Raw genomic sequence first — 244527 nt, 5'->3', positions numbered from 1 at the left:
ATCATATGGATAATTGAGTTTACTGATATCCCACAGAAATCTAAATATGCATATCCAATAATTATGACAATGAGACACTTAGAGATTAGAGAAGCTTGAGGGAAAACTAATGCTAATCCTGTATCCACTTCACACAATTTCATGTAAGTGGGTTTAAATATTTTGATTAACCTTACTTGTTCTAATGCTGTATCACTGGTGTTCTAACTATGCCTATAATGGCATTGATAATTACAAAGAGCCGATATGCATAACTGTAGCATTCAAGTACACTTCTTGCAGAGATAGATAATGAGCATGGTCCTCTCTTGTTTATTGATGTACATCAGCAGAGCTCCATTAGCACTCATGCTAATGTTCTTAAACCTATATAGAGCACTGGATTAAATCCCACTGTGTCAACAGGATTTTAGTGCTGATCTTACCAGTCAGTTTCTGATGGTCTCCCTTGATTCTGATTGCCTTTTTGTGCTGCAGCTACACAGTAGTCCCTCAGGGATTTGAAGTTACTCTCACTTTGTCTGCACTATTAATGCCAGATCTGTTTTTTACGTTATTGATTTTCAGTACCTTTGTTGCATATTGGCCTCCAGTAGGCACTGTAAGAAAACAGTTTCTCACAGCTTTTGGTTTTCTTCATCTAGTTGTTTTGTGATTCTCTGCCCCATTATTGTATATGGTTTGTGCAAACTCTTTTAACGTAAAAGTATATGACATGTTCCTCTCTATAGTCTTAGGAGTGGAATACTAAGAAACTCCCAGTCAAACAGAAAATTCAGTTGAATGCTGACATAACCAGTGGATAAAGAGTCCCCCTACATCCTCTCTATTTGAACGTGTCTATAATTGGTTCTGTATTTACCAGACTAGGTTCAATTATGATCACTTACCTGTACTGTATATGCATAATAATAATAGTACAAAGCTCTGTGAGATATCCTTAGATTGTCACCAAAAAAAAAAAATTGTTCTTTTGATGTGAAAACTGACAGGATGGATTGACAGGTAAGGTGCTCTTTTCAGTATATAAACACACTTAGAAAGGTTCCAAACAAAATAAAGGCATTTAACCTGTCTTGTTCATTTGGTTGCAAGTATCAATTGATATATTTTGGAATCTTTTGGATTGGATTCCTCTTATTTCAGATATCAAGCACCATTACATGTTTGTGTTTTGAAAGTGATTAAGATTTGCCACAGGTCTTGCTGAATATTAGATTTTTCAGAGGAAGAAATTAAATAATTAAAATGTTGTGAATTCCTCTGTGTACATTAAATTGGAACACAAGCCATGTCCTGTCAAACACATGCTGTGGGACTCGGTGAAAATCCATTCTGCAGTGACATGTGAAAGGTACTCCTCTGCCATATTCATTTAGGATTATCCTCCGAATGAATTATTGATTAGTATGGCTAGGGGTAGTTAAAGTAGATTGCTTCACGCATCCCATATTTTTAAAAGCACTTCAAATGATAACATGATTAAAGCCTGTATTTCACAAGGAGTCTGAAAGTTAAGAAGGTTACTTCATTCTAATATGAACCTGTGGCCCAATAATTTTAAGAAAACAAAGGAAAAAGAAAATTAAAATGAAAAATATCCTGGTTTTTGCCTTTTTATTGAGAAAAATGTCTGTTCATTATCTTCACACTCCATTTAAACCCTTGTGTAAGAAACCACTCATTCCCAAACACCAGCAGACTCTTTCCCTCCAAGACAATGGTAACATAACACAGACTTTTTTTAAAGAAAATTGATTTGCTTTAAAACATATTTCACCAGAAGGGAGGGTTGGTTTTGTAAAGACAGCAGCACTGAGAAGACCATGACTATTAAGAGGAAACTAAGAGGAAAATGTTAATATTAAAGAACCTTTTTTTTCAATCTGATAGACACATCTGGTTCAATGCATTTACATATTCTCATTGCTGTACTGGATTGTCACGGCAAGGATGAAGTGGAAAAGCCAGGATTTAAGACAGTTTCTTATTAAAAACTAAACCTGAAAGTGAATAAAATGAGAGGGTCAAAATTCCATTGTTGCGAGAAGACTAGTTAACCTTCAGATTATTTTTTGCTTTTGAAAAACTAAGCTGTCATTCAAGCATACCAAGTGTCTCATTAGGATGGTTTAACTGCATTGCATTAGCAGACTGGACATAAACTCCTGGCTCGATCAAGAGAGTCACAGAAAAACAAGTCTGCTTGGGTTATAGGAAGACAAAGACTCCGAAACAAGCTAATATAAAACAGCATGCAATATTTCAATGGCATTTGTGCAGCGCTAAAAAAAACTGTCACTCACCTTTAAGCAGATAACCATGAATGGAAACAGAGAAACACCAGGCGAATACTTACAATAAAATGGAATTGTTATACCCATTGTTGTGAGAGAGAGGAGGGTTTGTGACGGTAATGAATGCTCCTATAAAAGAAATATAGTCCTGTGGGATGCAAACGAGTTGTTAGGGTTACTTAAGGTACAGCAAATAAACAGATAAAAAAGAAAGATGTTTCTAACATCTGGAGGTTCAGGATAAAAAGCAGGCAGCAACAGGACTTGCTTATTGACCAATATTGGAACTCCTGTGTTTTCAACATGGAGCATAGATCATGTTAATATAAACGAGATACAGTAGTACAGTACCAGCAAAGCTTCAAATTAGTTTTTAACATATTACCACATAAAACAACTGAGAATGAATCCGAGAAGTGAAATATTCCCCTTGCCTTCCTGTTTCCTGCAGAGAAGATCACTTATAGAAACATCGTCCACTTACTGTATTTATAGGTTTCAGAGCATACAATAGGCTACAAATGAGACTGTAAGGAGACTGCTTGGCCCACCTCACACAATAGGTTGCTGAGAGCAAATTGATTTGTATTGAATTAGAGAAGCCAAGGCATCAACGTCAACAACATAGATGGGTGCCATATTCCATGCTCCCACAACTCTCCTGTTTCATTTTAAATGTCCCTTCTCCCTAGTTACCATTAGGGTTCTTCGGTTTGTTTTTCACTGTTGTTTCTGACGAAGTATTTGAGAATGCTAAATATTTCAATCAGGTCCATTCATGGTTTTCTCTGTTCAAGACTAAAAAGAGTCATTTAATTTCCAGCTTATCTGCACAGATTCTCAATCCATCATATATTGACCAAATATTTTATATAATATTCTAAATGAGATCTCAGAATTGCTGTTACGCCCGGGTGAGCCAGAGCTCGCAGTCCTCAAAAACCTCCTGGTGCTGTGAGAACTTGTTCAGAAAGGTTGTCCCAGCCACCTGACCTGACCACATTTAACAGGTAATTATCTCATTAGCGCCAGCATAGTTTAACCCTGATCTGCCCATGGTCAGGTGCTCTGTCATTAAGCTTCCTATTGTTCAAGGCAAGTGTTATTAGCATTTACCAGCCCATCTGAACAAGATTATTCTGCCTGATTCAGCCTGTCTGCCTTATCCTTGAAACAGAATCTCAAAACCAGATCGATTTCAGTCTGCTCCTTACCCTCTGCACCTTACTGCAACAGACCAGACCAGCAGGACTGTGAAGCTTCCTGGTTGTGGAGCTTCCCTGCTCTGCTGTACCTACCCTGTCCTGTCCATTCTCTGTCTGCTTCCACAATGCAACTTCTGCTTCATCCAGGTTTGGTCAGTTTTAAGGTCAGGGTTTGAAAACACTTAATATGCACAAATGTTTGTAGATATACAGTAGCGATGTCTTCAAAGATCTTCAAATCAGTAACTACCTTTGTACGACTTTGGAGTGGAGTCAGCACAAAGTGGGCTAAACTGAGGGGAATCGGCAGAAATAGCTGCATTTTATTTCTCCAGTGTGGTCCCCATCATTGTCCTTTATGGCAACTCAAATACCTCTATATTCAAATATGCTTTATACCTTGATCCCAGTTATTCAGATCTTAGTGTTCTCTTTATTATTTGGATTTGGATGTTTTGACTGTCAATATGAGTTGCTGTGTCTTTTTGATGGTACTGTATGAGTGAAACATCAGGCTCTCTAAGGGAGAAGGGCAGGCTTGGTTTTAACATAGTGGTTTTCCACATAGGTGGAAATAACACCCAGCAGAATACATAACAGTAATAACACACAGCAGAATATATGCAAGTATCTGCAATTGTGTAATTGAGCTACAGCTTGAGAAACCTACAAGAAGAAATTACAGCAGAGTGATGCAATATATTGTTTCAGATTCCTTTGAACAATAGCACATTGTTGAAGCTGATTGTATTAAGATGTTAAACTGGAAGAAAAGTATTTCTTCAATTTATTCTGAGAAAAAGTTTTAACTTAACTTTCTTAAAACAAATTATTTCAAATCATAAAAAAACATATTGAAAATCATGATTTATTTCCAATTCACTATCTTGGATTTTAAATGGGATGAATTGTGAATTGCTTCGAGAACTGACACGAAAAAACAAGGTTGACACACATCACGTTCCTGCCTCCCTGTCATTCCTGTTCTCTGGGACTGCTCATATGAACCAAAGAAATGTTGCAATCGTAAATTAACACAGTGCCTGGAACAGCATTTGTGTCACAGCGTTTTCTCTCTTCTCTGAATGCGCTACATTTTGCATAGTTTGTGATTTTAACCTGAGGCAAGAAGTTGGCCTAAAAATGACGGCCATTTGTCTCAAAATATCTCCCCAGGGTTCTGTGACAGGCGCGGGGAATCTCAATAACAGAGAGAACCTCATTGAAAAGGGAGGCTCCACAGGGACCACCAGCTCTGTGTAATGAAGTTTCATTCGCACAGAGAATATCCCAAGGTAGGATTGTCAGTTCTGTATAATGATGTTTAATTTACACACCGAGTATCCCAACCTAGGACCGTCAGGTCTGTGTAATGAAATTTCATTCGCACAGAGCGTTGCTACAGGGACATTATGACTTTAGGTGATTCAAGAAAAATGTTTTTTTTTTTAGCTTCTTCCATTTCTCCTATTCTATATCTCTCCATATTTACTACTTCCTTTGCCTGTCTTGCTGTTCCAGTTGCTTAGTACTATCATTGCTTATTTTTGGTGTCGATCAATGACTGCTTACTTTCATAGTTTTCAATTGCTTCTTCTGAAATGTCAGAACTGGTTGCACGAACAGTACTTTGCAGAAGTATTCAGACCCTTCCCATGGGTCTTTTTAAACTTAATATTTTAATAATAAACCTAAACGGTCAAACTAAATTCTAAAGCAAGACACGTCACAGTAAACATCAGCAAAAATAAAAGAGAAAAATTGAAATATGTTGGTTGCAAACGTATACCGACCTGAGAACTCAATATTTGATGAGAGCTCCATTTGGAGGTCAAAAGCCTCAAATCTATTTGTGGGCCTCTACCAACTTTGCACACATGCTTCTGTAGCAGAGCTAGTTTGGGCACAGTGACGTCATCGCCCTCCCTGCGCATAGCAGGCAGGTCAGCCGTCTGGGCTGGGGGGAGCCTTTAGCTCACTCGGCTGGTTCCGGGTTGCATTATGCCGGAGACCTGGATTTGTGCCCAGGTGTTGCGGCGACGAACACTTGATGCAGACTTAGTCCATTTGTCCAGGCAGATTTGCTCAAGCACTCTGAAGTTACATGGGGATTGCTTGTGGAAAGTCATTTTCAAGTCTTTCCACAAATTCATAGTAGGATTCAAGTCTTACCCATTCATCGTTTGAATATTTTTATACTTTTATCCCAGAGTTGTTTTGAAACTTCCTTAGTCCTCAACGTCTGGTTGAATCTTTGCTTGAAATTCACTACCCGAGATGAGTGCATTTATTCTGAAATCTTGTAATCCACAATTATTGCACACAGGGGCAATTTTGTAACTCATTAAGGTAATTTTGTCCACCTGAATTTAGGTTTGTCACAGCCAAGGGTTTGAAAACTTATGCAATCATAAGCTTTCCATTTTCTTTCATGTCTATTTACATATGCCAGCAGCCATATCACCCTGTAACTCACAACTGGCAGCCCACTGAAGCTAAGCAGGTGTGAGCCTGGTCAGTACCTGGATGGGAGACCTCCTGGGAAAAACTAAGGCTGCTGCTGGAAGAGGTGTTAGTGGGGCCAGCAGGGGGCGCTCACCCTGTGGTCCATGTGGGTCCTAATGCCCCAGTATAGTGACAGGGACACTATACTGTAAACAGGTGCCGTCCTTCGGATGAGATGTAAAACCGAGGTCCTGACTCTCTGTGGTCATTAAAAATCCCGGGGCGCTTCTCGAAAAGAGTAGGGGTGTAACCCTGGCGTCCTGGCCAAATTTCCCATTGGCCCTTACCAATCATAGCCTCCTAATAATCCCCATCTTGCCTTCATTACTCTGGTCTCCTCCCCACTGATAGCTGATGTGTGCGTTCTGGCGCACTATGGCTGCACATTGGTGGTGGTGGAGGGGGAGTCCCCATTACCTGTAAAGTACCTTTGAGTGGAGTGTCCAGAAAAGCGCTATATAAGTGTAAGCAATTATTATTATCTTTCCTTTAGCTGGGAATGAGTGGTGTATGTAACATCAATTGCTACTTCAAAGTATTTAAGGTGGGTAGCTGCATCAGCATGCGTAGTCTGCAAAGGAACAAGTAATAAGTTTATTCCATCCTGAAAAGAGAAGAGAGAAAACAACGTTTCAGCTGTGTGGTGTGTTCTTCAAAATATGTTCATTTCAAGCTTTAAAGCAACTGAATGTGAGAAGCATGCAAAGGTCTATAGACATTTAACAAGACATGCTATCACTTTCATCAAAATGTTTCCTGGGTGTTTTATCATTCCTGCGTATAATATGCACTCATTCATTGGGTGTGGTAGCTCTGTGGCCAAGGACCTGTTTCTTTGGCTGGAAGGTTGTCGGTTTGTATCCTAGAGCTGGCAGAGGAATCCTAATCTGTGGGCCCCTTGAACCCCAAATGCTTCAGGAGCACCGTATAAATGGCTGACCCTGTGCTCCAAGCTTCCAAGCTTCTCTCCCTGTCTGTGTGTCTCATGGAGAGCAAGTTGGGGTATGCAAAAAGACAAATTCCTAATACAAGAAATTGTATATGGTCAATAAAGTCATCTTATCTTATCTCGTAGCCCATCAGTGCCCTGTTTACACTTTCAGACATAGTCCTTATCCAGTTTTGCGTTTGTCCGATTTACCCGACTATATCCTTCCCTCATTCTTCCATCCTGCCCACCTCACTATGTACATTCTTGTGATATGAATCACTCTGGTTCCTGTCACATAAGCCCAGAAGATCCTGCATCCCACTGTGATTGTTTTACTCTCCCATTCTCATCAATGTCATTCTTATTTCTTGCAGCCTTCAGATGTACTGTATGTAAGGGCTCTTTCCTCTCTTTCTCGGAGAGAGTTCAATCAAAATGGAAACTCTACTCGGATATCCATAAGCATAAAGAATATAAAGGTCACAAACAAGAAGCTATTTGGTCCATATAAGCTATTTAGTAGCTGGCAGTCAACTGATCCAACAATCTGTTCCAGTTGTTTCGTGAAAAAAAGGCTACAAGGGCTTCAGCTTCAACACCATGGGCTGGGTAACTTGTTCTTACAATGCTTGAAACAAAAAATTAGCCACCGCTGCTAGCAACTAAGAAATCAAGATCATTTACCCCAGTTTACTTGCACAGGGGACTTTCTAAACATTACTGTTCTTAAAATACAGAGATCAATACAAAAGTGTAAAATGTGGCCGGTGTCAGTTGAAAAAATGCAACTGTGTGATTTTCAAAACTAATTTTACCCACAAGTATTTAATTGTTTTGAACAGATATCTGAACAGCTCCAGTACCTGACAGTAGTTGTATCTCAGACCTTACCTCAGAATGTTATTACTTTGCACAACACAGTCCACTGTCATGATGTGTTACTTTCACGGGGCACAGAAAGGACTTTGCAACAGTGCAATCAATTGAAACATTATACTAATTACACAGATTATGTAATTAAATTGAAGCAGAGCTATTTTCGTCAACTACCTGCACTCATTTTCTGAAAGGATGATGACATGAATAGCTGATTGTCAAGTAGTAAATTTAATTTATTCATGAAATGGGAATATATTTTTCCCCTTCTGGGAGTTGTTAAAGAATGGAAAAAAACAGAAAATATCAGAAAAGCGTTTAATCAATTCCCTTTAATTTGAACTGCAGATTCCTCATTCTCAGTTGTTGCAGTTTTGTTCTTTGGTCAGGGGTGTAATTGCGTCAGTGATGTGTGTTGCTAGGCGCATTCCAGCACTGCTCATTGCATTATTCACCAACTCCTTTAAAAGCAACACTATCGCCTGCTGCTTTATATTATGTGATTTTGTGCTCGTCTTTATTTCCTGCTAGGTGTTTATGCTGCTTAGAATAGGATGTAATCTTCTATTTTATCTGTTCTATCAAAGAAGCTCCTAAAAAAAAAAAACTCTTCAACGCTTGTGTGTAAGAAAATAAGACTGTGAATTTTATCTAGAATGTAAATACTCCAACACACAACATGTCCCCAGTAGGCTTTCGGCTGGTTTTCAGCTTAATGTTTCTTGCCAGCTGGGACTGAGGCATCTTTTTGAAGAGATTCTGGTTGGAGTAGTAATCTACAAAGAACCCTTCACTGAAAACACTGCAGGACAGAACAAAACAAAACAACAAAACAACAACAAAACTACACAGACACCTACTTCTTTTGGAAAGAAAAGAAAATCATTATTTAGTGTTTAATCTAAAGTATTTCTTAATTTATATGTATATACTTCCAGAGTGATACAGAGGATAATTTTTTACACTTTATTTTTTTAACATTACAGATTCATTATTGCTCATCTACTACAATCACTTGCAATATTTAAAACATTGTTCAGACAACTTAAAATCTCAGATTTTGTTTTTTTTTGTACTGAAGATTTACAACGATAAATACAGGTATGCGATTTTAGTTAATTTCTTTTAGAGTTTATCACCTATCTGAGATGCTGGTGTTACCCTCTCCCATATAATGTTAATAAAACCTTCCCAATGACTCCACCGTAATGCACAAGCAATGATCCTGAGACAACTTCAGCAAATAAAAGTTAAGAAAACTGGAGACAACTACATACAGTAATGTAAAAATCATAACAAAACTTAAGACAATGGGTATTAAGATGCAAACAATTATCAATTGCATGAAGGACATTTTTGAAATTAGCACAAGCAAATTGCTAATAAAATTGAAAAAACAAAACTGGAGGTTTACAGTAGAGGGGCAGCATGCCTTGCTCAGAGTATCAACTGCTGGTAATACATGTTATTTTATGCATATAGTTTTTTTAAATTTAATGTATTAATGATGCACACAAGACAAAATGTATAATACATGGATCATAAATTGAACATGCTAGCTGTTTACAGCTAATATTCTGAACCGATCACAGAAAGATGAGATTTTGCTTGGACAAGAGGCTATAAGAGAGTGCTTCAGAGAGATTCCCCAGCTCTCAGCATGTGAGCTGTGGTATTTGTTCATGACAAGTTCTGTTGTATTAAGTATTGTGTCTTTACAATATGCAACTTGTCCAAAACTGCCACTGGGTGTGAGATATGTTCTATACCCCCTCGATTCTCATAGCATCCACCACCTTTAGGCCATATTTCCCTATTAAATGGGGAAATAGTATTACTTCAGCCTAAAATACCAAAAATATCCCACAGCTTCTACTCAAAAAGAAGCAGAGAGGCCTTGTTTCAAAACCGTTTCTAACACTTAAGTGCTGAATCGTTTAAAAAAATAAAATGAACACAGGGAAACTGGAACCCTATTTTACGTTAAACATTAGTTATGGCTTTATTAATATGATCCCATATAGGCCAGAGGATGTTGATTTGTTTCCGTTTGTCAGAGTCCATTAAAACACTTACTGAATGAGCGTGCACAACTGATCTAACTGTGGTCAGAAGGTTCTCCGATTGATAAGACAGAAGGAAAGACCTGGGAATACATTTGAAGCTACAAATAATTTGATGCTTATTTCAAGGAATATAAGAATTTGTTCCTTTAATAAGGAAGGTACATTTATGGTGGAAAAACCATGAAAGAAGATGTAAAGTCCATATAAAAGTTATTTTAACAAAGCAAGAATACATCACCTTCATTTAATTTCTCAACTTAAAACATCATCCTATAAACTCAAATCCATTTGCTCTTCCTTTTGACTTTTTTTTTTAATTACCTTGGCTGAAGCATTATTTAAAAATATTATTTAATAACACTGGATTCATTAAAATGGCCAAGCTAGAAATGTCTTAAGACAGCCTATCAGTGCAGCTCTGTAGTGTTGTACTGTCCATGGTGACGTTTCACACATAGTGTTTGATTTACAGAGGCAGAAAAAAAGCAAGCCCCAGTGATAAGTACAGTATTAGTCGATTTACTTGTGCTAACTTTGCTTGTTGTCATGGGAACTAAACAGCAAAAGCTTTGTAAACACAAGATCTGAGTCGTGTGATCTGTGGTAAAGACGATATGATTGGACCCAGGCCCAAATCTCCCCAGAATATCCCTGCTCCCACGACCACTTGGGAAAAAGAAATCACAAATAGAAAAAATAAAGATGATAAAACAAACATGTGCATCATATATATTCATAAAGCATCACTCAAACATTTGTTTTTCTTTTGAATATATCTCTTTTAGTTTTACAACAACGTCTCTAATGGATTACTTACAACTGACAAGGTACAGAAGAGAAAATGAAATGATGTAACCTCCTTGTCATTCCAAAAAACTGACAGCGGCTGGAGCAGCTCAAAGAGGTTAGAGTACAATATTCTTATTAAATAAATAAAATCTGCAGTGTGCTGTCTGGTACGTCATCGAGTCCAGCTTTTAAAACAGGATCGTCTCAATCCTGAGTGGTAACGCGGAAACGTTTCGACTTGTCGTCTCATCTTGGTCGGTACGGTTGCTGCGGTCTGATACTTTTCATTTCCTTATTACGGTAGGTTAATACCTTAAAAAACAAGACAGCATGGCATAATACAAGTTAGAAGCTGCACAAAATTAATATCAAAGTGATCTACAAGTATCTTTTAGACAGCAGATGTAGTATAAAATAAGTATCGCAATTCATTGGCATGGCATTTGGATTTTACTTCTCAAAAATACAAGAACGCAGAGGATTACTTAAACCTTCTGGCTTGTTTTTAAATCTCATGCATGTACGTGTTTATGTGTTGATGGATTTGTGTTGTGTTAAAAAGTGTTATCTATGGTGTACAACTTTTTACCTGTCTGCAAAGCGCATCACCCATCAGGGATAATAAAGTGAGTATGCACCCAAGTACCAGAGAAGTACTTCAGGTTTTGAGTAAAGCTACAGCAGTGTTTTTTAAAAATATGTATTTTCAGAAATCATTTTTCCATAAGCTACAGAAACTAGATTTCTCCTTGTTGCCTAGTTTTAAATCCATCCAGGTTGCCCAAGTTCTGCGGAGCTGCCCTCACAGACCTCCGCCAGAGCACCTGGGGTGCTACTGCTGTTCTCCAGTGAGTCACACTGAATCTTTAATGACCACAAATGTGTTGGCTGCTGATGTTCACTGACCGGGTGCTGCCTTTTGAGGCCTGCTGTCGTTGTTCATTATACAGTTCAGGCTAGTTACATGACAACCTCTCAGTAAGGACTCATCTTTAGATGGAAAAAGATTCCACTAATCAGAGAAGCCACTCGTTTACTCATATTCGTTATGGATGGGAGCAAAGTGTATGTTCTTACCTATAGTAATTTGGCTTGAATGGGCCATTTTTGTTCAAACCCAGGTATTTTGCTTGCTCATCAGTCAGTTCGGTAAGGTGTGCATCAAATGTGGGAAGGTGAAGACTTGCTACATATTCATCTGGAGGAGATAAAGATGTTCAAGCACTCATCAAGCCTAAATTATCAAGAACTATTTGCCTAAGAAACAATACACAGTAAACGATTTAAAAGTGATTAAGCAAATTAGGTGTGGAAAACGGGTCCTGGAATGAAATGTGCTGTTCTTTAAAGACAAAGACTGTAGACTCCCTAATGAAACAGCAGGGCACAGCCTACAGTGCTCTCCAATTCAGCATGAAAATTCCCTTCATTACCCTTCAGCTGGCTCTATGAACACAAAAATGGTTACAGAAGAGAGGAGGCCCATCTGGCTTGTTTAGCTGTCAGCGGCTAATTGATCCCAGGACCTCATCCAGCTATGTGTTGGAAGAATCCAAGCTTATCGGCTTCAACCACATGGAAGAATAGCGAGTTCCAGACTCCCACAACCCTTTTGGTAAAGAAGTGCCTCCTGTTCTTTGTTTTAAATGCTCATGTTTTTCCCCGTTCATTCTAAAGTAGTCCACTGCACTGACGTTTTCAAATTCTTTTGAGGATTTAGAATGAATGTATCAGTTCCCCCTCATAAACCTTTCACACCTATTATCTCTGGGTGGCATTAGGGATCAGGGAATTATTTAAGGTGTAACAGTGAACTCCAAATTCCTGGTAGGAAAATGTTCACATTCACCATCGTTGCATTTTGATAGCAAAGTCTGAAAATTTTGCCTTTTGTGATTTCCATCTTGAAGCTCTATATTAACATATACTCAAGTCAAGACAATTCATAAAACAGAAACAGAAAAATTCTTAAAGACCGCCAACATTGTCAAGCTTGCTAAATTTAAATTGTGCTTGTTTGCCTTCCACCGCCCATGTCACAGACAGTGAAAGTGTGCCCATGACGGCCTGACCTATATTCTCTGCTCATTTATTCCAGTAACGGAAAACACACGAGGCTGAAACGCCACAGTACTGTTGCCAGCGACTGACACACTGAATATTTCACAAAGACAGGCAGAGCTGAAACATTGGATCTTCAGTCTCAGTGCGTATGTTCCCTTTAGTGAAGCCTGTAGTGCTGATTCCACACAGAAAAACGTGCCCTGGTAATCATCCTGAAACTACCCTTTGGGCAGCACTGTGACCTTGTGTCTACTGTCTCTACTCCATAAGAAAAAATACCCTAGATCTGTCTGGAGAGAAGTGTGTATTTCACAAAGAAATATAAATAGGAAAGAAAAAACTTTGAAGACAGAACTAAGTTTTAGAAAATAGTAACCTCTTATACGTTTTAATCATGTCTCCTTTCACCTTAATCCGCCACACGGTTATTATACAATATTCAGACTTTAGAATTTACAAAATTAGGGATTGCTTTTCAGTCCACTTAAAAATCAATTTGTATCCACAGAAATATAGCACTTCATGATATAGCTCTAAAGAAAAGCATTAAAGATCTTACCCATTTTCTTTGGCAGCAAGTAGACGTCTTGTTTGTAGCGACCCTCAGGAGCATTGTAAAGCTCTATTAAAGCCAGTGCCTGGGAGACAGAGAGCAGCAGTTTGAAAAAAAAAAACAGCCCAGCCTCTCAATCCCTAGTTACTGTGCCATCAAGTATCAGCAGTCTACTGAGAGAATTTCCTCAGCACAGTTGGCTGGTATTTAACACAACCACGAGGCGTTGGGAGGTGAGGTGAACACAAATCCTCTCTCGGGCCCAGAGCCAACCCTCCCCAGAATGCAGTTCTGTACCTGGGTGGTTGCGGTAATCGACAGCACAAAGGTGGGGACTGTGGAGCAGCTCAGATTGAGAAGTCGGCCCTGCGGAGCAACAGACACACAATCACAACCTGCTGCCAGACAGCTCCTCTCCTCTCAGAGACCCCCAGTTCTCCAAGGGTTCTCCCACAACACAAAGAGCCAGAACAATCGGCAGACTGCTCTTCTGTGATCTGCTACCTGGTTCTGACAGTTTCATTTAAAGCACGAGATAAACTGCCAAGACTTTAGTTTCAAGTGGTACACATAAAAAGGCTTACATTTTAAAACCATCTACAATTTTCAAGTAAAAGACAGGACCAGAATAGTGTTTAGTAATCCCTTTAAATTTATCACCTTACACTATATAACATTAAGAATTTATATCCTCCAAGATGAGGAAAACCCCCTTAACAGAAAGTTAGTCCAAATTTTGAATACTATAGCCAGACTACTGTATTGGAATGGAGAAGGGTATCTATAACGACCAATCGGTAATGAGTGTGCTGCCTTTATAACTCAGCGCATTTATAATATAACAAGTCCTTAGATAAGTAGGGATAAGAGATAAGAGAGTGACCCCCCATGCTGCCAAAGATAATAGGGAGGTCAATGTCGATTATGAGATATATTGATTATGTCAAAGACCGTAATGGTTTACAAACTGAAGATGCATCATCCCTGCAGGGGGTCACGCTCACAAGCGTCTCACTACAGATGCTCAGCACATGTTTGTCAAACAATACTGCAAATAATGCATCTTCATCGGCAACTGGAAACAACGAGGTAGATAAAACAACAGCATGAACATGGTGAGCACTCCCCATTCTGGGGTACTGTTGTTCTGGGTGTACGGTATCCGCTGCTGAAGACCCAAGCTCTCACCTCAGCGAGCAGGACTATTCTTTTTCCATCGGGCCAGATGACGTGATCCACCTGCGATCTGACCCGCTCCCAAGTCAGCTCGGGGGTGCGCAGGCTCGCCTGGAACACAGGCCCCAGGGGCGCGTTAAAGCACAGAGCTCAAGCAGTGCCACCCGGAAACGCAGCCAGGCCAGGCTGTGTGGGAGCCACGAGCTGCGCGCTAACAGCAAGGAGGAATACGGCAAAGGAAGGAGGCGCACTATCGCATCTGTTGCGGAGCACTTGGTTTTGATATCGTGCAAAAGCATCGTAAAAAAAAAATATTTTCAAACGTTTTCTAAATCTGCAACGCGTCGCCATATGAAATATTTTTAAAGTGATCTACGATGCGATACATCTGGGCCTCCTGAGCTGCTCAACCCACAATCATGAGCAAAGGCTGTGCTCGATGATCCAGGGTTCGAGCCAGGGTCATGTCACTAGCCGACTGGCTGTGACCGGGATTCCCCTAACAGCGGCACGCCATTGGCCGAGCCCTGAGAGGGGAGGGTGGGATTATTATTATTATTATTATTATTATTATTAATAATAATAATAATAATAATAATTGCTTACACTTATATAGCGCTTTTCTGGACACTCCACTCAAAGCGCTTTACAGGTAATGGGGTCTCCCTTCCACCACCACCAATGTGCAGCATCCACCTGGATGATGCAATGGCAGCCATAGTGCGCCAGAACGCTCACCACACATCAGCTATCAGTGGGGAGGAGAGCAGAGTAATGTAGCCAATTCATAGATGGGGATTATTAGGAGGCCATGATTGGTAAGGGCCAATGGGAAATTGGGCCAGGACGCCGGGGTTACACCCCAACTCTTTTCGAGAAACGCCCTGGGATTTTTAATGACCACAGAGAGTCAGGACCTCGGTTTTACGTCTCATCCGAAGGACGGCGCCTGTTTACAGTATAGTGTCCCCGTCACTATACTGGGGCATTAGGACCCACGTGGACCAATCAGACATGGCCCCCAGGCACTCACACGGGTGAGGGTGGTCGGGCGGTAGGAGCTTCCCCACACTGCCTCATTCTCCCTTGTGCGCAGCCGGGAAACGAGAGGTGAAACTCACACAGCTGGCTCTTCCAAATCACATGGGTGTAACAAAACCATTGACAAATCTAAATGAGAAAACTCAGCCTCACAGGGAAGCAGCCAAGATGCATAACTGCTGAAACAAATTAACATTCAATAAATGTGAATATCCAATTAATATTCAATATCAATGATGTATGTGTATATATTAGTAATATACTGAGAGCTGTTAATAATGCAATAAATGAACACAGCAACCAGTAGAATCTGTTGCATTTTTAACGCCTCTTAATTTATTAAAATCAGAAAGTAACTAAATTCAAAAACGAATTCTTCAGCTTGGCATTGTAAAATCACGCACTGCCATCTTGCTGCCTGCGCTGCTTCAGTAATGACTAGGCTAGGTTTTTTGGACACAAAGTACCCTAATAAAACCCTTGCCTTCGAAAATTGTTTGAAGATGACTCTGACGAGTGCTTTATCTGGTTGGAGAGATTTATCATTTACAGCCATGCTGTTAATGAGTTAACAATTTACTTCATGCCAGTGCGCAAGTTCAGATTAATCAGAACATTAAAGCTGCTTCAAATCATTTAAGGCACAGTGGACGAGGTGCCTGTTTTGTGCTTTTGAAACAAAAGGTGTGGAATGCAAATGCTTGCATGTTCTGTAAAAACTGAACTTGCAAGTGTTAATGCACTGCATATGATAATGGGAATGATATCAAGATGACAAGCATTTCCAATTGCAAAACGCTCCTATACTATGGGTAGTTCAGTAGACAAAATGTATACAAGAACTTTAGGTTAAAAGGCTGCTTTTCTATTATGGTGTTTTGTGTGCAGCAAAAAGCATACAGCTTAACAACAAGCTCAAGAATATCAAGGGGCAGGATCACAGAGGGGCTGGAGGAGTCAGTCCTTACCACATCAATCTCAGTATTGGAATGGCCCATGTTGCAGACGATGCAGCCATTTTTCATGCGGTCCAAGTATTCTCTTACCACAACATTTTTATTACCTGTAATAATAAAAATGAAATTGCCCGTTATAGTCTGTTAGAGATAACGTTTTTAAGGCCTTACCACGTCATGCGGCAATGCTGGTGTGTGATACAGGCTAACTCTATCCTACTGGCAAATTCGATTTGGATTTCTGGGCATTTTAAAACCATGAGGTCTTGTCAACACTTGCCATCTGCTGCAAAGCTCACTTTCAATGCATGGGATCTGCTCTTCTGCCAATCTTGTCGTCTCTCCGTCTGCAACTTCATACCACAAAGCGCTTTAGCTCAGAAGACCGACTGCTGTATTTGGGACGAACTTTTTCTTTCCGTTATCTACATTTGGTTTTGCCTGTCCAAGTAATGGCTGTTTAAAAAGTAACTTGCGTGTAAACAGCCTTAATTAAGTAGGGATGAATGAAATCCCGGTGGTAATTAACCTCTGCTAGATTAGACTGATCTGCAACACCGTGGAAGTCATTGCCCTTAAAAGCAATTCTTACTTTTCATTCATTATGCTATTTCACTCATGTGCTATTCCAATTTGGAGCACAGCTTTCACCTTTGAGAATACACAAGCAAATCCTGTAAGGGAATGGCACAGTGCTGCAGTGCTGAACTGAGAACCATTTTTCCACAAGAAAAAAAATCTAAACTAAATTTACAGCATATAACTAGTTCCTGTTGTGGGAAAAGGGATACAGTACAAATAAAACATCTATTCATTCAGAACTGTAAATTGTAATTGCTAAAAGGGGAAAAACCTACAACAAATATGCTTATGTAGTAGTCTTTTAAATCTGTATACACATTCACAGTTAAATGTTCAATATATTGTAAGACTTATTAATGAGGTAAGGTACATTACAAAAACATCACTCGGTGTAGCAGTTGAAATCTGACTATTGAATATACCTGTGCAAGTTATTACAATGTCCACTTGTCTAATGACTTCGTTAAGCTTCACCAGTCTGAATCCATCCATGCTGAAAGAAGAAAGTGCAAAATACATTTAGTGCACAAACTAGAAAATAAAACACACATACAGTTCGTTCAACGGCTGCTCTCACCGCAGAGGAAATTAATTCAAATATTAACATTATAAAGAAAATCCGAACACTTCCACAAAACGTATGTGCTGCCTATTCTTTCATTCTTTTCATTTGTCCCCATCAGAGCCCATTCCCTGTCTACAAGTCAGAACCAACGGCGAAATCCTCCACAGGAGTCCTGTTGAGAAATTAAATCTTACTATTCAGGTTCAACTCCACATGAATGAATGTTCAGATTTAGATGTGGCATGGCAACAAGCAATTCACAACTCTAGGAACCCCAATTTTGATTTCAGGTTGGGTAACTGTCTGCATGGAGTTTGCATGTTCATGTGGGCTCTTTCTGTGGTGTTTCCATTTCCCCTCACCTCCCAAATACATGTTAAGGGAGAATGTATTGCCAGTATAACCAGTACTAGCTATGGGAGTGCAGAGAAATCCAATTTAATGAGCCAGACGGGCCTAGGATGGTTTCTTATGTGTGGTCTTTCTGACGCCGGAGCCCAGTTTAGGACTAGTCTCTTATCTTCCTGAACCAAAACAGGAGGCTCTCAAGATCAACAGAGCATGGGCACAGAGGTCTGCTTGTGAACGACGTCTCGTAAAAAACGGTGATCCGTGTCAAAGAACATCTACGGAAGTGGTCCACATTGTGTGGCGTCCTTAAAACTTAACCTCCACCGTTCTTCGGCACTGCAAGTCAGTAGAAAGACTGAGAACAGCCTCTGCAATGGCTGGCTGCACTAAGGAAATACCGATTGCCCATCAGCTCTGTACGCCCCACTCCCTCAGGTGACCTTCATACAGGCCCTCCCAGTTCTGTGAGCTGAGCTGTGTACTTACCAGGCCTGCAGGGCACAGATGGGGTCAATCTCTGTGACGTACACTATGGAGCCCATGGCCTTCAGAGCTGCACAGCACCCCTTGCCCACCTGCAAAAACAGAGAGGGAACACAAGGATGTGAATTCAAGTCACTTGAATTTCACTGGCAGCTTTCCAAATGATAATTTTCCAATGGAATAATATATCAATAAGGTATCTGAATATATTGGAATTTCAGTACTATTGCAGATGCTACTAAAGCAATTAAAGTACAATTCATATTAAAATCTAAAGCAAAAATGTTAAATTACAACTAGGGCAGCCCTATCTGCAATCATTAGATTATATGTTGCCATCTAGTGGCTCTCTTTACACTCTTTCCCCAGCGAATTACAAATTGGGTTTTAAACATCAATCTATGGAATTACATAACCTTGAGATTTGGATCCCCACATATATTGGAAAAAAAAGAAAGATGTAGAAAATCTGTTTGCATAAAATAAGCAAATGAGTTGAATATTTAAATAAAAGTTCAGTGAACAAAGATTTTAATGTTGGAAACAACTGGTCACTTATGTAGCACTGGGCACTGCTGTCCCCGCAGAAGGATTTAAATGTCCTAATTTAGAACAATCAGGCCATTAACATGGCATTTTTGCCAGTTCCACTCTATCAAATGCATCATAGGAGATCTGGGATAAGAACCGCAAAAAAGCACAACCACTGAGTTCAAATCCCACCAGCTCATTAAATCAACTCTGAGCATTAAGTGTTACCCGGTGTTAATGAGAGGCATTTAGCTCTGAAGGCAATAAAAGGTTCAGAACATATTACACGTTTAAGAGCTTAATGTACAGTTGCCGATAGGGCCAAACAAAATCTGTCAATTAAGGCTTTCTTCCCAAGATCTGTATGCCCAGCAGATGTTCAAAATGAACAGTGGCAAGATGCAAGCATGGACTTGGTATATCAAACGTGTTAGAGGACCTGTGTTTAAATGTACAAAAATAGGTAGTTCACTAGGATTATATTGTAATATCATAGGACTGGATAAACACACTCTTGCATTCAAATATGGTGATTAAATGTAAGACAACATGGTTTACTGTCACAAATCAGATTGAATGGATTGAATCAGGTGAAAACGTGCATTTACCTCTCCATATCCACACACCACGACCTGCTTGCCTCCGAACATCACGTCTGTTGTTCTTTTCAGACTGAGCAGAGAAAAAAAATAGGTTACAGCTCGCAGATGAAAACAGAACCTGTTTTAGTGTGGGCAAATGTAAAGGAAATGGACCATAGAAGGTTTAAAAAGAATACTGGATAAGACTGAAATAAACTCCCCTAATGAGCTTGGAGACCCAGAAAACAATCATTAAAAATCGCAGACTCTGCAGTAACACTTACCCATCCAAGATGGACTCCCTGCAGCAGTACAGATTGTCAAATTTCTGTTTGGTTACAGAGTCATTCACATTCATTGCTGGAACACACAGCTTCCCTGCCTTCGACAACTGGTACAACCTGGGCAGAAATGTCAAACAAGAACACTGAGAACACTGCTTCAGCAAGCAAACACTACTGAGGATGACCGAGGGGAAGTTCACTCCAGACTGCTGGGACCTGTTTCCTGTCACACAAAGTGCCACAAAAATGGATCTCTGATGAATATACAGTATGATGCTTTGAGATCAAGAAATTGAAATTATTTTTTCTGGCAAAATACAACTATTTAAATTCAACTAAACTTTTTAATAAAATTATGTTATGGTCTTATATGTTTTAGTCTTTCAGGAGAATAATCAGTATTATATTTAAGTGTCCTTGCTTTTATTTTGCAGCAGTTCTCTGGGGTTCTTCACAGATGTCTGCTGTTCTACACTCTGAAGGGATCTCAAATGATGGTACTGTTTAGCCTCTTTACCATGCTAACAGAATGGAACCACAGAATACTCACTCAATAAGACTAAACAATTTTCTGACAGAATCTGTATCTCAATTAAACAACATTAAAGAAGCCACAACATTTAAATTTTCTTAACGGAACTGTTCCAAAACATACTTAATGTTTCCAGGTATACAAAGTCAGCAAAAAAACAAAGAGTAACATGAACTCCAGAGATTAATTCATATTCAAAGAGTCAACAAGGTAGGGGTTTATAAGCAAAGTTGAGCCAGACTGTAGCAGCCAGAGCCTGATAAGACTCTACCAGGGATAGAGAATTAGTTGCATTGAATCCAACTGAATTCAATATAAACAATGTCAAATCATTTGAACATAACAAGATCAACCTACAACCAAACAGAGGATATAGTTGGACAGTTCTGCTGCACAGTAAGTGATTGTTTAATCAAAGAAACTAGATAACATTATGTCTTAAATTCATTTACGTTCATCAACATAATTAATCAACTAACCACTAGATGGAGCTGTGCTCTCAATGGAATCTAATCTACCTACAAGTTTTCTTCGAAATTCAGATGTTCTGTAAATGAATTAAATTAATAATTTAACCCCCCCCCCCTCTCAAACAGCATACTTCACCTGTGAACTCCAGTGACACTTTCTTCCACAATTCCCTTGATTTTCTTGAACATGTTGGGATACTTTTTATATATCCAGTGAGTGAGGTCACCTCCATCATCCAGGATCTAGAAGAAACATGTTAAACACTTCAACTCTGCATTTTCTCCTGTCTTCACATGCCTTTCTTTACTCAGCACAAACACGCACCTTGACTTATCTCTAGCAGCATTCTACTTTCTCTCAAAAGCCCCCTGTAGCTGTTCTTGTGTTTTCCCTGACCAGAAACATTACCTGAAAATTAAGTGTGTTTAGAACTCTTTTCCACAGACTTTGAATCTTAGGTTCCACTTTGCCCCTAAACACAGCATTGATCAATCTTACCCATTCTTTGACAACAAAGAATGTGGGACCTACAGTATTCTACAGTGTGGTGATAAAGTAGAAGATTTTATGGTTTAACATATTAAGACACATTTGACCTTCATCTAGGCCTCATCATGTCCTAACAGTAGATAAAACCTCAGTTGACAACACAACAAATTTTTAATCATTATTTCTTTTTTATTTAGCCAGCATATCTTTGTGAGAAAAAGTACACCAGTAACTTGTGGCACCCCCTTTAGTGGTAGGAACTTGAATTAAGTAATTCTTGTAAGAGACGTGCTTGATTGTTGGTTTGAAGTTCTACTGGTCAAACGCAGAAGAATGTTTTGTTTTTTGACAAACATTACACTTTCCATACTGGCTAAACAACGTCACTTTTGACTCATCCGTCCCTAGCACATTGTTCCAGATGTCTTGTTTTTCATTGAAGAGTAATTTTGCAACCTTAAGCTCTGCAGCAATATTCTTATTAGGCACTCTTCTTCAATTCAATTTTTTACCAATTATAGACTCATAAATGGCAAAATATACCACAAGCATGAGTGGCCTGTTGCTCCCTAGATGCAATGCTGGGGTTCTATGAAACTTATTTTTTCAGATGAAAATTATTTGGTCAGATCTTGGAGAAAATTTGGTAGAACATCCAGTCACGGGTAGATTGGCAATGATTTAAAGTTTTCTCCATTTGTACATGATCTTTCTTACCATGGAATGATGAATTTCATATTGGTTGGAAATAGTTTTGTAATCCTTCTCAGAACGATAAGCAGCAACAATTCTTTCTCTAAAACTGTTACAAATTTATTTTGATCTGGGTATGATTTGTTACCACAAACCTGAGTACTTGCTTTGTACTGAGTGTCAGATCAAACTGACAAAGTATCTGATGGAATCACTTTCTGGAATCCCTTTCTGATGATCATCTTATCATTTGCACATGTTTTGGTGCACCTGGTTCCACATACCCTCATTACTGAAGTGGTGGAGCTAAGGGTGCACTTACGTTTTGCACACAAAGATATTGAATGCAGGCTGATTTTTTAAAAGAATGACAAAATAGAATTTTCATTAAATGAAGTTAGTTTTATCTACAATTAGGACTTAGTAAAAACTAAGTGATGGTCACATATGTCTAAATGTGTTGAACTGTAAAATCTTAAGGGGATGTGCTTACATTTTTACCACATTGTACATTCTCTTCTGGGCTAACTGTCAGGGGCAAAGAAAAGCAAGTCTCTGTCTTACCAAACTCCAGATGACTACTCTTTATTTTAAACATTAAAGTCCTGTGTGCAGCTTGTAGACAAAGCTTGTTCTAAGATGAATCAATTTCTTGCCAACAGCGTTAACAGCGTTAAAAGATCCCGATGGAAATTTGTGCCTTGCTTCAAAACCTCACCTCAGGTGTACTCCTTTCATGAGAGTTATCGCAAACAAGGCTCTCTTTCATCTCTTAAAATAGTTCAGAGCACAGAAGTATTTGGGATTAGGGCGGTCAAATGAATTTGCCAAAGCTGTTCATAGCCACTGGTATTATTTGGAATTCCAATCTGCATAGTCCCCTAGTTCTTTACTGAAATTAGAACTGCCGAGACACTTCAACACCAGAAACGTCTCCTGCCACTGGCTTTCCGTGCATTTTAAGTCACAGCAACACACTGACACAAACTTGGAAATCCTTAAAGGTTTGAAATGCAAGATGTATTAAACTAAAACAATAGGCTATTCATTACTATTCACACAATTGGGCCCGAGAGAGAATGTAATCACTTTCAGAGTTACAATAACCCACAAATCTCAAATCTGCTGAAAAGCTTTGGATCTGCTAGAACAGTCATGTCCTACACAGCACTACCTTGATCAGGACTACACTGCTGGAAAAATGGTGAGGAACTTTGTAGAGGGCTTTTCATAGCATTTTGGAGTGTACGTTAGCAGCCATATCACCCTGCAACTCACAACTGGCAACCCACTGAAGCTCCTGTCTCTCTCCTGACTCTCTGTGGTCATTAAAAATCCCAGGGTGTTTCTCGAAAAGAGTAGGGGTGTAACCCCGGTGTCCTGGCCAAATTTCCCCATTACTCTGCTCTCCTCCCGTCTGATAGCTGATGTGTGGTGAGCGTTCTGGCGCACTATGGCTGCCGTCGCATCATCCAGGTGGATGCTGCACATTGGTGGAGGGGAGTCCCCATTACCTGTAAAGCGCTTTGAGTGGAGTGTCCAGAAAAGCGCTATATAAGTGTAAGCAATTATTATTATTACGTTACTTACTGGTCAACCTGATAGGCCACTACAAGCCACAAGAACATGATGCAAGTAATGGCTAAATTCTGTAAGTCTGCATTTTGAAATTCATATAGACATGGACACTGGTTGTCATTGCCCCACAATTATAAACTCTCTGATGTTCACAACCTTTTTTCCCCTGTAACACTTATAACTTAAATTTGGTCTATTTAAATCTCACTAAAATACATTAGAAAGTTCAGCTGTTCTTGAATTCGGAATGTTTCAACAGTGCTTTTGGGAGGTAAAATGACTTAATTAGTCTCTGCATAATGGTTTCAATATTCCTTCATAACTGCTGCACAAGACACTATAATCACATCCATTATGCTACATATGGACATGCACATAAGCACATTACATTTGTTTTAGCATCACATTGTACCAAGCACTGTGAATAATACTAAAACAAATGTCATGACAGGTTATTTGCTTATCTATCATCTTATGAATGTTCTGTCATTTGTGAAACAAATCTTTTTGGATTGAGAAATGTTTCACATACACAGAAATTTTAAAATGGTAGCACCTTTTGAGCACTTCTAGATGTATTTGAGCACTTTAAGATTTACTGTGTATTAAACTGAAAAGTTTTCTAAATCAACAAAGGATCATTTTTCTCTTCTCCTGAACTATAATTTAAGGTATCCTTTTACTAAAAAAAGGAAATTGAATATTTGATTTTTTAATAAAATTTGGTTTTATGGCCTTCTTAAACTATCAAGGTCTTAATACAAAAATAATTCTGGGAGGTATCAGGATTGCCACAGGATCGTTTCCCGTGGTAATGATTTAAATCACAATAACAATGGGAATGTGCAGTGCTCCACTAAAAGGTCCCACAGCAATTAACAGGCTTACCATGTTAGGCTGCCACCCTTCCACATTGACACAGCGATCAATACACCACCAGAAATCATCTTCCGACTCCCCTTTCCAGGCAAACACGGCAAACCCTGCCAAAATATATGAAGAGATTGATTCACACAATGCCGGCAGTCCACAGGAAGGGCTTTGCTGTTCAGCTAAATCTATTTTTAAGCCAGGAAAACATGCATCAGTTGGTAGATTTGCTACATCTTTCAGAGTGTGCTGCTGCAGCTATCTCCACCGAGCCCCATAGATACAGCCCAGCCTATTCTGAAAAAAAGCCAACGACACACATGGGGCCACCTCCGTCTCCACCCAAACCGAAAAAAAAAACGTAATGGAAAAATAAAAGCCAAATCTGAAATTACCCGAAAAATCTGACAATGCAAGTCAAGTTGTGCAAAAAAAATCCCGACTTTTGTGTCCTGATTAAAAGAAGAACACTAGTATGGGCTTTCTTCTGTAGAAAATTATATTAATTTCTTGAAATTATGTTGGCTTTTCATCCTAGATAATTCCAAAGCACTTTACATATAGGAGGATACCCACTTCACCCACCAAAGAGCCCACCTGGGTGACCCAGGGTAGCCATCATATCTCACCTCATAGGACAGCAGATAGAGAACCAAGTAACTGCTTCACCAACTGAATTAAGGGGGAACGTTAGTGAGGTCACACTGAGACACTGGGGTTAACAGCCTACTTTTATCAATGGAGTCATGAAGTCTTTAATGACCAAGGTGAGAAGAACTCAGTTTAGCATCTCAGCTGAAAGGCAGCACACCTCAGTGTCCCTGGTCATACTGGGGTAATGGATGTGACATTCTGGTCCAGAGAGCCAACTGCTAGTTCACCCACACCTCTTCCAGCAGCAAGCTGGATTCTGGAGAAGTATCCCACCACATCACTGAACATGCCCAGCCTCGATTAGCTTCTGAAATCCGGACACAAACTGGTAACTAGTGCTGTCAGGAAGGTTTCATATCTGGGAAACGGTCATTTTCATGTGCAAGTAACACCTACCTCCCTCGGCCAGGGCGGCGGCCACCTCGTTCTGAGTGGAGTAGATATTACAGGCGGCCCACCTGCACTGTGCGCCCAGAGCAGACAGGGTCTCCATCAAGACCTGGGGGCACACGTGACAGGGAAATGACATGGAGGACCACAGACAGGGGAGAGAGGAATCTCAGAATCAGGAGCCCAACCATACTGGACAAACCAAATCAGGAATTACAGTTCTCGCTCATGACCAGCACTCCTCGACAGCATGTTTAAAAAACAGCACCCTCTGAATGCAAGAGTCACGTCTGTTCTGGCTGGTTTGATTTTTAAAAACCGTTCATTTTTACAAGTAGAATTGGAATAAGCTGACCATTATGTTTCATACAACTTGTTTTTTTATTCAATTAAGAAATGTCTCGTTTACCATAATAAAATTAAGACTTCAAATGCATTAGGCAGGAAACAAAAACTTACCAACAAACTCACTGAGCACCTTGCTGCTAGTACTACTACCAAAAGCACAATTTACCTGGTGCGTTACTTCTAGGCTATTAATACGTACAGAGTGTTACAATTTTACTACAACCTTTACCTCTTTACGGTGACTATCAAAAGATGCACAAATCTCTCACACTGCAACAAACTGAAAGCTCATTACACTGACTTCTGCAGCATAAAAAAGGTAAAATGACAACACAGGCTGTTTAACAGTAAAGACAATTATTTTGTACAGCATTCCTCCTAGAAACCACCCTTTTCCTGCCACGTTGACCTTGTCATGAAGAGAACAACTTGTTTTCTCTGCACAGGGATTATACTTGCCACGTGCTATGAGCTGTATGACACGAGAAGTATCTGAATTCTAAATCAAAGCCTCTTTATAGGCTCATTATGTCCCACCGCATTACATTTTGTATTACATACTGTCAGTTTGCCCTGAATTAAGTGGAATATTTAGCATGGTGAATACTGGAATATACTTTATATACTGTATGCAAACTGATTTTTCTACCATTGATATTATAAATGGAGTGCACTACATAAAAAACATCTAGGCAACTATTTGCTTGTGCAATGAGCTGCGTAATTAAAACTTTACACTTCTCCTTTGACCCCAAGCTGCACAGATGCATGTTGAAGAAGGAATGTGTTCTAGTGTCGTGTGTTGTTCAAGTATTCTCTTCAAGTGTCTGACACTTGCAGCAGTTTGCTGTATGCGTGCGCTTCTCCCTTCTTGGCATCTTCTGGGGTTGAAAAGACACTTGTGGCAGAGGAGGTGCAGGCAGTGCCCGCGCGTACTCACCGCAGTCTGGGCGGTGATGTGAGTGCAGCCCACGATCTTGGCCCCAGCCAAAGGCTTCTCTCCCTGAGCCCTCTTCCTCAGAGCCATCAGCGCAGGCATCTCTGTAAAGGCAGGACAGGCAGCTGTTAACTGACAGGGCCCTGCGACGGGCCCCATACAGATGCTGTGCCACATGGACGCTTATGTATCAAGACGTAACTGGTCAAACCAAGTTTTTGCAGAATGCGACACAGACCCTTTACAAACCTGAAGCAACAGGTGTTCGTCTTCATCTCTAGATGCTGCATTCATTTTTACAAAGAATTTGGTGGCGTTTAATAAAAAGCTTTGATGAATCTGAATTACAGGAATACTATATCAATTCAACCACCCAAACTGTGGACTAGAAAACACCAGGGCCCGAGAAGACCTGCCTTCATACCCTGAGCCACTGTTCCAATTACTTCACTTTATGGCCAACAGTACAATTTTCCAATGACCAGGAACTATTATATGCTATAATATGACAAACTTTCTATTTAAGGACCAGTTTCCTGTGCAATTTTCCTTTAGATTTATACTGAAATGTCAAGTAAACTTTGGAATGATAAATATGGACAAAAATCATTAGAATTGTAGAGAAATCTGTTTGAATACAAGTGTCCTGATGCCCTCAGGATCTGCTTAAGGACAGGCCTGCAGAGTGCCAGTGTATCTCTGCAACTGGCTGAACGCTGACGTCTTGTAATCTCGAGAGAAATTAATGATTTGGCTGTGGTATAAGAGTGAAAAACTTAAAATGTGGAAAAAAAAACACAGGTAAAGTCTCAATAAGTACCTGTGTAACTGCCATATAGCAAGGAATCTGTAAAAACTAGCAAACCGTACGTTGATCCAATGCAGCTGAAATTCGGCTAATGTCTCCAGCTCTTCCTCTTACCTTGTTCGGCTATCTCAATCTCCCTGCGCCCAAAGTCTGCCTGCTTGATGTTCTTGATGCAGAAGTCGCTGCTGCCCTTGGAGTTTTTCTGCTGTTTGTCTCTAGGGGAGGTCTCATCGTCGGAGCTGTCTGTGTAGGAGGCAGCTGCAAGAAGAACACTTCTTTTAACAATCGCTGTGTAACACACAGGAGTAGGACCGACACAGCATACAGTAGCACTGAACACGTACTTCGTACTCTGACTGATAACCTGGTGTATTACCATTCTCTACTAAGCAATACAGTCCACTCAGGAGTAAAATCATTCCCAAGTTCCCATTGCTTTTTCAGTCAACCAGAACACTGCCATGCTTTTTACAAACATTTCACACGCCAGTAAAGTGCAAAAAAAAATGTTCCTATCTTCGTGTTTCAGAAAGGCTTAGACAAGTGATTAAAGTAGAATTTAACTTTAATGACTCAGCCTTTTCATTTTAATTAAAAATGAATGTTCAACAAATCCTTTAATCCCAAGGCCCTGCAATACGGTCTTGCATGTGTGCTTTTACGGTACAGGGAACTTTGAATGAGTACTCAGTCATGTGTTAAAGTAACTTAGAAGTACAATGCAAGACCCACTGAACACTTTCAACTTCTTGCTCTTCAACTGCAGACATTGTAACTCTAGAGTCTGGCTATCATTAAACCAATCCACTACCCATCAATCAGCTTCCTCTGCTGCAGAGAAGCAATACAGCCAATATAGGTCTCTGGTGAAACACATGGTCAGAAGTAAAAACACACGGTCAGCCCGGAACATAATTGATCTTTTTCAGTCCAAAATATTTTAGGACTCTTTAAATGAATCAGAAAAAAAAAACACAGAGTATGTTGACAGCATTAGACGTTTTATGTTGTTTGGTTCAGCTCTCTTATTTAACCTGTTACAGCAAGAAGCACAAGAACCTAACAAGAAGCAAACAATGTGAAAAACACTGGGCTAAATGCCAAGGGTGAAAATGCTAGTATTATTTAGTAAGACCACCTCAGCCATGATGACCCTGAGTTGCCATTTGTATAGTTACAACAACTTCACCTTGTCAGCTGAAGATCTTCAAGCCTACAAACCTATGGACCACATCACCAGAATTCCAACTAGTGAGGCTTCTCTTTCATGTCTCAGGTCATTGTTGAACAACGAAAGGAGACTGGCTGTAGGCCACACCGGCCACTCTATTAAAGGGTAAGCTGTTCACAGCAGCTCTGTGGGAATACACTGCCACAATTTCACTTTTGTTGAACATGGTGCTCATTGTAAACCTGCTTAAGGACAATCCTATTACATTGGATTGCAGGTTACTAAAGTGCACTGGACTTTCATAAGGAAAGTTTGACTGTGCACTACACTGCTTTGCTACACTAAATTTGACAAAGAACAAGAAATGGTGGCTAGTTTCTTTTTATTGAAATTTGAGACTTAATGTACCCAATGAGTTTTTTCTTTCTCTCAGCTTCAGAGATGTATTTTTCTCTTAAAGAGCATTCCTTCCCATTCTCGTACAATACATCCCGATAGGAAACCAAGTCAAATAAACAAACAAAAACCTTCAATTACACAGAAGTAATTTCACAGTTATGCCAATCTCTTTATGTAGATTTGTTACAGCAAACAGCTTGATAATAAGCCTATTATGAGCAACAGCAATGCCTAAAACCTCAGGAGCAATTTTATTTACAATTGCATTTATAAAACCAAATACCCACAGTTACGGTAACTGGCTGAAGTGCCACATTTACCACTTGGATGTCAAATGCTTCTTGATTATTATGGTGCCAACCAGTCATCAGCTTGATTTTGGTGAAACTTTAAATATTAATAAAAAATACTAAATAAAATGTAAATACAATTTTGGAAAGCCAGTAGATCATTAAGTATGTTTTTGTTGTTGTTCTTTTTCTACATTTTCTGAAAAGCAAAAAAGGTTATGCAGTACACTGCTCTTTAAATTATTAAAATCCAAATTGCAAGCGATTACAAAATCCAGGACTTTCCATTTGCATCTAAGAACATACTACTGGTACCTACGTTAATCATACTGTAGAGGATACTTATGGCTTAGGTTCTTAACTATGCAGTTCTTTTTTCCCCTCAGGGTTTCTTATGAATAAAGGTGTCACAGGTTGGAGGTAGGACAGTTTTCAATTTTTGGCCACTAGAGCTTGAATTATCTTAAAGGAATTACCTGTGTAAATATGAGCGCGATGGATATAGAACATGGTTTGCTCCAACAGTCGAAAGACCTATTTACTGTTTCTTAATTCCTTGAACAGAATTTCTTATATCCACTCTCTGGAAATGTTATGGATGACAATGTTATATAGAAGTCCATATTCTAGTCCAAGTCCATATTTCTGCATGTAAATAGAGAATAGAGTAGAAACACTTTTCCTTGTACCAGATAATGTAAGAAATCTTATCTGCTGTGCAGAAGGCAAGAATGAAAATTAAATTTTCTTTTCAAAAAGCAGCAACGTCTCTAAATTTCTGAAGGCCACCATGAGCTTGTAGAATGTTTGAGAGAATGTGAGCTCGTATCACAGTAAACAAGCTTTCCTTCAATAACTACAGTACATGACACCCGATTTTGCTCAGCTTTGGTTTTCCCAATTATATAAATGGCAATAAAGCTGTGCTTCGTGGAACAATTAATATTTCACTTTTCCGTTATAGGCAGCATCCCAGAAACGGCTGAGATCTGTGGCCTGTCGGCGATATGCAGTGTATATCCGCGATATGGCAGCGAGGACGAACCTGAGCTGTAGCTGTCCGTGGAGGACTGCGAGATGGAGCGAGACAGGGACCGGCGCCCGATCTTGGTGGGTCGCTTGTTGAACTCCTGCTTCTGGTCAGCAAACTGGATCTGCTGCGGAGGCCAGAGGAAGGAAGAAAGAGAGGAAAAATGGCTGTCATCAGAGACGTCCTGATTGGCTGGCCTTTAGGAATACAGAAAGAAGTGGTCCAAAATTTACTAACCAGAACTCACAAGTTTAAGCACGGAGTCCTGTAAACAAGTTACAAGCAACATGCCTCCAACGAAGTGAAAGGGAAACGCTTTTACAGTTAACTCATTGTGGTGAAACAATTTAGCAAGGGGCATTGTTTCACTGAAATGGATAAAGCTTTATTGCACTACAATTCAAATTCACTGGAGATGCAGGTCTTGACATTTCTCAAAAGAGCTTTGCTAATTGCGTCACTCATTTCTAGAAACTTCCTTGCATCACTGGAATTTTAAAAATCCTGCACCTCAGGACCGGAACAATAGGTGCCTGACATTGTCATAAAAAAAAGCTGTCAGCTGAGCATCCAAGAGTGCCTTTTATATATCCCTGGGCAAACAAAGGAAGCTTGTAAGGAAGTGGTCAGTACAGACCAAACAATAATTATCACCGTTCTTGTTGCAAGCAGCAAGTTTAACCAGTGCAATCTTTCAAGGTGTACACAGTATCTGTTAAATTGTTTAGGGTTGTAAAGAAAGATCTCAAAATTCGTGCTCTGCTTGCTATACAAAATGAATACTAAAAAGTAATTACTGGCTTACGTAGTATCAGTTAATACCATCATGACCTATTGTGACTTTGTTAATGCTGTATTTCAGATATTCACCTTGCTTTCCTTTTAAGCAATTACAATGAGCATTAAAAACCTGTCTAGGTAATGTAAAAACAACCTTCGGAAACCGACCATTGAGAGACTATGATGTACATGCCTTCAGACAATATTCAGTAAAAGAAACCCAAAGTCATCTGTGGCCTCATAATTCACTCGAGTCTTACATAATGTCAGCAATGAATGATTCCAAGAAATGACAAGGATTTTAAATGAGCACCTTGCAGTGTAATGGACAGTGATTAAACAGAGCTAAGATTGAAGAACAGAATCACAGCTGCTGAATTTAACACACCGTGAATCATCTCAGTCTCTGTCATGCTCTGCAAACAACCAAATATGAATACTCTACATATTTTAAGTGAAGATGGTAAATGAGTTTGGATTTACAATCTCCAAATGACATCTACAAAATGTTTAAGAGCCTGAAGCTGCTACAGATTGAAGCCTACTTCTGCAAAGTACTCTGGTTCAAAACCGGCCTTTGTAACAAACTGAAGAAAAAAAGACTCCTCACCTTATTTTGTCTGCTGAAAGAGCAGATGGTGTGGCAGCCTATCTGTGCCAAGAAGCCCAGGTCACAGAGAAAGATCTTTTAATAGGAATTCCGGTCATTCCCTTACCTTTTTAACTGCAGGTTCATTGTTCTGGCTGGCTGTTTCTTTCTTTAACATGTCCAGTGAAGGTACACTTCAGGCCCAGGTCATTTATACTGCCTGTATCTAATCCAAGTGCGATTTGTGCACATTTGTTTCCGAATTTGTCACAAATTGCCAATTGTTTACTGGGAGTCAAAACACTCTTTATAACTGCCCAAATCACCTCTCCTCCCAGCATTCACCCAATTGGGAGATCACGTGCATCAGCCTTAATGGGGCAGTCTTTTTAACCTGCAGATGTAATTTTTCAGGTTTTAACTGATTATCTACCGTGTTCTACTTTGAATGCCAATGCTTATGACAGCCTTTTGCTACTTTAAGAAACTCCAGTGCTTTACAATGAGCTCTTTATCTAAATCTTGGACTCCGAGAAGGTTCTACTGTTCAGAAGCTTTAATTAGTCTAATTTATTCAGAAAGTAGCTTTGAATGAAAGGTATGTTTTCTCTAGTTTTAACTGTTTTATTATTGATGGCTTTCCTAGAAAGCAGTATTAAGCTCTAAGAAATCTTATTTTAATATAAGACAGGGGAAAGCCTGGACAGGTAGTGTTTGTGTACCAACTGCACAGTGTAACCAATAAAATTAGCCGCGTTCACAGGTCAAAGCTTTTGAAAATTACAAATGATGGTGATGGTTTAATACATTGTTACAATCTCCCATTCGAACCCACAAGGACAGAGGAGCTGGTCAGGAGAAGCTCCAGTCAGCAGCTGGCCCTTCTCTCAAGGAAATGGAGACCTGCATTCACAACCTAGACTAGGCCAGTAAACAAGGAGCCCGATCTTCTTCTTCTTAAAGAATATGTTAAATGTGCCCCAAGAAAGAGGCCACCTACTGTACCATCCTCACAAAGTCCCGTTTCATTCTACTGCCACAGATGAAGTCTCTTCCCACAAAAAATGAACAATCAAATGATCCAGAGGACCTGCAGCGGGGAGGGATCAGAGGCAGAGCCGTCAATGGGACCCTCTCAGCCTCTTCATGGGGCATTCCGGACGAGACCACGAGCAGTTCTCTAAGACTTTGAAGAGAATTTCTGTGGACAGTGTCACAATGAAAGCTTAGCTTCTTTCGAAATGGAGGAATGAACAAAAGGTGTGGGAAGTGATATTAAAACAGAAATTAAAATGAATTGCGAAATGTTACTGTGGAGCACAGTTAGCCCCCACACGGACTCACTGGTCTGTGGCAGGAGATATCAATGCCCGTGGTGGAATAAGGTGGAAAGGCAGAAGTGAAACTACATTTTTTTTTCCTTCAGCTAGCGGAAGAGATGATGATGACATTGAAACTGCCTGGATTTTTCTTCACGAGTTGTTGTTTTGGTTTTGCCTTAAAGAATGAGGGGACTTTCCTAGGATTATGAAAAGGTTGCATGGGAACTCTACCCTCCCCCTCACTGCTTTGTTTGGGCAAACCTTTTTTTTAAATAATGTCTTCCATTGCTTGGAATATATGTGCTGGTCTTTCAATAGTGGTTGCATTACAAACCAAAAGCAGAACATACTGAACATAACAGACAATATTAATACTTTTTCCTGTGATTCTAAAACCTTAAAACAGCTCTTAAATGCGAATCTCAGTACAAAGCAACAAGAAGCACACCGACAATGTAAAAACTACAGTACACATTTTGCGTCCGTCCTGTCCTCTACCAGACCTTTATCGAAAAAACTGTTTTTCAGTACAAATCACAACACAAGCCACCCAAATTTTCCTCTCTAAATAATGAGCACAAATTCCAAAAGGCTCGCTTGGCAATACAAACAAAAAATGGGTGACAAACAATACATAACAGGTACAGACAGCACTTTGCTGTGTGAAATTCTCCTGATTAGGATCACATTTACCAAGTACAATGGGCTCTTTGTTGCAAGTGGCTTGGAACAGTACTCCTATATACTTCTATACTGATGATATCAGGAGTTTGATATCTTCACAGAAGGTTCAGTAAGTGTTTCCCGTAGAAATCAAACACTTAGAAAAGGTTTCATTTGTGACTTTACTTGTATTGACAAGTAAAAAATGTGAAAAGTACACTTACTGTACAACATTTTGTTGTAGAAAGTTGCAAAATATAACCAACATTAAACCTCTGGGGCACAGCCCACCAGACTGACTTGTTTTTCCATTCTTCAAAGTGTAAACCTTCAGATAGAATTATGCAAATACAATACACAATTGAAAAATGAAAACCGCTCCTGGATAAGTAAATTGTTAGAAGTAAATTAGTTCTTCATTTCTGTAAAAATGCTAAGAAGTTTATATAGTGTATATTCCCTACTTTCATAGATGAACAGCGTATTTGATATATTTTAATGTAATACCAAAACCCAAAACTACAATCTAGTCTTCCTGTCGTATACAGTAAAACATGCTGTTTGCTTATGCAACCTTGAATGCCAGCTTTATACTGCATTAAACAAGCTGTTCTGTCATTAGAATAACATGAACAGCATAACCTGAGAATGCAGATCAAAGACAAGAATCTACTAAGTCAAATCAATGTTTCATTAATATTTAAAACCTTCATTAAAAACCTGCCCAAAATTCACTATTTTTTGAAGTTAACATTAATATATATGAAGTATCAAAGTGTTTCTGCAATACTGTATTTTAGCTCACCGTGGGGTTGGTTGCCTAACATTTCACTTTTTTTTCTTTGAAATGCCCACTAATTGATCCTTCACTTACAAAACTAAACACAATCATGAAGCAATCGAAAATCCTTCTTTAAAATAAGGCTATTTACAGGAGAAAAAAAGGACAGACTTTCTTTCTTGGACAAAGGTTTCAGGACAGCTAACCATTTAAAGCTTTAGGTTTTGACAAGCGTCTGATATTTGTGACAAATACTGCACAGTACACAAAATACACATTGAAAATAATTAAATGGTATGTTGTATGCCAAATGCCAGCTTGGGCTATATAATTTACCAAGCATTAATGCACCTAAAGATTTCATAAAATTATGGTAATTTGCATTTAAGAGAGAAGGCAGAAACCTGAAAACACTCTTTACCTCTTAATGCATGAACATTCTCATACTCTGCAGACCACAGCACCTTTTTTATACAATCTTCATTATAAGATTACAACCGACAACTAGATTAAAGCTGCTGAACCTACAAATGGATACATACACCTCTTTTCAATTGCTATTCTCTCATGCGTTTTGGATCAACAAACTCTCTAGAAATTCTCACAGGCGACGATGGAGATCCGTTCTACCAAGCAGAGGCAAAGGGCTTTGCTAACGTTCCCCTTTCTGCAGCACAAGGGTGTTCAACTCACCATCCACTGGGGTAACTGGAAAGCGGGACTGGTGCTTGCGCACTCCCACTTGGCCATCTCTGCTCCCTCTCCTCTCTGCCGCTGCTCAGAGAGGGCACATCTCCCCATGTTTAAAACCTCCTGCCCCCCCCTTCCCCCCCACTTGCCAAGACCTCTGCGGCCTTTCTTCCCATGACAATCTTTGTTCATAAAGTCTCTGCTTGTACACACTTTTAATCCCTTTAAGTCAGTCATTAAAAACTGTAATCTGGCAGCTCTTAACAGGATTGCAAGGGCTGAGGCCTGAGCAAATAAATTATGAATTTGTTAATTTATTACTGAGGAATGTTAGCACCAGACCGTCAGCTATAGGGTAACAAACTGTGGGCTTCGGTACACAAGTTAAAAGTTCAGTTCCTAGTAAAACATCCAGTTGTCTGTTTTTCTATCCATCTGCATACCCTGCTGGATCCATGGCAAGGGTCTCTAGCCCTGATTCGGGAGTCCCTTTCCAGCAGATTTTACAGGTAACCATTAAGTCATCAATCATAAAAGACCTGGAAAAGTCTAACTGTAAAGGGTTAAAGTGATTTGTTAAAAGTATTTAAGAAAGCTGGACAAACATCAGACAGAACGCCAACCTTCAAGGACCAGAGCTCCTTTAATTGAACAATTACTTATTAACTGTTCAATAAATTACCATAATTGTCCCTAATCTTTAAGAAAAAAACCCTGATTTAGGGAAACATACAGTATACAACAGACTACAATGGGGCATTCTAGGACCAGGACTAAACTAATCTGTAGTTATCTGTCTTCAAGTTCTTCTCAACTCCCTAGTCTATCTACAGTATGTGACTACCTACTTAAATATTAAGTATATTAAATATTTTTGATAATGCAACACAATTTGTACAGAATTTCATAACAAACCTAAACTTCAACATTCATCACTTAAAATATGATATCAAATATTAATTGGTGGAATCCTGATCTTCAGTCAGCATCATAGCAAAAACAGTTTTCTTATAGTGGTATTAATACCAACAAAAACAATATACAAATTATAAACACCTGAAATTGAATATTATGTACCACATACCTGCCATCTTGATTCTAGGATTTTCAGCAATTTTAAAGTTAAGTGTTTAAGAAGACAACGAAAATCTTTAAGTCGTAAGAGGGATTCTACTTTCTTGCTGAAGTGAAAAAGATAGAGGTAAAGTCATGAATTATTGTTTGCCCTAAATACATGAGTAGTGCTGTCAAATATTGTATAACATATCAACTTTATCCACAGTCAGCATTAAAAAATGTTTAATATATATTGAATCCATTTAAATTTAATCACAAATCCATCTTGCAGGTGGATTTACATTTGGTTATGTGCATTTGGATCTGGTAAACAATACAGTATACTACTAAGGCCAGAACTGTCTGGTGAAGAAAAGCAAGGATACTTCATTCTTCAGGATGTGTTTCTTTTTCTTTCCAGCAATATGTGTGTGTGTGAGAGAGAGAGAGTGAAGAGGGACAATCATTTTACTGGAGGCCAAAGGGGATGAAATGGTTCTACTGGAAATGAAAACTATGGCACTGCAGGAAAAAAAGAAACAAATCTGTTTTCCCAAGCACAGATTCCAGAAAATTACTCATGGGCCTCCAGTGAGAAGTGTTGTGAATACAGAATCAGCAAGACTAAAAACATGAATTTGCCAATTAACAACAGATAGGTTCTCAAACCAAATTGGATCACATAATATGGCCGGATGAAACACACACTGAGTTTCTGGATAGTCTTGCCAGGAGTATGGTTAACACAGAGGAGTGAAGCTCATGTTGAAAGACACTTGTTGCTTCTGTGAAACTGTTCTGCATCCTCTGTAGGATGTTACAAAACAGAAAGTCTGGTTGATTTTTTCATTTGCACTGAAAATTACTTATACTGAACTTATTCAGTAATAATTACTTATTACTGAAAAAACTTGGATTTAACAAGCTAAATAAATGTTTACAGTTCACCAAGGGTACCAAATTCAGTATTTTTGATTTCTAAATTCAAGGTGGCAATTACTTTTGGAAGGGAACAAGTAATAGGTTTACACACCTGAAGAAGGCTCCACGGCCGAAACGTTGCGTTTTCTTTCTTATTTTTTTTCAGCATGGAATAAACCTATTACTTGTTCCTTTGCAGCCTATGCATGCTGACGCAGCTACCCACCTGAACTATTACTTTTGGAAACTTACTATACCTAAGATCATATGTAAAAGATCTTGAAAAATCAGGAAACGTGTTACAAAAGCTAAATGGAAATTTTTGAAAACAAAAACAATGAAAGTATAATATTCCAATATGAATGAGATAAATGAGTCTGGTCTTAAAAAGGCTCCTAACCAGTTAGGTCTGATTTTAATATTGGGACAACAATCATTAAAAGTGAAATTTTTCTGAAAATTGTGGCATGAATTGTCACTACAATATTACTCAGATCTCAGCTACCATTCGGTTTAGACAGGTTTTAAAATGTTTTCTTTCCTATTGACACATTTCCAGTTTGATACGTTTTTTGCACTGTAAATGGTTAAGGTAATGTGGTCTTGTTGATATATTGTGTTTTTCCTGAATTGTACTTTCAACAATTTCCTATTCTTCACATCTGCAAGTTATATAACAAAAAGGATTTGCAGAAGGAAATGTAAACGGGATTATTTCATAGATATAATTTTTTGTTGTCTCCTGGCCTTAATCTATCGTTTAGCACAACATAAAAAGCAGCAACACCAACTTAACACCAGATTGTTTTCTAAGTGCTAAAAATAAGTACATATTTATTCCTTCAAAATTCATAGTCCCCTGGGATTCAAAGAAAATAAAGATAGACAGTACCCAGCTTTCACAAGAAAAAAAAAAGAATGTGATAAAGAATTAAAAAGAAAAAGAAAAATAAACCTCTGCCTAACAAAAGTTTTTTAAATAAAAGAAAAATGTCCCCAGTAGTCTTTTTTCCCCAAGGCACTGCAGCTCTCTGCTTTCTCAAGGCTGTAGAACACAAACCGATAAACAGGAGCTCACATTTATTTCTGAGACGGTTTGATTTTCTCAGGCAGCTGCTGCCATTCATGTAGATAAGTAGAGGAGCACATGCGCCCTCTGTAGGATGTACTGTATATTGCACCCCCGGGGAGAGAGAGCCGGCCCACGATGTGAAAATACTACAATTATAATAATAATAATAATAATAATAATAATAATAATAATAATAATAGTAATTGCTTACACTTATATAGCGCTTTTCTGGACAATCCACTCAAAGCACTTTACAGGTAATAGGGTCTCCCCTCCACCACCACCAATGTGCAGCATCCACCTGGATGATGCGACGGCAGCCATAGTGCGCCAGAACGCTCACCACACATCAGCTATCAGTGGGGAGAAGAGCAGAGAGTAATGAAGCCAATTCATAGCTGGGGATTATTAGGAGGCCATGATTGGTAGGGGCCAATGGGAAATTTGGCCAGGACGCCGGGGAAGAATAAGAATCTGTAAAACTTCTTGCATAGTTACACCACAACAGTAAGTGTGTTGCTAAGTCACATTATGTATTATCATCTTTGTATTATCCAAAGGTCAATGAAAATCCAGCTGAGACTGTGTTCTGTTCACGTGCCGTTTCGCATGGCTTTCGACGCAGGGGGCAAACAAATCGTCTGTACACGGACAGAAGGGCTGTGCAGGGACATTCCCTATAATCAAAAAGCGCACGAGTGACAGTCACAAACTAACACTCTTTAGGCTGCTGAACATGACAGAAACAGACAGTTGGCACAAACCGTGAAAGCTTTTCCATTTGCTTGGTTCTCCAATACCTAAGAACAGCAATTAGTTAATTGTGTGTAAATTACGGATGTACTCTAATTATAGAACTATCCATCGAACCATCCATTTCCATTTTCTAACCGCTCCTCTACATTCAAGGTTACGGGTGAGCCGGAGATTATCCCAGCAAGCAAAGGGCGCAAGGAAGGGTTAACACACACCGGGGCCAATTTTCCCCAATCAACCTACCTGTATGATTTTGGACAGTGGGTAGATACCGGAGCACCCATAAGAAGCTCACACAAACATGGGGTGAGCATGCAAACTCCACACAGATAGCACCCCAGCTCCAGAACTGAACCCAGGACCCCAGCACTGTGAGGCAGTGATGCTAAACACGGCACCACCGTGCCACCCCATTACAGCACTAATGAGGCATAAATAATAGATGCACCCTGTCCATTGCAAGCAGTGGCAATGCAAGCCATAGATCTAAGGCTGCAGTCAGAAAAGCTTCAGGAGCATAAAATGCCAATTAGGGAGAACACTTTTTTTTTCCTTATGCACCACTTACTCATGAAAATCGACACCACAGCTATAATGAAGGCAGAAGAGTTACCTATCGTTTTAAGTCATGTAGTACCTCTTTCAAACCACCGGAGGGCAGAGTAATTCAAATTGACAGTAATTCATAAAATTGCCTTGGCTAACTGCCTACACTAGTCGAACATTAATACTCCATTAGGCGGAAAGGTGACTTCAAACACTTCAATCTTATACAGTGCCTTGCGAAAGTATTCGGCCCCCTTGAACTTTTCAACCTTTTGCCACATTTCAGGCTTCAAACATAAAGATATACATTTTTTATTTTATGTGAAGAATCACCAACAAGTGGGACACAATTGTGAAGTGGAACGAAATCTATTGGATTTTTGAAACTTTTTTAACTAATAAAAAAATGAAAAGTGGGGCGTGCAAAATTATTCGGCCCCCTTGCGTTAATACTTTGTAGAGCCACCTTTTGCTGCGATTACAGCTGCAAGTCGCTTGGGGTATGTCTCTATCAGTTTTGCACATCGAGAGACTGAAATTCTTGCCCATTCTTCCTTGCAAAACAGCTCGAGCTCAGTGAGGTTGGATGGAGAGCGTTTGTGAACAGCAGTTTTCAGCTCTTTCCACAGATTCTCGATTGGATTCAGGTCTGGACTTTGACTTGGCCATTCAAACACCTGGATACGTTTATTTGTGAACCATTCCTTTGTAGATTTTGCTGTATGTTTGGGATCATTGTCTTGTTGGAAGATAAATCTCCGTCCCAGTTTCAGGTCTTTTGCAGACTCCAACAGGTTTTCATCCAGAATGGTCCTGTATTTGGCTGCATCCATCTTCCCCTCAATTTTAACCATCTTCCCTGTCCCTGCTGAAGAAAAGCAGGCCCAAACCATGATGCTGCCACCACCACGTTTGACAGTGGGGATGGTGTGTTGAGGGTGATGAGCTGTGTTGCTTTTACGCCAAACATATCGTTTTGCATTGTGGCCAAAAAGTTCGATTTTGGTTTCATCTGACCAGAGCACCTTCTTCCACATGTTTGGGGTGTCTCCCAGGTGGCTTGTGGCAAACTTTAGACGAGACTTTTTATGGATATCTTTGAGAAATGGCTTTCTTCTTGCCACTCTTCCATAAAGGCCAAATTTGTGCAGTGTAAGACTGATTGTTGTCCTATGGACAGACTCTCCCACCTCAGCTGTAGTTCTCTGCAGTTCATCCAGAGTGATCATGGGCCTCTTGGCTGCATCTCTGATCAGTCTTCTCCTTGTCTGAGCTGAAAGTTTAGAGGGACGGCCAGGTCTTGGTAGATTTGCAGTGGTCTGATACTCCTTCCATTTCAAGATGATCGCTTGCACAGTGCTCCTTGGGATGTTTGAAGCTTGGGAAATCTTTTTATATCCAAATCCGGCTTTAAACTTCTCCACAACAGTATTATGGACCTGCCTGGTGTGTTCCTTGGTCTTCATGATGCTCTCTGCGCTTTCAACAGAACCTTGAGACTATCACAGAGCAGGTGCATTTATACAGAGACTTGATTACACACAGGTGGATTCTATTTATCACCATCAGTCATTTAGGACAACATTGGATCATTCAGAGATCCTCGCTGAACTTCTGGAGTGAGTTTGCTGCACTGAAAGTAAAGGGGCCGAATAATTTTGCACGCCCCACTTTTCATTTTTTTATTAGTTAAAAAAGTTTCAAAAATCCAATAGATTTCGTTCCACTTCACAATTGTGTCCCACTTGTTGGTGATTCTTCACATAAAATAAAAAATTTATATCTTTATGTTTGAAGCCTGAAATGTGGCAAAAGGTTGAAAAGTTCAAGGGGGCCGAATACTTTCGCAAGGCACTGTATTTCTTATAATCATCTGTACAGTTTTTTTAAGGATAAATCTTAACTGTAACTAATCTGTTCGACTGAAACAGAAAAAATGTTAATCAAAAAAGGTTTATAGTCATTCTAAGTTCCATAGATAGGTTTAATGATGAAAATTTAAGTTAATACTCTGGGATGCACTACATCTTAAAATCTGCTATTCTGCTAACACATCTTAAATCATAAAAGGTATATGATATATATCATAATAGTCTTATTAACTCGATATATCCCACAGTAGATCTCTCAAGGTTAACACATGGGAATCAGATAACAAGGGGGAATTTATAGCTACTACAATTCTCAAAGTTTGAAAGATACAGGCTATTTGTACAAAGTCCAGAAACAATAAATGGTAACTTACAGTACAGAGGTTTGATAGTACAGGACTGGAGAATTACTCACAAACACAATGATGAAGATTATACCTGTGTCACTGGAGTGAAGACTAAATTAAAAATGATCACAAGCTAAAGTCTACACTTAAAGAGGCGCTTTGATTTGTCTTAAATAAAGCTGATATAACTTTACTGCCTCCTCCCAAAGATAAAATCTGATTAACTTTTTTTTAAACGCACTAAGGGAAATTTTGAGTGATTTATGAATGTCAACTGACACCAGTTATTCTAAAGGTGAAACAGATGGGGTTGTCCTTTAAGAATCAAACTGTGTCACAAAGCATGGTCTTGACAAGACAGTCTGGTTCAGTTTTTGGGGATCAATCTAACTATGTGCACAATTCAGGTCTCTGTTGTCGTCACCTGATTTTATTTACAGAAGGTAGAGTTTTCTAAATGGGCTCATAAATCAGATGGTCTGCATCTTCCCCAGAGGTCACAAGGAAGCATCTGGCCTTTGAGGAACAGGGAGAGCGTTTCATCTCCAAAATGGCAGGCTGGGGATTACATTTCCTCATTGTGCGATATTGCCCTCCATCACGCACACGATGGGGATCCTGAGCAGGATTATATCAGCCTTTTGTGTTGGCGCGGTCGTGCCTGCAGCTCAGCTAACCACGCTGTGTCAAGAAGTGACATTTCCACCGGTGTGCGTCAGTGGGGTCTTATTCCAGCGGACACAGCCAGCGCCCCGTGGTGGTGAGCTGCACTGTTAATGGTTTTAGAAAGGTGCTGAAGGAACAAGAGCACCTGGGGGAGAAGCTGCTCTAAAAAGTCTCATCTATTTCAACTCCACACTCCCTATGAGTTTTAAAGTTACAATTCTGAGATATGAAGTCGTAATTCTGAGTTTTTAAGTCACAATTGCGAGATACAAAGTCACAATTGCGAGATACAAAGTCACAATTGCGAGATACAAAGTCACAATTGCGAGATACAAAGTTGCAATTGCTTTATTTTTACTCCCTGGCGGAAACGGCTTCCATACACTCCTGCCTTGACAAAATTAAAGTTTAGAATACACCTGAGGTGGCTCAAACGGCGATGAACAACAAACAAGCAGCTGTAAAGAGAACTCCATCTCCTTCAGCCTAGCAAGCATGTTATAAAAAATAAGTGAAGCCTGAGCCTCTGTTGTGGCGTGACCAGTCGTCCTTGCAAAGGTGAAAGATACAAGGAAGAATGTGGTTTGGAAAAGTACCAGTGGCTATTGTCTCCTAAATATAAAATTCATCTTTTGTCCTAATAAAGATAAGATTTCAGGCCACTGCACTGATTCTTCTTATCAAACGGACCGGTCAAGCCCACCAGAGGAGCTTGAAAGCACAGATTCAGTACTTGTCACAAGAAGAGAGGTTATTAAAACAATCTGAGAAGAGAGAAAACAGGACAGCTTAACTTCACGACAACCAACCCAAATCGCCAAAATACTGAAAAGCACAATGAAATCAGTATAATCGATGTCAGTTTATGTTACTTTCTCTACAGGCATACAGTACAGAAGCACACAAATTAGAAGAAGGAAATCTCTTTATCACATCATAGTATAATATGAAGCTAGAAGACACTCGTTATACAGTTAGACACATACATACTTTACAAAAGATAACAGACTGACAAATTGCAATGTGTCTCATACTGAAGCACTTAAGTACATTTCTTACTGCTGCCTTGTGCGGTAAAATGACTTTGGTTCAGAGGAAATGCATTGCGCACAGAATATAAATAAGGCTGCTAAATGCGACATTTCATGTCATTCAACCAAAGAGAAAAGTGCCCAAAAAAATAAGAGACCCCTTTTTTCATGCGCCACTGGTCTGTATTCTAAGCAGGTATGAAGAAAAGGGCAGAAGTTTTCACTTGAAACCCATAGAGCAATGGGAAAGTGAGGATGAATTGCAATGGCAAGGCAAAGCATTCTCAAAACAAAGCAACAAACTAGAAAAAAAAAAGGTCTGCCTTGTGGTTTTTACTCAAGCAGCTCAGCTAAGAGGTTTCTTAACTCTTAAATCTTAAATGCATTTTGGTACCCGTTTTATTTCTGAACAACAAACATCTGCTCATCAAAGCCATCCTTCCTGATGAAAGTCACAAGCAAGCCTAGAGCCCATCCAGGAAGTACAGGGTGCAAGCAGGACTGATCCCCTAGGATACCAAAATTCTCACACCCAATCAAACATTCATAGAAAGGTGCTCGAACCCAGAAGACCAGTCGCCTTAAATTATAGGACTAATACATCCAGCACTGCTATTAAACACATTGTTCAGCTCAATTCAGAAAGCACTGCTCCTAGCAAGGCTTTCTGCCTCTGCCTTATCATCAATGTAGCCTGTCAACCTCTGAACAACAGATCGGCTCTAGTAATAAGATAAGACAAAATCCTTTCAAGTACTTATGAAAACAAAATAAAGTGATAAAGGGACTCAATCTGAATAACAATCTTTACTGATAAGCAAGAGTTATCAGTTATAAACTTTATTACAGCACAGTAATAAAAGAAGTAAATAAAGTCTACTCAATCCCTTCCCACTCAGCCAATTCACTCCCCTGAAATTCGGATAAAAAGGCTGTAGTAACTGGAGAAGATCACGAAGCACTGCACTTGCTTCAGCATAGTGGAGGTAGGCCAGTCTTGAACTACCGACACCTCCTCAGGATCTATTTGTAGGCCATCAGGAAAAAACGTGGTAGCCAAAAAAGGTGACCTCTGATATGCAGAATTAACATTTATCCAGTTTCACATACAAGTGAGATTGGCAAAATTGCTGGAGGACATGCTGCCCTCTCGTCAGAGTCGGAGGACACAAAGATGTCAAAGTATTCAACCATGAAACTATCCAGCAAATCACAAAAAAATGCAGTGGACCAGCTTGTCGCGGAAGACTGCAGGAGCACTGCAGAGGTCGAAGGGCATAACCAAATAGTCCTAAACTGGTGTTGAAGTCGTTCACTCATCTCCCTCTCTGACGTGCACAGGGCTGTAGGCCCCCTTCTGGTGAATCTTGGTAAATACCTTCAGCTGACTTGCCTGTTCCAGATGGAAAGAGATCAATGGCAGAGGACAGAGATTCTTGAAAGTGATTTTGTTGAATCCACAATAGTTAACACAGGGCCTAAAGATATGTTCTTCTGCCCAAAAAAGATATCCTGTGCCAGCAGGTGATGTTGCAGGATGAAGAAATCCCTATTGGGGAGAACTGACAAAATACAACTCATACATAGCTTGAGTTTCCAAGGGTCAGAGAGCAAATAAGCGGCCTCTAGGGGCCAAGATCCAGGCCGCAGATCAACAGGACAGTCACAGGGGTTGGTGAAGAGGCAGCACCTGCACATTTACCTTGCTGAAAACATCAGTGAACTCCATGCATTGGGCTGGGAGCTGTCTTGTAAGTGAGTTCTGATGCAGCTACTGTATGGTCTACGACAACCTGACAAGCTCAGCCGAAGAAAGCCTAGCCCAGCCTAACTGCATTGATGCCTCCTCAGAAAGAGCCACGTCTGCAGGAGAATTTATAGGCGGTCAGCTGGTACAGGAAGTCATGTGAGCTTTCAGTCTAGTGGCGAGACTGATTAAAGACTCCAGGTCCTGTGGTAAACCTGTGCAGGCCAGTTCATCCTTCTCATCCTCCTGACAGGCCTGCTCTGAACAGTGCAGTGAGAGTTTCTTTCTCTAGCCCACTCTCAATAAGCAGAGGCTGAAACTGAACGGCAAAGCAAGAGACAGGTTGATTTTCTTGTCTTAAATGAATAAGTTGATGGGAGGAAGACCAGGCAAAACTTGTCCCTGAACAGCTGATAATGCTTGCCATCCCCGCAAAACTGTTGCCCAGATATGGCCCCCCCAGTAAGCAGAGACAATACATATTTCACTGGTCAGTAGAGAAAGATGATGGTTACACAGAAAAAACATCTCACGCTGGGTGAGAAAGTCATGGCTTTATGGCCACACCCAGCCACGACTTTTCAGAATAGGCAGATGGTCTGGAGTCATAGTTGGAGACACAGGGGGAAAAGGGAAGATGAAGTAACAAAGCCAAGTCTGTAACCAGGAGCAAAAGAAAAGGGGATACCACAAAGCGAAGTCGAAACAAGTCTGGTCCAAGTCCAAATGTTATAAAGCAGATAGATAGATACTTTATTGATCCCGTGAGGGAAATTGCAGTGCAACAGCAGCTTAACGCCGAGACTAGAGGATGGAGTGAGAAGGTGATGCAAGGATTAGTCCTGAATGTTTTAACGAGGTTAGTGAGATTATTAACTATGTGCAGTTAGTACTGATCTCCTTCCTGAACACGTAGTCACAGCAAATGGCTGACTGGCAGGTCTGGTTAAGATTGTGCCGGTTGCTGTGGTGATTCTAGTGTGTTGTCCAGCACTCAGGAGGTAGCAAGCATGACACAGTTCGCGTCAATTGTCTAACTCTCTTCCTACTAGTTACTTTTGCTACCCTTTTCCACGAGATACTCGAGTACAAAGACTGGGGACCACAGAGTTTTTTTATGAAATGGTTCTTCTATCTTTCAGCACAACATTCACAATAGAGACTCTGAGAACAGGTCTTCACGCAACGCACATCTCATTTTATGATGCACTTCTACATACACATTAATTCTTTTGAATCAAAGCTATGTCTTTACTAAAAAGCGATGCAGATTGGGTGAAGTAAATCTGTGAGATATGCACAAATGGATGCCCACATTTACTGAACTACTGCACAGTCCATGGATTGGTGATTTTAGACTGTGAATGCAGATGAGGTGATCATTACATTTTCCACACAAATAGGCAAAATGGCAAATATCAATGTTTTACTCATTTTGAAGCCCTATTGGTTTACCCAACACAATTTCTGTTTTGTTAAGAGCTTTCCATTTAGAAAGTTGTCCTGAACTAATCAAGATAGACCAGAAAAGTCACTTAAATGATTAATATCACCTGAAGTCACTAGACAGTCACAGAGATCCAGAATATGACACATTAGAAAGCACTGTCTGCCTTTTCTAGCATCACAATACCATTTTTGTACTTTAACTGAACACAGCTCCAAAAACAATCTACCACTGTCACCCGCAAGAGAAGAACAGGAGCCAAGGAGTTCAACTTGGTTACAGATGCCATACGGAAAAGCCCAAAAGTCTGCTGGCTTCAGAGGCAATAAAAACCAGCAAGGAGGTGCCAATGTTTCGGTTTCTACACATAACCAAATTTCTCCTTCCTTTTCCTTCACCCAGATTTATAGGTCTACAGAGACAGAAATTACTCCGGACATATCCATTAAACTATTATTATCCAGCCCACTCTCTTCTAATATCTTCAAATGGCAAGATATTGGTCAATGTCATGTGGAGAAATTAACAGAAAACAAGACAACTGAAATACCTGGTTATTTAAAGATTCCACCGAATGGATTTTGTTCTTTGTCTTAGCCAGCTTCATTATGTTAAAGACCTTTTGCATGACTGTCCACAACTGGAAATGGCAACACAGAGCTGCTGGTGTGCTTAAGAACAGCAAAGCTAGCACAAAGCATATCGGTACAAATGACGTAAAGAAATTAATTAGTTTTAGGAGAACAAGGCACTAGAAACATGATACACAATTCCAGTCTTTAAATAAAAGGAACAAGCCTGAGAGAAGTGGGCCGAACAATCTTTAATGGTAACTCAAGACTGCTTGGTAATATGGTATCGCTGCCAATATACAGTAATCCCTTGCCAACGATAAGGGTTACGTACCTGAAAACCCTCATGGTAGATAAGTTTGTGGTTGGTAATGGGACCTTATGGGAAAAATAGTGTTGGGGAACTGAATTTACGATTCAACCTACTCAAATCCCACAAAAAAAAGTTCACTGATAAAAAAGTAAAAACATCAGAATAAAAAAAAACAATGTTTTCTGTAAATAATATTATATAGTTATTAATGGGTTTTATGGGTTTCTGACATAACTCTTACCTTTCTTGCTGTGTTGGTGCCCATGTAGATTGGGTCACATGCCATGTATGAGACCTTAAGCAAAGGCGTTATTCCCCCTCTTTCCATTCACTATGATTTTCCTCACTTTCTTTATTGTATGAATTATATAGTCATTTACACCAAACAACTAACCAACAACACTATTACTTAGTCCTTCACTCAACTTCTCAAGCGCTTTAATATTTTCTTCTAAGCTCATCACAGATCTAGATTGCTTAACAACTGGACTCTTCACTTTTTTTCCCCACACTCTTAGAAGCCATTTTAATGGACTTTGCAGGTGCGCCTACTCACAAAGGAGGCTGAATGAGAAAGAAAGACTGCACGGTTCCGCTCTCCAGCTCTCGTGAAAAGAATCATTGCGCATGCACTCACCACAGCTCAAGGATGCTTCCCGACTTTGCGGACACTCACAATGTGGAAATTGTGCAAGGTAAAATGGTATACAAAAGTTTTTTGCGTGGATACTCAAATCGGCATAAGGTAAAGTCACATACATCAAGGGATTACTGTATAATACTGGCTGTGGAGGTCCTTCTTTCAGGATTCCTCAGCCTCCCCAAGTCATTAAGCAGGTCATTTACTACAAACCGAGATGAGTAATACTGTGTGTCCGACTGGTGGCCATGTACCACCTACAAGCCTCTGCAACTATTCTTTGGCAAGATCCTTCAGTGCTCCTCATCCTCTCCTCAATAGTCAGCTGGTGCCATGTGACTTTGTGTCCTGAAAGGGGTACAACACTTTACATTTGTTTTATATGGAAAAACCAACAGATGTTGTGAAACTATGAAGTGTAATTCACTTTCCCTAATTAATGCTCCTGAATTTTAGGCATTATTAAAAATCAGAAGGACCACCATGGGATTGCTATCATCATTAATTTAAGATGGGTTTAAGTGTACTAGGAATCGAATGGAAACCATTTAACATTGTTAACATGAGCAGCTGTTTAATTTGTTACCAACTGTAAATGTGGTACAACAGCAGCATTTTTAGAGGCAATGACCTGATTCTATCAAAATGCTAACTGTATTAAATGTTATTATTCTTTTTTTCTCACCTTTGAAAGTTCTTTAATCCATTGAAATGGTTACCTGTTCAGACAGGATGCAGTATGACCTTGCTTACAGGAAGGTAAACTTAATTTATGGTCTATAACTTTGAAGTGGTTTGTGGATTTGAAAAAAGCAGTCACAGATTTTGAGGGTAAGCGTTTTAAGCAGTGTGGATTCAAGGTCTTTCAGTCAAGGGGGGGGAATATAAATGTTACTGGAAAACAATGGTGCAATTCATGAAACCCAGAAGCTCAGCACTCAAACTCATGGCTGCTAAGAGTCTTGTTTGCTGTGTACACATTTGTTTATAAAGGCTCTGCAGGATTTCCCTCTTCCCAGAGCTTTCACAGTTTGTTCACTGGCCTCCAGAAAAACATGCTGTGTTGTGAATGGTGCAATTTCTTAAATGCTGTGCTGCATCTTTTGTGCTGTGGCACACTATCCCTTCTGTTCAGATGGTGAAGGAGATGAGCTGCTGTAAATTGATCCTTCCACCGTGAAAACTTGTGCTCAAGTCTTACTTATCATGACACCCTGCTTCTTCACAGGCTTGGAAAAACTTCCTGGCAGGTCCCTTTGTACTTTGTTGTTCTCTGGAGGCACTACTGATGGGTAATGATCAGGGGACATCTGACCTCCTGTTCCCTCTGCTTTATAACCTCTCATCTTTCCCCATATGCTATTACCACACATTTTGTAAGCAAAACATCAAAGCTTCTTTCCGGAGTTGTACAGTGCTCAAGGCACACTAAGAGGACAGCAGCTCCAGTTAACAAGCAGCTCAGGATAACCAAACATTCATTGGTGCTGTGGGACGATGACACATCCAAACAGTGCAAACCCTTGGACATGTCTGAGCAGCGCCAGATCACTTGCCGGGAGTGAAATGGCACAATACCCATCTGTAAGAGGACACACAGAGAGTTCTGAAACTGCAATTAAAAGAAAAACCCCAAATCCCTGCCATATACAACAACCCAAAGCATCACCATCACCAAAACATCCCGCACCTATAGAGACGATAGAATGGTGTTCCAGTAATCAGGCAGAAAAGAAAGAATATGAAGAGGGTTTAGGTATTAGAACAACGAATCAATGACAATGTAGGCTAATACTTTAATTTATATTTCTGTTAAAAAATGAGTCACATTTTATTGCAGTCTTTGCTTAGGATACTGACTTTAAAATGTTATAAAACTGGCTAAAATGTAACGCCGTTGAGGTACTGTCTTGCCTAGATCTAATGTACCTTGACTGTAGGGTTTCTATTTCTCAGAGGGGTACGCCTCAAATGGACTTGTGCGCTGCATAGACTTGCTTTGCAGGCCCATTCGTTTTGTTTTTTCACTAAAACGCAGGATTTTCCATTGCACACCCGATGATACGGACAACGATTATTGTGGCGATGTTCCTTCTGACAGTGGGCAATTTCTCTGCATGTTATTATGCTGGTCAAGCAAGCAGTACAGATACAGAAACATGTAGAGAATGTTCTTTGCAGGACCCTTCCAGATTTTCTGGGCATAGACCTCTGGCACTGGACTGGTCTTCTTATCCCAACTTACTATTCAGAGACTGTTTAAACTACAAGGGAGATGCCAGGGGTGCAGGGTAGTGCGAGGAGGTCAGGAGACAAGACAGAGAGCCAAGTTGACAGGCTACGTTGAGAGGACATTATGCAGCTCATTAAGCCTGTTTTTTGTGATTCCTAAAGGGATGGAATCAGGCCAGTCTAGATTCAGATTGATCCATTTGCCATCAGTCATATCACCCTCCAGCTCATCATTGGCAGCCCACTGAAACTTGGCAGGTGTGACTCTGATCAGTACCTGGATGGGAGACCTCCTGGGTAAAAACTAAGGTTGCTGCTGGAAGAGGTGTTAGTGGGACCAGCAGGGGGCGCTCACCTTGTGGTCTTTGTGGGTCCTAATGCCTCAGTATAGTGATGAGGACACTATAGTGTAAAAAGGCACCGTCCTTTGGATGAGATGTAAAACTCAGGTCCTGACTCTCTGTGGTCATTATAAATCCCAAGGTGTTTCTAGTAAAAAGTAGTGGTGTTATCCCGGTGTCCTGGCCAGATTTCCCATTGGCCTTTACTAAATAATGGCCTCCTAATAATCCCCATCTCTGAACAGGCTTCATCCCCACTGATAGCTGGTGTGTGGTGAGCACACTGGTGCACTGTGCCTGCTGTCGCATCATCCAGATGGAGCTGCACATCGGTGGTGGTGGAGGGGATCCCCATTACCCGTAAAGTGCTTTGGAGTGGAGTGTCCAGAAAAGCACTATATATCTGTAAGGAATTATTGTTATTATTCAGGACACTGGTGTCTTTTGGTGGGGTTTTAAGGTATTTAATGTGGCTTTCTTGTTGGGCCTGTTACAATATATCCCTATGCTGGAGGACAGTTTGACGTTCATCTTCCACACTACTGTAAATATGTTAATACAGGCTGGCACCCGCAAGGTCTCAATGGCCAGAGGTCCCCGAACCCCCCCACCCGTTCTGTGGGTGCTGCTTCTGTCGTCTGCATTCTTCTGTGGTTTGGAAGACTGAAGACGTACTGTACAGATACAGAATTCTGTCCCCCGTTACAGCTAGATGTGGTTAACAGTCATTTGGTAATTCATTTGAATGTTTTCCTTCCTTCATCATAATTTAAATACAAGGGTGAGCGACATGTGCCTGCATTTTGCAGCTTTTTCCCCATGCAGTTTAGCAAGTGTATCCCCTACACTTGAAATACTGATCACCCTATTACTCTTCACCCTATTAAGTGAAACTACAATGGTGTCCTTAGAAAAATATAACATTACTGCTGCTGAGTAACATTCATAAGAATGTTGAGGTGAATGACAGAAAAAACAGTTACCAGTTAGAACAGTGTGCAGTCTGTTTCCAAATTTTGAAAAATCATGGGTCTCCTGAGGACACCTAGGCATGTCTCTGGATTGAAGACAACAGTAGTGACATGTCTGAAACAGCAATCATCCCTCAATTTGTTTCTGTAGGAGTCGGGGAAAAAACCTTTTTCTGAATAATTCACTTGGTTAACCTATCTTAACAGTAGCTACAGTGCGTGAAGATCCTTAAAATTGATTGTCTTATAGTATGTTAAAATTTCTATCTTCTGTAAAGAATTAGTTTTAAAAGGTCATTTTTCATTTATTAAGGCCCAAGTCATCTGTGCTCTGAGAACATGGGGTTTAGGCGAAAATATTTTATTTATGAGCACTTCAGGAATTTCGAAGTGTAGGAAAAAGGGGAGATTACTTAAGACATTTTGTAATGTATTTAAAATTAGTGTGTCACATTGTTAAGACTATAATCCAGTAATTACACTCAGATTCATGTGAGGATCCGGTAAAATACTTTACGAATTCATCCAAGTTACAGTGATAATTCAATAAAGAAGCATTCCAAACAAATTAATTAAACTAACAGTTTATAAATGTAAGTGTTCTATTCAAACCAACACTAAACATCCAGACCAAAATATAAACTCATAATGGAGCTAAAAAGAACTCCTTGCCTCTGGCATAGTTTCTTATTAAGTACAAGACGACTTCTTTAGCTTTGAAGTGCAGCAATAAACTGTGACACACGAAATACAGATCTGTTCAACAGTAAAAACAATAGGCTTGCAAATTCAATCTAAAGTCAATGAGTTTAAATACACTGCAAATATACTAAAGTGCAGATCGAAATGGCACAATTCTGCCAATAATCACGCTATACATCTCTTTCCTTCTGAAATGCTCAAAGGGGGACTTGTGTTGGACTTGCTTTTAAAAATATCAACTGCGAAATTGCTGTGTGACGGCAAAAATCTCACAGCGATTACAACGACTGCATTGTGGCAGTCTCTCTTGTTGGTAAAGCCCTCCAGGAACACCATTCTCAGGAAAATTAGAGGTTATCAAAGTATTAAGCCGTGCAGTGCTTTTCCACTCCTGCAACTCAGATTTAGACTTGGATGACGTCTGTAAGCAAAGACAGGGCAGAAAACATTGCAGCAGGGTCAATTTCTGTGCATCAGGGAATAATGAGTGTGCATAAATGCCAAGGAGACCAAACAGCTAGCAAGAAACCTGCCCAGCAAGCTTTTCTTTATTAACATAGTATTGGCGGAACATTCACTGCAAAGGCTGTTCTAGCGTTAACTCAACACAAACCATTAACTGATTTGCTCAAGTCTTAACTGTGACTCATGGTATCTGAGATTATTGAATGAATCTTTTATGCATGGGGCAAAAACAACCGAGGAGAAAGAGCTCGTTATTTCATTGATGAACGCAGCAGAATATACATTTTCCAGTCCTACGTTCCAGTCATAAACGTGGGTTTTTAAATCCAATAGTACACAATTTTAAATGAACGCTCTTTTGTTAAATAACGGGGTTGAATGAAGAAGGATAAAACTGGAAACAACCTACGCATAATGGACAAAAAAAGCATTTTACTCAAGTGTAGAGGTTAGATGGCATTGTCGTGGGTTTTTGAACAAAGACAAGCTCTTAAAAAAAGATAATTGTAAATGATGTCAGAGAAGCTCTAAAACATAAGGTCATTAGATTACTTCCAAAAATATAAATCAGCTATAGTCCTAGACAAGACTAAGAACTTTATAAAAGTTAATGGGCAAAGTAAAAAAAATCAAATGGTTTATCAACTTTATAAACTAAAACATTTAAGACCACTTTTAAGTGCTCAGAAGCACTTTTTAAGAGCAATGAATCAACATGTTTTACACAGAAACAGCATTTAAAAGTGTTTAAATGTTCGAGGATTTAACAATGACTGACATTACAGTGCCTTATAGAAAAAAAAAACTTCAACCAAAAGTGCTATTGCTTAGCAACAGCAAAATGAAGGACATTTGCATTTATTCATACAAAAAAGTATATTTCCTGTTCTCCCTTCCTCTCTCTCCACCCTGCGGCCTTGTCATTCAGATTCATGAACCTACAGGCTACATCACAACATGTGACAAGACTAAGAAGTGCTCAGAAAACTGCACATCAAGGTAACGTGAACGGACATTTTCTCATGTCAGCCATTATTATGTATTCGTGTTCATGGATAAATCAAGAAATGCGATGAAAAGACTAAGGGGTGCAACAGCACTGCTGGACCAAGGAAAAAGCAGTCAGGATCAAAGTCAGTTAGTCTTTGCCTCTGTGGTTCCCATCTCAAATCCGACCCTAAAGAAAATTACATCGCAAGCAACCCCACGTGAGTAAAGGTTTTGGTAGGTCCATTAAAAGTAAAAGCAACAAAACGTATCAAGCATTTTGAAAAAAAAAAAACATTTAACTAGCTGTATTACTAGGCTAAAGTTGACAGTTTGTGAAGTTTGCTTATTTATAATAAAAATGTATAATTTTTTGTAAACCACACATAACTTAACAATATTGTCTATTTGACATATACAAGATGTTAATTCTTAATAACAGCTTAAGTAACAGTGTAGATCTCCATTTTCATTTTTGTTAAAATAAGACGCATGGCATCTTCTTTTAGTCACTTAAAATGTTATTGGTAGAGGGTATGGATCTTTTGGGCTCCTGGGAATCTGAAAAGTTGGCACCCAAGACTGAGATCACAGAGTCAAAAACAATACTTTCCAAATTGCTAAATCTAAGAAATAAGAACTGATAAGAGCAGAGAACTCAAGAGATGCATCACAAAAGTCACAAAAATTCTGCTTACCAAGTCATAATTCTCCTCTCCTTATAATCTTTGATTAATAAAAATCAATCAACTTTAACCATCTCCTTCTCTTGCCCTGCCCCCTGGTACAATGACCATCTGCGATTCATGAAGGCAGCCTCTCGCAAACTTGAGCGTAGGTGGCGTCTTTCCGGCCTAAATGTACATTACCAGGCCTGGAGAGATTACTTATCTGATTATAAGGTTACTATAGAGTCTGCTAGATCCACCTACTTCTCTCACATCATTGAAAATCACCAAAACAATCCCAGACACCTTTTCTCCACCATCAACAGACTGCTCAAGCCAAACTGCCCTACCACATTACCTGTCTCATCACAACTTTGCAACACATTCTTAGATTTCTTTAGTTCTAAGATTGACAACATCCGGCATCACATTCTCTCCACTACGGATATAATTTCCATACCTCCTCCCTCCTCATGCAACTTCTCTGGTTCCCATCTCTCCAGCTTCTCTCTTCTTGACTCAGCATCCCTAAACAAACTAGTTACGCGCATGAAACCCACCACATCTATTTTAGATCCCATTCCCACCACTTTATTCCAGTCCTGTTTCTCTTCTCTCTGTCCCATTGTCCTCAATATAATACATGAATCCTTGAGCACCGGCATTTTACCAACGGTCCTCAAAACTGCTGCTATTACTCCCGTGCCAAAGAAGCCTAACATGGCTCTCGACAATCTTAGCAACTTTCGCCCCATCTCCAACTTACCCTTTCTCTCTAAAATTCTAGAACATGCTGTCACACTTCAGTTACATAACCACCTCATGACAGACAACCTTTTCGAACCCCTCCAATCTGGCTTCCGTAAACTTCACAGCACAGAAACCGCCCTAGTCAAAGTCACCAACGATCTCCTAATAGCTTCTGATTCTGGTTCTCTTTCCATACTCATCCTTCTTGATCTCAGTGCTGCCTTTGACACTGTTGACCATAACATCTTACTTTCTCGTCTCGAGACTGTGTTTGGAGTCTCTGACACTGCCCTCAAATGGTTTAAGTCTTACCTCACTGATCGCTGTCACTTTGTCTCTCTCAATGGGTACAGGTCTGAAATTGATCATGTCAAGTCTGGTGTCCCCCAGGGCTCAATACTGGGCCCCTTGCTCTTCAGCATTTACATGTTCCCACTTGGTCAGCTTTTAAGATCACATGGCCTCAGCTTTCATTTTTACGCTGACGATACTCAAATATACATCCATACCAAACCCGACACTGATGTGGCTGTCTCTATTCTATCTAATTGCATCTCTGACATAAAAATTTGGATGACTCAAAACTTCCTTCATCTTAACTGTGACAAGACTGAAGTCATGCTTATTGGTACCCCCCATCAACTTCGTAAAGCCAGTCCTGTAACCCTGTCTGTAGATGGCTCTGTACTTGAGCTTCAATCAAAATTGAAAAACCTTGGGGTTATATTCGATTCTGACTTAACATTCTACCCACATGTACAGCATACTGTCAAAACATCTTTTTTTCACCTTAGAAATATCGCAAGACTACGCCCTATGCTATCATTAACTGTGGCTGAAAAGCTGATCAACATATTTGTATTCTCTCGAATTGACTACTGCAATGCTCTACTCCCTGGGGTATCTAAATCTACTCTGAACAAGCTGCAGTATGTCCAAAATTCAGCAGCCAGAATCCTGACCAGGTCTAGTGCAAGTGTTCACATTACTCCTATCCTGGAGTCCTTGCACTGGCTTCCGGTCAAATTCCGCGTAGACTTTAAAATCCTCATGCTCACCTATAAGGCTTTACATGGCTTGGCACCTCAATACCTGTCTGAACTTTTATCGCCCTACTCCCCACCTCGCAACCTCCGCTCTTCAAATTCTGCCTCCTTACTGTCCCCCAAGCCCGTCTACATTGTATGGGCGACAGGGCCTTCTCCTGCTATGCCCCCAAGCTCTGGAACTCTTTGCCCAAGGATATTAGAGAGTCACCTTCTCTAAACTCCTTCAAATCTAGACTCAAAATCTTCTTCTTCAGAAAAGCCTTTACTTAACTGGTTCCATTCTTCACCCCTGTGCTCTTCTTAATACCACCTTCCACGGTCTCCTCTATTGTTATTGTTGTATTGTTGTAATTATAATTGTGTCCTATCTTGTGAAATCTTCTTAATTATTGTTGTGGTCTTCTTATTTATTATTATTGTCATCCTGTAAAGCGCTTTGAGAAGCCGCCTTTAAAGGCGCTTTATAAAATAAAGTTTATTATTATTATTATTATTATTATTATTATTATTATTATTATTATTATAAGTGTGGCCTGCATCTCTACATGTAGTACACAGTTTTTAATATCCTGAAATCCTACAAACTGCAACAGGGCTGTAATACAGATTAAGTGTTCTGATGCCAGTCACTTTTCAAAAACGTTCTGTTGATTTGTATTTTTCCTAAAATCAATGACCAGTTCCTTTGTTTTCATAACATTTAACTTTAAAGAGCACTCATCACTCCATTTAGTCAAATTTAAAGAACAAGACCATGATGATATTCTGGACCCTTTAAACTAACTAAGGCTGTGTCATTAGCAGACGTAATAAGAATGTCTATCTGTGTGTTTGCTCTTACAATTGTTAGTGTACATGTACACAGTGTAAATGTTAGTGTACAAATGTCAGCCAGTCAGTTCCCCAATTTGACCTGTTGAGACCTGTTTAGAAGTTAAGAAGTTTAGGAATCATCTGATCAGATTACTGTTTAAACTGAAGTTCTGTGACATTTTCTATACAAACATCAGTAGCTGTATTTTATTAAAACAAAGAAATAAAATCACCAAATAAGATCTGTACAAATGCCCTTGCTTGGTCCAGATACACATAGAGAAAGAAGATACATAGTGACACAATACTCGCATTGTTAAATCTGGTCTGTGTGCGAACTGCAGGGGGTCAAAAAACTTGAGTGCTCTTTGGATGTGTTGCTTCACTGTTCTCTCCAGACTTTTAACTGGGAGAGATGCAAGAGCAAATGGCCTATGATTATGATTATATAAGTATCTATTTTTGTAAATACTTTACAACAAACCAAAAAAACAAACAATATTACTGTGATTTAAAAACAGTGAAAAAAGCATTCAAACATTTCCTGAGGTACAAAGGAAATCTAAGGTTACTACAGTACTGACGATGCTTAACTATTTTTAAAGGCAGTTTTGGTTTTAAAGAAGAGGAACGCCAAATGTACACTGCCTTAAGACTTGGTGTTCTGCTTCTTTAAAACCAAAAGGTCTAATAATTAATTTACAGAGTGACCTGTGAGTGAATATAAATGCAGTCGATGCAGTATCCCCATCTTCCATCACAATAGCCTCTTAGGATTCACCCATTTTAGAAGTATTCTGAATAACCTGCATGTTGTGAGTGCTGCAGGCTACCCACCGTAAAGATTGTGAGACTATGCAAGAAACATTCTCATAAATAGTATTTGAATAAATTTAGGAATTAGGAATAAATTGGAATAATTTGTCTAATGATGGGCTTCCTTAACCATTAAATCATTTTAATAGTCTCTAAGCTAAATCTTATGAAGGGCTTCATTCTTTGAATCATATTGTACATAACTTTAATATGCAAACTATATTAAACTATTAAACACCCAATCTCTGTGTGAAAAGATCACCCTTTTCAGATAAAAAAAAACATCAAGAGATAACTAATGTGAATGTGATAAGCATGGCAGATATAGAACGTAAGAAATGTTACAAATGAAACATTTAACGAGGCCATTCACCCCATCTAGCTTGTGTCGTTGCTATTAATTAAGTGACCCATCTGCCTCTTCCTTGAAAGTCTGGTTGGGCTGTTTGCTTCAGACTCCCACAAAACTTTGTGTAAATAAGTGCTTCCTCGTGTCCTCTGGTTTAGGTTTCACTGTCGATTCTGCAAGAAGTACAAATTTTCAATTTTGTCAGTGTATTTGGGGATTTTGTGTACTTGAATCAGACGCTTTTCTAATGCAGTGACCCAAGGAGAAATTTAATTAGTCACAAAATCTAAATGCTGCATTTAATGCTGGTCTTGCTGTGTGCATTTTTACACAACCTGATTGAAATTATAAACTTTTATGTATCAATCCTAACACTGTTTGCTTTATTATTGTTCCCCACAATCACTATAAGGTAAAAAAAATTATACCAAGACACCTGTTTCAAAGATAGCTTTGTCAAGTACAGCATTTCCCAACTTAATTGTAGAATTTGTTTAAGCTACCTGCATGAAACACTCTGCACTTGTCTAACATTAAATGTCATCTGTCAGGTGTATGCCCAGTCTTGAATGTTTTATAAGTCTTTTCAAATTAATTTCGCTTTGACGTACAGTAGGACCAGACCAGAGAGAGCTGCCAGGATATGAGTACAGAGAACAGTTTTCAGTTCTGTCGTTGTCAAACACCAAAGTATACATCTTGACCTGTATGATATGACAGTCTCTTAGCAGACTCCGTAACTGATGCCATGACTAATTTTCATAAAGCCCACGAGTGCTGTACATTATATAAATACTGTAAAGTTAAATATAAAATCAACCACAGCAAATTCTGAAGATGCCATTGTGAATGTTCGCTGAATAATTTTCAGCTGTTTTCAGCATTAAATTTACTTGTGTTGTGTTATAACACTGTCACTTGCCCTTTAAGCTGTTAAAAGTGGCTTCTGACAGGATGCCTCTGAAGAGAACAAAGCACAGACATTGGGGGATTATGAGGAGGCTTTTCTGTTTCACCATCATGTTCTTCATGATCAGCTTTCAGACTTTGTTGCCAGAAGAACTTTTTAGATAGAAAAATGGCAGAAGCAAACTGGAAAACAAATCTTAAAAATAGTTTTTAAAAAATGGACGTGGAAAATTTAAAAATAAACATAAAATGAAGAAGAATGATTCAGGCCTTTTCAGCTGGCTCCCCAGGGACAGGGAGTGCAGTGTGGGCTTGAATGGTGCAGGAGGCTGAAACCTTGAGGTGAAGGCAGTGCACAGGGATCTCATTTTGCTGGGACTAAAATAGTCAACTGGTTCTCATATCAACTCCATGCCACTCAGGTTAAGAAGTTTTCCGTTTATTCTCCCTGAGGTAATGCAGTGATAATTTAGACAGGTTATGAAAGATCCTGGTCCTACCTTTTACACAGTTAAAAGATTTTTTTTCTTCCTTTGCAGATACTCTCGCCACTGACCCCCAAATCACCAGCCACTTTGTAAATCAACACCCTGCACGTGTACAAAAGAGCAGATAGCCTAATGCTCCTCACACCTCCCTTCATATATCACTGTTGTCTGGAAATAAGAGGTATTATCACCTTTCTTATGTCTCCTACGGGATGGAAATAAAGGCATCCACACTCCAGTGCAAAAGCAAATCTGTACATTATTGGGTTTTCACATCCGCAGCAAGAACAGCAGTAAAATGGAGAGATCCTAGTGTTCTATAACCATGAAGCTTCCACAGTGTTCTGAGCAATCACAAGAGAGATAGGCTTCTATATTTATAAGTGCCAGTGTGGAAACTGTCACCAAAGGCATTACACAACACTGTAATAACTATGATCAGAGACGTTCTTCAAGAACTGGTGTTTGATGAAGTGCATCTAAATTCAGTGACTGGCTTCTTATCATCTTTGTATTTTGTTATCTTTGTGGATTTAAAGACTGGAAAGGCATCTGCAAGTAATTTGGTGCGTTTTAAACAGATGGTTACACTTGGTAGTTTGACTCAGATGTTGAAGTCATCAACGTGTCAGATACCCAATCATTTTTAGCTCTCTGTGTGGAATAAAAACAGCTCACACTTGTTCAGCTGCCAGCGTGGTGTATGGTTACTAACCGATTCTTCTCACACCCTTCTTGTGAAGGAAGAACGGATTTCTGAATTGTTCTCTGTACAATCTCCACAAACCTCTGTAAATCCACAATGGATTCCATTGTATATAAGTAAAATTGGTTTAATCTCAATGGTTCAAAGGCTTTAAAAATGTCAACGATAAAGAAAAAGTGACAAGAATTATATTGTCTTCCAAAAATAAGTCATTATGACTAAACATCCCATGATTTAAGTCAGCATTTTGTAATATGTGGTTCTGGACAAATGTAATTAAACAATGCACTGAGCAGCTGATCACATTTTCCACCATCGTGAAATAAAATAATTATTACACCATGTTATGAACAACTAGCTAATGATGAAATCATGCCTTGCACAGTTTCCAAAACATGACTGCACAGAAATTTTAGCCAGAGCTCATGAAAAACATGCAAGTCTTTTCTCATTAAAATAAACAACTGTAAGAAATTAACAATTTCAGTACTGTCTATACGGGCTTCAATGTAAAGAAGGAATTACTCTACAGATCTAGTTTTCCACTGATAAATGCAGGAAGACAACCGTACAAGTACATTTTTCTGCTCTTTGGTAAGCAGGAAATCCACTATTGTATATGTATGAATCACTACAAATGACCCACTAAGTATGAGAAAAATTGGACTATGTGATCTGATAGTTAGGATTTTAACACGCTAATTACAGCGCAAAATCGTCCATCTCAATTTTTATTTTTTTAATGAAAAATAATAAAATGACATTCAGAAGGAATGTCATTTTATTTTTATAAAGCAATCACTAAAATGTGTGTTGGGAAGGGGATATGAAAGTTCAAGTCACATTTGAGTGAGAGAGGAGTATTAGCTTTCTAACCTTGGGAAAATGTAAAGCAGAAAATACTGAACCACGCACACTGAAGGGGGGAGCCCAGGTCATCAGATTTTCTTGGTTGGTACCTGTTACCTGGCCGTATTCTCCACAGGTGCAGAGGGAAAGGAAAATCTCTATACACGGATGTATCCTTTTCTATCAAGCAGTGTACCACAGACAGTGAGACATTCTTCACAAAAACAACACTATAATTCTGATTAGTGCCAAGGGACAAATTTGGCATTTCCTTTACCATTTTCTTGCTGGTGTTACTCTTACAGTACCTTGGCTTGCCGAAAGAGTTCATACAGCCAGTCAAAAACCAACATTAAACTGATGGCAGAGATTCTTCTTCATGCTTACCAAATGCACAGAGACAGCCTTGAGCCAAGCTTACATAATGACACACGCATTCACCCGAGTGACTGAATTCTTCGAGCCCTGCTGGCTCAATGAACATTTCTTACAAAATTGTTGAAACGTTGAAACCATTACCACACATTACTGTTGTACGTGTACTGCTTAACGTTTGTGATCCACTGACTGGCACTTTTAAAATCTTCTATAATCTGAACTTTTACTGTTGTGCGGCCTTAATGAAGAGAAAGTCACACAAGGAACCCGGTTCTAAATATCTGGACTGTTTAGGTAAAAACAAAAAAAATAAAGATCTGGCAATGGAGGAAAAGGAAAAGGTTTCTGAATAAAAAGAGATGGCGTGTGACAGCTGGAGAAGCAGAGCAGGGCAGGAAGCCTGTGGGTGTACAAGCAGTCCGTCAAGATGGACCTCGGTGCTGTAGAAGATGCTTCGTAACGCACCAAAAGTGGGATCTGTGGAAGGAGGAGAGCGTTCCAACTGCCGCACAAACAGCAGACTGTATGAAAGGACTGGGGCGAAGAATGGGCCCCAGTCACCCTGCGTCTCTCCTTAACAAGAGGGAAAACAATAGCAAACGACTGCAATTCCCACCCACTCCGTTTTTCGGCTAAATAAAGGAATACTAGTTACAAGAATGACATTCTACAACTGATTCATTATTTCTGATACAATAGCATCACTGTGTTTAAGAAAATCCATTCAGTTTGCCCAGTAATGGATTAGTAAAGAGCAAAACGACTGCAGGCCGGGATTAGCCGTGATAATGGACTAATACTCCATTTCCCCCCGAAACAAAGAGCATCCCCACCCCACAGAGACAAACTCCAAATGCTGGATATTGGCAGGCGCTGTGCATCAGCATGCCCAGCTACCAAAAGGATATTAAGAGCAACATAACATACTGCTGGATGTCAGAATTACTGCCCATTTAACAAGACTAAAACAATAAAATAAGACTAATATCTCTATCATTCAATCTCTGGCACCAACCACTTCACTAGTGACTAAATAGCAAAGCACAGCTGAAAGAATTCAGGACAGCATGAATGAATCAGGGATGTTCAATACAGGGCTGTGCCAAGTGGAGGGAAAGATTGTCAATGGTGTTGAAACCAGAACTCAGCAGGCCATGAAAATTGCAGGCATGGCAACACTTCGGACAGTCAAATGTACTTGGACAGCTTTCTATAAGCCCAGGACACTATAAAATGAACTCTTACAATTTTCAGACAAGGGTAAAGAATGTGTTGATCTTTGCTGTAAAACATTACTGCGTCACTCAAACGCCAGCGTTCACAGCACAAGTAAAGCGTGCAGCGATCTCTCTGACCCTTCTCTGTGCGCACTGCCCTGTGGAAAGAAATTGCACAAATACTTTATTCTGTTGCATGAAGCAAGGTAAAACTAAACTTCTAACTGTACATGATTCAGCAAAACAATCTTCAAACTACAACAAAATCAACTGAAATATTCAGCTTCCTTGGTACTGGTGCTAAAAACTCAGCATCAGAAATAGACATATCTTGAATACCAAAGAGGGTTTTATTGACCAAATTCTGCCAATTCAGCTCCCACATTCATGCAATCGCTTAATCACAACTTTCAGCTGAGAAACAAAAATTCTGCAATATGCACAACATAACAGGAGGAAAAAATAGCACAGTTTTGCCTTTTCACTGTGCATGTCATATAATTTATGTCCTGTATTTGCTAGACAAGACCTGTTTCCCCATACCTGAAAGATGGAGGAGAGATGGACTGACAGTCAGATAAACTGCTAAGTCATTTCTATTTGTAGGAGCAACAGGAGGTGAAGAAGAATGTTGTATTTGTTGTCATGCCTAAGCTCTATTCTACTGTAAATGTAATAAAGGTAATCAAATATGAAATAAATAATTTGTTTACTCTCTATAAAACATAAATAATAGGTACTCCACACCAGACAAATTTTTTTAATTTTGAAATCATATATTCCTATCCAGGTTGGAATTATCAAATATTACTCAACTCTGCTAGTTGCTACCAGCTCTGATGTAGCACGGAGGAATCAAGGACCATGCATGAACTCTGCAAACTTGTCCTCTTTCATCACTCACCATGAAATAAGCGCAATAGTGCCTTTCAGGGGAAGCAGACGTCTATGACAAACATCAAATGCTAACTGGCAAGCTGAAGATAAACTAGAGAACTCACCTCCACCTACTTCTGTATTATAAGTTATATTTCACTCTTTACAAACTCATGCTGCCCTTGATGGGGTAATTGTTAATGTTTAGTACCTTTTAGCCTTCTTTATTTTTACTTGGAGGGGACCTGTTTCACCTTCAACATCGAAAATCACCCTTTATGCACCAGAGTACTTCTGCAAGACAAGTACAGATATCCGCACAGCATACTTTGGCTGACATCTTTCCCTTCTTTCCCTTCAGCATCTCCGAGCAACAAAGTCCCATTTCTACTATTAAAAGTAAACCATTAGCTGGGCATGTAAACTAACCACCCCTCAGTTCTAGGCAGAAGCCAGTATGCACCCTTCACTTCTGGGTTAATGTGAACACTTTATGCCTCATAATGTGCATTCTGTAGTGTGTCTGGGAAAGTTCTGTTTTGCAATGTTTTTTTAATAATGGGCAGCAACTGGAATTTGAAACAGTTTAACTCCTCTAATAGCCTCTATTGTTGGTTGAAGAGACTCCAGGTTCTGAGAAAAAGATGATTTCGAGTTACAGCAAGTCAATCATTGCAGTAAACGTCACCGCATATGGTCATTTCACCTTATCTTTCCAAGAAACAACCCAACAATTTTCCATTGTGCAAGCTTTGTGAGAGAGCCTGAGTACACAAATATAAAACAAAACATTCCAAATACAGGAAAAAAAAACACCCTAAAAAAACAAGAGCAATGACAAAAAATCTCATTTTACTTAGCAGAATCATGACTGAAACATTATCAACCACAATCAGAACATACTGTATTTGGAGAGAGGAAAGGGAGCACAACAGAATGCCAGTTGGTATGATGTTGCAAGGTCACAAGTTCATGTTTCTCCAATTCTGGCCCAGTTCTGGGACCAGAGTACTAACCAGTCGTCTTTGGCTACTGAAGCTTCAGACTACAAGATTCCAGTAACGTCTGTCACTGACAGGGGTGATTACAAGTCGGGGTGCTGTGGGCTGGAGGTGTGCTGGATCTTCCCCTGATAAAGTAACGCAATAGAGAATCTTGGCCAGAGGGTCTGACAGTGCCCACATTCACGAGAGTGGTCTTCAGTCTCCCAGGCTGGCGTGGGGGCTGGAATGATGAGTCAAGCTGTACAATAGCATGCTGTTCCAACATGTTTGGTACAAAAGCAAAAAAAACCACAACAACCACGGAGTCTAACATAAGAGGAAAGCAGAAGAATTTAAACTTATTTTTTAAATAAAAAGTTTGCAGAATTCTTTAATTAAAATTACAAAGTATCGGGAAGACTGCCAAAGACACATCAGAAGACAAGTGCGTAATCACTTCACAGAGCTGAGCACTAAAAACACATGCTGCAGCTGGTATCCTTCTTCTCATTATAAACACTTTGGACTGTTTACGAACAACAGATGTTTTTTGTCCTTTAATAATTTGTAAAATGGAATAATTACAGTCTCAACTTTATACAGTATTTATGCCAAACCTGTTTGGTTTAACGGTTTTTGCTTTTTACGGTACATGTATATTGTTTTAAAGTGTGCGCATTAGGAGCAAGGCCAGAGTGCTCATTCACTGCGATAAGGCTTTATCTTCGAGGATTTGGAAAGAAATCAGCGATCCTGCCATGCAAAACCCCAACCTGTCTGAAATGCCAAACCTGCAGTGCTGGAGTATTCAGGATCTATCAGGAGCAATGGAACATAAGCTGCTGGCAGTACAACTAAGAAAAATAAGTGCTTTTATAGGATCATTATCACAAGGAAGAGTTTCAAAAAGTCACCAATATATTCACTCTAAAATATCTAATTCCATTTCTCTTTCTGGAAGCTGAAAACAAGTGATTTTGTGTACCATCAGCTGTATTGTTGAATACAACACAAGCTCGCTTAAACTGCCTCCACCAGGAGCAGAGCAGCATGCTGTAAAGCCAGCACTGCAGGTGAAGAGAGAATTTCCCCAAAGCACCTGGAAATACAGCGGACAGGGAGATTTGAGGTAACTTGTTCAAAATAACCAGGAGGTTTGATCAAAGAAACCGAACAATAGTATTTATTATAATAACTCCAAAATTTATGTTCAAGAAAAGTTCCACATGTAAAAATGTTCAGTAAGGGAGCCTTGAACTAAATAAATAAAATGTCCAGTAAAAACTGCATTACTAGTATTATGAACTATAACAAGTCAGTATCTCCATTTTATAAAGTACTTTATTCATAGACAGAATTCAAGCACTCTATATGTCCTGGTTTGGTTGTTGGAATGCCACCCAAACCCCTTTACGCCAGGGTATCATCGTTATCAGAGTCCTACCCCAGAGACATTCCTATGAAGCTGGCTGAGAGGAGCTCCAGCTCCTGGATTTATTTCCAAGGCAAAAGAAAGACTGTAGTAAGATTTAGTGATAATTCATTCTAGGCGTGTCTACAGCTAGATATTTATCATCTATACAGAGAAATATTTTAATTGGGTATGGAAAGTTTGAAAGGAAAATGAAGAGTTCATAAAAAAAGTTGCAACACTTACAATTAAAATGTATCCCAATGTTTTGGCGAACTACAGCAGTCTTACCCATGACAAGCCTGATGGATTTAGATTTGGAGGCCTATGTGAAGCCTGCCTGTGTTAACAGTCTTCAGGTGTGAATGGATTGACTGTTCTGATCTTACTACTGAAACTTAGAAGTAATCCAGTTTGCCTTTATTAATTCCATCAATTAACAGATGCCTGGCACCCTGGACTGAGGGTTATTTATTTTTTATAGGCTGTGCCAATAGTGCCCGTCTCCTTGGTTCTTGTTTCAGAAACAAACAATTGTTAATGATGAATTGTCACAGCCTTAGTCAAATGTTCCTGGTGAAAGATGGCTGAAGATATCCATTTGTACCAGACTTCAAGCTTCTGGGTGGTCATTTAAACCTGTTCAAATGCATACTGGTCTCTGCACCTCACTCAAGCTAGTAACCTTTGAAAAAGATAAAAAGGGGCAAGCATTCCTGTTTCACACTAGAGGAGCCTACACTCCTTGTAATATCACTGCTTGCCATGGAACAAGATGATTTTCTTTACTCCTCTTATACATGTTCTTTTAAATGTATTAGATATGACCATCTTGTGTCTTTTACCTGCCTGCAAAACACATTTCTGGGACCATAAGGGAAGTAAGATGAACCAGCTGTTCACATCCCACCACCACTTCTGGAAACATTTTTTTCTTACTCTGTATGGGGCTCCTGGCTTGACCACTAAAAGTGATGAGGTGTTGACATTTTCATTTCTGCTTTTTGCATGTTTGCAGCACAGATCCCTTGAAGCACTGCTCTCTCCACACATCTTCTTGTTAGCTGCAGCGTCCTGTCACCTCGAGGGAGACAGCCGACAAATGAAGCTGTTCCATTGTAGACTAGCAGTGCTCGGTAACTCTCAAACAGTACAGGGAATGTACTGCATTATACCTGAACCACTTTAAGGTATTTGTTCCCAAATCACCCCTGTAGACTTAAGAAAAAGTTCTACTACCAATACGTGTGAGATACACCACGCTTCTGTTCTCAGGGCTTTTAGTGTGTGAAAACTTATAATTATCTTTAATAAGGAAAGACAGCGTCTTGTGAGAAGAGAAGAACCCATTCTTTGTCTGCAGTCATTTACCACACAGCTACTAAATAGCGGAGAGGCACAGGAACGCTAGAGAATCCCAGACTGCATGACACCAGACAGTATGAAATTGCGACTTTGAAAAGCAAGACTAGTTTACAAACACTGTAATTAAAACCTTATTTTCCACTGCATGGTAGCCAAGTGGGAATTCAACTTATTGCAAAATTGCAGGTTAGCTAGAGAAGTGGGGGAAGGGGGCAATATTCTGTAAATAGCCAATACTTATGCAAGGGTCTAATTTCTTTAAAACAGAGGCTAATTCAGGACAGTTTTTTTGTCTAGTGCTATCTATTTTTGTTTACGGTATCAAGACTCATCAGCAAAGGGTCATCGTTCTTCCCTTTGAATGCACCCTTATTCAGAATGAGCTATGAGAAACAAGCCTGGGCTATAAAACAAGGCCTTTCACCTAAATCACACTCAGAAGGATGGATTACGCTGTTCAATGCTATTACATAATTGGGCACCTGGGGGTTTAAAGTTGCAGCTCGACAAAAGCAATTAAAAGATTAATTCAGGTTTGCATCAGTCTTCCATACCTCGGGACAGCTCTGAGGTCTCAGTCCTTGGTTTTCTCCACACATTTTGTACTTCCTCACGTTTCCTCCTCTCTTTCCATCAATCAGCAGTGGGGAGGAAACCATGCAGACTGATTAATGCTTTTTTGTGAGGGTCATTGTAATGCAGCACCCATTGTACAATGGCAGTTCTTTGTTAAACACAATGTCAGTGTTACGTTCACATTCCTCACACGATAAGATTATGTTAGCCTGTGCTGTCTGTGGAGGCAAACGTCCTTAATACCATTTAAGCAAACACAGACGGCTAGCATCCAGCCTTATACGATAATTGCTACATTAGTTCCAAAGTAGTGACTTTAGGAGAATGGCTTACTCCATTTTACTTCTTTTTTATTTCTGACCAAATAATGCTTTATCCTGGTAACAAGTCAAAGCCTGACTGTGGGGACACAAGAAAAATGGCTGACAGGAAGGTCAAATCCACCTCTGAGGTCTAGCGAGCAGGATCTCTCTTACAGGCCATGTGCTGCTTTGTCTAGGGTTTATACACATTTTGTGACATGAATTTCAAGGACCTTTCAAGGACTTCTTGAAAGAGAACAGCTTGAAAGAGACTATTTTAAGAGTCTGATGTAATTGCCAATGCCGATAAGAACTAACCAATAACAAAAACAAAGCTGTTTTAATACAAAACACACTAAAAAAAGTATTTAAAATTGCCACTATGTAACTGCTGTACATAAACTCTCAGATGATGGTAAAATCAAAAGGCTGCGAACATTTAACCTGTTTTTTTTACAAAATGACATGCTTGCTCTTTGCAATCTAAAACGGTTTTTATTTTCCAATGTCAAGATAAATATGTGTACATTTTAGCTTTGTGTTCACGCAGAACAATGCTGTACACCTTTTACAAATACTCTGCCAAGTGCCTTATGTAACATGATTTAATTTTTAATTACCAGAAAGAGGGAGGCATGGTGAAATAGTAGTAGCATTGCTGGCTCGTAGCTCTGGGGCTTGGGGTTAAATTTATGGGGTGTTTTGCTTTTGTAGTTGAAACATAAAAACGTGACAATAAGTATCTGTATCTTTGTAAACCACGCTGGCCTAAATCAATGCGGGCTTCTTACCAACTCCTTACCAAGATTTACTTGAAGTTTTTCCTCACTTATAGTACTTTGCACGACTAAGTCCTGTTATTTTAAGATTGCCCCACAAATACACAATGAAGTTGTGTTTGCCTGGTGTTTCTATAAACCCTCAGTTCACATGGTCTACTTTTCCCCCCTTTCAGTAACTGTTTTCAGACCACAAGCACGGACTGAACTTCATACTTTTGATTTAAGACTGCTGGCCTACTGTACCACTGCGGTACTTTTAAAATGATGAAAGCATTCTAATTGCAAATACTGAACATGTGGCAGTTAATGACACACCCACCAGCTTGCCCAGTCTTTATCAAATTATTCTTATTTTAATCATTTAATCACAATTTCACTTTCTGAAATAATGATACTGCAAATCATGTATTTCTCAAACATATTTTATGGCTTATTTACAAACAGTCAATAACATATAAAAATATGTATATTACATAATAATCCAAACGTGTCATTGATGTTACATACACTAGTACTCTTTTAACATTTTAGGCTGGTCATTAAAACAAAACCATAAAAGGGGGGTAGTGTAGCCTAGTAGGTAGAAGGTACGCATCGGGACTCATGACCTCACTACCCTGAGGGAGGTACTGTAGACCAGTTGCTCCAGTCCTCCCAGCTTCAGAAGTGCAAACCAGCATTGCGAGGCTTTATTCCTGTGATGGTCCTATTTGGGGAGGGAGGACTAGTCCAATACAGACATCGAGAGCTGCTGTGACCCGAGTATGGACTTTATCTTTTCTTACCTTCCTAAGAATGAGTTTTTAGGCAATAAATACAATTCTACGAAGAGACAGAAATGTGCTCTCTATTTGTCTCACAGCTTGTCCCCTCTACCATTTACTGTCACTGCATAAAAAGCTATACAGATCTACACAGAAAATCCCTACATAATTCCTAAAATTCATCTTCGTTCCTATTCCAGTTGGCAAGAAATGTTCACAGCAAAACAGTCAGCACTGTGCCATGAACACTTCACACTTTTTTCCTCTTTTTCAGGACTCGCCACATTACGGTATGATCGAGCACAAAAAAGAAACAACTTCAAACCTGTTGTGAGTCTACATCATTTTCTTTAAGGCTGCAAGACAATCTTGAGTGGATGAAATCAGAAAATGCAGTGAATTCTATTATTTTGTCTACAAATGGAGCAAAATTGAAATAAAGTGTAATTTTAACAAAACTGGAATATTCAGTGGAACACTGGTGGAGAGTGAGTTAAGTTACTTAAAATGTTTGACATTGTTTGTAATTATATGACGGAAAGTTTCCTGTTATACCTTTAACAATACACAGGAATTAAGTTAAAGGAAAACTGTGTGAGGGAAGCATGTTATTTTTTAATTGTTAAAAGGTAACAGATGAGTTACTTGGTGTGCAATCTAGATAGCTTTTAGCTTAATGAGTAAGCTACAGATTCTTTTAAACTGTATTTCCAGGATTTATGAAGAAACTTTACAAATGAGTAATTTATTAGGCTATAAGAATTTTACAGTCTTCCATTGGTACTTACTGTACATCACAGAATGTAAAGTCAGATTTTGTTCACACATAGTTGAGGTGAAAGTATAATATGTTTTTAAAATGATATACTGTAATGAAAAGAGACACTGTGGATATTTTCAGTTCCAGCTACTGAAACTGGTGAATGTTAAAGCCTTAGTCTATAGCACAAATGCACAGTAGTATCAGACTGGTCTTAACATAACCATAAGTCTTTTGACAATGCTAAGTATGGTACCACAAAAAAAACATTTTATTATTTCCAAACTTGTCTAGTGCTTGTCAAGTTCAATGTCAAAAGCTGATATATTCTCCAATTTGTTCATTACATACTTGGTGGGCACCTGAAGATATGGGGAAAAAAAACAGAAAATGAATGAATTAACATAGACCATTTTCTTGATAAGCAAAAATTAAAAATTCTACTTTGTTTTAACTTAGCTTATACATCACTTCTTTATTTTACAAATAAGAGCAGATGAGCACATGGTGTGAATACGTCCTGCCTGCTGGTCTGTCTCTCTCTCATAGGAAGTTGTGCCAAGTAATATGGGAATGGTGTCTTCATTCCTTAATTCACCACCAGGCTTGAATTACAGCATAGAGGAATGAAAAAACAACTGAAAATATCTTTTGTCTTCTAGTGGTAACTTAGTATCCAGTTCATCCGAGTGCACAGAAGCACAGACGGGAAAGAAATTCTAGAAAAACAACTCATACAAAGTCAAGTCATACAAAGCAGAACTCCAGTCCTGGAGATGCATAACAATACTAGTGGCATTCAGAACAAACATCTCCACGTTGCTTCTTTGCAATTAATACAACTAAACATACACTTCAATTGTTTGGGCTCATAAAAAAAGTTTAATCATGCCTATATTGCACACTAGTTCTCACAGTCTGAAATCCACAACAGGAAAGATGCCATGTTCAGGCTCTCATTCTGAATAACCACATTTAAAACTAAAGAGCAAATCATGTTAGACCAGGGCTGTGAGGTCTGACAGTTCTGGGTTTTAGCCTAACTATGAACTTAGTTGCACTGACAGCATATATACATGCTGCACACACTTAATCTGATGTTTATGTACCATATTGTATTATTTATATTACATGGATTGTATACATCTGTTAAATCCACTGGACGATTTATGCACTCTGTATATACAATATTTTTGTTGTTGTCTCCGTGAATCCAAAGGAAAAGTTTCACTGTGTGTGGACAATAAAGTAGATTCTGATTCTAAATTGAACTCATCATTTGGATATGAGTTCACCTAACTTTTCTAGATGCTCAATTGGTTGCTTATTGAGAAGTACCTGTAAATCTCAATGACTGATATCCCTCACCTCTGTATTAGGTACTGCTCATTAATAACCTCTTTGGTCTTTGCACACTTATATGGGTTTTCTTGTGATAAAGCAGCATATAATTAAGTCATTTATTAAGCCAAAGAAGGACTTGTGAACTTGCAGCAAATTCCTAGAAGTTATAAAATGATTTAATCTTTTTATAGTGCTTCCAAGACAAAGCTTTGTGTTCTCCTGTGGAAAAATCCAGTCAGACGTTGGAAGCCAACTGTGCTCATCTCAGTCACCACAACTGCCTTTTCAGGCTCGAGACTGTCCTTTTCCACTCCAAGAATCACACTGGCTGTGCCAGTGCAGATGTGCTCTGGAAGGACTGTTGCTGTACCTGTGTGCAGAGAGACAGGTGACAGTGCTCAACCTCCTCCACGCACACTGAGCACAAGCAGCACCTGTTGGCACTGGAGGGTCCCCAATGCCTACAAGCAGCATCTTCAGCAAATTCTCTACTTAAAACAGTTTTATCAGCACATTTTGTAGTCAACGTTGTACTTGGGGGACCCGATACAGAGTGTACGTGCTCTAAAAATTACCTTGACATCATCTCCACATGGGTCACAGCAATTCCTGGACGGTCCTCGGAGTTGTAAACATGATCTGCCTCTTTGCTGTGGCACTGATAGGAACTGATTTGAATTCTTCAGTTCCTACTTCTAGTAATTAGTGAAGCAGCCTGAAGTCTGCAAGAAAAATCACCTCCTATCACAAAGATGCAAGTAACTCCCACTTTGATTTGTAAAGAAGGTTTTCTCTTTGAATGACAGTGTCTTTGTCAACTGAATGTAAATGAAAAGGACATCAAACTGTCCTGGGTTGCTTTAGGAGGGTGGCTTTCAGTTGATTCAGGCCGACTAGTTGAGAGCCTTCTAAAAGCCTGGCGGTACCAGGGGCTTGAGGAGCGAGACGTGTCCGAGACCCTGGACAAGAGGAAGCGTGAGGGCCTGTCTGCCAGCAGAATGCTGCGCTTAGAGCACCGCCTCTGGCACTTACAGCAACAAGCAAAGACCGGCACTCAAACTAGAGCAGAAAACTCGTTTGGCTCATTAGTAGCTTTCATTCCAGAGGGCTCCGGCCAGACAGCCCACTTCACCCCATGGACGTGAATTTCCCCCGATGACGGAGTCCATGGCCAGGGTAACGGTCACCTCTGTAACTTCTGAAACCAAGCCATTTCAGCTGACCCAAACAACACACCCGCCCTCTTATTCAACACAATCTGGATGCACCATTATGAGAAATACAATGAACTGTTAAACTTTTGCTGTTGACACTTTTTTTTTGCAGCTTGTCACAAGTTCTTCCGGTGCTTGGCAGGCTTAACTGAGCGAATCAGAGAAAGCAAAGAAGTCTCGTCTCCATCCAGAATGCAACATAAACTTAGACAAACTACTATTGCCAGAAAGGTCCCATCAGTGTGTACAACTGGTCCTGATGGTTACAGGGGACAGCTACATGCCTGTGGTCAAAAGGGTTATGCTTTAAGTGTCTTGGCTATGAGCTGTACTCAATGGAGATTGTGGTGCCGATTTTAAAGGACCGCAGATTTCCCAGTTTCTATGTGGGAACTTGTTTACATATTAAGGGCTTAACTTTGGTTACATGGGCAACTTCCGTTACTGGCAACACAGCAGACATCTGCTTCTTTTAGGTCACTCTCTCTGTTGACGTTGTCAGAAGAGCAACACGTCAGTCAACAAGGCAGAAAAATGCAGGCAGAATTCCAATGGGAACTAAGTGCAAACTGCTGTTACTGTACAGAAAAAGCAGAAGAAAATGAAGAAGCCAAATGACAGCTGCTTCTAGCATTATAAAGCCAGACGTTTCACAGTAATAAAGAATAACCTCAGTTTTTCCCATTCGATAAGCTAAGAAAATGAATTAAAATTAATTTTACTCATTACACCAATTATTGTGCAGGTCAAGGTAAAACCAAGCATTTTCCTGTGTTACTTGAAATTGATATTTTAGGCAATGTAAATTATACTGCAAAACTAACTGCAATAAATTCACAAAGTTTTAAGACAATCACAACTTTTTTGTGGCTTAAGCACTCAAACTGGACTGCACTCAACACGTTACTGGACACGCATAAAATCATTGAGCTGAGTAGCATGTTTCATTTACAGTACACTAAAAGCCAAAAGATAACAGCAATGGCCACTGTCAGAAACAAAACAAACTCTCCGTCAGTGACTACAGCTTTGTACCAGGTTGCCTATGCGGCCTTGTGGGATTCTGTCCCATTCCTCTCAAACACCCTCGCAAAAATCATGTGCCTTGTCCACTGGTCTCTGTGCTCTGGACCCAGCTCATCAGATACCAGTGGGGCTCAAGTCAAACAGGCCTCAAGCAGGGTATTGACAGCATAACTGTTACATTCTCATCTTGCAGGAAAACCTCTGTCATACAAGCGAACACTGTAGCATGCTGACCTGCTGCCTTCACAGCATGGTTTTTAACATCACTTTATTAACCCTATACAATTTCTTGCATTCGGAATTTGTCTTTTGGCATACCCCAGCCTGCTCTCCATGAGACACACAGATACACAGATAGGGAGAGAGCATGGGGTCAGAGCACAGGGTCTGCCATTGTACAGCGCCCCTGGGGGGGAGTTGGGGTTAAGGGCCTTGCTCAGGGGCCCAATGGAGTAGGATTCCCCTGCCGGCCACGGGATTTGAACCGGCAACCTTCCAGCCACAGGCACAGGTCCTTAGCCACAGAGCCACAGCTCTGCCCCAAATTTTAATGACTGCTTGCAAAGCTGCACCACAACGCCATACCAAAATCCTTCTCACGATGACGGAGATTGAGCAGGATCTTGTCATTCTGATACTACAGCTGCTGCATTGCCGAAATAGCAGACAATCTGCAGAAGAGAGATGTGGCCTCAGGCACTGCATTCCTATGATAATGAAAGTGTAAGGTAGTCGCCCCACGATTCACTTCTTACTCACTACACACAGGGTAAGGCTAGGAAGTTCATCCTTAAGCAAGGAACTCTGGTGTCTGGTGAGGACTGAGTTTTCAATTTTTTTCCCAAAAGATCTTTCAATTACTGTTTAACTGAAAATCTGTTTAATGGGTCACAGTACAACTGAAGTCTTTGGAAAACAATGATTTATCTATAATACCTGTCAGACGGGGACTCAACAGGAGCAGGGCAACAGTTGACAGTTGAAAGAGAAAAGAAATGTCACTGTCTTCCGTACATCTGTTTCCAGAAGAATTACCAGGAGTGTTTCAACACCTGAGTGTGTACAATACAGGCTTTAGAAAGAAATGTAACCGAAAATTATACTTTATTACAAGGCCAAAACTATACAAAGTATGAGAAACATCTAAAAAATGATGCAGTGGAAGATTGATGAGAATTGGACCTACAGTAGCACTATTTACCACCTGTTAAATTATTAGTTACCCTGTATCTGAGACATAGCCAAAGTTGGCACAACAACAAAATGACAAAGATGACAAAAGAGAGTAGACCATTGGGCCTTTCTAGCCCATTTCCAGGTGTCAGCCAATCATTTGTTGAGAAGCCAGGGTATCAGCTTCAACAACATAGCTGGGTAGCTTGTTTAATGCTGCCTCAATTCTTGAAACAACCACTACAAAAAGACATTTTCAGACATTATAAAAAACAATATCTTTCTTGAGCTAAAGCAGGAAAGACTGTCCTAAAAAGTAGATTCTGTCTGGATTGAAAGTTTTTTTTTCCCCAAAGCAACTTTTTAAATCACAGGAACAGAGAAAGTTTTAAACCAAAAAGGACATTTTATCAAGAGTTGGATCAATGTAGGGACTCCCTTGTGTGTAAATCTCAGCTTCTATCTGTGACAAACGGTATAGCTTACCCAAAATGGGTAAAAAAAAAAATCTAATGATGCACAGAGCATCTAATGCATTCAAATTATTTTTACAAGTACTGTACACTGATGTGATATTTTAAGATTCTATAACTAAAACTGTAGGTGTTAATTTTAGTAGCTGTCATACCCAGTTTAAAGACAATGCTTTTTAGAAGGCCTGTGTATTTTTCAGAACAGAAATCATGGTGGCATCCACAGCTATAAACACACCCTTCTCAAGAACTACAGAGCTCACAGCCTAAAATTTAGACTTTTGTATAGATCTGATTTTACTACTTTGTGCCCGTTTTCATCCTCATCTGTGATACTATAAGAAGATGTTCACACTGTATTTTGAATGATTTGTAACGTAATGACAATTGATAAAAAAAGAGTAAATCTCACCATCTTGGCTTTGTCTTATTTCACAATTTTAATACATACCAGGAATTCCACAATTATTTTAAAACATTAGAATTTTCCACAACATAAATGCCACTACCTTTCAGAATGGGAATAAATTAATCTTTTTACTTTGGATGAAGGAAACAAGTCGAGGTGATATTATTCAAATTAAATTCCTTTCAGCATTATTTTCAATTTGGATTTTGAATAATTACTATTGACCTAGATGACAGTGGAACTGATGATTTTATGGAGTAAAATGCAACCCCACAGTGTTGCAAAGCTTCAATGACTCACATGAGAATTTCTCCTCGAGAGAGTGGAGTCACTGAGTGATTCACTGGAGTCACTCAGTGAATCACTGAGGCACAACTTGCTGCATCTAGAAGATGACAATATTAGCATGTACTGTACAACTCCATTCTGATAACAGTTTTCATTCTGCCCGAGACAGTGTCTTGGGAAACTGTTCTGTTAGTCTTCAAGTGGAGCCATCATGACTGCCCTTTCAGAGGAAATTAATGCTCCCTACGTCTTTTACGTCACCACAAAATCCAAAAAAACAATATATTTCTAAGTGCTGAGGTAAAAAGTACTCCCCTATTGAAATCTAAAATCTGGCAAAGGTCCATGATAGCTTTGCAAAAAAAAAAACACTGTGCTGAATCTGATCAATAAAAAGAGAGAACTGTGAATTTGATGCCAAAATGGTTCTCCTCCCAGAAATCACACAATTAGCTGTCTCAATGACTCTAAGCTATAGTACAAGCTATTCACTAGTGTGCAGCGAGGAAATATTAAATGCAAATCAGGCTATTAACTGCCCTCAGTTAAGTTTTTCCACCAACATATTTCCACCAACATACCATCTTTCAGTACAATACTACAGTATTGTACTAGATCATTAATGAACTTAAGCCATTTGTGTTTACATTTAAATGTCACAAAAAAGCTGCGGAAGAAATCCCCCTTCACATATCTCAACCTAAGGAAAACAAAGTACTGTTTACAAAACTACAAAATGTTCTAAAAGTCCTCTTGTAATCCCAAATGTCAAAAGTTCACACTTCAGTTCTAAAATATTTTATATTTCAAACACGCAAGCAGAAAAGTGGTTCTTTGAGCTCCCCAAGAAGAGGGACTAAGGCTGGCACTCCGTGGGTAGCCATCAGTCTTTCTATGGTGCCTGGTTCATCAAGCAATGCTGCCAAGACCTGACCACACAGACACCACCGTGTAAAAACACTGCATCGGTCTGCCACTTTCCCTGCTAAGAAGGAAAAGGTTTCCCACTCCACAAAGAGTGAAGCTCAAGGGTTTAATAACAAGATGAAAAATCCTGTCAGATAAAGAAACATCACAGAACAAGACCATAGCTTCAACGAGACAGCCACTTAATAAAACAATCACATCCTGCCGGTAAAGCCATGGGCTTATAAATACTCCGACACCATCAACATGTTGATGAACGTCAATGAAAGTCATTTCAAGGTTTGTTAGAGACTGGCTTTAATTATCAATTTTACTGCATGTCCCTTGTGAACCTTAATGGATGGACAGTATTTGTCTGCAAAGTCAACATGCAAAATTTACTGTACTGACTTGAACACGTACTTTAAGCTTCAATGTGTTCGGACCCGATTAAGAAACAATTGTTTGGAAGTACTGGATAAGGGTAAATTCAGTGCGAGAATAAGGGGCCTATACAAAAATGTCCAAGTCAATGAAAGACTGGATAAATCACTTGGCGTGCCCTTGCTAAAAGAACTTAGATACCCTAAATGATTAATACGTTTTGTCTGCCTTATGCTTATTCACCAAGAAAACACATTTACATTTAGAATTCATACAGACCTGTTCATGCTGACACTGCTTTGCTTCCATAAACAGTAAATTCTGCCACAAACCGATCCAGCTACAGTACTGCCATTGTATCATCTGAGCCATACAGGACAGTAGGCCAGTTGGTACTGCTGGGTAGGACAGCTGTAGGATATAACCTTAAATGATGACAACACAATAGAATACTGCTTAAGTAACACTTACGGAAGAGGGAATAAGAACCTGCCTTCGTTGGTATCTCCAGAGAGATGGCAGTCAAACACGGACTGATGAACAGCACGCACAACTGCGCACTGCAGTGTGAACATAAATACGATGACGCTCACCCCAGCCTGCCGCCAAAGAAACTCCTAATCTCTTCTCGAGGGGTGGAAAGCTCATGGCCACGCATATGCCCAAGCAAGGTCAGAACCGCTCAGAGCATCCAAAACTCACATCTGCCTTCTCATTTCAACCAAACAGATTAATCCTGCTTGTGGAAGTGGAAAGTCAGAGATTAAAACCCCGAGAGAACTGTAGGCAGGAAAAATTACAATCCAGAGCATGTTTCAGCCCATCGAGCTCACTTGATTGCAAGTATCTGATCCGAGCCTCTCATCCGGTTGTTCCTTGAACGAGACGGCTGGGTAGTCTGCGCCAGACTCCCACAGATCTTTGTGTAAAGAAGTGCCTCCTGTTCGCAGTTCTCAAAGCATTACCACACAGTTTCCACTTGTGTCTTCTGTAATAAGCTTCACTGCGGGTTGTGAAGAAACATGTTGGAAGCTCATCTCCTTGCATATACAGTGCCTTGCGAAAGTATTCGGCCCCCTTGAACTTTTCAACCTTTTGCCACATTTCAGGCTTCAAACATAAAGATATAATTTTTTTATTTTATGTGAAGAATCACCAACAAGTGGGACACAATTGTGAAGTGGAACGAAATCTATTGGATTTTTGAAACTTTTTTAACTAATAAAAAAATTGAAAAGTGGGGCGTGCAAAATTATTCGGCCCCCTTGCGTTAATACTTTGTAGAGCCACCTTTTGCTGCGATTACAGCTGCAAGTCGCTTGGGGTATGTCTCTATCAGTTTTGCACATCGAGAGACTGAAATTCTTGCCCATTCTTCCTTGCAAAACAGCTCGAGCTCAGTGAGGTTGGATGGAGAGCGTTTGTGAACAGCAGTTTTCAGCTCTTTCCACAGATTCTCGATTGGATTCAGGTCTGGACTTTGACTTGGCCATTCAAACACCTGGATACGTTTATTTGTGAACCATTCTTTTGTAGATTTTGCTGTATGTTTGGGATCATTGTCTTGTTGGAAGATAAATCTCCGTCCCAGTTTCAGGTCTTTTGCAGACTCCAACAGGTTTTCATCCAGAATGGTCCTGTATTTGGCTGCATCCATCTTCCCCTCAATTTTAACCATCTTCCCTGTCCCTGCTGAAGAAAAGCAGGCCCAAACCATGATGCTGCCACCACCATGTTTGACAGTGGGGATGGTGTGTTGAGGGTGATGAGCTGTGTTGCTTTTACGCCAAACATATCGTTTTGCATTGTGGCCAAAAAGTTCGATTTTGGTTTCATCTGACCAGAGCACCTTCTTCCACATGTTTGGGGTGTCTCCCAGGTGGCTTGTGGCAAACTTTAGACGAGACTTTTTATGGATATCTTTGAGAAATGGCTTTCTTCTTGCCACTCTTCCATAAAGGCCAAATTTGTGCAGTGTAAGACTGATTGTTGTCCTATGGACAGACTCTCCCACCTCAGCTGTAGTTCTCTGCAGTTCATCCAGAGTGATCATGGGCCTCTTGGCTGCATCTCTGATCAGTCTTCTCCTTGTCTGAGCTGAAAGTTTAGAGGGACGGCCAGGTCTTGGTAGATTTGCAGTGGTCTGATACTCCTTCCATTTCAAGATGATCGCTTGCACAGTGCTCCTTGGGATGTTTGAACCTTGGGAAATCTTTTTGTATCCAAATCCGGCTTTAAACTTCTCCACAACAGTATTACGGACCTGCCTGGTGTGTTCCTTGGTCTTCATGATGCTCTCTGCGCTTTCAACAGAACCTTGAGACTATCACAGAGCAGGTGCATTTATACAGAGACTTGATTACACACAGGTGGATTCTATTTATCACCATCAGTCATTTAGGACAACATTGGATCATTCAGAGATCCTCGCTGAACTTCTGGAGTGAGTTTGCTGCACTGAAAGTAAAGGGGCCGAATAATTTTGCACGCCCCACTTTTCATTTTTTTATTAGTTAAAAAAGTTTCAAAAATCCAATAGATTTCGTTCCACTTCACAATTGTGTCCCACTTGTTGGTGATTCTTCACATAAAATAAAAAATTTATATCTTTATGTTTGAAGCCTGAAATGTGGCAAAAGGTTGAAAAGTTCAAGGGGGCCGAAAACTTTCGCAAGGCACTGTAGGTTAAAGGGGAGATCACCATGAGCTCCCGGAGAATTAACTCAGATCCTTCTAAGTTAACTGGAACACTTCAGCCTCTTCTATGGTAATGCCGAGAAGCATGTTTATTAAAGAGCTCCATTACTCTTGAGTGCAGTGATCTACAAAAAACTAGTGCTGAACTCCTACGGGGAGATCTGGTTTTAAATCCTAACAAGGCCTATGTTGTTTTATTAAACCAATTATTACTCTTACTGAGTTATGATAAAAGATGTTCTCATCAATAATTGGTCATTGACTGAAAACACTGACAGAACCTGAAGGACCAGGGTTCAGAAGACACTGGGGTGCTGCACTACATCCCAAAACAGTTTTGATCTTTCATCAATTCTTCCCTTTCCTGCACATTCAAGAATGGACTCCTCCCTTGCAATATCTCACACCTTAGGGATTTATAATCTGGAACAAAGCCAGCTGGATAATATACTTCTAAGAACCTAATGTTGATGTAGTGACTATCATGCATCACCTTGAGTTCAGATTCTGTCAATCATTCTAAATCAGAATATCACATGAGTTACAGGAGGTGATAACATTCATGATAGAGGTAATGAAAAGAATAAGCCACAATGTGAAGGAAAGGACATTTTCCACACTGCCAACAGATAAAGGATAAGATCACAAGTGCTCAATAAAACAAGGGAAAAGACAAAAAGCTTTTTCACTCAGAGACAGGACAGAGCTAGCTCATACGTCCGCAGAAGGTGACCCGTCCTTTCAGTACTGCTGAAGGATCCAATACCAAATTAAATTTACTGGAAATCAAGTGAAGCTGGCAAAGGTCAGAGTTGAAATCAGCAGCCTAGTACGTGCAGTATCTCCACAGTACTATGCTGGAGTTTGGGGATTCTTCTCATGTGTCACAGCTGGAGCACAGAAAAAAAATATAGGCACAGCAATGACTCAACATAAATCACTCTATAGACGGTACACTGATCGGATTTCACTTTCCAAGTAACAGTAAGAACAATTGTTTTGCATAAAGCCTTAGAACACAAAAGCATTATACTGTCTGCAATGATATTAATAATACCAATCAGGTTTTTTTGGATAGTATAAGCTCGTATAAGAGAGAGTATAAGAAATGGCAGAGTAATTTTACCCGGTGACAAAAATACCTGACCCTACGATCGCAGGGGTCATTCTTAATGCAAAACGAGATGAACAGATTTCATTTCCTGGTCATGTGAAACAGACATTTTAAGTGTTGGCGCTCTGGCTATGCCTTTGAATTTCTGAGAAATTAATAATCTGACTGTTATATATAACTCCGAGGGTTGCACTAAAGCCCAACTTTATCTAGTTGAGAGGGTTAAGCACAGAAGGGTCATCAAGCTGCAGGACTGTGGAATATCTCGGGTTCACATGGGAGAGACGGGGAAAGAGCACCATGATGAATAGGGAAGGGGTGCTGCAATGGGACAGCACCAGATCACACAGAGGACAAGACTGGCACATCACGCTAGGATCACCACTGCACGGAGGAACAGGAAATTAGACCGAAGACTGCATTTCCAGTTATTTTATTTTTATGCATTAGAAGTCAGACGAAGCAGGACGCAGTCAGTTTCCTATTATGCTGGCGGCGAACAGTTAGTTAGTAGGCATTTTCTCGGTGCACAACCCCATGGCTACTTGAGAAAGGTTTGGAGCCCCGTTCCTTGACACTGCCACCTGAATCGGCGTGAGACACGGACTGTCTTCCCATTAAACGGCAGTGGTGGAAGATGTGCACTGCTGAAGCCCCTGCTGCAGTCCCAGCCGAGCTCTTGTTCCGCCTGCACGAGCACCTCCAGAAGAGTCACCAATAACACCCATCATCTGGAAGGGTGGTTTTAATTCTTCTTTTGCGAGATATGAAAAAGGACATCAGGGAAGACCATAACACGACAGACTGATGCTTCCCGGATTTTTTGGAGATTAGAAAGGACTTGTAAAAATAATAAACAAAACATTCATTAATCTTTCACAGTCCAGACTGTAGATGAACTTATATCCTACTTGCTTGAACCTTGATTTTTCAATGATATTCAGGGGTGGTTCCGATTGTATATTTTTATCTTTCATATTTGATTACTCCTTAATTTGCCTGGGAGTTTTCTGGAACAGAACTGGACACCCCGCTAACAGTTTAGATCACACTCATGGCTGCACTGCAATTTAATTTCCCTGCTCTTGAAATGCTGCCGATATCACCACTGGGCCAAGTCAAGCGTCTCTGTGCTGCAGGGGAAACAGTGGGCAGTTTCAATGTCCCCATTCATAAGTAACCACTAGAACTGCAGGTCATGTCCACAGACTACAGGCATTATAAACAGTACTGCATATTAAAAAGGTAAGGAGTTTCCACTGTCAGGGATCACTGCAAGGACAACAGCCAACAGTTCTTTCTAACTGTGTAATCTGTGTACCTCATCAGGGTCGAAACAGAACACCAAGCTCCAATCTGATAGCGTGATGCTCATTCCATAGCCTTAACCACTTTAAACAATAACGCTGAACTATACTGTATTACAAAACACTCATTTTAAAATGTTCAAATTTTAATACCAAGCACACAAAATTGCTGTGGTGGTATATACAGTATCTAAACTTATACACATAATGTCGGGCGATTGACTGCACTTGTGCAGGAGGGATGCATTAAAGGAGTCCATCGAATTACTGAGGAGAAAAAATAAAAACACTAGCGGTCCTGATCCAAAGCGTATTATGAAAGAATGTGTGTACACGGACTTTGCCATACGGTACACTCTCCGAACAATGTATTGATGTTCGGGTGAATTGGACTTCTTGAAACGATTCTAAACCATGTTTAAATGTCTGTTTCTAAACAACATAAAATAGACTTTTTTTCCTGAAAACCTTACATTCTCAAGAAGGGATCTCCAAAATAAAGGGAAATTCTAAACCGTTAAGTTTAGCAACACGTAGACTATAGGAGAGATTGCTTTTCCGCTACGGATCTGCACTGACAGCGATTGTGTTGTGATCAGTTCTACTTTAAACACACAATAAAGTCATATTTAAGTGTAGACTTAAATTAAAGACTATAGAGGGCCCCTCAAGCCTGCAAAGGTACCCCCCTCCAATGCGTACTATACATGAACTCAGGTGAAGTTCTCAAGCGACCACGAACTTTTAAAGTTCCTATTAGCCTTCCTAAAATGTTTCATTTTAATATATTCGGCTTCCCATCTATATTCCAAGAAGGTACAGTACGCTTTGTTTACTTAATTACATGAGCTTCAGTAAAAAGACTATTCCTGTACTTAATATTTAAAACATTTCACCTGCCTGTAAGTTAACACTGGACTCCTCCTCATTTTAATGCACTGAAAATGGTCTCAAAATGGTCAGTTAAATTCTTTTTTTAAAAAACGGCATCACTAGTGTTCATGTAAAAGCACGGTTTGCACGCAACAATGCGTACGAGAGCGACAAGCCTGAAGCCTGCAGAGCCGCTGTGTGCAGACAGCTTCACGCTCAGCTCCTCTCCGCACGCCATTAAGAAACGCTCAAGTTGTTGAAAGACTGGTGGGCAATCTTTGCTTAGCAGACGGTGCCTTACTCCGATTGTATAAAGTATGTAACAGTACTACAGGAACACAATGTTGTGGAAATACACGTGTCTACGATCATCTTCTTAGCTGCCCTATCGGACAGTTTGAAACGGATCGTCTTATTTTTTTCTCAACAGCAGGGTGAAACACATGGTGGGTTGGTGAACTTCACGCTCAGTCGGGTCATCACACCTGTGGCCCCTTTCAACTTGAACTCGTCAGTTTGGAGGTGCCGTGCAAGTCGCCGCTCTCACCTCCGCCGGGCACAAGGCGCTCTGATCGGAGCGCTACACCGGGACAGCGCCACGGCAGCGCACTGCGGTCAAAACGTGAACACATCACTACCTCCACAGCACGCATCGCCATCTCCTCAGACTAATCTATATCGGTGGGTTTCATTTTGTCCTCTTTCCAAAAACAGAAAATCGCCAGATAAGTGCCAATGGAACCCTACATGAAAACGGTACGTCTGAAGGTGATCCTCAACAACCACTCCAAAGCATTAGCCAAAAATACACCCAAGCATCGTCACACAATACCAGATTTAGCAGAACACCAATCAATGACAGTTAACAGTAGGAGAGTATAAAAATACATTTTAACACGCTTTACCTTCTTCACAGTTCTTGGAGCTTCGACTACCATCCCATCGCGGTTCACAAGTGCTTCTCCGCCGTTCTGCTGAGGGTCTGTCCGCTTCATTGCCGATGCCTGCGGCATCTTCATAGGGTTCGGGCTCGGGGTTGGAGGGCTGGGGTCCCCGCTTGCAGTTGCCTCTGAAGCCGCAGCTGCGGCATTAGGCTCGTTTTTAACAGCCGGCTTCTCTTCCGCCTTTGGGGCCACTTGTGGAACCGGTGGCAAATCTTTGTTGGGTATGTCTTTCAGCTCGACCTCGGCCATTTTCGCTGCCACAACCTGGACCGACATCGCTGCAATTTCACAAAGTCCTCTTTCCAGGCTCACACATACACAAACGGATACGTGTGGTGGAGGATGGCGTATACGGAGGGGCTATATGGTAAATGTAGTCTCACGTCGAGGATCTATGACGAAAAAAAAACATAAACCATGCAAATATCTTTCACACAAATCGCCTTTGTCGTCTGATACTTCCAAAACGTGTATTACTTTCGTTGTATGTATCTCATTGTACAGAATACTGCAGACAGCAAAATGATATTGAAAGTCCCTTTGCCCAGCGTAATTTGTAAAACTACATTTCCCTACACAGCTTGCAAGAGGCTCTTTATTGTTGCTCCTTCATTTAGGTCGTTCCGAGCCAAAAGCGCTCGTTGACGTAGGCGAGGGGAGGGCCACTCGCTGCTCGTAGAATATCCCTGCCAAGTAATGTTGTCTTTGTTGCCAATTTCTTGTTTTAAAGTTAGATTACAAAGAATAACATAACATTAATTTTTTAGTTTGCGCGATGGAGTTGGCAGGGTGTTGACGTCAAAAAATGAATCCTATAAATAATTGCATTTTTATATAAAAATGAACACCTCTTCTTTTTCTTATTTTGCATGTTAGTATTAAAAGTTTCCCAAGTACTTGTACATTGTTACATTTGATGACTTATTGTGACTTGTATGGTGTTACATTTGGTGGCTATTGTTTCTGTATTTACAAATTTCTAAAGGAACCAATTAAAATTAGTTTAATTACACATAAGTCACAGAACAATACCCAGTCCTGTAGTCCCGTTTTTCTTAGTATTGCTGAAACCTACTTTTCTAAAAGCAAAGTAAACGGGTTCTTTTGTTTTATTAGCGAAGTGTTGATCTTCACAACATGCTTGGCAGTTATTTCAGATTTTGGTCGTTAGTAAGGCAAATTGCGATTTAAGAATGTGTAAATAAATGTGACATTACTAAAATATATTCTCCGTGAATAATTTGCCATTAATTGCTGTATAAACCAGGATTTTTTATATTTAGATTTTTACGTTTTAATATTAATTTTTAAAAATAGACCAGAATTGAGCTTTTTTGCCATTGACTTACTTCAACTGTGTGGTGTGGGTTGTCCTTGAGATCATTAGTTATTAAAGCTGAACATTACATTATATTAGATGATTCCGTGTATTTCTTTAATCTATTAATATTTATCACATTTGTTACGCGCAAAAAGGTATAGTGTAGCAGTTTTATTTTATAGCGTTTGCGGCAATTTATTCTGAAGCACAAAATCTTATCTTCACATCTTCGCTATAGAGTTCTACTTTAGAGGTGGTATCCTTAATAGTAGCTTTTGAAATATTTCTGCCGTCACTACACCTACTTTTTTGTGCACATCTTATACGAAAATATTATTTTACAAATATAGGCTCTTGTGCTTGTATTACATTCCTAGAAGTGGCAGATCTAAAGGCATTACAATACTAACACTTGTAACACTCTGGAATTTCACAGCATTGGAACTTATCTTCATACCTGTACGTGTTGTGCCACTTGATTTACTGTTACTACCAGCGTAATTGCATCAACCCACGTAGCTTTCCAAGGGCTGCTGCACTGTAGAATATAGTGGCTGGCTGTCAATAATATAAGTGCAAGTACCACAAGTTGAAACTTTTCAGTCCTCCAAAGTTTGCTGCTTTCTGTCCCTGGGAAAGGCACTTCAGTCTGACTGCTCCAGTACAAATGTCGTGCTCCATGTCATCATTGTAAATTGGAATCTGTTCTCAATTCACTTACCTGGTTAAACAAAGGATTAAAAAATTGCTAGAAGGAATCAGAGAAGTAATCTGCCCTGTGATGTTCTCTTGACCCCAATGTCCGTTGCTTGTTGCCTCTGTAATACAGTCCTGGGTTGCAGTGAAACTGTGTAAAAGATCAATAATGTGTGATGACAAACAATGCTTTCTTTAATGTTCCAGCATTCTTTTAAAAAAAAGCTTTTTTCTTTATTGCAAAGAGTGCACCAAACTGCCTTGCAAGTATGCCTAAGAAGATCATTTGAAGTTTTTAGTGTGTGCTCATGACAAACAGAAGTGCCCAATTATCACAATGTTCTAGAAATTGATTTAACAAGAAATCATGTGAAATAAAGTACATATAGTTTAACCCATGAAAAAAAAACCTATAGGTTAATGTGAAGTTGATTTCAACGCTGTAATTTATTTACAAGGATCAAGTCCTAAAAACCTTGTACAATGCTGGAAGAGAAAAAGGAGAATGACATTGTCACCAGATGATATGTAAATCATATATATTCTGTACTTCTTCAGTAGGTTTAACAGAAAACATCTACAGCGTTTTAAACAAATGTACAGGTACAATTACCACAAGCGGACAGATCCTTTCATTCACATTATAAAAAATATTGGAGTGCAACAAAGTCGGGTATCAATGGACAAAGATGCTCCCTTAGAAATAAGACCAGGAAGAGAATTGTGCATATAATAGTGGTTCTCAACAAAGCTTTTATTTTCCATCAGCTGCTCCAATTCCTTATGAAGAGAGGATTGTAATCCACTTTGAAAGCAATGTCAGCCCATAGAAGCACCATGTACCCTATCAGTTGCTCAAAGTGAGCTCTGAGCTTTGTACAAGTGCAATAATTTACAGAGCTATACTGACTACAGTATCTTCAGAAAGTATTCATCCACCCTAGGGTTTTTTCAGTTATGATGCAGACTCAAATAGAAATACATTTATAAGGGATTTTAATCACTGATATAAACATATTGCTCTATATCAAAGTGCAACAAAAGCTCTGTACTTTTTCAAATTTAGAAGAAAACACTGAAAAGTTGCCAATTAAGCCTTATACACATGGTAATATTACCCTACAGATGACATTAGCACCAACATGAGTATATGACACAATGTATTTATTAGTGAAATTAACTACATGCTTTGAAAGTGAAGAAAGTGTATTATTTGGATGTGCATAAGCATATGTGCATACTATATATATATAACACAAACATATACAGTATACATTAATAGTGAAATTGTTTGTAGTTGCAATGTTATTCCCAAACAGAAAAGTCAAAATTTTGTTTTTTTCCACCATTCTAAAACTGGAAAGCTTAGAGATAAAAATATCTCAAAACATATGATTATCTGATGGAAAGAGTAGGATTAAATCATTCTGGTGGGATGACAGGAAGAGATCACCAGAGTTAAAAAACAAGTCAATGACAACAAGACTTCAGGCCCATATTCTCAATATGATATACTTTAAAAAAAATGTATTTATAGCAATCATGGACCGTTCCCCAAATAATGAATGTCCTCCAAATGGACATGCAAAAAATGTAAATTTGGGCACACAGTTAAATTCAAATTGAAACAGTGCACACTATAAGTATAGATTGTTCCCACAGAGTAACGTTTTAAAGTTGTACCGAGCATCAAAAGGAAAATAACTGCAACAACTGCACCAAGTTCTTTTTTTGTTCGAGATGTACTGGTACATTACTCAACAGGCAAATTAGATAAAAATAGGTAAATTAATCATGCTGATTAGCATTTGCTGTTGAAATGGTGAAACGGATGTCTCCAGTTAAAGCTTCTGCTGGAAGCAATACAAGCAATGCATCGAAGACCACTTGCAGATACCGTGCTATGGGATTTTGTCCCATTCCTCTTGTACAGCATAGACAAGCACACACGTCTTTACTGGTCTGTGAGCTCTAGATGTCCCATCTCATCACATGGGGCTCAAGCTGTGCACGTATTCATCCACCCTAGGGTTTTTTCCAACAGAAAACCGTTGATAAAAAAGGATGGAGAATGTGCACTGTCCTGTCAGGACGATTCCACAGGAAGGGCAGGAGGAGAGGTCCCTGGACTTCATCAAAGTAGTGATTCAGTGATCTAAAAGTATGGCGATCACTGCAAGTACAGTTCTTTTGCAACCATACACTTGCCAAGACCCTGACAGTTGGACCTCCTCTATTAATCTTGGCAAAGTGTAGCGATACGAGATCGGATCATGGCCTGTCACCGACGAGCTGCTGTTAGCTCTTACTTTTTTGTCAGGTAAGAAACTGCAATGTGCCAAACAGCGAGTGACAGCGCACAAACTCAGCCTTCCACATGCTGAAGGCACAATGCTCTTGTTCTCTCGATAAGCAGAGTAGATTGGTTCCTTCCTGATTTTTTTCTTGATTTAGACAGTGCTCGATATTCAACGGGTATCAAAATCACTACTTTGAGATGATGAATGCTTATGCAACAGAGTCACTTGAGTGTATGTCGTGATTAAATGATCATAATTACGCCAAAAATAATCAAATATTTAATAAAAAAAACATATACATCTTTTTAAATACACGCATTGATGAAGTATCGTTTCCTATGATGCTCAGTATAACAACGAATTGCATTCTTTTTAAACCCTTTCCTATTATTCAGATTGTGCTTGGCAGTTCTTAAGAGTAGCTTGTATTGCATAAATCTTGCAATGGCAGAGCAATAGTTACAACTTTCTCGATTCAAAACACGTGCCTGCATGACAAAGGTCAAACCATGATTCCAGGTTTAAAATAGAATAAGTTGAGCTGAAAGTTGGTAGATGTAAAAGCTGACAAATAGCTTTCCATTACACTGTTGCGTGACATCAGAAAAAGTCTACTGTTGGTCCACTAAAACCATTTTCAGCATTTACTAATTCTAGTTTCATTCACCAGGACAGCTCACATAGTGCAGATAACTGTCAACATAACAGCATCTTTGGAGCTAAAAGCATACAATGAATATTTAAAACCATGATTTGATTTGGAAAATAAGAAGCAAACAGGAACCTTAAGTTTCAATTTTAGACAATACTGATAAATCTGTTCTCCTTAAATTTCTAACAGGATTGATAAAGTTGGAAAAATAAAAGATATTGGTACATGGCCTTGTCATAGCCTATTCTAAAGGTAAGTGGAATGTTTTAGTCATACAAGACTGAAATATACAATTATAAATTAGTCTGGAATACACTGAGGAAAGAACAAAGCACAAAAACACAAAAGGGAAAAAAAAAGAACAATTCAGTTTGAACAGCAGTAGAACATTCCCCATGTAACAATCCCTACCCAGAACAGGTCTCTAACTCATTCAGAAAACCCAAACACATTGCACATATTTACCCAGTTTGTTTCCACCCAATACCTGTAAAATGACAATGTTAAAAACGTTGTGCGATAAATGTTACACCTTGCGCCCTGTTCCTTCAAGATTAGGCTCCAGCTTGCTAGGCCCCTCTACAGATGAGGTAGTTATTGAAAAAGTTTGATTTTTTGATAAACTGCATGCACTCGAGAACAGGCACAGCAAAATGTGCAGGTGTTTTCGAATAGTCTATCTGCATCTTTCTTGATTAGTCAACACAAAGCAAAACACAGCTCACTTAAGATTTAAAATGCTTAAAGTGACAGTAAACTCGCATTTCAGAAATTGGTGAAAACCATAGCAAAGCAGTAGTACTTACTTAATACAGGCCCATGCACACAGCAGGTTATGCGACTGTTACTGTGAGCAAGCAGCAGGCACAAGCTCTTATAAATGATCAGTCTTACATGGCATACTGCCCTCCAGTGGGAAAAAGTGGTACGTTTTCTTCCATTAATTAAAGTTAACTACTACTGTAGCCATTCCAACTGAAGCTCTCATAACTGGGCAACAGTGCAGGAAAAAAGCTAACTACTCAAACATAGTAAGATAGCAAATGTACAGGATTTACACAGAGGTTCTGTATTATATATATATATTTAATAGAAACACCATACATTTACAAATTTCATACCATTTTGTTCTTACAAAAGTTCTTTTATTTAGTGTGATCCTTAGAAAATAGCGAGGTATCAAACAATGTTTGTACCTCCTATTTTAAGATTTTAATAAAATACATCAGCTTGATGAACAAGAACCCACCATACATTACAGAATACCAAAAATGATTTTTGTAGCTTTACAAGAAAAAAAGTTTGTTGGCAAAACTACTTACACAATTGTGTGAAAATCATATGTTAGCACTCATTTGGTTAAAATATTGATCTCAATGTAGCACTTTTAAAACAAAGTATTTCAAAACAGTAACTTGTAAAGAGGTAAAAATGTTGTACTGTAACCCATTCATCATTCTGTTGGACAGCCACTAAAGTTAGGGTTTTGATGGTAATGTCCATACAGAAAATACAAACCCTTAAAAAACATTAGCATTTAAACCGATGAAGAACATACAAGGTTTATTTCACCATGGCAATCTTCTGTAAAAATAGCCCAATTGTAAAGGTCTCCTAAATTCAAAGGAACTAATGCTGAAGAGCATTAGAAAACAAAACAATTTCAATCACCAAATATCCACAGGATGTTCACTCCTGATAAGCCAAGATTAACTCTTCTGTTGAAAGGAAGAAAAAAAAACATTCACATATGGTAAAATACACCAATTTCTGAGCTATGCAAAAGGTCCTCAATTATTTTATACTTTTTATCATCAAAAACAGAGATGTGATGCAATATAAATATCCATATTCAGTTAAAAACAAATGTCAAGCATTTCAGCTTTTATGGCACTTTAAAAAAGTAATATACGTACCAAAACGTATTTTAAATGCCCTGGTGTTTATAATCAGAATTCGCCAGTAACCTCATCATTTACCAAAGACCAACATTTATTTGATTAAAAAAAAACCTGAGCAAAAATAGTTTTTTGGAAATGTAATGGTCTTCAACCTTGGTCATCAGTCATCAGCTAAGAATAAAACTAAAAATATGGCAAAAACCAAATGATGAATTTTTGCTATATCAAAGCTTGGAAATTTATAGCTATTTTTAAAACAATGACCAGGTTGGTCATTTTACTGTAGGCAGAGGAACAAACTTCAGTGCACAGTGTAGTTCTATGCATCCTACACTGTCCACTGTGTTTTAACAACTGACTTAGAAGTAGGGTTTTAAAATGTTTGTGTGATTTTTTGGGATTCAGGAAACAGAGGGATTTGAATATAATCATAATGGGGAATTAATTGTAAATGTACAAATATTTGCCTTGGCAATAGTTTTCATGGAATGAACTGTTCCTAAATTGAGGAATGCTGGTCAACTAGAAAAGCAGGTGTGTGCATGTTATGGTGCCAAAAAATAATATTCCCAAACTGGATTTTAATGGGTACAATAAAAGCAGTGCGTGCAGGTACAGCTTCCACAACAAAACGGCAGAAAAATTAAATGAACTTGGTAAATGAAAATAAAAACAGGAAAGGATGCTCGAATTTCACTACTGCATCGCAGCTACACAAAAGTAACACACATGAACACAATTACACCTCAGAAATTAAGTGTACTGTTTATTTTGTAGATCACCCTGGATAAGGCTGCTAAGCAACTTAATAAAATATGGCCAATTACACAACCTGAGGTAATTTTTTTTAAGACACTTGACATTTATTTGCAATATTTTCCAGTAGCCCTGGTACCCAGCACTCAGTATTGAATGTAACTTAAATTATACTACTGTTTCAGTTCTGCAAATTTCAGCTAGGAATAATTTGCTCAGTTTTTATGATGAATTAATTTTGGTTGTTGCTTGAATACAGCAAAAGGAAAAGCAATCAAAAACTGCACTGTTCAAATCTGATTTTTGCAGTTGTTTTTCCAAGTATGGTTTTACTGGGTGCTTACCTAGTTTCAGTGTAAGAATTAAAAAAGTTAAAGCTTATTTTATCTACATATTTGATATCAGAACGGGCAAATAATGTAACAGTTCTATTCGAACAAAAGTATGATCACAAAGTTTATTCTACCCAGTGCAAGAACTTTTCAGTTTTGTAATGGCCACAAAATCTTTACTGCAAATAATAGCAGTGAGAATGCTTCTGATGTTTTGTTCTTTTTCTCTTAAGACTCCCTAATCTCACTCCAAAGAATATCATTAGTTTCTCTTTCAGACAAAAGCTAGTGAAGATTGGACTTACCCCAACATCCCAGATTCCTTGGTCTTAATGACAAACAGAAACATGAGAATAGTGTGGAACATATTGTTTCTGCCCTGTGAAAAACATCAGTTATTCAAAATGGGAAGATTTGTATTTTGCTCTCAAGTGTTCACCAAGATTACACTGGAATACACTGTTACTTTTAAAAGCAGAAACAAGGGGGTTGCTTCTTAAAATGTCAACCTTGGAAATGACATGCAATTTTAGCTTTTCATATGTAAGGTTCTGAAGAGAATCAAGTGCTATGAAACATGCAAAAAATTAAACTGAGGATTTTTGGTTTAAAAACTTGTCAAAATACACTTTTTGTTTTGTAATGAAGTGTAATGTAATTTTTCTATTACATTTCAAAGAGTTTCAAATCTTTCATACAGGGAATGATCACAATTCAGACTAGACCACTGTTATTGTCTTCAATGCTCTATACATAGTGTTCTATCAAAACATTGTTCAAAGTTATGCACAGGACTGCACAAGAGAAAAAAGACAAATTACACTTAACAGTTGTTTACTGAAATCTTAGTTTTGTGTGTAAAATATAAAAATACAGAACATTTACCTTTGGAAGACTGTAGATATGCCCCTGGTAGATGAGCTGATAATGAGGAGGGTTAGTGCTGCTTTGATGAATACAGAACAGGTTCTCATTTGACATATCTATTTAGGTGAAAAATTAAGGAAAGAAAAATAATTAGGGCGTTTTCCCCTCAGAGAAACAATGAACACCCACCCTTACCAGAACAAACGTTACCTGGCTTGTCCGGTGTCTGTATGAAGTGCTGGGAGGTGAACGTCTTCCCATCGGGGTATTTTGGATGCGGTGGAAGCCGGGAGTCCAGATATGTGCAGAAAATATGCATGATAATCTGAAAGGCAAATTTAATAACCAAGCAGACAGTAGTTAGTTAATTAGCACAAAGTGTCTTTTCCTCTCCATCATCTGTTCTCTCAGGATGCTATGATTTGACGAGGTACTTCACACAGGCCGCAGTTTCTCTGAAATACATGCGATTTAGTGTCAAGGAGTGAGGGGCTTACAGCTGAATCGGTGGGCAGGTCGGTATCCCATTTCCTTCCCTTGAAGTCACCTCCTCCGTTCCATCGGAATGAGCTCATGCACCCGCCGTGTGCCAGCTCTGAAAGAAGAAGTTGTTACAGGCTACGCACTGCACACTGTAAATAACACCTCGGAAAAGGTCCACACTTCTGTTGTGTGTGAGAATACTGGCATTTGGAATGTAAAACTGTGAATTTTTATAAAAACCATTAACTACGTGCTCCAAGAGACACTCGCATCGTCTAAGCAGCATATGTAGCAAAATCCAAAAACAGATTGAGAATGAAGCAAAAGACTAAAAAAAAACACATGTATCTGAAAGTCTTACTCACTTCAACTACAGTTAAAGTCTACCCAAAACCTTAAATACTGTCTGCTATAGATCATGCAAGTGGACAGCAACTGGTGATACAGCAAAGTTTCAGGTTGTGATACGGAGAAAAAAATGAAAATGTGCCCGATTTCTAACCTATGAAACAATAGAAAAGAAGGGAGCATGTGTTTGTGAAACATTAACTTCACCCTTACCCTTGATTCGCTCGACAAGGTATTCTTGGTTGGGTGTGATGTCCAGATACTGTACAATTGTATTCAACGTTGGAATTAAGGAAGCTTTCACCAGAGCTGCTTGTTTAAGACTGCTGATACTGGCTTCTGTTAGCGAGACAAAATCCAAATACAGAAAGAATATAGACAGGGGCTGAAAAAGAATATTTGAACTAGTTGAAGACTACAAGCAGAGCGTTCCTTCTGCATCGTAACACCACACGGGGTTCCCTTTACCTCCTGTTTGCAGCTCAGGACATCCCATTCTTCTGAGCAGCGTATTCACAGAATCAATCTCTTTCACCAGTGCAACCAGGATAGTGTCGTTAATCCACTGCCAAAGCCAAGAAGAACATTTCAGAAAACTGGCCTTTCTTTCACAGGAAATGGACTGTAGCGTAAAGACTGTGAATAATACTCTACTCCTTCATACCTTTGCATTTGCATTTGTTTATATTTGGTAACACTTTTGAAAAGGAGAGGGATCCCAAACTTCCCACTAATCTTTCCAGTGTGAGCTGCTGAGTGATCGGGAACACGACCACCTTTCTGTACCTCTGGCAACTGCTGCCAAATTAGAAAATTCAAACTGCACATTCCTTATTGAACAGAAACGGACAAAAAATTAAAGCATGAAGCTAAAATAGAGGGACAGCAGCAAACTTAATGATAATCTAAGGGCAAACCAGGTGGCCCTGAGTCCCCCTGACATTACAATTTTCTCAGTCTCGTCTAATAAAAGCTCTGCTTTCGGAGATGCTCCATTTTCACTGCCTTCTGTTACTTGGGCCCAATGGGTTCTCAGACCGCCTATTTACAATAATGAATGTATTTCTCGCACTCCATAGTCAATTGATCAATTACTAATCAAGAGCTCATCATTTCATCGTTTAACAGTCGTAAGCGATGTTTGATCTAAAAAGAGTGTCTGTACAGGATGCCCACTGCAATTAACAGCTGAAAAACACTTCATAAATGGACATATTTGTAATTTGGAAAATCAGCTTTACACAAAAACTCCACAAACCTCAGTATCTGCACTAAATATAACTTCTGGTTGGAAAAGCATGAACAATCTGACTGTCACTACGAAGCTCTTAAAATAATCAATACAAAACGTAAGGTAAAAATTCAGATAAGACACAGTATTTCATACTCATAGAGATTATATTTCACAGAATACTGAGAATGAAGTAAATGCCCACAAACATTTTGAAGAGTTGTCCCTCAAGTATTTGGGCACACTGTCGGTTTTGGGTCCAGAGGACAAAAGCACTGTGAAGGATCTGACCTGATCTTACCTGCTGCGTTTTTCATTTTAAATGTATTCTTTTCAGAGAACACCGTGATCTGCTGGGTGCCATTTCAGGAATAACTGAAACGCAGGGATAACCTTTTCAGAAATAACAATTGTGTCATTTCTGGAAAGATTTTGTATAGGTTCCAATAAATATGCAATGATCACTTCTAAACTCTCATTTGGGGTAATAGTGGAAAGTGACCAGGCTGTACTTAATAGACTATAAAACCTTCCTGAAAACCTGCTTGGATTCAGAGCACCATGGGGAATATACCTTGTGCGTCCACTAGGATTCAAGGATTGAATACTTCATTGCCATGTCAACTTGCCCCAGTACAGCCCAAATAAAAAACAGAAACAACAATTTTACACTTATACGTATTCATTATACAATCAATCAATGTTAGACTCAAAGTTTAAAAGAAGGAAAAGTACTCTATTCACTCCCATATGATGCTTGCATCAAACAAGATCTACATGCAGAGGTGCCTAATGGCCTCTATATAGGTGCTATTTGATACTTTGAAACCTCCTCCCAAAGAGACAAGCTTAAAAAAGGAGCTACCTTCTAACTGACGTGCTGTACGGGCCATGTACCATCAACAGAAGTGGGAATCTAGGGGTAGAAGTGATTTTTCTTACATTTCTAAGCTTGGCTGTCCAGGTATCGATCCGATCCACCACCAGGCGGTTAGTTGTAATCCTGGCCCAGACCTAGAAGAGACAATAATTTTATTCTTTCAGAATAAAAATAACTTTCCAGAATTGGTATTCTTTTCTAAAATGCATTTTTTGGTTGGTCAATTAAAACCAAACATTACGACTGGAAAGAAAAGAGAAATAAGAACTTGGAACATTTTCAAGTCTTAAAAAATAAACTTCAAAGTAAAAAAAATAAAATGATACAGTATCATGTCATGTCATTTACCAAACCACTTTATACCATGCGGAGTCGCAGGAAGCCAAAGCCTTACCAGCAAGCAATGAGCGCAAGGCAGGGTACAGCCTGTACGGGCGCCAGTCATACATGGGGACAATTTGGAGGACCCAGGAGGTCTTTATACAGTATCATTGATTACAATTAATTGAGCCTTGACAAGCTGACCCAGCACATGTTCAATTTTAAAATGTTGAATGCTAATTGAAAGTTTGCGTGCTGCAACTCACATTTCTCCAATACGGACAATTTTAATAATGCCGGCACTTTTAGTGGGTCTCTTTTGCCTCACTACAGTGGTATCAGAAATGACAACAGGGGAAAACTACAACCCTCTCTCTCCACTCACCTCTTCAGCAGCTTGTTTGGAGCCCAGGTCTGTTTCATCTTTGTGTGCAGAAGGAGCCTGGGACCTGCAGGCTAACTGGTACTGAAATTTCCTCAGACTCTGAGCGTAGTCTCCCACTGAGCGGTTGTAATTCCAGAATGTAGGGCTGTTTGAAGGAGAGGCAGACTCTGGACTTCCTAAAGGGTAAAATAAAAACATGAAGCAGAAATGAAATCTATGCAATACTACTGGGCTGCCCTCACTCAATTGGTATCGATCTAAAAATAAATGTAATATTCAGGCTAACAATGCTTACGAATAAAAAAAACTTTTAAAATGAAAAAAATGATATGAAGAAGTCTTAGGTGTTTTGGGAGACAATGTGGACAAGCAAACAAGGCAAAAACATTAGGATATAAAGACAAAAGAGTAGAACTTAAGGAATGTTGTGTTAAACACGTATAATGCACTAGCAAGGCCTCACTCCTGTCTGCTTACCCAGTTGACTGCGATGCCTTCGCTCCTCTTCAGAGCGCAGGAATGACTCCAGAGACTTGAGGTCAGCCACGTAATCCTCTTTCCCGCCAGGAGAGTTGAAGACCGAGGGAGAGGTGCGATATCGTGCTCTCAGGCTGGAGCCCTCCGCCGGGCCAACACTACTGGGATAGGGAGAGGATCCTGGGGACGGGCTGTAGTTCAACATCTGGAACCAAGCAACATGCCCTCCGAATATTAGAGACAGCAGCTGAACTAGCAGTTTAAACAACCGTTCAAGACTGCCATAGTCCTGGCAGTACCCAACCATTTCTGTCTGTTCTCATACCAGCAGGGCAGCGAGTGACGCTGCTTGAGTTAGAACTCCTGTTGAACCAATGTTTGCCTATGAGCAAAACGCCACAGATTTTAAAAATGCTTTGCAATGGTCATTTCTTCGTATTTTAGAACATAAGCCACTCAATACGCTAAACTACCTGGTCTTGCTTGATGTTTAGAATCCGGTGAGATTTAATCAAGTGGAATCTACCAGGACAGCTAATAGACTAGTTCTGAACAATATGACGGCAAAGACAAAAACACAATCAGCTGTTCTCTTCTCTGTGCTTCAGCCCTACTACGAGTCAAGCAGATCAACTATTTTTTGGTGCTTAATCCGACAGTCATAACCCAACTGGTACAACGGCACACAGGCAGGCACCTTGTTGAAGCTGCTGTTGGCAGAGTAGGCAAGGGGAGGGGAGAAGGAGCCACCGCTGCCTGCAGGGGAAGGGCTCTGCAGCGAGGGGCTGTAGCCAGTCACGCAGCCGGGGGAGAACTTGGGGCTGGTGCTGGGGGGCCGCGAGGGGCTGTAGCTCAGCACGCTCTGACCCTGCAGGGGTGAGGCCTGGGTGGAGACAGGAGCTTCCTTCTTCTCTGGCTTCTGAGGAGGAGAGACCTGGATCCCTGGGAGCACACATGGGAAGAGAATCAAAACCTAGGTATTTATCTAGAGGCGCATTTTAAGCAAGCTAATGTGTGACAGAAACATACTTCACGACAAATATAAATGAGAAAAGGGGAATCAAAGTCTCTTATCATTTAAAATATTCAACTGGCGCTGATAATATGGCACAAATATACAAGTAAAGGTTTATTCCATGCTGAAAAAAGAAGAAACAACGTTCTTTTTTTCACTTTTGGAATAAACCTTTACTTGTTCCTTTGCACCCTACACATGCTGACGCAGCTACCTACTTGACTTACTTTAGCACAAATGTAGCTGTAAAGAACAACAGAGAAAGTAGATATTTTTAGATATACCATTAACAGAGACTGATTTCTGTGCTTTGCATTCACTGTAGAGAAAAGCCAACACACCCACCCGAGTTCCTCAGACCGAGAAGCCTGTGTTGTTCAGGAGTCACTGTGATGGTAGAAGGAGCCACTGTGTACTTGAAGTACCTCCAGAAGTCAAACAGGGCATTGAGGCTGAACAAAGAAGCCAGTACTAGTTCTGCATAAATGTAAATCAGAATGTTTTAAAGTTACCTCATGCAAAAAAAGGTTCAATTAGAAAGAGGACAACACTTGGATTAATTAAATTATTCCAAAAACATTGCTCTCTCTTGGGTTTGTGACACCAAGGAAATGAATTAATCCTAATGTGACAGTGTCTTACCTATATACCAAAGAGGCCAATAGGAGATGTTGTAATATTTGCTCAGCATTTTTCCTGTCCTGCAAAAAAAAGATATTCATTTTTTGACGATTACAAGCATTACAGCAATCCCTATTAAGCTTCCCAAAATGCAACACGACACTGGCATACATACAAAGTGTTTTAGTTCTATACTAAGATGTTATACTAAGATAGAATAACCATTACCTTGAGCAAAAGCAGCAGTATTTTAACATCACTTACCCTTTTCTTAACTTCAGATTCTTTATTACTAATACACAGCTGTTTACAAAATGTTACCAGTAAGCAACTGGCACAAAGTCTGTCCATGCATGCTACACGATGCCAGTGACGCCAGTCCACTGCACCATTCACAAATACACAAACACACACACTCACATCAGGGCCAATTTTACAGAAACCAATTAACCTACTGTTATGTCTCTGGACTGTGGAAGGAAACTGGAGCACCCAGGGGAAACTCATGTGAACATGCGGAATATGTTCAAATTCAACGCAGATAGCACCTTGGGTCTGGAATTGAACATAGGGCCCCAGCACTGAGGCATCTGTGCTTCTCTAACTACACATCAAAGTATGATCAATACCAACTGAGTTTGTGCTAAACTATCCATAAAATTAATTTTGGATCTGGCTGATGACCAGGGATTGGGATTTGGATAATGGCTGATCTATAATGAAAAGAGAATTATAGATACACAGTTAGTTCATCATTTATATGGCATGATGAGTTCCTGATGGCCTCTTCTCATTCAAATGTTCATCTTTTTAAAATGTTTGTTGAGGTTTATCAATTTCTTGTACAATGTTAAGAAAAGAGATGATAAATGGTGGGTGATGAACATGTTGAAAAACATAGAGGTTGTACCCACAGGAGTAAGACACTGGGACTGAGCTCCTGGTCCTTGGTCCTTTTACATGCTATTTATTTTAAAGTTTTAAAAGTAACTAATTTTTCTTACTCTGGGTCTTAGCTTATTAATTGTAGATTTACATGAGTAATTGTTTTTATTATTGTTACTTTTTAAATGCCTTTGAATTAGAAACGTTTTATTTGTCTGCATCAATTTTTTAAAAGTTATTTTTGTTTCACACAGTGTCTTATTCGGATTTAGAGCTTTTACTGATTTTATCAAATCTATACAGAGTAAGACAATGAAAACGTTTTACTGACTCATATTATGAAATAAATCTCTAGGAGATAAAGGATGGCTACATCAGCCTAACCTTGTTATTCACAGTGGTGTGCAGCTGGGTATACTGTCTTAAAAACTCTGTTAGTCTGCCTGTTGCTGATAAAGCGAGGGTTCACACATCCTAAATTAAGAACCCGTGTATAATCCGAGGCACGTTAAACCAAAAACTTGTGGAAATGGAGAACTACCTGTATGGAATAAAGGTTTTTTTTACCTAGATGTTTAATTTAATAAAAGAGCTGAGGATCATCAGAGGTAAGAAAACAACAGCACACGGCAAAAGAACAGGTACACATTCCAGGCCAGATCAGTCCGATGCCAAAGGAAATGTGCTAAACTGATTCAATTAAGCAAACTATTAGCTCACTTAGGTCAGTAAGAGCAGAGGTGGTACAAAAACCCGCAGGCACCTCCAGGTCTAGAGTTGTGCAGCACCTAGCAGAAGGCATCGTGCCAGTTTTGTTGGGGGTTAATCTGCAAAACGAAGTGAAGTGCTGGAGAACGTGCACTGACATTTCTGTGTAGATCATGCCGGCCAGAGAAACGTTGAGGACTCCCCAGGCAAGCACCACCTTCCTGGTCTGCTCCTCCTTCTTCATCTTCATAGTCCTGTCAATGAGGGCAGGCACCAAGCCCTCTTTCTCCGGCGTCATCCCTGGGGGAAACAGGAGCCCACACTTACCAGGACATTCTAGGCCAGCCTGTGGTTTCGTGCTTTTGTTTTAAGAAAGAATAAGAATGTACCCTGCACTGCTATATAGTTAGGGATACAAACAAAGGCTGGACTCTTTTACCCAAACAATTCAAAATCAAAGCATAAGCAATAATGGGAGTATGAGCAGCTCTAAAAAAAAATCTATGTAACTACTCATATCACCAGTTATACGACGCTCTTTCACACACGTTACGTTTTCATCTCACTTTAAGAATATAGTCGTTGTAGGACTATATTGTCTCTACATAGTACTTTTCATCAGGCTAGAAACTATCCACTCATAAATGTCAGGGAGTATAAAACAATTCAACAGTATATAAACAAAAAACAGACAACATCTAACAAACTACTGGCAAATAGACATGAATAGTTTTTACCCAAAGATCCGCCAAGTGCTTTACATATAAGACATTTCCCTTACAAAAAGCGGTCGTCACCACTTCGTTGCCTTTTGATCTTTTCAACAGTCACATTGGATCAAAACACTTGTATTCTGTTGCTGACATATACAGAGTACCAGCTTCTTCAAGCCAGAGTCCAGTGCAATTGATTGTAAAACGAATATGTGCTCGTAGATCCCTCTACATTCACCTAGAACGTGTCAAACTCAAATACAGGAAAAACTCTAATTTTTTCCTTTTTCACAGAAGACCTCGTAACCGCGTTTGAACAGCAAAAAAGCAAACAGAATACGCCGCTCCCTCTATTTTTGCAAGTGCTGTTTCATTACAACGCCATCTATTAAAGATCCGTAATAAGGTTATTTAATTCTTGTATAAAATATGTTTTAAATATTTCTAAAAGTAAAGGAAATCCAGCAGGTTCATTCGCGTTCCTCCTTCACCTTAGTCCTCATTTTTACTCTGACCAAAATTATGTCTGACATTAGCAGTTCGCGTTGTTATTCTAGCGTGATTTAATAACTTCTTTTTCTGATATTTGTTTACAATACATCATTTCGTATTCACAAAGTATTCAGTGATTAACAAAAAAACTACAGATTACTTTTATTTTCAAAAAACATACTTATCCCGCTCTCTTTCCCGACTGCTCCCTGACTTGCCCACGCAGAAGCATGACCCCGGAAATAGATGTAATGTACTTTTTTAACTTCCGGGGAGGTATCGGATGCCGAGGCAGTAAGTAGTGTGCTGCAGGTGGTTGTGCTTCTTATGTCATTGTGAGACTCTGAACAAATTATTTTACTCAGTATTCTTGTGTGGTTAAAGTAAAAACATTTGCGAATGCAAGTTACCTATTAACATACGGCACTGTAATAGTCAACTTTAATGAGTTTGTTTGAGTTTTGTGATTTTTTTAGCTGTTCTTATGAGATGTACAAATATAATCCAAATCACAGGAAAGTGTATTTTATATTACCTGTCACTATTAATGAAAAGTGTTTTTTTGTTACTTGGTTTTATCATGGCAGGTATGTCGTATAATGCATTAAAATATAACAATTAACTGTCTGAAAAAGTCTCAAATTTAAATAATAATAATAATAATAATAATAATAATAATAATAATAATAATAATTGCTTACTCTTTACTGGACACTCCACTCAATGCACTTTACTGGTAATGGGGTCTCCCCTCCACCACCACCAATGTGCAGCCCCACCTGGATGATGTGGCAGCCATAGTGCGCCAGAACGCTCACCACACATCAGCTATCAGTGGGGAGGAGAGCAGAGTAATGAAGCCAATAAACGACACTGGAAGGGTCTCCATACAATATTTGAATAAGTATAGTGACTATCAAAACTAACTGCTTATATAGTGCCCTCCAAAAGTATGGGGACAGCAAAGTCACAACTGCTATTTTTGTTGTTCAGTCAAGCAATCTGGATTTGTGATCTAATATTGATATGAGTAATAAAAACAATATAATATAGATTTTATTGTTGGGTAATATTAGATTATTATTAATATTTTTTGTGATATTAGAAGAACAAAAGCATGTTTTGTGTTTAAACCAGTGTTTTCAAGTTCCCATAATTACTGGTACACATTCAGTTACATTTAAGAGTGTAAAGTCTATTTGCTTGGATATCCCTTTGATGCAATAACTGCACGATGTGTACGATCCGTTGAGCTTACTTAACTCTCTGAGCACTGAGTATTTAGTAAAACGTATGAGTTTTTAAAAGTCTGAGGAGGTTGCACAACTAAAAAAGTACTAAGAATTCATTTTGGGATCTTGGAAATTTAAATGACATTCAAAATTGATAGCAATTTAAAAAATAAAATTTAAGGATCAATCACAGCATAAAACACCATTGTTTTTTTATTTGAAACTACAGTACAACAATACATTTCTCAATTCCTTTAGATCTAATTATGCTCTTCAGTACAATTTAATTGAGAATGATTATTTTGTAAAGAATGAACTAAGTCTTTCTCAGTCATATCAACTGTAAATTGTATTACTGTATTACTACAGTATGTAATTTTACTGTAACTGTATTACTATGTCATTTTAATTCAATTGTATATTTTATAATCTAATGTACATTAAAGAAAATGCAATAAGGCAGAATCTCTTACTGTGGGGTAATCATTTACAGATGTTGAAATTTAGATACCTGCTTTATTTACAACTTCACTCAATCCGAACAATTATTTTTATGTAATTTCTATACATACTGTATGTTAATCCCTCCAGACTATTGCAGTTTCAAAAAGCTTAAAACACAAATTGTTTTTCTGAGTATTATCATTGAATTCTAAATTGCTTGTGAACCTTGTAGTCTGTGAGAAATACAATGGAATAAGCAGGTGTTTGTGTATGAAGGTTAGCCTTAGGTAACACCAATTAATAAAGTTGGTATTGTTTAAATAGCATTTGAGTCAAATGTTATCTGTACTTGTACTGTACCAAAATGGAAAAACCTACAGTTTTGCCACATCAAAGTTGATTGTGCAATGAAATTGTCTTGGGAATCTAACACATGCTAACAGCAATGCATAAAAGTCGCAGTCCTTCCAGAAATAAACACATTTTGGAAAGACGGTAGGCTCTGTTTGTCACAAAATGAAGGAGCTTCTGTTCTTCTTTGCCTTGCTATTGGCTGTCCACTGCCAGAAACGCTTTATTGGGTAAGTAGTCCATCAAGCCATGCTTTTGCATTTTTGTATAATTGAGTTAATTCGAACTAAAATGCATTTCTCAGAAGGTTCTCATGCAACAGAAAGTGTTTCATAAGAACATACAAAAAGTTACAAATGCCTTTGGCCCATATAGCCTAATGAGTAGTTAGCACTAAAGGAAGTTGGAATCTAATCCAGCTCTTTCTTGAAAGCAGACAGGGAATTGACTGGGTAGTTTGTTCCATACTTCCACAGACCTTTGGATAAAGATGTGCCTCTTGTTCTAGGTTTTAAATTCACTTCCACAGTTTTGACTCGTGTTCTCTGGTTCATATTTCACTGCTGATTCTGAAGAAGTCCACAGAGTCCTCAGTGTCATTGAGGATTTTTAAGACTTTAATCAGGTCCCCTTGTAGCCTTCTCTTTTCAAGACTACAAAGGTCCTGTTCCTTCAGCCTGTCAGTGCTGGGCACTCCCTTGAGCCCTGGGAAAAGCATCTTGTTGCTCTTATCTAGGCTGATTCCAAAATTGTACACAATATTCTAAAATAGGTCTTATGTTTTATTAGTGCATTTTACAATTTATAACTATACCATCCATTTATTTTAATTTTTTTATTCCCTAATGTATAAATACCTCTAAAATGGCTATACCCAAAATACACATTTAATTCTTTGTATAAACATAAGTGTATAAAGTACCTTTCTTTCCTGAAAAAGGTGCTAAACATTGAGAAGGTGCTGAAGCGTGCTGAAACATTTTGTATCCTATTGTACATTATTTTGACACATTAAAAGAAAATTAAACGTCTTTCTTGTGTTCTGTGTGTATTTTAAAAGATATTTTAAGATGCTTTTCAAAACTCTGCGGTGAAAACTCCGGAAGTTCTTAACAAACCGAGCACAGCTTTGTAAAAATGATTTTTCCCCCCGAAAAGCCAAAGGTATCAGTAATAACGTCACCAAACCAGCAGAGGGCGACATAACAGCGCTGCACAGACATGTGCACTGTCCTTATTACGAAGTCGCCGGCAAAATAATTTAATAACAAAACCTCTTTAAAATAAATGACTTAGATGAGAAGTTTTTCAGATGGCTTCCCTTTGCATTCTAATGTGTATTTTAAATGCATTTTAAATTAGGACACTTAATCACCAAAGTGTTTTTCATATAATAAGTGAGCAACTTTCGGAAGATAAATTTACTTAAGGGAAGAAAAATCAATGGGACTTTTCTTTTGAAGATTAATATGAGTTTGACTTTTAAAAATGGTGTCTAAGAACTTCACCGAAGAACATAACTGTAGGCATTTATAAAGTCTCATGTTTATATTTAAGAAATGAGAAAAATACTTATTGCAACTAAATGAAAATGATGTTTTTTTTAGAGATCAGGTACTCAGGATCGAGCCAGGATCTAATGAGCAAATTAGCGTTCTGCAGTCTTTGCAAGAAGAAGAGGATTTCCAGGTACGAGCACAGCTCCGTGGTAAACAAGACATGACCTCATGACATGACAAAACAACCAATGCATGCGAAACAAAACATGAACATCCTTATTTTTAAAGGAAATATTACATTACACAATGACATGTGCTGAAATCACATTATAAGTCCAGGCACGTAAATATACACATTTACAAAAACAGTGGTTTCGTTCTCTGTGTGTTGGTACAAAGTCTGGGAAACTGGCAACTCCACATAAGTTTATTCAAAATCAAGGATTTTCTTGTTTTGTCTGGAAAAATATTTTTCTCCATACATCCTCAATTAAACCCTAACTGTTATCTCCATTTCAATTAGTAATTGAGATCCATAATGTACTGAACTTAGTATACATTAATGATTTCTTTTCAGCATGGGAAAACTGCTGTGGTGTATTATAATGTATACACTATATAATATATATACAATATGCTGTATGTTGTATTGGGCTTTGGAGTAGGAGAATACATTTTTTTTCCTTGTAAAGCAAAAATGCCTATAAATATAAAATGTAAACTTAAACTTGAAGTGGCAACCTAAGAAAGTTAAGAAATTTAAAGTTCACTCAATTTAGCAAATAGTTTAATCACATGTCAAGAATGAATTTATTCTTTTTTCCACCTTTTCTGGCCAAATTTTGCATACAGTAGGTTTGTGTCACTCCTTGTTTTGTTAAAGTATTTTTAAGTACATTTTTTAAGATTGAAATGAAAGATTTCTTCAGTCCTCTGCAGATGCAATGACCAAACGTGTTTCCATGACTAATGGCGTGGCTTGCCTTTGGCAAACCAGAATTGACTCGAATGCATCTCACTGTGCTTTAGTTGTACTGAAGCACATCTCTTCTTGTCTTATCTTAGTTGGACTTCTGGCTTCACCCTACCAACCCAGACCTTCCTGTTGATGTCCGGGTGCCTATTGCCAGCCTGCAAGCTGTCAAGGATTTCCTTGAATCAAATGGCATTCGATATTCTGTTATGATCAGTGATGTACAGGTAATCTGCTGTATACATGAACTGCACCTGGGCTTTAGTACCCTTAATAGAAACGATATGAACGCAATTTATTTATTCTCGTGGGTATTTGTATTTGAGCATCTTTTCTAAAGCTTCTCAAAAGGATACAATAAAAGAACACAATAGATTAACTTCAATGACAAGGACGTTTTTGCGATTAGGGTGTTGCATTTGAAGAAAGTGGAATAATTCATATTCTCATTGACTTAATATGTGTGTTTCAGGAAATGTTAGAGCAAGAGCAGAAAGAAATGGAAGCTAACAGGAGATTGGAGCGAGGCTCAAAAAGCTTCAACTTTGCTGCATACCACACCCTGGAGACGGTAGGTTTTAGGCTTAATATTCTTACATTTCTTAGTTACTTAATTATACAGTAAGTTACACCATATTCCCTCCGTTCCTTTCCTGGAGGATATTCCACCTTTTAAAGTTAAAATGTCCAAACTTTCATGTTCTACAGTGTGTTCTTTAATACACAATTCAATCCCATGTTGTGTCAATAGCCTGCTGTCAATGGGGTTTCTCACAGGATGGCATTGCTGTCTTGCCAGCTACTAGGGAACTTGTAGTGCTGTTACCTTAGCTGTAGGTGCTGTGAGACTCTTGTAGAGCGGATGGTTTTCACAAAACCCGCCTGTGCGGGTACAAGGGAAGGTGACACTGAACTGAGCATGGTCCTTCCAGATTAATAGTACATAAAATTAAATTACATAAAAATTAAAAGTGGCAATTCAAAATTTAAAAGAAAAGCACCATCATACAGAAACAAATTTTTCTAGCATCTCTAATAAACAAATCTGACCAAAGTAAATGCACGGCTATTATAATACAGACATTTCAAATTACATTGCGACAGTAATTTTAAACATTTTAAAACATGGTATAGAGAAGTATACTTATAATGTAAGTAAAATATGATATTATAAGTAATAAGTAAATATTATTTTAGAGTGTAATTTCGTATTTTAAGATAAAATGGAAAAATGTTCCTTGGTGTACAGTTTAGAAAACATTTACCCCTAATTTAACCCTAAACTGATAAATACTTAACCTGCATGGATTACAAAATTACAGCAATTTTTATTTCTCACTTTGGTTCTTTGTCCCAGATCTACGACTGGATGGATACCCTAGCTGCTGACTATCCTCACCTGGTTTCTAAAGTACAGATTGGATTTTCCTATGAACAGCGCCCAATGTATGCCCTTAAGGTACAGAAATGTAGGAGTATACAAGTTTACAGTGATTAATTATTTTTAAGCATATCACCTAGAAATTGAGGTCCCCTAGTCATGATACTGGCATTTGGAATTCCCGTCTTTAATGACTTACAGGGGGATTTTCAAAGCCTTTTAGCTCCAGAGCAGAATCTGCTCCTAATTTGCAGAAAGGAATGATATGTTTGTAAGCATAAAACTGCCAATCAAGGTAAACACTGTGGAAAACAAAAGGAAAATGTTTTTTACTTTAATTTGAATGGGCTGTATGTGTAGGGAAAAAAACCCCACAGTGAATTGTTCCCGAGAGCCAACTGCTTTGAAAATTGTCCCGTTATTCTGTTGTTGTTAGGTTTCAAATTGTAATTTGTTAGACTGATACAGTATAACTGAGACCTCTTAAATCCCTGTAAAAACTTGAACTTGTAATGTTCTCGGGTGAAAGATGAATTGTTGTTTAATTTTCTCCAGGAAGATGGTAGTAAAGCTTACACATTGTGGGAGTTCTCTTCTGGAATATGAAAGCGTTGAGATACCATGATCGTTACACGTTATAGAAATTCTCTTCTTGACTATAAAGTGTTGAGATACTGTACCATGATCATTACACATTATAGAAATTCTCTTCTTGACTATGAAAATTTTGAGACACCGTGCTGCTTGCTTGTATTCCAGTTTAGCACTGGAAGCAGCAGCCGCCCTGCCATCTGGATCGATGCTGGTATTCACTCCCGTGAATGGGTGACGCAGGCCACAGCAGTCTGGACAGCAAACAAGGTATGGTACGTGCATTGGCTGTAGGGTGTCCTTTTCTTTCAGCACACCTCCAAAATGTACAGTATTTTACTGGGAAAATGCTTGAGGTTGTGCCTTCCAGTCAGTGTCCTGCTCTCGAATGGCCTTACATGATTTTCTTGAACACAGGATTTTCCGACTGGCAATTGGAATGAGAATATTATATGCTGTAGGATGATATGCATAATTATTTTATGGTAGATCAGGTGGGTAGCTGCGTCAGCATGCGTAGGCTGCAAAGGAACAAGCAATAGGTTTATTCCATGCTGAAAAGAGAAGAAAGAAAACACAACGTTTCGGCCGTGGAGCCTCTCATACCTGAAGAAGGCTCCATGGCCGAAATGTTGTGTTTTCCTTTTTCTCTTTTCAACATGGAATAAACCTATTACTTATTATTTTATGGTTTGCTGTTCATTTAACAATAGTGGTAAAGGATTGAATGTGTTTGAGGATGCTTATGGAGTGCTTAGGTACCGTAAGGTTTGTTTACCCACTTGGCTGAGGGAAAATAAAAGTTTACTGTTTACTGATGTTATTTATGATAAAATAATGTCAGGTATGATAACAAGTTAGAAGAGCTGAGGTGAAAGTGAATTGATTGTTGTCATTCCTTCCGAAATTTAGTTAAGATCTCCATTTATTGTGCATGACCCTCATAGACCCGCTAATTATCATAGGAAGGTTATTTGTTAGTCCTACTCCCTAATGTACGCTCTGTTCATGAGGAACTATAGATAGCTTTTTACAAATGTAGCTTTTGAGAGTGTGCATATGTGGTTAGGTTTTGGAAACAGGTTGCTCTTGGAAACTTTGTTGTCGGCCATTCGAAACAAGAATATTCCTTGATTTCATCCAGCAGAAATGGTTCAGTTTGGCTGTTTTAACTGCAGTTAAAATGAAGGTGGCTGTGTTGTTAGCTTTCCCATTGCCTGTCTTGATCATAATAACAGAAGAAAGGTTACAAATTTAAGGAGGCCAGTTGCCCCATCAAGCCTGTTTGTTGCTTTGTAGCTATAACTGACCTGAGACATATTATGATAGAAGTCAGGGTATTGACTTCATGAACATGGCTGGACAGCTTGTTCCATTCCCACGCCAGGAAGCGCCTCCTGTTCTTTGTTTTAATTGCTCTTTGACATAGTCTCCACTTTCATTCTCTGGTTCGTTTTTCACTGCTCATTCTAAAGAAATCTGCTGGGTTGACTGCTGCCTTGAAGAATTTTGAATACTTGAATAATAGTAGGTCCCTATAAGAATGTAGGAGAGATTATTTGTAAGGAGCTCTCTTCGTCTGGGGGATGTTGAAAGCTTGGAGTCCTGCTGCTAAAACAGTCAAATCCGTATCGCAGAGTACTTCTATGGCCACTGTTGCACTTTATTTCAGGGAGTCTTGTGGTTGAATTTCGCAGGGGGATACCGTTGATGGTGTGTGGAGGGGGGAATTTTCTGTATAAATTTTCTTTTTGGAAAGCTTAAAATGATAATAGTAACACCACTGTTCTTCTATAATCAGATAGCAACGGACTATGGACAAGACTGCTCCCTTACATCCATCTTGGACATGTTGGACATCTACCTGTTGGTGGTGGCGAACCCCGATGGCTATGCTTACACACACAGCAATGTAAGTACAGTACCCCCAGTGGCTGCTGCAGGGACATCAGGACTCTAAATGATCAGGGTCAGCTCTATAATAACATGTTTCAAATACAGTTATTTACTCAATTTACTTTGAAGGTCTTTAATGTTACAGCCCCCAGAAAATTCAGTTTCCTTTACACTCTTTTCTCCATGGTATATGGATCAGATGTTCTCTATGAAGGCCACCACAGAGAGGCCGGAGGCTAGAGAGAAAATGGAGAAATCAGGGTAACTGTGGATTGGGATCACGAATTGTTAAGTATAGCCGCTTTCAGATCTGCGTATTTTCTGAAATAGGTCCATTTCTGGATTTGCTGAAAATGGACCTGATAATTTGTGGCTCCTCTTTTCTGCTATTGGGAAGGTCCTAGAGTCAAGCCCCCCATCCACACTAATTGCCACACAAAGCCTGTGCAGTGATTTTCTGGTATTTTTCATCGGTGAGACAGATAACAAACGTCAAACCCCAATACCTGAAACATGTTCTCTGTGAATCGGTTTCTTGACCTTTCTTTGACATTCCTGTGCCTGTGCCATTCCTGTGCCTCCCACAGACTTTCTGACATAAATCTGCTGCTTGTTTGTTAATGTGTTAGCTACAGACAAATTGGGTATTTTTACTCCTTTCTCAAAGATAGCACTCCTTTTTAAAATGATCAAAAGTATTGTGGTTCAACAATTAAACAATCATCTAAATTGTCCTTGTTAAGGATGTTAATAATCTTTTAATGGCTTCACAGCGACTTCTCTTGGATCTCAGTGGTGCTTTGGTTACAGTGAACCACAGTATCCTACTTGCCTGATTGTAGCATTTACTTGAAACTACTGCCTTTTGTTCATTTAGGTTCTAGCTTTATGAGATATTGCAGTTTATCTCTCTGTGGTTAAAGATAAACCTACTAAATAATTAGGTCCATGTAATTAGGCTGGTCACCTCTGGTGTTCCTCTGAGTTGGTGTAAATGGTGTAAATCGTCTTCTTTATCCTGATGATACTCTTATTTACTTGCATTGTAAACCTGATATTGATATGGCTGTCCCTGTTTTTACATTTTACATTGCTGTTTTACTTTGAATGAAACAAAACTTTTTGCTATCAAACAATAAGAAGACAGAGGTCATGCTTTGAATTCTGAACATCAAACTACATATTGGTACCAATATTGATGATGTTCAGATCAAGTTCTGTGACAAAATGAAAAATGTGGGGGTTCTCTTTGATTCAAGTTGAAGTTCTTAGCAGCTTGTTATGGAAATCACCAAGATCTCTTTAATTGATCTTAGGAATATTGCTTAACTTGTCTGGTTCTGGATAGCCTTTAAAATTCTGCTTCTGACTCACAAGTCTATAAAGAGTATCTATCTCCCTTATGTTTCTGTCCTGTTGTCCACTTACATCTGATTCTTGCACTCTTTGGCCCTACAACATTGGTGTCTGACTTACACAATGTACCCAGTACAGATTTATAGGTGAAAGGGCCTTTTCCTATTATGCTTCCAAAACATAGAAATCTTTTTCCATTGAGATAATGTTGGTAGAGTCCCAGCCTGTTATTAAATCATATTTTATTATGAGTATTATGAGTTTACCAGTGTTATGTTTGATCATATTAATAATAATAATCCTTATTAAAAAGTCTATTATTAGCTATTTAGCTCAAAATAGTGTGTGTTTGGTCTGGTGCTTTTAATATTTGATTTTTCACAGAAATGCCATAAATATAAAGAAAACAATTATTGCTGTCAAAGTTAGGACTTTTTCAAAAACGCTTTTCGTTTAGGGGTATATAATGACCATAATTTTTATTTTGGTGTATTAATATTTTAAAATCCAGAATGTTTTGTACAATATTTTGTTGTTCATTGGTTCCTTCAATATAATTTTGTCTCCAAACAGATTTGGAAAACTTTTCAGCCATGCCTACACATTTTGATGCACTGTCGTGGATACGTGTAGACATATGAAATTTGGATTTCAAACATTTAAAAGTTTGGTTGATTTTGTCACATAATGCCAAAATTCCCAAAAGGAGGAAGAGGAATATTGCGAACCAGACTGCCACAACATGACTAACATGACTGGATGGCCAGCACCAACAGTTAGATAACATTAGGAACTGTCCTCAGTCCAGTGTCCCAAGAGCTACGAGCTCGAAACGGAAAATGTGAGTGTAATAGTGTTTGGGAATTATCACTGCTGTTTTGATTGGCACAGTGGAGCAATTTTTCTCACCTCAATGAGAACAACACGCCTTCAAAACAGTGATGTGTACTGTACCTTCTTGAGATGGACTCTAGATTGTCCCTGCTATCACCATAATCCCCAGATTGGGCCACTACTACCCTGGCCAGCCGTGATAACTGACGTAGTACTGTGATGAGCCACTCACGGTTCTGTGTCAGTGACATGAAGAGCAACATGCTGGAGACAACTTTCTAGCTCTCTGACAGTTTTATCGCCCTCTGCATCACAGCGGGGTGTGCTAGTCACGGAGCAGGTGAAGTACTGTAGCTGGGCAGACTGAGAAAAAGAGAGCAAGCATCCGCTAGATGCGGAGGAAGGAAAAGAGAAAGAGAGGGGATTCCTCCCCGTTTTCATAGAGGGAAAGGTGAGAAAAGGTGAGCTTGGGGGAGAGGTCATTGGGACTTTCCAATGCCAGGTTGTCGTGGATCGCTACAGTACTAACTGAGGGCCTCTGGCCTCTAACACCAACCCTTTGTGGTCTGAAATGGGAGTGGTCATTTGTCCACCAGTGAACAACACAACTCTGGCCTTTCTTTCTTCATTACAGAACCGCATGTGGCGCAAGACTCGCTCCAAGAACCCCGGAAGTGTCTGTGTTGGTGTGGACCCTAACAGAAACTGGGATGCTGGATTTGGCGGCATGTGCCTTTTACATTTTTAAAATATTGCAGGGAGGCGAGGTTGATAAAGATGCTCACCAGAGCAGGAGGGCAGGGTAAAGTAGCAGGTGACGTAGCTGGGAAGACAGTTAAATTGTGAGTAATCTGTGCTTGCCAAGCAGCAAATTGCTTATGCCATGTTTAGGCTAGAACAATCAGAAAAATGGAGTGTGGCCCATGACATAAATATCAACAACACAATAGTGTATGAGATCTTGAGAGCATTAATTGTTGCCATTCATTGTATGTTGTGTGTCCTTTATCAATGGCTCTTCTATGTGAAGGTCCTGGAGCCAGTACTAATCCCTGCTCTGACTCATATCATGGCCCCTCTGCACAATCTGAGGTGGAGGTGAAGAACGTGGTGAACTTTATCAAACAGACTGGCAACTTCAAGGGCTTCATCTCCATACACAGCTACTCTCAGCTCCTCATGTACCCTCATGGATATTCTTGCAACGATATCCCGGACTACCAAGAGTTGGTACGTATAAACCAGCCAAAAGCCTTGTTTGTTCCCAAGTGGTGGGGTTTTGTGGCTGAACTGATAGCGTATCTGATTTCCTTTCCACCTTTTCTTATCCTACTGTATCTGATCTCTCTGACATCCCAAAGCTTTTTGGTATTATATTTACTTAGAGACGCAACCAAAAACTGTGGGAAGTGCCTATTACCTGTGTGCCTCATGCAGTTTTATATATGGTATGCAATTATAAAGTACCAGGTAACAAGTGACGTGGGAACACTTACAGTACAGTGGATTTACAGTTGGGTAGTTTGCTGTTGAGATCTTGATACAGCCAGAAGTACTGTAATTTTGCTGCTTTAGAAATTTCCTTATACTTTAAGCACTAAATTCTCTAAGACAGATTAATGGCCAACCCAGATAATATAATCTAATTACAGCAGGGACATTTGGCTGCAGTTGGTGTGTTCTGGTGGATTCTTGATGATGTATTTAGCAGTGACAGTTATTTTTTTTTGACAAGACAAAAGATTGGTATCCAGACTATTACTGTACCATTTCTGGACATAGAGCATAAGACCAGTTACTTATGGCTGATGCAGAATGTAACGGAAAAGATAACAGTTCATTAACCTATCTGAAGTTATTGATTGGTATTTTTTATAACAGGATGCTGTCGGTAAGTCGGCTGCAAAAGCCTTGGGCTCTCTGTATGGAACCAGCTACAAGGTGGGAAGCATCTGCAAAATTATCTGTAAGTAATCTACTTTCTGTCAAGTTACTTTCCATGGTAATACTATTCCTTGGTGTCAGTAAAAATGGACTTCATCAAAAGATGGAGGTCATACCATCTGTAAATCTCTGACTTGTATGACAACTCATTTGAGAAATCAACTGGAAATCCATTAACCCTTGCTGACCAAGGGTATTGTGACCACACATGTGTGTCAGACTGTGTGGCAATGATGAGCAGACATTGACATTTCATTGGTGTAATAAATTAATTTGTGTTAAGCACAATGGATCAAGTCACACGTTATCTGATGGAAGAATTACAGTATTTAATGAAAATGAAATTTATCATCATTTTTAAAAGCTTAAATTTGTTCCCTTCTATAAGCTCTCATTTGGGAATAGCTGAGTGTCACTCAGGCCTGCTCACTCACCCAGGGAGAGATGAAGGCATGTGGGACTCCAGGTCACCCTGCTATTTTAGGCACTTCAATCCTGTAATTATACAGCAGAGCTGAGTCGTTCAGTCTCATAGACAGGCAGCTGGTGACAGGGCTCCCTGGCGTTCAGTGAGATGAGGATTACCTAGGCCACACATCCCGCCTGAGAAGCAAACTGTGCACTGGGTCTGGATGAGTCTCTCATCCTGTCAGTGTACAGTATAGTGGAGCTCCTTTCTGTTCTACTAGAGGTCTACCATATAGCCATCTACTTAATGGTGGAATTTAACTAATTATCAACAAATCAAAGACTAAGCAGCTTCTTGTGCTAAATCCCTGTGATAGCAGGGAATAGCTCCTAGAGTCTACAACTCAGTTTGTACACTCGGCAAGTACTTGAGCTAACGAAATTGACCTTATTTTAATCCCTCACTCTCTCAGTTTGAACAGGAAAGTGTTTCATATATTGGCATTCTTGAGTGTTATCTCCTTCACCTCAAACTAGCATATTTTGTACCTGTATATCAAATCAGTAATCATATTTGACAGGAACCTTGAATGATTTTGCCTCTTTTCATAAATTTCCATACTCTTTCCTCTTTTTGTTTATGCAGATCAAGCTAGCGGAGGCAGCATTGATTGGTCCTACAACTACGGTATCAAGTACTCCTTTGCTTTTGAGCTGCGTGACACTGGTCGCTACGGTTTCCTGTTGCCAGCCAATCAAATCATCCCCACCGCTTCGGAGACCTGGCTGGCTCTGCTGAATATTATGGAGTATGTTCGGGATCAGACTTATTGAGAAGACGAGGACAGAAGGCAATGAAGCTAGGAGAAAAGAGAAAAGATCAAGCTTACTGTTACAGATTTCTCAATAAAATAAAGGTTTCAATATAGTACACCTTTGATTCTGTTTTTTGTACATTGTAATAATTATACATTTCATTGATGGTTTTTGAAGATGTATATAACAGATCAAAAGGAATGCCTGTGAGCTGGAGTTTAGCCTGGCAGATATAAGCAGGATAGAGACTGAACAGGATGTCAGTCCATCGCAGGCCACACTGACACATGCATATGAGAAACAATTTAGACATGCCTTTTAGCTTAAACAGTGTTGTCTTTAGACTGTGGATGGAAACCAGAGAGCCTAAGAACATGGGGAGAACAAGCAGGGCCTACCACTGCCACCTCATGGCTTGTACCACTGTGCAGTAATGACTGTACCGAGAAGTCATAAAAACCAACACATGAGTATTGCCCACCAGCAGCATGACATGGTAAAGTTGACCTTATTACTCATTGCTTATTTTTCATATCAGGGAATTTCTATTTCACAATGGGAGTGTGGCATCCAAAATGGAGTCCAAAAATGTGTCTGTTTTTTGCTTCTGCAGTCACAGTCGGTAACTACCCCACCATGAACGACTCTTTCTAAACTGCGTATAAGCTGTCAACCAGATGATTCACAAATTGTACAGCATTCTCAGAGCCCCTGAAAGATTTGTATAGGATTGGTGTACAGTACTTGAAAGAGATAAATGACTAAGGTGCACCATCCTTCCTTAGAGAGTTGTCCAAATTTGGAGTCAAAGTATTTATAAATAAGATGTAAACATGAAACTGCATAATATAGTTAGTATTTTAAGGAAATACAATCTTACACATGTTTATACATACATGTGTCATCAAGAAAAAGTGAACTAAGCCATGTTAGACAGTCACCGGAAGCTTTCATCTGGGAGTATCTTTATTGTTTAAACTGGGACGTCTTTGTAATACCTCTGTCTAGAAATAGCAATGTATACTGGATGTCAGGAAAAACAGTGGCAGGAACCTAAAGTTTTGATCATGTTTTATCATGTCAAGAAAATTAGAATTGAATCTAATTCTAAAACTGATCTGCAATATGTAGAAAGTCATCACATATTTTTAATTATATTTATATTTTATCATTTTGTTACTGTTACTGAGTAATCGGAATAAACATTGAATATGCAATGTCAAATTAATTTTAACGGTCAGGATATAACTCCTTGATTTATGTATCCGATGGTCACACTGCATTGGTTGTTTTCTGAGGATTGTCTTATTTGTAAAAAGAGGAAAGGAGCTATGATTTCACGCTGCATTTTATGTATATAAAACAATCTTACTTTGAGTTTTTAAAACTCTACCCGTATTTCATGCTTCAGACGTCTCAAAAATGGCTAGACAAATTACTTAAATGGATAGATAAAAAAATTAAAAGTCTTTATTATGAATCAAAACGTATTATTTTTTTAATACATCTTAGTATCTTATTGAAATGTCTTTGCGTTTCTTATAAAGCAGTGCGCCTGTACACTTTTTAGGTCATGTGGGTTGAGCCATCAGATGATAAGATGATTCATCAAAATGAATGTTTTTGTTGTGAAACCACCATGGCTTAAGTAGTTGCCATACTAAAGGAGATAAATTGACTTTTTTTTAAATAAACGTATGAACTCACCAGTTAAGGAAGCAGCCCATCAATTAATAAACAATTGCTCTTTTCTGTTTCATATTCTCCAAATATCTACAGTATCTCTTCAATTTCCTTTGAAGAACAGATAACACTAAGCATTTTGCTTTGTTTATCTTTTGAATAGAAAGCTTGGTTTTAATTGCTTTCAAGCATGTATCTAATTCTAAAACAGCTTTCAGACATATCTGTCAAACAAGTAGTGTGGAAGGGCAGTATAATCATTGACTGTCATGAATACCCCTGGCATAGTGAATCTGCCCTTCTTCCAACTGGGTGTCAATTTAGACCACCTAGAGTCAAATGCAATAGAGCTAAATTATCTTTTATTCCCACATCTGTTAATCTGCTTAATTTGGACAATTAACTGTATTTTTTATTTTTTATATATTTTTTTCTCATCATGTATGTCTCATTGTTAATGGGCTCATGTAGTGTTAAATGTTTCGTGCATTGTGTTATGTCTTTTACCTGCTACAAAGTAATTTTCCCATCTGGCACAATAAAGTAAGTACGATATTTAAATACGTAAGATAATTTCTAAAGAGGAAATAGAGAACACATCAAAGGCAGAGATTTCTAAGCCAACTTGTGTAGTTTTTCATTTTGAAACCTTTCCCACAAAAAGAATTATGCAGCTGTGAAGAGATATTCCTGTTTTATTTTGCATTTGTGAATTTTAACACATGGGACATAAATGAATAGAGTTATTATGGGAAGGCACATGAACCTTTTCCACATATTTTTTTAATGCTACAAATCAAAATCTGTGAATCATTATTCCTGGTGTAGTTTGAATTTTGGAATACAAAGGCAAACGATGTGTGCAAACCTAATAATGGGATGGCGAATCAACTTCCTCTTTGCACACAGTTCCTTAGACAATGAAAAAAATGTTAAAAAAGAGGAAACGAGCTTTGCTTTATATTTAGCACCCCTTTCACTTTAAAATGCTGACAGACAGTGCTGAATATCTAGACTACCAGATCCACAATGTCTACCATCACACGGCCTTAAGAATTTAACAGGTAACACATTTGTTTACTTATGATCTTATGAGAATACTCATTGTCACAAAATCCTTTGCATATTTGCTTTGACCACTTATTGTTTTTATTCAATTAAAGTGTTTTCGACACAAATTTTAAGTAGCTAGAGAGTTGCTGATATTGTTTCAACATCCGACAATGATACAGTACATTTCTAAAATGAAGTGCATGTGTTTCAAGGTGGCAACATCAAAAGAAAGTGTTTGAGTTAGGCTGAACGGGAATCCAAAGTGAGAAGGAGTTCACAGACAGAAAATTAGCTTTCACAATTAAATCAAATTTAATTTCAATAAGTTTGCATCCCATTGGAATGAAAATACACACACCTCTTTGTGTGATTTTCACACAACCCCAGGTGAAATTATAGGTATTAATTTGTGTGTGTTAATTCCACACAGCATGAAATGAGCTTAGCTAATTGTAAGAAAGACAATGAACACTGATTTACCTTCCATTGTTACTTTTGCATGAGGGCAATCTCTTTGATAACTTGACGCCTGTTAACTAGGTTTTTTGAGATAAAGGTTCTTGTTCCAGGAATTCTCTCGCTTAAAAATTTTGTTCTTATTTTTTATTTCGTTTAAATATTTAAATAACATTATGCATGTGTTGTTAATTGTATTGCTTCACAAATTAACAATGTGTGTGTACCTTTTTAAAGCTCTTTCTGTGTCTTATTGTTTGTATCATGTTGCTTTAGATAAATCTAATTATGTTTAATTAAGTTAGTATCTCCACAGAATTTAGTGAACATACAACGGTTGTTTTCTCTGGTTCATGTATTTACTTTGATGAAAAATGAACTTGTTCATGCTTATAGTTTTGTGCTTTTTGTGTCAGCTGTTTACTTCTAAGATGCAGTGAACTGGCTTTAATGTACAGCGTGGTCTTATAATTACATAGTTTCACAATTTAATTGCGTTGTATGGAATTTACATTAAAATTAATAAAAACATTAAAAAAATTAAAATAACAACCATGACTCAATGTGTTTGGGAAACCAACATTTCCAGATACTGTAGCTAGTTTTCAGAAATGGAAATTTGATTACCCATCTTGCATACAGTATTCAAAATGCTAAATATTATCAAGGGATAAATACTGTACTCACAGAAGATTTTAGTGAGCTACTGATCTTCAGATTCTTGCGAATTAAAATTAAACATCTTTATTCAGGATATTTAAGTAAGTCTAGGTTTTCTGTGGCAAGCCAGGCATATTTATGAAAAACAAGAGATCATACTTTGCATCCATTTAAAAAACTTAGTAATTTTGGACTGTACTAAGGTTTACAAAGTAAACAGCATATCTTAGAATTATGTTCAAATGGTGTTAATCTCAAGACTGCAAATTAAAAAATAATACATACTCTTACAATGTCTGTGGTACAACCCTGAACATAAAAATGTGCTATTCTATTACCTGATTCTTCAATGTTAGCCCTACATATTAAGTTATTTTACTGTCAATGTTATAAAACAGCCAATGTTCCTGTCATTTCTTTTTATAAAGCTGCAGAAATGTCTCATAAAATCAGAACCTTTTTGGGAACAAGTTTCTCAGAATTGAAAACTTTAATCTGAAGTAAATATACTGTATTTTACATTGTCATAGGAAAAGCAAATCACTGTTTTTCTATTTTCCTCAACACTTTGAAAATTCTTCTATTGCACAGCTACATGGCCATAAAATAGCATGAGGAAGGACAACTGTTAGGAGCAACTTCAAAATAGCGAGATACGTGTGTACTGAAAAAACTACTGTATACATTGCATATACAGTATCTACATGCAAATCTACCCAGTGATGGTATTCTGTTACAATTATATCTTTAACTGATATCAGAGGTCATATTCACTTCTATAACAGATTCTTTTAATGTTTAAAAGCATTTGAGCATATTTTCTAAACCGATGCAGTATACCTCAGAGAGTGCGAACCGCACAGTTACAATAAGTGTCATTCCTACAGTATCAAAAGACCCCTGTTCCCCTGGTGGGTGGGAGCGAGGTTTCAGGGAACTGAGCACTCCATAATCAATCAACTGCTGCTCCTTAGGTATAAAATAAAAACATGACAGAAAAACTTCTCCCGAGAGACCTGAGAGAGTAGCATCACTCTAACAGTCTAATTTAATCCAGCAAGCGATGTTAGAGGTGTGATGATCCTGGCGAACACCCCAGTGAAAGCATGCCATTTTCCATTATGTCTTGTTGCCTCATGTCACCAGAGAATGACTTGTGAGTAATCATTCTGGATCTCGTTTGTGGCATACTGTATATCCACGTCTTTATCAAGACACCTGATTTCTGGTGCAGGGATGGTAGTAACAATCAGTGACTTCAACCAGAGGTTCCTCTTTTTTCCCCTTGTAAACCTAAAGAAAAACAGATAATGGACACCGAAGGTTGAATCATGGGACAAAACCAGGCATAAAAGCATGACAAAAGGCCATGTGGTAACACCTGGTCCCAAAATCCAGAGCTGGCATGACATACAATACATAGTCTTGATCAGCATGTGGAGTTTTATATCAAATGCACAGCACCACTATTTTAAGTTGACCTAAAGAATAAAATGGTGTTATAGTAAATTTAAGCAAATCAATAGATTGTAATAACAATGAGCACTGGAAAAGAAATACTGATTATATGGTAATTACTCAATGCATGCATCAAAATATTTCTAGATGAAATGTGGAGACTAGCAAAATGTAGAGCTGTTTCTTGACGGAAGCTTGTACATTGGATTCAGCAATATGACTGGATAACTTAACTGGTAGCTTCCATGACTTGTAGCTCCAGACACTCACATCCCATTGTGTAAAGAAGTTCTTCCTTTTGTCTGGTTTAAATCTACTTTCTCGCGGTTTCCACTTGTGTCCTCTGGTTCATGTTTCACTGTGAATTCTGAAGAACTCCACTGAGTTGCTTTTGTTCATATTCTGTGAAGAAAATTGCATATTTTTGACTCCCTACAGTGGCTTTGTGTAGAACAATTTGCTTTCTTACCAGCTATTACAGCTATTTTATCTACAGTAACTATACCTGCTCCTCTTCATAAAGCCGCACTTTATTGTGCCATTCTTGCTCATGACCACTTTCCATGTCTGCCCAAGGCTTTGTATTGTAGTATAGACAAATCTAGACAAAAATTGTAGTATTGAAAGTACAAGTTCAAGGGGCAAGTAATTGTGTATGACAATATGATCCAAGGGTTGTTGGTTACACTTGTGCACAATTTCTGTCCTTCATAACCTTGTTTCTTTCTGCTTCGCCCTGAGGAGCATTTTCAGGACAGCTGGCAAGTAATGCAGACACAAACTAAAACAGATAATCACATTGTTTCTATACAATGAGAAATGGAAGAAAAGTCCATAGAAATATACACATACATATACACATATATATTCAATATTAAGCTTTATCCCAACCCCATGATTTTAAACAGATGTATTTATTGCAATTAAGGTAAAAAATAGAATAATATACCATATCTACCTTTTGTGCAATTTAAAATATTTTTGCCATGTCTTTCTTTGATCTTTCACTTGGTTATTTCACCAAATCCACAATTGTCAAGCTTCAGATGGAAAAGGAAACTGTAGACTTGTCAAAGGATCCACAGTCAGAAGAGTTCCTCATATTAGAACTTTTTGGTTGGGAGAATCAGAAAATACCAGTATTTTTTTCTCATACTCACTCACTGATCACACTACTCTTTTTTCTGTTAACTTGTACAAGTTTATAATTTTGAGGATTCACAAGTGCCTACTTAAAATATTGAAATTTACATTTTTTTACAGGTGAGTCAGGACACAACGAGCACTCTAATATATACACTTTCAATTAATAATCAATTTTAGAATGCAAGTGATACCCAAGAATTGACTGGGATAAATACATAATGCTTTTACTTCTGAAATGAGCATTTATTACTGTCCAACATTTTAGCCTGGTTTACTTCTTACATTAAACAACTCATAGCAACTGAACAGTACAATTCTGCCATCCTCCACCTCCTGTGTTCTTAAATAAAAAATATGTTTTATCCTGTTTGTTAAAAAAATATTGAGGTAATTGAATACGCACTCATCCTAACAAGATTTCTAAATAATGAACCAGATACAAACATAACGTGTGAATATTTCTTTCTCTGGCTATAGAAATCTATTTCATTGTAGATGAAGACGACAGATATTTATGTCACATAGTTTTTAATAGCTCATTACCTCCTTTGATAGTCTTTTGTGACTGGGGCATTTTAGGTGAAGTGATTGTTTTTGTTTCTGCGGTCTGCTTCACACCACAGAATGACACAGCAGGAATACCCTCTTCAGCCCATGCTTCTATCCATTTCCTCTTTTTCCTATAATATTGTACATTTTGCATGGTAATAGCTAGAGATCAGGAAACTCCGGCGGGCATTTGTATATTTACATATCGTTGCGTGTTCTGTGCAATCCTTTATTTGGTGTTGGTAGGAAGCAGTCTTGTGGTGTGCAGTGTGCATAAGATTCTAGTTGTTCAAGGTGGGTTTTGCTGTGGGCACTTCGAAAGCACATGAAGGGATGAGTCATGCTCACATTACTTTTGCCTGACTATATTCTAAGAATAACAGAATGTCTACTATTGTGAGTCTCTTGTGGGCTTTTTTTCTTGATATGTGCCAGCGTGTTATTGTTGACAAGCTGTTTGGAGGGGCTCACAGATAATGACTTCTTATTTATTAGAGAAAATCCTTATTATATCCAAATGTATTAAAAAAGCAATTGTTTTAAAAAATGACATTATTGATAACTGATATTTGAAAAACAGCACTTTCATGATACCGGTGTCATATAATGTAATGAAAAAAAGTAATAACCTTCGAATATTTTGTGAAGTCTTATGAAACAGTATGATCTGGAGACCACACGATGCCTTTTCTATGCACCCGGCACAGCAAGTGATATGTGTGGGTGACCAAAACCACAGCCGGCTGCACACATCCCTAACAGCGAGCTGAAGAAATATGGAAGGGATGTGTGCACGGATATTCTGGGAAAGCCTGTCATTCACATATGCCATTGTGATTTCCCTTAGCAAGAGAAGAAATATCCTAAGAAGAATTAAGTTAATGCAAACACACTGTTAAGACTGAATAGATGTCAAATATATATGCCAAATAGAAATCAATTTCATTTGCAGAGATAAAGACAATAGACCAGTGATGTGGGCCTGTGTTGCTGAAAAGCTTTTATCTTGTTGTCATTTTCTGTGTGAGACGTAGTTGTCTGTTGTGCCGAAGCTCTTTCCGCTCTGATTTCTTGGCTGTGTGCAGCCTGAGCAGTGTTCTCTCAGGAAGTGTCATGTACCAGAGCTCATATCTACTACTTCTTTAAACCAGAACTGACAGTAACAACAATAATGAGAAAACCTGTCCTTTTCATTACTGCGGTCACTTCTTTATACGATATGTTCACATAGAACAACAGCAATAATAAATCTATACACGTATCTAGCACTTTCAAAGCCCTGAGGATCCAGAAGAGCATTTCCCATAGGAGGGGACCCACTTCATCCACCTCTGGAGTGCAGCCTCTGGGTGATGCACAGCAGCCATAATGTGTCAGCAGCCCCACTACACAGCACATCAGGCAGTGATGTGAGAAATGACTTTGCCAATTGAAGTATGGGAGAACTTCAGGAAGGCTTATTTCTTAACCCCCAGAGTGGACTTAAAGGAGGATACCACCACTCTTTTTAAAAGTTTCAGGGGATCTTTAATGACCAAGTAGTGAGGACCTTGGTTTAATGTCTCATCCAAAGGGTGGTACATCCCAGAGCACAGTGTCTCTGATCATTATACTGAGGCACAGGTTTAGAAATTCTGGTCCAGAGGGAAGAGTGCCACTCCAGAGCTTCATCGAACACTCGCAAGCGAAGTACCGCTTACAATCTGTACTGCTAGAGTTCATACTCCAGCTGGCCCTTCACCATTCAGCAATTCATCCCTGAACAATGTATTCTCCTGGGGCTTTCCTTGTCATGTAGGAAACATTACATAACCCAGGTCATGTCGTGGGTTAGACTGCTGTGACTATTGTAATTTAAGTGGGAGTGAGCCATTTACCAAAGAAGAGCTACTGATGACATGTACAGAGTGATTCAGAGGACAAAATGTGGGTTAGAATTTGTGTCACAGTGATGAAGCATTGCTACTGTATCTCTCTCTCTGTCTGTTTTTCTCTTGCCATCTATTTGGTTGTCTGTCTGTTTGTCTTTGGCTAACCGTTCACTGGCCTGTTAAGATTTTTATTTAGCTCTGGAAGCCATTTCCAGCCCTTCCCCTTTGAGGGGAATGTTAGCTCTATTAGAAGTTGCAAAATTTCCACTGAAATAATTTACATAACTTGTTCAGGATCTAAGTGTTCAATATTTTTTGGGGGAGCTTGAATACTAAACATCTGCATGTGTCAATGTAGTGTAATGCAGAAAGTCACTGTCACGTTGACTTGCTGTGAGTAAGGTGTCAATATAATGTTGACCAGCCATGGGACAAACTGAAAAAGAGGTTCAAGTACAATAAATAATACCTTTCCTCCCACATGACGCAAAAATTAAAAAAAACATCAAAGTTCAGAGCTACGGTATGTTCTCTTTGACACAGGCTTATGAGCACTAAAATTCAAAAAGGAACAACTGTTTTTAAAAAAATGAGTTCTGAAAAGAGAAATGTGTCATCCAGATTCCTGTGAATAATAAGGAGAAATTACAGAGGTCTTTAGTTTAAATAGTTTAAAAGTTAACTGCATCTGCAAACAAACACCCTTGAATTGTGTAGATGGCTATCACACTGTCCTTAATGTATATATTAACTGCCTTGTTCTTATGGCAGCACTAGTTGAATTATTGATGTTACCTTCTGACCAGTCAGATCAGAGAATTAATGTTCCTTGTACTGTATATAGTTCTTTTAATCACAAAGGATCCTAAAAGCACTGTACATACGGTATACGAGGAGACTCTCTTCATCCGCTGCAGTGCGGCACCCACCTGCATGACTAGTTGCAAACTCTATACACTACACAGCGCAGCGGGGGGAGAAGTGAGAGATTGCTTCATCAGTTGAATTAAGGAGGAACTTTAGGAAGGCCGGATTGTGTAAGTCCAGGGTGGAATTCAGCCAGGACACCAAGGTGGTTAACACACCCTGAATCATCACATCCTTGGATCATTAGTCATTTATGACCAATGGTGTTGTTCATTAGAGCAGGTACTCTTATATCAGTGCCATTGGATCATTCATGACTAATTGGTCAGGACGTCAGTTTAACGTCACAGCCAAAAATAGCACCTCCTTCACCACAGTGTCTCTGTTTGGACTGCTGGGGCATTGGTTTGCAAATTCTGGTCCAGAGGGAAGACTACAGCCTGCTGGTCCTCCAGCACCTATCAAGAACATAAAGACAAATCAAATAGGAGGCCAAATCAGAGGAGGTCATTCAGTCTGTCTTGTTTGTTTGGTAGTTTCGTGTTGGTACTTCTTGAAAGAGCCCAGAGATTGGGCTTCATCCACTTGCCTGGTTAGCCTCTACAGACGTCTTTCCTGTTCTCCATTTTAAATTAATTTGATTCAGTCTATTGATACATTTATGGATTGTTTTGGGTTTTTTGTACTTGGACCAAGTCTCCTCTAAAGCTAGATCATAATAAAGCAAGAGCACAACTTTCTTGATTTAAAATCCATACTTTTCCCTGTAAACCCCAGCATTCTTGTTTCATTGCTTCCCCAAACTGTCTTGATGAGAACACAGAGAAATCTCCATGTCTTGCTTCCTGCAATCACCCCAGAATCACCTGTGTGATATACATTAGTGATTACTGCTTTGTACACCAGGAGGCTATCCTGGATAAGAGCATCTGCTGCATTGGGCTCTTCTCATTTCTGACCTCTCCTCTATTCTTAATCATGCTTCCTGAGTTGATTGCTTTGCACTTGCCAAACTTAAAGTTCACTCGCCAGACTTCTACTCAGTCCATGTCTTTACTGTATGTAAGCACCACTGCTTTGGTGTTTTGCCAGTTCCCCTGTTTCTGTAGTATGATTTTGTAGGTGTTCACCAGTTTTCAGTCATTTGTTAAGTCAATGCTGGCAGTCTGTTACAATGCCATTACTTTACATGCGTTCTTCTAGCTTAGCTCTTACTACTGGTACCATAATGTTAGCAGTACAATAAGTCAGATTGACTGGCTTGTAGTTAGCTGGTCCGTTTTGTTTCATTTTTTTACTGAAGTGGTATTACATTTTTTAATTAAGTGGTGCTGTATTTTGTACTGAAGTGGTTTTTCGTCACTAAGCACAAATCACAGTTATTGATGGTTAAAATGTCTGTGAATAACATCCCTTATTTCCTGAAGCGAAACTATAAAAATACAGCCAGGCTTCAGTGTTTTATTACTTTTAAGCAGTATTAGCACTTGTAATACCTCAATGTCAGTGATGCTAAAATCACTGTATACTGATGGATTTCCTCTATACTAATGGATTTCCTTCTGTAATCTACCTGCTACAGGACATGCTACTGACCTCTTCTCCAGCAAAAATCTGCATGACAAATTCCTTGAGAATTTATTTACAGTACTGTTAGTTTCTTAGTTCTCCACTAAAACATTTAGGCCATATAATTTTTTAACTTAAATGTACATTTTCCACCATCAGAAAGCATTATATTGAATACATTTATTCAGTTATGTAAATCCCAGAAACAATTGATCCATGATATTATGGGGACCTCTGGTGGTGATATAGGGAAGAGTCAAGCAGATGTTTTCAAAAGTAACAATATTGCAGACAACTTCTGTTGCACAAAAGCTTTCTCATGATTCTGTTCCTGCAGTTCCGAATTTAAATTATATTAGTCAAAGTATAACAACAGAAACAACAACAACAACAACAACAATAATAATAATAATAATAATAATAATAATAATAATAATAATAATAATAATAATATACTTATTATAGCACTTTCATGGACAACCCAATCAATAATTTATAATAATAATTCCTTACACTTATATATTGCTTTTCTGGACATGCCTCACATGATACGAAAGCAGCCAGAGTGCGCCAGAACGCTCACCACACATCAGCTATCAGTGAGGAGGAGAACAAAATGATTAAGCCAATTCAAAAATGGGGATTATAAGGGGGACATGATTGGTAAAAATCAGTATAGGGGCATTAGGAGCCACACAGACCACTGGGTGAGCACCCCCTGCTGGCCACACTAACACCTCTTCCAGCAGCAACCTTAGTTTTTCCCAGGAGGTCTCCCATTCAGGTACTGAACAGGCTCACACCTGCTTAGCTTTAGGAGGTTACCAGCTGTGAGATGCAGGGTGAAATAGCTGTTATTAAAAATGGTAACTTTGCTATTTTATATTGATTCTCATTCAGAAGGAAGTGCTATACTAACAAAGGGGTGCCGTGCTTATTAAAGTGTTAATAAAGTTATTAACAGCTGGGCACCTCTGACTTTGTTCATTGCAGAAATTCTGTACCAGATACTATCTGCACAAGTAGTAAAGTGGAGCAATGAGGACCGCAGCAGTAGCACTGTGAGACTTTGGAACAGTGCCATCATTGGTAGTGGAGGTCTAATTACCAAAGGGGGTCAGCATCTGGCTTTGAAATGTCTTTTGAAGGACGGCACCTCTTACAGGGCTGTGTTCCTGGTGACCACACTCTGGTGCATTTGGATTCTCTGGTACAGAGTGACAAGTAACACCTACTGGCCCCATTGGAACACCTCCAACATGATCTATTCAAGCACTGTCCAGATCTAGCATTGCTTTAGCTTCTGAGAACACAAACACCTTCACAACACAAATGAACAGAAAAGTAAAACAAAAACTTTTAAAAGTTTTTTTTTTGTCTTTTTGGAGGAAACATAAGTAAATGAAAACAAAGCAAGCATAGGTTAGTTAACTAATACTGAAAAGCAAAAAATAGAGTGGAAACACAATATTATGGCTGTGGAGCGTCCTTCAGGTGAATAGAGGAGGAAGGGCAATGAGAAGATAAATTAGGAAAGGATGTAGGGAGGGAAAAATTATTTAGGGTGTTTTTTCTGCATGTATGTAACATAGTAAATAGAATACTATTCAGAATTACTGTATTTTACAATTTATCTCAACACTGCTTAAAATGCGATGGCATTTTGAAAAGCGTTATTACTATCCTCTATTCCTAACACAGATATTTTTAAAGGCAAACGAACATGTTAGCCAGTGCAGGGTCTGAACCTGATTGTACATTGCCTCTGATTTTGAACTTGTCTGCCTCAGCCACACCATTATCCCTGCTCAGTGATTCAAGTCTTCCGTAGAGAAAATCTTTTACAGCAGTGTCTGACTGCTAGCTTCGCAGGAGGCACAAAGGACAAAAAGAGAATTAGTAGTGAAAAGAGCAAATAAATAGGTGCTTTTACTTTAAAGGGAAGTGAGAAAGACTGACGAGCTGCTGAAAGACATCTGTGTGTCGAAAGAGAAAAATATTGTTTGGTCTTTTCACCAGTGTATGATCAAAACAAGGACTCCAAATTAGTTCATGGCTGTTGGAGTTACATAGCGCCATGCAGAGAACTGTCTCTGGGAATGTTTTAATGAGGAGAAAGGGTCACTAGACTGTGACACCACTTCTCAAAGTTCCCCAAGAACAACACACACTTCCTGTTTCAGAGGTGGAAAAAAGGAGGGAAAATAGTCTTCACAGACGTGAGCACAACTTTTGAAGCGTGTTTCACTGGATCACAACGCTCGTTTTGTTGTCCTCTAAGGACTTTGCTCAAAGATCCCCATTGTCTATCAAACAGAAAAAAACAAATTTAAGCAGCTCAATCTAGAAAGCAAAGGTCTGATATTTTTTTCCTTCAAAGAGTCAAGAGCACTTGTATTGCTTTCAGTCTTTTCAAAGAACATTTTCTAATACACAGCAAGTGAGAATGTCAGTCTTTCAACAACTTCAAGGACTTGAGATTAAAATGGCTCAACATATCCCCTGTAGGTGTGAAGGTCATTCTGTAATATGTAGTATCACACAACAACAACCGTAACAAATCAAGTGGGGCCCTAAAGTATAATTAATAGGAGCCACAGCTTGCATTCTTCATCTGCAGACTCTCTCATGCTGTGAGCACTCTTTTTCTATGACTGCATCCACAGACAGCTCTTTTCTCTTCACTTTACTACTTTGTCAAAGTAGGTTAAACATTTCCATTTTTTTCTCCTTCTGAGAAGAATAAATTCTTAAGTTAACCATACCACATTGGAATCATCTAGGCAATTGTTTTTATAAACTGAGGCTGACCTGTCCTGCAACAGGAAAACAGATTTTAAGATGTATAATTATGTGACTGAAAGTCACACATATCTATTTTTATAAAAAGCTTAAACTAATGAGATTTAAGTAAAACCTAACATTGTTAATACTTCTTCAGGTTCTGCTGATATAAGAACACAAAGGAGGACAGGAGGTCATTGGGCCCATCAAGCTCATTTTGCTGATGTCAGTTAATTGAGACAAAGACCTCATGTAGTCAGTTCTTGAAGGACACTAGTGTATCCCTGTAGTTTCCAGCTGTATCCTCTGCTTTGTTTTTCTTGGTTCATAGTGAAGATGGCCATTGGGTTGACTCATGTTTTTGACTCATGTTTTATGAATACTTGAATCAAGCCCTGCTCTTGAGCTACAGCAGATGCAAAGAGGTCAAAATAAAAACCCAAACCTTGTTTCATCTCTAGCTTCTTCAGTCTCGGCTGTTTTTGTCATATATTTACAGTGTATGTTTCTCCAACTGTACCTGCATGTGGTCTCTCTCTTTATTTGTCTGTATTAAATGAAATTTGCAAGGTGTTTGTTCAGTCTTGAAATTGATTTAAATCTTTCTGAACTTTCTTTGACACTTCTACACTGTTTGCTGATCCTCAGTATTATCTGTGAACTTGACTGGTTTACAAACTATAACACAATCTAGAGCTAGACCATTGAAGAAGAGCAGTGGTCCTTAAACAGATCCTTGTGGCACTCCAATATGAACTCACCCCATTGCAACGTCTGCAGTTTGAGAATGAATCTTTTATGAATTACCTCATCTACAGGTTTCTGAAGATTGAAATACACTATGTTATATACTGTATTTGTACACTCTTCTTCTGCTGCTTGTTTGAAGAACTCTATTAAGTTAGGTAAGGAAGGCCTTCCTTTTATAGATCCATGCTGAATACCTACCAGAAGAATCCTGTTTAAATAATTAGTTTCCTTGTATCTCACCTGGCTGGGAAGAACAACAATCCGACCACAACGGTGGGATTGTCGGGGAATTCCCCTGTCCTTTATTGAGGGATGAGTCTGGGAGCAACTACATGTGTGAAGAAGGGGGTGGAGGGAGGGATGCAAAAATGAAACACAAAGGTTACCCACAGGTAGGTAAAAAGCGTGATACTTATACAGTACTTACAGAAAGTAGGAGGAAGTGGGTGAGATTAGGGTCTGATCTCCTCATAAATATCTGATATAGATGATCCTCTAGTTTGGTTTTAATTGTTCTATTTAGAATCTTACACGCAACAAAAGTAAAACTTATTGGTTTATAGTTACTTGATTTGGTTTTGTCACCAAAAACTAAATTATGAAATTATGAAATTTTGTCACCAAAAACGCTTGTTATGAACGGGTACTGCATTATCATGTTTTAGTCCATAAACACTACACCTGGCTTGAGTGACTTCTGGAAGAGATTTATTAAATGCCTATGAACAATACTCTGTTCATTGAAAATGCCTCTGTATGATATTGGCCTCTTCTGTGCTATTGCTGTTTAGTATATAACTTTCATTTTTGTCTTAGGCATGATGTTGATTTTCTCTCTGATAAAAAAGAGAAATATTCATTTAATAAATCAATCTTTTTCCTTTCATAGTCTAAGAGTATCCTGTTAATATCTGTGAGAGACATTTTACTTCATTCATTCCTGTTATTTTGTTGTGTTAATATTGAAAAAGTACATTTTCTTTATTGTGATTGTCTTTCAGAAGAAAATCTTTAAATTGTTAACATTTATTAGTCACTGATTTAATTTCTATCTCGTGCCATTCTAATTCTTATCAGTTGTGTCTCGTTCCTGCACAGTTTGCTTCTTAGAATTATAAGTATTTGTTGTAGTCTCTACCATACAGTACATTTTCATCCTTTGTTCCTAGTTTTACTAGAAAAACCCCCAACATTCATCCATTGTTTATGAGAGAGCCCCTTTTCCTAATGCAGGTTGTGACTAACCCAGAGTTTATCCTGGAGGCTGAGGGTGTAAAGCAAGACTGAGAGCACATGACTATTCTTGCCCCGAACAGGACACCAGCCCTGTGCAGAAACTGCAAAAGCAATCAATCAATGTACTGGTGTTATATGTGTTACCAGTTGGCATGCTTCTCTTTTTCATTACCCGATTAACCTATGAGGAGGATGTATCTAAATGAGCTTATCATAATCTTCTTTGGCCTTTCAAGGGTTAGAAAGTGTGAAGGCTGGAGCATTGATCATCACCAATGGTGGTCTTTGCATTACAACAAATACAGTGGTGTTACATGCATTATGGTCCTCTGTACACAGTCATTAAAAATGCGACAAGCTTGATCCCTGTTGTGAGGTTGAAACAGCTTACTGATAGCATAATGAAAGTGGAAATGACAAGAATTTGACATTTTGTCGAGCATTTCTTAAGAGGAAAATTGTGTTCTATATTAATTCCTTTTCAGAATGACCTACATACTAAGTTTTCAGTTCTGTGCAAAGATTCCAGAACTGTGTCCTCATTTTCTTATTCATGAAAAAATAGTCAAAATAATGACACCATTACTCAGTTATGACTTTGCTTTTTTGTATTTGTCCATTTTCAATATTTTTAAATGTTGAGACAAAGAAGATGTCTATGGCGAATGAAAGTAAATTAAAAATGCTTGTTTGAGAATGTGGGAATGCAACAGAGTGGACAGTGCTCAACTTCTCTTTTGATTCTTAAAACATACCAGTGTCTTGTAAGGGCAATTATACAGCAGCAGCACTTGGCTGTGTTGTTACCAGGAAGAATATGATTAAGCAGCACTTTCACCACGGTAAGAAAGGAATTACAGAGGAAAAAAAGTACAAGGCTTGCCAATTACCTCACATCTGAAGTGCAAACCGTGCTTAAAGCACAGTGTTCTTGCCTTACAGGCTTGTTAGAAGCCATTCTCGTATTTGCTCTGTTTATCTTTCAAAGCAACATTTCAGAAAGACCAAAATCTCCCTTCCTGCTTCGCTTCTAATGGGGAATACTGATGAGCCATGACAACTGATATTCCAAGCAAATCCATTCGGATGGTGGCAAGAAATAGGCTGAAGTCAATGGTTCCCACAAAGACTAAGCATGTTTGTTGATTATTCTGTGGAAAAGTCTAATCCCCTTTCAATGGGTTGATGCTCTGTGTCTTCATTTGCCCGACTTAGACAGACAATGTGCAGGGCCTGGGAGTTGGGCCTAATCTGCCACTTTTTATTTCTGCCCTTGTGTTGTCAATCTCATATTCATTATCCTCCCTCCTCTTATCTGAGAAAGGCAGTGTGTATCATTCATTAAACATTGCTCAGAAAAGACAGGTTTTAGATAGCCAATTAGCTACAGGACACAGCTTTTGAAAGCAGTGTGACATCAGTCATTGCCATTTATGCACGGTTGCAAGTAGAAAGAAAAGTTTGAGACAGGGTGGGGATGAGGAAAAGATTCGAACAAAAGGATGAATAACCTGTTGGTCATTTTACAATGATTTAAATTTAAATAATGGCAAGTGGGACTTTGCAGCACACACCTTCTAATGCAAGCAGTGCACCAATATTTCAATGGATTAACTGTGATGTGGAAATACTGAAACATTTGGTCTAGTGAGTACATCTGTTTACTTTTCATTACTTAAATCTCTGTATGCCAACATAAAAGAATGGAAACAGCAATCAAACTTTCCGAAAAGAAACATTAATACATCAATATAATATAAACTACAGCATGTACAGTACTTATAATGTTGTGATAAGAAAGCTGTGAGAGTCACTGCATTTTATTTGTGGTTTCATTTTACTTCAGCTAAATCTACTTAATGCAAAAAAGGGAAAAGATCTATGGAAGATATAAATGTCTGAAAAACCTTAACATGATATGCACTCTACATGTCAGACTTTTTACTGTGCTTACTTCTTAGACATCTGAGACGTATATATTTAGTTTTGGCAAAGTGATCCCATAACAAAACTTCTGATACTTATAAGAAAACTGTTTGGAGAGCAGTGAGTTTCAGTGATTTTCTCTCTGGATTACTATAGCTATTTGAGCTCTTTTTTCTTAACTTGTGTGAAACATGTTTGCTTTGCTGTGAATATATGTAACGTGATCATTTAATTAGTGGAGCATGCTTTCCACACTTAATTACTGTAAATGAAATTTCGAGACACGAGACACGAGGACAGTTGAAAGTGTATTGTATTAATATACTGTCCACCTTAAACAACCTGCTGTATTTACAAAGCTTGCTTTGAATGTGATAGGTGTCTGTTATTTAACCTTTTTCCACGACACTTTTTTCACATTAAAATACTGAAATGACTGTTCTGTATTGGACATGTAATACAGTAGGTGAATGTGAAATCATCATATGAATGAGTCTGTACTAATGTATTACTACTTCATCAAATACTAATGGTGAAATTTGTAATTATCAAGGTACTTTTATTTTCTCATTTTTTTTGTACTTTGCTTTTTGTTCATAAGACAATTGTTACTAACGAGGAAAATCAGTACTATGCTAGTCTGAAAAGGAATGGGATTCAGGAAAAATTGTATATATCCTTTCAGGAAGATTTGCATTGTAAGTCTGTTCCAGACTCCCTTTTGCTTTCTGGAGAGCTGTTTTCCTCAGAAATGTTAGAACGTACAAAACATCTTATGTCATAATTTGTTCTCGAACCATTCAGATACTATAGATTCTCTCTAGTGCCAAGTGCATCAAAGACCTCCATGGGGTCAGCAGAACTAACCAAAAACCTTTCACCCCAAATTCAGTGGTGTTTACACTGTATACACTTTGGATGTGGTCTGATTGAACACTTAAGATACTTCTTTCATTTTCACAACTTCAATTTAACTTTTAAATGTTCTGTAACTGATAGTAACAGTAAATTATTGTTGACTTCAGTTGGAGATTTACTGTAAGGGATTTCTTGGGCAGGGGTTCTGCAGGCAAGGAAAGGCTGAAAACCCCTGCCTTGAAAGCAGCATGATACAGTATTATTGAAATGACAAAATCTTCAGGGCAATCAGGAGAAAATACAAATGACAGGTATATGCATTTGAGTGTCATTAATAAGAGTTTAACAGATCTTCAAACAGCTCATGCACTGACATTCTATAACACGCAAAATAAAATTTAATAGATATTCTGTACCTCTAATAAATAAGGAAGATAGAGAAAATCCAAAGGCAGAGGCAAGACTCGATGCATTTGTATTGCAGAGCCGCTGACTTTTAACTCATTATTATGGGATGTCAGCTTAGGAAATGGCTGAATTTATATTATAATCTTTTCTAGTCACAATCAGAACAGTGAGTTCTGAAGACCCTGGATGTAAGACAAAGGGAAAAAAATGTGTCTCACGCAGGTACTGTAGCAGTTCTTGACATGCTGCTGGAGTAACAGTCTGAAGTGGGTGTCTTTTTGTTTCCCCGCAGCCTGACAGACAGCGGTGTCAAGGGCAAGACCATGCTACAGTCGCACACAGGCCGGCACTTGCAGCTGATGAAGGAGCAGGACCGAAGAAACCAGGAGAGGCAGAGCCAGATCGGGCCCCACTGCTACAGCTATTACCAGCAATATGCACACAGTCCCTGCACCCAGGCCTTGTATGGACAGTACCCTTTTTTCAGACACGTGCCACAAACTCCACATAAGGTACTGCATCCATCTGTCTCTCTATACTCTGCTTCAATTAACTTTAAATCAAGCTAACCAGCTACCCTTTCAACTGTTGCTAAGTATATGCAACTTCAGTATTTCTTTGTGTTTATTTTAATGTGTGACATGAAATACTAAAAACTATTGCCTGTCTTGTACTGATTTCAAAACGCATCGTAGTTGCTTCGGTAGAAAAGACTATCTTAATATTTGTGCTACATGTACTGTACAGTATCAGAATGATGAAAAACAACAGAAAACAGCAGAATTTGATAAGAATATGCTATTGATGGTAGTCCATCACATGGGGGTGTTCATTCCATTATAAGCAGAGATATCATGAAAACATTATATTTCAATTTGAATGGTTCAATAAGAAGTTAAATTTGTGCACCATCCATTCTCCCATCACCCATAGTCACTTCTTCCTGTAGAGTGTTGTGGCAGACAGAGGGCTTTAGGGCGGGACCACACTCTGGAGGGGTAGCCAGTCTATTGCAGGGGCACACACACACACAGGGACGATTTCAAGACACCAACTAACCTTGCCAGTGTATCTCTGGAAGAAGGAAAGGAAACACTGAGCACCTGGGGGCAGCTCACACTTACCCAGGAGAGCACTCTGGAATCTGTCCAGAGACAAGCAACCAGGGCTTAAGGGAATGTCCTACATGGACAGGCTGGAGGAACAGAACCTTTTAAGTCTTGCATTGAAAAGGCTAAAAGGAGACCTGACAGAAGTATTCTGAATCCTCAGAGGCATTAACAAAGATGATAGAATTACTTCAGAATGAACAATGAAGCAATGAAACTGCTTCAATGAATGCAGAAATTGCTCGGAATTCTTACACTGTCACTTTAGTTTTTTGTGTCTTAAGTGATCTAGAAAGCACACCTGGGAAATGTGTGTTTTTTTAAAGGTTTTTCACCCTCTCAGAAACAAATAAAATAGAAAGCATTTAAAGAAAAACAAGTCAAGCTGGAGAAGCTGTCAGACTCATCAATTTTTAAATAATTCGATGACATTGAAAAGGTTATTATTTAAATATAAAAAATAATATTTTGATTATGTGGAAGGCTGGTCAATGAGCAACTGCAGCTGCCACTAGAGGTCGCCAAAAGGCCTTCAATTATTGTAAATAGACACGCAGGTGGTACTTTATTTATTTGATTATTATATGATTGGCAATAGGTAAAGAAAGTTACATTCTTACATAGTTATACATTTGGTAAATAAAGTGCATAATCCAGGAAAAATCTTTTCTAGAGGCCAAATAACCTACCAGTATGTCTTTGGACTGAGGGAGGAAATCGGAGCTTCCAGAGGAAACCCACACAAACCCACACAAAAGGAAGAACATACAAACTCCACAATGATAGCACCCCAGTGCTGCAAAGGAGCAATACTAACCACAGCACCATCGTGCCACCCAAGTAATTATTCTAAACCTTACAAAAACTTTAGGTTAAAAAGATCTGGGGATATAGCAAGATTATTAGTAAAGGTATTGAGAAGAACAGCTACTGCTGTAGACAGGATTTCCTCATCTAACCTTAACCTTATAATGTGATTACCAGACACATGGTGCTGAATTAAAAGGTTTCAGGGATTAGAACTGATACCACCCAAAAGGTCCTTTGTATTTTCATAGCCAAATAACAAGCAGACCTCTTAAGGTTTCACTGTATTGACTAGAGTCATTTTAAGCAAAGATGTGACTGATTCTGAAACCTCTTAATAAAAACTTCTGGTCTTCCTATAAATCAATTCAGATTTTGACCATGATCTTATTGTGATTTTGATAACAGTTGAGACCTGAGGTTGACATAAAATCCCTCGAGCTCCTTTTGTTTATCGACATCACTGCTATGGCTGATAAATAGTTTTTTTTTGTAGCAGATAAAGGAATTCCTAGAAGGCCTGCTGATGTATCTTCCGTGTTTCAAAGGTAATAAATCAGATCTTCAGAGAAATGCGGCAACAGCTGTTGAAGAATGCCTCAAATACATCAAAGCAAACTTCTATTTGCACTTCTCCACTGGAACCCTTTCATGTTCAAAACATGTCTTGTATAGGTTTGTGTTACTGGCTTTACCTCTGTTGTTTCTGCACCCATGGGTGTTCTTTTAGTAGCAGGTTCCCCTGAAGAGATGGGGAGAGTTGATTAGATCTGTAGTTTTGTATATAGTCTATCAGCCCTTGTATAGGCTTATACCTTGAAGGGAATAGTAAACAGCAGAAGAAATCTTTTTAAAGATCTTTTTAGGATCTTGAAAGTAATTCCACACTAAGTTTCCTTAAAGAAAGGTTTCAGAAAGACACTCCTCTAATCACAAAGTATTAATAGCACAAACAAAAACAACTGTCAAACATTGCCTCAGCATTTAGTGTCAGTTTAGTCTTTTCCAGAATACATCATCCAGTCTGGGACTCTGTTTTCATGCTCATTATTTGATAGTCTCTAATCTGCAGTCTTTCTGGAAACATGCCACACTGCTGAAATTTGTAAAGGTTTTGTGTTGTGGTAAAAGCCTATTGTACTGTAGCTGTGGCAGGATGAAATCATCCTCTCCCTGCTCTTAAACAGTGTGTGACCGCAGGGCTTCAGACATGAAAGGTTTGATGAGATGGCAAATTAACACTTTATCTCACTATATTTTCTGAACATTTAGCATCAAGAAAGGTGAAAGTAATGCTGCACCACAGAGGCACAAAGACAAAGTCTCCCACAACTGCTAACTGTACTTTTATGATTCAATATGTGTTTTGAAACATAAACTAACTTTATAGTGACAATATTTGCTCTTTTTAATGGCCTGTGATGGCTGATGGCAGAAAATCTTATTTTTTTTTAGTCCAATCAAATACTGTCAGAATTGTTTGGATCTTTTCTCATCTCAAAGGTGATTTTGATTTGACAGAAACTTAATTGCTTGGCAGCCTCTAAAGTCAGAAAACACAGGGACATTTTTATTCAGGTTCTGTGGTTCATGGAGATATTGAATAAGACAAAAGACCACATTGCCCAGATCTTCTGCGTAGTAGCCACTGTCATTTGAAGGTCCATTCTTTTCTTATATTTTGGAATAAAAAAATCTGAAACTTTCTCATGTTCAGCAGCAGAACAATAGATACTGGATTATTTTTAAATTGTTAAATGCCTTTGTAAAAAGTGGGTTTATACTGTTTATTTCTTGATACTGACATAAATTAACAAAAAATAGAACAAAATATTTTTCAAATGATTTTGTGATATGTATTTATATGTAATCCACATTTTTCACAAGCAAAAACAAAGTATCTAATGTAAAAAAGGAGCTTCATACTGTAGTTGGGATTTACTTTGTTGCTAAAGCTGACCTTAGATTAATTTGGTTTAACATGGAGAACAAATCAATTTACTGTTTATTTATTAGTCTCACTTAATGTCTCCCATTTAAGAGATAGATGGGGACATGCATAATACAAATGTTAAAAGCCAAAACATTCTGTATAAACTCCAAAGACTTAAATAGATTTCAAAGTTACACGTGAACAGTGATCGTTCCTCAGTGCAATGATGTGACTGTTTGCATCATGTGAAGCATCTGGCATGTCATTGTACATAAGGTGGACCCTAAAAAAGCCATTGTGACAGTTGATGGGCTTATGGGTTCCTGAAACAAATAAGACAAAAAGCTTGGAATCAATATTATTTTCAAAGTGCTATTTTTAACAGAGGGGGTAAAAAAGAACTGCACCTTTTCACTCTTGAGCAGAGAAGACTGCAAAGGGACCTGATCCCAGTATTTAAAATCCTCAAAGGCATTGACAATGTCAGCAGAGGGGATTTCTTTAGAATGCACAGTGAAATGCAAGGGGAAGGACACAAGAGGAAGTCACTTGGACATGTACTTAAAACTGAGAGCAGGGGGCACTTCTTTGCCAAGAGGGTTGTGGGAGTATGGAACAAGCTAGCCAGCCAGGTTGTAAAAGCTGATACCCCGGCTTCTTTAAGAAACTGATTCTCAGGCCAGTTTGCTTCTGATTACTCAATGGGCTAGATGGGCTAAATGGCTTCCTCTTGTTTTCTTTCATATATCCTTATCCCCTTAAATTCAAAGGACAGAGGGAGAATTTACAGATGAACGATGGTAGCCAGTAAGGTAAAGCTGTTTAAAAGGGGAATTATTTTTAAACAATCCGCAATGTATTATTTTAAGCATGGAAAAGCTGTTCTATTCAGTGGCATTTTAGCGTCCGCAAACATGTGCGGTTACTTATGAATTTCACCATAACTAATGACAGCATTTCATGTGATCAGAAAATGAATATAATTAAATCTTCCTTATTAGAATTACATACTGTAATGAAAACAAAGTATTGATTGAAGATGAAGGCAGGACATCTCCCAATTAATTTTTTTTCTGGCATTTAAAAAAAGAGTAGACATAAGATTGAGAAATCCTTTTAATTTGCTTTCACTGTACTAATCACCACTTCTCCTAGTTCAGTTTTGGGAATTTATGTTTTTTTTCCTCATGCTCTTGTCTGTACCTTGATAAAAATAGGGCTGTGGTCTTTTAGCATCGTACAACTAGGAAGGAACCTAACCAAGATCAGCAGACGTCTGTTAAGAGCAAAGGAATAGACAAACAGATTAATTCCATGTTGAAAAGAAGTTTTGTGCTCACACTTGGAGAAGGCTCAAAGCTCGTAACTGAGTTTTTCTTGGTTAATACTTTTCAGTGTGGAATTAACCCCTGACTTGATCTTTTGCAGCCCACACACTGATTCACTAACCACTTGAAATCTGCTAGGATCAGGTGCACAGCAGGGTGTGAAACAATTAACAAACAAAAACTAGAAAAAAGAATATATACAGAAAGTTCTGATAATAGTAGTAAGAATAATATCAAGAAAAAGTAATTTATTTAAAGAAAGATTGTCCAGTCAGGTTATACAAGGTTGCATGGAGGTTCTATATAATATATACAATTCACTGTTTTTTTATTGTCGACTTTTATCGACAGTGATTTAGTTTGGATTGAGAAATATTATTACATTTCATATTACATTTGTATATACCAACTGCTCATGGAGAAGTTCCACAAAGTTAGGTTAAAGCAACAGTTATGAAGCAGCAAATTACTAAACTTATTTTTTGCAGTTCAATATTTCTTTTTAGGAAGTATAACAACAGGGTGTTGAAATGTCTGGAGAGAAAAATAAACCTTGATTTATAATTTAGAGCAGTAACAAAGAGGTAACAAAGAGGTTACTTTAAAGCTTTTTAGGAACTGTTTGATGGCCGTGGATAGAGGTGACTGAGAGGAGTACTAGGCTATCTAAATTCCTCAGCCTGTTCTCACTTTACCTTCATGTCAAAAAATTTTAAAGACTGCTTGACAAACATGTTGTATCTTTAGAAATGAACCGCAGGTTGAATAACACTTCAATGGAAATTAAAAGAACATTTTTAAACTAATCGCAAACAATTCCATTAAATTCAGAGAAACACAAAATTCAAAATTTAAATTGGTTTGGAGAGACTTCAAGCAGCCTTTTGTAATTAAGATATTGTGCTGCAATTGAAGATATCCATGAGCCAATGTCCAGTATGTAAGTGATTAAAAATGCAGTTACACCACAGACCAATTTTTCAATGATCTTATTTAAATAAACAGGCATTCTGGGAAGTGTAATTCAATTTGCTGTTCCAGCCATTATTTAATACCTTGTACTGTATATCTAACATGCCTACAGTAGATCCTACAGAAAAAGGTTATTCGGTAAAGATAACATTTTACTCATTTTGACAGCCATGCCACTTTTCCAAAGATTATAGTGAATTTAAGCATGTGAAATATGTCGTGTCTCTGTTTATTCGATGCTTCTTTTCATTTGATCTTATACATTACTTTTCAGGTTCTGTTTAATTGCTTATTGCTTTATGTTAAATAACATGTCTGGGAAAAGCTCTGTGGTCACGGGATAGAATGAGCTCAGAGAGATAGTTATTGAATGCAGCATATTAAATTTGAAAATATGCCCCTAAGGTGTTTTCATGCTGAAGACATTTAAAATGTTAACAACACAGTATGACTAATTTGCCTTTAACCTTCTTATGTGTAACATAATAGTATGTACTATTAAGCTTCAATTAAGGTTCAAGCTTGTGAACTGAAGGAAAAAAAAGAATAATTGAGAAACACAAATCACAGGGCTTTGCATCTGCACACAACCTTTGAGCTTCCATGTCTTTTCTAACTGGGGAAACCCGTGCAAATGTACTGCTGTGTTAGTTAAATCAGAAAATGTGAGAATAGCTAGAAAAATACTAACTCAAGAAAGACGAGCAGGGACTCTGATCTGCGGGTTGTGGGTTGAAATCCCAGCTGAATCAGTCCTTGACTTGAAAACATCACTTGGATTGCTCTAGGAATTCCTCTGCCGCGTAAGTGGGTCTCCAGCTCATCATCGCGAATACAAACTTCTTCTCAATTCCCATACATGGCAAATGTTAAGGGATACAAAAAAAATTAGGACATGTTTACTATTATTATACTGTTTAATTCAATAACACATCCAGCCTTTGCCCTAATAAACATGGATGTCACTGTGGTTTCAGAAAGCATTCAAAGATTTCTCAGTTACTGAAGGGGTTTGATCAGTCCCTTTGACAGCCTGCCACATGGTGCTTTAGAGTGGGTGGCAATGATTCCTTCCTTTTCCCACTCTCTGCTCCTCACCTCACAGATGTTTCTCACTCCCTGATGCTTTCTTGGCAGCTGTGTCGATTGGTGACAGAGGTTGCTCTCATTTCAGCTTCATATTCAGCTCTGAAACACGGCGCTTGGAATAAATGCTCAATTAACAAGGCTACATACTAGAGTTTATGAGATTAATTTAGTGCATGTAGCAGGTGTCTGCCAAAATTCCTTTCCTATTTAAACCTCCCATTTCATACCAACGTTTAATCCTATTACAGCTAATTGAGTGAAGTCGGCAGTCTTTTTCAGTTAAAACAAGTTCAGGCTCTAATAGGATTCAAAAGAAAGGTACAATAAACGAAACAAACTGTGGTGTTTAGTTCCTTCCATTTCATAGATTCTGCACCATTTAAGAGCTTTATCTGCAAAAAAAGAGAGGCTGAGCATATTTATAGCCCACATAAAAAGGGGCTTTTTCCTGCGCTTTTCCTATTTGTTTTGTTAAAACACATAAAAATATTATAAGGAAATATGTGTTTTCAGTGTGATTTAAGGACAAAATCACTTAAGAAAACAAACCTGAGTTACAGTAGACACAGGGTGTGCCATTTCATTTCTAAAGTAAGAATGCTGAAATAAAGGAATATCACAGTTTTGTCAGAAACTCTTGCACAAGCTCTCTCCCTGCGGTAGAGGTGCTGCCCAAAGGCCGACCGTCTCCCGTGTGTGTCTCCCTTAGCGGGGGTGGTAGCATCCTGGGTATGGAGCAGACCGCCGTTCGCCAGAGGTCCATCAACCCAGCGGGTACCCTTCACATGCCCCTTTTCAACCCCTTAAATGATGTCACTGCTGCTTGTCCACAGCTAAAGCTATAAAACTGTCCTGTTTCCTTTTTTGTTTCAGACATTTTATCAAAGACAAGACTAGCAGTCTTGTGTTGATTATCCTGTGGAATGTTGTAGATCTTCCGGTGGTAAACTTTATATTTCTTTGCAGCAGGTTCTGGTGATGAAGACATCACCCCTATGCTGACCAGTGCCAGTAGTAAGGGTTTATGGGCATCTAGTTATGGGAGACTAGTACTGGAAATGAAGGAAAGAATATGGAATAGTGGTTAGGCACTCGGAACATTGATCTGGAAGGCTGTGCATTCATAACCCACATGAGGCACTGTTGTTGTATTCTTGAGCAAAGCACCTCACTCAGATCGCTCGCTTAACTGTATAAATGGATACAGAATATAAATCGCTTTGGATAAAAACAGAAGCTAAATGAATGAAAAACAATAAGCTCTCCAAAAATACCTGAAGGCATTTCTCAATACAACATTCTTGGGAGTTTTATGCTGTGATAATACAGTACTATCCTATTTTTATGTGTTAATAACCTTCTCCTGTAATTAATGAGCTGGTATACAGTACCTGCTCTGCAGAAATACACAAAATTATTATAGTAAGGACAGATTCAAAATATACAATACTTTTCTATTATTCAACGTGTAGCCGGTGAGTACGTGTGATTTTCTTAGGAACAGCCCCCTTCCTCCTAAGTTTACATCATGGTGAAGCACTGGATAATTTACAATTTGGTGATCATATTCAGTAGTTGTAAAATTGACCAATTTCTGAAATATTCTGTTGGTAGATAACTTTTCACAAGGGCTTTTGTAGTATTCCTATCATGCATTGGTCTGTAGCAATCCTGTGATGATTTCTGTAGTACTTCATGATTACTACAGGAGAATCACAAAACCACCTCAGCATATTTTCATAAGGGCTGAATGCTGTCAGCACACAGCCCTGCTCACCTGCTCCACTCCACTGCAGAACAGGGGAGGGAGACAGTCAGAGCAGACTGAGCAGACTGAGGCACAGGGATAAGTGAAGTGCAGTGAAGTCAACTGTGTACAATCAGCATTGAACTGCTATGCATTCCATAACCAATTCATTTAATGTCTAGAAGGCTAGACCAGGTAAACAAATACAACATTTTTTATCACTGATTGCAAAATACAGAATCCTTGGAGAATTAAAAAATGAAATAAAATACTGCACATGCACCATGAGTTACTGTATCAGCAATATTTTAAAAAAGACAAATATTAGACAGCTATAAGCCTTTGGGTTGAAATGTATTCTCATGTTAAATGTGAGGACCACAGATTATAAGTTAAACAAGATTTATACATTTTCCAGGCAATTATTACCAGCATTTATCTTGAAAGTGACCCAGAGAAAGCATATTTCAGGACTTGTTTTTCCACCCATCTCAAGCTTTGCTATAAGTCTGCCATTATAATTATCTCATACCTGTAACAAGACCCTTTCGAGATGTTATCAAAATGTCCCCTGTGACCTTTAAAATGATCTTCTCAGGGACAGAGAGCACAAGAACAAAGTCTATTTACACAGAGCTACTTTCCTCTTTAATTAGGCACTCTTGCTAAAACCTTAACATTTTCAACACAACTAAACCTATTAACCACTGGTGGCAACTGTTAACATTATTATTACAGATTGTCTTCTACAGACAGCTGTTTGGGAGACCTTGTATTGCTTGAATCTTGTAATTCGTTTATCTTCAACCCAAGGCACAGAGGTAACACAGATGAGGTTTCAACATCACATTATTACATACTGTACGTACTTTAAAAGTATCAATGTGTTTAAAAAGTTTTAGATGTGACATTTGGCAAATACCACAGTTACACCATTAATCTATTTTAAAACTTATGTCATACGATAAAAAAAAAAGATTTCTTTAGTATTTTGTGCCACCTGCTCATCACTTAATGTTTTATTTCAGATCTACTGAGTCTCATCAATAAATTGTTCCTAATCACTTGAAAGCTGGAAAACTAAAAAAGGTCCTTTATTGCTTTTAGTCCAATACAGACAAGTAGATCTTTGTTTACTATATCTTTATTTTACAGAATAGATCATTTCGGATTTGCTAACATCCCAAGTACAATTCTTCCCCTCCAGAGTTTTTTTTTCTTTTTTGTTTAAGTCCCATTCAAATATCTGCTTGCTTGTCTATCAGCAGAGAATTATATGGCAGTCGACAGTCTTGCACAGTTATATAGAATAACTCATCCGTGTTGGTTTAGGAGCTGGGAAATGGCAGCCTTAAAAGAAGTGGCATAACTGACGGGATGCGTACTAAAATTGTGGAAGCAATCTGAGCTCACTCTAGTGTAGCCCCGAGCGCCTATTGCTAAAATTAGAATGCAAGAAAGGTCACAAACAAATAGAGGTCATTTGGTCCCTCTAGCCTGTTTGGAAGTAAGTAGTTAATTGATCCAAGGATCTTATCCTTGTTTCATGAAAAAAACAGAGCAGCAGTTTCAACAACATAGCTGGGCGTTCTTCCACACAATTACCACTTGTATTTCCTGGCTCATGTTTCACTGTGTGTTTGAAGAAACCAGCTGAGTTGACTTTGTCAATGCATTTGAGGATTTCCAATACTGTTTTCAGGTCCACACATAGCTGTCTCTGTTGAAGACTTAAGTGTTTCTTCAGCCTGTCAGTGTAGGACAAGCCTCAAGCATCCCCAACATATCTGGTTGATCTTCTCTGAACTAATTCCAGGGAAGCAGTATATTTTCTTAAACATGGTGACCGATATTGTACACAGTATTCTTAATAGAGTATTATAAAATTTATAGTTGATGTTCTTACTGCCTGCATGCAATGTCCTATTCTTTACATTAAATGCCATCTGCCAGGTATTTGCACTGTCATGAATTTTATCTAAATCTTTTTGAATTTCACTTGCTGTTTCCACAGTGCTTGCTAATCCACCTAATTTGGTATCATCAGCTAAATTAAATAATTTACTAAATGTTCCAGAAACTCAGTGTTACAAGTACAGAGCCCTGCAGGACTCCACTATCACCCCCAATTATTTTCTATTTAGTAACCAATTCTCAGTCCAAGCACTCACAAAAAAAGACTCACTGCGTGCAATTTGAAAAAATATATCCTATCTGTATCAATTACTGTTTTTGCCTGTTCAAAGAACTCTATCATGTTGGTTAAGAAAAACCAACCTTTTCTAAATTGATGCTTAATATAATTATAAGAACAATTAGTCTTTATCATCATTTTTATTGCCTTACATGTAATAGAAGTAAGAAGTTTTCTCATCCTTTTTATTGGTGAGTGAGAGGTGGATGAGATGGGAAATTCTCAACTCCCTGGCTAGTACTCTTGTCTTAAGGAACTTTTGAAAGAGTTGCATAAATGGCTTTTGAATAACACCTGTCATTTCCTTGTACAACCGGCAAGATACTTTCAGGACCCTGGGATTTATTCATCTTTCCCTCTTCTGTGCTTACAGTATACTATCAAATACAGAACTTTGTTCTTCATTAGTGCGTAACTGAGTATATCACTCATTCCTCAAAATGTTTCAGCCTAAGATTTAGTTTCCAGTTTGTGAAAAAGAAAAAAAGTACTGTGACCATGTTGCTTTTTTAATTCTAATTAGAAGAGCTAAAAGAGTGGAAACCACACAAAAAATGCAAGTCATCTGTATTTTCCTTCAATGCACATGGCATTAAGACAAGTATTAATTTTTGCTTGTTGAGTGACAGCTTTGCAATTTATGGATAAGATGAAATAATGAGACAACATAATTTTCAGTTTTAACTTGCATTCTTCAGTTCAGATATATATGTTTCTAGTAATACAAAATACAAAATCAGCACCTATATTGCGATTCTGTTGAGCTCTGTAAGGTTAGTTCATAACTGGCGATCAGAATGTTCTGTAGGTTGCTTTGGCTTGAAGGCTCTTTTTATCTGGATTCTCATAACATCACAAGCTAAGTATGTGTTCCCAACTAGAACATAAACTGTGAATTTTAGAAGATAGGAACTGTTAATAATTTAATTTTACTCAAGCACAGAGATTTGCAGAACAATGTGGAAAATTACCTTTCCATCATTTACCATGTTTCAAAGCAATGAGATGATATTTTCATACATAAGCATATCATGTTGAAAAAGGGATGTTACAGTAAAGCATTTTACTTAAGAAGGCTTTTGGCCTTCTTAATTAAAGCCAAAGAAAAGGCAATGTCTTACATGTCCGCACGAAGTGGCAAATATTATTTGATTGCCTAGCTGAAGTCTTCTAAGCAGCTAAAGAGCTAAATGAATTCACTTGCAAATATTGGCTTTTTCCCTTTACACTTAACTAATGACAATTGTCGTTTCTTTTCTTCTCTTTATCAAGGACGCTTTCTGTAGATTCATTTGCAAAATTGATATAAAGAATTCTCTTCTTATGCATCTTAAAAGGTTTGAAAAAAAATTACATGATAAATAAATAAAATAACTTAAAATAAGGAACAAAAAACATTAAACAACATGAATTGTGCTCCAGGCAGAACAATGGAGTAACCTGAGATGCTGATCAATCCAATACAGTATATTAAATTCACCTGCTGTTCTAGTTTGTGTAGGGACAAAGATTACTCTGATAGTTGCTCGGGGCACTGAAGTTTTCTTTCACTGTTTAAATGAAAATGTTCGTAGGGAATTATCGTTTAAGAGTTCTAAATTCATTACAAACAAATTACACCATCCTTATTATGATTGTGATATATGAGCTAGACTTCTATATATCTATTGGAATATTTTAATTTATTTTCATTAGTACTGTACAGTATGTACACAGTGATAGCATTGAATTTAAAAAAGCGAAACAAAAAGAGAAACCAAAAAATCAGAAACTTATTATGCTCGGCCATTAGGCATCCCTCTCCTTGTGAAGTTCACACATTTTCAATTGCTTCATTCTGAATTCTAGAATTAGATGAATATGGCTGAAGAAAACAGTATATTTCTGGAGAATATTTTATGAATGTCTCTAGGTGACACAGTGGGCACAACACTTTAAGGTTGGTTCAAGCAGCTGAGTAGTTAGACAAAGGCATGGCTTCTATGTGTTTGAAGTGGTCAGTTGCACAGGGAGGAGCAGAAATGCAGACCTTTCTGACCGAGGTCCCAGGAGGAGGACCTGGACCAGAGTTTATCTTTCCATCTCAGGCTGGCAGAGGCCACAGACCTCCAGTGGGGACGAATAATACCTCATGGAACAAGAGAAACATGCCAGCTCTCCTAAATCCCTCCTTGTCCAGTGCGGTAAGGGCCCTGATGAAAACTTCAGAGCAGGAGATTATGAAACATAAAGAAAGCAGGAGGCTGGACAAAAAAATGCCACGAATTGGATTAATTGGCATAATGCAAGGTGGCTGGGCACAGTCAGGGAGAGTGTCAGTGTTGGGAGAATCCCCACCAAGTAAGACCGTCTGCGCAATTAGCTATCTGAACTCTGACCCCGCCAGAATAATTAGTGAATAACATAAGGGATCAAGACAAAGGCACAGAGTGATTTGGTGAGTGCTAGCAAGTAATACATCAAAGAATGCTGGTAATTGGCCCTGTGGCTTTCATTCTTTGCCCTATTTCTTTCAATTCATTGACTCAAAATAATGGGTTCAGGTTTATTATCAACAGGTCTAAGCACTAAAAGTGCAACACTTCAACAAAACTGAGATTGTGGCTGTGCCGGTGGCTAAGTGGAAGTTGTAGGCTTGCAGGCACATTAGTTTGAAAAGGGAAAGTAGCTCCAAGATTTGTATTGTGTTAGCGCTGTGGGCAGTAAACGTTTGTGAACAAATTCAGAACACTCTTATCACCAGGCTTCTGCCTCCTCACAATGCTGGAATATAATTGGTATGGACAGGTAGGTTGATCTCACATCTGACATGCTTTACTAAGACAGAGAGGGACATTTTTAGAAAACTTTTTTATAGTTTTAAAACATTTTTATGATGAAATGATGATACGACTTATTTAGTTTTTCAATATAATGCTCAGTTGATGTGAATATGGGTGCTATTGAAGTCGGTTTCCGCTGAGCTGTCTAGGTGGTGGCTCTTTAGAAGTGCTGTTTTAGTATCGAAGTACATATTATCTCTAAGATTTCGATGGTAATGGTGACTCGGTGCTTCTCCAAACCAGTGAGAGCAGTCATGACCATGGGAGAGAAAATGCGGCTTGGATTTAGCATCAATTACAGCAGGAATATAAAACAAAATAATATTCAAAATAAATAAATGCAATATGCTTCAGAATCAAGGAAACTGCCTGCTTTGAAAAATAAATGGCAGTGCACCTTAACAGATGCATAATTATATTTACAATTCCAAAAATGACAGATTTTACAGTTTACACAGATCTTAACAAGTGACCACATTCCATTTTAAAATAAAAGTAATATGAGATGAAGCAGTAATACATTCCCCATGATATAACAATTTTATTTTATTATAATTTTTTTTAAATATTATAGGTCTGACTCTATTAGGTAGTAACACAAAGACAGGAAAAAAAGGGACAGGACATAAAAGAACAGCACCCTTTTCCAAATAACCTCTTGAGATCTACTACACTAATATTACTGAAATATAATTTATATATGTATTATATAATTTATTATATTTAATATTATGTTTTTTTCAAAATTACCCTAAAGGAAAATAAATATAATGATGTTCATGACCATTTTGTTGAAGTGTACAAACTTTCAACAAACTAAGCCTTAAAAACAGATTAATTTTAAACAAAAATTTCAGGCAAGCATGTTACAATTATAAGTCTATGTGTCAGGCTAATAAAACCATCACATGATATTCTGTATGATATTCCACTAATTCACTGTCTGTAAATTGTACATACATATACTGTATAAAGAAATTTAAGCTTCATTACATTTTGTTTCAGATTTTTGTAGTTTAGTGTAGATTCATTATTTTACCATAGTATAAAATATTGTTAGTATTTTATGTGTTTTTACTTAGAACTCATATTTGGTCGCTGCATGGTATCAAATGGCCATTCCTGCAAATGTCTTAAAATGTCTTAAAATGTGAAATGTCTTAATTACCCAAATCATATCAAACTAGAAAAATAAAGTTTAAATTATTTAAACACAATTACAAATGTGATGACCTTAGATAGCTGTCTGATTTCGTGAGTGATGATCATGTATTGTAACTTACCTTAATACTGTAACTCAAACTGATGTGGCTCAAAAAACCTCATATAAAAATAAAAATTGCTGAAGGTTTGGCTCATTTTAAAACTATTTTAAGCTAATATTTTTTCCAATACTATATATTATTCAAATTATGTTGTTGACAAAACAAATGATTAAATAAAGAAGGTCTGTGAACCGAATTTATTATCTGTCTAATCAGGCTGTGAGTGAGTGGAACCAGTCAAGTTCAAAGTCATTGAAATCCTCCTGGAATGAAAGGGTGTAAGATCTCTGGTCCCCTTTGCATGTGGGCAAACAGGGCAAATAAGAAGTATTTTATGTGTCCTGAAGTAGAGTAAAAATTGTTGAATTTCACCTTGGGCCTTCATGTTTCCAATTGTCTCATTTACAAGATCTGGGGCTTAAGAATTTCAGAAAGGACACACCCTTTGTAATTTTCTGTGTATAAGAAAAACTGTAGTATCTTTATAATGAATGGAAAAAAAAACAAAATCTAAACCTGAAATAAAGGTTAGCAGCACATGAAATAAAGTCTCTTCCTGCAAAGCATTGAATTAACAAAATTAACAGAATCAAATGTACTTCACTGTGGTTGTCGCGAATACCTTATTCTCTAAGTATATCCGTATAACTTAACATGCCTGGCTGGGAACGGCAAAATACCTACTTAACTTCTCCATTTTTCAATTTGCTTAACTAATTTAAGGATGATTGCCATACTAAATGATAACATTTCTGCAATTAAAAAAAATTAGATTGGATCTAACTGTGCCCGTGCCAATATTCAAATTGAATTTTGTGAAATGCTGAAAATATCTATTTACATGAAAATGCCTTTGGGTCTATGATGTAATTATATGAAAGAATGTAAAAAGAGTCTTATGGTAAAGACACAAGTTTTAGCTGTGTACAGAGCTTTTTAGTGTACAGAGGTTAATGTGAATTTAATGTTGATGATAACCTTGCCTATAAAGTATATTGGTATTGTGAAAACATGGCATACCGCATAATTTCTTAAAAGGATTTAGTACATGTACTATCTACTATAAAACTAAAATTCTACCCTTTAACCTGTAAAACATTACTTTGCAACTATATCAAACACTGCCAAAGATTTAAACAAAATGTTCATTACTTTTTATGATTTCCCAAACCTGGGGATGCCATGTCAAGTAATTAATACCTTAAAGATCTAAAAGACTGCTTGCTGTGATGAAAGAAAATAATCTCACTTAGCTTCAAAGAGATTTTTTTCCTTCTTTTTTTTTGCTCCTGAAGTACAGATCACTGTGATGCTGTAGTGGTTTGAAAAGTTTACCATTCAAATATTTCAGGAATGCTGAGTTTTGCACTTGAACAAACACCCTCTGAAGCAGTGATCATTGTACCACCCCTTAGCAATATGCTGCTCTCCAGAGTTAAATAATTAATTATAAGCATCTTGTTTAAGGCCTTTTGTCAAGAGTCCATTTTATGTTTTATTTAAAAGTCAGCATCTTTTGTCTTGCCACGTAATGAAGCACATTTAATGTTTTCATTCAGCTACCTCATTTAATACTGTTAGAGTGGAGTACAGAAATAATTTGTAGTACTGCTGTCTGTCACTTCACCCATGAACAGGAGAAATAAAAGGCTGGTCCTTGTTTTATCAGAACTCATAAAGTTATAAAACAAGTCATTCTGAAAACTACAGACAGCTGGATTTTTCTAAATTTAACAGCAGCACTTATTTATTCTAGAGACAGTTCTGCCATGTAACAGAAAAATGAATTTTATGTTCCTTCCTAATACACTTTACTCAAAAACAAGACTTTGAGCTTTATTGGAACACGACATAATGAGAAACAAAATAGGACTTTATTTCAATAAAGATCTTAACCTCTCACTCAAATGCAGTTCCGCAAATTTCAGCTCAGTAAAATAATAGTTTGTTTGTATTTGTGTTAGTAATTATATTTCAAGATTTTAAGCATAGAAAAGTTGAGTTTGAACAAGTTATTTGCCCTTGAAATACATAAAAGTTCTATACCCCTTAAAACTACAGAAAACTAATTTTCTGTCAATATCCTGAAATACTCTGTTGAGTGTTTTTTTATTTTTACAACTTGGTTGTGTTGTGTAGAAGATAAATTACATGAAACCATCAGTAATTAGAGAATTAGAGTTGTAGGTGTGGAAGGTGTAGAGTCTGGAGCTGTGAGTGTGGAAGGTGTAGAGTCTGGAGCTGTGAGTGTGGAAGGTGTAGAGTCTGGATCTGCAGGTGTGGAAGGTGTAGAGTCTGGAGCTGTGAGTGTGGAAGGTGTAGAGTCTGGATCTGCAGGTGTGGAAGGTGTAGAGTCTGGATCTGCAGGTGTGGAAGGTGTAGAGTCTGGAAATTTGAGTGTAGAAGGTGTAGAGTCTGGAGCTGTGAGTGCGGTGTGTATAGAATCAGTTATCTCAGAGTTATCTCAGTTTCGTCTGACTGTTCCTCATTTGGAGTTTTTTGAAAAACGTAATTGTAATTTCCTATGCTCTTTAAATTGATCCAACAAATCATTTTTGTTGGGCACTAGTAATTGACCAAAAATACAACCCTGCTAGCTGTTTGTAACACCATTATACTGTAATACGCATTCTAAAAAGTTACCCATATTTCCTGAAATCACCATAGGGCTGCTTTATAGGCAAAACAGTTGCCATTTGCAAATAGGTCAGAAATGCAGACCTGTAGTAATTACTTCTTACACCAGAGGGAGTTAAGGCCTGGTGTAAAATTCAATAATACACATAGAGGAAGTAAAAACCAAAAAAAGCACAGCAAAAAACAAAAACATGCTTTATAAACTAATGAAAATAAATTTATTTAAAGACATTTTAGAAATGTAAACAGTCAGGGCCTTCAATGGATTTGGGCAATGAGTCACAAAAGAGGTTCTGCACATGCAAAGACCCTTATGTGTATTGTGTGGAGTCAGAATAATCAGATTACTGTAATTTTTAAAATATATTCATGCAACAAGACTTTCATCTATGTTTTCACATGTTCAATAGGAGCAACATGACTCCCATGTACAGATGTTTTGTGAGAAAAAGTAAATGGTTGATAACTGTTTTCTTGTACCATTTAAGATTACTAGAGATCACAATTCCCAAAAGCTTTAAAGACTCCGTCACATTCACAGCCACATTATTGATTACCAGAGAGAGATGTTTCTGGAAATCAGTCACTATTTTCACTATTTTAGGATATTAATCACTGGAGGTGCAGTTGTTGGTGTACAAAGAATAAAGTGATAGGGAAAGCACACATCCTTGAAGTAAACCAATATTAACAAAAAATCTGACATATAAGGATCCGTCCATACCCATTGTATTCTATCTGTGAGAAAGTTTAAAATCTACTGGCAGCTAAAAGGTGGTCATTAAGCTATAACAATTTATTGTGAAGGATTTCTGGAATTATGATATTAAATGCAGTGCTAAAACAATTCTTGCACTCGCACCTGGGGATTTAACCAAAGAAGGATATTTTGTCCTTCTTTGGTAAAGGAACAAGAAGGTAGGATTTAAAGCAGATGGGATCTTATACTGATCCAGAGAGTGATTAAATATATCAGTGAACACTGGGTCTTACTTCTCTGCACAATATGTTGGGACATTTACATGCTGAGTCAACCTAAACCTAGTTAGCAGTTAGAAGAGTCCACTTGTATACTAAAAACACCCAGAAGTAAAACTTTGAGCTCTGAAAAGTCACCTAGATGACCAGCAGAAGGTTTAGTGAACAATGGTAGTGAACCAGAATTACCAGCAGAGTCTGAAAACCCTTTGTGTTAAAAGGAAACAAACATTGAAACATGGTAGCATTGCATTTGATTATACTTAGACCATTATCTAAGCAATGAATGATGGCTAAACAGCCAGCCAAGCCAGAGCTACTGTATAAAGATTTTTCAATATAGCTGTATTCAGTGGGAGTAACCACATTTAACAGCAGGTAGTTATTTGGTAGGTATCATATTTAAGTTTGGCAAAAAGAAATCCACTTCCTAGTCAATAATAAGCTCATTGAGAGTCAATGCCTTGTTATTTAATGATTGAGTACTACAGAGAGCAAATCTAGTATAGATCATTAGCAAAGAGAGCTTAGATTTAGAGACAGCATATGTTGTAGTTTTGGGAAAAGAAAGACAGGAGTACAGACAACCAAGATCAATACTACAGCCATTAGGTGAATACTAATGCTGACTGGACAAAACAGCACTAATAGTGCAGTTAGAGTTGTTATTATTGAGTAAGCAGCAAACCAAAAGCCTGTTAATTCTGAAATTATGGCAGTTCATATTTGGGATAAAAACCTATTTTCAACTGTAACCCTAACATTTGGGGATTTGGAGTCATTAATCACAAAATACAATCCATCTATCCATTTTCTAAACTGCTTTATCCAATCTAGGATCAAGGGGGTTGCTGGAGCCTAACCTGGCAATTAATGGGCACACAAACTAGGATGCACCCTGATCAGGATGCAAGTTAATTGCAAGACACAGAAACACAAACACACATACCCATACCAGGGCCAAGTTGTTCACAGGAGACAATGAATCTACAAGTATATCAGTAGGAGGAAACCAGAGCAACCAGTGGAAACCCAGGCAAACACGGGGAGAACATACTTAATTCCAGACAAATAGTGCCCCAGAAATTGAACCCAGGACAAAAATATGACCAGATTCCATAATTGTGGGTTCAAAAACTGAAAAGAATTACTGCAGACAAAAATCGAAGAGCAATTCCTTATTGGGGAAAGATTCTCTGGCCAAGAGGTTCTTACAGGCAGAACCGGATCAGGACCAGACAATTGGCTGTTACTGCCAAACCCAGGCCTGCTGCAGCTGACAGCACAAAAGCAGAGAGGAAAACAGTGAACTAAGCTGACAAACTAGAGCATCATTAGAAAACTTATTCAACAATGGTGGCCCTGCTTAACCAAGTTCTAGACACTAGCATGAAAGCAAGCAGTTTGAAGGCAGACAGTGAATCACAGGATTCAGAACAAAAATGCAGTGAGAGGGGAACAGTGCACTAAGGCTTGCAGGAGGCAACAGTATCTGGATCTTAGCTAGCCAGGACTGTCCAGTATGAGCAGAAGCCTCCAGCAGACCACAATGCAAACTAAGAGTCAGGTCGGGGTAGTGGAGGAGGAGATAAAGAAAGGCCCCTGCCCAAACCAGAGTCACCCTGTGGCCCCTGCAGAAGGCAGTATCAAGAAATAATTAACTTCTGAAGACACAGAAGAACAACTTAAAAATGAAAAGAAGTTGACAAAAGACAAATACCAGTAAATGCAACTAAACCTATGAAGAGCGACTATAAAAACAATACACCAGAGTGTACCAAAAACATGGAAGTGGAGTGACAGACACGGTTTGTCCATATACTCTCAAAACTGGGTGCACCACTGTGGAAAACAAATAAACAGGCAAATAACTGCCTCAAAATGTCTACGGTCGAAAAAAAAACTAAGGTTGATACTGTATATTGTGTGGTTTTAAGGCTTTCTAAAGATATATAAAGCTGTTAATCTAATAAAGTGAAAGAATAACTTTTGTTACAGGTTACTTACCATAGTCTGTATTACTGTTGGGCTGTACTGCCCTGCAGTCAGAAATACTGTATATTGAACACAGCTAAAGCTAAACTATGACATACTGTATCACACACACGGCAGCTTTTACAGCACATGAAAAAATTCAATGAATGTGCTGACTGTATGTACTTTGTTCTTGCTTTGCAATATTTAATTAAACTCAGGCAGAGTGGATTAATCAGTTTAAGATAATGAGCTTGATGAAATTTGGAGTAAATTGGTAAATTAATTAATTAATCTGTAATTAAAATCGAATGTATTTCAATTTCTATTGAAGATGCTAATTCATAAAAAATGTTATAAAAATACAAGGAGTTATAGAGTAAAAAAATAGCAAAAAAGTGTGCAAAAGGTTTCCATTGTTTGCTCTTGCAGAACTTATATCAGGTATTTTTGAAGATACTGTATTATTGGTTGTAGTGTTAGAGTGGTTAAACTCTTAACTCTTATGAATGCGACCTGGGAACACTGCTTGGCTAATGTTTTAAATTGTTCTAATCTTCACACTCAATGTACTTCCTTCTTTGTGCAGAAACACAATTCTATAGCTACTGTATCTTCAAAAATTGTAGCCATTAGTTTTAAGCAAACAGTGATGTCTGTTCACTTAGCAATTCACTAGGAATACCAACATCCGAGAATTAAGTGCATTGGAAGGCTTATGGAGTGTTTTAGTCACAATAAAGTTTGGCTTAGCCCTTTTGGCAGAGGACGAGGAGACTGAGATCCCCATTCAGAGTAAGGTGTGACCAAGGAGTGAGCAACTGCAGAGGTGAAGATGGGCTGGAGGAGGGGTGCAAAAATGAAGCCTTAGGCCACTTGAACTTGGCTGTTGTCATCCCTCCTGAAATTTCATCATAAACTCAATTTTGCAATATAAAAAGTATCCTTTTAGCTTGATGAGTGTGTAGCAGGACATATGATGTTAGTGATGAGGACCGCCTGATATTAAGTCTATTAAATTTGACTTCATATTGACCGCTCCTGCAGTTCCTAGTTTACCTTGAGCTGTTGTGGTCACATTTTTCATCGATTCTGATCGATGTGAATTAAAAGAGGTTTGATGGATGAGTTTTGTTAGTGTGAGAGCAACAAAGGAATAAGCAGAGGTTAATTCCATGCTTAAAAGTCAGTAGATAGAAGAAAAAAGAATGTTTTTGGCTTCTTCAGATTTGCATTAAAGTATTTCAATGACAATGTCATTTTGATTTGTTATAATATTAACAAAACTTTGATAGGGGCTTTAAGTAAATATTAATGCTCATAACATATATATACTGCAACTCTTTACAGTGTCTTACATACCTAATGCTGTAGCATAGCCATATCCAAATATCCAAATACTCTTAAGATAGAGTTGTCTTAAGATATTTCATTTGGACTTGTCTGAAGGTAGTCTTGCAAGAATCAGAAAAAGTTTCCCCCTTTGTCTATTTATGCAAAATGGGTGCCTTCAAATGTTTTGAGCACCAAACTTAACTCTCTGAACCTGTGAAATTGTAAATTGTGAAACAATAATGCTATTGTACAAGATCAAGCACCTCACAGCAAACAAAGAGATCAAAAGCAAGAGACTATCTAGAAACATTTACATTTTCCAAAAAACTGGAAACAATATCATTCGTATTGTTTAAAGGCTTGAAGTAATGTGCCCCCAAAAAGCTCAGAAAAAAAATGTGGTTTGTACTGTTTTTGTTAATGAATACAAAATATTTTAAGAACAAACAAGGTTTTAAAGTTGTTAACAGTTCAACGTCCACATTGGTAAACAATGTACTACATAATTTAAAAAAAACTTAAGACCTTAAATCTTTTCATGTAGTACCTTGTTTTTCAGTGCAAACATTGAACTGAACATTGAACAAAAATATTTTAAGAACAAACAAGGTGTTAAAACCTGTCTGGAGAAATTAAAGTCATTAAATAGAGTTTAAACAAAATACAGGGTTTCTACGTGTTAACAACAATATTGTATGTTTCACTAGGAATAACAACATCCAAGAGTTAAGTGTATTGATCATGTTTATTGAATGTTTTAGACAGAGTAAGTTTGGCTTAACCTGTCTGGGTGAGGGTCAACCTCCTGCTCACAGGATGAAAAGTCTTGGACCCCTATGCAGAGTGAGGAGTGAGTGATGCAAAAGTGGAATGCGAGGGAGAGAAGGGGTGAATGTACAGTATTTATAACTTCCAATGTGAAGAAATGACATCAGGCATGATTATGAATTACTAACATTCTAGGTTGATTGAACTAGGCTGTCATCATCCCTCCTGAACTGTCGTTGTAAACTTCATTTTTTGTTACCACAGTTTTAAAGCTTTTTGGTTGTCATTTTTAAAGTAATCACTGAATTATTGGATTTCAGTTTCTCTATTAATTTAATCTGCGATCAACTGCAATTCGCTTAGAAGCAATACTCATTTTTTGTGTAAAGAGAATGTATCCATGTTGAGGCATGCAGATATTTCAGTTGTCTACTCAAATGTTAAAAGCTATTCCTTAATTTTGCAAGGCTTTATAACCATTGCAAATTGTGTAGGTGTGTTAATCCCAGTTCTATTGGGATGTTACAGTTGACCTTAGGATGAAAGGTCAGTTGACATTTAATGCATTTAGGGCAGATCAGGTTTTCCTGATTTTGAACTTGTTTAGCTTGTGAATCATATTGTTCTTTCACCAATTCCTTTGTTGAGATTTATACCAGCTCTGTTTGAGAAGTTAAATCAGTTACAACATTCACATTCAAATGGCATGCCCAAAAGACATTCATTACAAATGGCCCTTTGTATATGTTCTAAACCACTTATTATTAGTTCAAGTAAGGTCAAAGTTGATCTAATTTTCTGCTTAGTTCTCATTAAACAGCTATTGCATTATTTAATTTTCCACAATCAAATTAGGGTTTGCAATGAATATATCTTCCACTGAAAGCTTTTGAACAGGGATTTGCAAATTTAGTCCACAAATGCACTTTATGTAGACTTGGAACAAAAAGTGAAATTTTACTTTATTGAACTATACAAAAAGAATTATATTATGTTAATTCTATCTTGAAAATCTGAGTCATTAATAAATTATTCCTGCTTAAAGAAGAACACTGGTAGAAGACTTCAAACACTTATGCGTTTGAAGATGTCTGTTAAAATGTTAAGATAATTATATATCACTATCTGGAAAATACTTATTCTAAGTCATCCTTAGATTTTCAGTAGATTATTTCATAGATTCGTTTTAATTTAGCCAAATCTGGCTGGCACAGTGTCACAATTATTAGTGTCGGTGCCTTGCAGTGCTGGGGCCCTGGATTCAACGGAGTTTGTATGTTCTCCCTGTATCCATGTGTTTTTCTGGTTTCCTCCCACAGTCCAGTCAGGGTAAGTATTACCATACTGGTAGGTCAGGTGGTCCTGCTGTCTGTGTGTGCCCTGAGATGGACAAGTGTACCATCTAGAGCTTTGTCTCCCCCTTGGATTGTATGAAGTGGTTAGAATACTGCACATAATAGAACCATATTGATACATTGATTCATTAATGGTACAAAATCTTGATCTACACTTATATCTTCTTTCTACTCCACTTTTGATTGCGCTTCATCAAAGGAATGATACAGTATTTTGTGGCAACTGTTTATATTTATATGTGTGTGTTCAAGAAAAAGATATTCATTTATATGTACGGTGTTCATGATTTGTGTAAAACAATCTCCAAGAATTTAAATAAACAATGGCAGACAACTCGTTTTCAGTTGAAACAGCAATAAAATAAGACGGATAACTATGACAATCAGAGCAAATGCTTTATATAAGAAGGAAAACATATTTTTTGCGTAAAGTTGGCCTTTGCTGAAACATCAAGAAATTTCTTTTATACTTTAGATTGCCTGGTTTTAACAGGCAAAATACAACCTTCAGTTAATGAATAAATGTTTTGAACACATTCCTTGGTGTTCAATCTTTCACGTTTGCCTTCTGGTCCCCTTCAGACAATTCCACTTTTTCTTTGCTTGCTCTTGTCCTTTAATCAAAACCACACTTAACATATGCATATCTTCAGTACAATTTCAAAGCTCCAGGTATGATTTCTTATTGTTCTCTTTCACTGCCTACGAAAACTTGACATAAAAGAATCCTAAAATATTAAATCTCTAAAGATCACCCAAAGGGTGACAATAAAAGGAATCAAATTATTTTCACAAACCATTGATCAGCCTCTGGCTGATTAAAAAGCATTTTAAAATGATATCCACAGCACAGCAGATTTTCGATGTTCAATGGTCACACAGTCATGAGTATTTAGTATATTGATGTTGTAAAACAGAGCAAAAAAGTTGCATATCAAACCACAGGCATTCCTAGTGATAAAGGAACATTTCCCAATTATACTGGTGAATGATTTGAAATAAAGAGTTAAATAATACTTTACTGAAAGAAGGATTTTGTAATTCCACAGGAGCTAAATTTGCAAATGGAAATACCCCATATCGAATTAACGCATAATGAATAAAACTGATTTTGAAACAGGAGAAAAATAACTTAAACTGACTAATTCTAAATAAACAGCTACTCCACTTTTCCTCTGGAATGTTACTTCACATTACTACAGGCAGATGTTACAAGGTCTCTTTATATTGTTCGTAATGACAACACTGGCCCAGTTGTCTTCATTTTAGCAATTAAATAGATCAGCATGATCATTCATTGGTGGGGAACAGAAGAAATAAAACTCTCAGGTGTCCTTCTGAACAGACTCGTTGTCATCTCTGTCAGAGAGTTTGTAATTGGTTTTGAAGGGTAAATTCCATTAGTTTATTTCTTCTTATTACATGACCTCTTAAAGTGGATGAATCATGAATGTCCTTTATTCTTCTCTCTCTTACCATACAAGAGAGTATGGTAGTTAAAAATGTTATGTAACCTCGCTGCTGATTTTTTTCTTATAAGGATTGTTTTTGCGGAGGTTTGTAAAAACAAAGGCAGCATTCAAACAATATTCAAATTACTTAGTGACAATAATACTATGATTGACACTTATAGTTCACAGCACTATTTGAGGGAAGAATTTAACTTAATATGCAGAAGTCCTGACAATCTTTAAAATAAAGGTGTGTAGGATCTTAAATTTTAACAATGTGACTACATTTATGGAAAACTGGCTATATTGTGGATTACTGTCCTATAATAGAAATGTGAATGATAACTGTTCGTTCAAAAATAAGAATTTTGTTTCAATATGTTTTAAATAGGAGTAATAAAAATGGAAGTACTACACACTTGCAATCCAAATAATTAATATGTTTCAAAACCCGTATTCTATTTGTTGGCCTGGATTAAACCGAACTTTCCAGCAAGCCACCAAACAGAAATCGCAGACGTGTTGTGTCAAGTCTTTGTATTTTCAGAGGAGTCCTGGTTTTGTCCATTGGAAAGTATTCACTGAAATTTAGGATTGATGGGTGGGTGGATGTTTCCATTTAATCCAGGCTTTTGTCTCTATAACTGATAGTACACTTTTATCTGAAAACTGGTAAAATGGAGATATAAAAGAAGTCATGTAAAAATACAATTCATCATTCTGTTTAATTTATGTGAATGTCGATATTTAGAAGCATACTTGTCAAGTACAATTTTTAGGTGTATGCTTTTGAGTTACAGTCCAAAATGTGAAACTGTAGGTATCCCTTTGCTATGTATATAATCTTAAAAATGCTGCGATCTTTAATTTATATATAAATCATTAAAGTGCAGAAGTTATTATGCATTCCTTTTCTACTTGGATAAAACAGTCCTTAGATGTGGTAGCAGCACTTTGAAGTTGTGTCTCAGAAGCAACTCAACTCTTATGGAAAGTTGTTCATGATTTATATATGGTGTATGTGGGCCTAAAAAAGGTGACTATTCTATCTGTGGTTCAAGTTGAGGCAAAAATGCTCAATAAGCATCCTCAGCAAAAACAAAATCTCAAAATACCTCTTAGGCAAACCAGTATAGACACTGTCTCCTGGTGAACAGCTGGTGATTTCCAAATTCCCTATAGACTGACAAACCCTTAAAGGCTGATTTCCACAGCACCAAATATAAATATATCAATTATAAAAGGAAACTGGTTACGTACTGTAAGATAATAGTATTAAAAAATAAGCCTAATTAGGTAGGAAAGTGAAAGAAATTATGTTAATATATTGGGCAGACTTTGTTCCTGACAGTGTCCAACAGTGGAATGGAGTAGAGTCTTCACAATATCCATATTGCTTCTCATCCATTAAACTAACCACTGTGCTCTCCTGCTTATGGAGCTCACAAGCTGTAGATAACAGAGAAACTATGCTTCATATGTCTACTGTACTCTAGACAGTGGCCTCCTGCAATAACAAGACTTGACAAAGGCAAAACCTGACATGGAATAGGGGGTGATTAGGGGTAGGGGCTTGTGCCTTCAACTCTCTGGTCATTTTCTCTTCTTTGAATACGAACTTTGAGTCTGTATGAGCTGACAGAGAGATGACAGTCTCTCAGTCTGACAACAGCTGTGTGTTTTTTACAGAAATTGCTCCCCCTCACCCCCTGCCCCTGCAAACACACACAAGCAACAAAAGCATTTCTCCACCTAATTCAAATAAATGTGAGGAACAAGCAAGATCCAGAAATATCCACTTTCTGCTCTTCTTTCCAAGCAACCACTCCCTTGTTCCTCAATGATGCTGGCTGATCCCCTTTCTACTGCCTATGTGATTTAGCCAAGGTGCAATTCTTAAGATCACTTTATTAACCATACACAATTTCTTGCATTAGGAATTCGTCTTTTCACATACCCCAGCTTGCTCTCCGTGAAACACACAGGTACACAGACAGGGAGAGAAAAGATTGGGGTCAGAGTGCAGGGTCTGCCATTGTACAGCACCCCTGGAGCAGCTGAGGTTAAGGGCCTTGCTCAGGAGCCCAATAGAGTAGGATTCTTCTGCCGGCTGCAGGTTTGAACCAGCAACCTTCCAGCCACAGGCGCAGATCCTTAGCCACAGAGACACCGCTCCGCCCCTCTTATTGCTAGTACTGTCACTAGCCTGGGCCTATAGTGTTTTATAGCAAAATCATACATACGTTTATGTCTTGTGAAAGAGAAAATGTTTCATTGGAAAAACCAAGTAAAAACAAGCTAAAAAAGGTCTGATCTCAAAACCCTAATTAACTTCAAATTGTGAAGAGAACTAAGTGGCAAATAAAATTCGATGACATGCTGTAAATCAGCGTACCAGTTCTGGCTATAAATATACAAAACGTAAAAGAAAGTCATTCATGTTTTTGGAAGGAAACAAAAACGTCTGAAAAGAGAGTGAATAAGGGTAGTCATAATTGTTTTACAGGCACTGATAATAATCTGGCCAATGGGCTTTTGAACATAGACCAAGTTGAAAAGCAATGATTGCCCTTAGGTCCGAAGAGATAATAATTAGGAGATTACTCTGCTGTACTCATGAAAATAACAGACACTTGTTATGTTAACAAGGATACAAGCATGCTGATTAATTCCTGGCTACAGTTTGGATCCCTGTTAATGCTATGGCTCTGTGAAACTGCGTTTGTTTATTTGAGTGGGTAAAACAGGCTGTCATCATAGCACAATGGGTTGGTTTCTGGCTTTTATAAATAATTGATTCTGAAATGTTGCACACAGTATGTCAAAAGCATTTCAGTGCCTGTCTTGTAATGCAGGGTCAATTCTTTCATTGCTTTTGCTACTGTAGCATCTGCTGGGACTTTGTATTGTAAAGCTTGAATGAAAGTAAATGTGTTTTCACAGTCATTTCCATCGTCTCATACTTAGGTATTTAAATTTCTGATTTAATTAAGTCCTATAGTCTTACAGAGAGAAAGGAGACCAATGTTTATACTGTGGGACTCCTTTTATCTCTAATTCAAGTTGAGATTTATTTAGGATTGCTTGCACTATTGACTCAAAATGTATTTTTTATTATTTGTCTGTCAGGAAAAGCTGGAGATTTTATCCTCCATAGCACAAGACAGCATAACGACAGTAAATTGTTATATTCTGGAATGGTAATTATTTTAAACATTTAAAAAAATATAAAATAGGTGTTGGAGTAGACTAAGAAATTGCATAAATTCCAATTCTAAAGTCAAAAGCTAGTTCTTCCAAAATTGCTACTTTTTTAATGTTCTTCATCACTACAGAATGGTAAATAGCAGTAAAGTAAATAACATTTTATTTGTATGGTATAGGTCTTACATTAACCTAACTTTACAAACTTGAACTGAACAGTAAAACTGTTTACTATCAAATCAGCTAGATGGGCCAAATGTTCCATCTCATTTGTAAACTCACATAAATGATATCCCAAGGGCTGGAATTTCAGAATGAGAGTGAAATAAATGATTGTTTTCTCTGAAAACCGAAGCACTACAGCAACACTGCTGCTTGTGTAATGACCATATAAGAATTAGTATTTTATAGAATGACAATTTATGAGTTAGTTTATCATCTTAAAATCATGTTTTTGATAACACTATACTTATATTTAATCTAAATGTGTATTATATTTGATACACTTTACTAAACTTACAACTTTCTGAAGCAACACTGCAGACTCCAACACTGTTCTTCTTATTTTACCTAGAAGATCATGGATTTGATGTTCTGTGTCATCCTTCCATTCCAAAGTAATTTCAGATATTTTTATTACCCATGAAAATATTTTTATTTAATTTACTTTTTTGAAGGAGAAATAACAACTGATTAGTTGACACTGTTGGTGCAATGGGAGATAAGGCAATGAAGAGACACAAAATGTACAAAGTCCCATACAATTGGGACTCAAGTCTAAGAATGGCAAAACTGAACTTGTAAGAACACTAGCGGTATTTACTTGTGGCTAAAAAGATGACATTAAATAAAAACAGACTGCCTCCATTCCAACAGACATGGTTCATGGCAATCCATTTGTAATATGCATTTAAAAGCTCAAAGTGCTCTAAAATAGCACACAGATAAATGAACAAAATGAGAAACACTTGCATTTTGCTGTGGTCACCATTTTCTGTGAAGGAAGCTGGCAAACACAGTAAATACGGGATACAAATGACCTGCGTTTCATTGTTTTGCGCTTTTTTTAAGTGTATCTGTGCAAAAAATAGCTGTGGTTTTGGCTCTTGATGGATTCATTGCAGCAAGTACCATAGGAAGCAACTGTCAGAGAGATAAGCAGGGAATCAGAGGAAGAGGAATTGTGCTCAGATGAACTTTATTCACTGAAGTAGGAAAGCAGAGTCAGGCAAGGGGCAGCCACACAGTCAGCCCGCCACCTACACTGCGACCTCAGTCGGGCCCTTGCTTTGCTTGCTCTCTCACAAACAGATAGGAAGTTGCTTTTCTTGAAAACCGCTGTGTCATGTCTTCCTTTCTGCATGGATTTCTCTTTTAAGCTGAAGCTTCTCTATCTCTCCCCTCACAAAGGAGCATGAGGCGCATCTGTGCGGGGTGAACCCTGAATCAATAGAACCAGCCTTTCGGGCGCAGCTCTCGGCTTTGAGTGCCGTTAATCTGACGCCGTTCGTGTTTGTTATTTTTCTGCTTCTGTGCTTTCCCCTGCTGCTCCTGCTGCTGTTGCACCAGGAACCATGAGTCGATGCTGTGTTGTCAAAGTGATAACACTGACAGAAATCCAATTAGTGCCGGTAGGTAACACTGCTAGGCGGAATTGTTTCCGTCACCTTACCAAGCAGAGAATGTCTCACACAATCGATAAGTGCTTTAGCTCTGGTTTGTAACTTAATTACAGGTTAACAGTGGAAGCTGCCTAGACGTGTGGTTGTGTGGTTTCCTTAAGGCTTCAGCTTGACTGATGTAACTCTACAAAGTTTCTTTGGCTTAATGCATAGAGGGATATAACATTTTGAACTTGTACATTAAGGGCAAATGATGAAAACAAACTTTACTTCTTTTTAAATTCTGGTGTATAATTTGACATTTGTTTTAAAATAAATTATTTTTAGGTTCCCTTTTTCCTGGCACTGTTTGTGATATTCAAATAATAAAAAAAATCATTCTTGTTTTTCATTGAATATTTTTAAATGTTTAAATCAATGATCAGAGAGAAATTTGTATGCTTCTGTAAAAATACATAATTTTAGTGAATGATAATATTGTTGTTGTTCCTAACAGCAAAAGGTCAGACTTTATTTGAATGCAGCCTTAGGTAGTCAGCAGAACAGTTTCAGCGTGGCCGCATGATGCTATCATAACATGCATAATCGATGATTACTATTGTTTCCAATCAAATGACAGGTACATATGGATTCATTAAAATACATCAGCATTATTACAGGAGAGGTCATGGCTTCTTTTATGGTAGAAGTAGGTTTAAAATTTAGGTTTTAGAAAAAATTCATTTAAAAACACGCTATGACTAGGAAGATTTAACTCAAATTTTATCTTTTCGTTTAATTGTTTTACATTTTTTAGGTTTCTAAAACCTAAATTACTGGCAACACTGACTACTGAACTGTAGAGTGTCTTTGGGTATACACATGATAAAACTATACAGTACATTAATACTTTAATTTTTCCAGAAAAAAATAATATAAGCAATTGATATTTTTAGCTCCTGTCCAGAAAGCCACAAATGTAAAAAAATACTCAAATTTCTTTGTTTTGAGAAAACATATGACCAATGCTCTGTACCCTATTTAAAAAAAAACATTTTTATTGTTTTTCTACAGTTTGACATATTTATCAATATTGACCATAAATTGAACTTTAAATTATTTCAGTTTTCATTTCACTGAATGATTTCACATAAGCACATTTCCACATGAGGGCTGTCCTGACTGAAAACTTAAAGTAAACTAAAAAATCCAGAATATCCTGCTTTCCTCTTCTCCTGTGGAAGAAAAGGCATGTAAGAAGCTTTCCAATTCAGTTTCAAGATTAACTGTAACACCTCGCATTCTGTTATTGTCCAGTACCATTACAAAAGGAAACTCCTTTGAACGGAACTTGCATAGATTACATTTCATGACATGACAATTGTTTCAAAACCACGATTCCATTATTTCATAACTTGCATGGATTTTTTTGAAGTGAAACTCACATCTGAAGTAATATTGAAACGTTGAGCAACGTCTTTTCTAGAATTGCTTATCTCTGGTTGACTCTGGTCTTCGGTCCACTTTCAATATGGAACATTCAGAATAAGTGATAAGCGGAGCCATTTTACCAGATATCTCTGTAAGGTATTTTGCAAAAATTGTTCAGTCTTCCTTTTATTCAGATTGTTTTGCAATTAAATGCTCTACACAATTTCTCCATGCCGTCAGATGGATTTCAGATTTGTAACTCAATGAAATAGGGAAGTTAAAGATAAATTAACTCTTAATTTCAATTTCTTTCTTCAGACAGGAGTATCTTGTAGATGTTGAACTGGATTTACTTATTTTTAAAAGCTTTGCACTTAAAAATCAATGTTGATATCTAACTGTAAGGAATTTCAGTGTGCTTTGACTTAGATAACTTAAAGTATTGGATATAACAATGTAATGTTTAAGTTGTTAAACATTATTATTTCTTTAATAATTTGGATCTTAAATGTTGATTGAGTTTGTTTTGGTGTTGTCTCTGAGATATATGTGTATTAACGTAAAGGAGATAAGCTTTTTAGTCTTCAGGTGAAGTCTTGAATTATGTTTTTGGGGGATCATTTTTTGAATGATTTTTTTGTTGATATTTCTCTGCACGACATAGTCTCCTTGGGTCTAAACACCATTTTAATATTAAGGTGCCTGGTCAACAGGATCTCACTTTAATATAATATTGTTACACTGGATATTGTACAGAAACTTCTACATAATTTTAAACTGTTTCATTTATATGCCACAACTCATTGACACCTTTGTGTTTTGATTGTTAATTAATTCATGATATTCTTATCAAGGACCCAAAATTATTTCCTATCTTGTTAACAAAGATTAAGCAATTAGCACATTCACAAGAGTAAATGCCAGGTGTGATTCTCATAGTAAAAATAAAAAAAAATCCATTTATATTTTAGAAATATGTCTATTTTGCAGTTAAAGACACTGCACTTGTATATGATGGTCCATATAAATGGCCTTGTTTTGCTTTAAAGGACTTCTTAGGGAATTGTTTTCCACAACAACTTTACAAGCACTAGATTTTGAAAAACAGAAGCATGGAAGTGTTTCAAATATCTGAAATGAGACCAGAAGTGAAACTAATGATGGAGCTGCCACGTCAGGGCAACAGTAGTTTGTAAGAAATCTGTTTTCATTCTTTAGACTACTATTTATATGAAGAGAAAAAGATGCTCTAGAACCCCCAAAATAGACTGAGGTCACATTTCCTGGTCACATGGCTCTCTTTCCCTGTGAAATATTGCTTTTGTTGTCCTTTAACCCTAAAGAGTATATTAGCAATGGAAATAGTGTGTAGACCTAAGATGAAAAATGGTGGGCTTGCGAGTGAATGGAGTTTTTGTGTGTTTTTTTAGTTCTTCAATTGCTGGAGCCATAGCGAAAAGTGTTTTAGTGCAGGCCAGTAGATAAGGGTTAAACAAGACCCCTGTTGTCAGAGAAAACTGTGAACGGGTCACTCTTTGCTCTTTCCAAGAATTTCATTCATTCAGCATGTTAAACTAGAAAAAAATGATGAAGGATAATTTTCAGACTTCAAACATTTGCTTTATTCTATTAAAAATGCAAATAACAGCAGAAACAATCAGTTGAAAAGCCTTGTTAAAACTGATGGTGACTTGTAAGGTGAAATCCTGGCTGTAGTTTTGAGTTGAATTTTACAGAAGAGACTGTTATGAAATAAACTTGGATTGATCACTCATTTACTGTATTAAAACCCCCCACAAAGCATGAAATATTTGTACATCCATGAAAACTCCCTCAGTGGAGGTTTAGTATGATCGTCACTAATTCTTAATATTTTTAAAATGTAGATTCTTTATTTAGCATACATTTCTGGAATCTAATTTTAATCTACACTGTAGTATGAATCTCCTTTATGTATCACAATATATAATATCCTTTAGTTATAGTATTAGGGTCTGTGCTGTCCTCTGTAGTGCATTTAGTACTCAACTCTTAGTACTCGATATGTGTTCAGTTTTTAACCAAAACTCAGCATAGTATTTTTAGATTTTCAAGTGGCTTTACCATTAAAAAGGAAAGGAGTTTTCACTCCATTTCCACTCTGTTATAGTCCTTGTGAGTGGTAAATCTCAGTCATCCATGTCAGTCATACAGTATGCAGGAATAAAGTCTGTTGCTTCTGTCTGCCACAGGCCTGCAACTGATCTGAGATGGGTGACATCTCATCATATTAGAGAGAGCTGGCATGCTTCTCACCTACTGTTGGACTGAGATTTGTATTGTCTGTAATGCATTTTTTGTTTATGGACCTGTTTTAGAGGTGCAGAGTAATTTTAATTTCAAAATGAAACAAGGACTACATTCTGTGTGGGCTACAGTTGGAGAGAGAGAGACATACTGGGGAAGGAGAGTTGTGCTATACAGTACACCATATTTGAATGCTGTTCTTTTTATATTAACTGTGTATAATTCCAGTTGAGACAAAATAAAACCCTTTGCTGGGACTCAATGTCAAGTGGGTCCTTCAGTCCACAGATGATCAATATACACATAGTGGAGAAATGTCAAGATATAAATGGTTATTGTTGTTTTTGTGAGTGAGGAAATATATACGTACCTGTGATATTGCTCATCAGTTAGAAAATGAGAGAGGTCGAGAGTCTGCATAATTTTTGAATATTGTCAGATGCCAAATATATCACAGAGCTTGACTTTGTGACCCCTTGGTACTAAACAACCAATCTAATTATACCGTGACTGAGGGCAATACTATTAAAATGCTCCATTTTCCTTATCTGTATACACTTGTATTTGTATACATTTGTATTTTTATGAAAGTAATTCATAAAAAATTCTGGAAGTAAAAGTACAGACTTGTCTGTTGGAAAATATTTATTCTATTTTCACGTGCTTGATGAGCTGTTGTCTGACATGATGTTTTGTTAGTAGCTTTTTATATCTATATGTGTTTTGTCACCTTTTAGGGGGGATTCTGATTTAGAGGCGTTCAGTTATAATCCCACAGATGGTCGATTTGCACCATTGTCTCCTCAGCCAAGCACAGACACCAAACGTCTGAACCTGCACCTCTCATTCTGAGCAGGATTCTAATGACAACAACACATCATCAGTAGGGTAATACTAACCTGTCTCAGGAAGGTCTAATCCAATTTTACATTGTTGTGAAGTCTGGGAATACTCTTAATTTCTGATGTACATGTACATTGAAGCAGGTGACCTAGACTGAGAAGGAAGTTGTTCTCAGGAGAAAAGGGATTTACATAATCTTTCGACTTGATTTTGCCTTCCCTTACCTTTAAACTTCAAAATGGTTATTAATAATTCAGTGACTTAACATAATACTTCTGTTCAACTGACAAAACAATATTGAGTCTTCAGCAGTCGATGATCAAAGAAACAAACAAATCTGCCATGATACATACAGTACAAATGGCTGATCAGTCACTAATGAGATTACGTACAGCAGATACTAATAATACAAGTTTAAATATGGTTATTTATGGTTAAATATGGGTAGAAATATTACATTTGAAATAAGTCTCGTAACAAGGCTTTTAAATTGGCATCATTGGTAGTGATTGATCATGATTTAATCAGGTGCAGTGGGCATCAGCATGTGGCACATGCCTCATTGATGCATCACTCTGACCCACCTGTCAGAAACAGTGTTTGAGTCCAGATCTGCCTCCCTCGACTGTGGACTGAGATGATATTGGAAATCAAGGACTTGCTGACCATGAGATTCACATCTCTTTAACATCTAAGAAACTCATTCAAAAGAATTAAGCACGTCCAGTATTTATTTTCAGTTCAAGGCAAGAGGAAGATTATTATTCTAATCATTCCAATCATGTAATTCTAAGCATAGACATAGCCTTGCTGCAACAATATTGTAAATCCCATTGCAGCTGAAGAAGTGATTTGAGTACCTAGTCCACTTTGCTCACCTTCACAAGTATGTCATCGTATGTTTGCGTAATTGCAATTGGTTCTTTTCATTAAATTGAAAAAAAAAACTTTGAAATTTAAATTTTGGGCACTTTTTCTACACAGATAGCAGTGGGAGTCTGGAACAAGCTTAGGCAGCCATTTTGTTGAAGATGATGCTCTGGCTTCTTTCAAGAAACAGCGGGATGGGATTCTTGAAATACATTCCTAGTTATGCTTACAATGTTCCTAACTTCGAGTTGAAATACAGTAATGATCACTTGGATAAAATTTCTAATGTACTGTATCTTTTGCAAGATATTAGAAATTTGAGTTTACAGTTACATTTTGTTTTCGGCACAATGACACAATAGTTTAACAGAAAAGTACTTCTGTTTCTGTATATGAAATAAGTATGATTATGACGTTTTGCTATAAAACTCAATTTTAATGAAATGCTGTTTGGGTAATAAACATCTCATTATGACTCAGCAATATATTTGCCATGAATTAATGTGATACAAAAGGTTGCTGTCAATGTGACTAATATTGTGGTTAATACCATGATAATAATCTTTGGGATATTTATGATATTTGCATGATGTAGGGCAGATTGCTATGGTTCTTTCCTTTTACCTTGAGCAAGTTCAGAGATGTTTTATTATAAAAAGAGAGGAACTTTAGAGTTAGAAAAAAATATTTTTTGCACTGTATTCACCAAAGGCAGATTTAGGAAAGCTTCTGTTTACCACATTAATAACACTTCTCTACTTCAGTTGACCAAACTCTTTTCCACTTGATAAGAATAGTTCTTACGTGAAAAAATTCCAATGCTAGCAATATTCCCCCCCAAATTATTAAATCTGAAACGATGGATATAAAATACTAAGGTACTTGAATATTAATAAATATTGGAGTTAAATATTAATATTAATAATTTTTATTTGTAATGAAATCATAATATGCATGGTTGATATTATGTGACTCATGATCTAAGATTTGGATTGTTTCAGGACATCACACACTGAACCATGGGAGGGGGTTATATGATGCTGGCACAGGCTTCCAAGCTGACAGTGTTAATGTATTAGTGGTGCTTGTGCTGTGTACTCAAGTTTATTTTACATTGTTTGCCTTATAATATCAACATTATTTGTAGGACAAATTGGAGTTTCCAAGTATTAACAGAAATCTGGCTCCCAATGAATCTGTGACAAAAATAAAGAACTTTGAAATGATAAGCAAATTTGTCTTACATTCCAACTGCGAGCAAAACATTTAGACACATCAAAGTGAGGATGGACAATCACTGCCAGAATGTTAGCAAGGAAACTGTTTAAGATGAACAAACATCTCCCGTGTAAAAATATGGAGAAAGTTATTTAACATTTGGATTTCTTTGAATTGGATATGCAGAAACTCCTGATGCACAGTGTGTTGCGTGTAACAAAATACTATCCCACAGTTCTCTGGTCCCTGCTTAAAGGGATTTGGAAACCAAATACTTTTTCATACCTAATGCATTTTGTGCTTATTTAATGAAAATGATTTTAAGCTTTAAGGCAGGGTGGTCCTTTGTTTAAGAAAACTACCGTCCTATTTTTGTACTTAAGAGCAACACATACAATTCTACTTTTGACTATGAAATTGATGGATTGTTTTGGGCTTGTGCTTATCTTCATACTTAAGTATGAGCTTGCTAACCATCCACCTATCAGAATCAGAGTTGTTCAGATGATTTTCCTTTGTTCTTTCCTCTTTATTAATTTTCATTCTTTGGAAAATAGAAGATATGCCCAAAACAACCCTTTTTAAATCAATGTTTGAGAAATAAATGCAGAAATGTGTTCTGTCAATATATTCAGAGGGGGAATACTGCTCTACAACATATTTTTCTGTTGGCAGAATATTTTTCTAACCATGTAGAAGAAAGAAATAATTCCTTAGGTTTACTAAATGTGTTATACACTACTACATTCCACGCTGCCTTACATGTGTGCATACTTTTGCCTCTGCCACAGATTCTCAGGTGAAATAACTTTTCTTTCGATGGAATAATACAAGCTCTTCATGTGATTTGTTTAAATTTGAAGCCATTTAATAGTAACAATATGATTGGCCAAAATGTGTGCATATTATACCATGTGTCATACAGGTATATTTACATATCAAATATAATATGTCAAAAAATACATGTAACTCTAATTCCTGTGATGTATGTTGTGAGACCTTTATGACCCAAATAGTGTTCCATACTTTTAACTTGCCATATGACATGAGAGTCACTGCATTTATCCTGATGACATTTTTATGAATGAGGTAAAAAGACTATCATTTTATTTTAATTGGCCAACAGGGAAAAAAATATTTTTTGTATATTTTTATGAATTACCTGTCTTTAACCAAATTGTAGCGTTTGTTTCTGTGTTACTTTTTCTGTTAAATTGTCAAAGCAAGTGCACAAATGTTAAAACAGACCCTTACTGAATCTCCTTGACATGCAGTCGGATATATAACCTTGCCATAACTAATCTGGGGGTAACAAAAACGGAAGAATTCTTATTCAAAGGCAAAGAGTTCTTTATGGAAAACAGTCACACCAATTTAAAAGTCTATATATCACATTTAACAAAAGACATTTTCTAGCTGTTGTTTTTAAAACTCCTGTGTCTTCAGAGACAGGCCTGGCTTTGTTAAAGATGCATTACCCAATAAAGTATTACTTAAATTAAATTTGTTCAGTAACTGGTTAATGACCATATCTCCTGCGCTTGCAGTCTTTAGAAAAGTAAGCCAAAGACAAGCATCATGGAGAAAGCTACAGTATCTCAATATATTAACTTAGATTCTTCCATTCCACACAGAAGATACGTTAATTAAGCAATAAATATCAATTTGTTTTCCCTATGCTGCTTACACAACCCTGTTTTTTCCAAACAATATTCCAAGATAAACTGTAGTTGTAAAAATGATTCACTGGGAAATAAATAACTTATAACTAACTTACCCTGTTGTATGATAAAGATTTCCTGGAGAACCTGACTCCTTCTTGTTATTGTAATACAGTAGGTGATTGTAGGGGCTTCCAAAATACCTGCTGTAAACATTTTGGACTGCACTAGTTTCAAAATTGAGTTTAACAGTAAAGAAATTATGTATAACAAAGCAAATAATCTTTTCTTTTATTAATATCATTACTTGTTTGCTGTGGGACATCAATGCAGCTAAAAATAATATACTTTCATTATGTCAATTATTTTAGTGTACATTATTTTAATTTTTCCAAGTATTCTCATGTTACTTTGTGCAAACCTACTGTAGTCCAAGCAGCGATGTTATCAGTGATTTCTACCTGTCCCTTGTAAGAAATACTAAAACCTGGGATCAAGAAACATGAGAATTGTTTTTATCAAGCTGGTTGAAATATTCCACATAGGAAACACTGAAAGGTTCCCTTAATTACCTATCTTTATACTAAGAGAAAGGAATCACTGGGGAACTGGTACCATTCTTAGACTATACTGTGCTGTCTGTAAGAAAATCATGTTGTTACTCTTGCCTCACCTATATATTGCAGTTTTAGTCTCTTTAAATGAGTGTGTGATCAACTTTACACTTTTAAATTTCTAAATTTCTAAACTGTCTTAAGGTGTTTTGGAATAATGAGGTTCTGTTGACAGCTTTTTTCATGGTCTGTTGTACAGTACATCAGGAAACCTTGCCTGGCTGATTTGCAAAAAGATTGCTATTCTGAAGTTTTTTGCTTTGACTATCACTTCTGAAAGAGAAATAATTTTATTTTAACAAATGTCTTCACAACAAATGAATATTTTGGAGGGAATAATACTGAGCCAAAGATGCCATCACTAATTTCTTCTGAGGTTTATTGTTGTCAACAATTGAAATAACACAGTTCACCAGGGTTCAATGATATAATCTGTGACTGGCACAGAATGCCAGTTCTTAACAATCATGTGGTGGAGTATTTTCCTGGACAAGCCTCTTGGAATGCCAGAAGAAGATTTTTTTTTTTATTCTGGTTGCTTATACTAAATGAGATAAGTTGGAATTAAATGGATCAAAACAAATTGAAACTGATAAGTATTGAGTGCAGCTGGATATCAAATGTTAGAAAATAGTTAAGAAGAACATTTTCATCAAAAGAGCTTCTTTACTATTGAGATTGCATTCCAAAAGTCAAATGTAGAGCACATACAACTCATTATCCATTCCTTTTTGTCCATTAAATTGGCATTTGCACAATCCACATTATAATTTATGTACTAAATTAAAATGATTAAAAATGAATCAAGGTCCCAATTCACCCAAAAATATCTAGAATGTTTAAGATATTTTAAGATTTTATTTCAATACACTTTTGAAATACTTAGGTTAGTTGAAGGTTTATAAAGACCAACAGACCAATGATACATAAAACCTTTGACTTTTTTAACGCACGCCCAGAGCTTAAAGACTTTATCTCATGATAAGTTGTGACAGGTCCAAAAATCATTTTAGTGATTTAGACTTTCCACCACCATCCTATTTGCCTAAATGTGAAAACAACAAAATTTCTGCTCTTGCTTTACAATTGAAGACTTTTAATTTAATTGGGCAGATTTGTTAAGATAACTGATAGTCCCAAAACTCCAAATAACTTTGGAAATGAACCCCTAGGCTCTGAAAAAATGTTTATGAAACCTATGATGTAGTTAATTCTATACATGTAATACTGTATGTAGTATACAATATATCACATTCTATGTACCCTTATAATAGGTAACTATGAGTTATTTATGAAAAATGTGATGTTAGAAAACAAATTATGATTAATACAGATGTTATATATTTTATTTATGCAAAGTTTTTTGATAGAACATAAAACAAAGTTTGAAGAGTACTCTAGAGTACAAAAAGTTTTTAACAAAAACTGGTGGGTGTAGAATAAGCATATGGGTAATTGTATGAGATGTCTTATGCTGTCGTTAATAGAATAATATCACCATTGAAATGAATTCAGACTGTTTGCTGTTGGACCTCTTACTTTTATTTCCAGAAATGATGTTTTAATACAGACGTTTGGAAGGAGAACAACTCTAATCTTGCCTATGTTTGCTTTCCTATGCACAAACGTCTCACTGCTGAGCACCCCCTTTGCACTTCTCTCATACCTTTACCCCATCTTCACCCTTGTAGCAGCGCCCTAGCTCATTCCTCATGTTGAGGTTCGGGGGGTGGCCTGTCAGCCTCATCCTCATGACATACAGTACTCCTGTTCCCTCAGCCAGGCGAGTCACCCCGGATAAACTTTCATCTCTTCTCTATGTCGCATTAATTAGGATTTGGCTGAAGTACTGAGTTACTTAATATGTTTTAAGATGATGTCTATTGGAATTGCCTTCAGAACAGATTAACATATTAAGGACCATTGTTCTTTTATGAACAACTTCAGTTGAACATTGAATAATTGTTTAATAACTGTGCTTCCTACATTATTTAGAGGAAACAAACTTGTTATGGAAATTATAGACCTAGACAAAATCTATCAAAGACTTTAGAGTTTGTCTTGAGGATTTGACTTTAGATTTGGCCAGAACCAAAGTACAATTCTGTTAAAGCGTGTAAAAATGCCAGAATGCCTTTCCTTTTTCTTTCTGAAAAATGGTTATAATAGGTAGCATGTATAAAGTTGAGTCTTAATAAAAGTTTAAACACTTTTATACTTCACTTTCCATTTGACAATGATAGCAAACCTATCTGATCTGACTGTTACATATTGTATATCAATTAAAAACCATTACATAATGAAATGCTTCTCACTATTGATACTTCATTATATAGTAGAGATTATTTTTTGTAAACTACATTGAGCTTTTGGTGAAATTATTAATCACAATTACAACTGATTTTTCTGTACTGTTACAATTAGTTTGGGGATTTTTTTATGTTGCCAAAATCGTGACTGTTTTGTTGAAATAAATTTTAGCACATTAATGACATGGAAAATTTATAGATAAGAAAAAAATATATAATTAGAGTCGGGCTGTATTTTAGTGCAGCACATAATTAGATTAGAGCTGTTTGTGAAGCCCAGTTCATGACAGTTTGTCTTTGGAAATAGACATAAGACAATGGACTAGTGAAGGCAGTGGTAAAAATGGCAGCAGAGTTATTTAAAAACCACAGAGAACAAGCAGTATTTATGTTTAGCCCCCTGAAGGAAGACCACTGAAAAGAAAGTCAGTGATTGGCTGCCCCAGGAACACCAAATAGGGCTGTCCTGTTAAATTTGTGATATATGCAAAGTGATATCCTGTTGTGATCAAAACAAAGTAACGTGTCTTTCTGTTTAAAGTAATTATCATGCTTTGCAATCAAGGGATAGCCTAGCTTGAACCAATTAGCTCTTTTAGGATGTCTTGTTAGTTTATAAAGTCCCTGCTGAGAGTCTGAATTGGCATTTGCTAAGTACAGACTCAAGAGGATAGCCATTGGATGGAATCCTGCTAGACACATTATTAAGTCCTGGAGTGAAGATTTTTGGTTTAAGAATGCCACACCTAACAGACTGTAGTTACTACAAGATGAGAGATGGATCCAGAGTTCCTAATGTAAGGAATTAAACAATCTTTTTATTTTTATTTTTTCTATTAGAAATGAAGAACAAGAACAGAAAATTAACGAACAAAACTGATAGTTGATAAAGCCTTTTGATTTGGTTTCTTGTAATTATTATTACAATTTAACATTTTTTTTCTTTAATGCACGAGAGACGCAGTTTTCTTTTTTCTGTTATTGCTTAGTAAATCAACACTGCAAAACTGTTATATACAATACTGTGCATTTTTGCTTTGCACTGAAATACAAAAGAACATTATTATTTGAATGTATTTTCTGTTCTTTGGAGTGTGAATTCAACAAATGTGGGTGTTAATTGATGTTTAATACAAACTTTGTTTTTCATTTCATTACTTTGGAGAGTTTAAGGCTGCAAAATTGAACTTAGTAAGCATACTGTATAATGCTTTAAGAGTTAGCAAGAAGTCTAGAAAACATTTGCTGGGTAATTGGGATCAAAAATACAAAATGTTGAGTTTATTTACCTTTCTAGAATTGATTTGGACAAATAAGCGTGATATTTCATGAATCTTTCCAACGCCTTACAAACCTTTCAGGACACACTTATTTTAGAACTTTTTTAAAAGGTGGAGAGATACAGTAGGTCACACTTACTGGAAATTGGTGAAAAACCAAGCAATTAAAAAAAAAAACGTATTTTTTACAGGTTCAAAGTCATCTCGAAAACTCGAAGTATCACATTCAACAAGCACAGAGACAGCAAGTGAAGCAGTACGTGACTCTGGGAACGAAGCTTGCCAGCCAGGGACAGCCGGTCTCCCATGCACACCCTGGACAGCCGCTGTCTGCGGTGATGAGAAATGGCCACCTGCCGCCGATAAATGACAACAGCACACCGGAGAGCCCAGTCACATTGCTGACCCTCACAGCCAGTCATGACAATGAGGTATAACTCCCAAATGCTCAAATCAGTTTAGTTCCCAAGTTAAATGTCTGTTTCTTTGTTTTGTTTGTTCATCAATAACTTCAAATATCCAAATCTGAAACCCCTCGAGAAACTGTTTGATAACAGGCATTTCAGCATTCATCTTTTTTCAAGTTGGATAAAGAAATGTTTGTCGTTCAATTAGTTTCTATAAGTGAATACATTTTAGAAAGGAAGGGCAAGACATTTTATTGTTAACAATACACTGATAATTATTTTTTTCCTTTTAGTTTCCAATGGATGAAGTTATTGATGACTTAATTAGCCTTGAATCCAGTTTCAATGATGAGGGCTTGGGATGCATGGAACCTAACATCATAATGCCAAACACTGTAAGTACAGCAAATTCATTATTCCTCATATTTGAATGTGTCACACCCCACAAAAGGAATAAATAAACCTACTTAGTTCCCAAACAGCAGTAGCAGATGTTTAGAAGAATCGTATCGTTCTCGTAAGAAGCTATTGTGCAGAAAAATAAAAGCAATGTTCACGTTGAGGGCCATAGTGCCAGCAGGACTCAAACTATTATGTCACAAAAGTCTAAAAGACGTTTTACAGTTTGACAAGATATGACAAGATATGTGCTACTAAGCACTGAGGAAGACAAAGAATTACTCTGATAATGAGGCCATAACATTCATACATTTTATTTTTACTTTAAACAACTTAGCTGAAACAAGCAAAGACCGATTGTCTTTCTATCACAAACTATGCAAACCTAAAAAATTAGAATCATTGCATTTTAGATTATTTCAGTTTTGCATTAACATAGAAATATAATAACAGTATGAGAGAACTGTTACTTACAGTACCATCCCAAAAATAAAGATATAAAAACTGAATATCAATGACAAGTGAGTTCTTTACACTTCTGCTACTGTACTTTAGTAAAACAAATCAAACGGTTATCATTAGGGTTATCAGTTTGCAAATGAGAGGAGGCAAAGTACTGTGGGACAGAAGGCTCATTTGTGATGATATCTTGTTGATTCTGATGTAGGACTTGACAGCACATTGATTCGGGGATGATGAATATTGCAAGTGTTTAATTGGGCAATTCATTACTCAAACAACTGAAATTAAGAAAAGGATCTGTACAGCGTAATTTTATTTTAAATGTTTTTAACCTGCTTTTTCTGTAAGCAGACTCCTCATGGCCAAAGCCAAAGCAGAGATGGCTCAACTTTCCCTTTTTGTTTAAAAACCTCCTTACTTCATTTCTTCCTATCCACCCTCTTAGTAAATAACAAGGGTGCCTTTGCATTTTCTATTCTCCCTATTGTAGTTTGTCTACTTGTTGTATACTGAAAAGCTCAGATGACTCTGTTTTATTATGTCTTAAGGTCCCAAAAATATATAACAAATTAAAATTTAGCCACAGAAAGCATCTACTGTAAATATTTGTTGCTTCAGACAGCAAAAAAAGTCTTCTTTCAAGAAATGATACATTGATCATCCTGATTTGAATACTAAAAAGTAACTTATATTAATATTAATAGTCAAGTTACCAAGTAGAATTGGCAGATTTCTGTCTTTCATTGCCTATACCTTTCAGTGTTGTACTCTTGTTTTTAGATTACAACACTGAAAAAAACAGATTTTAATTTAAGGCACTATGTATGGTATTTGTAAGTATATGGTGTATCCCTGGACTGCACATATCAGCTAAAAATGCTTTTTGCAATTTTTACATTTTTTTGGGGGTAAAAATCTGATTGTACAGTTAAGGAAAGAGTTTGTATAGGATGGATTGGTAAATATTAACACCTTCATTGGTCATTTCAGCGATACCCTTTTGTGAGCTTCTATCCAGATCAGATTAGGTTTAAAGACCAGGAAGGAGTCAAAGGTCAACTCCTCACTAGAGCTAAAGCTCAGCACATTTTCACTTGACTAATACGGGTTAGCCAGCTTTGACCAAGCAAGACAGGATGAAGAAGGAAAGCAAAACAATTCATTTTTTGGACATTATTACATCTCTGAAAAAAAAGCCGGTAAGCAAACTAGTGTCAGATTACACTTATCTGTTTATAATTTCTCAGCTAACGACAAAATGGGCTGCAATTAATGAGATAACAATTCATATAACTGTTTATTTAAACAAAAACGCATACTTTAGAAATGGGCAAAACCTCTGCTCAAATATGATGCACGACAAGCCAAGTAAAATGAGAAAGCAATCTTCATGTTTTATATGTTTACATTTAGGTTTTTGTGATACATGAGACCTAAAAGATTTAAGAAGTACAGAACTGTAATACTGTATGCATAACCAGTGATATCAACAACTCAGGGTAAAATTTCTACATTCTAAAGCTACCCCATTATTACAATCTGAGCTGTATTTGTTCTTGACACAACTCTTTTGGTTGTGCCTGCATCTTAATCACTGCAAATTACTCTGTATTTGTTCAGTTACATTATATACTGTATAGCTGTGTGTGCCCTGCAATGGATCGGTGTCCCATCCAGAGTGTACCCTGACTTGCTCCCTTATCCAGCATAGGCTCTGGCTCCCTGGTGACCCTGAATTGGATGTGTAATTTTAATTTTTCTTCAGTGTTATTATTATAATTAACCTCTATAGTAGCTACTTTTCAGTGAAGCTGATGGCTAAAGTCTTGTATCACCTTGAACTGCTGAAAGAACAAAACAAATTCTTTAGTTGGGAATGTGCTTAATGTATCTAAATCCTTGTAATCCTAGAGACTAAATGCATTTCTTTTGCAGAAGCAGGTTCTTTACAGCCTTTGACTAAGTCCACCAGAGGTGTGACAGTTTAAAGCAGATTTTGTTAACCATAATCTCAAAAAGAGCAAAGTGGAGTGGAGACTGATACTGAAACATTCCCTGTGGGCTTTCTGAAATTATATGATGCTTCGCTGGTTCAATTAATTTTAATTAGCCATACAATACAATACATCATCATTTTGCCATGTCAACTTGTCTTAGAACACAGATGCGAATGGATTTAAGTGATTACAGAGAGCGCAGATGGAGGATGGTCTTAATTCTGACTTTCAGAAGCATTTTTATTCACTGTAGTACAGAAAACTGTTCTGTATGTACAGAAAACGTATGGTCCCACTTTATTGTTCATTTTGGAAATGATATCAAAGTCCAGATAGCATTTTTCATTCTCTGTACCCTAGGGACTTTTCTCAGGGAATTAGCAACAGTTGTTTTTCTATATGGTCTTTCAAAGATGTGAACTTTCTTTTGCACTTCAGAAGTTTTCTGTTGCTTTTTTCATGCCTTTACAGTCTGTAAGCTTTCCCAACTGGCAATCAGTCAAACACATTCGTTTTACCAGTTCTGTTGTTTCTTCACTTATGTATTTCTTCTCTGTTGCTGATGATGTGGAAGATGAGGTGCTGCCGTTCAATACCTTAGTACCTGTTAAAACTCTAGCCAGTCTCCTGTACTTGCCTTGCTCCATGGTACAGTGCCTTGCTATATAAAGTATACAACTAGTTTGGCAAGATACAGATATTTTATATGATAATAATCAAAATTATCCTAGGTAGTTCTTTTCCACCATTAATTGGCCCTCTCACTGCTTCACATAGCTGTACAGCATGGCCTCCTTGTGTGCCTGACATTGCTGGTTGTAATCTTTCTCATTTTGCACTGCCCATTCCTGAACTGCACTGCCATTTCTTTTTGTATGAGACACACCTTGCATTCTTAAGGTACAACAGGTAGATGCTTTATTATTCTCGGATTGCATTTCTGATATAAAAACTTCGATGACACAAATTCCTTTTCATTTTCATGTTTTTGGGATTATCCCATCAGTTATGCAAAACCAGTTTTGGGATGTTGTCTGCTTATGACACTGTGCGTGAATTTCTGTCCAAAATATAAAAAGATGGGTGTGATCTTCAAACCTGCATTGACCTTTGCAGAATATTGTCAAGAATTTATTTTCCATTTGAGAAATATTGAGAAATTGTATCTATACTGGCTATGTCTGTACCTGAAAAACTGAGTCTAGCCTTTTGTTTCTTAGGGATTTATTATTGTAATGTCCTATTCATATTCTTACTATTATATTAAAATATAAAAGATTAATATTCTTCAATTCCAAAGAAACAATTAATCAGTTGGGGTATGCAAATAGCTTTAAGACTGTGTCTGCAGCATATGTAGATTATAAATTAGAATGTCTTCAAGGATGCCTGAATAGATAAAAAAATTGCAAATTTAAATGACTATATCACAAAAACTGTTTGAGATATTACTGTGAAATTTTGCCTCAAATCCTTCTCCACAGTTCTAATACTGAGCATGCACTAAATGTCAAGAATATTTGGGATGGTCAAGCCAAAATCAGGTAGATTTCACACAAAATTACACTATTTTGAGTGTGGCAAGGCTGCACTGTTTATAGTAAATGTCCTAAAAATGTTATGAGAAACATTTTCACTTCACCACGGAGGAAAGCTATTTGAAGTGTCTACTTTGTCCTGTTTTTTTAAGTTTGGGTAGCACTTTTTTGAATTGTCTACTTTAACTTCCAGCATGAGAGACCAGAGTTCATCTCTGAGTATTTAGAATGGACTTTTATCAAGTTGCCAGGAGGGAGAGATCAATAAGATTGAACAGTAGCCTAGTGCCCAGAGAAACCCAAAAGGAGGCAAGATTGGCACAGAATGAGAATATGAGATTGGTTTTGGACTAATTGCCTTGGAAGCACTTGTGCAACTCATAAAAAGCTACATGTGTTAGTAAATATACTGTATTGACAATATACATTGGTTTGCTAAATGACGTAAAGCTTTATTCATTGTTTTTGTATTGCAAAATGATTGCTCGTTTTCAAAATTGAAAATAGCAGCCTATATAACAACAGTTTCTACAGCATTCCTCTTGCAGTAGTTCTATATACAAAATCCCATTCACTACTGTTAAATTGCAAGGAAAGGTAGAATAATTTTAAGGACTCCTTCAGGAAAGTTAGCAACACTTATTATCGATAACAAGAGATAAGGCAAAGGCTACTTTTCTGAGAATTAAATAAAAGTATTTTAAAACCACAGCTTTGGTACAAACCCAATGCAGTTGCTTCATGAACATTTGCCTTTGTTGCTGTACTCGATTGTAGGTAAATAAAATCTGAGCAACAAACTGTTTATCTCTGTATTTGTTAAATTAACTTAAACACCTGAAAAACATTATTGCTATATACACATGTATTATGTAGCATGGAATTATAAAAACATATTGCAGTTCAATGACAACGAGTGACTGAATTGTTCTGGTGGATTCATTTATCCTAATGGTACTTTTCTCTTTTATTTTGACAAGATGCCGCTGAACAGCAATATTTTGGATGTGTACACTGGAGAGCAAGGTATGACAGCAACTAATCTTGGAATGACATCTGGTTCATGTCCCACAAACCTCAGTGTAAAAAGGGAAGTCACAGGTATGAAATGCAGCACACATTATTTAAAACCATAATTTGAAAAATACCATGACTGCAAAATTTCTACCCTTTTAGAGAGGACGTTCATCGGACATTTGAAATACTGTAATTATAGGGAAATTAGGATACAGTATAAAAAAACAACACATAACATACAGCTGAATAGTGATTTATTTGAAAAAAAAAAACATTTTTTTTTAAAAAAACCTCTGAAAACCCATCTTCAGAACAGTGTAACACAGGATTGTTTACTTGCCTAGTGCTGTTATCTTCCACAGTGTTTTTGCCTGGTTATGTACCACCTCTTGTAGGGTCTCTCTTTTATAACCAGCTGTGTTAATGACTGTTTTGACAGGCCTCTGTACTTTTGTAAATGTGAAATCTTACTAACTGGAAAGACCTGTAACTGTTCAACATATTTACAACACTGTACCTGTAAAAACAATTTGAATGCATATTTCATTTGAATTCTAAAAAGGGAATATGTATCTACTTGTTAAATAGAACATATTGTTGCACACACTTTAATAGGGTATTTTAGAAAAGATGAGAATATGATGGGCAAATACCTTTTTGAGAATATGACATAACAGTAGCTGTATGTAGGTCATTATATACAGTACATCCACAATGAAAGACAAAGATGACTGAAATAACGAAGATTTTGAAATCTTTTAATTTTAAGTTTGCAGATAAAATTCTTGATTCAGATTTCTGCAAGATAATATTTCTTTGCAGAAAAATAAAAATTAGGTGGTTTAAATATAATGAGATTAAGAATATATATCTCAAGAAAAATATTAGAACATTAAGAATGTTGGAACATGAGCCATTTGACCCATCCTACTCATTTTATTTTAAATAACTAAGTGGTTTGTATCTTGACAGTTTCTGACAGAAGCCAGGGTATCTGCTTTGACACCAGGACCTTGTAGCTTGGTCTAAACTTCTACAACCCTTTGTGTAAAGAAGTGCACCCTGTTCTCAGTTTTAAATGCACTTCTCATTAGGTTCCTCTGATTTGTGTTTCACTGTTGTTTTTGAAATTCCTAGCACTGCCTTTGTTAGTGTCTTTCGGGATTTGGATTACTTTAAATCAGTTCAGGAACAAGATGGGAGCCACAGAGCTACAAGGTGATACATACAGTATTAAAAAGACTTAGGTGTTTATCTCGAAACATGGTTTAAATATTCTAGTCATTTTAGGGCAGAAATAAAAAGGAAAGCAATTCAACGATGAAACATGAATCATGAGGAAATTACAGGGAAGCATAATCAAAAATGAAAACAGGAGACACTTTGTTACAAATTGGGTTGTGGTCATACAGAACAAAATACCTAGATGCTTCGTTGAAGATTATACAATAGCTTCTTTCAAGGAAGAGTTGGAAAAGATCCACCTTGGATCAATTAGTAAAAAGTAATAAAATGAGCTACATGGGTACATTTGCAACTTTATTGGTACCTTTACTTTCATTCTTATGTAAAACTGAAGAGTTTTTATGTTTCTCCTTTTTTATTCCTATTTGTCAATGGCTCAGTTCCCATTATCATCAAAGTGGTGTAACTGTTAACCTATAACTGCTTTCCTCGTGAAGTAATTACAGTATCAGTCTAGGCAGATCATTTTAGATCTTCAATCATTCTGGGAAGGGTGTGACAATAAAAATTTGGTTAGAAGTTATATGTTTGTGGTTGTTTCACCAAGGGGTATGGCATTTGTTTCCCATTCTCCCTTATTTTAGAAATAAAAAGATGTCTCCAAAACTTTTCACTTCACCAAGTGAAAGTAAATAACTTCCTGTTTTTATTGTGTGCAACTGGACAATGGATTCTTAGAGAGGTTAAGTGACCTTATTAAATTAACACAAATGAATTGATAAATTCAATCTAAGGTCCCTAGTAGTTATAATATAGAAGAATGTGTATTAGAGACAAGTGCTGAATGAATGTAAAGAATTGTTAATCATTTCATATCAGAGGGCATGCAACTTGAGAAACATATGAAACAGGGTTTCAGAGGCTTTACTGTACAAACCCTAGAGGGCAAAGAACCCAACGATCTTTAGCTTCAGAGTGAAAATGTCAAGCACATGTGCGCTATTGTCAAGAAAAAAGCTGTTTTTCAGAACTGAGTTACCCAGTACTGAAAACAGCACATTCTGAGACACAACTATGGGCATTCATTCATTCAGTTACCTTAGTTTCTATATATTCTGTGAATAATTTATTAATGTATCTATCATTGTTTTTTACAGAACACGACACTCGTGCTCTTGCCAAAGAGCGACAGAAGAAAGATAATCACAATTTAAGTAAGTTGAGATGAACTCTGTTGCAAATGAAATGTCAATGTACTTAAAAATGTGAAAATATCATTGCTTTTAGCCATTTTATTTTTAAAACTCAATCAGTTCATTAGCAGTAATGTATATCGTGCAAACATGGGCAAAAAATTAACATCAGATTTTGATTTAGTACCTCAAATAAAGTCTGGACTGATAAATGAAATTGAATTTTTCATTTTTCAAAATCAAAGAAGAAGCCTTGTCACTAGTCAGTGAGAGACTTGTTTTCTTTAGCCAATAAGAGAAACTTATTCTTCTTTCAAGAGCTGTATTCCAATGGTATTACTGTCTGTCACAGATTGTTGCTAAGGGCAAGCTGGCAAAAAAGTCGAAGGATATTATTTTTCTTTCTTAACAGAGCAGTGATTGAAAGCTCTGGAAATATATCAAAATATGCCCAAAAGGATAAGGCAGACATCTAAATCTCGTCTAAAATGTTTTACTCTTCCACCAGTTGAAAGAAGACGAAGATACAACATAAACTACAGAATAAAGGAACTTGGTACACTAATTCCAAAGTCTAATGACCCGTACGTATCCAGATCTAAAATATTTTTAACTTCAATGCATGCATCTAACACTAAATGTACTATATGACCATTTAAGGGTTACACAAAGTTCAAGATCTCTTAAGAAATGATGACTAAAAAAAGGTGTGGTTCTTAATCTGCAGTTGGAAATGTTCAGCCTTTAGAGACTTGGGAGTCGTCAACCTGCTAGTGTTGTATCGTGAAAGTCCAGTCCTTGATGGCAGGTTTCTAGTGCTAGAAACAAGAAGCTTCTGTCAAAGAAAATGGGTTCTGTCAAGTTCAGGGTCAATGGTAAATGTTTGTTGGCAGTTTTATACCCAGATATTAGAGTTCTTGAGTTTTGGAGGCCTTGGTTCAGATCTTATTTACCTTACATAGACCTCTATTTAATCTGCATGGCAAAAAAGCACAATTAATGAGGTACAATTGCAGGCACTGTTAGAAAAATCAAGCAAAAAAAATCTGAATATATTTTTGGGGACCTATTACATAAAACCATAATATTTAATGAAATTACTTGAAATTAAAATGGGAAAAAGGCGTAGATACTTTTTTCAAACCATTATTGTTCAAGGCATTCGTCTGTCTTTGTGATAAAATGTTCAACGAAATGCACTACACAGTATGTGATGAAGAAGTTTTTACTTTGATGTCAAAAGGCAGTGTCTTATCTAGAAACTGTACCTATTAGCATTGCAATATTTAAAGCCTAATGAATACTATACACACAGTATAAAGAGAAGTTAAATAAAAAGTCAAACATTTGAGTAAAAGTTTATGCACAAAGAGTCCACTAATGCAATTCTTAGCCAAAATTGAAATCAGTCCTGCAATGCAATTGAACTTTTGATAAAAATTAAACAGAAGGTTACTGATTCAGCCATGCTATTAGCACATGATAAAAGAGATTATTAGCTGTGATCAGACAAACGTCTTATTCTGAGAGAAAGGACATTCTTACAACTGCTCATTTCTTAAAGAAGTAATGGTATCAGAAATACGCTGTATATTGCTTCCCTTCCAAAGTCCCATTTTTTTACTTCTTCTGACACCAATTTTCATTCTGGGATTAATTTTACCATACAAGGGCTCCAGAATTGACTTTCTGCAGATATACTTAACTATTCTATTAAAATTCCCATTCAGAAGCAATAATGTCCGAGAATGAATAATGGTCATGTAAATCATCATTTCTTATTAATATAAAAGGCCTTTGTAAGTTTTTAAAAATTCTGCTGATGTGCACATTTGTGAAAAGGTTATCTTTACATCCTGCAGTGATATGCGCTGGAACAAAGGAACTATTTTAAAAGCATCAGTGGAGTACATTAAATGGCTTCAGAAAGAGCAGCAGCATGCGAGGGAGCTGGAGAACAGGCAGAAGAAACTGGAGCAGGCCAACAGGAGGCTTCTGCTGCGAATTCAGGTCTGTGTAAGCCACTCCAAAGCCGCAACATTAAAGAGTTTGAGCTTGACAGAAAACTAAGACTCATTATTGATGTTTTGTAAGCACATTTCCCTTTTTGCTTTGAACTATGCCGCATAGCAGTAATTACCTGATTAATAAATACCAGCTACAGCTCTGTCAGAAGAGGAATTAGGTTTGGATTAGATTATGTGGCCTAATAGTATCGAAGAGTAATGCTGCTCCATTTTTAAAATTATGCATTAAAATGTAACGGTTATTGACATATTTGTAGAAGATGCACCAAAGGCATTACAGAACTCATCACCCACTGAGACATCGCAATTAAGTGTAAAATTAATTACTCTATAGACTGGCAAGGCATGCAATTCCCTCATTTTAGTTTAAACTTATCAGCAAATGCAACATATAATTTATCCTTAGGCTTTCTCATTGACTGTATAAACAAAAATGTGGTTGTCTTAAAAATACAACATGTATTTTGTTGTTTTTTGGGGGGGGGAATGGGGGGAATTATCACCTCTTTAGTGTAAAAATAAAATACCCAGTTACCTTTTGGAGAATTAATAAGATAAAGTTGAGTTATGAAATAGAAAAATTGAAGACTATAGTAAAAACATTCTACATTTATGACAGTCAGTCTAAAACTGAAGCAAGTTAAGAGACACTTCATTTTATTATATATAATCTAAAATCAGTAAAAACTGTCTATAGACTTCAGAGGCTATGCCAAGATCTCATTGATTAGGAAAAGTAATTACATGTTACAGAACCAAGAATAATAGACAATATTAGTCTTTTATTACCTTTTCATATTCATCTTATTATGGCTAAAGCATTATGAAATATATATCTGAATATGATATCTAGAGCAGCTACACAGTCCTTCAGTAGAAAACAGCAAAAAATGTAGTAGAAAATAAATTAGAGGCTCAGATCTCCAAGCCATTTTGAGCAGGTGAACAATGTTAATGGTTTAATATACCCCACAGTATTATATGCCCTGGTACTGTTTAAAATAGCCCAGTCCAACTGATTGCACTACTGTAAAGGTTAATAAGTGCCATGGGAGTTTGAAAAGTACCATGGGACTTTTGTAAATGGGTTGTCTTAGCAGTGTCATGCAACAATATTTTTAAGTGGGTTGTCTAACAATGTCATGCAACAATTCCAAAAACAGTATTTAAAGGCTTACTTGTTAATGTGAAAACCTTTTTTTGTGACCCACGGTATTTTGATTAATGATCATTTTGCATTCACTCTACCATGCTGTATTTATTGCACACCCTTCAGGGCATGCTTTGCTTTGATTGATACTTGTAAGGTACAGTATATGAGTATGTACTTGTACCGGATTTGCAAAGTGATTCATTCACTATTCAAGAAAAGCAACAGAAAACAGAACAATACTGCTGACTCTTTGAAGGGATAGTTTGGAAGAAACAGCAGTCCTAACACCCTTCTCCTTTGTTCGTGTAGGAGTTGGAGATTCAGGCTCGTGCTCATGGTCTGCCCACGATGGCTTCATCCCTGGGGGCTGTGGAGCTGTCCTCCCACCTCATGAAGCAGCCGCACCAGCCGCAGCAGCAGCCGTACCAGGAGGAGCTGAATGGCCTGTACGTGCAGCAGGCCGCAGGGCCTCCAATGCCAGGCGTCGACCACGGCGACGGCTCCACCACCTTCTCCGACCCACTCTCCCACTTCACAGACTTCTCCTTCAGCGCCACACTCAAAGAGGAGCACCGGCTGGATGAGATACTCATGGATGACCCCTTGTCACCATTCGGGACCGACCCCCTCCTGTCAGCCACGTCCCCTGTGGCATCAAAGGGGAGCAGCCGGCGGAGCAGCTTCAGCACGGACGACGGTGATGACTTATGATGGCTGCACAGCACTTTGCTTCTGTTTACATTCCATCACAAACTTTGCCAGTCTCCTTCCCAGGTCCCACTGGAACTGTCGGCTTCACCTTTGTGAGCCGCTAGACTTCTCTCAGTTGTTTTCAAACACCAAAGTGCTTCACCTGTTGACTGGAGGCCAGTATTAGACAGCACCAATCATTCCAGCAAATACAGCAAAGGGAGACAGACTACCTATTGCTGGGATTTAATACTTAAGCACTATGGTGCTAGCAGACTGTTAGCACACTAACTCAAAATGTAAATACTGTACAATATGTTTAGCATAAACAAGTAACAGTTATTAATATCTAATGGTGTGTTTTAGAACAAAATAACCATTGTTGCAATGGCACAGAACAAGTACTAAAAACTGAATTCATCAGTTTGACTTCTGATGTACTGTACCTTATTTCACACAAGATGATGTCTTTGCACCTGAGACTTTAAATAACATGATCATGTGTTCTAATAATGCTCCTAACAGCCAAAAGCTCAACGAGACCTTCAGAATTTTGTATTGTCTTTTTCTTCAATCATGTTTTGGTGTTCAAACACGTTTTAATCCGACACCTTTTAAAACAATGATTTGTTACAATATTTAACCTGTAACTATTTTTATGAGGGTCACTGGGTACAAGGGAGGGGTGGGGATGAGGATTTAGTAATAAGACACAATAAACCCCTTTTTTTAAAAAAAAAAACAACTGCTGTCTGGTTTTCATGTCAGTGTCCATCCACATCATTTCTAATTCTCAAACTTTTCACCAAACCTCCAAGATATTTATATATTTTTTGCATAAATATCTTTTTTTTTTAAATTGATATTATAATAATGAGTCCGGTAACCAGGGAAATCCAATAAAGACAATACGAACAACGATATCCAAAAAGCGTGGTCGAAAAAGGCAGGAGTAAAGATCAGCAACCGGGAGATCAGTCAGGAAGGTCTGAAAGCACATGAGAATTCTACGGGAGGCTTCTCGATAGTGAGCATGGGTTGGTGCATGAGGGAACTTCAGATATTGAGGGAGAGGGACGTGGTTGGATAATTGGTCTGGGAGTGAGAATCTGTGGAATCTGGTGAATATGAGAATGTGATGGGTTCTGTTAGAAATGAGATCGTGAAACAGTGGGTTTGGGAATGTAACAGCGTTAGCGAGGGAGAGTGCGGGGGGCGTGACAGAAATGTTATTTTGAGCAAATTATTTTATTTAAATCTCTACATGTAAAATAATAAAAACCAAAGAAACATACATTTGGTTTAAATGGTTGTTGTAAGTGGTTTGAAACATGTACAGTACGTCAGCAGGTCTCCTGGAAGCTGCTTCAGGCTTTGTATAAGGTGTTATCATCAAATTGCAAATTAGGCTTGGAGATACTGCAGTTCTTGGACTTATTTAGAAGATGTAACTCAATGTGAAAAAAGCAATTAATTGCAAGGTGTTAAAAACATGCAGCAGGTAAAATTTAAGATAAAATGCACTTATGTGTTATTATGTGAATGCAAATATAGGAACTATATTTATGTGATATGCATCTTGGGTTAATTATTAATGTATTAGTATTTATGCAGTTAGTTAACCCATTTAGACTAACGTGCACATTTGCAAAAGAGTCATGGAAAGCAGTTTAAGAGGATGTCAAACATTAAATTTCAAGCAAGTTTGAAACAACATTTGTACTGATATTTAAGAAACACAGCTCTAGATATAAAAACAAGACACGTTTATTTGATGATCGATTTAACAATGATCGTTTATTTAAAAACACAGCAAACAAACCCATTTTAACATTGTAGCAATAATGTTTACATACTGTAAGTGCCCATGTGAATTCTGAGGAATGAGAAGATGGAATCAGAACAGAAACATGACCTAGTTTTACATGTAATGGGCAGCTACTGTTCCCAGCTCCACCATGCAGTGTTCCACAGTGACCACAGCCACAGAACAACACACTCCTTTCTAGACTCGCCCCCTTCCCAGCCTTCATATCCCTTAAGCAGGAGCAGTCTGAGGGACTACCACTCTGGAACAACCAGTCTACACTGTGTCTCAGGGTCTCTAAACAGTAACAAGCAAGCAGATAGTAAAAACATGGTAACAATCACTATAAAATAATGAAGCAGGAACAACAGTCACACAGGAATGCATGAACATCTAGATCAGTGTACTTGGACTCAGGCACCCTTCATGCCTGAATGGTAATTAAGTCCGCTTGCACCCAGACTATAGTCCCTGTCTTTTGCCTCTAGGGGTCCACGGTCATGACAGTACTAATGCATGCTTATTAAATGTTAATATTTTCACATATGGGTGACCTACCACTTAGTAGAGAACGGTAGAGCACAAGTTCAAACAATTTTGTCATACGTACAATACCAGGCCAATAAAGCTCTATAATGCCAGAGGTGCCAACTGGCCAGAGAGCCCAGTGTTACTGTTCTACACTATTTACCATATCAAGTTTCTGCATGTCTCAATAAAGGGTTATTTTTAAGGTCTTTATATTACATTTAAGAACTGTGCTAAACCAACTAAAAAAGCTCAAGAGAGCAAAAAGTGAAAATATTATTTACATTGTATTTATGCTATCACCACCTGCATTTTTCTGACTTATTTTTTAGATTGAGTGTAATGCACACAGTAAAAGAGGAAAAATGGACCTTTCTACAGGTTAATCAATCTTGATTAAATGGTTCATTTACAGTAGTCCTTCTCACAAATCTTCCACATGATTAGTTGCAGGAAATAATATTCCTTCATTAGGAAGGAATTGTTTGGAATTTGAAGTTCCACCCCCAAAGCACAATGCAATTCTTGAAAACTGCATTTTCATAATACAATAGCCCATATCTATACAGAATGATAGATACCTAACTGCTTCTATCTTTAGTGTTGTTATTAAACAAGGTAGACTTCTGTAATTTTGAAGCTGACTGCCATCAATTCTATTATGTTTTTAGCAATAATAGGGTTTTGATTTTCCCCTTTCCAAGAAATGAAGCTACAGTAACTGAATTTGAGATCTTGAAAAACAAGTATCAAATTATTCCACTTGTTTGTGGATAAAAACCAAAGACTTGTCCAGTGTTTCTTTTTTTTAAAAACCTTATAAATGGAGTTTACAATGAAAGTTCAGGAAGAGGACAAGCCCCTGATTCAACCTTCTGTATAAATAAGAGCCATCAGATTTCCCTGCTTAGTGTTCTCTGTTCAACAACCCTCCACCAGCCCCATCAATACGATTCCATAGCCTAGGAATTATAACTGCTTCAGAAAGAAACCAGCTAGATTAGATTTGAGACAGTAACAGTAGATATAATGTACACACTCTGTGTTCTCACATGCTCCAATGAGAAAGAGAGGTCAAGCATTTCTGGAGAGGAATTTCAAAAGGATATGAATATTAATTTTCTTAAAAGTCTACTGTAGGCCAAAACCAACAGATTAGAGTGTTTGCATGAACTAAAGACGTCAAAAGCATGTTAAAGGTATGTTAATGAAGGCAGTCATCCTTCAAAAAGAGGATGCTACTAACAAATTGTAATAAAATATATTACAATCCCCAAATGGTCTAATGCTCTTCATGTTATTAGACACAATCGAATTAAAAATGATAAAATTAATAAAAATATTAATGGTAAGTTTAGTGGCTGGTTTATCCTCTGTGACGAATTTGCAGTTCTTAGTACCTCTCGAACATAAAAATAGTACAATTTAGAATCAAAACCAGTATCGCAGATAATCATTTAAAGCACAATTAAAGTTAGAAAAAAAATGACAGAAGAGTAAAGTTAAGGAAAATGTGGGTTTGGTTATGTTGACAGTAATTAAATTATGTAAATGATGATTTTTTCTGATTTCCAGAAACCTTCATTGGCCATTAGTTAGTTAGCTGTTAGTTTTACCCTGATTATGTGAAATTGAGTTTAAATTATAAAAAGCATACCCAATGCAAACTGTCTGCTTGTACGGCGAGGATGCTGTTTAAGTCTTTCAGTCACATGTAAGAACATAAGAAAGGTTACAAATAAGAGGAGACCATTTGGCCCATCAAACCCAATTGGTAGTTAGTAGTTAATTGACAGGGTAAGCACTTCAACAACATGGCAAGGTACTGTACAGTACATATTCCTATAAACCTTTGGGTAAAGACGTTCTTGGTATTAAATGCAATTCCACATGTTAGGGATTTGGTAAGAGAAACCGAAACCGGCGAATGAACCCACTTGCAGGAGCTGATAAAGCCTAGCCGTGATCCAAAGAAAGCCGTAGTCGAAGAAACGAGCCGAGAGTCCAGGGGAAGCCAGAGATCCAAATAGGGAATGAGTAACCGAAGCCAAAGCGTGATCCGAAACCGTAGACAATAGAGCACTCCAAGAGTCCAGGGGAAGCCGGAGATCCAAAACAAAGCGTGAGTACCGAAGCCAAGCCGTGATCCGAAAAACCGTCGTCAAAGGGGGAAAATCCGTAATCCGAAAACCGAGAATGATACAAGACAGAAGAAGGAGTAGTGCAACCAGGAAGCTCGAAAGGAAAACCAATACTGAGCAAGGAGGTAGGGAAAGACAGGTGTTTAAGTACAGGATGAGACGGGGGTGTGGTGGTGAATAAGAAAACTGATAGGTAAACTGATGGAGTAAGGCTACGCCTTCTTCTGCCTCTTCCGTTGCCGGGAGGCAGGTATCGTAACATTACCCCCCCCCCTCTACGGGCGGCTCCTGATGCCCTAGTGGGACAATCAGGGAAGTTGAGGTGGAAGTCTCGGATGAGGTTGGGATCCAGAATATCCTTCTCCGGAACCCACGAACGCTCCTCTGGACCATAGGCTTCCCAATCAACTATTTGCAGGGATTCACGAGACCATAGGGAATCCAGGATCTTATTGACAGTGTAAGCAGGGAGTCCATCAATTACACGAGGCAGTGGGGGTTTTTGTTGTGGTTTTGACAGGGTGGATCTGTGAAAGGGCTTAAGGAGGGAAACATGGAAAGTAGGGTGGATCCGAAGGGTAGGAGGCAAGGCCAGCCGATAAGTTACTGGGGTAATCTGGGTGAGGATACGAAAAGGACCAATGTACCTAGGAGCAAGCTTGCCAGAAGGTTGCTTTAGACGAAGGTTACGGGTAGACAACCAAACAAATTGACCACGTCGAAATCTGGGTGGGATTCGACGGCGCCGATCAGTCACCTTCTTCTGCTGAGCTGCGGTGCGAAGAAGGGTGGCTTTGGCCTTTCTTCAGAAGGTCTGCAGGCTTGTGATATAGTCCTGAACAGATGGGACCTCCGTGTCGGGATGGGAGTCTGGGAGAAGAGGAGGCTGATAACCTAAGGCACACTTAAAGGGAGACATGCCAGTAGATGTAGTATACAGCGAATTGTGTGCATACTCTGCCCATGGAAGCAAGGACACCCAATTATCATGGGTAGAGGAGATATAGGTCCGTAAGTAGGTCAGCAGTTCCTGATTCATGCGTTCCGTCTGACCGTTGGCCTGAGGGTGATAAGCTGAAGTAAGTGAAACTGAAGCGCCCAGCGACTTACAGAAGGCCTTCCAAAATCGGGAGACAAACTGAGGGCCCCTATCCGAAACAATATCTTTAGGGATGCCATGCAGACGGAAGATATTCAGTACGAACAATTCTGCTAGTTCTCGAGCCGTAGGTAAAGAAGGCAGGGGAATAAAATGAGCAGATTTGGAGAAGCGGTCTACCACTACCATAATAGTCGTGTGTCCATGGCTAGGTGGAAGGTCAGTAATAAAATCCACTGAGAGGTGGGTCCAGGGACGGTCAGGGATGGGTAAGGGTTGAAGAAGGCCTGCAGCCCTCACCCGGGAAGACTTCATTTGAGAACAGATAGAGCAGGCCTGGACATACTCCTTGACATCTTTGGCCATAGTTGGCCACCAGAAGTCTCTGGAGATGAAATCCAAGGTACGTTGGAATCCAGGGTGTCCAGCGAAACGGGAGTCATGTCCCCATTGTAAAACTGCAGATCTGACTGGATTTGAGACAAATAATTTATCCTGAGGGCACTGAGGAGGTACCGTCTGTCCCACCAAGGCTCGTCGAACAATTACCTCAATGTCCCATCTTACAGCTGCCAGGAACTTACCAGAAGGGATGATGGGTTCAGGAATTAATTCGGCCTCAGGAGGGTTGTGGATCTGTGAGAGAGCGTCTGCTTTGATGTTCTTAGAGCCTTGAGTGTAGGTGATAAGGAAATTAAACCTGGTAAAAAAAGGGACCATCTGGCCTGGCGAGGACAAAGACGTTTGGCCGATTGCAAATACTCCAGGTTTTTGTGATCAGTGTAAATCAAAAATGGATGATGAGCACCCTCTATCCAGTGCCTCCATTCCTCCAATGCCAGCTTAATGGCCAAGAGTTCACGGTTACCAACATCATAGTTCATCTGTGCAGGGGATAACTTCTTAGAGAAGAAGGCACAGGGGTGAAGAATCTGTTTTTCTCCATGACGTTGAGAGAGAACAGCACCTACACCATGGCCAGAAGCATCCACTTCGACCACAAAAGGCAAAGAAGGATCAGGGTGTTTTAGGATGGGGGCTGTTGTGAATAGGTGTTTCAGGCGCTGAAATGCTTCTTCTGCTTGAGGGGTCCATTTACCTTGTCTTGGTCCTTTTCGAGTTAAAGAGGTTATTGGAGCGACCACCGAGCTGAAGTTTCGAATAAACTTCCTGTAAACGTTAGCAAAGCCGAGAAATCGTTGTATGTGTTTGAGATTCTTGGGTGTGGGCCAATCAGTAATCGCGGAGACTTTATTCGAATCCATTTCCACCCCCTCTGGAGAGATGACGTAACCTAAAAAATGAATCTTAGAAGCATGGAAGGTGCACTTCTCCAGTTTGACATAAAGTTTATTCTTAATGAGCCGGGAGAGTACTTCTCTGACACGGAGAACATGATCCTGGAAGGAATTAGAAAAAATTAGAATGTCATCCAAATAAACCAAGACAAATCTTTGTAGCAGATCACGAAAAATGTCATTAATAAAAGACTGAAACACTGCTGGGGCATTAACCAAACCAAAAGGCATGACCAAATATTTGTAATGTCCATGGGTAGCCGTCTTCCACTCATCCCCTTCCCGAATGCGGATTAGATTATAGGCCCCTCATAAATCCAGTTTGGTGAAGATCTTGGCCCCATGCACAGATTCAAGTGCTGCTGGAATTAGAGGCAAAGGGTACCGATTCTTGATTGTGATCTCGTTGAGGCCACGATAATCAATGCAGGGACGGAGCCCACCATCCTTTTTTTTCCACAAAAGAGAAACTGGCACATGCAGGTGAAGTGGATGGACGTATAAGTCCAGCCTTCAGAGAATCTTGTATGTAAACTTTCAGGGCCTCAGATTCAAAATTAGAGAGCGGAAATATACGACATTTAGGAGGGATAGTACCTGGCAAAAGGTCAATAGCACAATCATATGGTCGATGAGGTGGGAGGGCCAAGGCCTCGTGCTCGTTAAATGCTTCCTGTAGATCAGAATATTGAAGGGGTATGGTAAGAACACCAGCAGGGGACGTCGCCGTGAGTGCAATTCTTACGGGGAGATGACAGCAATTCCTAATACATCTGGGTCCCCAAGTTAAAATTTCTTTACGTGACCATGAAATGTTAGGGTCATGCTGTTGTAGCCAAGGAAAGCCTAGTACAAGGGGAAGTGTTGGGGTCTCAAGGAGATAAAACCAGATGTCTTCCACATGGTTGGCGCCAATCTGCAATCTTATAGTTTCTATTTGCCACCTAATAAGTCCTGGAGATACTGGGTAACCATCAATAGATTGAACACGAAGAGGTGGGATCACCAGGGTCAAGGGTAAGTTCCAAGTTCAAGCGATGGAAGCGTCTATAAAGTTTCCTGCCGCCCCAGAGTCAATAAAAGCAAGAAGAGGCTTCCGTTGATTACCCCAGAATAGAGTAGATGGAATAGAAAATCCTGAGGAAAACTGAGGGGATTGAGTTATCTCACTCACCTCAGGATCTTGAGAAGGTGGGCGGCGCCTCAAGGATGAGTATGAAGCAGGGCAGTCAGCTTTAAAGTGTCCTAATTTTCCACAGTACATGCAGCGACCCTCTCTGTGGCATCTCTCTCTTTCTTCAGGGGTTAACCGGGTGCGGGCAATTTCCATAGGTTGTTCTGAGTCTAAAGTTCTGGTAGGTGATGGCCGAGGAGCCTTTAGTATTGGTGTCCGAGATCTTTCTGTACTCCTCTGACGAATTCTAAGCTCTAATTCCAACACCTGGGAAATTATTTCCTCCAAGGCTCTGCCCACTTGCGGCATATTCACCAGATGGTCCTTTATTTCTTCACTAAGTCCTTGATGAAAAAGAAAAATAAGGACTTCATCATCCCAGTGAGTCTCCGCTACTGCTACTCGAAAATCTATGGCATTATTTTGTGCAGACCTGCGGCCCTGGTGGATGGAGGAGAGGTGGAAGGCGGAGTCTTGCCCAACTAAGGGACGACAAAATACTCCCTTAAATTTTCCTAAAAAGAGATTATAATCCTGAACTTCAGGGGCCCCACGATCTAGCAGGGCAGTAGCCCATTCCAAAGCACGGACGGTTAATAGTGATACTATGAAGGCAATCTTGTCCTGAGGAGAAAAAAAACTTTCTGGATGGAGCCTGAAAACCAGCGCACACTGTGCTTAGAAGCCCCAACATTTCGTAGGGTTGCCGTCAAACTTATCAGGTGGAATAAGTGGAAGAGGTCGAGGGGCTGGTGTAGGAGCTGGCGGGGGCGGAGCCGAAGCGGCAGCTCCAGCGTTGCTTTCTCGATTGCCGGTGGGCGGCATTGCCGACAGGTGCGCGGAAATCTGTTGGACGGAAGCCTGCAACTGGAGTACGGCTTGCCAGTGCTGATCCAAAACCGAGTGAATCTCCTCTTGCTCCGCTGGGTCCATGTTAAGCGGTTCAGTATTCTGTTAGGGATTCGGTAAGAGAAACCGAAGCTGGCGAATGAACTCACTTGCAGGAGCTGATAAAGCCTAGCCGTGATCCAAAGAAAGCCGTAGCCGAAGAAACGAGCCGAGAGTCCAGGGGAAGCCAGAGATCCAAATAGGGAATGAATAACCGAAGCCAAAGCGTGATCTGAAACCGTAGACAATAGAGCAATCCGAGAGTCCAGGGGAAGCCAGAGATCCAAAACAAAGCGTGAGTACCGAAGCCAAGCCGTGATCCGAAAAACTGTCATCAAAGGGGGAAAATCCGTAATCTGAAAACCGAGAATGATACAAGACAGAAGAAGGAGTAGTGCAACCAGGAAGCTCGAAAGGAAAACCAATACTGAGCAAGGAGGTAGGGAAAGACAGGTGTTTAAGTACAGGATGAGACGGGGGTGTGGTGGTGAATAAGAAAACTGATAGGTAAACTGATGGAGTAAGGCTACGCCTTCTTCTGCCTCTTCTGTTGCCGGGAGGCAGGGATCGTAACACCACATACTGTAGTTTCCACTTGTGCCGTACTATAGCTTTGTGGTATATTTAAAGACACTTTCTAGATGAGGTCCAAGATGAAAACACAAGGCTATGGCAGCATTCCACTGAATCTTTCCTTTGCCTCTCTCTGGAGAGGCTTCTTATAGTCTACAGTCGGTCAGGGTTGTCAATCCTGGTCCTGGAGAGGATGTACAGTACAAGTCACACACTTTAATCCCATCAATTTCTAACAGTAATACTTACAATACTGTACATCCTTGCTAGTTTTGACTGTTCAGGCAGGTGATTTGTGTGATTATTTAGTTCAGAGATTATTTGAAATAAGTACTACTATTAGCCATTGATTACTTAATTGAATCAATTCATTTTCTAAATTAATAAAAACATTTTGAGTATTTATAAGTTGATGATTTAGGGGTACTTTTAGGGTCTGTAAGACAAAATCAATTATAAAACATTATATATCTCATAGTGAAATACAGTGCACAGACCTTTAGATTTATTGCATAATCTTTTAAGTTGTATGTTTCAAAACACAGTGGTTCAAATCTTTGGTGAAAATCCCATTATTTTACATCTGATGATGCTTGGAGATACAGTACACAAAAACTTGCACTGTCTTGTAGAATTATTGTACTACTTCAAGGTAATGGTAATTATGATTCTTGTCATTACTGGTATTATGATTATTATAACTTGAAGCAGGAGAGCCCACTGGGGCTGAACAGTTAACTTGCTCCTTCCTTGCTTATGTGTTTAGTTCTATACAGTATTTTCCCAAGACTGGAAAGTGTAACAATTAAGAAGAATACCACATTTAACACCTATGGTTAGATGTTACTGTATCCCTTGATAACAACTGATCCTCAGGCACTGCCAGGGAGTCGATAGGTGCTCTAATAAATTCTTTTAGAAATCCATAATTACACTGCATATTAAAAATACGGTTACTGTAGTAGGTGTGTGAAAGATCTGCCTATAAACCTTAAAATAGCAATGCAGACTTTCACTTTTTAATAAAATGTTTCTGATACTCCTGTAATGCATCTTCATTTACTGTTCCAAGTAGAGACTCTGAAGGCTTGGATTCAATAAAAACAAAACACATTCTGCACGTTGAATGTCTTTGCAGAATGCAAAAGGTACCTGGTGTCACCACGAGGATCCTTTAAGTCTTGGCTCGACAGATTTTCATGACTACATGTAGAGCTACAGTACAACAGCTTCATGGGCTATATTAATTAACACAAAAATTGCACATACAGTAAGTCTACTGCTTACTACTGTAAATAGGTTTACTGCTTTAGATTTCACAGTAAACTTTTTCCGAGTTTTTAAAGTTGTCTTTTTTTGGTTGTATGTTTTAAATTCGTGAATGAACACCTGCAATACGTCTCACGTTATGAAACCTCAGAAGACGTTATCAATAGTTTTGCCATGACAACGAAGGCCTCCCAGAATGCTCCCTTCTCTGAGAGCCGAGAACAGAGGGTGAGAACCTGTCACAGGCATCCTTTAATACATACACCTTTGAGCCCCAGCTGCCTTTGCGATGCATTAATTAAGTGAAACCACACAGAAACTGGCATTAACAGGTTTTAATAATTTTACTCTGCTCCTCACAGGAATACAACATGCAGTTACGCAGTTAACTCTGATACACACAGTGTTTTGTCTTTTTTTAAAAATACCAAGTTGATCAAGTTCTGGATTATAAACTTACATATTAAATAAATTGAATTGTTTGAAAGACATTCTGAGGTTTATATGTAAATATTAATATTAATGTTATTATAAATTATACAGATCTTATAGTATATGTATTTTATGTTAATATATGTATTTTTTATTTAAAAGCAAATGGGTGTATGTGTAATTTAAACAAGGAATAGGTTGGACCAAAACCAGAAGACCTGAGTTTCAAAAAGATGAGTCACACAGAAATATCAACTCGGCTTCAACTAGCTCCATCAAGAGGATGTCATCAAACACTTGCCAGTGGAAATAGATTGCTACAAAAGAAGGCACATATACATTGTCCGACTTTATAGACTATATTCATATTTAATTCTCTATTTAACTATGTGCACCACACTCTGCTAATTTTTTCATAGATCCCCAGATACTGTCCAAACCTAGTGTATCAACAATATTATACAAAACTACCAATAACCTCCAGCTGTGTACGATACTCCAGACTAAAGCAAACTGAACCCTATGCTGAAACATGACTTCAGAAAACTGTAATCTAATTATTGAAGCCGATTCCTCCAAATGTAAGACAGATGGTTCTGTGTAACCAATAATAATATGTAGATCTGTTTTTTTAATTGTATTAAAATTCTTTAAAATATTTAGAAATCGCAAGGTCAATAAGTTACATTCTGAAGACAACATTGAACAATCCTTCAGAAAAGCAATTGCATATTTGGACAAGACATTATTAATGTATCAAGCCATGGTTGATGTAGATTTACTATTTACTATGATGCTTTGGCGGCTTGTCTTAGCTACATATTTCTACTTAAAAATTAAGTGCATGAAATCAGCCATTCCCTGATATCTCAATAAGTTGAAGGAAAGAAAGCAGAGTGTATACACTAAGTAGAGTGTATATCGTGCACTGTTAAAGTTAAGGATATGTGCAAAAATGTGCTCTTTATAACAAGTATTTTCATCTTGCACATAAATCAAAAGATCTCAATACTAGGCTCCATAACTTTACAGATGAAAATAGATATTACATAAGTATAGAAAAAATGAAGGAAAAGACAACTGAATGGCTATTACAATTTTCATTAGAATATTTCCTACAGAAATGCTGATTTTGTTCCTTCCAGGGCCCCCTGGTCATTAATACAAATTACTTCACAACTAAACCTCAACAGCCTAAAACAGGTATTTTTGTTGATTGACAGAATAAAAGCATTCCTCGACATAAAATACTGTATTAATCTAGAGAACTGGAATTGAATTAAAAAAGCTAAAATTAATTAAATAATTATTCTGTTAATGGTCATTCAAAAGGACATGAGTTTGACTAATGGAAGAGTTACTATAAATGTGAACATGCCCTTCTTGATCAGTGATTGCAATTACGTTGCTATTAGAATGACTGAAGGTGGCCTCTCTAGTTGTTTGGACATTTTTGCTCTGACAGTCAGCAGATTAGTCCAGAAAAACCAGGAAACCAGCTGTCTGCAGGACATGTCCTGGAAGTCCTGGGGTCCCAGGACAGTTGTATCCGTTTGATCCATCTGAGCAATTGTTTTCAAACAGCAGTTGTTAAAGCATGGGAAATTCCAGGAAGAAATAACTACAACTCATCACTTGCATAAAATATGTTCACATGTTTGGGGGCTATTCAGGGGCAGCTTGTTGATATCTGAGAGAGAAAATTGTTATTGTCTGTGGGCCGGAACATATCTGAGGTGGTTGCAGAGAGAGGGGCGGAGTGTTTTGTTGACAAATGAATGTTGTTTTGCCCTTGCAGGTTTTGAGAGGTTTTGATGTAGGTTCTGTATGTTGTTCGGAGGGCTAAGGGAAGGGTAATGGCGAGGGCAGGAATCTACTTTAATGCAGGGATGCCTTTGGTGCAGGATGAGGTAACCTTACTGCTCAATGACATAGTGGCAAAGGCGTTGAGCCAACAGATTTTCCATTCTTGCAAGCCAAATCCCCAGCTGTCTATTTTCAGGATCACACAGTTCTAAGACTACAAAAACACCACCTAAAAAAACCAATTCTTAGTTCTTGCTGTGGCCAGCTTTTTCACCTGACCACCTGCTAACTGGCTGCACTTGTTGACTGGCAAAACATCCCAAGGCAGTCTAACCACGTTGACCGGGTCAATGTGTCAGTGCTGAGAAGGTTGTATTAGTGCTCGGAAAAGTCATATCTGATACTATTTAATTTTTATTCATTTTCACTTGAATTTCACATAATTCTCTTCCAGTATTCTGTGGTTTTATTTTGAGAACTGTTTAAAATATTTGTTACATTAGTACCATACCTTTTTAAAAGACACAGACATAGAACCTATTTTTGTGGGTAAGACCCTCCAGTTAAAATGACATTACACAGAAGCAGTACCCTAATAAACAAAAATAGCAGCTTTGAGATACCTACCTGTATGGCAGTGGTGCCTTAGACTAACAGTAAGAATATGCTCCTTTTCCTCTGTGGATTTTTCCACTGATCCTATTATAGCCTATGCACTTTTGCCTGGGGGGTGCCTAATGGAGAGGTTATTATAACTCTGCCCATGGAATGGCATTGGAAGAGGAACAGGATGAGCAGGATGACAGTTAATAGATTTTGCTCTAGTGGTATTTCTCTGTTCCACAAGGCCAAAGATCCAATTCCTTTCTTAATATTTCAGTGGTCATATTTAAATGGAGCAGAAAAACAGCTCATTTTTTCAGTGCCTACCTCTGTTTAATTTACAAGTATCTCTAAAAACTATGCTAATCCTCTCCCATCCTGGAATATTTCAGGTAACCTTTCGTAAATTGTATGACCTTGGGAGGACAGCTGTACGGCTCTGATTGATTTGTAATTCAAAATGGGTCCGACAGGTCTGGTGTAGTCAGCGTTAACACTCAATACCTTAAAACACTAGAGGATGGAGGCAAATAAAAACTTTAATATGATGGCTGTGGAGCCCATTCTCCTTCTTGATCTCTCCCTTTGAATGCACTTTTTAAAGTAAATGTCAGATTTTGGATCATTATTACTACGTGGTTATAATTGGCATGGAGGTGGGCATCAGTTAGAGCCTCAGATATCCATTCTGTTTGCATTATTCATTCAGCCTCCACCCAACTGCCCACTATGCCTTCTGAGATAGACTCATTCATAATTAATGTATAATTGTTTATTAAATGCACAGTCCTGACCCTATTACGCCTAACTCTCAGCTGAGTATGTAGGCATTTTCAAGGATTTAAAATCCCCTGTTGATCATAGAGTTTTCATTTGGAAAACTATTTTAAATATTAATTTCTTTATACTTCTACATGCACATACCCACACAGAGATGTTTTTAATGAGGCTAGAGAGTCAAAAGGATACATATTTATGACATGTATATTTAGGGTAGTATTGGTTAATTAAACTCCCTGAGGGTCACTTTGCAAATGACAGGAGATTATATTGTCCAGAGTAAAAGACTGCAGACAATATTGTCTTCCGGAAGGTTAGAAATATGCCTGACCTCTATTTAGATATTTATTAAAATGAGATCCAGTCTTGCAAAATAAGAAAACACCATTAACTTGTTACAAAGGATGGTTCTGGAATAACTGGTCTTCTAAATCAGGTAATCTTTCAAAGCCATAGGAACTCATAACTACTGTAACTCATAACTCATTTCAACTATAACAGTACTCTGTCCCCTCACAGATGCTTCTGAGTAAATTGGTTTACATTTTACCTAAACATTTATTCCCACTAGAGGTCAGTCTTGTTACAGTTAAATAACATTTCACCAAAATGTTCTGTTAATTTCCGTGCAAAAAGGGTGCAACTTTAAAGCAGTTTAAAAATCGAAATTGAATAAGTATAACAGACACAGGTCTTTGCAAAGTAGATCAAAACATTGACTTCTATAAGTCACGCAGGAGCCACATAAAATATTCTTTACCCTGGTGAAAATTTATTTAATATAACTTTGTAATGTTCTTGTACACAACTTAAATATAAACTTCTCAATTCAGCACACTTGTTTAAAACCATAGGATCCACCTCAGTATCACAATTTGTAAAAGAAAGAAAAATTGTGATATGTACAAGCATTAAAGATTTCCATTTCAATATACAGTATTTGTATTTTTGTTATTCCTTATGAATGCTCTTTATAATAACAGAGACAGTAAAATGGCAGAAACACAATTAACAAATGCAAATTTGGTACCAAGTTTTTCATCTACATATTTTTAAAGAATGGTTATTAAGAACAAAACCAAATACATTGCCAAATAGAAACACTGTTTTCAATACAATTTGTAGTTTCATGTTTTGATGATATTTTTATTTTTATCAAGAACACTAAACTACAATATAAGATATTTATGAAGAAACTCTTCATGAAATTTAAGTAATTGAAATGGCATATCTGGACTTAAAACTTGTAATTGTTGTCATTATTTACATGACCTTCATAAGATGGGGTTAACAGTAACATTTACGCCACTGGAAATATTTTATTATTATTTTTTTTCATCAGTATTATGTATAGTACCAATAATGAAACCAATAAACCCACAACCGCCAGGAACGGGTGAGTCAAAAATGCTGGGCAAACAGCTTACTGCAAATTTCTTCAGTGCTTACTGTACAGTTTTAAAAGTTACACATCACTATGCTTTTTTAAAATAAATTCAATTAGTTGAAAAAAAGATTAACAACTTTTAAAAGCCTGGAGCATTAATCAAGGGAGGAAAAGGGAAATCATCTTCTTGCATGAAAAAAAAAAGTATTCTTTAAATATTTGCATACAGTAATATTAACATTAATCATTTTAACACTTAAAAATAAAATATATCTAATAGTATGTTTCTATTAAATTGTACATAAATCCCATATTTAATATGTAAGACATTTCAAGACAGATCACAGTGCTTTTCAAGGTGGAAAAAGAAAGAAGTTGTAAAGGCCAAAACTGCTCTGAATTATTTTTCCCCATTCTTGTGGTTGCTAATTGAAACTCATTTTCTGTCAACTGTTTTTTTTTACTCAGAGTTTGTATTGTAAAAATATCTGCCAGTAACCAAACTCGGAAAATGCTGTTAATACCATCCTCTAAATAAACAGGCAATTTAAATGAGTTTATCTGTTATCTTTAGCAGCCTGTTCTGTCAGTAACGATCTTAACTGTCGTTGTGAGTTGAAACATGTCTGCATATTCAAAGCCACGTTTGGATTTCTAGTGCAAAATGAGATCTTGTTATATACTAGCTGACTCGCCAGGCCAAAACTGTTTACAAGATACAGTACTTCTGAATGCTGGAAATGGAACAAATAAAATATAATTACAGATTAAGGCAGCACAAATGCAAATGTATCAATGTTACTAGCAATGCTTCTTAATACCCAGAAAGTAAAATACCCTTTTCATATTATGGAATTTGTCATGTTAAGTTGGAGCTGTCATCTTTAAAATTGTGTAGGCTAATGTGTGTAATCTGCTTTGCAACACATCAATTATGATGGATATTCCTCCACCTTGAGGTTTTATTACAGTCTTCATGGTAATCAGTCTTCCCTTGTTAGAAAACCTGTTTAGTAAATAATGAAAGGTTTAAGCGGTTGCTGGCTTGTAGTCATGTGTTCAGAAATGCAAACAGCTAGGCACCCAGTGGATTAGAAATACTTATTTCCTAATGAAATTCATGACCCTGGGCTCCGTGATTTCACTTTCCTGAGCTGTTCTTATCTTCAGAGGTGACATCGGCCATTTCAAAGAACTACAGTAACAATAGAACACAGGTAGTATGGGTAAATTTGGAGTGAGACACTGCATGAATGGTAGACAATTATGTTTAAGATTGTCTATTTCGTAACAAGTGTAACACATTCCTAAGTGAAGTAAAACAGGAGTCCGTTTCTGATTCTGTAAAGCTCTTCTGTTTTGTCTGGATTCTTGCTTTATACGTTCAAACTATTGTCAAAAATGAAAACATTTGTTTTCAAAAGGTGGCTCAAGATATTTTGAAGACTGGTTAAATTTTGCATTAAAAAAAATCTTACTAATGGTTTAAAGTAATTTTATGATGGGGGGCGGGGGTTGCAGAATCAAGGACAGAGTGTTTTAATTGTTTGAGTTAATCTTCCTTGTCAGTAAAGTCAATGTAAAAAAAAAGTTTCCTCACTGTCACTTTCCATTATAGCAACAATTTAAAAACACAGTCTGTTGTGGCAACAGGCTCACCTCTACTTTAGGGACTCATGTTTTAATTTCTTGGTTACAAGTAATAAAGATACCAAAGAATTAGTTGCATTTGAGGATGTTTACTAAGGTACAATGAGATTTGTCTTAACCCACTTGGGCCGGACCCCTGGTTATAGGACTAGGAGGCTGGGACCCCCATGCAGAATGAGGGGTTAACTGAGGGGTAACTGCAAAGGTGGAGATGGGGTGGAGGAGGGATGCTTGAGACAAAATGTGAAAAGATGTATTTGCTTATTGTGTATATCTTAGAGAAATGACGTCAGGGAAGATTATGATTTATAACAGCTGGGGCAACAGAGGCTTGGTTGTCGTCATCCCTGCACAACTTCAGTTAAGAACTTCCTTTTAAAAACACAGTGTGTTGTGGCAACAGGTTCACCTTTATTGTAGGCCGTCATTTCAATTTTGTTGCTCATGAGGACTAAAAAACACCCAAGAATTAAACGTGTTCTGAGGTTGTTTATTGAGTATTTAGATGTAGTGAGAGTTGTCTTAACCCACTTGGCTGAAGGCCAGACCCCTTGTTCTAGGACGAGGAGGCAGGAGGGGTTATCTGGAGGGTAACCACAAAGGTGGAGAAAGGGTGAAGGAGGGATGCATGAGACAAAATGCGAAAAAGAGTGGTTTATGTATGAGAAATACCTAACGAGAAATGACGTTGGGAATGATTATGATTTATAACAGCTGGGGCAAAAGTGGCTTGGTTGTCATCATCCCTACTGAACTTCAGTTAAGGACTTCCATTTACAAACGTATACTGTAGAGCAGTGATTCACAATGTAAAAACCCACTGTCAAACTCAACATCCATGGAGGCAGATACTTTGGGGTGCAGAACGTTGTAAATCCCCAGCCCTTTCTACAGATCTTAGAGAAAAGTTAGAAAAAAGCAAGGCTTGAAATGCTAAGCCTCTCACAAGCTGAAAGTAGTGTTTGTTATATTCCTCACCTGAGGTTACAAAAGCTGTTCAACATCAATGCTTTTTTTAAACAAGTTTCCCATTCAGTTTGGCCCAAATACCCTGATTTCCATACAGCAATCTGAAAATTCTGAAGAGGCTTTTCTGAGTGTTTCAGTAAGTCTGTTGAGAAGTATTCTGTAATTTAACCAAATGCAAGATACAGATGCATATTTAATTGAAATGTCCAAATGTTCACCTAGTTTCCTCCCTTCTTTACAAATCAATATGTAAAAATGAGAAATGTATATTTTTAGACTGGATGGATTATGTATGTACTCTACGTATTATATTTTGACTGTTGTAAATCCTTTCCCTCCCCCTTTTCAACAAGGTTTATGTACAGTACGTGAGTATGACAGAATGATTGATCAAAATTGTCACTATTTTTAGCTTAGTTACTTTTTTGTGGCATATTGTGGATAGAGTAACTCTAAAATCTTATTTTTAGTCTTTTACCATCACTACACCCATATGAGCAAAAGTTTTCAAATGTGCTGCAAGTATCCTTTCAGTGATAACTAGAAATTAAAAGTAAGAATTAGAAAAAAGGAGGACAAGAAATCAATTAATTAGCCTAAGAGTACTCTGTAAAAAATACAAAAATAGTACATACGTTTTTTATTCATAGCATAAAATTGGTTCAAACAATCCATGATAGTGCACAGAATTTGTATGCTTTTTACTGCCTGCAGTTTTTGAAGTGTCGTAGGTTGTGTAATGGAGTTACTTATGAAGTGCTGTACCAATTGCTGGAGAGATAATGCAAGCAGTCAGACAGTATGATATCACCAGAAAACATGCAATTTTTCTAAATTTCAAAGATTTATGTCGTTTTGAATTTAGAAAGTTACATCATGCTAATGTAGATCTTGGAAGCACAAAGAAATTAACCAGAAACACAAAGTGACTGATAATTATGTCTGTTGTTGTGATATGTTGAGAAAACAGCTTTGAAGTTAATATATGAGTACAGATGATTGAAATAAGAGAAATGTCCTTTCTGGCCTGACTCCTATATACTCCTTACTTTTAACCACATTGCCTTGTGAACCTAATCATTGGAGGCTCCAGCCACTGGTTTACTGTGTTTTGAAGGACTAAGTTAGAGGTCCCTTACTGTCTTGGATTGTGGCAATGCTGTCATCTTGTATTTTAAAATACTTTGAAAGTATAAACCATATGATCTGTATGACTTCTCAGTTTCACTGATTACTATGCTCATTGCTGTTGGATTTTCTTGATAAAGCACATGTTTCTCTGGAAACGTTTTCAAGCTAAAAACACATGAATTATGTTTATTTCAAGCTAAGAAAAACAAAGTATCTTTATTATATGCATAATCAATAGGGTGCTTTATGGCAATGCAACATAAATGAGCCTCAGAAAATGGTCCCATTCCAAAGTCTTGATATTGTTGATATACAGTATAGCTAATTTTCGTACACAAGGGAAGTTTTGCTGTTCTCACTTCTTCTGGTCCTAGATGAGACTTGAGTTGGATCATACTGGACTGGAATACCTAGTCTTGTTCTAGCAGGCTTTTAACACAGCCAGAGGATGTCAGGATATTAAACATAACTCATGCCTTCATTGCTAAAAAAGTCTACAATTCTTTTCCTAATTTACAAAACCAAAATTGTGTATCCAAAGCCAAGTACGGTTTGTCAGGAGCTGTTGATTTGTTTTGTATTACAATAGGCTACTGAGTCTTTGTGCTGACCAATAGATGAGCATTTCCATTTTTTTAATTATGATGTTAAGAACACCATGTTGGCCATTTTTTCAGATTTACTAAATCACAATGGCCATTAGGTACCATACTCTCTTTTTTGCTACACGCAACCTTATTTTTGTGTTGTTTGAGAATAGATCTTATTTTAAGTTAGAAATTGTATGATTGATTACATCCGCAGTTAAAACATGTAAGAAACTAGCGGAATTAACCAAAGGAATAATTTGTTCCCAAAATGCATCTGCTCACTTGAACAAGAAGTAAGCTTGTACTTGACATACTTGAATACTTTTTCTTTCAACACCTTTAAATGTTACTTTTATATAACTATTCAGTAAAATAAGAAATGCCTTATGAATATTTATTGCAGATTCAAATTAAATGTACCTAGTTTTTAAATGAAAGCCCATTTACTGTTTACTTATAATAATAGACAGACTCCTTTGTACAAAATGATTCAATTGTCTAAACACACACACAAGCACACACAGTGCCATTCAGATACATTACCAAAGTTAACTGCTCTTTTTTATCTGAAGATGTTATATGGCAGTCACATGTGGACATCTTGTTTTGCCAGGTGGAGACTCTACAGTGCATGGTCTTGATAAAAGCCAGCTGCAGCTGCCTGATACCAGTTTAGTCTGAAAAATCAGACTGTGCAAACAAATATGTCTTGGCCTTGAATATTACAACATCTGCCAACAATTAGCTATATATCAAGAATAGAAAAGAGGGGCACACAATAAATATGATCCTGTTTCAGAACAAGCAAATAAACAAGAGTCTTTGCATCATTATTCACCAAAACATTATATATTGCTTCCATGTTGACTGAAGTCTGGGACTATTTTTAATTGTAGGCTGCTGAGACAACGCAAACTGCTCACTACCTCTACTGTTCCTCCTCTTATTAATTGATACGCCATTGAGAGATCATGTATACAGATATATCAGCCTTTAGTGCTTTATATTTGTGATAATCTAAATCCATTTTATGCTGCATGGAACTGATGAAAAATAAGCAGCGTTGAGCTTTTCAGTATGTCAGAATGATCGAAGTTAACATGTAACATAAATGTCTCTTGAGAATATTAAATTGTTACGAGCAAGGAAAAGCTTTTGCACTGATGGCAAAAAAATGAAAAGCTTTACACATTAGTTTCTAGTCCTCGGCCAGAGAATTGTTTTTCTGCCTGACAACACCTGAAGTGTCACAAGGGAGAAGAGAACCTTCTTCCTTTCATTGTCAACCCCAGATACAATACTTCCATGTTTACGCAAAGGTATAAAAGGTAACTGCATCATTCACAAAGCCAAAAACGTTCACAGGTTAAAGTGTGGTTAATAGAGATGACAATTATTAATGCATCGAAGTCACAATGATTAAGTAAAGTGGCCCATACCTTGAGGCTTTTTGTATTTTCTTATAAACAAAATTTGTCCTGTTTTTAGATTCTGTTTTCCAAGGAGGTGACACCATATTGTTATTGTTAATTGTTTTGAGAGGTTTGAGCCTACTGGAACAGAGGAGCTCGATTTGGAAACTTTCAAAATGTTCTTTTGTTCCATTCATCCCTAATCGTTTATGGAGCTACACCACAGAGAACATTATTTACTTGAGTTACACACCCAAAACAGTACAATTGTCATTGTATTGTAGACACACACTGAAAACCACCATTAAATTATTGTATTTGACTTCCACAGTAAGAGGAAATCAATTTTCTTCTTTTTGTATTGTGCATGATGGCTGAGCGGCTGTTCTCAGGCTGCTCAGAGAGGCAGCCAGATTAAAAATTCACTTCATTTTTATGTTGTGTTGCTTTAAAAACTGCCTGAATGTATCGTGTTCTAATTACTTCTTTTGGGACAGTTAACATAGTGAGACAGAAGCTTTCATTTGAAAGGACCAGAGATGTTTTCGGGTGCATCCGTATTTGTAGAATTTATTTTTTACCTGTTAAAATGGAAGGTGTAAAGCAAATAGTCCCACTAAATGGAGCTTATCATGCAGTGTAAACACTTAAATCAAAAGAAACTGCAATGCCTTGAATAACAACATTGCAGACTCACAAAAACCTTTTGTTCTCCATTTAGGAGCCAATTGTTTGGACAGACTTATTGTAGCATATCTGTAACTACTCCTCACAAGACCAATACCACTTTTTTGCATTTTTAAATGTATCCTCTGAAGAAGTTGTCTGCAGCTCCAGTGGCCTAGTGGTCCCTAGGCACTATTCATTAGCCCTGCCTTGTTTCTGTACTCTGCTCCACAGCACTATTCCCAGCTAATCAGTCTTAATTTCCAAATCCCTCCAGATGATGATTTCATACAACTGCACAAGCCTCAGCTGTCTCAAAATATTAAATACAGCATCATCACAGCGCAGAGCAAGTTTATAACTCAATAGGACTTTTGCCATCTGAAAGAACCTTTTGCCACATTCCAAAAATAAAAAGGAAAAAATGACCACTATCGATTAAAGGAATTTAAACTTTGGCTTTTATTTTTTCCATAAGATTCCTTTTCCATGACAGATTGTTTCACATGCTTCACCACAACTTGTTACCATAGAAATCAATTGCATACTACGCTACACTTGACTACACTGTATTATTTCACCAGCCAAAAACACAAAAGAAAAAGTCTGACGTAGCAGTATATATGTGAAATGGTTGAGTGGTCATAATTAATCATATGTTGCTAAGGGGTATTACAAGACAACAACACCATGATTTGTTCCAGTAAGCCACAAACGGAGTAATAAGTTCAATCGTTTGAAAAATGTTATGTTCGGAAGTTAGATTGCACAAATTCGTCTACATCAACAATCTGTACCACGCATCAATTTAGAAAGACTAGAGAAAGGCTGAAAGGCAATTTAGAAAACATTCCTAAATATTCCTTTTCTGAAAACAACAACAACAACAACAACAACAACAACAACAATAAAGAATAAAACCGTCACATAAAAAATTGATTCCCATCAATAAGAGTGAAAATCTCCTCAAAAACCTTTCTGACACAGAATCTTTCAGGGACTTACAGAGAAAAAGAAATCATTTTTTTAAATGAAGGCAGCAACAATTCAGTGTAATTGTTATTAGGAACTCATAAAATAAACTCATGGTAATCTCTTTGCAGTCACATACTTCAAATACATATATATACCAAACAATTGCATGTAGCGTCAAAATAAGAGTGCAGACAATGGCAACGGTCCTGACACAAAAAATGAATCATTGCAGGAAAAAAAACAACAGATCATTGCTGAACCACATGAGACCAGATCACACACAGAGACTATGATAGCAGGATCAGGTTAGCACACTTGCTAATTTAGGAGTAAGCTGGAGAACAAAAGACGGAAATGGGGAAGCCTGCATGAGTCATGGGGAAGCCTTCATCCAACAGATGATCAATAAAGGCTTAAAATTATAAGGGTTTATTGATTTTCTATTGGAAAGAAAATGGCCAAGTCACATTACATAAATGCATGGTATGCAAAGGAAGATCAGGCGCATTCGACAAGGTTTCCCTTAACTCAACAACCATATACTTTAAGAAGAACCATTATTCTACCTCACTTCTTTCATACCCAACACCTTAACTTTACTAATGAATCCCACTTCTTGATGGTGTTCATTGTGGTGCTTGAGCATGAAGACTGCAATGAAATGAAAGTTGTCACAAATATTTCAAGATAAATAAGGGCTTGTTGTGGGGGGTTTTGGAAATTGCCGGCCCAATATCTTGAGGTCAGTTCCTTCTTGCATCTTTGGGATTGCTGGAACAATGTCACACCATAACATTCCTCTCAATACTTTCTGTGCAGAGTGCTCATGAATGCATACACCACCTCCAGTTCACGGTGGTGTTGGGAACAATTGTGGTCATACTCACTGTGAGGGCACTGTGAGGGTTCCTTGTTCTTTTTCTTGTAGGAAGGTTAATTCTGTATCTTTAAACTCACAATCAGAACCGGTCCTATGTAATGGTATGGAACAGTATTTATCAGACCTAACATTCCAAAGTTCTATAGAGTGAAGGCTCAGGCGACTTACTGTATCTATCAATCATACATTGAGGAATAGACACAGCTGTGCCAAAAGTGAAAAGTTTATTTCGAAATATTGTAATTTTGAAGAAACTGGAAACTCTAAGATGACAAAAACTTGAGCTTATTTTTCTTATTGACGTATCACAGATGAAAGCATAAATCGATTCTTTAAAAATCTATTGTGATTAAATCTTACAAAATAAACAATGTACATTTATTCAACTTTTAATTTTTTTTGTAAATGGAAGCCTGTGTCCTAGGCGTAGACAAAGAATGAGTTGATAATGACATTATGTTAAAGCTGTTATGAAAAAAAAAATAAAGTGTGACTGGTGGAGTGTGATATTTCTTTGTAATCGAGCTATTGTAATGCCTATTCATGAAAGACCTTGTGTGAGAAAGAGTGTAAATGCATGTCTACTAACCTGACAAGCAAGTCCCTTGTTTCGCTGTTGATTTAAAAAACCTTATGATAATTTAAATGCCTAAGAAAACAAAAAATAATGGTCTATAACCTTCTGCAATTATTTCTGTCTTTTTGTACTCATTGGTTTTCCTTTGCAACTATAATAAATATGATAATTTCCTTACTTGTTCTCAGGACACTGAACAATTACAGCAGAAAATATTAAAAATATTGGAATGAATGGATTCTTGCAACTTTCTGCTGGCAAAGTGGGTAAAGTTAGTGCTTATGTTCAACACCCACGGCAGGAGGGACAGATTATTACTGTATAAACACAGATACAATTCCTTAAAACCATCAAAACCCCACTGTATTAGTAACCAGTGAAGAAACAAATCTGAACAATCAATAGTTCCCCTGAAACACACTCAGATAAATTCCCATAACAAGAACCTTAGAAAGAAGGTCAAATGGACTCATTTTGTCAGACAACATGGCATCTGTAATCACTATCTGCCACACTTCTAGTTATAGTACCTTTTGATCAAGAGATTATGAATTGCCCTGGACTGCCTTGCCATTCAAACTCCCATTCTAATATCTCAGGCTCCCATCCTGTTCACACAGGTACAGTACTTGATTTGTTTGCACAACAGTTGTTGTGTCTGTTAACGTTTCAGAAAGCAAATGTGTGACAAAACTCTCAGGCAGATTTACTCAGTACAGATAAAGCCATTTGTCTTTCATTACAGTGAGGGATCACAGACACCTACTGTATGTACTGTAACTCTAGTTGCAGTATACAGGTATGTACAATACAATAAAAAATGATTTTTTGTTTTTGGAATTTCATCTATTTGAGTTTCTGAAGTAATACTCAAAATATATTAGCAAACATGATCTTTCTCATTATTTACAAAAGTTGAGTAAACTACTTTAATTTTTAATAATATATGTTATATACAATCATAAAAAACAGTTAAAATATTTTTGTCATGTCTAAATCTGCTCTTAAAGGCAATTCTATATACAGTATTTCCTGTATACAGAATTATTTTTACTTACAAAGACCTATTAGTCACATTTGAAGTCTTCATTTTACAAAATATATTTTTCTGACACTTAAGTTCATGCAAGAAACTGCTTTAACAGACTAAAGAGACAAAGGGTGCAAACTATTTTTCCCTGTGACAAAGGGTAACAAAGAGCTATAGCCTACTGTATTTTTGTTGCCTGACACTGTATACAAGCAACTCTTTAGGGGAATCTGTTGCACAGTGTTTACTCATTTGTGAAATGCATTATGGATGCTTTTTTTTCTTTACCTGAATAACATTGTATTGATCTTCTGTAACCTTATTCAATCTGAGCTTTATTCAGTTCAGAATTGCTAGGCAGGTCTTACTGTTTGTTGAACCATCAAACAATTTTCATGCTCTTAATTTCTTTTTTGAAATGCAGTCATTCCCATGTTGCATTTTTTTCTTATATCTTGATATTTGTTGTTGTTAAATAAAGGTCATTCCATGCTTATAAGATTTCTACATAACTTTCTCCTGAGTAACTTTTAAGGCTGAAAAAATGAATCTGTTTAACACTGTGCTATGAGAGTTATTTTAAAAGAAATCTATAGACAACTAAAAAGGGGTAAAATGACAGGCCAAGAAACAGCAATATACTGTAAGAATTAAACTTGATTTTGTGTTCTTCTAATAAATAAAAATGGAAAAGGTTTAAAACATGTCTTAGCAGAGTTCCTCTCACTCTGAGTCCTCCAGTATTTAGTCATTTCACTTAAATGTACAAAATACATATGTTGTAAAGCTGTAGTTCTCTACTCTTGGAACACCTAGCCCAGCGGGTATTTCTGAAGGTCAGAGAGGTAGTCATGAAATCATTCTAATGAAAACTGAACATTAACAACTGTTTTTCTTTTATATAGGAGAGCTGATTATACACATGACTCGTATCAGGAATGGCATGGGTTTGGTAATCCAGTGCACCTCAATACTATTCCTTATTTTTTCTGCTAAATTCAGTTCACATTTTAAAGCAAACATGCAAACATTAAGACTTTCAAACACCAAAGAGACGCTGATTGCTAAGGATAAAAAAGTTCTGAAAACACTGTAAACAGAAACGAAGCTTGCTAGTAAAACTAAATGTGTACTAAAACAATTTTTCAAGGCTGTTCCTTATTCCTGTCCTAGTTTTCATATTTTTTTCTGTCTGAACTTTTGACTTTAAAGCCTGCTGACAAAAACAAATGTATTTTGTAAGACTGGCTGTGTCCATCTAAAAATGTTGTACAACACAAAAACATCTGGTTGTACTTACTGGAAGAATAAGAAAAAACTACTGAAAAATGCAGGTTAGTCAAAATAAATACGTCTAGTTAAAAATCTAATTAAAAACCAAACCTCGGCGGGCTCAACATGTAGAACTAGCAACCTGGAAACATGGAGATAGTGTCTTGTGAGTGTCTCCTGTTAAAATATTTTTTCTATTGTAAGGTAATGAAGTGGAAATGCCATAAAGAGGCTTTACTGAAATACAGTGCTTATTTGAGGGTTAAATATAAGCTGTCTTATGTCATAATTTTACTAATGTGTTTTTTATACCAATTGCCAGCTGTTGATGTAAAGATTTCAACATCAGTTTAAACATGTTACATTTGCAGCAGAAGAGTTAAAAAAATAAACTTTCAACTTTATTTTTAGATGAGGGTGTATCCAGCATAGTTTACATGCACATCTTGGAGATGAATGAAGGGATTAGAAGCTGTCCTTATTGCAGAAACATGCTCGAAAACTGGAAAAAGTGCTGTACATGCTTTGCCAACTGATGAAACAAGCATAATCAAGAACAAAACTATATGTTCCAGGTTAAGTGAGGCTAACTTGCAACTAAATTGAACCCAGTCCAACTATTCCAGTGTTTTATTTACGGAAGTAGTAAACAGACTTCATGCATGGCACATGTAACAAACCATTTCCTCTCCTATCACCATAACTGTTCACATCTCTTCAGATTTCAGTCTTTTCAAAGCTCTGACCAGGGAATATCTATCTATCCGGGTTTCAGAGCTTGTGGTACTCAGCCACTGGGCAGGCTAACTACTGCAATCAGCTAAGGTCATGCACTGTGATGTTATAGTTACAGAGATGGGGAACTTAAGGTATTTGAACCAAGCTAAGCCATGTGAAAGGGCTGAGGGTAGAAATGACAGGACTAGCGCTAATTGACACCAGTTATTAAGGACTGATTTTGACTTGTGTACTGGGTCATTATCTGTATTTATTTTGAAATCATGTTGACTGAGACGACTGTTAAAGTGGTGCTAATTGTAATTACAGTGTCTTGAAAAAGTATTGACCCTCTATAAATGATGTTCCATTTAATTGAAATACAAATGATGTATAGTATGCACATTTTTAACGTGAATATTTTTAATAATAGCATGAATGTTCAAACACCTTTTACAAAGTTCAATGTTAGCAAAAACTGCAATCAAAAACTAAAATATGTTGATCTGGGCAGGAGTCTGGTAACTGCAGAATTCTACTTATAGTGAGTGATGTCAACCTGTGCTGCTACATTGATGTTCCTACATTGATCAGATTCTGGGATCTCACTTGCTGCCTTTCCTCATCCTGATGTGACAATACTCTAGCAGGACAACACATACCCTCATGCTGCTCTTGTAGAGAGAAGATCTCATCTACAACGTGGTACAGTACAAAGCATGCATTACAGATGTACTGCTTATATGCTTCAGTAGCCACGCATTCTACCAGTCTGTGACTTTGACAATAGACTCCTTGTTGTTGAGCTGTGTTGATGATGAATGTTAGTCAGCATAATGGAATCATCTGTGTTATGTCTGTTCAATAATATGTCAGTGTACATACTACAGAATAGTCACTTTTTAGCTGAAAGCCTGTGAATCTTATGCAGTTATGTTATAAATTTCTTTTGATGCTCAGTATACATTTTCTGAGCTCTTAAGCAGCCTGAGGTTGAGCCAGCAGTGGCAGGGGCTGAAATGATGACAGAGAGATGATGTCCTGAGGTCTGGCTCCTAGGAATGGCTTTACTCTTTTTTCCATTGAATTTAAATCTAATTAGGATGGTGTTGGGATCTCTCTGTCACTCAGGGATGCGGGTGGCTAATTCCCGGTTCTGCAGATACACAACTATTCACGCATATTACTGTATATATTCATACATAGCAGACAGTGTGTTTTGTGTTTGTCAGTGAGTCTTGTAAATAGATGATTTTGCCTTCTAAGTTGTTGCTTGTTAATTTCCGGAACTAAACCATCCCAGGGCTCAAAGGAGTCACATAGCACACTTGCCATTCTGTAACTCGTGGGTTATATTTAATTTTTCTAAATTTACTTGCTAGAAAAGCTGGCGTCTGAACTGAATTTCTGAAAAAACTGAAGTTTTGCCTTATTTAATTTACCTTCTTTACCGTTAGAAGTGAAACAGTGTAGTGCAGACCTTCCTGGTTCTCTTGGCAATGATGTAATGTGCTTACCTTGGAAGTCAGAGATAGGGCTTGGATTCTCCATCAGACCTACCTACTGCACCCCCTGACCATTACAGTACTTTTACATTCATGAAAATCAGTTTGCGAAAATTTAGGAGCGGAAGAAAAAAATGTCCACCTAAATGTCTTGGGTCAGCCCCTGGACAGACTAATATATACAAATGGAATGTTACAGGAATTCATTACAAAACAGGAAACAATGTATCATTTATCAATATAGCTTGCATTCCTCATGGTTGTTAATTAAAATAAATAACCTTTATTCATAGCAATAACTACAGAACAAGCAAGGACTTCACTGAGTTTAAACATTTAATATTAGATTAATAAGGTATTGAACTATACACTTACCTACCAAAACACCATTTGGACTATTTGGTCCCTGAAAGAGACTGAATAAAGCAGATGGTCTGAAAATACTAGAATAATGAGGGAAGTTTTCTTATAATGCTCCAGATGTTGTAGCAGTTATGCACCCAGACCTCAACGTTTGGGACACACAGTTAGGGAACTAGGGGGGTTGTGTAAGGGTTCATACTGTATGTTCAGAATGGCATGGGGAGTGCTTCTTTAAGGAAGTCTTGGTCTTTGCTTTCAGCTCCCACCAGGAAACCACCCATTACTGTATGTCTGCATTTGCTGCCTCTCCCCAAGCAGGTAGATAAATGGTCTTACGGTTAGAGTAGATGCATTGCTAGGGTATCCTTTTTCACTGTTTGTCTCTGTTCAAGCGCCCTATTATAGAGTAGATTCTTTATTTTCCCTCTGATTTACAGCGTCTAGAGTTAAGAAGCTGATTCAGTTGCTGGCCTTAGTTGCCTGAGAGCACAATGGAACTATTAACTTCAGCACCACAGCGTGCATCAACAGCACGATTATGAAACAGAATGCATTTCTATTGTAATTGCACGGTCCAGAGGTATTTTGAGTACAAAATCTTGAGTGCTTTTGACGTCTCTGTGAGATTCTTAAATGATATAATCGTAGATGAATGCTGTCAACTGCCCCATATACTGATGTGCACTACATACATTTTTGTAGGAGATTCAGGAACCTCCCACAGAGTAGGACAAGTTGCCCTGTCCAGGAAAGATTTCAATAAAATATATCTATATGTTCTATATAAATCTATATATATATCAATAAAATATATGCTCTTGTGACAGGCCAACTGTAGTGAGGGTATTAGTTTCAGCTGACCAGCCACTAGAGGTCGTTAATGCCTCTGTTGTTTGTACATAATGTAGGTTCACATGTGTGAATTGATTACTTGATTAGTTAATTGGTGGAGATCTGAGAGCCACATTTTCACATGGGGTAAATTTAGACTAGTTTGATATAAAAAGGGACTCTCAGTGGTAGTTGGTGTTAGGCTGGTTTAGAGAAGGTCTTTTGTTTTCTTTTGTCTAAAGAGGATTCTTGCTGCATAAAATCTCCAGGCATAAGTCCATTGTGATTTCCACATGATCAGGCCTCATGAGCCACCTGTGACAGAATATTACCATATAAAACAAATACAAAATTATATTCTGGATTGACAATAATGCATACAGGTATCATTAACAATCATGTGATATATAATGGGAGTGTTAAAATGAAAATATTGGAGGGTTAAATAAAATGATGAGAGGTGAGACCACTTTATAGAAATTTAAACAATATTTAATTCCTTGCATTTCTGATATTGGGCATTGCATAGTACTGCCACTATTCAAAATTAGACAAGGTTTGTCATACACATGCTTTGACAGGGCTCAGAGCTAACTGTGGTTTGTTTGTCAATTTGCCTTTAAAACTTTTGCTCGGTTTTCATATTTTTCAATTTCTACTTTAAAGAATTTAAGGTTGACAGCTATTCCTTGAACCACATCTCTTTTCAAATCTGCTAAGTATAAATAAAACAGTTTTTTGATAAATAATCTTTTTTTTCACTTGGGGTTTGGAGCCCTCACCAACAATGAACTGACGTATGTCAATTTATATTAATCCATGTCTGTACTGTACATATTTTCTATGTACAGTAGAAATCTGAATAAATGGCATATGAGAAGCAAAATATTTTTTGTACTACAGGTTTTAGGTTACATTCATATATGATTTTAATGTCTAACAATATATGCGAGTGCCAATTAAAGTTTTTGATTAGTTAATGATTGCTTACTGGTTTCTAAAGGCACAACACATAATATACAGTACACCACTGCACCAATGTAACTAAGTACTGACTTTACACCCTGAAATTTACTTAAAGTAAATGTGTTGAAATCCTAATTGTCTCTTGTTATCACTGGAATGATTAAAAAGTATGTTTGCTTGTCATTTGAACATATCTATGCATGGAATTACCCCAAAATAAAAAGTCTATTGTTCTTGTCATTCAGACTATATAAATATCATGATCACACAAACAAATTGCTTGGATGTAAAGCAATAACAGTTCTGACTTTGCTGTCCTAACACTTTTGGAGGGCACTCCATGTTACGAGCATCAACAACTTACTATATTTCTCTATTATTATAACAGCTGTGGATTTTATACAATGGAGTTTTTAAAGTGTAGGAGGGTGGACAGCAACCAAGGTCTCCTTCTCTGTTACTCTAACTCATATTCCTCCATAACCTCACTTCCCAATAAGTTAGTGTATAAATGCTGCAGGACACCACTCTCTCTTAATTGCCTTAACAGTATCTTTCCGCCTCCTTCCTCTCCCCTATTTCTACCTTCACAGCTACACCTGGGTTAACTCCACACTCAGCGGGAGAAAGATAGGGAGTCCTCACCTGCTTCTCTGACGGTCAGCAGGTTGACTCTCAGCCAAGTGGGTTAAACACATATTCTTATGCCTCAATAACCATTCCTGACTACGTTTTCTTATTGGGTGTTATTTCTCATGATTATAGGCTAGTTTGAAGGAGAAGAAAGTTTGTCTTTTAGCAATCTTTAATTTGCATTCACCTACTGTAAATATGCAGAAACGTGATCACAACAACTTAAGCCAAATGAGACACGAGCAAACAATATGAAGTGTTGTTGTAGCTAAAATTTCACTTCTGCTATTAAAATAATTGTCAATTGTCAAGTCTTCCTGATCAGTAACATCATTTGTTTCTCTTTACAAGGTCTTTTTGTTGCTGTACTCCAAAACACAGATTTATCATGATTAACCGTTAGCTTAAAACAAACTGGTGTACATTTCAGTAGAAGATCTTCAAAGGATTGTGTTTCTGCATAAAGAAGGAAAAACACTGAGTGAAAAGTGTGGAACAATGCAAAATGTATTAGCCCTTTGCACAGCAGTGCATTCTGAATCCCTTGCCATAATACAGCAAAAATAAAAAATGCTAGAAGAACCATACTGTAAGTGCTTTCAGACTCTTCCATCGATGTTTCAACACCCACCCATGGAGTTTATAGAACGAGGAAGAATGACAAATCCATCTCCCATTTACACATCCATTCTAAAGGGGAGAATTTGTTCTTGCCGCAATTCAAAAAACCTGTCATAAAGGGTTAAATCCTACATGCAACCCACAAGGATAATATCAATTGCTGGTGCATTTTATGTATCATTTCTATCATTTTTCTGGATGATTAATAAAAAACACACAGTACGTTTCTCAGCATCTGAGCATGTTCATTTTCTTCTGTCAGAGCACGGTATTTATTCTGTTAATTACTTTGTTTTCAACATGAAATATATTGAAATTATGTGCTTATGGTATGGTACATTTAACTGGTGTGTAAAGGCCAAAAGCTTTCTTAGTTAACGATGATGTTAATTAATGAACCCTCGTAAATCAGCTACAGTATCAGACTACAGCAAAGCTGAAATCCTAGGACCGCTGGGAACAATCATTCTGTATTAAGTAAATGTGCACTAATAATGTCCTCCTGAGAGCATTGAAACATTAGTGAAAAGTGCTGATCAATATACAGAAACCTACCATGTTTTTATGAACATCCCTAAGGAAGCATTGCCAGCGGCAAACTGAGAAGAGGGAAACACATTTAATAGAAATAGCAGACTTTGTAAAAAGTGCTTTCGTTTACACTCATACAAACATTTTCTCTAAATGGAGAAATCCTCTTAGAAACATTTTAGGGGCTTGCAAACATACAGTATACTGTCGAGCTTTCCACACTAGTGAAGCTTCATAAATTAATCACTCTTTGCTTGGCTCCAATTGTTTTAACTAAGTTCAGCCCATTCTGAAAATTAATGACACAACAAATCACATTCCAAAAAATATTCACTTAATGCCGTGTTCAATAACAAGACAGGGCCAAACAAGCACAAATGCAATAAAGACTGTGCTACACACATACAGTATGTCTGATAATGTTGCAGAGCATGTAAAATCTGTTGACATTTGAAAAATGGCTTAATATGTGGAATAGGCTTGTCTTGTCCTTTATATTACCCTCTAATAACAACGAATGGATATCTGATTACAATTGAACATCGTATCACACCATACCACATAATATCAGTCTCTCTACATCATCTGTGTAAACATGGTTATTCTAGCCTGAGCATAGAGTGCAGTGCCTAAGGGCTACATGTCTTTGGTAATGCCCATAAAGTTAGTTAATAGGTAGGATGGGGCACAATAATACAGTATACTGTATCTCCACAATACAATAGGTAGCTTTCGTACACCAGTTTCCGTCTCTTCTCCGGAGTCAGATTTGCCACCGTAGGATTTTCTCTCAAACTGAAATGTCTTCTTACTTGGTTAACTTTAGACTATGAAAGGCACATCTGTGACCACATTTAATCACCTGCACATGTGCATGGGATGCTAAGCATTTTTTTAATACTCAAAACCCAAGAACACAGTTCCATAAAGCAATGTGACTTACTGTGGATATTTGAATAAATACAGTACTTAACACTTGTGCATTATTGAACTTGGAGGTCTTAGGAATAAAAAGTGTTGTTTTTTTTAAATAAAGTTTTGTTACCACTGGAATGGTCATTTATACTACAGAATATAATCCTAAAATGTTACCTTTTCAGTTTAGATGTTAAAAAAACTAAATTTAGGTGCCAGAATAACAGCCTTCTTTGCTGAATAATAGCTTCAAGTCTGGTTCATGTGCTTTTTCACCACATTGGTTCACGGCAAATTAAATGGATGATATTGCAGCTAAATGACAGTATTTTTCAGAAGACCAACACAGAGATGTGCTTTCAACCCTCCTGTGACTCATGTCTCTAAGGCAGAGCTGAGGGACAAAAATAAATTGGGCACACATCCCAACCATTATGACATCACTTTAAATTTCTATTTAACCAATTATGTGGTTATTTTCTCTCCTTATTGCGTGGGCACTTCTCAGTGGTGGTGAGGTGCAGGTGACTCTGTGTGACCTATGTATGTTTATTTGGTGTGGGCACATTCTCTTGTGTGAGTTGCTGTTTGTCAAGATTTTATTAATTTCAAATATGAGCAGGCTACCCCAATGAGTTCCCAGTAAATAGCAGCTTAGCTTGTATTCGAGATAGAAGATAGTCATGACACTGATTCCAGAAGTGTTGCTCCTGCCTTCTGTAATAGACTGTTCAAAAGTCTAAACCTCTATCTATATTTTAGTTTCTATTTCCCTTGCTTTTATTCCTTGTTGTTCACATAAATCCCTTTAGTGTGTGCTCTGTATCCCCTTCAGCAAAAGGTCAGTTGTAACCAGCCAACCATCCAAGCTTTCCTTCATAACTCTAAACAGCAATATCGTGCTGCAAATGTGCATAATTCAGTAGGTCAGCACTGCTCTAGGCAAATATTAATACTTAAATTATGTTCCCAACCAGTCAAGTTGTTCTTTTTTATTCTGACAATGCTTTACATCAGCAAATAAATAAGTACCCAAACAAATCTGCCGTGTGTTACAAGAGGGAAGCAGAATAAAAGGATTACTTAGCTTTGATTTGCCATGATGCACCATGAAAAGCGAACGTGTCTGTATATGTTTCTTAGCCAAGCTACTGCTGAGACAGTATTGAAATAGGATATTTGTTAGGATCTCTGGAGAAAGTAAAGAGAGGTTCAAAACTGGTTTTATCACAACATTGACAATAAAACTAGACTAACAAGAAATAATTCAGAAGAAGAATGTCATAATGTAAGGAAATAAAATATCTCACTTGCATGTCCTATTTTGCATATATTTCCCAGCGACAATTTGACAACAATAAATGATCCCTTTCTTGTCAAGATCTGCACCCCTGCTGCGAGTGTCTGCTTGATCCCACTATTCATCCTTTTTTCACCCATTGAACTGAATGATATTTTTATTATTAAAATGAAGAATCTGGCAAATTGTGTAACTTGTCACATTCCTCATTAGTATGCACATGTATGCAAATTGCATTGTTAGCTTCTCTTTCTTCATGATCATATTTGGTAATAATCATACTGTACATACTGAAGCCAAGGAGAGAAAGCCCATCTCTCCAAACAATACAACAAAATAGGTGGAAACTGATACATTATTAAAATTCTTTGCTCAATGTTTTAAATTAGACCTGAACACTGGAGTCAATAGCAGTCAAGTAAAATCCTAATTTTAAAAGGTGAGCACAGGCACCATATTGTTCTTATATGTATCAAACAAACATTGACAAATATTGCAAAATTATTATATTGTACATACTGTATACTGCATATCTTTGGATATTCATCTGTTATTTTAAAAAATGTACACAAACATTTCCTGAATTAGCAATCAAAGAAAGTATTACAGCAGCACTAAAGAAGTAGATATTCTTAATGATTAAATATTCTTGTTAATGAATACTTTTACATCATGAAGAAAATAAACCAAATAAGTACAAACAGTACAGTCTTTCTCCACCTTCATTGGCATGGATTACAGTTAAGAAAAACTATTCAGAATATTTCTTATATACTGTACATAGACATTCTTACCACAGAGTAAAAAAGCAAAAAGAAAAAGCAATAATGTGAAAACATCTCTTATTTTCTATTAAATGCTTTTCCAGATTGGAGCTGCCAGTTGCTTAAAAACGTACTGTAGCATAGCTCTACACCCTTTGTACTGATAGAGGACCTCTGTACTGTGTACACTCTTCCTACAAACCCACCTGTCCGAGACATTCGTCATTGAGAACACAAAAACAAATAAATACTACACAAGAGGAGGCCATTGGGACTATTCTACTTGCTTGTTTGATGGTAACTTAATGATGCAACAATTTCCTTCATAATGTTTCGTAAAGGGGCACAGCGGTTAGCTTTGCTGTCTGGGGCTACCAGTGAACTGGGGCCCTGGGTTCCATTCCTCGGGTGTTAGCTGTATGGAGTTTGTATGTTCTCCCCATGTTCTCATGAATATACATGAGATTACTCTGGGTGCTCTGGTTTCCTCCCGTAGTCCAAGGTTAATTGGCTTCTGGGAAAATTGGCCCTGGTGTGAGTGTGTGTGCCTTTGTGTGACCTTCGATGGACTGCCGTCCTGTCCAGGGGGTAATCCTGCCTTGCACCTGTTGCTTGCCAAGACAGGCTCCCTGTCGCCTTGCAATAAATAAAACAGTCCCCCAGAACACGCCAGAAGCTGCAGAGTGCTTTTAAGAGAGTTAGCCATTCTGAAAAAAGATGCTTTGTACATATCACCAGCAGCCATATCACTCTGCAACTCACAACTGGCAACCCACTGAAGTTAAGCAGGTGTGAGTCTGGTCAGTACCTGGATGGGAGACCTCCTGGGAAAAACTAAGGCTACTGCTGGAAGAGGTGACACTATAGTGTAAACAGGCACTGTCCTGCGGATGAGATGTAATACTGAGGTCCTGACTCTGTGGTCGTTAAAAATCCCAGGGTGTTTCTCAAAAAGAGTAGGGGTGTAACCCTGGCATCCTGGCCAAATTTTGTCATTGGCCCTTACCAATCATGGCCTTCTAATAATCCCCATCTATGAATTGGCTTCTTTACTCTGCTCTCCTCCCCACTGATAGCTGGTGGGTGGTAAAGGTTTTTGGCGAACTATGGCTGCCATCGCATCATCCAGGTGGATGCTGCACATTGGTGGTGGTGGAGGGGAGTCCCCATTAACTGTAAAGTGCTTTGAGTGGAGTGTCCAGAAAAGTGCTATATAAGTGTAAGCAATTATTATTATTATATCTGTCACTGGGTACCTGACATGTCCCAGGAGACATGAGAAGGCAAAGAAACTCAGCTGACTAAACCTGCCCCTCCCTGGTGACACTTAGTCAGTTGGCAAATGACATGGTCCAGGCCTGAATCTATTTCATATTTTACTTTGATAAATTTCACCTAGAAATGACAACTGCACATACTATAAGCATAAGAAACCTGTCTGTCGTTGGTTTCTGACATCTGACTTACTTATGCACCAATGCAAAAACAGCCCCAAAACATAATTCCACCCCCTCCATGTTTTACCCTGGATACCACCCAATACGTTTACACACTACCTCCTATTTTCTCTTCTCACATGATATTTAGTGCTTGTTTATAAAGATTTTTGTTTTGTTTAAGCAAAGGTCTTTCAGTTAAAATCCTTATTGTCATACCAATTTCTTAAAAGAGGTCTCTTTGCTATATCGATTGGAGGTGGTGAGGTCTCCCTATCCACTTTTTTGTATATCTACCAGTTTTTCTTAGTCCACCATTTGTGGTCCTTGCTCCTTTCTGTGAAAAGCTGACTTTTCCTTGTCAATATTAATCTTGTATACATGGTCAGCATGTGTCATCTCTTTATTGGTTGCCAGGGCAACTCACTTACAGTGGATTCTTCTTCCACCTTTTTTCAGGTTGTGCGCTTAAAGAAAAACAAACACCCGACTGTCCAGCTTGTCAGCTGCCAGGTCTCAGATGTTCAAATGGCGCTTGCTTCAATTAGTTCAGATTTTGAAAGATTTCCACTGCCTTCTGAGAGAGACACACACATCATATCACCAAGGGTATTTTCTTCAAGATCCAACAAAGTGAAAGTGCTTGTCATATTTATTCCCAGTTTTCTTCTGAAATGGATAATAACATTTTGCATTAGCAAACAGTTAATAGTTTTTCTTTACCTAGCAGGATTACTATAAGAATACATGCTCTCAAGAACACTTTATGTAAGGTAAAGATCACAAATATTCCAATCCAAACAAAGCAAACATTTTAATAATGCATCAAAAAAAATGTTTGAATGAAATAGCATTTAATGATGGTATTATATGGTTTCTTTGACATAAAACAATAGATTGGCTCAATCATCTTGTTGACACTGGAACATGTAAATGGAAGCTGTGAAATTCAAATAATAATAATAACAGAAAATCCCAGTCTGCATATAAAAGACAACCAGAGACACCTTTGAAGGTTCTCCTTCAAAGCAGCTCAACTTCATGGTGCGTCGGGGGATTTCTGTTATTAATTGAAGTTAATTTTCTCGGATATCAGTTTGCTGGGCACGTGGGAAAGATTGATAGCCTCTCCACGTCTCCAGAGTGTTAGAAATGACACTGTTCCATCACCAGGCGCCTTTACTTTTATCATCACAAATCAAATTATAAACATCGGGGCAACCTTGCTGGAATCTGGCTTGAGGAGATTTCCATAAGATTAATTAGGCGGCCAAAGAGAAGGTGGTAAAATAAGGGGGACAATTCATTGCTTGCAGAATGGGAAGTCAATTCAACAATGGGTAATTAGCGTGGGCCATGGATTCTCAAAGGCACTGAGGACACCGGACCCTCTCTCACTCTGATGTTGAGTTCTGTATTGTGAACCCCTCATTTAATTAGAGCACTTTGATACCCACAGGAGCCAGAAGCTCCAGGGCATGCTAAACACTGACTGACACCACCAGCTCCAGCCTCCTTCCACTCTAATTAGAGACACAATGAGCTAGGAAGACAGTGTTTTTCTCCAAGATATCTTTAGCCACTACCTCTGGCAGGAAACAATAATTTATTTTGTGTCTATATTGGTATTGTGATTAAATTGTTAACATGTTGGTAGTGCAGGGACAGTATGCCTGTGTGTCAAATGTTTGGGATAGTAAGAAAAAGCCTTAATTTGGTAAAAGCACAACCTTTCTCTTTAGATACAGTGCTCAGTAAACCAGCAATCACAATGTTATATTGCATGAGCAACACAGATACAATATACAAGTGTGTTATCTGCAATATTAATGTTGAGGTTTGAATAAATGATAACCATGCAGACACTTTGCTGCGTTACATTACTCTATTTTTAATGCAAAGGGATAAACTTGGCACTACAACACGTTTTGATGCCTGAATTAGATGCATAAACACATCCGAAATGAATTATTCATTTGAATGCTTTCATTTACATTTGTGTGTTTAGTAAACAAATTGCTTATGTTTTCCTTACAAGATGTAAATGTAAATAATACATATTTAAACTTGTCATCCCTTTAGAAAAGCAAAAAGTCAGCATCAGCGATTCACTGTTTGTCATCTCAACACCTCCTTTCTATAATGCGATGAGAGAAATGGAAATTAATTACACTCTTAAAACTTACGAACCCTCCTGTGAACTGCAATGTACTTTTCTTACAAAGATTATCCTACTAAATGTATTACTTCAAGCTGAAAAATGTATTTCTTGTTGTTTTGACATAAATGTTTTTCAGTCCAGAGTGCATAAATATCTATGAGGAGAAAACCAAAGTTTGAATTCAGTTTAAAGAAATCAATAGAAGAAACATTTCTTTCTGTTTATCAGGTTTAGAGTCTGAAAAAAAAAACAACAGCTTCCCACCCCAGTAAAAAGTGTTTCAACTAGGCTTAACTAAAATGGTCTCTTTTGTACAGGGTCTTATCAATTCAATTAAAAAAAATCATGTCTGGATTAGGAATAATACTAAAAACTAAAAATAAAGAAAAAAACTAAACATAACTACACTCTTTCTGGTCAATGACAACAAAAAAGACAATTAAGGCAACACTTATGTTGTTCTGTCATATAATCTTGATTAAATGAATCATCAATTCAATACTGTACATTTAGTAAAACAATTGTACTATTACAATATTTGCATGCCTTTTAGGGAAACTAAATAAAACTGATTATTCAGTGGGATCTGCATAGGAATATTGTTAGATCTTTTGCTCTGAATGTTATTGTAGGTATGTCTATCTTCATTGCTTGCATTGCATTATTTTTTCAGAATTTACATGCCAAATATTTACAGAGGTCTTCTGATGGACAGTTATAAGCTGATTCAAAAAATATAAAAATCCCAGGGGAAATTACATTTTGAAAATTAGTTTCGGTGTTCTAAAATAAATGCACCAGCGATGAAAAAAAAAGGTATCAAAGGATCCTTACCATGATCTCATATAAATACAGACATTGGTGCTCAAGCAATTAAAATATGATTTTTTATTTATTTTCCATCAAAAAACAACATGATGGTATAAATCAGGCATCTGTCAAAACTCCATATGACCTGTTAGCAAGCAGGATAATTTGACTTATCTGACTGGATTATAATTTTATTTTAAATCAAGCAAACCCCCCCAGTAAATTCACATGACAGTGGTCTTCAGTACATTTCTCTCTATGTTGAGTGATACCCTGCCCAACAATTTTGCTTTGTTTCACGAGGACTCCCTGCTTGATAAATCAACTCAGAACTGGACGAATACAAAGAATACCATTTGTTTACAGAGCCGTTTTTCTCTTCTTCTAGGTGGAGACTCGCTTTTCAGGATAGCCGACTCTTAGACGCCAGTGGCAACGAAAGGTCGTGCTCTGCACCAGGTCGTGAAGCAGCACAGTTCACCCCCTTCACGTTCATGCCACACGGAGGCCTTTAAAGGGCATCACCTCATCACCTGCCTAACACGTCTGGCACATTTACTCCTCTTTTCCGTTGTGCTCCAAGCAGTGCGATAGCGACCACTGAATGAGTTATCAAATGGCACTGCCACAGTTAGAGCTGTGGTTTTGTAATTCAAAATTCAAAACTTGGCAGGATTCGCCAAACTGAACTCGTTTCCCGTTGACTATAAACAGCAGTCAGAAATTACTTTCAATCATTTCTCCCCAGGCAGGATCTGGGCACCCTTCCCAGACAGAAAATGCCAATGTCTTTATTAGGGGACAAATGCAGCCTCCTTGGTTAGCCAGTCATTCACATCTCATCTCACTTTAAGTCACTAACACAGCAGAGAGAGCTGTCTGTAATCAACAACTGAAACTGAACCCAGGAGTGGTGCAGGGAGATGGATTTTTGAAGTAAGTCATACTTTTGGTCATTCAGAGACCAAAATGTTTTGCATCACATTTCATTTTGACTACCATTTGTTATATAAGGAAGTAAACTGTCACCTTGGAATGTACACTTCACATTGGAGCCACACTGATACAGTACCTCCTATCTGCTTTGATGTGGTAATGGCAGTTGATAACATCTTAACTTGATTGTATTTCAGTTTTTCTGTTGTATTATTATTGTAGTATTGTATTTCGGATGGACTGAAATGGTAGTATTGTATTATTAGTATTATTATTGCACTGATCAGTATTGCAGTTTTTGCAGCCTAAGAAAACTGCTCTGAATAAAGGCATCTGCTAAGCAAACAAATCAATACTGAAGCTGTGTGGTTAGTGGTGGTCACTGTGTGTTTAACATCCTTCACTACTCCTTTTTTTAAACCTTTACAATGATTACTAAAACACAAGTAATTAAAGAGAGGATATCCAAAACCTAACAGAAAAAAATAAACTGAATGTTTGATGACTGGTGTACCCCCTAATCTATATTAGAAGCAAAGCTGGTTTATTGAATGAGTACATTTGAATTATACAGTAACATTACCTAAGTTAACCATAAAAGCCCAGATGTCTGTGTGAAGGCCCACTGAGACATTTTAGTTTAGATTTATAGTTTTGAATCTTTGGTTTTTACAGGTACAGCAGGGCTTAGGGTTACATTGTGGAGAGTTGTTAAAGTATTTTTTTTTTGTCAAGCTAATATCTGATCTTTTCACAGACTAACCCTTTGCCTAAAAAAGCAGTAAAGCCAAAGTGATTTTAGTCACAGACAATATGTTCAAACTTCCACTTTTCCTTTGGAAGAATGTGAATGTGAAGTTTTGTGGATATGAAGTAATGTCTCCTTTCCTCAGATACTTGTTCAGAGTGACAACAAAGCCTCAAAAAAATTAAACTCATTTTTCCCTCTTTGTGTTTTTTAATTCTTCATCACTCTCCCTCTTAAGATACTTGTGCGCTGGATACGATCAACATGAGCAAATAACTTACAAGTGTCTGGAATATGTGAGGGAAACACTGCTAGTGACCTGACCTGGCGGGATGAGGGACGTGAACTGAATGGAGCTGTGCTCTGGACTTCTTGCTCATAGTAAGAGCCTCTAATACAATGAACCCCTCACAAGCAAGGTCAGCACCATAAGCTCAGAGGAAAACACAGATCCATGTGAGAACAAGGAGGATGAGAAACCAGTTCACGAGGTGCAGTGGTCCTCTTCCTGTCTGCATATTAAGTACTTATAAAGACAACATTAGAAAGGATAATGCCTGGCAGAATGGCAAGGTTTTAATGGCGTGTCTGGTAAGTGCTTTTAATGAAGTTAGAGCAATGAAGCTAGATAATCTTAACAGCTTGATCTATGACCTCTCAGCCACAAAGGTTTCTAAGAGGACAGGGTTCTGGCATTTTTAAGCTATAGTGAGGGGAAGGTACTGTAGGAGTAAGAAATTCCTTTAGTTGTTATGCTGTGTTATTAAATTTGGTGCAGGAATAAGTAAAAGCACAACAGATGATAAAAATCTCCAGCACAATGTGGGTGATAACAGTTTCAAGCTGTACATTTTATTTATACTAAATTAAACTTGATACTTATCAAAATGCTCTTTGGATAAACCCATGGTTGTTTAAATGTTTATTTTATTTTCAGTCAAAACAAACTATTTTCTGATATATTAATATAGTAATATGCATACCTGGTAAAGCCAGTATTTCTATGTTGTACAAACATTCCTAGGCTTACCAGTATTAGCAACAACGTTTTGGATTAATAAGAACTACACCTTTAAGCCATTTAAAGACACAGCCCATTCATTTTGTTTGCTTGAATAAAGAAAATAAAACTCAGTGTAGGACATGGAAAATAAAAAATAGACAACAAAAAAATACTACAAGTTTATCTTTACACTTCACTAAATGATGGTGTTGTTTTCTGATAAAGGAAGTAAAAAAAATGAAAACATGGTGCTAAATGGTTTATGAATATGTCCAAATATTTTCATAGCATTCTGAACTAAACAGATGTTTCTCATGATAAAATGTTTCTTTCCCTCTGGGTCTTGGAAATCTTGGAGTAGTGTTGTATAATAACAACATACAGTACAGTATGTATCTGTGACAAGACTGAAGTCATGCTTATTGGTACCCCCCATCAACTTCGTAAAGCCAGTCCTGTAACCCTGTCTGTAGATGGCTCTGTACTTGAGCTCCAATCAAAATTGAAAAACCTTGGGGTTATATTCGATTCTGGCTTAACATTCGACCCACATGTACAGCATACTGTCAAAACATCTTTTTTTCACCTTAGAAATATCGCAAGACTACGCCCTATGCTATCATTAACTGTGGCTGAAAAGCTGATCAACATATTTGTATTCTCTCGAATTGACTACTGCAATGCTCTGCTCCCTGGGGTATCTAAATCTACTCTGAACAAGCTGCAGTATGTCCAAAATTCAGCAGCCAGAATCCTGACCAGATCTAGTGCAAGTGTTCACATTACTCCTATCCTGGAGTCCTTGCACTGGCTTCCGGTCAAATTCCGTGTAGACTTTAAAATCCTCATGCTCACCTACAAGGCTTTACATGGCTTGGCACCTCAATACCTGTCTGAACTTTTATCGCCCTACTCCCCACCTCGCAACCTCCGCTCTTCAAATTCTGCCCTCCTTACTGTCCCCCAAGCCCGTCTACATTGTATGGGCGACAGGGCCTTCTCCTGCTATGCCCCCAAGCTCTGGAACTCCTTGCCCAAGGATATTAGAGAGTCACCTTCTCTAAACTCCTTCAAATCCAGACTCAAAACCCTCCTTTTCAGAAAAGCCTTTACTTAACTGGTTCCATTCTTCACCCCTCTGCTCTTCTTAATACCATCTTCCACGGTCTCCTCTATTGTTATTGTTGTATTGTTGTAATTATAATTGTGTCCTGTCTTGTGAAATTGTCTTATTTATTGTTGTAGTCTTCTTATTTATTGTTATTGTCATCCTGTAAAGCGCTTTGAGAAGCCACCTTTAAAGGCGCTATATAAAATAAAGTTTATTATTATTATTATTATCTCTACTTTCCTCCAACAACTAATAATGATAACACCAAGTAAATGATTAGTCAATCAATTGTTCAATGTACTGTAAAAATAAAATATTTTTAAAGCAGCAAATGTAGAGTACAAAAGACCAGTTACAAATATACATACTGTAAGGCAAACATCAGCTCTGCTACAATAATGTCAATGACACAAAACAATTAAACACCAACATTGATAGTAATACTATCACTAAGTAATTAATAAATGATTTACTTATTTTAATAACAACAGGAAATGCATCTAATACACTGTTCCACAGGGAGCACAGAACACATCACAGAGTGACAAATGTTACACCAGCATAGCTCCATTTCAATAATCTGAAAAACCCTTGTATCACAAAATTCATTTCACACCACAGGACGCAAGTTGTGGGCAGGCATTATCTTTGACCCCCGTTTCACATCAGTGATACTAAAAAATGTATCCACTTGCCATCTTTACAAAAGCAAGTCTAACTTCAGCAAAAATAGGTCAGAATAGGCTCATCCCTTTGGGTGCTGGCATTGGAAAATGTAACAGAATCACAAATACATGATTGTGGATTCTATGCAGTGTTGATGCTTTGGGTTTAGTGTAACAATTAACAATGTCCCAAGTCACATGCACATTTAATTTGAGGTGAAAATGAAAGGTCACAGTCTTTGGTGGAGAACTGTGTTGATACCAGCTGTTCCAACTAAAACTGATGGGAACATTGCAATAAATCAGGGATCTCCAATCCTCGCCCTTGATAATTGCAAATCAGCAGGTGTTTAAGAAGGTGGATTAAATTAATCAAATTAAAGCTAAATAGGATACATTTCACTATTTCCCTCAACATTTAAGCTTTTGACCATTTAAAGTGATATAGGAAACTGGATTTGTACCTGTAAGTATAAAAATTGAAGATCCATAAGTTTAAAGAAATGCAAAATGGAAACTACTGTAGAAAGAAAACATTTCAAATCACTAGTAAACTCTCATAGGAGGATAAAACTCTTTCAAAAAACTATATTCTTCATAACATTATTTACATGTGTGTTCATAATTTTTATTTTAATATTATTCCAATAACAAAAAATGTTGATATCAAGCTCCAGATTTTCATCATCTGTAAGCCATTATCATTTGTTGAATATTCTTTACATCAGCTACATAAAACATTAAGTAAAGAGTTCCATATGTTAAAATATTATTTGCATGTTGGATATTAAATGGTTCTGAGTAATTTATTATGGACTTTTATAGGAAAAAGTTCCATCTCTTTCCAGCTTGAGCTCCTCAGAAAAAAAAATGAATGATAATAATAACAACAACAATAAAATAAAGCATGAAGGAACAATAACATTTACAGTGAAAATCGGAACCATATTGTGATTTTGTGTGTCAGGTAGAGTATGTTTTATGCAACTACTATGTTGTTACTATTTACTAGAAAATTGAAAAATCTGTTTCAGCTTGGCATGTTTTTTTGGCAAAGTCCCGATTTTTCCTTTTAGGGACAACACACCAGTGAATATAAATGATGTCGTGTTTGTTTTGTGGCATTTCGTTACATTAAGTTTACTCTCTAATGTTCATTGCTAAACAGTTGTAAACACTTCCTATCAAACTGAGAAGCGCAAACAGCAATCTGTTCACAAATGAAGACAAATTAACGAAAGGCTTTTCAACTTATGCATGGCACATTGCCAGCTATCAACAGGCTGGAAGATTAAATCCAGTAATTTGCTGTGAGGCTAATACAGTATGAGGCGATCTCAGATGGATTCAAGATTTTCTTAAAATAACTGTACCATTCTGACTGGAGTAAAGTTCAAAGTGGTAATTCACAATGAGCAGCACTGCCTTTATGATGCAGGCTTTTGCCAAAGCTAATTTCCAAAATGGGCTGTGCACCTTTTTTTACCTTTCTTACTTCAAAGTTGCTTTAATAAATGGAAGGATTAAACCACACTTAACCCCTAATGAGCCATATGAGAATCCGAATAAAAGGACTCTTAAATGCATTTGTATTTGATGGTTGTGGCATAAGCATAATGGAAAGGCAGAGGTAGCTCTGATAGCTTCATATATTAAACCAACCCTTCATCACGTTTATTAATAGCACACACTTTTTGTTATCCTTTACTTCAAACTTCATCGTATTTTGCATAATACTCCAGCGTCACTATCAACAATGCCACCAAGGATTTATGTGATATTTAACCATAGATACAGCGGCATTTACTAGTTTTATACACTATGTGCAGCATTTAGATCTGATTTCTATTCACAACTTTCTTGAAAAGGCAGCAAAGGTGGAATCTTTGTCTACCATGGATACACTGGTGGTTAAAGAAATACAAAGGCTTCCACAATATGGTTTCAGCCCTTAGCAGTAATGTCACATTTCCATGAATTGTAAATAATGTATACACATATTTCAGAATAAACCCTTTTGATTAAAAAGACGGAAATTAAAAAGAATTTACAAAAGGTGTTTTACTGCAAGCAAAACTAGGAAAGAAAATACAAAAGTGAAATTTAGGGGAGAGAAACACCCTTAATATTTTTGGATAGGTCTCTATCAGCTTTGTGCAGTGGGACTTTGGTGTGATTTCCGGCCACCTTAGTGAGGCTATGGCCTAGTGCTTGAGGTTATTACCCTGCTGAAGTCTTGCGTGACTCAAACATGTCTCTGGTGTCTCTGGTGATGAGAAGCACCCCCTTAACATGATGCTGCCACCGCCACTCCTGACACCTAGGATAGTGCTAACTGGATGATGTGTTCTGTTGGGCTTGCATCACATGTAATGATTCATATTTCGACCAAAGAACTCAATTTTTGTTTTGTCTGACCTCAAAACCTTCTGGCTCATATCTGCAGTATCATTTAAGTGCTTTGTTGCCCTTTTCCAGTATTGACTTCCTTCCTGAGCCTCAATCTTGGACATAGAACCCTGAAAATCTTTCAATGTCACTGTTTCCACCACAGTGGCATCCCTAACCAGTTTCCTACTTACCTGGCTGCTCAGTTGGAAGATCTGGATAGGGTCTTGGAGTAGGACACTTATTTCACTGATGATCAGTGATCTTAGTAACCATCTCCTGATCTGTACTTCTCTAACACTACATACTGTATGTACAATATAAATACATACACATATATTTTCTTGTACTATCAGGTGTTTTAAAGGATAGAGTGAGTAATTCACACTTTTCAAAATTCAAAATGTTACTAAAATATGTGTTTTGCAACACTTTTCAGTGCACAATAATGGAGAAGCTCTAAAGAAATTTTGGAATAATTGAAAACGGACTAGAATGTGCATGCATGCATATTATATTGCTCAGTGTTTTGTTTTTCTTTTTATTTATTACTGACTCCTATTACTCCTGCACTGACCTAGGACAAACAAAGAGCTTGTGCGCGTCCTCTGAGTGGGTTTCATGCTGTGAATCTGTAATGGAAAAGGCAGAGCTCCAATGACTAATGGAGCACAGCCACAGACCCAGCTTGCCACTTATATTGCCAGCTGTATGGGTGCTATTTAATGATAGTTCAAGGATGCCTCAGAGATTTTTAGCACAATCAATTCCACCTCTGTTCAGCTTTGAGGGAGTCTTATACACAGTCAGCAAGTGACATAACCTGGATTGGAGCCCATGACCTCCAGATAGTAGGATCCATCCTTCAGCGTAGGTTTTTATCTGCTCACATTGTGAAAAGTTCTACGCTGGAGAAATTCCTCCTAGAAAACTTTTCCCCCAAGTTATACTGAAAATGCATTAATATAGTAATGCCACAAGAAGTTCATAGGATTGACCCATAGGCTTAAATGAAATTGCTGGTCTATTGTACTTCTCCCCTTTCACAGTTCTGCAAGTAAGCTTCTTATTGATACACAAATGATGAGACCACTCACACCTGGAGTTTTAACTTTATCCTCCTGTCCATTCTCATATGGGAGTTTGGTTTAAAAAAATCAGCAGCAATTCTATTTTAATGTATAAGATAAATCCTTTGGATAGGATTCAGTCTCGGGACTCAATAAAATAATTAGATTTTGGGCTGCATGATCATTCATCAGGATGCTTAATATATGCAAAAGATGTATCTATCTTATCCTGTCTCTTCAGATATTATACCAGTTTTATCTTTGAAAGCTGCTGATATGCAGTTTTCTGGCTTAAGAAAACGAAAGATTTCACATTCATTTGATGTTTAGTCTTAAAAACATAAGATTAATACTTCTTAGATTGGGTTAAACAAATAATGCAAATAACAGGTAAAAATGTTCAGATTTTTATATTTGCTTAAAGAAATAGGTCTACTTACAGTAGTACTGGTTAACATACAGAAGTGAACAATTTCTTGATATTTTGCAACACTCAGTGATCCTTTTTAACAGTGCCTGACAAATGAGTCCATACCTGCCTCCATATTGTTTATCACTGGATACAAGCAACTTTACTTTTAGATTCTTCTCCTCACTTTTTTCAAACATACAGTATTGTTGCTTTCTGAGTGAAAAAAAAATCACTGAATTCACAAAAAGTGAAAGACACCCATTGTTTTCTTAAGCACATTGTTTAAGAAATGTTTTGCATCTTAGTTTTTACCCAAGGACTTTCACTGCCATAAGATGCTGTTGAATTTCTTAGCTGTCTCCTCTCTTGTCAAAACTGTTAAAGTAATCAGACTCTGCTGGGCAGCCTCAATGATTCTCTTGAACTTAACAAATTGTGTCTGACACACTAATCTGTAAATACACATACAGTACACATGTATAAATCTCTGGTTTAGACCTGTGGAAAGGCCCCCTTTTTTATTGGGTAGCGTGGAAAAGGGGTTTCCACACGAATTGTAACATTATCTTTCCATAACCCGTAACCACCTTTTCCCAGATAGCAGTGGCAATAACCACTGGTCGATTCCGGTTGGCCAGCTGTGCTCATTAACCGGCATCCCGACCTGGAAAACGACCGAGGCTGCTATCGTAACCTAATCCCCCTATACTCACTGCTTCATAACCTTGAGGGCTCTGTGGACGGGCAACCTTGACTGCCTCAGGAACTGCTTTTATAGGGAGCTATAGTCACCATGTGCAGCCAATTCCGTGATTTCCCTGTGAGAATCCGAAGAACGTGACTGTCCTGAATAAAATGACTCCACATTTCTCGGCACTTCCAAATGCTACAAGACCATATCAATAGTAACATATTATTCCAAAGGTACACAAAATAACGACATACTTTTGTTAGCACATCCTTTTAATGTATGTAAAGTTAAACATCTGAACAAATTGAAAAAGTAAAAAAAGGGAATAGCAGAAACATAAACAGATCTGGAACAGTTACCCCCCCCCATCAGTTAAAATTTCAAAGTTCTTGGAAGATAAATGCTGTAATTTGATTATTATTCATCTGGCAAGTGAAACTCAAACTTTACCCTTTAAAAAGACGAAGAACAGATCTGGCAAATGCCCCGCATGTACAGTATGGCAGGCTGAGGAATGCACTCACTGGTTCCTGGTAAAGGCCGGGTGACAGGCGAGAGCTGGGGATGCGCTAAGCGGACTAGCAGAATAGGCCATGAGCTGGGCAGGCAGACCGAAGGCAGACAGCGCAGGGAAGGCACGGCACAGGTGGGCAGAACAGAACAGGAAAGCTATGCAGCCCCACAGGTCAGGTGGATGCCAACGATGCCACCTGTGTGGATGGATAGCAATGAGGAGACAGATGGAATTCTAGCTGGCCATCAGGTTCTGTCTCAGAATCGGGATCGAGGATTCAGACTGATTCAAGGGGAGTACTGGAAGTGTAACTGGCAGGCTGCTTTGTGCGAGGAGAACTTGCATATACAGTACACATAGGAATCTCAATGACAGAGCTTTTAGCTGTGGACTGGGCAGGGCTTAAGAAACTAGTGCTGATGAGGGACAGGTGGCTAGCACAGCCTTCCTGATCGTGTTCTCACAGCACCGAAAAGGTGTTTGGCTCTGTGGGCGAACAAGGCCAATTGCCGTGGAGGCCTAAACGTAACAGAACTTCTAGATTCAATATGTAAGAAGTAACCACGAACTGCTTTTTATGTACTATTATTTACAGTTTAAGAACAGAATAAGAAGGTTTTAGAGTATTTTTTTTTATTCTGGTAAAAAGACAACTTGTTTATTAGAGCAGAGGCACCTTAAAGAAGTATCCAGGTTGCTCACATTCTTGTGTTAAAAACACTTCAAAAAAGGAAATGAAGGGGTGACTGAACACAAGTTAGAATACTACATTTGACAATATCTGTGACACTTGGCAGTTTCACAAGTTGCAAAATATGGGGTGTTAATTCAGGTCCTGACACATTACATTTCTTGCTCCATTTTTTTGCAGCAAATATAAATGCAAAGGTTGAGGGTTAAACAAGGCACATAATTAAAATGTAGCAGTTTTAAAATATTTCTCAGTTGGAGAATTAATTTGCATTGTTGCATTTACTGTATGCAACCATGTGATTTGAATTCAGTGGCAATTTCAATTCACATACATATTCAGAACAAAATCTTTTCAACATTTCATACAATTTGTGCCTGAGCAGTCATGTTGTGTCATGCTCTCATACAGAGGATGCCTTTTATGTTCTCAATGTCACAACCATATTATTAGTTGAAGGCTACTGTTTTGATTCTTTTCAATACTCGAGTAAGAATCTGTATAAGGATTACTGGGTGCCTTTAACCCTATTTCATTCATTAATTGCATTTTCAATTGTCAAAGACACCAGAGGCACTTGATTTCAGTACCTGAGAAAACACATCCTATCACAAACTATCAGCTTGTCTGAAAGAATAACCTCCCTTTATGAGGGACATACCTGTAGCTGCCCACAGAGGCTATGTTTCATGGTTTTCAAGCATTAGCCTCTGAACCTCAGAATCAGATATCTCACTTCATACAACACAAGGCTTTTTCATCTAAGATGAGAAACATACCCAGTATCTAATGCACACTAAGAATCATAAGCCAGCAGCTATATCACTCTGCAACTCACAACTGGCAGCCCGCTGAAGCTTAGCAGGTGTGAGCCTGGCCAGTACCTGGATGGGAGACCTCCTGGAAAAAAGTAAGGTTTCCACTAGATGAGGTGTTAGTGGGACCAGTAGGGAGTGCTAACCCTGTGGTCTGTGTGGGTCCTCATGGCACAGCATATTGAAGTGCAAATCTGTACTGTAAATAAAAAGGTGCTGTCCACAGGATCCTTTTGTCGATCCTTCAGACCGAGGTCCTGACTTTCTGTGATCATTAAAAATCCCAAGGCGTTTCTCGAAAAGTGTAGGGCTGTTAACCCTGATGACCTGGCCAAATCTCCCACTGGTCTTTATCAAACATTGTCTACTAATAAACCTCCACCTTTGAATTGGATTCACTACTCTGTTTTCCTCCCAACTAGTAGCTAATGTGTGATGTGCATAGTGGCACACCTTGGCTGCCGTCACATCCAGGTGGGTGCTGCACCTGGTGGTGGAGGGGAGTCCCCATTACTTGTAAAGCGCTTTGAGTGGAGTATCCAGAAAAGCACTATACTGTACAAGTGTAAAGATTAGTATTATAGCAATGTACTTATTGTACCTCTATATAATGTGCAAGAAAACATTTAACCTTATGAAGACATAGACAATATCACTAGATTTTGAAAAATGTTGCTCTAGTTCTTTGTAATGAACTATCAAAGGGTGAAAGATCAAATGTCAGCAGGTTTCAGTGAAAAATCTTATGATGTACAAGAAGTTGTCCACTGTATTTCTGTTAGTGGTTACCTACTGTATGCACATTAAGACGTTGACCAAGTGCGCAAACATTTTCTTGTTTTAAAAATGCACAAATGGCAGCAAGGTGGTGTGCCAGGACCCAAGGGCACTGCTGCCTCACAGCTCTTGGGTCCTGAATTGAATTCTGTGAAAATAAATCTGCACGTTTTCTCTGTATTTACATTACATTTGTAGTGGGCACTCTGGTTTCCTCTCATCTCATAATCTGCAGGCTAGGTTTGATTGGTTATTCTAAATTGTACATTGTCCTAAGATGGAGTGTCTGGAGCAAGAGCAGCTACTGTATGTGCTCCTGTTTCTTCCTTGTGCCCTACGCTTCTGGGACAGGCTCCAGGTTGCCACGACCCTTACCAGGACTGGAAGCTTTCTGTAATGGATCGAGTGCTAAAATAACACATGGAGATTGTCTCTGTGTCGCACTACAATATAATTTTTAGAACCAGGTTGTATATGAATGTTTATACATTAACTTCAATTGAAGCACTTTTTAATGTAAAACACACACCTTACTTTGAAACACACTTTGCCTATCTGCAGTGAAATGGATGAGGATGTGTATCTAACTAGGATCACATTTTAGGTTTATGGAGTGTTTTAAGACACAGGAGAGTTGTCACTGACTGGAGGAGCAATATAGCTCTCATTAACAACATACTCACTGGTCATAGTCCTTGCAGGACAAGCTGAGAATACTCTGTCTGACTCTAGCCAACTAAATCCTACTGGTCCTGCTTTGGGAACTAATTACCTAATGAAGTTACTGTATGTTTTCAACCTGTGAACCAAAAAATAAAGTTTCCTGATTTTAATTACAAATAAGTAAATCTACAGCAGAATAAACAAATCCTCCAAAAACATCCAAAGTGCTTGGTCTTGAGCTACTGTATATAATAAAAAACCTTTCCTTTTTAATTTAACCTTTAATTGGTTAAATTAATATGCAACTTTCAAGATCAACCTTTGATTTTTCTCTGCATGCTTATCAAATAGAATTCTAGTTTATTCTTCTTTTAAACAAACACATGACTCAGAGGAATTCTTTCTACATTAAGAAAATAGTGTGTTGCCACAGGCAGACATTGCTCATACACAGTAATTATTCTGTACAGAAAAAAGCTTCAATGATGAAAATTTAAATACACATTATCTAGGGGCATATGTGTATCATATCATCTCCAAAGAAACATCTGTCCATAATTTTAAATTGTGTCCACCTTCAATCTATGATTATACAGTCACTAGAGACTTCCCTTATTTTACTTTCGGTCAACAAATGCTCTTCACAAAAAAGTCTGTAACCTTATACATTTTTTATAATAACATGTTGATGGAGTATACAGTATCTTAACACAAACATCCAGGACCTAAAGAAATAAGGGATAATGTGATAATGAAAGATACATTTAAGTGAAGATGTGTACAGTAGGTGTTATATAAAAACAGTACATAACTACTGTATTAATATACTGTATAATATGTTAAATAGTGTAACGCTTACGGCCGACAGGCACTGTGTAAGAGCCGGCATACCAGAGCGGGTGACGTCACCGCCCTTCCCTGTGATAGCAGGACCACAGCTACTGGGCTGTGGAGAGATCTCTCTTTAGCTCACGGGGCTAGGTCGCTGCAGAGAGACGCGGAAGTCCCGGGTTCGAGCCTCCAGTCGGGATGGGGCCGACCAGATGCGGCAAGG

At 37.8% G+C, this 244527-nt stretch overlaps 4 protein-coding genes and 1 long non-coding RNA gene across 20 annotated transcripts; 2 read left to right on the top strand and 3 right to left on the bottom strand.

Moving 5' to 3' along the window:
• Positions 1–8766: 8766 nt before the first annotated feature.
• ahcyl2b (adenosylhomocysteinase like 2b) lies at positions 8767–90854 on the bottom strand. Of its 10 annotated transcripts, none has more exons than XM_088644909.1 (19): positions 90743–90854; positions 87010–87135; positions 84929–85359; positions 30512–30623; positions 27721–27864; positions 26802–26902; positions 25520–25622; positions 24488–24582; positions 20975–21081; positions 19837–19953; positions 19580–19643; positions 18444–18532; positions 17464–17534; positions 16472–16566; positions 14475–14573; positions 13584–13652; positions 13293–13371; positions 11747–11867; positions 8767–10981 (listed from the first exon to the last, which is right to left on the bottom strand). In XM_088644909.1, exons 3-19 carry the CDS (start codon positions 85241–85243, stop codon positions 10975–10977), a joined length of 1788 nt encoding a protein of 595 aa, XP_088501035.1. In that variant the 5' UTR covers positions 85244–85359; positions 87010–87135; positions 90743–90854; the 3' UTR covers positions 8767–10974. The 10 variants fall into 10 exon arrangements, with proteins under 10 accessions (XP_088501035.1, XP_088501037.1, XP_088501036.1 ...); XM_088644911.1 differs by having other exon boundaries at positions 30512–30620; XM_088644912.1 differs by lacking the exon at positions 8767–10981 and having other exon boundaries at positions 11743–11867.
• Positions 82261–84485, bottom strand: LOC148654964 (uncharacterized). Its single transcript, XR_015941165.1, has 2 exons — positions 84051–84485; positions 82261–82683 (listed from the first exon to the last, which is right to left on the bottom strand). It is a non-coding gene; the product is annotated as an uncharacterized LOC148654964 (long non-coding RNA).
• Positions 90855–91059: 205 nt separating the features above from the next.
• On the bottom strand, positions 91060–102652 carry tmem209 (transmembrane protein 209). Its single transcript, XM_088644920.1, has 15 exons — positions 102533–102652; positions 101305–101446; positions 99575–99633; positions 99278–99409; positions 98615–98859; positions 97918–98122; positions 97441–97616; positions 96797–96868; positions 95092–95188; positions 94837–94962; positions 94290–94387; positions 94003–94117; positions 93811–93908; positions 93231–93304; positions 91060–91654 (listed from the first exon to the last, which is right to left on the bottom strand). The coding sequence occupies exons 2-15, from the start codon at positions 101442–101444 to the stop codon at positions 91600–91602; spliced, it is 1692 nt and encodes a 563-aa protein (XP_088501046.1). The 5' UTR covers positions 101445–101446; positions 102533–102652; the 3' UTR covers positions 91060–91599.
• A 1803-nt stretch (positions 102653–104455) lies between these two features.
• cpa4 (carboxypeptidase A4) lies at positions 104456–116191 on the top strand. Its single transcript, XM_088644908.1, has 11 exons — positions 104456–104608; positions 105986–106067; positions 106943–107077; positions 107323–107421; positions 108208–108309; positions 108991–109092; positions 110624–110734; positions 113543–113633; positions 113939–114138; positions 114790–114874; positions 115907–116191. Exons 1-11 carry the CDS (start codon positions 104544–104546, stop codon positions 116092–116094), a joined length of 1260 nt encoding a protein of 419 aa, XP_088501034.1. The 5' UTR covers positions 104456–104543; the 3' UTR covers positions 116095–116191.
• Positions 116192–118754: 2563 nt separating this feature from the next.
• tfec (transcription factor EC) lies at positions 118755–191244 on the top strand. Of its 7 annotated transcripts, none has more exons than XM_088644901.1 (9): positions 118755–118823; positions 135643–135862; positions 178623–178862; positions 179132–179233; positions 184215–184260; positions 186594–186650; positions 187138–187213; positions 188492–188639; positions 190119–191244. In XM_088644901.1, the coding sequence occupies exons 2-9, from the start codon at positions 135674–135676 to the stop codon at positions 190518–190520; spliced, it is 1260 nt and encodes a 419-aa protein (XP_088501027.1). In that variant the 5' UTR covers positions 118755–118823; positions 135643–135673; the 3' UTR covers positions 190521–191244. The 7 variants fall into 7 exon arrangements, with proteins under 7 accessions (XP_088501027.1, XP_088501026.1, XP_088501030.1 ...); XM_088644900.1 differs by having other exon boundaries at positions 184215–184335; XM_088644904.1 differs by lacking the exons at positions 118755–118823; positions 135643–135862 and adding an exon at positions 165672–165949 and having other exon boundaries at positions 184215–184335.
• Positions 191245–244527: the final 53283 nt, after the last annotated feature.

This window comes from Lepisosteus platostomus, chromosome 9 (assembly GCF_059453375.1).
Source record: "Lepisosteus platostomus isolate fLepPlt1 chromosome 9, fLepPlt1.hap1, whole genome shotgun sequence".
Taxonomy (NCBI): domain Eukaryota; kingdom Metazoa; phylum Chordata; class Actinopteri; order Semionotiformes; family Lepisosteidae; genus Lepisosteus; species Lepisosteus platostomus.
This window is presented reverse-complemented; position numbering and strand designations above follow the sequence as displayed.

Bases quoted from the DNA above. Each gene is read 5' to 3' on its own strand.
- ahcyl2b (XM_088644909.1), bottom strand. From the start codon at position 85,243: ATGTCGGTCCAGGTTGTGGCAGCGAAAATGGCCGAGGTCGAGCTGAAA. The intron at 21,082-24,487 runs GTAAGCCTGTTA...TGTTTCTTCTAG, and splicing joins AAGGGTGGCAGCCTAACATG to ATCCTGGATGATGGAGGTGA. The intron at 18,533-19,579 runs GTAAATGCACGT...CTGTTTTTGCAG, and splicing joins TGGTGTGTGGATATGGAGAG to GTGGGCAAGGGGTGCTGTGC.
- tmem209 (XM_088644920.1), bottom strand. From the start codon at position 101,444: ATGACGCCGGAGAAAGAGGGCTTGGTGCCTGCCCTCATTGACAGGACT. The intron at 97,617-97,917 runs GTAAGCAGACAG...TTTACCCTTTAG, and splicing joins AAGGCATCGCAGTCAACTGG to GAAGTCCAGAGTCTGCCTCT. The intron at 93,909-94,002 runs GTAACGTTTGTT...TCACCTAAATAG, and splicing joins ACAGACACCGGACAAGCCAG to ATATGTCAAATGAGAACCTG.
- cpa4 (XM_088644908.1), top strand. From the start codon at position 104,544: ATGAAGGAGCTTCTGTTCTTCTTTGCCTTGCTATTGGCTGTCCACTGC. The intron at 108,310-108,990 runs GTACAGAAATGT...CTTGTATTCCAG, and splicing joins GCCCAATGTATGCCCTTAAG to TTTAGCACTGGAAGCAGCAG. The intron at 114,139-114,789 runs GTACGTATAAAC...TTTTTATAACAG, and splicing joins TCCCGGACTACCAAGAGTTG to GATGCTGTCGGTAAGTCGGC.
- tfec (XM_088644900.1), top strand. From the start codon at position 135,674: ATGCTACAGTCGCACACAGGCCGGCACTTGCAGCTGATGAAGGAGCAG. The intron at 135,863-178,622 runs GTACTGCATCCA...TATTTTTTACAG, and splicing joins TGCCACAAACTCCACATAAG to GTTCAAAGTCATCTCGAAAA. The intron at 187,214-188,491 runs GTACGTATCCAG...TACATCCTGCAG, and splicing joins ATTCCAAAGTCTAATGACCC to TGATATGCGCTGGAACAAAG.